The 288,358-nt window shown below is 40.4% G+C and overlaps 3 protein-coding genes, 1 long non-coding RNA gene and 3 pseudogenes across 38 annotated transcripts; 2 read left to right on the forward strand and 5 right to left on the reverse strand.

Moving 5' to 3' along the window:
* Nucleotides 1–24,026: 24,026 nt before the first annotated feature.
* On the forward strand, nt 24,027–54,673 carry LOC135971713 (asparagine--tRNA ligase, cytoplasmic pseudogene; annotated as a pseudogene).
* A 3,643-nt stretch (nt 54,674–58,316) lies between these two features.
* Nucleotides 58,317–182,732, reverse strand: HEATR5A (HEAT repeat containing 5A). Of its 33 annotated transcripts, none has more exons than XM_073997198.1 (38): nt 182,511–182,732; nt 167,857–167,958; nt 165,357–165,556; nt 163,131–163,342; nt 161,524–161,632; nt 158,048–158,197; nt 157,210–157,384; nt 152,200–152,357; nt 150,464–150,719; nt 149,764–149,871; nt 146,869–147,119; nt 143,515–143,626; nt 138,216–138,368; nt 135,210–135,309; nt 127,449–127,558; nt 121,876–122,039; nt 121,619–121,794; nt 113,649–113,754; nt 112,827–113,017; nt 110,780–110,939; nt 108,106–108,295; nt 106,968–107,137; nt 103,495–103,521; nt 100,611–100,749; nt 94,718–94,897; nt 92,178–92,417; nt 90,088–90,269; nt 86,810–86,878; nt 84,355–84,534; nt 81,612–81,834; nt 77,300–77,548; nt 76,266–76,393; nt 75,102–75,249; nt 72,960–73,232; nt 69,764–69,988; nt 62,772–62,941; nt 60,436–60,649; nt 58,317–60,157 (listed from the first exon to the last, which is right to left on the reverse strand). In XM_073997198.1, the coding sequence occupies exons 3-38, from the start codon at nt 165,480–165,482 to the stop codon at nt 59,850–59,852; spliced, it is 6,132 nt and encodes a 2,043-aa protein (XP_073853299.1). In that variant the 5' UTR covers nt 165,483–165,556; nt 167,857–167,958; nt 182,511–182,732; the 3' UTR covers nt 58,317–59,849. The 33 variants fall into 33 exon arrangements, with proteins under 33 accessions (XP_073853299.1, XP_065404773.1, XP_065404777.1 ...); XM_065548701.2 differs by having other exon boundaries at nt 149,764–149,919; XM_065548705.2 differs by having other exon boundaries at nt 152,200–152,360.
* LOC141407273 (ATP synthase F(0) complex subunit C1, mitochondrial pseudogene) lies at nt 88,624–89,370 on the reverse strand (annotated as a pseudogene).
* A 168-nt stretch (nt 182,733–182,900) lies between the features above and the next one.
* Nucleotides 182,901–237,207, forward strand: LOC135971952 (uncharacterized). Of its 2 annotated transcripts, none has more exons than XR_010588395.2 (4): nt 182,901–183,117; nt 183,966–184,086; nt 206,584–206,674; nt 236,084–237,207. It is a non-coding gene; the product is annotated as an uncharacterized lncRNA (long non-coding RNA). The 2 variants fall into 2 exon arrangements; XR_010588394.2 differs by lacking the exon at nt 236,084–237,207 and adding an exon at nt 217,996–219,682.
* DTD2 (D-aminoacyl-tRNA deacylase 2) lies at nt 206,975–219,000 on the reverse strand. Of its 2 annotated transcripts, none has more exons than XM_005561032.4 (3): nt 218,810–219,000; nt 214,513–214,582; nt 206,975–209,408 (listed from the first exon to the last, which is right to left on the reverse strand). In XM_005561032.4, the coding sequence occupies exons 1-3, from the start codon at nt 218,918–218,920 to the stop codon at nt 209,083–209,085; spliced, it is 507 nt and encodes a 168-aa protein (XP_005561089.2). In that variant the 5' UTR covers nt 218,921–219,000; the 3' UTR covers nt 206,975–209,082. The 2 variants fall into 2 exon arrangements, with proteins under 2 accessions (XP_005561089.2, XP_065404778.1); XM_065548706.2 differs by lacking the exon at nt 218,810–219,000 and adding an exon at nt 216,397–216,496.
* Nucleotides 224,334–224,907, reverse strand: LOC102118769 (large ribosomal subunit protein uL6 pseudogene; annotated as a pseudogene).
* Nucleotides 237,208–242,871: 5,664 nt separating the features above from the next.
* On the reverse strand, nt 242,872–245,694 carry GPR33 (G protein-coupled receptor 33). The gene has a single exon (XM_015453313.4). It carries the CDS (start codon nt 245,483–245,485, stop codon nt 244,469–244,471), a length of 1,017 nt encoding a protein of 338 aa, XP_015308799.1. The 5' UTR covers nt 245,486–245,694; the 3' UTR covers nt 242,872–244,468.
* Nucleotides 245,695–288,358: the final 42,664 nt, after the last annotated feature.

The raw sequence follows: 288,358 nt of genomic DNA on the forward strand, positions 1-288,358 counted from the left end.
ACTTGCTCATTTAAAAATGGGCAACTGGCCGGGTGTGGTGGATCACGCCTGTAATCCCAGCACTTTGGGAGGCCAAGGCGGGTGGATCACCTGAGCTCAGTAATTCAATACCAGCCTGACCAATATGATGAAACCCCATCTCTACTGAAAATACAAAAATTAGCTGGGCCTGGTGGCATGCACCTGTAATCCCAGCTACTCTCGAGGCAGAGACAAGATAATTGGTTGAACCCAGGAAGCGGAGGTTGCAGTGAGCCGAGATCGTGCCACTGCACTCCAGCCTGGGTGACAGAATGAGACTCTGTCTCCAAAAAAAAAAAAAAAAAAAATATATATATATATATATATATATATATATATATATATGTGTGTGTGTATGTGTGTGTGTGTGTGTATAAAATTAAAATAAAAATGGGCAATTCTCTTTACTGAGCAAATTGATGTCTCTCTCTGGAACAAATGTCAACATAATCGTTTTCATCTTTACCTAACCCCAAGGAATCAGATTGACCAGATTGATTTGTTTGGTTTTGAAAATGGAGAAACTAAAACAGTTTAAAAATAATTGGCCAATAATAGAACCAGTAAGGATGATTGGCTTTCAGGTCACTAGTAAAACCACCTCACTAGGGTTTCTGACCACCTGCATCAGAATCAGTTCTGATGTTTCCAAAACTCAGAGATTCCTGGACCCCACTTGAGATCTACCAAATCAAATCCTCTTGATGTGAGGCCCAGGAATATGCAGTTTAATAAGCAGCCCAGATAAGTCTTCAGTATCCTAAACTTGGGAAGCATTGTGCTAAATCAGGAACAGCAACCTAAGAGAAGTGATTCAGCAAATATTCCTGTGTTCTCTAGTGTGTTTGTATTTAGGTAGCTTTGAAGTGTGGGGCGGACATCCACTTCCTGATCCTATGTATGGGACCCACTGTGATGTGTATTGCTGGAAGACAATGGAAAGACCAAGTTCTTTACTTCACTACTACTTTAAAATGGTAATACTTGAGGAAGAAGTCACACTTCAAGTGGGGTCTAGGGACCACCTCAATTGTCTGTATTAAATTAGCAGTAAATTTTCACTGACTATTGACTAAAAGCGAAAATGAGATATGTAATGGGTGCAGGTCAAGGCATTTTGCCTGAAGCGCACTAGGGTTCGGTTATGGTTTGTGCCAAAAGCATAGACTGTTTTCTTCTCAGTTTTGAGTAGTGCCCTTGTCTGTGACCTTCATACTCAAAATTGTTTTGCATGCAACCATTGGCCTGCATAGCACAGACTTTACAATAATTATCTTTGAAGCAGCAATCTCACCAAGCCTAGAGGTATTCATAAAGAATAAAATAGGGAGCAATGATTGGTTGAAAAGAAAAGCTGAAAGATGAGGATTGGAGAAACAATAAAAAGGTAGAAATAGAAAGCCAAGTGGAGTCACAAAAGATATAGCCCGAGTAGTCTGGGAGATACTGCCCTTATTCAAATTCACCCTCGATTAATGTCACTTGGGAGATTGCTAAGCAAAACAACTCTTCTGAAAATGAACCTGAGATCCTGATTGCTGTGCGCCTGCTGTCTGGAAGAGTGAAGGAATTCCCTCTAGGTGAAATCAATTGCTCTGTGAAAACAATCGTTACTAAAATAGTATTGCTGTCCAGGCGCGGTGGCTCACGCCTGTAATCCCAACCCTTTGGGAGGCCGAGGTGGGTGGATCACCTGACATCGTCAGGAGTTCGAGACCAGCCTGACCAACATGGTGAAACCCCATCTGTACTAAAAATACAAACAATTAGCCGGGCGTAATGGCAGGCGCCTGTATCCCAGCTACTCGGGAGGCTGAGGCAGGAGAATCGCTTGAACCCAGGAGATGGAGGTTGCAGTGAGCCGAGATAGTACCACTACACTCCAGCTAGAGTGACAGGGCAAGACTCCCTCTCAAAAAAAAAAAAAAAAGTAGTATTGCTGAGGCTACATGATATTTGACAGAGTTTTTCTGACTTCTCTCATCTCCTTTTTCTACCCAGCTGTCAGAAATGTGCAATGTTTTTTTTTGAGGCGGAGTCTGGCTCTGTCGTCCAGGCTGGAGTGCAGTGGCCGGATCTCAGCTCACTGCAAGCTCCGCCTCCCGGGTTTACGCCGTTCTCCTGCCTCAGCCTCCGGAGTAGCTGGGACTACAGGCACCCGCCACCTCACCCGGCTAGTTTTTTGTATTTCTTAGTAGAGATGGGGTTTCACAGTGTTAGCCAGGATGGTCTCGATCTCCTGACCTCGTGATCCGCCCGTCTTGGCCTCCCAAAGTGCTGGGATTACAGGCTTGAGCCACCGCGCCCGGCCTGAAATGTGCAATGTTTAAGAACCAAGCAGTGACAATTTAAAATATTATACATTTCTTTTTTTTTTTTTTTTTTTTTTTTTTTTTTTTTTTTTGAGACAGAGTCTCGCACTGTGTCACCCAGGCTGGAGTGCAGTGGCGCGATCTCGGCTCACTGCAAGCTCCGCCTCCCAGGTTCACGCCATTCTCCTGCCTCAGCCTCCGAGTAGCTGGGACTACAGGCGCCCGCCACCACGCCCGGCTAGTTTTTTGTATTTTTAGTAGAGACGGGGTTTCACCATGTTAGCCAGGATGGTCTCGATCTCCTGACCTCGTGATCCACCCGCCTCGGCCTCCCAAAGTGCTGGGATTACAGGCTTGAGCCACCGCGCCCGGCCTGAAATGTGCAATGTTTAAGAACCAAGCAGTGACAATTTAAAATATTATACATTTCAATAATTAATGTTTATATCCTCTTACAATTTGAACATAATATTTAACCCAGAGAAAATGAAGTGAGGATGAGGTAATTGGCAAAATGTCAAAATAGTTGCAAATACAATTGAACTAGGATTGCAAGTACAATTGAACGTTCAATCATTCAATGTAGCAATAAGAATAATAGTGAGGGTCAGGCATGGTGGCTCACACCTGTAATCCCAACACTTTGGGAGGCTGAGGTGGGCAGATCACCTGAGATTGGGAGTTCAAGACCAGCCTAACCAACATGGAGAAACACTGTCTCTACTAAAAATGCAAAATTAGCTGTGTGTGGTGGTACGTGCCTGTAATCCCAGCTACTTAGGAGGCTGAGGCAGGAGAATAGCTTGAACCCTGGAAGCGGAGGTTACGGTGAGCCGAGATCGCGCCACTGCACTCCAGCCTGGGCAACAAGAGCAAAACTCCGTCTCAAAAAAATTAAAAAAAAAAAAAAGAAGAATAGTAACCATATGAATAAGGAGGAAGAACCGTATGAATAAGGAGGAATAAACAATCTGTATCTTGGCATTTTATGGAGGCTGTGAAATAACATTTTAAATCAAAATTGCATATTCAAGATATATTTTTAGGCTGGATACAGTGACTCACATCTGTAATCCCAGCACTTTGGGAGGCCAAAGCAGAAGGATCCCTAGAGGCCGGGAGTTCAAGACCAGGACCAGCCCAGGCAACATGGTGAAACCCTGTCTTTACAAAAAAAAAAAAAAAAAAAGTTAGCCAGGCTTGGTGGCATGCTTCTGTGGTTCCAGCTACTTGGGAGCCTGAGACAGAAAGACTCTTTGAGCCTGGGGGGGTCAAGGCTGCTAGTGAGCCATAATGGTGCCACTGCACTCCAGCCTAAGTGACAGAGCAAGACAGATCCTGTCTCAAAAAACAAAAAAAGAAAGAAAAGAAAAAGAAAGAAAGAAAAAAGAAAATTACATCAGCATTGTATGACTACAATGAAATGGAAACTTTTGCATATTATTTATGGGAATGCACTCTTTGGTTAGCAACTTGTATCAAAATACTAATATACATACCTTTGATTTAATCATCTATCTACTGACACTTATTGTAATGAAAAATTGGGGACATGAACAAAGGTATACAGGAGTGCTCATGACAGCTTTTCATACAATACTGAAAAACTGAAATAACCAAAATTAAGATGATGATTAAATATAGTATGTATATTCATAGGGTAGTATACTGAATAACTGTCAAAAATCATGGTTTGCTTACAAAATGTTAAAAGTGGGTAAACAGCTGGGTACATTGACTCACACCTGCAATCCCAGCACTTTGGGAGGCCAAGGTGGGAGGATTGCTTGAGGCCAGGAGTTTGAGACCAGCCTAGGCAACATTGCAAAACCCCATCTCTACAAAAAATGCAAAAACTAGCCTGGCATAGTGGCTCATGCCTGTAGTTCCAGCTACTTGGAAGGCTGAGGTGGAAGCATTTCTTGAACCCAGGGAGGCAGAGGTTGCAGCGTGCCACTGCACTCCAGCCTGGTGACAGAGGGAGACCCTGTCTCAAATAATAATAATAAATATAAATAAAAGTAGGAAAAGCACATTAAAATAGTAAGTAAATCTAAATTTTGAAAAGTATTTAGATATCCATAGAAAAAATTTGGAAGAATATACACTAAAATGTTAGTGTTTTCTTGAGGTGGTGAAATTATGGGTTATTTTTATTTTATGTTTTTCTAAATTTCCTACAATAAACACATATAACTTTTTTTTTTTCTTTTTTCTGAGACAGAGTCTTGCCCTGTCACCCAGACTGGAGTGCAATGGCACGATCTCAGCTCACTGCAACCTCTGCCTCCCGGTTTCAAGCTGTTTTCCTGCCTCAGCCTCCTGTTCTCCTGCCTCAGCCTCCTGGCTAGGATTACAGACACCCGCCACCACGCTCCGCTAATTTTTTGTATCTTTAGTAGAGACAGGCTTTCACCATGTTGGCCAGGCTGGTCTCAAACTCCTGACCTCGTGATCCACCCGCCTTGGCCTCCCAAAGTGCTGGGATTATAGGCATGAGCCACCGTGCCCGGCCAACATATATAACTTTTTGGATCATAAGCAAAAAATTTTAAGTTAGGCCAGGTGAGGTGGCTCACAACTGTAATCCCAGCACTTTGGGAGGCTGAGGTGGGTGGATCACCTGAGGTCAGGAGTTCGAGACCAACCTGGCCAGTATGGTGAAACCCTGTCTCTAGTAAAAATACAAAAATTAGTTGGGCATGGTAGTGCGCGCCTGTAGTCCCAGCTACTTGGGAGGCTGAGGCAAGAGAGAATTGCTTGAACCCAGGAGGCTGAGGTTGCAGTGAGCCGAGATCGCTCCACTGTACTCCAACCTGGGGGACAAGAGTGAGACTTCATCTCAAAAAAAAAAAAAAAAGAAAGACAGGAATAAAAGAATGGCTACTCCATAGGCAGAGCAGCCCCAAGGGCTGCTGGTTGCCCATTTTTATGATTATTTCTTGATGATATGATAAACAAGCGGCGGATTATTCATGCCTCCCCTTTTTAGACCTCCATACAGGGTGACTTCCTGATGTTGCCATGGCATTTGTAAACTGTCATGGAGCTGGCGGGAGTGTATCAGTGAGGACGACTGGAGGTCACTCTTGCGGCCACAATTATTGCGAGTTTTAGATGGCTTCTTTACTGCAACCTGTTTTATCAGCAAGGTCTTTATGACCTGTATTTTGTGCCAACATCCTATCTCATCCTGTGATTTAGAATGCCTTAACCATCTGGGAATGCAGTCCAGTAGGTTGCAGCCTCATTTTACCCAGCTTCTATTCAAGATGGAGTTGCTCTGGTTCAAACACCTTTGACAATGTGACCAGGATGCATTAGACTTAGTAAATAAGATTTATGGGAGGCCATTGACTTGGACTGAGCTCCTGCACTAGATCCAACAGAGAAAACCAAAATGGAGTTACTCATACTAAAGTTCCACATCACCAAACTGAAATGATCTTGTTGATATGACTTCCTTAGAAATCAGGAAGGAGCGAGATAATAGCGAAATCCCCAAACAGGCCAGTTTCAGCCTGCATGGTTAGGAAGTCCCCTCTGTTTTAACCCCTACAAAGAAAGTAACCTGAAGTAAACCTCATGTTAACCAATCCACTTTTTATATTATACTGTTTCTTTGTTACTGTTCAAGCTACTTTATAAAAACCGACTATCCTGACATGGCCAGCATAGCACTCCTCTATTTTTAGATGAAATGCTGTCTGATTCATGAATAAAAGTCAGTTAGATAATTTTAAATTTATTGAAATTTTGTCTTTTGACAGATTCAGTAATAAAGAAATAGAAGAAATATAGGAGGGCTTTTGGTGTCTTGAGTTTCACTGTGATTAAATATATTGTAATATATGTTCATTGGATATGTAGATGCCAGTCTATAACCGAGTTTTCTCTGGTGTTTAGGGAAAATGTCTGAGTAAGCTTCACAACTGTCTTTTTTCTTTTTTTTTTTTTTTTTTTGGTGTTACTATGTCTCTTATGAAATAATGGTGATAATAAGTGTATGTCTAATTTTTAAAGTTCTTATTTGTCAAAATTAAAAATTGGCAACCCTGTTTTATCCTACCACCTCCAATTTTTCTTTTTTATTTTTTTAGATGGAGTCTTGCTCTGTCGCCTAGGCTGGAGTGCAATGGCATGATCTCGGCTCACTACAACCTCCGCCTCCTGGGTTCAAACGATTCTCCTGCCTCAGCCTCCTGAGTAGCTGGGATTACAGCCATGTGCCACCATGCCTGGCTAATTTTGTGTTTTTAGTAGAGACGGGGTTTCACCGTGTTAGCCAGGATGGTCTCGATGTCCTGACCTTGTGATCCACCCACCTCGACCTCCCAAAGTGCAGGGATTACAGGTGTGAGCCACCTCACCTGCCCCAGATCAGTATTAAATAGTTAGTGTCTCATAAAAAATTCTTACATATATGTTTATCATCATTTCTAATTTGTCTATGTAGATTTTTATGTAGATTTCTAGCCCTGGCTTCAAGTACTGACCCTGCCACTTAAAATCTGTGTGATCTTTGGCAAATCAATTAATTTATCTGAGCCTATTTCCTTATCTATAGAGCAGGAGTAATTAGATTGATGTAATTTATCTCACAGGGTAGTTGTAAATGTAAGATGAGAAAGTATAGATAGAAACTATCTGTAAATTGTAAAATGCAATATGAATGTGTTATCATTAAAAGTGTAGACAAAAACTATTAAATCATTGTTTATAATCATTATACTTATTAAAATGCAAATGAAGTCTTAAACTATCTCTACCTCTTTGAGCTTCGTGGTTAAAATTAGGTAATAACTGGCCGGGCGTGTTGTCTCACGCCTCTAATCCCAGCACTTTGGGAGGCTGATGCGGGAAGATCACGAGGTCAGGAGTTTGAGACCAGCCTGACCAACATAGTGAAACCCCGTCTATACTAAAAATACAAAAAAATTAGTCAGGCTTGGTGGTGCACACCTATAATCCCAGCTACTCAGGAAGCTGAGGCAGGAGAATTGCTTGAACCCTGGAGGCAGAGGTTGCAGTGAGCTGAGATCGTGCCACTTCTCTCCAGCCTGAGTGACAGAGTGAGACTCTGTCTCAAAAAAATTTTTTTTAAATAAAAAAAATTAGTTAATAACCTTCTGGGACTAATGACCACCTCAACCAATTTGGAAAATAATGTAATCATATGCAGAAAATTGTCTTTTAAAGTATTCTGCATCACACACATTCAAGCAAACCTTGAGAAATTGCCGGCCGGGCGCGGTGGCTCAAGCCTGTAATCCCAGCACTTTGGGAGGCCGAGACGGGTGGATCACGAGGTCAGGAGATCGAGACTATCCTGGCTAACACGGTGAAACCCCGTCTCTACTAAAAAATACAAAAAACTAGCCGGGCGAGGTGGCGGGCGCCTGTAGTCCCAGCTACTCGGGAGGCTGAGGCAGGAGAATGGCGTGAACCCGGGAGGCGGAGCTTGCAGTGAGCTGAGATCCGGCCACTGCACTCCAGCCTGGGCGACAGAGCGAGACTCCGTCTCAAAAAAAAAAAAAAAAAGAGAAATTGCCCTTTTTAATACGTCAAAATGGTAGGAATCATCAATTCCAGATGATTCAATTAATACTAATGTTAGTGGCAGAGGATCCCTAGGGGGACTGCAGCAACCTCAGTCCTTGCCTACTTGGAAGGAAGAATTCGACCAAGGGGCATAAGGCAGAGGAAAAGACTGAGGCAGGTTTTAGATCAGAAGTGAAAGTTTATGAAAAAGCGTTAAGCAGAAAGGAAAGGAAGTATACTTGAAAGAGGGCCAAGTGAGTGACTTGAGAGATAAGTACCCTGTTTGGCTTTTGACTTGGGGTTCTTATACATTGGCATGCCTCTGGTTGCTTCTGGTCTCTTCTCCCTGATTCTTCCTGTGGGGTGGGCTGTCCACATGTGCAGGGGCCTGCCGGCACTTGGGAGGGGCTGCATGCGCAGTGTGTTTACTGAAGTTGTGCACATGCTCATTTTAGGCATTTTTCCTTTACCAATAGAGTGTTTAAACTCTGCCATTTTGCCTCTTAGTGTGCATGCTTGAACCCACTTGCCCAGCTCTTGAGATCTTATCAGCAAGCTGCTGATCACCAGTTTTAAGTTTGTCTATTGGGAGACTGCCTTTCCTTGGTGCTGCCTGCAACCAATTATCATTTTAGAGAGACGGTTTAACAACTGCCTGACCATCACCTGATGGTCACCTGGTGGGGGTTGAGGGGGCCTCTCTCCTGCCCTACTTATGTCTAACTAGCTACCTACTGTAACACTAATGCATCAATCTATACAGGTGTTGGGGCTTAGAAACCAAGAACCCCAAAACATGGCATTGTGACATGCTGAACTGAAGAAGCCTCAAGGTGTCTCTGACCTCCTTGCCCCTCCCCACCATCTCTCCCAAGGAAGCTGAAGTTTCTTTATCTGCTTAAGATCCGGATGCACCAAAGAGAACAATTGTTTTTACTTCCTCTCCCTGTAAGACCAAGAATTTAACCATACCTGAACAGACCCTTTTACTGTCAAAGAGAACTATTTACAAGTAAATCTCTATTTCCAGATCCATTGATTCTCCCTATTAATCCCCTCAATAGAATCCACTCCCCATCTCATAAACTGTTTGGCCAGGACCCAAGCCCCATTCCTTTTTTTTTTTTTTTTTTTTTTTTTGAGACAGAGTCTCACTCTGTCGCCCAGGCTGGAGTGCAGTGGCACGATATCAGCTCACTGAAACCTCCATCTCCCGGGTTCAAGCGATTCTCCTGCCTCAGCCTCCTGCGTAGCTGGGACTACAGGCTCGTGCCACCACACCCAGCGAATTTTTTATTTTTAGTAGAGACGGGGTTTCACCATGTTGAGCAGGCTTGTCTCAAACTCCTGACCTCAGGTGATCCACCCGCCTTGGCCTCCCAAAGTGTTGGGATTACAGGTGTGAGCCACTGTGCCCGACCCAATCCCCCTTTCTTTTTGTAACCTTAAGATGGTATATAAACTCCTCATCAAGGGGGTAGTGTCTGCATTCTGAAAGCTTCCATGTATACACATTGATTACATGTACATACCTTTTCTCCTATTAATCAGTCTGCCTCATGTCAGTGATTTTTCAGTGAATCTTTAGGGGCCAACACACTGGCAAAATCCAAAAAGGATTCACGACCCACTAGAAATCTTAGGGGCTTCTTGTCAAGATCTCAAGAGTCCCTCCATCTCTACATGGCATTCAAATTTCTAGGAGCTAGGTGACTATTGCCTTTCTTATCCTACAAATTAAAGAACTAAGATACAAATTTGCATTTCTAGCACATAGTCAAGGCAGCACAGGACTCATTTTGATTATATCTAGGACCTGTTAAGGACCTCCTAGCATAAATGGTTGGGCAGTAGAAGTTTGTGTTCTGCTGGTTCTTCAAACTTATTATCATATATCCAACTGGTTCTTTCTCCAGACCTTTCTCAAACAAGACTCTAAACCTGAAACTCAGCTCCCTCTTCTTTTCCACTTTCCATCTTTAATTCAATCCATTCCACCTCCCCAGTGTCTCTCCCATTCATTCGTTCTCTCATTTCCTAGTTCAGATCCTTTCAAGTCAGCTTGAACAATTGCAAACTTCACACTGGTCTGTCTCCAGGTTTGATTTAGCTTTCTACTTGCCAACTGAAGAATGATGAGGTTCATATATTTGGAGAGGAGAGCTTTATTTCTTATAAAGTGTTTCAGCCTGCAGAGGGGCCATTTTGACTGGCTGAGAACTGTAGCCTCTGGGCAGAAGCCAGAAACAGGCACTTCAAGGGAGGGGCAGAGGGAACAGAAATTTACACGGAGCAGGGTGGCCAAATATACATATTCAATAAGCTACAAGAAGAGTCATGAATATTTATAAAAGGAGAAACATGTGCATATGCAACTGGGCCTCATGTACAAAAAAGGGCAGTATTAGCATAACTTGAGGGCAGAGTTTTCATCCCTCTGCCCTCAAAAGGTGAAGCAGAGGACAGGAAAAACCCTCTCTGTGCATCCTCTGTAGAGTGGCGAGAACCACTGTATGGTCTGGTCTCTTTTCGGGAAGGAATGCTGGTCTAATGTGTGTTGTGTCAATCCCCAAAAACGAGGGACAGCAATCGTGTGGTTGATTGAGATCAGGAGTTGAGTCTTTTGAAAGGGCTAATTTCTGTTTAGCCCTTAGGAGAGAAAGCCTAATGGTAATTAGCAAGGGGTTGGGGGGCAGTTATAACCAGGCAGGCCCTACTGTTATAGGACAGGGATCCAGATCCAGATCCCAAGAGAGGGTTCTTGGATCTCATACAAGAAAGAATTCAGAGTGAGTCTGCAGTGCAAAGTGAAAGCAAGTTTAATAAGGAAGTAAAAGAATAAAAGAATGTCTACTCCATAGGCAGAGAAGCCCCAAGGGCTGCCCTTTTTAGTGGTTATTTCATGATGATATGCTAAACAAGGGGTGGATTATTCATGCCTCCCCTTTTTAGACCATATAAGGCAACTTCCTGGTGTTGCTATGGCATTTGTAAACTGTCATGGAGCTGTGGGAGTGTTGTAGTGAGGATGACCAGAAGTCACTCTCGTGGTCATTTTGGTTTCGGTGGGTTTGGGCAGGCTCCTTTACTGCCACTTGTTTTATCAGCAAGGTCTTTATGATCTGTAGTTTGTGCTGACCTCGTATCTCATCCTGTGACTTAGAATGCTTTAGCCATCTATGAATGCAGCCCAGTAGGTTTCAGCCTCATTTTACCCAGCCCCTATTTAAGATGGAGTTGCTCTGCTTCACACGCCTCTGACACTACCTCCCATCTGTTTTGGCCGGCACTCACTTCCAAGGTTTCTCTGAGGTCCCCTTGGCCAAGAGGAAGTCCGTTCAGTCAGTTGGGTGCTTAGAATTTTATTTTATTTTTCAACTTTATTTTATTTATATTTATTTATTTATTTATTTATTTATTTATTTATTATCTTGGCTCACTGCAACCTCTGCCTCCCAGGTTCAAGTGATTCTCCTGCCTCAGCCTCCCCAGTAGCTGGGATCACAGGCATGCACCACCATACCCAGCTAATTTTATTTTGTATTTTTAGCAGAGATGGGGTTTCACTGTGTTGGCCAGGCTGGTCTTGAACTCCTGACCTGAGGTGATCCACCTGCCTTGGCCTCCCAAAGTGTTGGGATACAGGCATGAGCCAGCACGCCTGGCCCTCAACTTTATTTTAGATTCAGGGGGTACATGAGCAGGCTTGTTACCTGGGCATATAGCGTGATGCTGAGGTTTGGGATACAAATGATCCAACCACCCATGTCTGAGCATAGCATCTAATAGTTAGTTTTTCAACCCTTGCCTTCCCTCTACCTTCCCCCTCTGGTAGTCCCCACTTTCTATTGTCGCCATTTTTATGTCCCTGAGTACCCAATGTTTAGCTCCCACTTATAAGTGAGAACATGCAGTATTTGGTTTTCTGTTCCTGCATTAATCCACTTAAGATAATTTTTTTTTTTTGAGACGGAGTCTCGCTCAGCCGCCCAGGCTGGAGGTGCAGTGGCCCTATCTTGGCTCACTGCAAGCTCCACCTCCTGGGTTCACACCATTCTCATGCCTCAGCCTCCCCAGTAGCTAGGACTACAGGCACCCACCACCACACCTGGCTAATTTTTTGTATTTTTTTTAGTAGAGACAGGGTTTCACCATGTTAGCCAGGATGGTCTCGATCTCCTGACCTCGTGATCTGCCCACCTCGGCCTCCCAAAGTGCTGGGATAACAGGCGTTAGCCACCGTGCCCAGCCAATTTTTTTTTTTTTAATACAGAGTTTCACTCTGTCACCCAGGCTGCAGTGCAGTGGCGTGATCTTGGCTCACTACAACGTCTACCTCCTAGGTTCAAGCAATTCTTCTGCCTCAGCATCCTGAGTAGCTGGGATCACAAGCACACGCCACCATGCCCGACTGATTTTTTGTGTTTTTAGTAGATACTGGTTTCACTATGTTGGCCAGCCTAGTGTTGAACTCCTGATTTCAGGTGATCTGCCTGCCTTGGCCTCCCAAAGAGCTGAAATTATACACATAAGCCACTGTTCCTGGACTCTTTTTCTTCTTCTTCATCTTTTTGAGATGGAGTTTCGCTCTTGTTGCCTAGGCTGGAGTGCAATGGTGCTGTTATAAACAGTTTCAGTGCCGCCAAAGAAACAGCGCTCGAGTATAAAATTTCCTTTTTAATTCTCAGCAAGGCAAGGTACTTCTATAAAAGGGTGCACCCCTACAGATGGAGCAATGGTGAGCACACACCTAGACAAGGGAGGGAAAGGGGTTTTTATCCCTGAGGCACATGGCCCCCACTGCTGTGTCGTTCCCCTATGGGCTAGGGTTAGACTGCACAGGCTAAACTAATTCCGATTGGCTAATTTAAAGAGAGTGACGGGGTGAGTGGTTTGGCAGGAAAAAATGGTTATTCAGGGTGGAGGATGCGTCAGGGTGGAGCAGGTAGCAGGTAATTGGAAAGAGTCAGGGTGGAGCAGGTGATTGAAATGAGTCAGAGTGGAGCAGGTAATCGAAAAAGGTTGCTTTATGAGGAAGTTAGGTTTAAAAGTAGAAGGCAAAGAATTGAACATACTGACATTGATTCTTTGAGAAGAAATTTAGAACTCATATCTAACAAACCCTCCTCTTGCATTTCCTTACAGCTCTTTCTTTTCAAACTTTGGTTAACATGGGTTGGCTTAGTTGTGCTGCTTGAATTTTCAAAAGAAGAAGCTTCTCTGGATAAGGTGGAGGATAGTTAAGAGAGGTTTTAGTAAGTGCCGTTTTTATTTATATTTATTTATTTATTTATTTTTGAGACGGAGACTCGCTCTGTCGCCTGGGCTGGAGTGCAGTGGCCGGATCTCAGCTCACTGCAAGCTCTGCCTCCCGGGTTTATGCTGCCTCAGCCTCTGGAGTAGCTGGGACTACAGGCGCCCGCCTAGTTTTTTGTATTTTTTAGTAGAGACGGGGTTTCGCCGTGTTAGCCAGGATAGTCTCGATCTCCTGACCTCGTGATCTGCCCATCTCGGCCTCCCAAAGTGCTGGGATTACAGGCTTGAGCCACCGCGCCCGGCCATAAGTGCTGTTTTTATGACGCTCTGCACCAACCCACGGATGCAACGTGTGACACAGCACACAACAAGAATAAATACACCCATTATGGCTGTGAGAAAAGTAAGAATTGAGGCTATTATTCTTTTCCATTTACTGAACCACTTTTCTAGCCATTCTGTAAAGGGGTCATTTACCCCTGAGTTGTTGGCTAACTCACTGGACAGAACAGTCAGACCTTGCAATGCCTTTATACTTCCATCAGGGGCAGTGTTGTTTGGGATGAAGGTGCAACATTAAGTTTTAATCGTGCTGCAAACTCCTCCTCTTTTTGCTGATATCATGTCTAAGGCTATCCTATTTTCCCAAGCCATCTGGCTAGTAGCCCCTAATTGCTCAGCTGTTCCTTTAACAGCATCTCTAGTGTAGTTAATACATCACTGTTGATTGTAATAGATGTAGTTTATCCAATCTACATTTTTATTAATTGTCACCCACCAAAATATTGACTCAAATCCTGCAGCTATTTGATGGGGCTTTAAAATGATCTGGTATTCTCTGTGGGACTCTAATTATGTCTAAATAGACGTGAGAGCCAAAAGACCCATGAGAGGCTTCTCCCTTCCCTTCCCTCCCTCCCTCCCTCCCTCCTTCCCTCCTTCCCTCCTTCCCTCCTTCCCTCCTTCCCTCCTTCCCTCCTTCCCTCCTTCCCTCCTTCCCTCCTTCCCTCCTTCCCTCCTTCCCTCCTTCCTTCCTTCCTTCCTTCCTTCCTTCCTTCCTTCCTTCCTTCCTTCCTTTTCTTTCTTTCTTTCATTTCCAGATAGAGTTTCACTCTTGTTGCCCCAGCTGGAGAGCAATGGTGCAATCTCGGCTCACTGCAACCTCCGCCTCTTGGGTTCAAGTGATTCTCCTGACTCAGCCTCCTGAGTAGCTGGGATTATAAGCATGTGCCACCGCGCCTGGCTTATTTTGTATTTTTAGTAGAGATGGGGTTTCTCCATGTTGGACGGGCTAGTCTCAAACTCCCGACCTCAGGTAATCTGCCCACCTCAGCCTCCCAAAGTGCTGGGATTATAGGCACAAGCCCCCTTGTCCAGCCAAGTGATTTCTTTTGCTTTACCATGTCTTTTTTTTTTTTTTTTTCCTGGCTGATGAAATGCCAGGGTGAAAGGGATAGCCAATTGGACTAAAGCATAAGTGCTACTTTAGTTACTCAGCAGACTGTCCAGTAAAGGTCCACCATAATACACATCCACTCAGGGATGAAAAAGGGCTGACCGATTGGTAAGCTTTTGAAAAGTTTTAAGCTCACTGCATCCCTTCAGGTCTCAAAGGAACACTAAGTTTCCTCGCTGTCATGAGAGACAGGAATTGAACTTAATGTTGGGAGACGGAAGCTGGATGGCCCTGACCACAGGGTACCAGACTTCGGGATATAGCGCAGAGAGAGCTTGGCATGACTTCTTACTCCAGGCTGTAGAATCCTGGAAAAAAGCTACCTTACAGCCCACACCCAGTCGACTGGAGGACCACCCTAATGGAAAGGGGACAATCTGGGTCTCTGGCCTGCCATGCGCACAAGCATAACAATTGCTTTTGTTTAAGGTGTGGATGGAATATTTGATCTGTTTCAACCAGGCATTTGCATCTTGGTATTCTGTCTTAATTGCCAAAGTTTGTTTCAAGTCTTTAACTTGTACGATAGCTATTTTGGTCTTGTTATTAGATGGGTATGGTGGTGTGTGCCTGTAGCCCCAGCTACTCAGGAAGCTGAGGTGGAGGATCACTTGATCCTGGGAGGTTGAGGCTGCAGTGAGCTATGATTGCACTATTACACTCCAGCCTGAGCAATAGAACAAGACCTTGTCTCTAAAAATGGATGGATGGATGGATGGATGGATGGATGGATGGATAGATAATTTAAGTGGTGTTCCTTGAAAAAAAGCAGCTAGTTCAGCTCACAATTCAGTAGCTCAAGTGCTTTATACTACATTTCCCATTTCACCACACAGAATACTTAAAAGATATGTACACAGGGATCAAGATTTATTAAAACAGGCCAGGTGCAGTGGCTTATACCTGTAATCCCAGCACTTTGGGAGGCTGAGACAGGCAGATCACCTGTCAGGAGTTCAAGACCAGCCTGGCCAACAGAGTAAAACTGCATCTCTACAAAAAATACAAAAATTAGCCAAGTGTGGTGGTGGGCGCCTGTAATCCCAGCTGCTTGGGAGGCTGAGGCAGGAGAATTGCGTGAATCCGGGAGGCGGAGGTTGCCGTGAGCCGAGATGGCGCCACTGCACTCCAGCCTGGGCAACAAAGCAAGACTCTGTCTCAAAAATAAACAAACAAATAAATAAAATAAAAATAAAGATTTATTAAAACATACTTTTTACTGCTTCATGAAGGGCATTTTTTTTTTTTTTTTTTTTTTTTGAGATAGGGTCTCACTCTGTCACCCAGTCTGTAGTGCAGTGGCGTGATCATGGCTCACTGCAGCCTTGACCTCTGGGGCTCAAGTGATCCTCCCCCTCAGCCTCCTGAGTAGCTGGGACTACAAGGTACGTGCCACCACACCCGGCTAATTTTTAAACTTTTTAGTAGAGACAAGGTCTTGCTATGTTGCCCAGGCTTGTCTAGAGCTCCTGAGCTCAAGTGAGCCTCCCACCTCCACCCCGCAAAGTGTTAGGATTGTAGGCATGAACCACCATGCCTGGACCCATTCATTAACTTAATAAACATTTATATAGCATCTTCTCTGTACCTTGACAATCCTATCATATTTCTCTTCCTTTCCCTAATGCCAGTGATTTTGTTCCGAGGCTTGAGGATGGAGTTAAGTACTAAAAAACAAACACAAACTGCCATCAAGGTATAATAGTGCTTCAGTCCCTGTAGTGTCCCCAGACTGGCAATTACTCAGGAGCTTAGGAGTAAGTCTCCCACACTCTAGTGTAAGTCATTTCTGGGACTGCTGAGCCATGTGCCACCATGACAGGGCTTCTCCAGCCAAGGAGGTGATTTGACTGGGAGCCCGAGCTGGGCTAGTTGAAATGGCAGCAGGCCCAGGGTGTGGCAGTGGCTTTGGGTAAGGGTGAGGCTCATGCCTTGTTATGTTGATAGTGACTGCTGCAGGAAATGGAAAAAGAATAGATACTTAAGAGAAGGAAGAGATGCAGGAGAATTTATAACAACAGGAAGAGGAAGGAAAAGAGGAAAAGGAAGCCTATAGGAGAAAGAAGTGAAGAATGAGAAGACAGGGCTATGACATCAACAGGAGATAGCCAGAAAGAGGCTTGCTGTACTTTAAACATGTAGCTATTGAAAGAGAAGCTCTTAATAAATAAGAGCTAAAACATATTGAGGATGTTCCATGTGCCAGGCATTGTTCTAACTGCTTTAAATATGATCTAATTTAATCTACTTAGCATCCCTATTGTGTAGGTACTGTTATTATTGGCACCCCATTTGGCAGCTAGGGAATCTCAGAGAGAGAGAGGTTAAGTCATTGGCTGGCATGGAGATGGTACTGGGAATCTACCCCAGGCAGGCTGGCTCTAGAATCTGTGCTCTTCACAACTCAACAATGTTTTTTCTTGTCATATGCAGTGTGTTTGAGGCTGTCCCTTTGAACATAAAGGTATATTTGTTCTTTCAAAAAGAATGAGGATGGAAACAGGAGCAACATGGCAATATGAGGAAACTCTGTCTCTACAAAAATACAAAAATTAGCTGGGCGTAGTGATGCACGTCTATTGTCCAGCTACTCGGGGACTGAGGCAGGAGGGTTTCTTGAGCCCAGAAGGTTGAGGCTACTGTGAGCTATGATCGCACCACCGCACTCCAGCTTGAGCAACAAAGTGCGATCTTGTCTCAAAAAAAAAAAAAGAGAGAAATAGGAGTAGAGGTAGGCAAAGACAAGGCAAGAGATGAAAGAAGAAAGAAGAATTACAAAACCAGAGACAAGACAAAGTAGCCAAATAGAATGCATAATATGATCTTCTTACAATTTAAGAAATACAAAGCACATACACACTCCTACACACACACACTCCTACACACACACACGCACCCCTACACACACATTCTTTTTTTTTTTTTTTTTTCTGAGACGGAGTCTTGCTCTGTCGCCCAGGCTGGAGTTCAGTGGCGTGATCTAGGCTCACTGCAACCTCTGGCTCCCATGTTCCAGCAATTCTCCTACCTTAGCCTGCCAAGTAGCTGGGATTACAGGCACCGGCCACCACGCTTGGCTAATTTTTGCATTTTTAGTAGAGACAGGGTTTCACCACATGGCCAGGCTGGGTCTCAAACTCTTGACCTCAGACAATCCGTCCCCATCGGCCTCCCAAGGTGTTGGGATTACAGGCGTGAGCCACCGCTCCTGGCCACACACATTCTTTAGTGGGAAAAAATATATATATATTTTTCAAACTCACTGGTTTCCTGAACTGTCCTGTATTTGTCTGTTTGTTGTTACATTTATTTTTGGAAAAGTATGTATAATAATGGTGGTGAGAAAGTTGTTCTTTGGGAAAGAAAAAAAGTTCTAAATTTCATAGTCAAAATCCAACAGATTTGGGGGATGTTGTGTCTAAAGCCAGTGGGAATGCCAAAGAGAGAGAAACCCTTTGGGGGCATTCCCTCCTTCTGACTCTTTAGTGTGTGCATAAGACTCAGCCCCTTACATATGCTTAGAAGAACAGGATATCCTGACTTAAATAATAGAGGTAGCACTGTGAGACCTCCAGATGGGGGTCCCAGTTACTTTTCTTGTTACCCCAAATAACAACTCTGTTCAAAAATAAGGTCTGGGTTGGGATTCTCTGGTATCCTTTTAAAAAGCCAGTTTGATGGGTGGACAGTGGCCTGGTGCCAGCTTTGAGCCTGGAGCAGAGGGGCTTAGTTCATGAGCACAGCTCAGTGGCTCCATGGACAGGTGTGTGGTTTTGTTATATCCTATTGGGTGGCTTTGCCCAGTAGCCTCCAGGATCCAAGGTGGGGACAGAGCTAGCTGTCTGTGCTGAGCTTTCCTCCCTCACCCAAACTTCTCTGAGTTATGTTTGTGCTCCTTGGCTTTCTGGATGCCAGTCCCTACTCTCTGCAAACATGAGCCTGGCTCTGAGCTTGTGTTCGCTGGCAGCTGGAGGACAGAGCTTGAGTCTCTCCCCCGATGGTGGCACTTAAATCAGTAGGGTTCCCAGGGCCCAGTGAACACACTAACATAATGCAAATAACTGTTATCATTATATAAATAACCAATGATGAAAACATAATTCTAGGACAGAAGAAATTGATGCCTTAGAAATAAGAAGATATATTTAGAAGGATTCAACAAAGTGGAAAAACTTCCCCAGTAGTCCCCAGTTCTTCTGATTCAGTCTCTCAGTAGTTAGCGGAAAACAAATGGGGTAATTAGAAAACGCTAGAGCTGGCTGGGCACGGTGGCTCACACCTGTAATCCCAGCACTTTGGGAGGCTGAGACGGGTGGATCACGAGGTCAGGAGTTTGAGACCAGTCTGGCCAAGATGGTGAAACCCCGTCTCTACTAAAAATACAAACATTAGCCGGGCGTGGTGGTGGGCACCTGTAATCCCAGCTATTTGGGAGGCTGAGGAAGGAGAATTACTTGAACCAGGGAGGCGGAGGTTGCAGTGAGCTGAGATCATGCCACTGCACTCTAGCCTGGGTGACAGAGCAAGACTTCATCTCAAAAAAAGAAAAGAAAAGAAGATGCTAGAGTCACCTTGGGACCTAACTGCCCTCTTTCCTCTAAGAAACAGTGACCCAGAAAGATCTTCTCACTTGATTACCCCATGGCCTTGAAAACATCTAAACTATAGTATTGGGTATGTATATGGTGGTTTATACAGCACCACAGACACATTCTTATTTCCAGACATGAGGATTACACTGATTTACTCAAATACAGAAGCTAGTAGAAAGGCTTAATACACTAATGCTTCTTGTTGGGGGTTCAGTAGCCTGAAAGACTAATCGAGATTCAAAAGTTGCCGTCATAAGGCAGAGGTTTGTTTTGTTTTGTTTTGAGATGGTGTTTTGCTCCTGTTGCCCAGGCTGAAGTGCAATGGCACGATCTTTGCTCACTGCAACCTCTGCCTCGCAGGTACAAGCGATTCTCCTGTCTCAGCCTCCCAAGTAGCTCGGATTACAGGCATGCGCCACCATGCCTGGCTAATTGTTTTGTATTTAGTAGAGGCAGGGTTTCACCATGTTAGTCAGGCTGGTCACGAACTCTTGACCTCAGGTGATCCACCTGCCTTGGTCTTCCAGAGTGCTGGGATTACAGGCGTGTACCATTGCACCTGGCCTGAAAGTTTTATTAAATACATCCAGCTCTGGAATTCTTGATTTTCAATATTAGGAAGACTGATTATGTTTCCAGACTGAACTAATGGATAATATAGATTCTTAAGCACATAAATTGTTTTTGGTTAGTATTTTATTTTATTTTTCTGAGATAGGGTCTCACTCTGTCACCCAAGCTGGAGTGCAGTGGCATGATCACGGCTCACTGCAGCCTTGACCTTTTGGGCTCAAGCCATCCTCCCTCCTCAGCCTCCCAGTTAGCTGGGACCACAGGCACATGCCACCATGCCCAGCTAATTTTTTTAAATTTTATTTTTAGTAGAGACAAAGTCTTACTGTGTCACCCAGGATGGTCTCGAACTCCTGGGCTCAAGTGATTTGCCTACCTTGGCTCCTCAAAGTGCTGGGATTACAGGCATGAGCCACCTCGCCCAGCCTAATTGGTATATTAAGTGATGAAATTTCTGCTTATGTAAGGAAATTCAATAATAAGGTGATTTCTTGGTCCCTGTTCTTAACCACCACTAATAATTTAATATATATTCTTTTAGAAAATTCCTGTTTATAAAAGCATATTCTTCAACAAACATACAAATAAATATATATGTATAATCTATTTTTTAAAATCATAAATAAGAGTATAATATGCATTGTATTCTGCAACTTTAAAAAATACAATTAAGGCCGGGTGTGGTGGCTCATGCCTATAATCCTAGCACTTTGGGAGGCCAAGGTGGGTGGATCACTTGAGGTTAGGAGTTTGAGACCAGCCTGGCCAACATGGTGAAACCCATCTCTACTAAAAATACAAAAATTAGCCGGGAGTAGGTTGCAGTGAGCTGAGATTGTGCCACTGCACTCCAGCCTGGACAGCAGAGTAAGAATCTGTTTCAAAAAATTAAAAAAGCCGGGCGCGGTGGCTCAAGCCTGTAATCCCAGCACTTTGGGAGGCCGAGGCGGGCGGATCACAAGGTCAGGAGATCGAGACCACAGTGAAACCCCGTCTCTACTAAAAATACAAAAAATTAGCCGGGCGCGGTGGCGGGCGCCTGTAGTCCTAGCTACTCAGGAGGCTGAGGCAGGAGAATGGCGTGAACCCAGGAGGCGGAGCTTGCAGTGAGCCGAGATCGCGCCACTGCACTCCAGCCTGGGCAACAGCGTGAGACTCCATCTCAAAAAAAAAAAAAAAAAAAAAAATTAAAAAAAAAAAAAAAAGGGCCAGGCGCGGTGGCTCACTCCTGTAATCCCAGCACTTTGGGAGGCCGAGGCAGGCAGATCACTTGAGGTCAGGAGTTTGAGACTAGCCTGGCCAGCATGGCAAAACCCTGTCTCTACTAGAAATGCAAACATTAGCCAGGCATGGTGGCTTGCACCTGTTATCCCAGCTGCTCGGGAAGCTGAGACAAGAGAATCACTTGAACTCAGGAGGCAGAGATTGCAGTGAGCTGAGATTGCACCACTGTACTCCAGCCTGGGAGAGAGTGAGATTCCATCTCAAAAATAAATAAATAAAATAAAATAAAAATATAATTAAGTGTATGTTGGGCATTTTCACATATCCGTACAATCTGCTACCTTTTAAAAAAGAATTGCATATTATTCCAATGTTTGCATTACTTTTTTTTTTTTTTTTTTTGAGACAGAGTCTTGCTTTGTCACCCAGGCTGGGGTGCAGTAGCATGATCTGGGCTCACTGCAGCCTCCACCTCCTGGGCTCAAGCAATCCTCGCATCTTAGCCTCCCAAGTAGTTGGGACCACAGGTGTGCACCACCATGCCCAGATAATTTTTGTATTTTTGGTAGAGATGAGGTCTTGCCATGATGCCCAGGCTGGTCTCAAATTTGCGAGCTTAAGTGATCTGCCTGCTCCAGCTTCCCAAAGTGCTGGGATTACAGGCATGAGCCACTGTGCCCAGCCCTGGATTACTGATTTAACCAGAGCCATAACAATGTATATTTAGCTTGCTTATAGGCCTTTTTTTTTTTTTGGTATTACTTAATTGGCTTCCAATATGTTATAGCAGTTTACACTCTCACCAGTGGCATATGTGAGTGCCAGTTTCTGAACACCTTTACTGTCACTGAAGATTATCAAAACTTTTCTTTTCTTTCTTTTTTTTTTTTTTTTTTTTTTTTTGAGACGGAGTCTCACTCTGTTGCCCAGGCTGGAGTGCAGTGGCATGATCTCAGCTCACTGCAACCTCCGCCTCCTGGGTTCAGATGATTCTCCTGCCTCAGCCTCCTGAGTAACTGGGATTACAGGCGCGTGCCACCATGTCCAGCTAATTTTTGTATTTTTAGTAGAGACGAGATTTCACCATATTGGTCAGGCTGGTCTCAAACTCCTGACTTCGTGATCCACCTGCCTTGGCTTCTCAAAGTGCTGGGATTACAGGCGTGAGCCACCACACCCAGCCTATCAAAACTTTTCTAAATAAATTTTGAAATTTATGTAAGTTAATCCTTTGAAATAGAAATGTATATACAGTGGACAATGCATAAACTGAGCACATTTACCTCAGCAAACAAACTGTAGATTCCCAGGTCAGTTTAAAAGTAAAGGTAGGGGCCAGATTGGGTGTGGTGCTTCACGCATGTAATCACAGCACTTTGGGAGGCTGAGGCAGGCGGATCACTTGAAGCCAGGAGTCTGAGAGCAGCCAGGGCGACATAGCAAGACCCTGTCACCACAACAACAACAAATTAAACTTAGCTGGGTGTCGTGGTGCATGCCTGTAGTCCCAGCTACAGGGAAGCTGAGCCAGGAGGATCTCCTTGCAAGGCTGCAGCGAGCCATGATTGTGGCACTGTGCTCCAGCCTGGGAGACAGAGTGAGACCCTGTCTCCAAAAAAGAAAAGAACGAGTAAAAGTACTAGGGAGTCATTTATTTGTGATTTTCTGCTTTACTTTTCTAAGATTTAGGGCTTGGAAAGCATTTTCTTACACAGTCTTCCAAGTGGCAATTGGGTTTTAAGTGGGTTCACAAGCTGGACTGCAATGCTGCACTATAGACTATGTTAGGCATATGCTTCCAGCTTCCGGTATATTAATACTTGCACTTAACATCCCCAGAGTATAAGGCTGTACTGATAGTTTGACACTGATCATTGTGAGTAAGCGTATTTTCTGGGAAAAGACATTGACACATCCAACTTGGGAGGCCAGAAACATGTCTCCTCTCTACTGCAGTGCTCCGGGGTGCACCTACCATCTCAGCTCTCCGACCTTCCGCACGTTGGAGACCAGTCTTTGCCAAAGTCTTGGATCTTGGCAGGAGGTCACTCTACTTTACACATTGCCCTTGAGTGAATAAAAGGCAAGCTTAGAAGCAGAGACTACTCACTGGGAGGAGGGGAAAGAGCAGTGAGAGAGAGGGGATAAAAGTCCCCTTTGGCTGTGGAGGAAAGGCAGAGGGTTTCAGTTCCCTTATGGGAAGCAAAGAGAGGGTGGAGCCCCATGAACAGACTCAAAATGTGATCCTGGCAGGGCATACCAGACTTGTGAGATTGATCTGAAAAACTCCAGCTTGTGAGGTCTCCAGTGTCTTCTCTCAGCCATCAACTGGAATGCCAAAGGCAAGGCATTTTTCCAGTTAATTGATATACTTCCTATCAACCAGCAATTTCTTCAGATTTCTTGAGTGAGGAAGCAAAGAGCTTTGTCCCATGTGGAGGGAAGGAAACCATATAATCTATATACTGGAAATAGCTCTGCCATCTTTCACAAGAAATACCTGCATAACTTCATTGGTTATATCTCACCAGACCCTTATGATGTTCTGTGTTCTCAGAAGGAAGTGACAAGTGGGAAAAGAAAAACTTCAGCTGAATTAAATTTAAAGGTTTTTTGTTTTGTTTTGTTTTTGTTTGCTTTGTTTTGTTTTTGACACAGTTTCACTCCATCACCCAGGCTGGAGTGCAATGGTGTGATCTCGGCTCGCTACAACCTCTGCCTCACGGGTTCAAGCGATTCTTGTGCCTCAGCCTCCCAAGTAGCTGAGATGATAGGTATGCACCACCATGCCCGGCTAATTTTTGTATTTTTAGTAGAGACGGTGTTTCACTGTGTTGGCCAGGCTGGTCTCGAACTCTTGACCTCAAGTTATCCACCCACCTCCTTTTCCCAAAGTGTTGGGATTACAGCTGTGAGCCACTGTGCCCGGCTAAAGGAATTTAATTGAGCAATGAACACATTCCCTAATTGGTCAGCCCCCAGAATCACAGCAGATTCACAGAGACTCTGGCACAGCCACGTGGTGGAAGATTTATAGACAAAAAAGGGGAAATGACTCCAGAAATTGGAAGTGAGGTACAGAACAGCTGGATTGGTTACAGCTTGGCGTTTGCCATATTTGAACACTTAGCAGTGTATGAATGGTGGAAGTACCGCCGCGGGGATTGGCCAAGACTTAGGTATTGTTACAGGTGCATACTCCTAAATTAGGTTTTCAATCTTGTCTAATTATTAAGCTAGGTTACAGTCATCCACAAGGACTCAAATACAGAAGTATGGAGTCCTTTCCAGGGCATATTTAGTTTGCTTTAGCACAAGTAAACACAGTCCACTTCAGCATTCAGGATGCTTGGGTGCACAAAACACAGTGTATACTCTCATCCCTATGTGTGCAACAGTATGTTTCTGGCACTGAGAAACAGCATTCAATGAACCCAGAGACACTTCATTTTTGTACAATGGTTATTGTTTTCCACAAATTTTTACCTTAAGACTTTCTGTTTTAACTGTTTAACAGTATTAAAACAGTATTAACTGTTTTTCTGTGTGTTTGGTTTTCCATTAATTTACTCATTTATTTTATTTTATTTCATTTTTTGGCTAATTTTTAATTTTTTTTGTAGAGAAGCCATAACTTATTTTAAAGGCTAGTCAAGTGAAGCAGTGGGAGTCCAGAAGAAACAAAGAAATCTGTAACTAGTTGTGATCAATTAGTTGTAAACACCACTGCATTAGGACCAGCCTATTAGCTGTTTTTAAAATTTGAAATCACAACTTTTGGGCCGGGTGTGGTGGCTCACACCTGTAATCCTAGCACTTTGGGAGGCCGAGGTCAGTGGATTGCTTGAACTCATGAGTTAGAGACCAGCCTGGGTAACATGGCGAAACCCCGTCTCTACAAAAAAATACAAAAATTAGCCAGGCATGGTGGCATGTGTTTGTGGTCCCAGCTACTACAAGAGACTAGGAGTAGTGGAAGATGGCCTCAGCTTAGGAGGATGGCCTCAGCCTGGGAGGTAGAGGTTGCAGTAAGCTGAGATCATGCCACTCTACTGCAACTTGGACAATAAAACCAGACCTTGTCTCAAAAAAACAAATTAATTAATAAAATAAAATAAAATCACAACTTTTTGCTGCAGGTTTTCAAAAAAATTAATGAATTAAAGCTAAGTATTAAAGAAATTCAGAGGCTGGTGCAGTGGCTCAAGCCTGTAATCCCAGCACTTTGGGAGGCCGAGGCAGGCAGATCACCTGAGGTTGGGAGTTCAAGACTAGCTTGGCCAACATGGTGAAACCTCGTCTCTTTTTTTTTCTTTTTTGTTTTTTGAGACAGAATCTCGCTCTGTCGCCCAGGCTGGAGTGCAGTGGCACAATCTTGGCTCACTGCAACCTCTGACTCCCAGGTTCAAGAGATTCTCCTGTCTCAGCCTCCTGAGTAGCTGGGATTACAGGCATGTGCCACCACACCCGGCTAATTTTTGTATTTTTAGTAGAGATGGGGTTTCACCTTGTTGGTCAAGCTGATCTCAAACTCCTGATCTCGTAATCCGCCTACCTTGGCCCCCCAAAGTGCTGGGATTACACGCATGAGCCACCGCACCTGGCTGAAACCCCATCTCTACTAAAGAAAAATAGAAAAATTAGCCAGGCATGGGGGCACATGCCTATAGTCCCCACTACTCAGGAGGATGAGGTGAGAGGATAGCTTGAGCCCAGGAGGTGGCAGTTGCAGTGAGCTGAGATAGCACCACTGCACTCCAGCCTGGGCAACAAAATGAGACCCTGTCTCCTTCCCATGTGACAGAAAAAAAAAAGACAAAAAAAAAAAGTCTTTGAAGATGATGGGTAAAGTGATAAAAAGCATACAAAGGGAAATAATTATTGCAAGCTTTTGTCATTGTGTGTGTGTGTGTGTGTGTGTGAATTTGGTTTTTGTTTTGAAATAGGGTCTAGCTCTGTCACCCCAGGCTGGAGTGCAGTGGCACAGTCATGGCTCACTGCAGCCTTTACCTCCCAAGCTCAAGTAACTTCCAACCTCAGCCTCCCAAGTAGTTAGGATTACCACCAACCATATCCAGCTAATTAAAAAAATTTTTTTTTGTAGAGATGGGGTCTCACTATGTTGCTCAGTCTGGCCTCAAGCAGTCTTCCTGCCTCAGCCTCCCAAAGTGCTGGAATTACAGGCATGAGCTACCTTGCATGGCCTGTCATTTTTTTGGTTGTGTAATTTCCAATTCTTCTCCCTATAGAGGAGAAACGTTTTATTGTTTGTCATGTAGATGAGATGCAATGCTATGCTTCCCACAATGGAAGCTTAAGTGGGGACATCTTTCCTCTTCTTGAACTGGCACTCTAAGGTTTTTGGTGGCAACAGAAATTCCACATGACATGTCCTAGAATGTGTGGGTCCAATATACTCTGTGCAAATGCCATTTTTCTAGTCTGGATAGATCCCGACTTCCTTGTCCCTAGTCGGCATAACCTTGACCCTTATTTTTTTCTCTCCCTCTACAAAATGGTGCCTTAGATTTTCATTAGATTTAGAGTGGAACAAAGTAGGGGGTGCAAATTAATATCAGGATGAATGACTTAAGGAAACAAAAATTCCTGCTTTCAGAGAACTAGAATGAGATAGCAAAGAGAACCCCTGAGGACCAGGATCGGTTTAATATACATAACTTTACCATTAAAAACACAGCTTGAGCCCAGGAGGCTGAGACCAACTGGAGCAACACAGTGAGACCCTGTATCTACAAAACACACAACAAATTAGCCAGGCACGGGGGCTTGTGCCTGTAGTACCAGCTACTCAGGAAGCTGAGGCAGGAGGATCGCTTGAGCCCAGGAGTTCAAGCTGCAGTGAGCTATGATCATGCCACTGCACTCCAGCCTAGGCGACAGAGCAAGGCCCTGTCTCAAAAACAAAAACAAAACCCACAACTAATTAACATCAAAAAAGCGGGAGTGGTGGGGAGATGAGAGGAAGAGTAAAATAAAACACCAAACACAGACAATCCCTGACAAAAGCGAGCCTTTCTCATGAACTCACCACATCTACAAACTCTCCATCTTGTCTTACAGGAAAAAACAGTGGGGAGGGGTTTGTACAGGGTCAGAGCCGACAGTCCCCAGCACACGGTGGGTGCCCAGAGAATGGCTCTGGTGTGGACAGCGTTGCTATCTGGCTCGCACAGGGCAAGCCCAACCGCGAGTTTGGTGATTCTGATTGGCAGCTTTGATTGGACCTCTTTGGTGTCATCTGACCTTTTGTCAGAAATTGTCTCAGGTAGGATTTAAAGAAGTCAAAATCTGCCCCCGCCCCTCCCCCTGCCCCATAAATGAGGACTTAACAAATTCAAAGGCCAGGGGACAGGGCAGGTGGCTCAATCTTGCCCATTATGAGAATCTTGGCTGCCTGCCTGGGTGCACAAAGCAAACGACATTTTAAAATTTCTTCACAGTCCATTAAGTAACATATAATACCCTTCAGCTGAAAGAATTTCAAGTCACATGCCTGGAGCCTTTTTATTTAGGGTGTCTCTCCCATGGTGACCATGCATCACCAAAAATATCTTCTGTAGATATTCATGTGACTAGATCTTGGTTATATGTAAACAGGAATTTTCATTTGAGTCATAATTAGTCTCCAGATAATTAACTTATGAGCTTTTGGCTAAGTTTCCTTTGTTAATATTCTCAGGTTGTACTAAAGTTGAGCTTGCAGAAAAGGGTTAGGAGTAAATTTGGTTGGGGGAATTGTTAGTATTTGACACAATACTTCTTAAACCAGTTTAACTTGATTTTTACTGTAGCACTTGAATAACTGCTGTCTTCTTAATTTGCTGAATTGGAGAAGTTCCTTGATTTGTACCTCAGTTGCTTAAATAGCTTGTGTTCATCCAGCTCTTTTGACTCTGTCCATGAAAACTCTGTCTCCTCTCAACGATTATTTGGGCTGTGTTTTGGATCCAGCTGCTTAAGAAGGAATGACTGAGAAAAAGTCAATTGGGCCAAATTTATTCTAGGAGGTGAGATTGAAATGAGTTGACTTAAGCACAAAGCCAGAAGGAAACCAGTCACACAGAAAAGGTACAAGGTGATTTTGAAGTTTGCCTCTAAATGAAACAGAAATCTGTGACAAGCTGCGTCTCTTGCAGAGTCAGTTCTGGGTCAGCTGGCAGCAACTGTCCTCCCTTGCAGATCTGCTCAAGACCTTGTGTCAAGCTGTCTCCCACTTGATCCAAGTCATCCAAGTATCCTTTTCTTGAAAGTCATAAAAATAGGACAACAGATTTATTGTCAACACCAGCGTCTTTTTTTTTTTTTTTTTTGAGATGGAGTCTTGCTCTGTCACCCAAGCTGGAGTGCAATGGTGCGGTCTCAGCTCACTGCAACATCCACCTCCCAGGTTCAAGCGATTCTCCTGCCTTAGCCTCCCGAGTAGCTGAGATTACAGGTGCGTGCCACCATGTCCAGCTAATTTTTGTGGGTTGTTTTTTTTTTTTAGTAGAGGTGGTGTTTTAGGCTGGTCTGGAACTCCTGACCTCAGGTGATCCACCTGCTTCAGCCTCCCAAAGTGCTGGGATTACAGGCATGAGCCACCCACCATGCCCAGCCATCTTTTTTGTTTTTAAGGCCGTTATTAGAAAGCTGATTTAATGTGATTTCATGCTGAAATAAATCTGTATCTGAGGATGCTAAAAGTCTTACTGCCAAGCCAGATCTCGATACAGTCTAAACTGGGAAAGGAGCCTTCATTGGGATGATGGCCAAGAAACTAGTCAGTTGTAGATGTAGCTTAAAAGGTCATTGGCTCACTTGCAAGAATGCTGCAGCTTCAACATTTGCTACACATTCCTCTCATTAGTCAATTGTTTTTAAATTTCTTTTCCATTGGGAAACCCAAGAATGTCTCTTGCCTGAATGTACCATTCTCAGCTGATCTCTTCCTGTGAGATGTTAGGAATGATGTCCTGCAGCATCCCATGTGAGTCACAGGTCAGGAGGCAGGATGCCTCCAGCTTCTTTGCATACAGCCACTCCACTCCCTCCCCGTGACTCAGTCCACACTCTCTGAGAGCATACACAGCATGCCTTGAGAGGAACCTGAAGCTTAGACCCAAAAGAATCAGAGCCAGAAAGGATCTCAGATAGCCTGTCCAATGGAGGGTCTGACCATGTGGCTTACCTGGTACTGAGAAGTTTCGCATGGCACAGAACTCTCACTGATAAAACTGTGGATCCTGTGCCAGCTGAAGCACGTGGTTGCAATGTGCCCAGCTACTCTTCAGAGAAGAAACTTAGGCCAAGGAGGCCGACTTGCCCAAGCTAACAAAATCTGTTAGTGGCAGATCTAGGATTAGAATCCAGATAATGGTGCTAAAGTTTAGTGCTCTTTCGAAGCTGGAACTTTCTTGTATTCCCACAGTGCATTGCACACAATAGGTGCTGAAATTTCTGTTGTGGTTGTTTTTTGAGTTCAAAAGATATGCTTTTAACAGATATGATTGTTCCTAATTAGCAATGGATCTCACTCAAGGTCATTGTGAACCAATGGTGAAATCAGTTCTCTACTTTTGGATTCTGAACAGAACAGTGAGAATGAAGGGGAGGGAAGCTTTGTGAGTAGCAATATAAGTGGTTAAGCAAACAGCACTGTGCAAAGATGAAGAGATCCTTGTGTATAGGTTGACCGAGCAACACAGTAGCAGAGAACACAAAGAAATATGGTATAGTTGTAAACACCAAAGAGTAGGAAGTCTTTTCCTGTCCTTAGAGAAAGAGTCTGGTAGAAAAAAAAGCATTATAGTTCTGGCAAGGGAAGGTAACCATGGAGATACACACACACGCCCCATGTGGTAATGACCACATGATGAAAAATAGTATCACCTGACAGTTGTGGTTGTATGTTTTTCAGGGTCTTCAAAAGAACCTAACTCCCGGCAGTATTCGTTGTCCTTCCAGATCTGAGATCTACCCTGTTTTCCCTGCCAGTTTTCTCTCCTGAATCCTGAGTTTTTTGTTTTGTTTTTGTTTTTTGTTTGAGACGGAGTCTCGCTCTGTCACCCCAGCTGGAATGCAGTGGCCAGATCTCAGCTCACTGCAAGCTCCGCCTCCCGGGTTCATGCCATTCTCCTGTCTCAGCCTCCCGAGGACTACAGATGCGCGCCACCTCACCCGGCTAATTTTTTTTGTATTTTTAGTACAGATGGGGTTTCACCATGTTAGCCAGGACAGTCTCGATCTCCTGACCTCGTGATCTGCCCGCCTTGGCCTCCTAAAGTGATGAGATTACAGGTGCGAGCCACTGTGCCCGGCTGATCCTGAGTTTTTTTATAAACTTGCACAAATAACCAGGGATCTTTAGTCTGTGCTGCATAGATCTTTATGATCACTTAACTAAACAGTGTTGTGTCCTCTTCAATGCCACAGTCTTCTCACCTACAAGAGATACCAATGTTGTATGTATAAGACAACAGACAAAGCATTAGGGATGTGACTTGCTAAGGATTAAGACTGGAGAAATGGGCCAGGTGCCGTGGCTCACATCTCTAATCCCAGCACTTTGGGAGGCCAAGGAGGGCAGATCATGAGGTGAAGAGATTGAAACCAGCCTAGCCAACATGGTGAAACCCATCTCTATTAAAAATGCAAAAATTAGCTGGGCGTGGTGGCGCGCGCGTTTAGTCCCAGCTACTGGGAAGCTGAGGCAGGAGAATCTCTTGAACCTGGGAGGTGGAGGTTGCAGTGAGCTGAGATTGCGCCTCTGCACTCCAGCCTGGGGGACAGAGTGAGACACTGTCTCAAGAAAAAATTAAAAAGACTGGAGAAATGACTATTGGAAACAGGGGCTCAGGAACAACCTTATTTATCGTGGAAGTCTTCAGCAACTCATTTTGTGCAGTAGTGCTTTGGCACTTGATTTCTTTTATCTGGGATGGAGCCCAAGGAAGTGGTACTTGGAAGGGAGCAGCATAAACAAAATAGAAGTGACTAAGCTGTTTTGACACCCATTAAGATGGGTGTTACTCCCCAAATGGAAACCAGGTATCTACTTTCCTATTCGACCACGCCTTTTCCTGCTGGGGATCTGAAACAGGGTTACCTGTTCCTCTGACTAATCCCTAAAATCGCAGGTGAACAGAGGCTGAGATGACCTACTTTGCAAATACCTGTTACAGTGTTAATCAGCGAACTTTGGGGTCAGGGGTCCTCACAGTTGTTCTACTTTAGACTGAAGGCCAGGTAGGGAGCTGACTTTGGAATGGGCTTGTGACCACCCATCAGAAGCAAGGGAGTTGAGAAACAAGTGCTGATTAGAAATGTAAATTATTGACTGGGTCTGGTGCTGATGCTACTCAGAAAGCTAGGCAGGAAGATTGCTTGAGCTCAGAAGTTCGAGGCTCTAGTGCACAATCACAGATCACACCTCTGAATAGCCACTGCACTCCAGCCTGAGCAACATAGTGAGCTTCCGTCTCTAGAAAAAGAAAATGCAAATTATTGGACCCTACCTTAGTGTCGTGATTCAGAATTTCTTTTTGTTTTTAATAAACATTAACATTTAGAATAGTTTCAGATTTACAGAAAAATTGTGAAGATAGTACAGAGTTTCCATATAACACACATCCAGTTTCCCATTATTAACATCTTACACTAATATGGTACATTTGTCACAACTATTGAACCAATATTGATGCTTTCTTGTTAACTAAAGTTCATATTTTATTCAAATTTTCTTAGTTCTTACCTAATCTCCTTTTTCTGTTCCAGGATCCCATCTAGGATACCATGCTATGTTTAGTCATCATGCCTTCTTAGGCTTCTCTTGGTTATGACAGTTTTTTAGATTTTCCTTGTTTTTATCATAAGTCTTTTGTTATTGTTTTTTGAAACATGGTCTCCTTCTGTTGCCCAGTCTGAAGTGCAGTGATATAATCATGGCTCACTGTAACCTCAAACTCCTGGGCCCAAGCAATCCTTTCACCTCAGCCTCTGGAGTAGCTGGGACTACAAGCATGTGCCACCATGTCAGGAGAATCTTTTTTTTTTTTTTTTTCTTTTTTGAGATGGAGTCTTGCTCTGTCTCCCAGGCTGGAGTGCATTGCCCAGATCTCAGATCACTGCAACCTCTGCCTCCCAGATACAAGAGATTCTCCTGCTTCAGCCTCCAGAGTAGCTGGGACTGCAGAGTAGCTGGGACTACAGGTGCCTGCCACCATGCCTGGCTAATTTTTTATTTTTAGTAGAGACTGGGTTTTGCCATGTTGGCCAGGCTGGTCTTGAACTCTGACTTCAAGTGATCTGCCTGCCTCAGCCTCCCAAAATGTTGGGATTACAGGAATGAGCCACCCAGACCAGCCCACGAGAATCTTTTGATTGTAGAGGTGAGATCTTGTTATATTGCCCAGGCTAGTCTTGAACTTTTGGCCTCAAGCGACCCTCCTTTCTTGGCCTCCCAAAGTGTTGGAATTACAGGCATGAGCCACCATGTCTGGTCCCAGACTTTCCTTGTTTTTATGACCTTAACAGTTTTGAAAAGCACTGGTTTTTTGTTTTTGTTTTTGAGACGGAGTTTCACTCTTATTGCCCAAGCTGGAGTGCAAAGGCGCGATCTCAGCTCACTGCAACCTCTGCCTCCCAGGTTCAGGCTATTCTCCTGCCTCAGCTTCCTGAGTAGCTGGGATTAGAGGCATGTGCCACCACACCTGGCTAATTTTGTATTTTTTTTTTTTTAGTAGAGACGGGGTTTCTCCATGTTGGTCAGACTGGTCTTGAACTCCCGACCTCAGGTGATGCGCCTGCCTCGGCCTCCCAAAGTGCTGGGATTACAGGTGTGAGCCGCTGCGCCCAGCCTGGTCAGGTATTTTTTATAGAATGCCCTTCAACTTGGGTTTGTCTGATGTTCTTCTCATGATTAGATTGGGGTTATGGGTTTTTGGGAAAAAGAGCACAAAGTGCCACTCTTACCACGTGACAAGTGTATGCTGAGGTAGTTTTGTCATTTCCCCACAGTATTCTTTTTCCTCTCCCCTTTCCATATGTATTCTTTCACAGGAAGTCACCACATGCAACCCACACATAAGGGGTGGGGAGTTCAGTTTCACCTCTTTGAGGGTAGAATATTTACATAAATTATTTGGAATTCTGCATGAGAGATTTGTCCATTTTCCATCATTTATTCATTTATTTATTTATATCAGGAGAGACTTACAGGCATTTATTTTACACTTTGAGTTATAATCCAATACTCACATTTTCCAGTTTTGGCCTTTTGGGTGCTTTTTCTGGTGGCCCTGGTGTCCACTTGACACAACCCCATTGTTTGTTTGTTTTAACACTTCATTACTTTCTGGCATTTAATTTTTTCTTCCAGGCACTTGTTTTTAATTTCCTGCCACTTCTTTTTTTCGACAAGCTTTTCAGATGTTTCTCCCACACTACATTTAAACAGGTATTGACAGGGAAGAGCTCCCTATTTTTGAGATCATAAGAGTCACATGGGGCCCTTGTTAAAAATCAGAGTTTCATGCCTCTTCTCTGAAGATTCTGATTTAGTCGTTCTGGAGTGAGCCCTAAGGGTCTGGAATTTATAATAAGTATCTCCAGATGGTTCTTACAATCAGGAATGTTTGGTAAACAGGGACTTAAGGTCATTTTAATTAAGACTTCTGTGTAAAGCTTAATTTAGATAGATAACCACAATCCGTAGTATTGGAAGGGTAAGTCTCTAGTTGGAATTCCAAGTGTTTTCAAATGCACTATTTCATTTAATCCTCATTATTCAAATATGAAGTAGGAAGAGCATTTTGTAGGTGAGGAGATTGAAACCCCAGATAAGAAGGTGGGTTTCCTAAGATCACACAGTGGAATGCACCGCCACACCATGGTCAATAGGCAGAGACAAAAAGTAACACAAAATCTCTTGTGTTTTGGGATTTGGAATAGCATTACTAAGTAAGATGACTAAAAAGATAGATGTCAGTCTGCTGATAGGACTGATGTTTTAGCAATAAAGATTTATAATCTAATAGTAAAATTGATCTACCTAAGCAAGCCACTGTTTCCAGTACCTTTCCTTCCATCAAAGTGTACCATGTTCACGTTTTCTGAGTGACAACTATGTGCCAAGTATAGCCTGCTCTCCTAACTTATTTTTAACTGGTTCCTTTTGCAAAAATTTAGACATAAGCCAGGCATGGTGGCTCATGCCTGTAATCCCAGCACTTTTGAAGGCCAAGGTGGATGGATCACTTAAGGTAGGGAGTTCAGGACAAGCCTGCCAACATGGTGAGACCCCGTCTTTACAAAAATTAGCTGGGCATAGTGGCACATGCTTGTCATCCCAGCTACTCAATTGGCTGGGCAGGAGAATCACTTGAACCCGGGAGGCAGAGGTTGCAGTGAGCCAAGATAGCACCACTGCACTCCAGCCTGGATGACAAAGCAAGACTGTCTCTAAAAAAAAAAAAAAAAAATTGAGATATAAATCTCTGTGAGTTTCCCACAGCTGCCATAACCAAGTACCACAAACTAACTTGCTTTAGGCAACAGAAATTTATTCTCTCACTGTGCTGAAAGCTAAAATTCCAAAATCAAGGTGTTGGCAAGACCATGCTCCCCCCCAAACCTCTAAGGGAGGATCTTTCCTTGCTGCTTCTAGCTTCTGATGGCCCCAGGCATTCCTCTGCTTATGGCAACATAACTGCAATCTCTGCTTCTTCTTCATACAGCTGTCTTCTCTCTGTGTTGTGTTTCTGTACCTTCACATTGGGGGCTACTTTTTTTACAAGAACTCGAGTCAGATTCTATTAAGGGCCCACTCTACTCCAATATGATTTAATCTTAACTATTTATGTCTGACTCCCCATATCCATTAGCAAACACCTCCCAAGCCCCCCTTTTCCAACCCCTAGCAACCACAAATCTACTTCCTCTCTTGTATGGATTTGCATATTCATAGGCTTTTCCTAAAAACAGACATTTCATGTAAATAGAATCATATAATAAGAAGTCTTTTCTGTTTGGCTTCTTCCGTTTTCAAGGTTCATCTACACTGTAGTGATAGCAGTAGGAGGCAGACAAATGCCTAGGCAGTTAGGGGCGGGTCCTCAGTGAAACTCCACCTTCAAGTCAAACATAGTCTAAAGGCTAAAAGATTGGACTGCCGGTTCTAGATGAAACTTGTGACCCTGAGTGAGAACTTCTGTTCCTGTTTGCCCACCCTTTCCTGATTGGTTCTTTCTGAATAATGCTTTTTAACCAATCAAATATTACCTTTTCCAATACTACCTGTAACCCTCTCCTTCCCCATACTGTGCCTATAAAAACCCCCAGATTCAGCCACACTGGGGAGACAATCCAACCTTCCTGTCCCCTCTCTGCTGAGAGCTGTTTTGTTGCTCAATAAAATTCTCTGCCCTCATCACCCTTCAATTGTCAGCATGACCTCATTCTTCTTGGATATGGAACAAGAATTCGGGACCCACCAAGCGCAGGTACTCGGAAGGCTGTAATCATTGTGGCCCTCTTCCCTCCACCAGCAGAGGGCAGCCTCCCAATGCCACAGGAAGCAATGGCAGGGCCAAGCCAGCCATGGAGCTAAGGGCCAGAGCTGGGCAAGGGCCTGTCTGATCTGTTAACACCCTGCCATCCATCAGGCTGCAGATGGTGGGACTAAAAGAGCTAATTAGCACATTGTAACACCCCTTCTGGGGCTTCAGGGTTCTGGGCACCTCTGCCTGGGCACCACTGCATCCCCTTGGGATGTGGCAGGACACACTTTGTCCAGCTGCAAGCCCTGCATGGAGCCGACCCCTGTGCTGAAGTTTGAAGTGGATGGTCAGATCCTATACTCACTCACTCACACATCCCCTCCTGCCAGGGACTGAGCAGGTAGTCACAGTAGCAGCAGCAGGAGCCATGGGCTGGAGTGCAAGCCAGACATGGCCCAGTGGGCCAAGCAGACGGGATGTCCCCTGCTTCAAACCTGGCAAAGGGGCCAAGAAAAATCCTGCATCAGTAGCATGTATCAATGCTTCATTCCTTTTTATGGCTGAGTAATATTCCACTGTTTGGATATAACACATTTTGTTAATACACTCATCAATTGATGGACACTTGGGTTGTTTCTACTTTTTGGCTATTATGAATAATGCTGCTATAAATGTTCATGTACAAGTTTGTGTGTGAACATTTCAATTTTTTCATACCTAGGAATAGAATTGCTGGATCATGTCATGATTATGTTTAATTTCTTACCAGTTAGTGACCTATTATACAGCAGGGTGACTATAGTTGATGACAATATAGTATACTTTAAAAAAATGCAAATAGAGTGGTCAGATGTCATGGTGCACACCTGTAGTCCCTGCTACTCAGGAGGCTGAGGTGGAAGAATTGCTTCAGCCCAGGGAGGTTGAGGCTGCAGTGAGCTATAATCATACCAGTGCACTACAGCCTCAGCAACAGAGCAAGACCTTCTCTGAAGAAAGAAAAAAGGTAAATAGAGAGGATGATAAGTGTTCTCACCACAAAACTGATAATTATGTGAGGTAATGCATTTGTAATTAGCTAGATTTAACTATTTCACAGTGTATATATACTTCAAAACATCGTGTTCTACACGATACATAAAATTTTCTCGTTAATTAAAAAAAATCAGCAATGTATAGAGGTTGTAATTTTTCTACATCCTCCCCAATGCTTGCTATTGTCTGTATTTTTTTTTTTTTATCATAGCTATGAAAGGAAAATAAATATTGGGGCCTCAAAATCACTAAGTTAGAGGGTAAAGTCAAGCTGGGAACTGCTTAGGGCAAACCTGCCTCCCATTCTATTCAAAGTCACCTGCTCACTGAGATAAATGTATATTTGCTTGCCTCGTTTGGAGAGGCCAATCAGAAACTCAAAAGAATGCAACCATTTTTCTCTTATCTACCTATGACCTAGAAGCCCCCTCCCTGCTTCGTGTTGCCCCGCCTTTGCTTTGAGTTGTCCCCTTTTCCAGGCTGAACCAATGTTCATCTTACATATGCTGATTGATGTCTCATGTCTCCCTAAAATGATAAAACCAAACTGTGTTCCGACCACCTTGGGCACATGTCGTCACGACCTCCTGAGGCTGTGTCATGGGTGTGTGCCCTCAACCTTGGCAAAATAAACTTTCTAAATTAACTGAGACGGGTCTCACATATTCCGGGTTCACATTTTGGTAACCACGAAGGGATTCTGAGTGGAGATGCACCTGACCTTTGACGCATTTCCTATCAGTGCTTGGTACCAGCATAATCTAACCTTATGGCTCAAACCAATAGGACAATTTGCTGAGGTTTGGGAGCACACCCTCCAGAGGACCCTTGATCTCCCAAAATTTTGTTGAGATCTAAAGTTTACTTTGCTGCACAACTCGCCCCATACCTTTTTTTTTTTTTTTGGTTTTACTTGCTTCCAATGGGAATGCAAGATTTCTTGCTCATGATGGAAGGCAGGTAACTCCTTTATGAAGTTTGAGCTTGCTCCCAGCAGGGAAGAGGAGTCCAAGTTTTTCTTACTTCAAGGATGGTACAGAGTAGTCTTCAGCCTGAGACTCATCCCTAGGTAAGTAGCTGAATTGTCTTGGCTAAAGTTTAACAACCAGGTGGTCTTAATTTCTCCTTACCATTAGAGCACTCAGTAACCAAGTCTACCAGACTTTGTCAAATCCGAGAGGGAATCCCAAAGCTTCTCTAATTTGGCTAAAATTCCTTGCAGCTACAAAAGAGGGAAAAAAAATGTGTTTGGTTTCTGTTTGCTTCCTCCTTAAAAAAACAAATGTTCTTTCATTTACTTTTCTTCTGCCCTATACCTTCTTCCCTTTTTGCCATCTGCAGTATCAGAAAATCTAGAGAAGGCTTCTAATAACTTGAACCCCTTTAAATAATTCAGAACAAGCCACCACTTTGGGGGTGTTTTGTTTTCCTTGTGGTGTTTCAAGAGTCATGGGCAGATTCTTCTTAGGTCTAAAGCTCTGCTTTTCTGTATTACATGAGCTGACCTCTTTGGCTTTGCGGGTAAACAGAGATGACCTTGTACTGTGAGAGGATTTGACCCCGGCATGTGAAATGGTGGACGAGAGCTAGAAAGGTAGGGGTGGCTGAGCACGGTTTACATGAAGTGGTCTTGGCTGTTGTTGTTGTTGTTTTTTGAGACAGTTTCATTCTTGTTGCCCAGGCTGGAGTACAATGGTGTGATCTCAGCTCACTGCAACCTCCGCCTCCCAGATTCAAGCAATTTCCTGCCTCAGCCTCCTGAGAAGCTGGGATTACAGGCATGTGCCACCATGCCCGGCTAATTTTGTATTTTTAGTAGAGACGGTTTCTCCATGTTGGTCAGTCTGGTCTTGAACTCCTGACCTCAGGTGATCCTCCCACCTCAGCTTCCCAAAGTGCTGGGATTACAGGCGTGAGCCACCACGCCTGTCTGTTTTTTTCTGTTTTTTTCTTTTTTTCTCCTAGGAAGTCATTGTTTAAGGATCCTAATTCTAGTTTGGAGATGCATTCTAAAGGATCTTCTCTACCCCAAAACTAATTTCGATTTGGCTTGTCTGTGAACCTTTGATGAGGAACTAAACTGTTATTTTCATAGGTAAATGAGAAACTGAGTTTTCTCAGTTTGAAAGAGAAAGGGCATTTTGCTCCTCCCAGACAAAAGGTGCCCCTGGGTGACCAGGGGCTCATGGGAGTGTCTGGGGGATTGACCCCCCAGATGATGTGCAGCAGCCCTACAGGGAATTCCCCAACAAAAATTAATTTTGAAAAAGGCAGCCGGGTGCGGTGGCTCACACCTGTAATCCCAGCACTTGGGAGGCCGAGGTGGGTGGATCACCTGAGGTCAGGAGTTTGAGACCAACCTGGCCAACATTGTGAAACCCTGTCTCTACTAAAAATATAAAAGTTAGCTGGGGTGGTGGCAGGTGCCTATAATCCCAGCTACTCAGGAGGCTGAGGCAGGAGAATCACTTCAATCTGGGAGGTGGAGGTTGCAGTGAGCCCAGATCTTGCCACTGCACTCCAGCGTGGGTGACAGAGCAAGACTCTGCCTCCAAAAGAAAAAACAAAAAAAAAGGAAAAGGCTTGTCCAGGAAATGCAGATGAGGGCTGACCACCCAGCGTTTTGAGCCCTCTCAGAGGTCATAGAACTCTGGAGAGAGAAACTGAGATACATAAGAGGGTGGAAACGACTCAGTGGTGACACACTGTGGAGGAGTCCTGCCCACAAACAGTACACATCAATCTACCAATCAAAAACCTTAGGCTACAGCTCATTTCCTCCTTTTAAGAAAACAGGTAGGAAACAAATAATCTAAGAATAAGGAGAAAACAAGGAGAATGGCTCCCTTTCAAGTAATCCATAGGTTTCATGGCACCTCTACTTGCCAGAGTTTATGTAAAATAGAAGTAATATGGTCTTTGTGCATATGTACATTAAGGAAAAAGAGCTCTAAAATCTGTTGGTAAAGGACTGTTAACGTCATTGTTTCAAAGCTAAACTGTAAACTAGGTTCCTCCCAAAGTTAGTTTGGCCCATGCCCAGGAATCAACAAAGACAGCTTGGAGGTTAGAAGCAAGATGAAGTCAATTAGGTCAGATCTTTTTCACTGTCTGAGTTACAATTTTGCAGTGGCGGTTCCATAATTTTAAATGATGACTATCACAGTTTTCATAAGTAATCTAGGTAAGTAATTAAATTAAAATAATTAGGTAAATACAACGGGATAAATAGTTGTAGACAAACTTGTCATAACTTAGAATCTAAAGTTATATTAAATTAAATAATATGGCTGGACATGGTGGCTCATGCCAGTAATTCCAGCACTTTGGGAGGCCAAGGTGGGCGGATCATGAGGTCATGGGTTCAAGACCAGTCTGGCCAACATAGTGAAACCTTGTCTCTATTAAAAATCCAAAAAAACACAAAAATTAGCCAGGCGTGATGGTGGGCACCTTCACTACGAAGTAGTCCCAGCTACTTCGTACTTGGGAGGCTGAGGCAGGAGAATTACTTGAACCTGGGAGGCAGCAGTTGCAGTGAGCCAAGATTGCACCACTGCACTCCAGCCTGGGTGACAGAGGGAGACTCTGTCTCAAAATAATAATAATAATAAATAATAGGTATTTTATTATTTGGGTATTTTCCAATGAAATTATATTGTAGAAAAACATTCTTTCTGAAAAAAATGTGTGTCATTTTTAAAAAGGTGAAAAAGTTTCATCTAATTCAAAGCTTATTTAAAGGTTATATATAAAACAAGGTAAAAAGGGGCTGGGCACGGTGGCTCACGCCTATAATCCCAGCACTTTGGGAGGCTGAGGTGGGAAGATCACCTGAGGTTGGGAGTTCAAGACCAGCCTGACTAACATGGAGAAATCCTGTCTCTATTAAAAATACAAAATTAGACGTGTACGGTGGTACATCCCTGTAATTTCAGCTGCTCAGGAGGCTGGGGCAGGAGAATCACTTGAACCCAGGAGGCAGAGGTTGTGGTGAGATGAGATCACGCCATTTCACTCTAGCCTGGGCAACAAGAGCAAGACTCCATCTCAAGAAAAAAAAAAAAAAAGGTAAAAAGAATCATGAAATAAGAGAGATGTAAAGAAAGTTATAAAAATAGGCCAGGCATAGTGGCTCACACCTGTAATCCCAGAACTTTGGGAGACTGAGGCAGGCAGATCACCTGAGGTCAGGAGTTTGAGACCAGCCTGGCCAACATGGTGAAACCCCATCTCTACCAAAAATACAAAAATTAGCCAGGTGTGGTGGTGGAAGCCTGTAATCCCAACTACTTTGGAGGCTGATGCAGGAGAATCACTTGAACCCAGGAGGTGGAGGCTGCAGTGAGTTGAGATTGCACCACTGCACTCCAGCCTGGATGACAGAGCAAGACTCCCTCTTGAAAAAAAGGAAAAAAATTAAAAAGTTATAAAAATAAAAAGTTTTTTTGGGATTCTTTTGGTAAGAAAGCTTAAAGACAATAATTTTATGTGAGATAGAATCTTGTGTGGTAAATTTAGTCCTAGAATAAAATGACTGGTTGTTTAAGAAAGAAGGATGTTCAGGACAAACCAGAAAGTCGAAGCATGTCATGAACAGTCTATGTAAGTTACAATAAGATTTATTAAAAACAAACAAACAAAAACTTTTATATGATCAAGTTGTCTATAATTAAAGTGAAATTATAATGGTCTTTTTAGAGATTGGGCTTGATGTATAAAAAATCTTATACACTATATAATTGGTTACAACAATGAAATTTTCTTAAGGGACTGATTTACTCTTAATAAATTATGAGATATTTTCTTTTTTCTTTTTTTTTTGAGATGACGTCTCGCACTGTCGCCCAGGCTGGAGTGCAGTGTCGCGATCTCGGCTCATTGCAAGCTATGCCTCCTGGGTTCACACCGTTCTCCTGCCTCAGCCTCCCAAGTAGCTGGGACTACAGGCACCCGCCACCATGCCCAGCTAATTTTTTGTATTATTAGTAGAGATGGGGTTTCACCATGTTAGCCAGGATGGTCTCAATCTCCTGACCTCGTGATCTGCCTGCCTTGGTCTCCCAAAGTGCTGGCATTACAGGTGTGAGCTACCATGCCTGGCCAAGAGATTTTAACTTTTTTTTAACTCAAAGTTCACCTTTATTGCATCTCACTGTTTTCAGTTTTCTGTCCCCTTTTAACCCTTTTAAAGGGAGCAAAATAGTAGCACTCTCCTTCAACTCATTTTCAGCTCATATAAGTTTATTTCCTTGAGTTGTGTTTGTTGTGGCCTGATGTTAACAATGTTTTCTTTCTTTCTTTCTTTTTTTTTTTTTTGAGACAGAGTTTTGTTCTTGTAGCCCAGGATGGAGTGCAATGGTGCAATGTCAGCTCACTGCAACATCCACCTCCCGGGTTCAAGTGATTCTCCTGCCTCAGCCTACCAAGTGGCTGGGACTACAGGCATGTGCCACCATGCCCAGTTAATTTTCGTATTTTTAGTAGAGATGGGGTTTCACCATGTTGACGAGGCTGGTCTCAAACTCCTGACCTCAGGTGATCTGTCTGCTTTGGCCTCCCAAAGTGCTGGGATTATGGGTGTGAGCCACTGTGCCCGGCCCTCATATGTGTTTTTAAAGTCCTTGTGACAGTAAGTTACAGGGCTTTGACTCCTGGGTCTAAAAAGGACACCAAGTCCTGCGAAATCTTAAACACTGACAACAATTAAAGCCTCATCTTCAGGCCTGCTAGAAGACGCTAATCAAAATAAACTGCATTTCCTATGACACAGGGTCAGAATTTAAAGCTATTCAAGCCGGGCGCGGTGGCTCACGCCTGTAATCCCAGCACTTTGGGAGGCCGAGGCGGGCGGATCACAAGGTCAGGAGATCGAGACCACGGTGAAACCCCGTCTCTACTAAAAATACAAAAAATTAGCCGGGTGCGGTTGTGGGCGCCTGTAGTCCCAGCTACTGGGGAGGCTGAGGCAGGAGAATGGCGTGAACCCGGGAGGCGGAGCTTTCAGTGAGCCGAGATCACGCCACTGCACTCTGGGCGACAGAGCGAGACTCCGTCTCAAAAAAAAAAAAAAAAAAAAAAAAAAAAAAAAAAAAAAAGCTATTCAACTCCTCAAGGCCCAGGGACTATTATTGAAGCAGTGGATGTGTGACACTGTAAGGGCCAATTTTGAGGAATACAATAAGTTCAGTTTCTCTATAAATTAATCATTAATATGAAAGGCACACTGATGCAAGACTAGCATATGGGATCTTGTCAGATCTTGTCAGATCAACAAGGTTTTCTTGAAGCATTAAGTGACTCCTTAATAATGGTTACAACATTTATAAAAGGCTTATGGAAGTTATATCTTATGGTCAAGATTAAAATTTTATAGATTGTTTATAAAAATTAAGTCTCCTCTCAATGAATGAAGGTTTTCACTTTTTTTTTAATTCTTGAGTTATCACTTTGGTCAAATAAATGAGTTATTTTACAATGATTGTGATACCAATTGTTTTAAACCTTTGATATTTGACAACCCAGAATCAAATTATAAATTATGTCTTGGCCAGGTGCAATGGCTCATGCCTGTAAGCGTAGCACTTTGAGAGGCCAAGATGGTGAATCACCTGAGGTCAAGAGTTCAAAACCAGCCTAGCCAACATGGTGAAACCCCATCTTTACTAAAAATACAAAAATTAACTGGGTGTGTTGGCACATGCCTGTAGTTCCAGATACTTGGGAGTACTTGGGAGGCTGAGGCAGGAGAATTGCTTGAACCCAGGAGGCAGAGGTGGGAGGCAGTTAGCCATAGTCATACTACTGCACTCCAGCCTGGGTGACAGAGGGAGACTTTGTCCTCCCCCCACCAAAAAAAAAAATATCTATCTATCTATCTATCTATCTATCTATCTATCTATCTATATCTGTTATGTCTTTTTCTGATCCAATTAATCCTTTAAGATATTAGGTTCCCTAAAGTCGAAAAATGACATAATTTGTCTTATTTGGTATAAAAATTATACAGGAAGCACTGTCAAATATGAAATGGTGTTTGGTTTTCTTTGGGCTGTATTTGTATAAATATGTTATTAGTATGTGTTCCAAAATTATGGGAAACTCCTATAATTCTGATAGAACTTAGTATTCATTATCAGTAATAATTGTAATTGTTATGTTAAATTATTGTCTGCCACAGAGATAAAACATTTCCTTGTCAGTTGTATTTTTGACTATGTCTGCCCTAAAACGTTTTGTCATCCACAGACAATTGTTTTCTTGGGTTGGTCCTCTTTAGAAGGTGGCTTTATAATCAGGTAAACTCTAACAGGTACTCTTTTTTTTTTTTTTTTTTTTTTTTTGAGACAGGGTGGAGTGCAGTGGTATGATCTTAGCTCACTGCAACCTCCATCTCCCAGGTTCAAGCAATTCTCCTGCCTCAGCCTCCTGAGTAGCTGGGATTACAAGTGCCCACCACCACACCTGGCTAATTTTTGTATTTTTAGTAGAGACAGGGTTTCACCATGTTGGCCAGGCTGGTCTCAAACTCCTGACCTCAGGTGATCCAGCAACCTTGGCCTCCCAAAGTTCTGGGATTACAGGTGTGAGCCACTATACCCAGCCTAAAATGTGCTCTTGAATGCAGGTTCTGATAACTTTGGTGACATCAGAATAGAGGGAAAACTTTCAGCACTCAGGGAGAGCTGAAATATTCATGAAAATGAAGTAGACCGGGAATTAACTGCATGGACTGAACTGATAGAGGACTGAAGTAGTCTTTTTGACATTTTTATTAAAACATTGCTGATCCTTTGTTTAGTTTTTTCAGAGTCAAGGAAACATTTCTTTTGAGCTATTGTCAACTTTTAACAAGTAAGTATACTCCTATGAACAAAATTTGGAGCATATTTATTTCTCTCTACCTGATTTCTTCAGAATTTGGAAACTATTTATGAGTATTCTCAACTTATGGCAATACGGTTATTTGCATAAGTGCAATAAGAATCTGTGTTCATTTGTAGTAGGACACAATTGGAGAAACTGGTTATTTTTATCAAGGCTTTGGCTGAAATGGTGTACTTTCCTTTAAGGAATTAAATGACTTACAGAGCCAATAAAAACCCCTTGGGAAAACTGGCCTCATACCTTTGTCTACACAGTGCATGTACCAGGTTCCTGACCAGTGGAACAATGTTCCATCAAAGCCAATTTAAAAGACTATGTAAAAAAATTATGGCTGGGCACGGTGGCTCACACCTGTAATCCCAACAGTTTCGGGGGCCAAGGCAGGTGGATCACTTGAGGTCAGGAGTTCGAGACCAGCCTGACCAACATGGAGAAACCCCATCTCTACTAAAAATACAAAATTAGCCGGGTGTGGTGGTGCATGCCTGTAATCCCAGCTGCTCAGGAGGCTGAGGCAGGAGAATTACTTGAACCTGAGAGGCAGAGGTTGCGGTCAGCCAAGTTTGAGCCATTGCACTCTAGCCTGGGCAACAAGAGTGAAATTCCATCTTAAAAAAAATTATTCTTGCTGCACTGTATACAAATAATCAGGCCAAGTATAATAAAGCAAATCAATTCCACTATGATTTGTCTTTAGTAAAAATGGAAAACTGGAGAGAGAAAATTTATGTTTCAAAAACAATAGTTCACCTGTTGTTAGATTCTAGTCTTGCCTAATGTTTTTCAATTTTTATTATTTTCTACAGTTTGGACTGAATTTTTTTTGGCTACAAGTCTTCAAAATAATGTTTTCAATTTTCTTCCTTCTTTTTTCCCTCATTTTTCCTAATTTGGAGTCACCAAAAAGTAAGCTGTGTTTTTTCAAAGCCCTGCAAACTGAAGCTAGACAACTTAAACTTCAGAAGAAAATAACAGCAACCTATTTACATACATAAGCTACTTTCACACTTGCCTGCTGATGTATGGACTTCAGAGTAATGAGGCTTATATTGATTTTCCAGATTATTCTCTTTTTTTTAAATTCCTTCCTCCTCTTATTTTCTCTTCATAGGACATGAAACTGAAACTTCACAACCTGCTAAAAATGAGTTTCTTAATACCTCTGGACCTACCTGTCTAGGAATCAGATGTAACCTGAGACCAGAGACTCATTTTCTTCTAAAATGCTTTCTGCAAAAGATTTTTAAACAAAGAAGGGGGAAATGTGAAAGGAAAATAAATCTTGGGGCCCCACAATCACTAAACTAAAGTGAAAAGTCAAGCTGGTGACTGTTTAGGGCAAACCTGCCTCCCATTCTGTTCAAAGTCACCCCTCTGTTCACTGAGATAAATGTGTATCTGATTGCCTCCTTTGGAGAGGCTAATCAGATAAATGCCTCCTTTGGAGAGGCTAATCGGATAACTCAAAAGAATGCAGCCATTAGTCTCTTATCTACCTATGACCTGGAATCCCCCTCCACGCTTTGAGTTATCCTGCCTTTCTGAACCAATATTCATCTTACATATGTTGATTGATGTCTCATGTCTCCCTAAAATGTATAAAACCAAACTGTGCTCTGATACCTTGGGAACATGTTGTCAGGACCTCCTGAGGCGGTGTCACCAGTGTGCATCCTCAACCTTAGCAAAATAAACTTTCTAAATTAACTGAGGCCTGTCTCAGATACTGGGGTTCACATAGCCATCCTAGTGGATGTGGAGTGGCGTCTCATTGTGGTTTTGCATTTCCCTAATGATTAATGATGTTGAGCATCTTTTCATCTGTTTATTGAGCATCTATATATATTCCTTGAAGAAATGTCTATTTAAGTCCTTTGCCCATTTTTTAAATTGGGTTGTCTTTTCAGTATTGAGTTTTCTTTTCTTTTTTTAAAAAAATAGAGACAAAGTCTCACCATGTTGCCCAGGCTGGTGATGAATTCTTGGGGCTCAAGTGATCCTTCCACCTCAGCCTCTTGGAGTTCTGGGATTACAGGCATGAGTCACCACCCCGGCCTTCAGTGTTGAGTTTTAAGAGTTCTTGATATATTCTGGATATTAGACTCTTATTAGACATATGATTTGCCAAGTTCTCCCTCCCATTCTCTGTGTTGTCTTTTCACTTTTTTGATGGTGTCTTTTGAAGTGCAAAAGTTTTTAACTTTGAAGTCCAATTTATCTCCTTTTTCTCTGGTCACTTGTGCTTTATGTGTTATATCTAAGAAACCATTGCCAAATCCAAAGTCATAGAAATTTACATCTATATTTTCTTCTAAGAGGTTTACAGTTTTAGGTTATATTTAGGTCTTTGATTCATTTTCATGTAACTTTAGTATATGTGTGAGGTAAAAGTCCAATTTCATTTTTTTTTGCATGTGGCTATCCAGTTGTCTCGGTGTATAACTAACTTCTTTTTTTTTTTTTAATTTTTTTTTTTTTTTTTTGAGACGGAGTCTCGCTCTGTCACCCAGGCTGGAGTGCAGTGGCCAGATCTCAGCTCATGCAAGCTCCGCCTCCCGGGTTTACGCCATTCTCCTGCCTCAGCCTCCCGAGTAGCTGGGACTACAGGCGCCTGCCACCTCGCCCGGCTAAGTTTTTGTATTTTTAGTAGAGACGGGGTTTCACCGTGTTAGCCAGGATGGTCTCGATCTCCTGACCTCGTGATCCGCCCGTCTCGGCCTCCCAAAGTGCTGGGATTACAGGCTTGAGCCACCGCGCCCGGCCATAACTAACTTCTTAAATAGCTTGGTTGAAATCTGCTTGAGCAAATGAAAATAAATAATGTATTTGATGAATAAGAGCTACTGCTGTATTCACTGCAATGCTGAGTTTGGAATTCAGGAATTTGGGGCACTGCAATGGGTAGAATGATGGCCCCCAAAGTGATATGTCCATGTTCCAGAACCTGTGAATGTGATTTAATTTGGAAAAGTAGGCCTTTGTAGGTATAATAATTAAGGAACTAGAGAGGAGATCATCCTGAACTATTCAGATGTGCCCTAAATCCTATTAAAAGTGTCCTTATAAGAGACACATAGAAGAGAGACAGATGGAGAAAACCTTGTGATGATGGAGGCAGAGACTTGAACTTATGGCACTAGAAGCCAAGGAATACCTGGGACACTAGAAGCTAGAAGAGGCAAGAAAGAATTCTTCCCTAGGGCCTTTGAAGTGAGCCTAGGCCTTGATTTCAGACTTCCGGCCTCCAGAACGGGGAGAAAACAAAATTTTCATTGCACGAAGCCATCGGATTTATGGTAGTTTGTTACAGCAGTCCTAGGAAACTAAAATAGACACTTTTAAATGCTTATAGAAAAGATGATTATGGGCCAGGCGCAGTAGCTCATGCCTGTAATCCCAGCACTCTGGGAGGCCGAGGCGGCTGGATCACTTGAGGTCAGGAGTTTGAGATCAGCCTGCCAACATGGTGAAACCCCTCTCTACTAAAAATATAAAAATTAGATGGGTGTGGTAGCGCATGCCTGTAGTCCCAGCTACTCAGGAGGCTGAGGCCAGCGAATCACTTGAACTCAGGAGGCAGAGGTTGCAGTGAGCCAAGATGGTGTCACTGCACTCCAGCCTGGGCAATGGAGCGAGACTTGGTCCCCCCACTGCCCAAAAACAAATCCAGCCATTCCTGAAGTCATCACATTCTCCATCATACCTCAGAAGAAATTGTTTTGACCGGACGCAGTGACTCACACTTGTAATCCCAGCACTTTGGGAGGCTGAGGCGGGTGAATCACCTGAGGTCAGGAGTTTGAGACAAGCCTGGCCAACATGGTGAAACCCTGTCTCTACTAAAAATACAAAAATTAGGCGGGTGTAGTGGTGCATGCCTATAATCCCAGCTACTTGGGAGGCTGAGGCAGGAGAATTGCTTGAACCCAGGAGGCGGAGGTTGCAGTGAGCTGAGATCGTGCCACTGCACTCCAGCCTGGGCAACAGAGTGAGACTCTGTCTCAAAAAAAAAAAAAAAAAAGAATTCATAATGCCAATCTTCCCACAATGAGATATGCTAAACCGGTTATCAAGGAAAAACAATGAAAACTTCCAATCTTTTAGAATAGAATGGGCTGGGTGTGGTGGCTTATACCTGTAATCCTAGCACTTTGGGAGGCTGAGGCCTGCAGATGGCTTGAGCCCAGGAGTTTGAGACCAGCCTGGGTAACATGGGGAACATTAGCCACCATGCCTGGCTAATTTTAGTACTTTTAGTAGAGACAGTGTTTTGCCATGTTGGCCAGGGTGGTCTCAACTCCTGGTCTCAAGCAATCCACCCTGCTCAGCCTCCCAAAGTGCTGGCATTACAGGCGTGAGTCACCATGCCCAGCCTATGACTTCTTATTTGCTCAAAAAATACAGAATACTTGAAATAGTAAGAATCATTTTTAAAATGTTAATTTTTTGAAATATGCTGTGTGCTTAAAGGGTGATATGTGCCTGTCTCTACAAAAAATTAGCTAGACGTGGTGATGCACGCCTGTAGTCCCAGCTACTCAGGAGGCTGAGGTGAAAGGATCACTTGAGCCTGGGGAGGTCAAGTCTGCAGTGAGCCATCATCACGCCACTGCACTCCAGCCTGGGCAATAGAGTGAGACCCTGTCTAAAAAAAAAAAGGATTATTATAAATGGTTTAGGCATGTGCTTGCCTAGAGACAGGATCTAGGGTGATTTCTGTTAAGAATATAAATCAATCAACTAAGGGAACATATTCATTGTAGAAAATTCTACAAATTTTTTATACATCATTGAGAATCAGAATGATCACATTATTGAAAAGAGAAAGCATCTGCAATGAAAACTGTAGCAAATGATAGTAACTACAGCTGACTGTAGAACAGGAAGTGGAGATTAGGAACCACTTCTCATTTGATGTTGACTCACAGTTGATCTGTTGAGCAGTGAAACAAAAGCATTTCCATAATTTAGAAAATCTATTTTTAAGGAGCTTTTGTGTTTAAACAAAGATCTAGATGATGTGTTTCTAGTACTTGACACCACTAGAGAGGGAAAGGATGTGGGAAGCCCGGTTACCCTGGCAATCCAGAGAGCGGTGAGCACTCCTCCAGCATTTGAATACAAAATAGAAGGCCCAAAACTTTCCTAAGAAAGAAGTAATTAATAGAGAAACAGTGGGATTTATAAACTTCATTGTTCAGCAGAAACCATCAGTTTTGGTTGCACATGCACGTTTTCTTTCTGGGGCCACTTGTACTTCCTCAAGTAATAGCACTAGCAAAGTTGCTTTGGCTGTGTCATCGGCATACTTTGCTGTTAAAACATCTCATTTGTTTTATTCTTTCTTGGAATATTTTATAAAGCAGTCTGCTATTTCTGATGTGTGTGTGTGTTTCTGTGTCTGTATCTATTTTTCTGCTTATAACGTTTTTTTGCCTCTAGGTATTTTTCCAGGAAAAAGATTACATTTTGATCCAATTAAGCAAAAACAGTGTCAACACCACTTTTTCATTGGCAGCAATGACCTCTTTTTTTATTTTTTATTTTTATGTATTCATTTTTTTGACACAGAGTCTTGCTCTGTCTCCCAGTGGTGCAATCTCAGCTCACTGCAACCTCCGCCTCCCAGGTTCAAACGATGCTCCCGGCTCAGCCTCCTGAGTAGCTGGGACTACAAGCATGCACAACCTCACCTGGCTAATTTTTGTGTTTTTTTGTAGAGACGAGGTTTCACCATGTTGGCCAGGCTGGTCTTAAACTCTTGGCCTCAAGTAATACACTCACCTCGGCCTCCCAAAGTGTTGGGATTACAGGTGTGAGCCACCATGCCCATCCTATGACTTATTATCTCAAAAAATACAGAATACTTGGAATAGTAAGAATCATTTAAAACATGTTAATTTTTTGAAATACACTCTCTACTTAAAGGATGATATGTGGATATAGGAATTTTCCTCAAGTAGACTGTGGAATCATAATTTTTTTTTTTTTTTTTTTTGAGGCGGAGTCTCGCTCTGTCGCTGCCCAGGCTGGAGTGCAGTGGCGCGATCTCGGCTCACTGCAAGCTCTGCCTCCCAGGTTCACGCCATTCTCCTGCCTCAGCCTCCTGAGTAGCTGGGACTACAGGCGACTGCCACCACGCCCGGCTAATTTTTTTGTATTTTTTAGTAGAGATGAGGTTTCACCGTGTTAGCCAGGATGGTCTCGATCTCCTGACCTCGTGATCCACCCACCTTGGCCTCCCAAAGTGCTGGGATTACAGGCTTGAGCCACCGCGCCCGGCCGGAATCATAATTTTATAATGCCCCAGTTGATAATGCAGGAGTCCTAACAAAAGAGAAAAGCATTTAAAGGAAGCTACACTTTTTGATTTATGCAACCTGGATTGTATTTGTGGTCTATACTGGATATGTTCCAGTTCTATATCACAATACAAAATTTCCTCAAAGCTAACAAGCCCAGACATCAATCAAATAGGCTGGTAAACAGAGAGGCCAACATGGGTATAATTCATTAATTGATCACTACCAGCCAGAAATAGAAATATAGATAACTATATTTCTAGCAAACAGAGATAATTTCTCCTGAATAATTGAGGTCTTGCAAGAGTTAACAAATTAGGCCGGGTGTGGTGGCTCATGCCTGTGATCCCAGCCCTTTGGGAGGCCTAGGCGGGTGGATCACTTGAGATCAGCAGTTCGAGACCAGCCTGGCCTACATGGTGAAACCTCATCTCTACTAAAAATACAAAAATTAGTGGGGCATGGTGATGGGCACCTGTAAACCCAGCTACTTGAGAGCCTGAGGCAGGAGAATCGCTTGAACCCAGGAGGTTGAGTTTGCATTGAGCCAAGATTACACCACTGCACTCCAGCCTGGGTGACAGTGTGAGACTCCATCTCAAAAAAAAAGAAAAAGAGAAAAAAAAGAGCTAATAAATTATTTGTAAAGAGGAAAGTATATTCAATTGATGGAGAAGATGCAATATATATAATTACCTTGACTTTATAAATAGTAATGGGCTCTGGAAAGATACATGTAGACAATCATTAAACCACCAGAAATGACACAGTTTTTTTTTTTTTTTTTTTTGAGACCGAGTCTCACTCTGTTGCCCAGGCTGGAGTGCAGTGGCGCAATCTTGGCTCACTGCAACTTCCGCCTCCGCCTCTCGGCTTCAAGCAATTCTCCTGCCTCAGCCTCCCAAGTAGCTGGGATTACAGGTGCCCGCCACCACACCTGGCTAATTTTTTTTTTTTTTTGAGACAGAGTCTCACTCTGTTGCCCAGACTGGAGTGCAGTGGTGCAATCTCAGCTCACTGCAAGCTCTGCCTCCCAGGTTCACACCGTTCTCCTGCCTCAGCCTCCTGAGTAGCTGGGACTACAGGCACCCACCACCATGCCCGGCTAATTTTTTGTATTTTAGTAGAGATGGGGTTTCACTGTGTTAGCCAGAATGGTCTCGATTTCCGGACCTCATGATCCATCCGCCTCGGTCTCCCAAAGTGCTGGAATTACAGGCATGAGCCACCACGCCTGGCCTTCCTGGCTAATTTTTATTTTTTTAGTAGAAACGGGGTTTCACCATGTTGGCCAGGCTGGTCTCAAACTTATGGCCTCAAGTGATCGGCCTGCCTCGGCCTCCCAAGGTGCTGGCATTATAGGCGTGAGCCACCGTGCCTGGTCAAAATGACATTTTAGTGTTGTACTTTTTTTAGAGTATACAGTTATTTCAAATATTTTCAGTTTTTGCATTAACATTATCATAGTTTAGTGGATTGTTTAATAGTTCAGTAGTTTGAGGGCTGAATTTCTTCCCTCGTAATGAAAATCTTGTATTATAATAAAGATAAAGAGAATTCTTTAAGATACTGCAAAAAAGGTAATTCTTCTCTTAAAATTAATGTTACAAGACTCTTGGTTGCTGTTGACATCCAGATCAACAGACACGTGATGATCTTTGGAGAAAACATGTTCAAACTCCGAAAAGCATGATCCATGGCCACCAGGTGCTTTAGAGATCACTTCTTTGATGGAGGTACCGTGACTTTACTCCTCCAAAAATAGTGCAAATACCAGCAGAAGGTGGTGCTATACTTTTTTGGTTTGTTTTATTTTTGAGACAGGGTCTCACTGTGTCACCCAGGCTGGCATGCACTGGTGCAATCATGTCTGACTACAGCCTCCATCTCCCAGGTTCAAGCAATTTTCCTGCCTCAGCTTCCCAAGTAGCTTGGTCTACAGGCTTGCACCACCATGCCTGGCAGATTTTCTTTTTTCAGTAGAGACCAGGTCTCACTATGTTGCCCAGGCTGGTGTTACACTCTTCAAACTTGATTATTTGGGGAAGAGGCTTCTTTTTTTTTTTTTTTTTTTTTTTTGAGAGAGAGAGAGTGTCTTGCTCTGTCACCCAGGCTGTAGTGCCGTGGCACAATCTCAGCCTCCCAGGTTCAAGAGTAATGGGGATTACAGGCATATACCACTACTCCTGGCTCATTTTTGTGTTTTTAGTAGTGACGGGGTTTTGCCATGTTTCCCAGGCTGGTCTTAAAGCAGGATATTTTCCTGACTCCTTCGTGGGACTCGAAACAGGGGTGCCTCATTTACTCAGCCTGTAGCTCTCGACTCCTTGTGGAAGGGAGCATGTGAGTGAACAAGGTGGGAACTGCAGTGCACGAGTGCTGGAACCAGCTGTCCACTTTGGTGCCAGCAGGGGCAAACTCGACTCACTTGGACCTGCTGCGTTCCACCCCATGTGGGTGTGCGCAGGTAAGCAGGTGCAGGAGCTGAGGTGAGTGCTTTTGAGGCCCCATGGCAGTGACTGGGGAGGTGGTGCCCACAACCCCTGAAGCCCCAGAGGGCAAGTTACAGTGCTCTTTTAGCTCTGCTGTCCGTGGACAGCTCAGGTGTTAACAGCTCAGTGGGCCCTTTTGTTTTTGCACTTATGGCTCCCGAGCTCTTGTCCAGCATCCAGGAAAAATGAGGTCGTACAAATTGAAGGATGGTAAGTTCGGGGGATTTTATTGCTGATGAAGTGGCTCTCAGTGGGAAGGGGAGATAAAAAGGGATGGAGGTAGGTAATTTTCCCCTGAAGTCCGGCTGTCTTTGGCTGGATTCTTTTCCAAAGTTACGCCACCAAGCTGTTACTGCGAAGTTAAGCCACTTCTCTCTGATGCCCAGCTGTAGTCTCCTACGTCCAGCTGCTTCTCCTCTCTGCTAACTGAGTCTGGGGTATTTATAGGCATAGGATGTGGGGTGGGCCATGGGTGGTTTAGGAAAAGGCAACATTTGAGTGGGAAAACGGGATAGAAGTTCTTTCTTTGGGCTGCAGTCTCAGGCTTTTCAGCTTGAGGTGCGGCTTCATCAGGGACCTGCTATTGTCTGCCTAGAGTTTCTCTGCCTCCTGTTGTTACCAGTCTCAAACTCCTGGGCTCAAGCAATCCACCTGCTTTGGCCTCCCAAAGTACTTGGATTACAGGAGTGAGCCACAGTGCCCAGCCCAAGGAAGAGGCATTTTTGACTAAGTTCTCTTAGTTGTACCAGGAGACAGGCATTCCAGCCCCAGATGTTTTTTTGTGTCGCACAGTCATACAGGGCAGAGCATCCAGAATTTGAAGGCACTTGGCTGAATACACTCATGTGGAAGCTGGGTGCCCTTTCCTGACTTTTGAGGACCTCCTGAACTGATTGGAGGGCTTGGTTTGTAATGTAGTAGTCTTGAAGTCACTGGCGATAAGTATATAACCTGAACCCATACTTTAAGCCCACCAAACGGCCTTTTAAACAGATGCTATGGTGTGGCTAAAATGCAATATAAAGAAAAGATATGGAACTTCCTAGGAATTTGGAGAAAAACATCCCCAAAGCTCCTGAGGCTGATGACAACACCATTAATGAACCAATCTTGCTGTGTTGATTTCCTGTGATCAAGTCCTTCTATATGCAGTGACATCCTGAGCATTCCTGTCTTACTGAATCTGTCAGTGTGCTGATGCTGAATGTTGGTGAGATTGTGGGAGGCTCACTCCATATCTGGGATAATGAAGAAATGCCTGCAGGTTATAAAAAGGAAGGGATTGACCCTACTCCCTATTACTGGAATACAGATAAGAGAAAATATGGTATATGTCAACATGGAGGATATGACTTGGGCTTAGAATGATTCTTTTAAAAAATTATGTATGTTTTTAAGGTAGGATCTCAGTTGGTAGCTCAGGCTGCAGTGCAATGGCACAATTATAGCCTACTGTAACTTCAAACTCCTCAGCTCAAGAGAACCTCTTGCCTTGGCCTCCCAAGTTGCTGGGATTACAAGTGTGAGCCACTATGTCCAGCCCTTGGGATGATTCTTCTCTTGGATTCTGAAGTTATCACATCTGAGATGTATGCTTATACCATTGATTTGTCCAGTGCTGCAGGCCATAACTGATTACTTCTGAAGCACGAAAGAAACAGAATATGGTTCATGAAAGAAACAGGCTGCCTCTTTGAACAAAAACAAAAAACCCCCAAATACAAAAAGCCAGCATCTTCCCTTTCTTGTTCCACTGGGGTAAAACTGTTTCTGTTCTTTTTCATTCCTAATACCATACAAAGTAGCCCAGGCTGGGTGTGGTGGCTCAACCCTGTAATTTTAGCACTTTGGGAGGCCATGGCCAGCAGATCACTTAAGGTCAGGGGTGTGAGACCAGCCTGGCCAACGTGGTGAAACACCATCTCTATTTAAAAGAAAAATTACACAAATTGGCCAGGCAAGGTGGGGCATGCCTGTAATCCTAGCCACTTGGGAGGCTGTAGAAGGAGAATTGCTTGAACCTGAGAGGCGGAGGTTGAAGTGAGCAGAGATCATGCCATTGCACTCCAGCCTGGGCGACAGAGCAAGACTCCATCTCAGAAAACAAACAAAAAACAAAACAAAAGTTTTGGGGAAATATGTGGTACATACTTCTGTAGTTGTGAATACATTTCAGCACTTTATCTAATAGGTCATAATTTGGGGATTATATATGATATATATAATTAAACAGTTTTAAATATTGGTTAAAAAAAGGACTCTTGGGTTATGTATCTATTCCATCAAGTGCTATTCTCTAGACCTGTATTGTAAGATGCTTTCCATAAAGTTGATCTTGGAAGCTCCAGTTTTCTTCTCTGGGCTCCCATAGCGCTATATTCATAACTTTTTTTTTTTTTTTTTTTTTTTTTGAGACGGAGTCTTGCTCTGTCTCCCGGGCTGGAGTGCAGTGGCCGGATCTCAGCTCACTGCAAGCTCCGCCTCCCGGGTTTACCGCCATTCTCCTGCCTCAGCCTCCCGAGTAGCTGGGACTACAGGCGTCCGCCACCTCCCCCGGCTAGTTTTTTGTATTTTTAAGTAGAGACGGGGTTTCACCGTGTTAGCCGGGCTGGTCTCGATCTCCTGAACCTCGTGATCCGCCCGTCTCGGCCTCCCAAAGTGCTGGGATTACAGGCTTGAGCCACCGCGCCGGGCCATAACTTTTTTTTTTTTTTTTTTTTGAGACAGTCTCGCTCTGTCACCCAGGCTGGAGTGCAATGGCGCGATCTTGGCTCAATGCAACCTCCACCTCCGGGTTCAAGCAATTCTCCTACCTCAGCCTCCCAAGTAGCTGGGATCACAGGCACCTGCCACCATGCCCAGCTAATTTTTAGTAAAGATGGGGTTTCACCGTGTTAGCCAGGATGGTCTTGCTCTCCTGACCTCGTGATCTCCTTGGGAGCCCACCTCAGCCTCCCAAAGTGCTGGGATTACCGGCATGAGCCACCGTGCCTGGCCAACTTTTTTTTAATAAACTTTAAGCCCAAACCTCACCATCATACCTCTTTTATAGTAGTTACTTATATCTTTTCAAGGGCTTTCATGTTCCCTTAAGTTGACAGTGAAGTTTGTTTTATAGAAGTAAAATTTAGACTCAATATTTTATTAACAGAAATCTGTTATATCCAGTGTTATTTTACATAAGCTTTTAAGCAACGGGCTAAATAGAACAACTTAACTAGTAGCTTTGTCTGTATTTCTCCTCTTAGAAAAAAATAAAGCTCAAGACAAATATTATACCATTTTGATGGTTTCATCCAAGTTACTAATCAACATTTTTAATTTGTAAAGTTACCAAGCTAGTTAATATGCAACTGCTTTATTACAACGAGACTCATTAGTAATCTAAGCATATAATCTATCCCCATAGAAACTGTAGAAGATGGGCCAGGTGCAGTGGCTCATGCCTGTAATCCCAGCACTTTGGGAGGCTGAGGCGGGCAGATCACCTGAGGTCAGGAGTTCGAAACCAGCCTGACCAACATGGACAAACCCTGCCTCTACTAAAAATACAAGATTAGCCAGATGTGGTGGCACATGCCTGTAATCCCAGCTACTTGGGAAGGCTGAGGCAGGAGAATCACTTGAACCTGGGAGATGGAGGTTGCAGTGAGCCAAGACCGTGCCACTGCACTCCAGCCTCGGCAACAAGAGCAAAACTCCATCTCCAAAAAAAAAAAAAAGAAAAAAAGAAACTGTAGAAGATAATTTTAAAAATACTTTTTCCTACTGTATTAGCTAGAAATTTTTTAGTTGTAATTTGGAGAAATGTAATTGAAAATATCTTTAACAAAGACTGAGGAAGGCTCCTGAGGGAGCCCGGAGTGCTGAAAGAGGAGAAAAGCTATACCTTGATGGAATCGGGATTGCCAGTTTTTCTGTCTCCAGCATGAATGCTTGGGATCAGAAAGATGGGTTCAAATCCCAGCTGTTAAGCCTTAATTTCATTATCGGTAAGGATACGTTTAATAGTTCAGTGTTGTATTAAATAAGGCGATTTAAGGCAATACATTTAAGAATAGCTCAGATTTCCTAATTCCATTACACTGGACATAAGAGTTTTTTTTACTAATTACTGACATTCATATAAGCACCTTTAATCCAAGTAATTCAGGATACTAGGCTACTAAAGGAGTAGAAATCTTAACGTGTAAGAGCAAACTAAATGAAACAGCGAAAACAGACAAAACACTTTTTAGAAGTCCCTAAGTCAAATTAATTAGTTACATCCTGAGAACAACCTAGTTCAGCATTTACCTTGGCAAAGAAGTTACAAGTCCTGATCCATCCTGTACCAGTGCAATTCAATAGCTATTAAGTGAGCAAGTTATAAAAGACATAATTTCTCCCTTTGAAGAGGTACAGTCTAAGAAGGAGACAAGATAATATTAAAATGCAATGTGGGCTTGGTGTGGTGGCTCACACCTGTAATCCTAGCACTTTGGGAGGCCAAGGTGGGAGGACAGCTTGAGCTAAGGAGTTTGAGACCAGACTGGGCAACATAGTGAGACCTCATATCTACAAAAAAATTTTTAAATTAGGCTTGGAGGCGTACATCTGCAGTTCCTGCTACTTGGGGGGGCTGAGGCAAAGAGGATCACTTGAGCCTAGTAGGTCAAGGCTGCACTGAGCTGTGTTCACACCATTGCATTCCAGCCTGGGCAACAGAACAAGACCTTGGCTTAAAACAAACAAACAAAACACAAATTGCAATGTGATTTTTTATGCATACAAGAATGTATTAAGCACTATGGAAACACAGATGAGGAAGCAGTTAAATTGGTGTAAGAGTAGAAGTTAAGAAGTGTTAAGGAGAGTTACCAAGGAAAGGTGACATTTAAGCCAGGCCTATAAGGAATGGGCAATCACCAGACAGAAGAGAGGAGAGAAAAGCACATTTTAGGTAAAGGGAACAATAAGAAATACACTCGATGCCTAGAGACACTCAGGAAGAGACAGAAAATCTAAACCATCACAAATAATGCTCCAAAGAAAGGGCTCTTCTGAGAAAAAAGGCTGGTTTTCTGGACTCTGTGTGAGAGAAACCAACCTGCCATCTTTTGTTGGTAAAATAATTTAAAAATACAAGAATGATAATGAAAATTAGCTTTATTTATGTAACTTAGAAAAAATGATTGTAGTGTTAGAGTTTGTCAAATGTTTTCACTCTGAACAGTTTACAATAGTATTTATATACAAACATAATAAAATAGGTACATCACATTGCTCTTGCTTCAAAATGTTTTCTCAATTCTGACATGCCTCTATCACTTCGGTTTGTAATTTTTAACAGGGAAATGCTCTGTTTTGACATAGTGCTTGATTCACACAGTATAACACTGAAGTAGAAGGAGAATCAACAATCATGAACAGAGTTAAAAAATATTTTTCAACCAATATGACTTTATCATTAATCTTTTTTCTATAATAAAATATGTTTCATGTTAAAAAAAATACTTGTATTCACCTGATGACCTAAATTTGCTGTACTAAATTTGGCATTTATATAAACCCATAGTTGATCTAAATACAATATAGATATGAACCTATATTAAAACTCATTGATACAAATGTTTGCCACAAATGAAAATGAACACAATTAGTAAGAACAAAGGTAAACGGAAAAATCCATTTGAAAAATAGTGGAGATGCCTTATTCTATTTAAAATGAGTAAAACTTCCATTTTCTGAACCCAATATAAACTAAACCAAAAGATGGTGAAAAACCATGATATAGATACCAAATCTTATGTCACACTGTAAGGCTGTAAGTAATCTGTATTATTGCATACTGGATAATCCTAGACCAGGTTTCCTAAATAGTCCTCCAATCATTTTATCTTCTTGGAGAAATCAGAGAAAGTTTAATACAATTACTGAATAAGGCAGATTTTTTTTTTTTTTTTGAGATGGAGTCTCACTCTGTTGCCCAGGGTGGAATGCAGTGGCACAATCTCGGCTCACTGCAACCTCTGTCTCCCAGGTCCAAGCGATTCTTCTGCTTCAGCCTCCTGAGTAGCTGGGATTACAGGTGCGTGCCACCACACCCAGCTAATTTTTGTACTTTTAGTAGTACATGTTGGTTTCACCATGTTGGTCAGGCTGGTCTCGAACTCCTGACCTCGTGATCCAACTGCCTTGGCCTCCCAAAGTGCTGGAATTACAGGGGTGAGCCACCATACCTGGCCAAGGCAGATTTTAAATCAGCAACTGGGATATAATATTAGTGCAGATAATTTACACTAGAGTCATATTTATATCTGTCACAGTATTAAGTATACCGCATGTGTACGGACTGTTAGAAGAAATCCATTTCATTTTTAAAGCAGTAGATTGTTTAGTAAGTTTAGTTCTTTAGCACTTTCTTAAAATTCCTGGTAAGTTAGCTCCGTTGTCTTTTTAAATAGAAAAAACCAACCAACCAACCAACCCACAAAACCCACGCACACACAAAAAAATGGTAAGTATGCTGTTACTTTGAAGAGTCACAGCTGTTTAAGGTAAAACAATCAACTAGACCTCCAAGGGCACTTGTGTCTAAAATGTCCCTTTTGTCCCCAAAGGAAATGATCAAGTATTATATTAAGGTGCTTACTATTCCAAATAATAATAATAATAATAATATCAGAGGAAACTGGTCTTTAATTGGATGCTTGAGTTTTTTCCAGGACTCTTAGTATATTTAGATGTTGGTATCTTGACTTTGACACTTTCCTGATTGCCCTTTATAGCGGCCTCAAGGCGGGCTTTTAGGGCTGGAGAAGAAGCCACTAAACTTTTAAAAACAGATGAATACTGAGGTCCAATCTGCATGAGATTTTGTAGAGCAAAGTCATGTAAATTTCTCATTATGGAAGTTGCTGATCCCAGAGCATTTTCATCCAAAAGGAAGGAAATGAGGATGGGCAAAAGACAGGCCACCAGCTGAGAGCCTAGAAAGTAAACAAATGATATAAGTTCAGGGACTTAAATGTTCCTAACATAAGGCTGCAAATGCCCCTGATCTGTATACATTTTTCCCCACTAAAGAAAACAATTCATCCAATATCTTCTAAATTCATAATTATATCAATACTTGGGATTAACATGACACCTTTCAATGAATGTGAAATACAGATATGATGTGACTGAATGTTTTGCAATTTAAATAACAGTAAAGTTCTGACTTTTGTAGAGACTGAGTTAGTATGAATTTAGTGCTGATACTTACGATGGTGTTCTTCAGCAACAGTAACCAGTGTTTCTAAGACCTTTATGCCTTCTTGGAAGATCTGAAGCTCAGCAGTGTTTTCAGGTTTTCTCTTGTCTATTTCCTGTAGTTTTTCCATGATACAGGATGCTAAAGAGTAAATGTATGGGTAGGAAACAGCTGGATTTGGATACTGAAAGATGGAATGTAGGAGCTGGTAGGTCTTGATTTGCACCTAATCGGGTAAGAGAAAAGAACAGCAAATACTATAAATAAAATTTTAAAAAGTTCCTGACGACTCTTTGCTTTTTAAAGTAGCAAAGGTATTTAAATTTATTTCTAATTTATCTTTAATTTTGAAAGTCCAAGAGCCAACAGGTAGTCAAACTTCTTTTTTTTTTTTTTTTTTTTTTTGAGATGGAGTCTCGCTCTGTCGCCCAGGCTGGAGTGCAGTGGCCGGATCTCGGCTCACTGCAAGCTCCGCCTCCTGGGTTCACACCATTCTCCTGCCTCAGCCTCCCGAGTAGCTGGGACTACAGGCGCCCGCCACCTTGCCTGGCTAGTTTTTTGTATTTTTTAGTAGAGACGGGGTTTCACCGGGTTAGCCAGGATGGTCTCGATCTCCTGACCTCGTGATCCGCCCGTCTTGGCCTCCCAAAGTGCTGGGATTACAGGCTTGAGCCACCGCGCCTGGCCAGGTAATCAAACTTCTATGCTAACAGTGGTTGTGACAGTTTGGAATGGGAAAGAAGCCTATAGGTAAACAGGGAAGCAAAACTGAGTGGTTAATTTTTCTTCTTTTCTCTAATTCTCCTTTCCCCCCTCATGTCTTTATAATGTAAAACAAAAACACCACCAAAACCCCTCCTTTAACTTTTTTTTTTTTGAGACGGACTCTTGATCCATTGCCCAGGCTGGAGTGCAGTGGTGTGATCTCGGCTCACTGCAGCCTCTGCCTCCTGAGTTCAAGCAATTTTCCTGTCTCAGCCTCCCGAGTAGCTGGGACTACAGGCGTTCGCCACCACACCCAGCTAATTTTTTCTATTTTTTGTAGAGAAGGGGTTTCACCTTGTTGGTCAGGCTGGTTTCGAACTCCTGACCTCAACTGATCCACCTGCCTTGGCCTCCCAAAGTGCTGGGATTACAGACATGAGCTGCCACACCCAGCCTCCTCCTTTAACATTTTTATGGGTAAAAAGCAAAACAAAACAAAAAAACACCCAAAACAACAAAACACATACAACCTTGAAAGATAGTTTGTTGATTTCAGAAAATGTTTTAGACAAAAATGATGTATTTGATGTTCAAATGTCATGGTCTGAGTGTTTCAAGGAACCACGTCTGGACCATATTAATTATGTGTCATCAGGCATCAGAGTCCCGACTTGGAGACTGCTATACAAAGCTGCTGCAGGCAGCAGGCAACAGGACAGAGGATAAAAGGAAATGACTATACATCAAATATATAAATCAACTTTTATTGAGTTAACTGTAATGGTGTTTTAATAATTATTTTTTCTGAGAGAAAATCTGGTTCCTATATCTTCAGGAGTAGATATATGTGTGATCACTGGCTATGAACTCACCTAGAGGCACATAAAAAATAGGAGATTACTCAAGCAAATGAAGGGGACATAAAGGAACGGGATAAATTTGTGTGTATTGCTTTTGGAATGGGTCCTATTATTTCACATTCATATTACTGAAGGTATGTGCTCGAGTCTTTTTTTTTGAGACAGCGTCTGGCTATGTCATCCAGGCTGGGGTGCAGTGGCATGATCGTGGAGCCTCAAGGTCCCAGGCTCTAGTGATCCTCCTGCCTCAGTCCCCCAGAGCAGCTGGGACTACAGGCCTGTGCCCCCACACCAGGCTAATTTTTGTGTTTTTTTGTAGAGATGCTTTCTCACCATGCTGCCCAGGCTGCTCTCGCACTTCTGGCCTCAAGCAATCTGCCCACCGCGTCCTCCCAAGTGCTGGATGGAATTACAGGCATGAGCCACAGTGCCTGGCCTCCCTTTCTCTCTTTTTTTTAAAAAAATAAAATCCACTACAATATGCTACAAAGTATCTTATAAAAGTCCCTTATAAAGTTCTAGTGCTACATCAATCTTAAGATTCCTCTATCTCAAATTTAGTTTCTTAACATTTCCTCTTCTGCCACTATCCTCTACCCTTAGAGCTGAAGAACAAGACTTATTTGGCTTTGTCATTCCTGAAATAGAAATTAATCTGAAATCTGAAAATTAAAAATTTGTAGTCTAATATTTCCTATTGGAGCCAACAAAATCACAAAGAAAATTTTGTAAAAGCCTAGCCATAGTCCTATTACATACATCTTTCCGTTAAAAGACACTTACCATAGGATCTTTTATCTCAAGAGTAGCTTTAAATTTATCAATACAGCGCTTCTGAAGGCATGGGATGGTAGTTACTTCTGGACTGGTAGACAAAATAAACACTGTGATAGCGGTAAGTAGACTGACTTCATCAAGTTCTTCGTGTGTTTCATCAACTAAAGAGAAATGCTCTGTTAGAAACAGATCATATTTACTGTTTTATATACCTGTGTGAAGCTGTCTGCAGTTTGGTGTACCCAACAGATACAGACAATGAACGCTGATTAAGAACCCTGGCAAATGTACATTTTAAGATGTGCATTATAAGTAATTCTAGAGCTAAGAACTACCAAAGTAATTATAATCTTTAGAGGTTAAGGCATCAGTAAATAAATATATACATTTACTAGGAATATATATTTATTAGTTGTGTGACTTTGGACATCTAACTGCATCTTCAGTTTCCTCATCTGTAAAAATGGGAATAACAACAGTACTCACATTGATAGGGTTAGGAAGACTAAATGAGTTAATCCATGTGAAGCATTTAGAATAATGTGCTACACATAACGCTCAGTATATGCTACTTATCATGTTAATTACTTTTACTGTGAAGCAATACAGAAATGCTTGGACAATTATTTTCTCTTTGTTAAAGTATTTTGATAATACATGTATCAAGTGAAAATACCTTAGCACTTTACACATATGATTTCTCAAGAGTAGAGAAAAACCTGAAAACAGCTGTGTACCACAATCATTTGAAGGAATTTTCTATTAGAAGTAATCTACCTTTATTTTCTAGTCATATTCTCATTAAATAATTTTAATGAACCTGCTGTGGAAAAAAAATCACTGTTATTCAAAAACGAAAGGTGTAGCAAATTCAAATATTTAAATTGTTTAAGAATGGGTTGTTACTTATGAAGAAATGACACACATATGTAGTAGTTTTGGTCACATTCGTTCAACAAGTATTTAAGAAACATTGTATGCCAGCCCTCTTTTAGGCACTGAGAATACATCTTATAGAGAAGATACACTATAAACTGAGAAGCAAAGACTTTCAGCTAGTGATGAGGTCTAAGCATATAAAAATATATTAAAAAGCTGGCTGGGTGCGGTGGTTCACGCCTGTAATCCCAGCACTCTGGGAGGCTGAGGCGGGTGGTGAGGTCAGGAATTCGAGACCAGCCTGGTGAACATGGTGACGCCCAGTCTCTACTAAAAATACAAAAATTGGCCAGATGTGGTGGTGCATGACTGTAATCCCAGCTACTCGGGAGGCTGAGGCAGGAGAATCACTTGACACTGGGAGGCGGAGGTTGCAGTGAGGCGAGATTGCACCACTGCACTCCAGCCTGGGCTGCAAAGGGAGACTCCGTCTCAAGAGAAAATAAAACAAAACAAAACAAAACAAAAACAAAAAAACACCACACGAGGAGCAGTGGTGTGTGTCTGTACTCGCAGCTACTTGAGACACTGAGGTGGGAGAACTGGTTGAGTCCACCAGGAGTTCGAGGCTGCAGTACACAATGATTGTGCCTGTGAATAGACACTGCACTCCAGCCTGGGCAACACAGCAAGTCCCTGTCCCTTTAAACAAACAAACAGACAAACAAACAATATTCAAAGTAGCCCAGGACAGTCTATACTGAGAAAGCCTTGAGGAGATAATATCAGAGTTGACGATACTCAAGAGGCACAGTAGCAGTGAAAGCAAAATTTTATGGATGAATAGGATTTATTTTATAAAAGACATCTGAACGATTTTAAGGTAAAACAAGTACACAGTTAATATTTAACGTTAACATGTAGCACTGCTATAAGCACTTTATACACATTAAATATTTAATCAACATAACAGCAACATGAGGTAGGTACTCATATCCCTTATTTTATGGACGAGAAACAGAAATGTAGTCATTTGTCCGAGTCACACAATTAGTAAGGCAGAAAGTTTGATTACAGAGAGTGTACTGTTAACTATAATGCTATACTGCTTCCCTTACAGCAAAGTTATTTTTAACCACCTATAGCAACTTGAAACTGCAACAGAGTCAGCTAATTTGTTTAGTAAAAATGTCTTTATTCTCAGTAGGATAAAGTTCTCCTGGGTTCTTTTTACCTTTTCTTCTAAAATCTCTTTATTCCTACTTTTACCTATGGTAGATGCATAATTTGCTTAGCATTAGCCTGTGAAAAGCCTGTGTGTTAAGAACTGAGGCCTCTTGCCAACAGCCATATGAATGAGTCATCTTGGAAATGAATCCTCTAGCTGCAGCCCTGGCCAACACCTTAACAGTAATTTCATGAGAGAACCTAAGCTAGAACCACATAGCTAAACTACTCCTAATCCTGGACCCATAGAAACTGTCAGATAATAAATGTTTGCTCTTTTAAGCCACTAAGTTTTGAGGCAATTTGTTAGGCAGCAAACATTTAACCTGTCATGATCAACTCCTTAATTTCTCTCAGTAGCTACTCTAAATCTTGTCCTAGCCTAATTCCCTGATACACATCCAAAAACAAAAAAAAAACAATAAAAAATACACAACCCATTTTTTTTGTGTGTGAGATGAAAGAGGCAAGCTCATCATAACCCTCAACATGAATTATTATTATTATTTGTAGAGACAGTATCTTTTTTTTTTTTTTGGTTTTTTTTTTTTTTTTGAGACGGAGTCTGGCTCTGTCGCCCAGGCTGGAGTGCAGTGGCTGGATCTCAGCTCACTGCAAGCTCCGCCTCCCGGGTTCACGCCATTCTCCTGCCTCAGCCTCCCGAGTAGCTGGGACTACAGGCGCCCGCCACCGCGCCTGGCTAGTTTTTTGTATTTTTTAGTAGAGACGGGGTTTCACCGTGTTAGCCAGGATGGTATCGATCTCCTGACCTTGTGATCCGCCCGTCTCGGCCTCCCAAAGTGCTGGGATTACAGGCTTGAGCCACCGCGCCCGGCCGAGACAGTATCTTGCTATGTTGCCCACACTGGTTTGAACTCCTGGCCTCAAGCGGTCCTTTGGCCATGGCCTCCCAAAGTGCTGGGATTACAGGCGTGAGCCACAATGGCCAGCCCTCAACCTAAAAACTTGTAGCTATAATACTATTTTCTATCCTCACCTCCTGTTCTTTCCTCATATTGGCAGAGGTCAATCCTTTTAAATGTACTGTAAATTTTATTCCTTCTGCCTAGACAGGGATGCTGCTTTCCTTTCTAATACTTCTAACTCCAACCACATGTCCACCTCCTTTTTTTGCCCTGTAAGTATGAACTCATGCTTGAATGTCATCTTTAAAAAAAGTTATCCCTTGACCTTACACTTTCCGTTTAGCTATTTCTCTTCTTCCTGTGAAGAGAAGCCTATACCTGATCCTTCCCATTCCTTACACCTCTCATTTGTGCCTCAACACTGTGAGCTCTATCCCTCACACTGTTTGGCCTCTCTACAGTATTTTATAGTGCTGACCACTCCCTTTTTATTAAAAACTGGCTTCTGTAACTACATTATCTTCTGAATCTCCTCTCACCTTGCTTTTGGTCCTCTTCTTGCTCCAGAAACTCAAGCTGGGTGATTTCAATTGTCCCATAGGTTACATTGACAACTCCCAAATACATATATAGTCCAGAAAGTATCTCTAGCCCAGACTACTTTCTTGAATTCCATACCTCCACCCATCTGTTCCATTTGACCATCCTCTAGGCATTTCAAAATCAACTCACTATCTTGTCCTAAAAACCCTCACTTGGTTATTTCTGTTAATCACATTTGAGTGTTCAAGTCATCCTACCCTTTCAACTCCTAAATCAAACTATCAGTAAGTTCTGTGGAAAACTGCTTAACATTTTACTTTTCATCATTCTACTCCTGTTTGTCCGTACTAACATTATCTTATCTCCTACAGTTTGGCTTTCTTCTTTACACTGCTGCCAAGAGTGAACCTTTAGAAACGCAAATCCAAGCACATTACTTTCCTTCTTAAAACCCTTTCAGCCGGACACAATGGCTCATGCCTGTAATCCCAGCACTTTGGGAGGCTGAGGTGGGCGGATCACGAGGTCAGGAGTTTGAGACCAGCCTGACCAACATGGTGAAACCCTGTCTCTACTACAAATACAAAAAACAAAAATTAGCCAGGCCTGGTGTTGCACACCTGTAATCTCAGCTACTCAGGAGGCTGAGGCAGGAGAATCGCTTGAACCCGGGAGGCGAAAGTTGCAGTGAGCTGAGATTGCACCATTGCTCTCCAGCCTGGGCAACAGGGCGAGACTCCATCTCAACAACAACAACAACAAAAAACCATTTCATGATTCCACATGCCTATTAAAGGCAGTCCAAATCGTGCCAAACACTCCATAATCTGGCCCCATGTACCATCCAACTTATTTCCCTACTAATTGCCATTTACCACTCTTACATAATCTTCCACCCAAATCCATACCCCCTCATTGTTCTACTTGCCTTCCTTAGCTATTTAATTCTCCAAGTTTTTGGTCAAACTGTTGTACCTAGAATCCATTTCTTTCTTTTTTTTTTTTTCTTTTTTTTGAGACAGAGTCTTGCTCTGTCGCCCAGGCTGGAGTGCAGAGGTGCGATCTTGGCTCACACTGCAATCTCCACCTCCCAGGTTCAAGCGATTCCTAGAATCCATTTCTACGATGTCCATGTGGAGAAAACTTTCTAATCCTTTAAGATGTTGACTCTTCTGAGAAGCCTTAATGGTGGATCCAGAGATGCACCACTGACATCCCCTTCAAGGGAAAATGTGCTGCCCAGCTGTGGGAAGCGTGATCAAGGGTCAGCTCCTTCTGGGTCAGCCTCAGCTAGAGATAGCTATCTTACCTGAGATCAAATCCTTCCTGGAACAGCCCACATTTGAAGGCCAGGCCATTTCTGTCATATGTTCAGACACTCTGATGGGCAATCTGGCTCCAGAGTTCCTCAGACGGATTTACTGAGATTTGTTGGGAAACTGTCACAGTTTGACTTCTTTTGCCCAATATTGTCTTCCCCTTTTCCCTCACAGATGTTGTTTCTTAATAAACTTCTTGCTCCCCAAACTCCCACTCAGTGAGTACTTTTAGAGAATCCTACTTGTGACACTCTGCCTGATTTCACTTAATCAGTACCAAGTACTCCCATTTAAAAAAAAAAAAAAGTTATATATATATTTTTTTAATGTACTAGAAATGCAGTGATAATTAAGACATGACTATTGCCTTTGGGAAATTCTTAAGGTAATAATCACACCCAACAGCAATTTATAGGAGCCAGACTCCACTATATTCCCAACTTTGGGCAAAGTGGGTGGTCAATAAATGCTGATTTCAATTGAAAAATTTTATATGTAAAATGAAATATGGCAAATTGTGACATTTATAAACAAAACTGGGAAGGCAGGGAAAATGTATAATGTGTATAAAGACTTTTTATAATCACTACAACATACTATTGAAAATAAAAGCCTCACAAAAATAAGAAGAAAGAGAAATTTTTTTTTTTTTTTTTTGAGACAGAGTCTTGCTTTGTCCCCCAGGCTGGAGTGCAGTGGTACGACCTTGGCTCACTGCAACCTCTGCCTCCCGGGTTCAAGCGATTCTCCTGCCTCAGCCTCCGGGGTAGCTAGTATTACAGGTGTGAGCTACCACACCCAGCGATAAACAAGTTTTAACAGATGTTGAAAATAATACTGGCTATCATTTATTGATATATGCCAGGTAATAAGTGAGATGCTTTTCACATATTAAGTTACTGCTCTAACAATTTCTTGCAACATAATATCCCTATTTATTAATAAGAAAACTAAGGTGCAGAAAAACTGAATAACTTGACTAGTCACTTAGTAAATGCTGGCATGGTGAACCAGATTGGTCTTTTTTTTTTGTTTTGTTTTGTTTTGTTTTTTTTTGAGACGGAGTCTCACTCTGTCGCCCAGGCTGGAGTACAGTGCCGGATCTCAGCTCACTGCAAGCTCCGCCTCCTGGGTTTACGTCATTCTCCTGCCTCAGCCTCCCGAGTAGCTGGGACTACAGATGGCTTATGTACTTTTCAGTATACTGTGTGTATTAAAAACTTCCATTGGCTAGACATGGATTATACTCCATTATTTTTTTACTAAACACACTATTATATCTGAAGGTCTTTCACTGTCAACGTGTAGGTTGCCTGTCATTTAACAGCATTAAGGGTTAAAGACGCTAAAATCGGAACACAGCTTTTTAATTTTATTTTTTTGAGACAAGAGTCTTGTTCTGTCACCCAGGATGGAGTGCAGTGGCACGATCTTGGCTCACTACAAGCTCTGCCTCCTGGGTTTAAGCAATTCTCCTGCCTCCTGCCTCAGCCTTCCGAGAGCTGGGATCACAGGCGTGCACTACCACACCTGGCTAATTTTTGTATTTTCAGTAGAGATGGGGTTTCTTCATGTTGGCCAGGCTGGCCTTGAACTCCTGACCTCAAGTGATCCACCAGCCTCGGCCTCCCAAAGTGCTGGGATTACAGACATGAGCCACCGCACCCGGCCCCAGAACACAGCTTTCTTTCTTTTTCTTTTTCTTTTTTTGAGACGGAGTCTCACTCTGTTGCCCAGGCTGGAGTGCAGTGGCGTGATCTTGGCTCCCTGCAACCTCCAGCTCCAGGGTTCAAGCAATTCTTCTGTCTCAGCCGAGTAGTTGAGACAGCATTGGGTAGCTGGGATTATAGGCGTGTGCCACCAGACCCAGCTGGTTTTTGTATTTTTAGTAGAGATGGGGTTTCACCATGTTGCCCAGCTAGTCCTGAACTCCTGACCTCAGGTGATACACCTGCCTTGGCCTCCCAAAGTGCTGAGATTACAGGTGTGAGCCATTGCACCCGGCCAATTTTCTATCTACTTATACGTATCCTCTAAACACATAGTATTGAATATGGTCTCTTCTAGGTGATATGGCCAAATACAATCAAGTAAAATATCCTCAAAAAACTCTTTTTCTCACTTTTTAAAACAAACTGAACTGCTTCCAAATAGCCTCAATTACCTGGATCCCAACAGTCAAGAACTGTTGTTAAAGCACTTCGGAGAAGGTCAGTCCAAGCAGTGTGGCTCTTTTCTGCCCGCGCCATGGGAGAAGATAAGATTCCTTTCAGAGCCTGTAGGGAAGCTGCAACCGTCGAAGATAACTGGCCCCCCGGTAACTTCACAGCAGTCTCTCTAAGGACCCCAATTGTGAGGTACAGTATAGTAGGGAGAATTGAGATGCTTCCTGTAAGATAAATTTTTTAAAAACATACTGCATTTCAACCTATGTATATATGGTTCCTAAAAACAAATCATCAAGGAGTAAGACAATGTCAGATTTTTAGTTTTTAAAAGATGATTTCTAATAAAGAACTGTAACTGTTAAGATAATGTAAGTAGTTTTATTAAAATTTTTAAGGATGGATTAAATCTTGATGGTTATAACTGGAGATGATGTTTAAATTGTATGAGTATCATGCTTTTGCTGTTTTTGTTTTATTTGGCAGTTGATAAATGAACTTATTTTTATTTATCTTTTATTGTGGTAAAATATATACAACATAAAGTTTACCATGTTAACCATTTTTAGTGTATAATCCAGTGGCATTAAGTACATTCACAATGTTGCCTGGGCAACACAGTGAGACTTCATCTCTACGAAAAAAAAAAAAGAAAAAAAAGCTGGGACGGTGGTGTGCGCCTTAGGAGGCTGAGGTGGGAGGACTGCTTGAGTCCAGGGGGTTGAGGCTGCAGTGAGCTGAGATTGTACCACTGAACTCCAGCCTGGGCATAGAGTGAGACCCTGTCTAAAAAAAAAACCAACCAACAAAAAAATAACATCTTTAGCGGCTGAGTGCGGTGGCTCACGCCTGTAATCCCAGCACTTTGGGAGGCCAAGGCAGGTGGATCATGAGGTCAGGAGATCAAGACCAGCCTGGCCAATATGGTGAAACCTGTCTCTACTAAAAATACAAAAATTAGCCAGGCGTGGTGGTGCGCGCCTGTAGTCCCAGACACTTGGGAGGCTGAAGCAGAAGAACTGCTTGAACCTGGGAGGCAGAGGTTGCAGTGAGCCCAGATCGTGCCACTGCACTCCAACCTGAGTGACACAGCCAGACTCCATTTCAAAAAACAAAAAACGAAAAAACACCCTTAGCAGAAATATGTTTACCAATTAAGAAGTATCTACTAAGTACTAAATACCTATAATCTGCTAGATTTCACAGAATATACAATTTTAATTGGAAACAAAACATTTCTCTTTTTTTTTTTTTTGAGACGGAGTCTCACTGTATTGCCCAGGCTGGAGTGTAGTGGCGCGATCTCGGCTCACTACAAGCTCCGCCTCCAGGGTTCACGTCACTCTCCTGCCTCAGCCTCCTGAGTAGCTGGGACTACAGGCGCCCACCACCACGCCCGGCTAAATTTTTGTATTTTTAATAGAGATGGGGTTTCACCATGTTAGCCAAGATGGTCTCGATCTCCTGACCTTGTGATCCACTCACCTCAGCCTGGGATTACAGGCATGAGCCACCGCACCTGGCCGACATTTCTCTTTTATATGTAATACTCAATTACATATAATGCCTTTGTAGGACAGATAAAAGCTACAGACCGGCCGGGCGCGGTGGCTCAAGCCTGTAATCCCAGACTTTGGGAGGCCGAGACGGGTGGATCACGAGGTCAGGAGATCGAGACCATCCTGGCTAACATGGTGAAACCCCGTCTCTACTAAAAAAATACAAAAAACTAGCCGGGCGAGGTGGCGGGCGCCTGTAGTCCCAGCTACTCAGGAGGCTAAGGCAGGAGACTGGCGTGAACCCGGGAGGCGGAGCTTGCAGTGAGCTGAGATCCAGCCACTGCACTCCAGCCTGGGCGACAGAGCCAGACTCCGTCTCAAAAAAAAAAAAAAAAAAAAAAAAAGCTTCAGACCTACATATGGAAATAACACATGCATATACATGAAAAAACAAAACTCAGATGAGCTAGAGTTTTTAGAGAAGCCTTTATACCTGAAGTAGGCCTGCAGTTGAACCACGAAGAAAGAAAAATTTTTAAAAGCAGATAAGGGTCATTTCGATCAAGTAATGACATGGTAGTACAGAACAAGGATGAACATGAAGCCTCTTGGGTTTAGGATTTGCAAAGAAGGAACTGAAAAAAGGTAACGACTTAGCAGAGCTACACAGAGAGCCTTAAATGCCATGTTAAAGAGTATGAACTTGCTGGGCATGGTGGCTCACACCTGTAGTCCCAGCACTTTGGGATGCCAAGGAGGGAGGATCACTTGAGGCCAGGAGGTCAAGACCAGCCTTGGCAACCCAGCAAGACCCCATCTCTACAAAAAATTAAAAAAAAAAAAGTTAGCCAGGTATGGTGGCACAGGCCTGAGTCCTAACTACTCAGGAGGCGAAGGCAGGAGGATTGCTTAAGCCCAGGAGTTTAAGGTTACAGTGAGCTATGATTGTTCCACTGCACTCTGGCCTGGGTGACAGAGAAAGTACCTGTGTCAAGCAAACAACAACAACAAAGAGTATGGAGCCAATTCTAAACAGAACCAGATACAATGACAAACTTTTGCCGTCACTGAGGCAGGAAAAGTCTGTTAGAAACTGTATACCAAAACATGCCCAAGCACTAATAATTGCCACTGACTGAAGTACTGTCAATCATAGAAGAGCATATCTATTTATAATACTTGCTATTTCTATATTTTCACTTTCTCTCTTTTTTTTTTTTTTTTTTCAGACGTAATTTTACTCTTGTTGCCCAGGCTGGAGTGCAATGGCATGATCCTGGCTCACTGCAACCTCCAACTCCCAGGTTCAAGCGATTCTCCTGCCTTAGCCTCTTGAGTAGCTGGGATTATAGGCATGTGCCAAAATGTCTGGCTAATTTTGTATTTTTCGTAGAGACGGAGTTTCACCATGTTGGTCAGGCTGGTCTCGAACTCCTGACCTCAGGCGACCCACTCACCTTGGCCTTCCAAAGTGCTGGGATTACAGACGTGAGCCACTGCGCCTGGCTCTCTATATTTTTACTTTTAGTAAAACAATTTATTAAAATGTAATCCTAATCTTAGAGGATTAAAGACAATACCCAAATGTTTGGGTCAGCATTCATTTAAAAAGAAAAAGATTAGCAACTAGACTCCATTACCTATTAAAACCATTTCTCTTCTAGGTCAAGTCAAGCAATCACATACCACAGCATACCTTCAGGAGAGCACACTGCAGGAAGTTCGGAAAGGATAACCAACGCAGCTGAAACCAATCTACTTCCATCTTCTGATAGCATCTGTGGCTTCCTAGCTTTTACTCCTGGGCTACCTGTCAATTTAGGATTTAATTCTGGGAGCTGTCTAACTAGAATGCATACACACAATTCTAGTGTTGCAAAGACCAAAGACTTCCCAGGTACAAGTCCTCCGGTGTCCTTTCCCTCTCCGAACTCTGGCAGAGTTTCCTTTTCAGCAGCCCCATCATCAACTAAAAGACAGAAAGAACAGTGTTTAATAAATACTTTGTGCTTGCTTTGCTTCTGGTAGATGGCAATTTAGTTAAATCCTGTTACAGGAAATACATTTATTTAATTTTTTTGAGACTGAGTCTAACTCTGTCACCCAGTCTGGAGTGCAATGGCATGATCTCGGCTCACTGCAACCTCTGCCTTCCAGTTTCAAGCAATTCTCCTGCCTAAGCCTCCCGAATAGCTGGGATTACAGGCATGCACCACCATGCCTGGCTAATTTTTGTATTTTCAGTAGAGAAGAGGTTTCACCATGTTGGTCAGGCTGGTCTCGAACTCCTGACCTCAAGCTATCTGCCCGCCTCGGCCTCCCAAAGTGCCAGGATTACAGGTGTGAGCCACCGCGCCCGGCTCGGAAGTATATTTAATGACTAAATTTTGGGTGTGAAAGACTAAGAGAGAAAGAAGTTATGAAGGGAAAAGTAATCATCTTTATTATGACTTCCTATTGCAATTGGTCAAAAGAAGTCTTTTTAATCCTGTCAGTCTTATAATATTGCCTGGTTAACTCCTTCTTGCTGTTAAGACTGTAAACCTGATAGCTAGAGCTCCAGAAATTACCATGTGATCTTAGGTATCGATGGTGGCTGGACAGGAAGAAAGTCACGTCCTTAATGTCTTTAAGAAGGTGCCATATCAGCCCTAGACTCTCTATCTCTGGCCACCTATTTAGATGAGCAAATAAATCTTTGGGGTTTAAATCCACTGTTATATTGGGTTTTCTATAATATGTAGCCAACTATAATCTTAAGTGGTAAACTCTCTAATACCATATTAGACTTGTAAATGAGCAATCTGCAAACATAAGTTCTTTCCATGCACACTGGTAAACATAGCTAAAGCAAGTACTCTAGTAGTGAAGGGATTTATTTCTTCCAGGTTTTGTTAAAATTCTCATTTCACCCAGAGAATAGTAGTTTAACTACTGACGATATCTAGACTAACATGCAGAGGTGAATGAGAGGATTTAAAACCATGCCAGGCTGGGCATGATGGCTCATGCCAGTAATCCCAGCACTCTGGAAGGCCAAGGTGAGTGGATTGCCTGAGTCTAGGAGTTCGAGAGACAAGGCTGGGCAACAAGGCCACATCCTGTATCTACTAAAAAATACAAAAAAATTAGCCAGGCATGGTGGCATGTGCCTGTAGTCCCAGCTACTCAGGAGGTTAAGGTGGGAGAATCACCTGAGCTTGGGGGGTCGAGGCTGCAGTGAGCCGAGATCATGCCACTGCACTCCAGTTTGGGCAACTGGAGTGAGACCTTGTCTCACTAAATAAATAAACAAATAAATAAAGCCATGCTTAAAGACTCTACTTTCAGGGATCATTTCTTTTTTTTTTTCTTTTGAGACGGAGTCTTGCTCTGTAGCCCGGGGCTGGAGTGCAGTGGCCGGATCTCAGCTCACTGCAAGCTCCGCCTCCCGGGTTTACGCCATTCTCCTGCCTCAGCCTCCGGAGTAGCTGGGACTACAGGCGCCCGCCACCTCGCCCGGCTAGTTTTTTGTATTTTTAGTAGAGACGGGGTTTCACGGTGTTAGCCAGGATGGTCTTGATCTCCTGACCTCGTGATCCGCCCGTCTCGGCCTCCCAAAGTGCTGGGATTACAGGCTTGAGCCACCGCACCCGGCCTCAGGGATCATTTCTATAGTTTATTACTAGGGAAGTTTCTCTGAATGTGCAGAGCACAAAAAGTAAAACAAGGCCATGCCTAGACATGTTTTATTTGTACTACACACAAAAGATGATCAAAACTATAAAGATATATTAAACAATACTTTACAAAAGAATGATGCTATTTGATCAACTCGGCACTAAAGGTTAACATTTACCTTCTGCGCTTCGTCTTTTTTCCTTCACATGTTCTTGAGCAGCACAGATAATCTGCCTTACCACTTCAAGTGAAGCCAACTGAATGGAAGGTGATTCTCTGGTTAAAATTACTCGATGTAGAACGTTCAGTAATTCTATACCCAAGTCCTATCATAGAAATCATGCAGAGGACACTGTATTAGAAATTATACATTTTTTTTTTGTAAAAAATACCAATGCTAAATGCCATGACAAAATTCAGAAAAAGAGAATGTAACAAATTGCTTTAGTGCAATAAAGTTAAGTAACATTTGCTCCATTTTAAATCAATGTCAGAGGCCAGGCACAGTGGCTCATGCTTGCAATTCCAGCACTTTGGGAGGCCGAGGTGGGTGGATTACTTGAGGCCAGGAGTTCGAGATCAAGCCTGGCCAACATGGTGAAACCCTGTCTCAACCTGATTAATGCTTTAAACCTAATAATAGCATTAAACACTTAAATAATAGACAGTCTATGCAGAAGAAATTATACTACTCACTTATCTCAACATCCAAGAGTCAATAACAAAAGAAATATACTAGATAAAACATGGTATCAAAAGTATCTGCCCAATGCATACTTGCCCTTGAGAAAAGCAGTCAAAGGGAAGTACCATACTTTGTACAGGAACCCTTTTCCCATGGCCACACCCAAGTCAGATATTAGTGCCTGACTCCATCTAAAGATTAGCCGGCAATCTCTTAAAAAGACCTAGAGGGAGAACTCAGCCAACAGGAATACTTTGTAATGGACAGTAACTACATGAACCCATTAGATTCTCTCTTGGGGAATGGAATATAAGATACAGGTATATACACAAAGAGCAGGGTATGCAGAAGCAAAAAGACACAAAGAATAAATGCCACATGTAATTAGTGGCTACTGCCCTGGAGAATGCAATATAGAACTCTCCCATCATTGCAGAAAGCAGCAGAGACAGAAAAGTGGCAGAGTCAGAGGCATGATTGTTTCTGGGTCAACACATACGCTTATGGCATTCTGGTTCCAAGGCCTAGCTGTGTGGCCGTATGGTTTTAAAAAAAAATTTCTCTGTGTTTACTCTCTGTTAACTATAGAAACCTGAACATGTTTCTCTTCCTTAAAGTCTACAGAAGCCTTACAAAAAAAAACCCCAGATAAATCACCTGATCACTGCCAATTTTTGATCTGGGCCAAGGTACATCTAGAAGGGCTTGCAATGCATGTAAACAAGCAGTTATGCTTTCCATGGTTGCATCTGAACGCAAGGAACATAGAAATTCCACGCTGATTCCTGTGGAAAGCAAAAAAAGAGGAGGAGGCTTCTTTCAAATTATTAGTTTATGAAATTAAGTAATTAATCATATTTTGGTAAGATATATAAACAAACAGTAAAAAGGTAATACAAATAAATCACAATGAATTTAAGACTAAACAACTAAATGACAAGACAAGTCACTTAATAGTTTGTTTCTATCTACATGTACAAGAAGAATAATCTATGCTGGGCGTGGTAGATCACCCGAGGTTGGGAGTTTCAGACCAGCCTAACATGGAGAAATCCCGTCTCGACTAAAAATATAAAATTAGCTGGGCATGGTGGCACATGCCTGTAATCCCAGCTATTCGGGAGGCTGAGGCAGGAGAATCGCTTGAACCCAGGAGGCAGAGGTTGTGGTGAGCTGAGACTGCTCCATTGCACTCTGGCCTGGGCAACAAGAGCAAAACTCTCGTCTCAATAAAAAAAAAAAAAAAAAAAAAAAAACCAAAAAACTAAACTAGGCCTGTGCACTAGTTGCTTAGTTGCTATGAAACAGTTCAAAGCTGCAAAAATTACAATAAAATTGCACCAGAAAACATATGGAGTTTTACAACTTTACTTTGGCTAAAATTTATTGGGTGATCATCACGTATCAGTCATTGTGCTTTGACATACATCTTTTTATTAAATTATCGTAACAGTTGACAAAGTAGGCACTATTATTGACACTAATTCTGAGATAAATGAGCAGAGAGCTCAAGTAATTTATTTATATTTATATTTTTAATTGACAATAATTGTGAGCTTGAGTTGAAATCGTGCCAATGCACTCCAGCCTGGGCAAAAGAGTGAAACTCCATATCAAAAAAACAAAAACAACAACAACAACAACAACAAAAAACCCGAGGGTTGTAAACTTCTATAAGTGATTTAACTGACCTAAAATCAGATGGAATCTATCAGTATAGACATCCTCAGGGGACTTTATGGTAGCCCCAGAAGATGAACCCTGACACATGGAAGTTGGTGTTACAGGCCTGGAGAGATCAGATGCTCCTTCATCTGGGTCAGCAACAACAAAGCCCGTGCTTGTAAGCCACAATGCCGTAGCATGGAGGATAAGTGCCCAGGAGTTGTAATACTGCAATTTTGCATTTTCACTAGTCTCTGCTGTGTAGAAAGCACCGCCTAAAGCAAACAGTTTCAGGAGAAATAAGAGGTTAGCTGCCAATGTATTTTCTCCTTTTTCTGTTACAAGATATAGACCATTTCCATCACTCTGAAAGTTCCCTTGTACCCTTTTTCAGTCAGTTCCCTATACCCTAAGGCAACTACTTTCTAGTTTTTATCAGCACAGATTAGTTTTGCCTACTCTTCAACTTCATATAAATAGAATCACATATTCACATGTACTTATTTGCGACTAATATTTTGTTAACAAAATAACCTAACAACATTTTTAGAGATTCATTCATGCTGCTATGTTATCAGTATTCTGTTATCAACGTTCTTATTTTTACTGGAAGTACAACTGATAGGTCATAGGGCTCATCTACTTTTAACTTCATAAAAAGTTTTCAGCCTAATTTGTAACTTTTTATAATTTAATCATAAACATTTAAAAACAAAATATGTGTATATGTGTGATTAAAATAAATACCAATACCCATTTACCCACTTCCAAGATGGAACATTAACATTTTCCCTGATTTTCTTTTTAAATCTCTCTTAATTTTTTTCTCTTTTTTTTCAGATGGAATCTCACTCTGTCGCCCAGGCTGGAATGCAGTGGTGAGATCTCAGCTCACTGCAACCTCCAACTTCTGGGTTCAAGCGATTCTCCCGCCTCAGCCTCCTGAGTAGCTGGGACCACAGGTGTGTACCACCACGCCTGGCTAATTTTTTGTATTTTAGTAGAGATGGGGTTTCACCATGTTGCCCAGGTTGGTCTTGAACTCCTGGGCTCAGGCAATCCGCCCACCTCGGCCTCCTAAAGGGTTGGGATTACAGGTGTGAGCCACCGCGCCTGGCCAATTTTTTCCTTGAAAAACCTAAAACTGTTATACCACTAATTCTTGCCCCTCCTTCCATGACTACTTTCCTCAAGCCAGTAAGAATGACTCCTAGATATGGTCTTATACTTTCACAATAATCTATGCATTCATTAATAACATATGCTATTTTTTTGTGTGTTTAAAAGTTTACTTAAAAGGCATCACACCGTATGTATCCTTTTTTTTTTGGAGATGGGGTTTCACTATGTTGTCCAGGTTGGCCCTGAACTCCTGAGCTCAAGTGACCCTTCCACTTCAGCCTCCTGAGTAGCTGAGACTACCAGCATGTACTACCATGCCTGGCTTACATGCATCCTTTATTTTTTCTGTCCAGGCACGGTGGCTCATGCCTGTAATCCCAGCACTGTGGGAGGCTGAGGCAGGCAGATCACCTGAGGTCAGGAGCTCGAGACCAGCCTGGCTAACATGTAGAAACCCTGTCTCTACTAAAAATACAAAAATTAGCTGGGCGTGGTAGTGCACACCTATAGTCCTAGCTACTTGGGAGGCTGAGGCAAGAGAATCGGTTGAACCCAGGAGGTGGAGGTTGCAGTGAGCCGAGATCAAGCCACTGCCCTCCAGACTGCGTCACAGAGCAAGACTCTGTCTCAAAAATAAATAAATAAATAAATAAATAAATAAATATTTTTTCACTTAACATTATGTTTTTAAGATTTACTTACAGTTGCTATATGTCTGTCATTCATTTTTCTGTTGTGTAAGTAAATCAGCTTATTTTCACTTTGTTTCAATTTTAATGCTACTGAAAAGTACAACAATCACTCCACATATCTTTTTGTATATAATTCCAACGAAAATTCTAATAGGACTAGGGTGCGCACCATAGTGTACACTATAGTCCCAGCTGCTTAGGAGGGTGAGGTGGGAGGATCACTTGAGCCCAGCTGTAGTGCACTATGATTGCTCCTGTGAACAGTCATTGTACTCCAGCCTGGGCAACCCAGCAGGACCCTGTCTCTAAAAACACACAAACAAACCAAATACACACATACAAAACTAGTAGAACTTTACAGACTCTTCCTAAAATTCATTTCAAAAAGTAAAAATACAATGATAGCTAAGACATTTTGGAATAACATGAAGAAGATTAAGAGTGGCTACAAAGTAACCAACCCATAAAATGCAGTATTAGTAACTGACTAAAAATAAGAACCCTATCCCTATTCCACACACACAAAATAAATTCCAGTTCTACCAAAGTTCAAATGTAAAAGGCAAAACTGTAAAGCTTATATATCTTTATGATCTTAAATTTAAAAATGTATGTGGTAACATACAAAAACACAAACCATAAATGACTGATTACATTCCCTAATTTTTTTTTTTTTTTTTTTTTTTTTAAAGAGAGGGACTTGCTCTGTCACCCAGACTGGAGTGCAGTGGCACAATCATAGCTGCCTGCAGCCTCCAACTCCTGGGCTCATGGGATCTTCCCACATCAGCCTTCTGAGTAGCTGGGACTACAGGTGTACTACATCACACCGAACTTCCATTAGTTTAAAAAAGGTAAAAGAAAAGGACAAGTTACAGACTGAGAGAAAATACTTATAAGACATGAAATCACAAAGGAATAGTGTTGTGTATATATATAAAGGATTACACAATCAGGAAGAAAACAATTGTCTTTTTTTTTTTTTTGAGACGGAGTCTCGCTCTGTCACCCAGGCTGGAGTGCAGTGGCCAGATCTCAGCTCACTGCAAGCTCTGCCTCCTGGGTTTATGCCATTTTCCTGCCTCAGCCTCCCGAGTAGCTGGGACTACAGGTGCCCGCCACCTCGCCCGGCTAGTTTTTTGTATTTTTCAGTAGAGACGGGGTTTCACCATGTTAGCCAGGATGGTCTCGATCTCCTGACCTCGTGATCCACCCGCCTCAGCCTTCCAAAGTGCTAGGATTACAGGCTTGAGCCACCGCGCCCGGCCGAAAACAATTGTTATAAATGAATTTCTGATGCTGCAAAAGAAACAGCACTCAGATATAATTTAAGTTTCCTCAGCAAGGCAATTTACTTTTGCAAAAGGGTGTCACTTGCGCCAATTAAGATTGCAAGTGCACATGGAACAAAGGAGACAAGGGGGTTTTTATATCCTTAAAGCGATCTGTATCTCTGTGTTCTTCCCCCATGGGCTGGGGTTGGACTGCACAATCTGAGCTGACCCGACTGGCTACTTGTAAATATTTTTCTAAATATGGAAGGGAGGGGGACATGAGGTCCAGTGGTGGAGCAACTGGGACGTGCAGTTTCGGAACAATGGGTACAGGTAACCAAAGGAACAGATGTGAGTTATCAATTAAAACTGACGGGAAGGGGGTAGGGTGTTTACAGTAACTGGAGGCAAGGAGAAACAAGAAAGTTGAGTTTGAGAACAAAGGGTAAGGAAGTTAACAGGCTAAACCTTTTGAAGAAAAACTCAGAAAGATTCATTGTATCTTATAACAAAATAAATACCAAATAGCAGATGGGCAAAGATTATGACTAAATTATTTATGGAAGAAGCAACTTAAAGACTCTTAATCAAGGAAATAAGAAAATAAAACAATGAAATATTTCATAGCCATCAGATTGGCAAAAATTATTAAGTATGATAATACAGTGTGGAGAAATGAAAACAAGTTGCTGGTGGGTGTAGCCTTTCTTTTTTTTTGAGACAGAGTCTCACTCTTTTCACCTAGGCTGGAGTGCAGAGGCACGATCTCAGCTCATTGCAACCTCTGCCTCCCAGGTTCAGGCAATCCTCCTGCCTCAGCTTCCCGAGTTGCAGGGATTATGGGCACTCGCCACCACACTTGGCTAACTTTTGTGTTTTTAGTAGAGACGGGGTTTCACCATGTTGGCGGTGCTGGTCTCGAACTCCTGACTTCAAGTGATCCGCCCACCTCAGCTTCCCGAATTGCTGGGATTACATAAGTTTGAGAATAGCCTGGCAACAAGGCAAAACCCCATCTCTGCGAAATACATAAAAATTAGCTGGTCGTGGTGGTGTATGCCTGTAGTCCTTGCTACTTGGGAGGCTGAGGTAGGAGGATTGCCTGAGCCCAGGAGGCAGAGATTGCAGTGAGCCAAAATTGCACCAATGCACTCCAGCCTGGGAAACAAAGTAAGACCCTGTCTCAAAAAAAAAAAAAGAAAATGTGTTACTGTCACTCTAGGGATTATCTAAGTATTTTACCTCCTTACCTTCAGCAGGAAGTTGGGAGGCAAATTCTGAAGGCAAAGTTAAAAGAGCAAAATCCTGAAGTGCAGCAAGCCAGAGTCTGCTTAGTGTGCCAAGATCTGCATAGACTAAGTCAAGAAGTCCATCTGATGAACATGATCCATTTCTGATACTGTCCTCTAAACAGCTGGTAGTCTTCAGAGGTTGTCTGTGGTTTTTATGTCTTTGCACAGCAATTATGTAGACCTGTTAAAGGTTAATTGAAAAACAGGAAATCTTTTATCTGCTGAAAAGGTACTATAAAATGTTTATATTTTCCTGAAGAGGCAGACTTACCTTTGAGCATACTGGACTTGAAATGCACTGTGATATCAAGAAGGCCTGTCTGTGTAACTACACACAGAAAACTGGGGTAGAAAGAGTCAAAAATACTATCTTCAATGAGATGCATTAGGGATAACAAATATCTGCTAAATATGATGCCACTTCTCACATTTACAATCATAATACTATATCACGGCACTCTTTCTCACTAAGCCTGGTATGGCCTAATAATCCATCTTAACATACGGCTACAGGTAGCCATCTCTTAACTGAAAGACTGAAAATATTTTCATTCAAACGTATCACTAAATCTCTAAAAAGTGTACACAAATAGATTTAACGTGGATTATAGAATGTTAAAGTATGCAACACAGTGTATAACATGCACTATTCCTTTATCTACAACTCTAAAATCCAAAAAGCTCTGAAAAAACCTAAGTTTTGGGCAAACTAATCTGGTGGCAAAACTGAAGAACTTTGTGAGGCCATTTATATCTATACACACAAAACAGTATGAATATTCAAACATGAATGTGTCTGATTATAGATTCTATGGTATCTTTATTGAAGAAGTAACATGAGGAGGTAACAGGCTTAAGCAAAAGCACAGGATTTAGATCCAGTCTATTTTATTTTATTTTTATTTTTTTGAGAAGAAGTCTCATTCTGTCACCCAAGCTGGAGTGCAGTGGTGCCATCTCAGCTCACTACAACCTCCACCTCCCCGGTTCAAGCAATTCTCCTGCCTCAGCCTCCCAAGTAGCTGAGATTACAGGCATGCACCACCATGCCTGGCTGGCTTTTGTATTTTTTAGTAGAGATTGGGTTTCACCATGTTGACCAGGCTGGTCTTGAACTCCTGACCTCATGTAATCTGCCTGCCTCAGTCTCCCAAAGTGCTGGGATTACAGGTGTGAGCCACCACGCCCAGGCTATTTTATTTATTTGTTTTCTTATTTTTGAGACGGAGTTTCGCTCTTGTTCCCCAAGCTGGGGTGCAATGGTGCGATCTCAGCTCACTGCAACCTCTGCCTCCCGGGTTCAAGCAATTCTCCTGCCTCGGCCTCCCGAGTAGCTGGGATTACCAGCGTGCGCCACCATGCCCAGCTAATTTTTTGTATTTTCAGTAGAAATGGGGTTTCACCATGTTAGCCAGGCTGGTCTCGAACTTCTGATCTCAGGTGATCTGCCCACCTTGGCCTCCCAAAGTGCTAGGATTACAGGTGTGCACCACCGTGCCCAGCCTATTTTATTTATTATTAAAATTTTATATAGAGATGGGGTCTCAGTATGTTGTCCAGGCTGATCTCGAACTCCTGGCCTCAAGTAATCCTCTTGCCTTGGGCTCCTAAAGTGTTGGGATTACAAGCATGAGCCACTGCACCTGGCCAGACCCAGTTTATTGAATCTAGGCACAACTACTTCCTAATGAAGGTTGTGATAAATAATGACAAAAATAAAGATTCTACAACTTTCAGGTTTAAAATACCTCTACTGGAGGAAACCCTTTTGTACATGTTGGTTAATCTCTTAGATGAAATCTGAGATTACATACCTTCATTAAAATGGTATGTGAACTGGGCCAGGCATGGTGGCTCATACTTGTAATCTCAACACTTTAAGAGGCAGAGGAGAGTGGACCATTTGAGGTCAGGAGTTCAGGACCAACCTGGCCAACACGGTGAAACCCCATCTCTACTAAAAATACAAAAATTAGCTGGGTGTGGTAGTGAATACCTGCAGTCCCAGCTACTTGGGAGGTTGAGACACGAGAATCGCTTGAACCTGGGAGGTGGAGGTTGCAGTGAGCCAAGATTGCTCCAGTGCACCCCAGCCTCGTCAACAGAACAAGACTCTGTCTCCAAAAAAATGATATGTGAACCAAGATTGGTCATGTTTGGTCACTGCCGAAGCTGGGTGATGGGTATATGTAGATTCATTATAAATACTACTACGTCTACTTTTGCAAATGTTTAAACATTGCATAGTAAATTAAAAAATATTGTTTTCTTCTTTATTAGGAAAGTAAATAAGCATTTTACTGTAAGATTTCTTTATCCTTGGAAAATAAAATAACTACTACTTAGTATTCAAAAATCATTCTATGAAAGAGCATTAGAAAGCATTACATGCTACAGAGTTGAGAGAAGACCCAAATTTCCAAGAATTCAGGATTCAATAAAAGCTGACTTCCATTGGCTACTGTAAAGTCCCTCTGGCTTATAAGTGGCACTGCTTAAAGTAGGAGATAATAGACTACGGAAGACTCTTTAAAATGCTTGACCAACATATTAACACATAAATATATCACATGTTGGAATTATTTTTAAACTTAAAAATGAACTTATTTGTAGTTCATTTTAAATAGTAAATTTCAGTTTATGGCCTAAGGTGTTTATTAACAACTTCCAAAATTCCAGTTATAAATTAAGAAATACCAACCTCTGCCCAGGCTTTAAGCACAGCTAAGATCTCCATGGTAGAAGCACTTTCATTATATAAGTGACTTAGAGCTTCTTTTCCAGCCTGTATTTTAGTTAAAGATGAAACAAGCAACTGATGAACTCTTCGGAGATCATTAAGGTCACTTACAACTCCACTTGCGATCCAGGCACTGCAAACCTAGTTTTCAAGAAATTAAAAGTTATATTTTAAAATTATAAGTATCTCCCTTGGCTGGGCATGGTGGCTCATACCTGTAATCCCAGCACTTTGGGAGCTGAGGCAGGCAGACTGCTTGAGCTCAGGAGTTTGAGACAAGCCTGGGCAACATGGCAAAACTCTGCCTAAAGGAAAATACAAAAATCAGCTGGGCATGGTAATGTGCACCTGTAGTACTAGCTACTCAGAAGGCTAGGGCAGGAGGACTGCATGAGCCCATGAGTTTGAGGACACAGTGAGCGAGAGGATTGAGCCACTACACTCCAGATCTCTAGACTCGCTGGCAGAGTGAGACCCCATCTCTTAAAACAAAAAAAACCCAAAAAAACCCATCTCTTAAAAAAAAAATCTCCCTTGTGAGTTCAGCAGAGCTCACTCACATCTCAAGAATCTAGTCACTGAGACTATATTGCTATTGCTTTCAAGAAATCCTGTGGAAGGAGGCTGATAATGATAGTCAAAAGCCAGCATTTCCAAAGGGAACGAAGTCTAAGGTTGAAGCAAGGAAATCAGTGCTAATGAGCATATAAATTGAACAGTTCTAGACATATTAATATGGAGAAATGAAGCTATGAAATCATAAAACCCCAACAAAATTTTTGATTGTTTTGAAGACAGTATCTTTTTAATCTTAAAAACAAAACATCATTAATTCTACAATGCAAAACACTTGGTCCAGGTGCCATGATATTTCTCTCTCTTTTTTTGGGATAGAATCTTGCTCTGTAGCCCAGGCTGGAATGCAGGGGTGCCATCACAGCTCCTACAACCTTGACCTCCACGGCCCAGGGGATCCTCCCACCTCAGCCTCCTGAGTAGCCAGGACCACAGGCACATACCACCACGCCTGGCTAATTTTTTATTTTTTATAGAGAAAGGTTCTTCCTATGTTGCCCAGGCTGGTCTCAAACTCCTGAGCTCAAGTGAGCCACTTGCCTTGGCCTCCCAAAGGGCTGGGATTATAGGAATGAGTCACTGTGTCCAGCTGATATTTCTCTTTTTCTAAGGACAATTTATTTTTCCTCTTCTGTGTATTTATTTAGTTATTATCTCATCTCACAAACTATTTCAAGTGGCTTAGAGCAGGAACACACATAATAAAGTTATAATAAATTAGAGATTCATACAACATTTAACATAGTTCTCTGAATAGTAAAAGCACTCAACTATTTCCCAAGTACAATTAAATAAAAATTGAAAGGACTGACTAAAATTAGTTTTTCCCACTATGTTTATAATTAATTTATTCATATCAGTCCTGCTTGCAATTAGCTCAGGTCATTCCGGGCTAGATTTTTTTTTTTTTTTGAGATGGAGTCTCCCTCTGTCGCCCAGGCTGGAGTGCAGTGGCATGATCTCAGCTCACTGCAGCCTCCGCCTCCCAGGTTCAGGTGATCCTCCCACCTTAGCCTCCTGAGCAGCTGGGACAATAGGTACTTGCCACCACGCCTGGCTCATTTTTTTGTACTTTTAGTAGACAGGGTTTCACCATGTTGGCCAGGCTGGCCTCTAACTCCTGACCTCAAGTGATCCACCTGCCTTGGCCTCCCAAAGTGCTGGGATTACAGGTGTGAGTCACTGTACCTGGCCTAGGGCTGGATATTAAGTGTTTGACAATGCAGTCTCAGAAAAGCAATGGTTTAAAATTGTATATTATATGGCTCTTAGGTATATGAAAAAGTGCTCAATCTCACTTGAAATACAAATCTAAACTATCTCGAGATAGTCTTTTATTAAAGTCTCGTACAGACAAAAATCTGAAAGTTTGATGACTCACAATGTTGCTGGGACTGTGGTAAAACAGGTACTTGTATAACATTGTTGGTGGAAATTTAAATGGTAAACATCTCTAATATCCATCAACTATTAATTATTCATCCATTCAATTTTGGGGGAATCCATCAATTCAATTTTGGGGGATTTATCTCACAGACATGCTTACACCCAGTGAAATGACCTATGCACAAGGTCACTCATACAGCACTATTCTAATAGCAAAAGACAAAAAACCCAGTGTCCGTCAATATGGAACTGGTTAAAAAAATTATAACATATCTATATAGTGGACTATCATGCAGTTATCAAAAAGGAAGAGTAAGTTCTCTACATTTAAGAAGAAAAGTGTAAGCTGTGATTGATGGTAAGACATCTATAAAGAAAAAACATTGGTAAAAAATATTAACTGGAGGATTGCGTCCCAAGATTATTTCTTAAGCTTCATCTTTTAACCATTTACCTGACACGCTTTAGCAGTGACATCAGGTGGTGTCTCTGACGTGAAGGCTGGTCTAAGTGCTGCTCCTACCTGGAAAGAAATTACATGACATATCAAACATCAATAAGTAAGACAGCACAAGTTCTCCCTGTTTTTAATGTTATTTTAAAATTATTTATTTATAACAGGTATTACGGACAGCTGTTGTTTTGTCTACCCAGCATATCTTCCCCTGTTTTTAGGTAACAACATCCCAATTTTTCCTTTGGGGAATGATCTTCTCTCCCCAACTCTTTTTTTTTGTTTTGAGACAGAGTCTTGCCCTGTCGCCCAGGCAGGCTGGAGTGCAGTGGCGCAATCTCAGCTCACTACAACCTCCGCCTCCCAGGTTCAAGTGATTCTCCTGCCTCAGTTTCCCAAGTAGCTGGGATTACAGATGCAAGCCACCACAACCAGCTAATTTTGTATTTTTAGTGGAGACGGGGTTTCACTATGTTGGCAAGGCTGGTTGGTCTCCAACTCCTGACCTCAAGTGATCCACCTGCCTCCTCCCAAAGTGCTGGGATTACAGGTGTGCGCCACCGTGCCCGGCCTCTCCCCAACTCTTAATCCACATTGTTGGTTTGGAGCTAACAGCGTTGCCTGGCTCCAGAGACTCATGCTGGGATACTGAAGGCTCTCAAGATTTTCACTGGGAGTACTGGGAAAGAAGCACTGTATCTTTCTGAGGCCCCGGGTAGGCTAAGACAGCCATCTTGATTTCACTTGGAGAGAATAAACCTGAAAATAAGGCCACTGTGAAAGAAAGCAGAGACAACTAAGAGAGTCCTATAATAATTTTCCTTTTCTGCTTGAGTTCTAATTGTATTTCTAGCACTTGCAATTGTGAGAGGGCTAAAAATATAACAGAGCTCCTCTTAATTAAGTTGAATTATAATATTTTATTCTAATATAGTTTTTCTTTTTTCTTCTTTTTTTTTGAGACAAAGTCTCGCTCTTGTCCCTCAGGCTGGAGTGCAATGGCACGATCTCAGCTCACTGCAATCTCTGCCTTCTGGGTTCAAGTGATTCTCCTGCCTCAGCCTCCGGAGTAGCTGGGATTACACGAGCCTGCCACCACACCTAGCTCATTTTTGTATTTTTAGTAGAGATGGGGTTTCACCACGTTGGCCAGGCTGGTCTCAAACTCCTGATCTCAGGTGATCCGCCCGCCTTGGCCTCCCAAGGTGCTGGGATTACAGGCGTAAGCCATTGCGCCCAGCCTCTAACATGATAGTTCCAAGTAACTTTAATCCCTTCATTTTGCTTTGTCCCTAAGCATATGTTGGTATTAGCTGAACAAAGTGAAAAAGACCACTAATCAACTGATGAACTGCTCTGGACTCCCTAACTGCTAGCCATCAGAAGTTGCTTCTGAATAATAAAGAGAGATCTCCTTGGATGAATGCTGTTAAAGGATTACAAGACAGCTGATGATTTTGTTATCTTCCTTGTTCTTCTTAAATTGTTCAATGGACCAGTCAAATAATCAGTTAAAAATATTACAAAACCAGTAATAGAAACCTGAATCCTTGGGCTGGGCCTGGTGGCTCATGCCTGTAGTCCCAGCACACTGGAGGTGGAAGCAGACAGATCACTTCGGTCCAAGAGTTTGAGACCAGCTTGGGCAACATGGTAAAACTCTGTCTTTACAAAAAAAATACAAAAGTTAGCCAAGCATGGTGGCGTGTGGCTGTAGTTACAGCTACTTGAGGTTTCAGTGAGCCAAAATCATGCCACTGCACTCCAGCCTGGGCAACAGGGTAAAACCTTGTCTCAAAAACAACAACAAAAACCTCACAGACATCTGAATGATTTCCTAGGTCTAGAAAATAAATGAAGGAGTTTTTATATATCATGAAAATTAACCTTTATTTATTTATTTATTTAGAGAAATGTTGTGTTTAATGGTAAAGCTTAGCACACCCCAGCACCAGGAATGGCATGAAGTTGCAGCTGCAGGCACAGACAGGTGACCCCCAAGGAGCCTAACATGGTGAAGAGGATGAAGGAGACCATAAAACAGAAGAGAAGAGCCCCATGGCCTCAGACAGGGCAAAGCCCAGAATGGCATAGGAGAAGAGTTGCTGCTTGAGAGACAGGTTCCTGGCATAGCCAATAATCAAGATGCCAAACACCGCTCCAATGCCAGCCCCTGAACCAGCCACACCAACTGCAGCTGACCCAGCACCAATAAACTTGGCTGCTGTGTCAATGTCCTGGGAGACAACACTGGCCTGGAACTCCTGTCTGGCCACCTGGAACGGGGAGTTGCTGTAGGAAGGCTGTTTAGATGAATTTTCTGGGCTATTCAAGAACGAGGTAGACACAGGCCTGATTAGACCCCTGGTACAACAGCAGATCAGAGCTGGAGAAATGAGTAGTACCCCGGTGGTCTGCATTTTTTCAGTCTCCCATCTTTAGCCCTTGGTCTCAGTGCTCAGCTTCTTCTACCCCAAAAATTAACCTTTAAAGTTATAAAACACTCATTTTTTTTGTTTTTGTTTTCCTTAATAGGGCCTTTTTTTCCCCCTCCGTGGAGATGGGGGTCTCCCTATGATGCCCAGACTAGACTTGAACTTCTGGGCTCAAGTGATCTTCCTGCCTCAGCCTTCTAAGGAGCTGGGACTACAGGCATACTACTGCGCCCAAAAGACATGTTTTATGTACTTTGCTTTTACTTGAAGCTTTATAAAATATTAACCGAAAGATTTCTTCTTCATAGACATGTACTTTCTATATATGGATTATACTGGTGATACGTTAGCAGAGATACATACTCATTTATGAAGTGATATCCCAATTTGGTTCATAGACAGATCCTTCCTCCTTTCTTTCTTCCCTCCCTCCCTCTCTTTCTTTTTCTTTCCCCCTTTCTTCTTCTTCTTCTATTTTTTAACTTTCCCATCCTCAGACAGTTTCAGACTTTTTTTTTTGAGACAGTGTCTGGATCTGTGTCACCCAGGCTGGAGTGCAGTGGCACAATCTCAGCTCACTGCAACCTCCGTCTCCCAGGCTCAAGTGATTCTCCCACCTCAGCCTGAGACTACTGGTACACACCACCATGCCAGCTAGTTTTGTATTTTTGGTAGAGATGGGGTTTCGTCATGCTGCCGGGTCTTGAACTCCTGAGCTCAAAGCTACCTACCCGCCTTGGCCTCCTGAAGTGCTGGGATTACAGGCGTGAGCCACCGTGCCTGGCCTCATAGACTTTTTATCTGTGTGTTTAATAATAAAATTCTCTAACAGAAAGTGCTTACATTGGCTTGATACTGTTCCAGAATCACATGACCTGGAAACTCTGGTTCTGGAACAGTTGCAAATCGCCGAATAACAACTAACAGCATTTCAAGGCCAGAAAGACGGAGCTGGTCACTGTGATCTGTGGCAGCCATAAAAGCCATGCGAATTAAGTCAGCAAGATGAAGCACCAAAAAGTCATCTATAAGATTAAAAAACATATTGGGAGAAAAAAAGATTAGAAAACATCAAAAAAATGTGCTGGAACTAAGACTTACATTAAGTGATAATTTTTCCTCCTTTAATTTTATAACCTAGACTTTAAGTACCTCTGACTTGAAATACTGTTTTTACTGTTTGTTAAATAGAGACTTTAAAGCTGGATTTAATGTACACTGTAAATACACACAAAAAAACTGTCCCAAAGCTAGTAAGTATTTATAGCTACTCAGGGCAGAATTAGCATTTTTTAAGAGTCCTAATAGTATCTTCAATAAAATTTTGTTCAGATTTTATGATAAAAGTACATTAGTTGGTACAGAGGAGACTTTGGGCTTTGATTAATTAAGCAGAAATTTATCCTCTTTATGTCAAGTTGAAGCTAAGATGTAATGTTCCTTTAAAAAAAAGTTGTATGTGGCTCTTTATATGAACTACAATATCTTATTTTTACATATATTGCCAAATATACAAATGATGGGAGTATAAAAAACATTTCTAGCTGCAGAAATGATAAATGGGAATTCCTTTAATTCCTACAACACATTGTTTGGTATAATATACCTCCTGTGGAGAGATATAAGAAAATCATTTAACAGAAGAAATCAACATATCTTAGTAAATGCCAACTACAACTTTAACTGAGAGCACAGGAATCAGTAAGTATCTATAGCATGTATGTTTTGCAACTGTAAGTATCTAGCACAGTGCTCTTCACAAGAGACTCAATAAATGCATACTTAAAAAAATAATTAAACCAGAGATACCTAATTCATACTCAGACTGGCAACAGCAACATTTTGCTTTGTAATTCTTTTGTCTGGTAAAGAACACTTCTAAGGAATTTAGAAATATGAACTGTGGACAGGTGTGGTGGCTAATGCCTATAATCCCAGCACTTTGGGAGGCTGAGGTAGGAGAGTCACTTAAGCCCAGAAGTTTGAGACCAGCCCAGGAAACATAATAAGATCTCATTTCTACAGAAAAATTAAAAAATTAGATGGGGATGGTGGTATATGCCTGTTGTCCCAGTTACTCGGGAGGCTGGGGTGGGAGGATTGCTTGAGCCTGGAAGATTGAGGTTACAGTGAGCTGTGATCATGCCATTGCACTCCAGCCTGGGTGACAGAGCGAGATGCTGTCTCAAAAAAAAAAAAAAAAAAAAAAAAAGAACAAATATATATTGTATCTTTGAACATATCAGCTTAAGTGAATTTAAAAAATCAGACATCAAACCATAAAGACAAACATAAATAGGTAAAAATAATACAGCTGAACAGTAAGAGGTGATCAAAATGGTCTTACAATCAGGTTTACTTAACATTGAGAAAAGTTCAAATGTTTTCTAGTTATAACAGATTATAATATCTACGATATTAAAATAATCTATAAGCAAAAACTGGCCCAAGTTACAAACCAGGAAATAATTTTTGAGAACTAGTAAATGTTCATACTAATTCCCAAGAACCAATTATTTTCTATAAACTTAATGCATTGCACATGCTCATTAAAGTGAATACCAATATAAGAAGCTTAACCATTACAAACATATTTAAACATGAAGTGATGTGATCACAGCTCACTACAAGCTCGAACTCCTGAGCTCAAGTGATCCTCCTGCCTCAGCCTCCCAAGTAGCTGGAACTATCAGCGCATGCCACCATGCCCCACTAATTAAAAAAAATTTCTAATAGAGACAACATTTCATTATTGCCCAGGCTGGTTTCAAACTCCTGGGCTCAAGTGATCCTCCTGCCTCAGCCTCCCAAAGTGTTGGGATTGTAGGTATGAGCCACTGTGTCTGGCTAGTTTCATTTTTAAAATAATAAAACCGTAAGCAGACAGCACTTTTACATATATCATTTGGTGTTTTCATCACTATGTCACTTACTTCTTGAATCTTTTTTTTTCATTTCTTGTGCTAAAGCAATGTCAAAATGTGCACTGGTAGCATTCTCACATTGGTTAATTATCCTACAGACACACTCAGCAGCAAAGACTCTAGTAGCCCATCGAGGATTGGTAAAAGGATGGGATTTTTCGTCATGTCTGGTGGTCAGGACTGAGGCATCATCCCCTTTATCTCCTTCTTCTTCTTGCATTGTATCCACACAAGTTATAGCTGTACAATCTTTTATAAAAGGAGAACATACGTAATTATAATCAACTGAAAGATATATATATCAAAAGGAACACAAAAACGACTCCAAATTCAGACTAGAATTGCTCAATTATCAATTGCTACTGATCAATCATCTTTTTATTAACATCAAATAATTAGGTCTAATAACTACAGACAACTACAGTTGTCTAAAGGAGACACTCTAACAACTGTTACAGGTCAAAATGACAAAGCTGTCAAATTATACTCAAAGTAAAAAACAAACACAATAGTAGATACTGACATAATTATCAATCCCCTGCAGGTAGATGGATGTACTTAAGGAGACTCAAAATTCTCTAGTAGGACATGTGGGTGGGATACACTGGGAAGGCTGTTTTAACACTGGAGCCTTGTATGGATTTCAGGAGGTTCCTGAATCCACTGAAATTGTCTGAAAATATTTTTCTTAGGATAGACTCATTGCTATCATTACAGTATCAAAATTGTACCGATAGCTGGAGTCACCGAGTAGTGAATTATCTCCTCTACTTATTAACTGTTAAATTTACAAACTGTTTAACAACTGAAAATGGAACTAATGCTATGAAACAAAGCAAACTGGTTTTCTTGTATTATCCTGTATGTCAATATTTTTTTACATGTTAGAATACCACAGATGTCACAAATAAAGTTATGGTCAAGTTAACAGAGACTGGAAGGTGTTTTCCTGAGAAGGTATGGAGCCAAACCACAGAAGATGAAGAATTAATGGCAAGATAAAATTGAGCGAGCTCAGGGAGCATGAATGCAAAATTTAAAAAAGGTAAGTGAGATACCAGAAAAACGTAACCAGTCTATCTATGCACACACATATTTTCTTTCTCTTTTTTTTTTGAGACAAGATCTTGCTCTGTTACACAATCATGGCTCACTGCACCCTCGAACACCTGGGCTCAGGCGACATTTTCTTTTAAAGAAGTCCTTGCAATTTCTTGAGTAGTGGGGAACAGAAGAGAAAATTAGAAAAATAAAATATGTATAGCGTAATAGTTGAAACAGCCAGTGTAAATTATTGGAAGAGGGACCAATAAGAATGAAGATAGACAGAGGAGAGAATACAAAACATTCCAGGAATTTGATGTTAACTTTTCTCCTACCACACAATTCAGACATGAGAGCTACATTAAATTCTAAGGCTTGGGCAACTGAGTTGGGAGGACTGAAGTATAGTGGAAAGGTTGAGGATTTTAAAAGTTATGTAGGTGTAGGACTGAATCTGTCTTATGTCCTCAGGCAGGTTACCTCTCCAGGCCTATTTTCTCTTCTATAAAATAGAATAAAATTGCCTATGCATAGGATGGGTTAAAGGCTTAAATCAGATAAATTATGTACAGTTCTTAGAAAAGAACTGTTTTTTTTTTTCTTTTTTCTTCCTCTCATTTATTTTCTCTCTTATCCCAAGGATACGAATTTTAAATATTCAAATATACTTTCTCATAAACAATTATCTTGTATTACTAAAGACATTAGGGTAATAACACTGTTTTCTAATACTACTTGAAATTAACATTATTGTATATAGTGAAACTGGCTTGCTCAAAATGTCATAACTTTGTGTAATTTTCTCTTATGGTGACTAAGTAATTTCATATGGTGCGAGGGGTGGGGTGGGTATGTATGAATGTATGTATGTATGTAGAGACATGGTTTCACTTTATTGCCCAGGCTGGAGTGCAGTGGTATGATCTTGGCTCACTGCAACTTCTGCCTCTTGGGCTCAAGCAATCCTCCCATCTTAGCCTCCTGCGTAGCTGGGACTACAGGTGTGAGCCATCAGGCCCAGCTAATTAAAAAAAATTTTTTTTTGTAGAGATGGTGTTTTTCCACGTTGCCCAGGGTGGTCTCAAACTCGTGGACTTGAGCAATCTGTCTGCCTCAGCCTCCCAAAGTGCTGGGATTACAGGGGTAAGCCACTGCACCTGGTCTCAAATATATATTGCATGTATGAAAAGAAATGATGGGGACAATATAAATCAAGTCACATCTTTTAGAGCAGAAATAACTCTACTTTTTAGTTTGCTTTATATAGGAAAGTCATCTAAGACAGCCAAAGGGAAAAAGCAGGTTTAAGTATTGGATTTATATTGTTCAAATTAAAGAGAATTCTAAAACACTAGAAATATAATCTTCATTTGAAGAAAAGCAATAATCAGACAATCAGAATCCAGCTAGTTAGACAAGACTGATGAATTCTCAGTGGTAAACAATTTTAGGTAAAGTTTTAAATTTCAATTTTATTATTTTAACTGTTAATGACCAATACTTACCAGCTGATGCAGCAAGTACATCTTTACAAAGTTTTAACCACAGGGAGAGTTTTTCCACTGCCATAGATGTAAGCATATAATTTAAAGTCTCTTTGATATCATGGCATAATCTCTCATCTGTCTCTTTGTCTAGTAAGATCAATAATGCCCCCTCAAGGCCGATTTCTCTGATGTCAGCATCTGACAAGAAGAAAATCAACTATTGAAGTAACACAGAAAACAAAACTACCATATCACAAGCTCACACATTCAGTAGTTATTCAAATACTAGATGAAAATATATCTTAAAGAACTAGCCCAAATACTGTGCTTTAATCTAGTGAGATCCATTTTAGTTCACACTTGAATTTTGGGATTATTTATGACCCTATATAGCTGTAATTTATGTAATGTCATTAAAAAAAGTATTAATATGTTATTATTAATATGTTTTCTTAATCAGGTAAAAAGTTTTACCCAAGAAGTGTCCAATACTTATAAAACTTTTTTTTTCTCTTTATTTGAGATGGAGTTTCGCTCTTGTTGCCCAGACTGGAGTGTGTCCAATACTTATAAAACTTTTTTTTTCTCTTTATTTGAGATGGAGTTTCGCTCTTGTTGCCCAGACTGGAGTGCAAGGGCAAAATCTCGGCTCACTGCAACCTCTGCCTCCCAGGTTCAAGCGGTTCTCCTGCCTCAGCCTCCCTAGTAGCTAGAATTACAGGCACCCGCCACCACGCCCAGCTAATTTTTTGTATTTTTAGTAGAGGTGGGGTTTCACTACATTGCCCAGGCTGGTCTCGAACTCCTGACCTCAGGCGATCCACCCGTCTCAGCCTCCCAAAGGGCTGGGATTACAGGTCTGAGCCACTGCACCCAGCTCAATACTTATAAATTTTATTCAGTGCTTATTTATTTATTTTTTCCTTTTGAGACAGAGTCTCACTCTGTCACCCAGGATGGAGTGAAGTGGTGTGATCTCGGCTTACTGCAACCTCCGCCCCCCAGGTTGAAGCAGTTCTCCTGTCTCAGCCTCCCGAACAGCTGGGACTACAGGCGCCCACTACCATGCCCTGCTAAGTTTTGTATTTTTAGTAGAGATGGGTTTCACCAGTGGTCAGGCTGGTCTTGAACTCCTGACCTCAGGTGATCCGCATACCCAGGCCTCCCAAAGTGCTAGGATTACAGGCATGAGCCACCACGCCCGGCCCAGTATAATTATTTTCTAATTTTAAATAAACATAATTAAGTTTTCCTTATTCTGGTATAAAGCTTTAAAATACATTAATGTGAGAGTAAAGCCCAAACAGAAAACAACCACTATATGGAAAACACTGTTTAATTACTACAACTAAGCTATTGGGACTACTGAATAAACATATATCACTATACAATATTCTTACTACAAAGTAATACCTCAAAGGGGAAATACAAGCCTTGATCTAGCATCTACTATTACCTTTAATTCTGAAAATGCCAAACAGACAAATACATTTTCTCTTGAAGAGTTAACTCATCTAGCATTTATGAAAGTATGTAGATTTGAAAGGTTATATTATTAGTAGGCTATTCTATTTTTTTAATTTATTTTTTAGAGACAGAGTCTTGCTCTGTCACCCAGGTTGGAGTACAGTGGCACAATCTCACTGCAATCTCTGCCTCCCAAGTTCAAGCAATTCTCCTGCCTCAGCCTCTCCAGTAGCTGGGATTACAGGCATGTGCCACCATGCCCCCCTCCAAAAAAAAGCTAACTTTTTTGTATTATCTTGTAGAGACGAGGTTTCACCATGTTTGCCAGGCTGGTCTTGAACTCCTGACCTCAGATCCACCTGCCTCAGCCTCCCAAAGCGTTGGGATTATAGGCGTGAGCCACTGTGCCTGGCCTTTGTGGGTGTTTTGTTTTGTTGGTATTAGGCTATTTTAAAAGAGAAATTATCTTTCAAAGATCAGAAAGAGGTGATACAAATGTTTCAGATTAGGGATCTAAAAAGATATAATGGCTAAGGTAATGTGAGTCATAACTGGATCTTAGATTTAGGTGGTGGTGAGGAGGTGAGGAATCATAAAGGACATTTTTTGGATGACTAGGGAAATGTGTGTGAGGGCTGTAAATCAATATTGATTTTCTTAGGTGTGTGATCATGTACGGGTGTGTCCTTCACATTAGTCCGTTTTCACACTGCTATAAAGACATACCCAAGACTGGGTAATTTATTTAAAAAAGAGGTTTCAGGCCAGGCATGGTGGCTCACACTTGTAATCTCAGCACTTTGGGAGGCTGAGGCAGGTGGATCACTTGAGCCCAGGAGATCAAGACCAGCCTGGGCAACAAAGTGAGACCCCATCTCCACAAAAAACACACAAAAAAAATTTAGCTGGGTGAGGTGACATTCATTTGTAGTCCCAGCTACCAAAGAGGCTGAGGTGGAAAGATCACATGAGCCTGGAAAGTAGAGGCTGCAGTGAGCCCAGGTCGTGCCACTGCCCTCTAGCCAGGGCAACAGAGACCCTGTCTTAAAAAAAAATAAATAAATAAATAAAAGAATTATGCCAAATCTAGCCTGGATGATAGCATATCTGTTTACAACACAGTTTACTGAATATTTTAAGTCTACTGTTAAGACCTACTGCTCAGAAAAAAAAAAAAAAGATTATTTTCAAAATATTTCTGCTCACTGACAATGTGCCTAGTCATCCAAGAGCTCTCATGGAGAGGTACAAGGAGATAAACGTTGTCATGCTGGTTAACACAATATCCATTCTGCAGATTAAGGAGTCATTTTGACTTTCAAGTTGTCTTATTTAAAAAATACATTGTAAGGCTACAGCTGCCACAGACAGATGGATCTGGGCAAAGTAACTGAAAACCTCCGGAAAGAATTCATCATTCTAGATGGTTTTTGGAGATGGAATCTACTCCGGGTGAAGATGCTGTGAACACTGTTGAAATTACAACAAAGGGTTCAGAATGTTATGTGAATTTAGTTGATAAAGTGGTAGCAGGTTTGAGAGAATTAATTCCAGTTTTCAAAGTTCTACTCTAAGTTAAATGCTATCAAAAAGCATTGCACGTTACAGAGTAATCTTTCATGAAAGGAAGTCAATGAATATGGCAAACTTCATTGCTATCTTATTTTAAGAAATTGCTGGCTGGGCGTGGTGGCTCATGCCTGTAGTCCCAGCACTTTGGGAGGCCGAGACGAGTGGATCACGAGGTCAGGAGATCGAGACCATCCTGGCTAACATGGTGAAATGCCATCTCTACTAAAAATACAAAAAATTAGCCGGGTATGGTGGCGGGCGCCTGTAGTCCCAGCTACTCGGAGGCTGAGGCAGAAGAATGGCAGAAACCCGGAGGCAGAGCTTGCACTAGGCCGAGAGGGCGCCACTGCACTCTTGCCTGGGAGACAGACCAATACTCTGTCTCAGAAAAAAAAAAAAAAAAAAAAGAAAAGAAATGGCCAAAATTGCCACAGCCACTCCAAACCTTTAGCAACCGCCACCCTGATTAAGCAGCCATCAACACTGAGGCAAGACCCTCTACCAGCAAAAATATTATGACTCACTGAAAGCTCAGATGATGGTTAGCATTTTTTAGCAATAAAGAATTCTTAAATTAAGGTATGTACATTGCTTTTTTAGCCATAATGCTATCTCACACTTAGCAGACTACAGTATAGTACAAACATAATTCTGATATGCACTGGAAAACCAAAAAATTCCTGACTTGCTTTAATTGCAGGGTCTGGAACTAAACCCACAATACTAGGTATTATGTATATGTATGCCTGAATAGCAGCCCAGCCATGCTGATTTATGCAAGTTGAAGCAAAAAATTTGTTTTTGTTTTTGTTAGAGACAAGGTCTCACTATGTTGCTTAGGCTGGCCTTGAATTCCTGGGCTAAAGTGATCTTCTCACCTCAGCCTCTAAGGAAGCTGGGACTACAAGTACATGCCACCACAACTGGCTCAGCTCCCTAAACATTTTAATGTAAGAATAAAACTGTTACTTAAAGAACTGTTATTGATAGTAAAATATATTATGGATCTAAAAACTTAAGATACTGAAAAGCTCCGTGAAGGTTATGACTTTCTAAAAGTATGACAGTACTTTGAAAACTATACATACAAATGATTTTTTTTTTTTTAAGACAGAGTCTCACTCTGGTGCCCAGGCTGGAGTGCAGTGGTGCAATTTCGGCCCACCACAACATCCCCCTCCTGGGTTCAACCAATTCTTGTGCCCCAGCCTCTCAAGCAGCTGGGACTACAGGCGCATGCCGCCACACACGGCTAATTTTTTATATTTTTAGTAGAGACGGGGTTTTGCCATGTTGGCCAGGCTGGTCTCGAACTCCTGACCTCAGGTGATCTGCCCACCTTGGCCTCCCGAAGTACTGGGATTACAAGTGTGAGCAACTGCGACTGGCCAGAGTGTAAGATTTTGTACTGGTTTTTTTTGGAGTCAGTGTTTTGATCTGTTACCCAGGCTGCAGTGTGGTGGCATAATAACTCACAGAAACCTCAAACTCCTGGGCTCAAGCAATTCTCTTCTCTCAGCCTCCTGATTAATTAGTAGCTGGGACTACAGATGTGTACCACCACACCTGGCTAATTTAAAATTCTTTTGTAGAGATGGGGTCATGCCATGTTGCCCAGGGTGTTTTTTAAATATATATATATACACACACACACACACACACACACACACAAAATATATGTACATATGTATAAAATATATATATATTTAAAAATAGAGATGAGGTCTCACTATGTTGACCAGGCTGGTCTTGAACTCCTGGCCTCAAGCTGTCCTCTTATCTTGGCCTCCCAAAGTGCTGAGATTACAAGCATGAGCCAGTGTGTCTGGGCCCAGACTGTTTTTGAACTCCTGACCTAAGACAGTCCTCTCGCCTTGGCCTCACAAAGTGCTTAAGATTACAGGTGTGAGCCACCACGCCTGGCCTATTATTACTATTTTTGTAGGCTAGCAGTTTCTTTGAATTCATATGCAAATTCAGGTTATTCATATAATAGTTTTAAAATGAAGTGATATACACTTAAATCCCTACTGGTTAAGAAATCCTTTAATTCAGCTCTAAAATGTAAAAGAAGGGGCATTAAAAACTCTTTAACTTGTAGCAGACGTAACTATAATAAATTTTATGAAAGTGAGATTCTGCAGCAAACAGAGGCATGTGTGATAAATTATTTAAGGGCTAATCACATTTCATTCGACTGCTGTGAAAAAACTTGCTCTAGATCATTGGCTCTCAAACTTTAGTACAGTCATGCATGCCTTAATAGGATTACGTTCTGAAGAATGTGTTGTTAGGAAATTTCATTGTCATGTGAACATCATAGAGTGTACTTACCCAAACCTAGATGGTACAGACTACTCATAGGCTACAAACCCGTAGAACAACTTACTGTACTGGATACTATAGGCAATTATAACACAATGGTAAGCATTTGTGTATCAAAACATAGAAAAAAAAGATATAGTATTATAATCTTATGGGACCACTGTTGTAAATGCAGTCTGTTGTTGACCAAAACGCCATTATGTGGCACACAGCTACACTAACATAGGGACTGTAAAAATATGGATTTAAAAATACAGATTGCCAGGTAATACTCCCAGATTTCTGGTTCAGTAGGTCTGGGATGGGTCCCAATCTGCATTTCTAACAAGTTCCCAGGTGAAGTATACACTGCTGGTTTGAAAACCAGTTTGAGAACCACTGCTCTAAACCAGTAACATCACTGGTTGGAATAACTGTTAGCAATTCTTTCTTGTAGCAGGTTTAAGGCACATTAACTTTTAAACTGTTTCAAAACTCATGTATATATGGAAAATTTAAAATAAAAATAATCATTGGACCTGGACATAATCTTGATCAAGAGAATTACCTGGAGTCAACTCTTCTCTGCTATCCTTAGCAAGCATAACAGCATGTTCTGAAACTTCAGCTGCTTCTCTTTGTACAAGCTGACGTAAGCAAGCCAGTACTGCTCTTCTCAGTAACAAGTAGGGGCTATAAAGATTCACCTGAAAAATACCATTTAAGGAATGACAGAGCTAAAATTCTTGTTGGCACTCAGTGAGCCTAATAGATATTCACTGGACCCCTTCCTGATTCTGTCCAGCCCATCAGTGGGCTGGACACAGTTTATAAATACATAGGAACTTCTTGAAACTATTCTAGAATATATTTCTGATGATATAACTTAGAAACAGCTTAATAGGTAATATGTGTACTAGATTATGCACTACTCATAAATCTAAGCAAAAGTCTTTTGGCAGTGTCAGAAGGCAGAATTTATATGAGCAAACATAGTTTTAAGAGAAAAAAAGAATTACAATGGAAAGGATTTTGTTGCAGTTCATACATTTGTGTTCATGCAGATATATTATAATGTTTTATCATCCTCTAAGCAGAAATTTATACAAATCCATACAGGCAATACAGCATATTGGTTAAAATGGAGGTTCGAGAGTCAAAACGTCTCAATTTGAGTCCTAGATCCATCACTTACTAGCTGTGTGACCGTGGGCAAATTATTTAACTCCTCTAGAGTGCCTTAGTTTCCTCATTTGTAACACTAATGCATCTCTCAGGGCTATTGTGACATTAACACAAAGTAACATGCAAAGTGCTTACCACAGTACCTGCCAAATAGTAAATGTTAGTTATTATTAGTGTAGTCTCTTAACAATAATATTTTAATCAGACAACATATAAAGTAAATGCATTTTCAAATAAAGGCAGAAAACATTCACCAAAAATGCTCTCTAGAGACAAGCATTACAGAATACCAAATTTATATATATCAATACATATTTATGTATTGATAGAATACATATATGTACACATCTTACAGATGCCATGTAAGTATCAATAGGCTGTATCTACCCATGGCAAATAAGACTGGTAATATACTTCAGTTACAAGTTGAAGGTTAATGGATAAAAATTCTTAGTGATTTCATATATGAAATAAAGTTGAGATTTTAAATTTTGTACTAACTATGAAAGTAAAGATCAGTTTGGTATGGTCTACAAAATAAATATGTATATTATGGTAGTGATCTTCAAAGCAAAATTTGAGAAATAATGGCATAATTCTACAGTGATCTTTAGATATGGCATATGTGGGAAAAATAGGACTGAAGTAGATGAAGTTTTGTAAAGAGCAGAGGCTACATTTTGGGAGGAAATAAAAGGTAGGTAGTAGGAGCTATTAAGAATATGTAAGAAGAGTGTCAGGTGTGGTGGCTCACGTCTGTAACGCTAGCACTTTGGGAGGCTGAGGTGGGCGGATCACTTGAGGTCAGGAGTTCAAAACCAGCCTGGCCAACATGGTGAAACCCTGTCTCTGCTAAAAAATACAAAAAAATTAGCAGGGCATGGTGGCAGGTGCCTGTAATCCCCACTACTCGGGAGGCTGAGGCGGGAGAATTGCTTGAATCTGAGAGGTGGAGGTCGCAGTGAGCCAAGATCATGCCTTTGCACTCCAGCCTGGGATGGGCATGATGGCTCACACTGAGGGAGGCCAAGGCAGGTGGATCACTTGAGGTCAGGAGTTTGAGACCAGCCTGGCCAACATGGTCACGCCCTGTCTCTACTAGTAATACAAAAATAAGCCAGGCATGGTGGCACACACCTGTAGTCCCAGTTACTGGGGAGGCTGAGGCAGGAGAATCCCTTGAACCTGGGAGGCAGAAGTTGCAGTGAGCTGAGATTGCACCACTGCACTCCAGCCTGGATGACAGAATGAAACTGTCTCAAAAAAAGAAAAAAAAGAAAAAAAGAATATACAAGAAGAAACACATGCAAAGAGAGCCAAATTCTACATTTTATCAGAAGCCAAGAAACAGAACAAATTTGTGCATCTATCATTGAGCAGCTTTCTTTTTGTTTGTTTGTTTTTGTTTTTTGTTTTTGAGACAGAGTATCACTCTGTTACCCAGGATAGAGTGCAGGAATAGCTTTGTAAGGATGTTCTGTTATACCTTCAAGCTGTATTATGAACCCAAAAGTGGATAGAGAGGAATGCCATTCATAGAAAAGTCTCAAGGTATAATGTAATCCCATGTTTAGAAACTATATTGTTAGCAGGTTAGGATAACAAAGAAGTTAAAATATAAAAAGATTACATTTATTCATTCCCAAGATTACTGTTGTATTTAACAACAATGACCAAAAAAGCACTTTACAAGACAATTTTAAAGAAAAGTTAATAAGTCTACTAGTTATTTCAACTGGAGTCTTACAAGCATATAATACAAAGCAGGTGCAGCATTTATTCAGGCTAGTCAAACATTTTTTAGAAAAAGCATGCTTAGAAGTACCCTTTACCTGTTTGGTAGAAAAAAGATTGAAGGCTATCACACAAAGTAAAATAGGAGGCTTAATGTCTCCATGTCATTCTCCAGCATTTATATTGGGAAGAGGAATACAGTGGCTTAAGGCAAACAAACAAAGCAGGCAAAATACAGAAATTAAATAAAACTGTAACTACAATTATTTTCTGAAACGAATATACTAAATAAAAAGGAGACCAAATTTAGTGCAAGGAGTGAGCGCACCAGCTGGAGAAGGTTAGGAAGGATTTGCTTATATTGGTATCAAATAAACACCATGAAACATGCTACACATACTGGACTTAGCATTAATGGTTCGCTTAAACAAAGAGATGCAGAGGAAAACAAACATCTACAACCAAAAAAATGACACAAAGAAACAGCACCGCAAAACTCAAAAAAAGTTAGGAATCAAGGGTCAGGGACCTACCAACACAGAATTATCCAACAAGATCTCCTGCACAAAAACAAATGACACACCAGTCATGACAAAACCAAAAGATAAATATTAGGATGACTTTGACAACAGTCAGCTAAGCATTAAAATATAAATGTTGATAGTTATCATTCAAATTGGCTTAGCTTCAGCTTAAAAATTCGCCACAAATATTTTATTTTCCAACAAAACGAGTTGAGCCAAGTTCTTGAAAATAGTCAACTCAAGAACTCTAAGACATAAATATATAATTTTAAAACGTACACGCGATTAATTTTAGGTTTTTCTTTGGAATCTGATTAAGCTTCAGTATCGAACCCAATCAACGAGACATGAGCGTGAGAGGAGTGTTCTGGATTGCATTCACATGAAGCAGGTGTCCAGCAAGAGGCAAAGTTAATGGTTTACCTCATCAGAAGTTAATTATAGTTTAACTCTTAGAAGCCAAGTTTTGAAACTGAGAATATTCAGAATTGCTAGTGTAGCTAAGGCCAAGTTCAGTATGGAAGTTAAAGAGCATGCAGTTAGAAGAAAATTCCTTCCTGTAAGACTTTTGCCTTATGATGAAATGCAATTTCCTTACTTTGGTGAATACTCTAAAATATAATAAATTCAATCTAATAAATTCAGAATAAATTACTAACCAAAATGTTGAGACACTAAATTAATATATTATAGTGATAATTTTTGACTATGATTATGTATTTAAAAAATAATTTTACAGCTTGAATATTATGAGTTAATATACGATTTGTAACTGTTACTTCAGATTTTCTCACTTGCTCTGAATGTACCCAAAAGTCTGATAATATAATAATCTCTGTTCTTTTTCATGTGTAACTTTTTTTGATGCCTATTTTTTTTCCTGCAGTAATATGTACCCTTTTTTGATTTGGGAAAGGAAAAAACTTAGTAAGTTTGATCAGATTTTATTTAGTTATATTTTTGAGACAGTGTCTTGCTCCACTGCCCAAGGTGAAGTGCAGTGGCGCAATCATGGCTCACTGTTGCCTCAACATCCTGGGTTCAAGTGATCCTCCCACCTCAGCCTCCCAAGTAGTAATGGGACTACAGGTGCACACTGTCATTCCCAGGTAATTTTCTTAAAATTTTTTGTAGAGACAAGGTCTCACCATGTTCCCCAGACTGGTCTCGAACTCCTGGGCTCAAATGATCCTTCTACCTTGGCCTCCCAAAGTGCTGGAACTACAGGTCTGAGCCACTGTGCCCAGCTGATCAGATTTTATTCATCATGAATTAATGGGTTAGTCTTGCTCTTCATTTCTCAATTAGTTAATTAAAAAAATCATGCATCAGGTAAAGGAGAAATTTTAAAGGTAATTAATGGAAATCTATAAGACAAGAAGTAAAAATGGCAGTATCACCAAATTTAAATGGAGAGTAAAAGATCAAATGCAAAGGAGCAAAAAATTTTTCCAATAACTGGTTTTAGGAATGGCTCTTCAAACATAAAAGTAATATTCCTGGGGAAGAATCCCTGAATGGTACAGGTAAAATCCTTTTCCTGTAAGTGCTGTTTTCCCTAAAATGATTGACCCAGATCTGAAAAAATACAGGAACAAAAGTTTCTATCAGAAAGTCAGTCACATTCTCTTTAAAGTTTTATCGGGCTAGGCATGGTGGCTCACACCTGTAATCCCAGCACTTTGTTGGGCTGAGGCAGAAGGATGGCTTGAGACCAGAAGTTCAAGACCAGCCTGGGTAACATAGCAAGACCCTGTCTCTACAAAAAAGAAAAAAACTTAGCTAGGTGTGGTGGTACATTTCTGTAGTCCTAGCTGCTTGGGAGGCTGAGGGGGGAGGATCACTTGAGCCTAGGAGTTCGAGGCTACTGTGAGCTATGATTGCACCACCGCACTCCAGCCTGGATGACAAAGTGAGACTCTGCCTCTAAAAAATATATAAATAAATAGTTTCATAAGACTATCAGTATCAATAGTTAATATAATAATATACTGTGTGTTGAAGACACATGTCAAGACAGCAAGGGCAACTACCATTATTGAGTACTAATTAAATGCCTGAGACGTGTGCCTTTATAAGCAGCATTTTGTGTAATCCTCATATTTTGCAGACAAGGTAGCTGAGGCTAGAAGAGATTACGGGACTTCCCTAAAGGCACACAGCTAGAAGGTGGCAGAGTTGAGATAAGATCTATCCATAAGATCTACAAAGATAGTACGGAATAATGAAATGAGGACTGAAGGAGGAGTCCAGAAACCTGCAATGTAGATTTAGCCACCACTTAGGTGAGCTACATGTGTTACTTTAAGTTATTTAACTTTTTGGTCTTCAGTTTATCTTTTTATTGAGAAGACTGATTTTAATAATGCAAACAACATTCTACAAAAGTAGGGATAATCTATATGACAGATTTTTAAGATTCTAAGGTTTTTCAAGCTCTGAAATGCTGCATATTTTGCCTTAAGCTTGAAAATGAAAGGTCTATATAATTTTCAACAGTCACGTTACTAATGGGAGTGTGCTACAAACACTGCAGGAGTAGAAAAAGTTGAAAAGCAATGGTGCCAATTTATAATTCCAAATGCAACTCAATTTTTGAGGTAAGTCCAGATAGAAACTGGTGACATGGTAAATCTTTTTTTTTTTTTTTTTCCTGAGACGGAGTTTCATTCTTGTTGCCCAGGCTGGAGTGCCAATGGCACGATCTCGGCTCACTGCAACCTCCACCTCCTGGGTTCAAGCGATTCCCCTGGCTCAGCCTCCCCAGTAGCTGGGATTACAGGCGCCCACCACCACGCCCAGCTAATTTTTGTATTTTGAGTAGAGACGGGGTTTCGCCATGTTGGCCAAGCTGGTTTTAAACCAACCTCAGGTGATCTGCCCGCCTTGGCCTCCCGAAGTGTTGGGATTACAGGCGTAAGCCACTGCGCCTGGCCAGGGGAAGTCTTAAAACCAATGACAACGAACCACTTCAAAGGAACTTCTGGTTGATGGCCTTTATCTTTCTACATTCAGTAGATACAATATTAGAAGCCAGATATTGATGTATATGTTGCTGGAATACTAAGGAAAAGTGTTATTTCTCCATCTGGGATGTAAAGAACTTTGTAATAACTCAGAATAGATGAAAAAGAAGAAAAAAAGAGACAGGTGACCACATAAAGTTTTGCATGTCCCACAGATTTATACAGTACATGGGACATTATAAGCACCCAATATATGTTTATTGATTTATGAATAAATATTCCAAATATCAATTTCAACATTAATGGGAGAAAAATGAATCAATATAAAAGAGATTTAGGAGCTGATTACATGAAAGCTGTCCCCTACTCTCCAAAAAGACTAGAACTGAGGGGAAATAGCTATGTATATAACATATAACTTTGTACATAGTCTAGAGGATAATTAAAATGTGTACTGGGATAAATCTAAGATTCAAATAAAAGAAACTAAGAACTGGTTTACAATTTTATACTCACACAGAGGCAGCTAACCAGGCTAGACAAGTTGACATGTCGTGGAGCAAACATATGAAGCTGCTGAAGGCAAGAGATGGCCTGAGCTTGAACAAGGCAGTCTGGGTTATCTTGCATTACTGCACAACCCAGTAGACAGGAGGCCCTTAAGGTAGAAATTGAAGTACTGTTACCTAAAATAAAAAGCAGAAAGCTTTTAATAATTGGCCTATAAAAACATTACTCTTTAAACATATATTACAGGTTTTAAAATTTACTTCCAGTTTTGAGCTTACAAATCTGTGACTTACAATTTCTTCTACAAAAGTAGGGATAATCTAAGTGACAGGTTTTTAGATTATTCTTTTTTTTTTTTGAGACAGAGTCTCAGTCTGTCGCCCAGGCTAGAGTGCAATGGTGCCATTTCGGCTCACAGCAACTTCTGCCTCCTGGGTTCAAGTGATTCTCCTGCCTCAGCCTCCCGAGTAGCTGGGACTACAGGTGCACACCACCATGCCTGGCTAATTTTTTGTATTTTTACTACAGACAGGGTTTCACCATGTTGGCTAGGCTGGTCTCGAATCCTGAGCTCCAGTGATCCACCTGCCTCAGCTTCCCAAAGTGCTAGGATTACAGGTGTGAGCCACTGTGCCTGACCTACTTTAGTTATTCTTAATTTGAAAAGTTTATTGCAACACAAATTATTATGCAAAGAAGAACCTAAGACTATCAGTAGGTTATACCAAATTTTCATAAAAAGTGGAATTAGAAATTGCCAATAAACTTAGCCTCGCTTGTATTAGTTAAGAATTACTTTCATGTATTATAATCATGTAATACTATGCAATTTGAACAGCTTGCAATATTTGAAATTTTGGACTTAGCCATTTATTTCTTAAAGAGAGATCAGAGCTCTTTGGATGATTCTGCTTCATGTCTGTCATTTTAACTGTCAAGGAAGGTATCTTTAGGAGATACGTAATTGTCGAAATATTGTACTCTGTCTTTTCAAGGTAAGATAAATCAGGCTGAACGGCATTTATACATTCATTTAACAAAACATACAGCACCTATCATGTGCCAAGCATACAGACCACGAACTGAATTCATTTTTATGTGTATTATTTTTAATGTAAAACATCACAAAAGCAGCTATGCACACCTTGTAGCTCTGGACCTAACGTGGTAATAAGGGCATTCAAACAGCGACCAAGGCTTTGGTGAACTTCAGCATGAGTAGGAGGCACATTTAACAACAACATTATAATAAGAGAAAGGGTAGGTTCCACATGCACATAATACAGTGGGCCAGCAGAATCAATGATCAGTGATAGAGAATGTAATGCCCAGGTCTGTAATGACAAAGAAAAACAATTAAAAACATTACAGCAGCATTAAGAAACATAAAATACATTAAGTTGTTCTTTTGTTGAAGCAAGTAATAAAGTAACAGCAAATGTGTATGCTACTACTAATGCGGAAAGAGAAATGGAGGACTTCCAACTCAGAGGCAATCATCTAATTTAGAATGATATAGTTCATCATTAAGAATTGCAAGTAATAGTTGGTACTTTAGCTAACAGCTTGAATCAAATCTAGTTTGTTGAAAAACTTTATTGTTTAATCTATAGAAAGAATGAAAATTCAAGTTTTTAAAAAGATGCAACAAAATCTACAATTACATTCAACAATATGGACAAATCTCTTGAACATAATGTTGAGTGAAGAAAGCCAGACATAAAAGAATATATGTTGTATGATTCCATTTACATAAAGTACAGAAGCAGGCAAAACAAATTTATGCTGTTGCAAATTAGGATAGTGGTTATCCTTGGTGGGGGTAAGTAGTTAACTAGAAGACAGTATGAGAAGTGTGTATGGGGTATTGATAATGGGCTGTTTCTTGATTTCAGGTGGTGGTTACATAATGTACTGTTTGTACATAGATATGTACATTTATGACAGGTGCACACACGCACACAGATACACACACACACACACACACACACACACACACACACACTATGGTTTAAATGAAAAAAGACTGGCCATATACTGATAACCACTGAAGTTAGGTGATGGGTATAATAGATTCATTATAGTATACTTTCTAATTTTGTGTATGTTTTAATGTTCTATAACAAGAAGTAAATTAAAAGCTCTCTCTTCAGAAAATGAACTGAAAAAGTTTTATTCCTCTTATCAATGGATGTATAAGAAAGCTTACAGTACTTTAAACGCTGCAAAAATGAGCTTCTATTTGTTAGGTGAGAGACAGCAATCAAGAAAATTCAGAAATGACACTGGGAGCTGTGGAAAGTATATGAATTAATCAACAAAAAAGGTATTCAATATAAAACTAGGCACATTCAGAATAGACTTGTTGAACAGAGAGAAGAATATAACAGAAGCAAAAAGTACTATATATAAAGACGGGTGAAAAATGGAAACCTTGTAAGTCAATTCAGTCAAGTACTAGATGAAGTGGAGGAGGCAAGTAGTAATATGGTAATTCAGAGAAGGAAAGCTAACTGGATTAAAGCTTGATGAGATGGTGGTTATACTGGATCTTAAAAGACTAAAAGATGTGGAATATCAAATAGGCATGTAAGGAGAGAAGAGAAAAAGAAAATAATGTAAATGTAGACATGAGAATGACATGTGGATAAATCATCTGTAGAAGTGAACACTTTGAAGTAATAACAGAAAACATCTATGGAGTCAGTTGATGGGACTGGAATAAAGAAGTTGATTCAAGAAGCAATAAGCACTTTGTCAAGCTTTTCTGCAGGGAAGTGGCAAGATGAAAATCTTTTAGGAAAATGAATTTAGCCTTATATCTAGAGAGAGTTGGAAAGAAAAGGACTAAAAATGTGACGAATTAGGAGGCTATGACAGTAATTCGGCACACATTAATAAGGGAGACAGATAAGATGACAGAAGGGGAGTAAAAGAACAGGAGAAATAAAAATCATATATTTGATTAAGATAGGAGAATGATGATTTTATTGACAGAAATGGGTAAGATATGTACAACGATATGATAAAGTGGTTAAGAACAGGAGTTTGGAGTCCATGACTTGTGTTCTTGATCTGATTCCATGATTTATTAGCTTTTCAGTTGTGAGCAAGTTGCTTAGCTTCTTAAGCCTCAGTTTTATTTCCCCATGATGGGCTATACACCCTAACAAATTATTACGAGGACTAAGAGAATTACTACGAGACTTAGAAGAATGTATCGTTAACACCTGGACCTATTAAGTTCTTTAAAATAGTAGATGCTATTATTATTATTTAGTATTATTATTATTTTTTGAGATAGGGTCTGGCTCTGTTGTCTAGGCTGGAACGTAGTGGCACAATCTGGACTTACTGCAACCTCTGTCTCCTCGGCTCAAGCCATCCTCCCACCTCAGCCTCCCGAGTAGCTGAGACCACAGATGCTCACCATCATGCCCAGCTAATTTTTGTATCTTTTGTAGAGATAGTGTTTCACCATGTTGCCCAGGCTGGTCTTGAACTCCTGAGCTCAAGCAATTCACCTGCCTCGGCATCCTAAAGTGTGAGATTATGGGCGTGAGCCACCACTTCTAGCCCGGTGCTATTATTAAGATGGAACAGAGATACGTTTTCAGAAAAACACAATGAAATTGACTTCAGACATTCTGAGTGTGGGAGAAGATTTTAATTTTAAAAATCCATCAAGGTTAACAATGGCTTCCACAATTACTATGGGGGGAAAACCATATTCACAAATTATTAATGTTCAATATAAACACATTCTGCATCATCTACAAATCATGAATTTCAAGGGAAGTATCACATGAGGTACCTACCTGCACATCAGGGGAAGTGCTGTCCTGTGCCAAAGTATAAAGGATTCCAATACAAGAATTTAGGTGTTGAGAAGAACTTATTCCTCCTAAATACCTATGTAGGGACCCCAAGGCCAATGAGTGTCCTGTTCTGGTAACCACATCCCTTGCTGATTTCAATCTGTAAATATGAAAATAAAAATAAATGGTAATCACTGCAAAAGAAAAAAAAACCAAAAACTAATGCATGTACATTGTCACTTAGGCAAAGCTTTTTATATGGATAATTGCAAAATTTAGAAATATATTTTTGGCTAACTAATAAAAAATTCTGAAGTAACCGAAAGGCATCTTGCAAAGGAAAACATTTTGAATCAAAACGTCTTCATATTATTGATTAGTTTAGTATGAACAGTTTCAATGTCTTTCATATATACACATGAAGAAGGTTTTTAAGACAAACATTATTATTACTTTATCATTAAGTTACATTTTAAAAACTCAAATGCTGAGATACTTCAATTTCATAGAGTTTCAACTTAATTTTGATTTTAAAATTAAATAGGCCAGGTGTGGTAGCTCACGCCTGTACTCTCGGCACTTTGGGAGGCCAAGGCGGGAGGATCACTTCAACCCAGGAGTTTGAGATCAGCCTGGGCAACATAATGAGACCCTGTCTCTACTAAAAAAAAAATTTGTTTTAATTAACTGGGCGTAGTGCCACAAGCCTGTAGACCCAGTCACTTGGGAGGCTGAGGCTGGAGTATTGCTGGAGTCCAGGAGTTCGAGGCTGCAGTGAGCCACGATCACACCACTGTACTCCAGCCTGGGTGACAGAGCAAGACCTTGTCTCAAAAATAAATTAAATAAAATTAAATATGAGAAGTTAACGTTTATTAGGAATTTATTAGAAATTACTGTGTGCTCATTTAAGTGGTTTATATTTAGCCCTTCTTTAATACTCTCAACAACCCTGAAATTCATACTATTATCAGTTCCTGTTTATAGATGAGGAAACCAAAATAATAGCTCAAATAGCTCTCACAAAGTAACCAACTATCAAATGGTAGAGCTGGGATTAGAGCCAAGTTAATAACCTGACTCCAGACTTCAAATCAGACATACATATTGAGTAGACTCCAAGGTCAAAGTGCTATGAATACTACCAGCACCATTCCTAATATAACTTATTATAGATATATAATACAACCACAAAGTTTTATTTGTAGGCTTTTTCCCCATATTACTTTAATATTTACTATCTCATTTACCTTAACATTCTTAAGTAGGTAGCGCAGTACCACCTGGAATAGAAGAACACTGGCTGAGAGGATTAAGTAATCTATTGAAAGTTATACAACTGATAGAAATGAAAGTACAGGCCGGGCACGGTGGCTCACGCTTGTAATCCCAGCACTTTGGGAGGCTGAGGCGAGCGGATCACAAGGTCAGGAGTTTGAGACCAGCCTGGCCAGCATGGAGAAACCCCGTCTCTACTAAAAAAATACAAAAAAAGTAGCTGGGTGGTGGCATGTGCCTGTAATCCCAGCTACTCGCGAGGCTGAGGCAGGAGAATTGCTTGAAGCCAGGAGGCAGAGGTTGCAGTGAGCCAAGATCGTGCCACTGCACTCCAGCCTGAGCGACAGAGCAAGACTTTATCTCAAAAAAAAAAAAAAAAGACATGAAAGTACCGTTTGTTTCCTTATCTGCAACCTACAGTCTTTTTTCCTGTAGTTTGTTATTATTACTTATCATATATACATTTTACATTATAAAACTGTATAAATATTTCACTATCCTAAAGTCCATCCCACTGATGATCAATTATATCACTCATATAGATTCTGATCTTTATTATATAAAGACTATAGCTGAAATAGTAATAGTTTTATGTGCCAAGATCAGCAGGCCAATTTTTATTTTCTTTCCTTTATTTTAAAGCAGTCAACATTTGACAATTTTTCTTAGTTAAATCTCAGCATGAAGATCTTACTAGTTCCAACAAACCAGAAAGCTATACCCAGTTTTGAAACATAGCCCCTGAGTATTAAATAAGAAATTCACTTACTTGTCAAAGCTAACTTGAGCTAATCCAGCAGTAAAAGCTCCATCATCAAGCACTTGGGCTAATCTAGCCCACGCCTCTGCAGCTGCACATCTCAGCAAGGGGTTGGTACTTTCTAGGGCTCCCGTAACTAATGTTAGGGCAAATCTTTTCAATTCTTCTGGACCTAAACATCCCTTGGAGAGAGCCACGTACTGAAATATGTAAAGAACAACCCAAACTTACAATTGTAGTAAATTATCATATCCAGTTAGGAATGTATATTCTGGATAACCAAATCCAAGTATGTTCATACTTGGATTACTACTTAAAAACAAATAAGAACACAAAAATCCACACTGATAATACAAATATAATTCCTTTTTTTTTTCCACAAAGCACTTTAGAATTTTAAACCTCCAGGCAGCAATATGGCAATCAATTATCATTAAGGTATAAATGGTTTGAAGAACATTTACAGAGATGTCCACAAAATAAGCGACTAATGAAGTCTATCATATTTTACTGTACGTAGAAACGGTAAGTCATAAGTAACAATGAGCTGGATTTGGTCCACAGGCTATAGTCCATCAATCCCTGGCCCAGGATATCAGGATTGGTAGGTTAACGCATGGCTCTATGCAGAGATCATAGGTTTGATTTCTAACAAGTTTTATGTGGACAAAAAGTTAAAGGAGAATTACAAATCCTGAAAACTTTTCATCAGGAGATTAAGAAAAACGAAGGAAAAAAGAGCATTTTAAAAACATCATCCTCCGACAAACTTCATTGGCCACAAATTTTTTAAAAAATGAAACAAACATTTAAATAAATAAATAGAATTACCTTCAAGAAACTAGAAACTGAAGAAACAACATGTAACTGAACCACTTGCTGACGAGCTCCTTTTGTGTGCTTTATACTGTCCAAAAGCTGTTCCAATATAGGAAGCCTACAATCAGAAATAACAGGATTTAAAAGCAAAAAGACTTTTTTTTTTTTTTTGGAGATGGAGTCTCGCTCTGTCATCCAGGCTTGAGTATATTGGCACCATCTCAGCTCACTGCAACCTCTATCTCCTCGGCTCAAGAGATTCTCTCACCTCAGTCTCCCAAGTAGCTGGGATTACAGGTGTGTGCTACCACATCCGGCTAATTTTTGTATTTTTAGTAGAGTAGTAGTTTCACCATGTTGGCCAGGCTGGCCTTGAACTCCTGATCTCAAGTGATCTGCCCACCTTGGTCTCCCAAAGTGCTGGGATTATAGGCATGAGCCACTGCCCCTGGCCTCTGAATACAATTTAAACTTCACACTTTAGGTTCTTTAAACGACTGCAGTAATTGTAAGTGTGAGAATGTACATTCCAATAACTGGAAAACTAAAATTTGAGATACCAACAAAAGTAGTCAATACTGATATAACTCCACAAAAATTTATATGTAACACATAGCCTCACAGAATTTGAGGCAGGAAGACTGCTTGAAGCTAGGAGTTCAAGACCAGCCTGGGCAACACAGTGAGACCTCTTATTTTACAAAAAATTAAAAAGTTAGCCAGGCATAGTGGCACATGACTGTAGTCCTAGTTACCCACGAGGCTGAAGCAGAAGGGTCACTTGAGCCCAGGAATTCAAGGTTACAATGAGCTATGATCATGCCACTGCACTCCACCTGGGTAACAAAGCAAGATCCTGTCTCAGAGAAAGAAAGAAGAATAAAAATGATTTGAAAAGTGCTAAAAAGGTAATGTTAAATGAAAAAAGCAAGGGTTAAAATTGTTTTACATATAGTATAGTCCAAAGTATATTTTCAAAGCATAGTTGGGGATTCAAAGAGCTATGCTGCTTCTGGCTAGCTATAGATGCAATTATAGCTCATTGCAGCCTCGACCTCCTGAGCTTAAGTGATCCTCCAGCCTCAGCCACCAGAGTATCTGGGACTATAGGAACACATTACCCACACCCTGCTAATTTTTTTTTTTTTTTTTTTTAAAGAGACAAGGCCTCACTGTGTTGCTCAGGCTGGTCTTGAACTCCTAAGTTCAAGTGATCCTCCAGCCTCGGTCTCTGAAAGTACTAGGATTATAGGGTAAACCACTGTGCCTGGTCATTTTTCTTCTTTTATAACGTTTCTAAATCCAAATTTCATTATGTACATGTACTAAAATTTATTCAACCATTCGACTACTGGTGAGAAAAATGTTCCAATTTTCACAATTCTAATTAAGATAAATATAAACAATATTTCATGTCCTTATAGAACAGAGGTTTTAATTCCTTATGTCAAGATTAAATACATGTAACCATAAAATAAACCACCCCATTTTACCATTAATTTCTCTCTTAAAACATTGTTTCTATGCCCTATACTTCCTTTTCCCTCTTTTCCGCCTTTAAATGAGAAACCTGAAATATACTGAAGATAACTTTTTCAGTCGTAAATTATCTTGATGGCAGAAGGGTAAAGATTATAATTTTATCTTCATCTCCCTAATAACTTGTGTTTGGCATGTAGTGTAGACAGTCAGGTGTGCTTGTTGAGCAAGCATAAAAGACAACAGATCAGGTAATTAAACACAGGGCATGACTGGCTGAACATGAAAATACAGATATACTTTTATCTGACCTTAATGTACTTTCAATAATATCCCTAAGTCCTTTAAAACTAGATCTCCATCATTCTACTGAGGCTACAAGGCAAGCGGTCCTGTAAATGGCAATTTTGTTATCAAATCAGAATAGACATGGGGATCGTGCCTTTAAAAAACCTAATTGTACAAGGAGTTAAAAGAGTAAAAAGGAAGGTTTGAAGCTATGTGTACGTCATATGGGTTGGGGAAAGCAGTATGTATAAAATCAACTTATAAAATGTAATAAAGGCCAGGCACAATGGCAAACACCTATAATCCCAGCACTTTAGGAGGCCAAGGTGGGCAGATCACCTGACGTCAGGAGTTTGAGACCAGTCTGGACAACATGGTGAAACCCCATCTCTATTAAAAATACAAAAACTAGCCAGCCATGGTGGCGCATGCCTGTAGTCCCAGTTACTTGAGAGGCTGAGGCAGGAGAACTGCTTGAGCCAAGAGTGGAGGCTGCAGTGAGCTGAGATGGCACCACTGTACTCCAGCCTGGGTGACAGAGCGAGACTCCGTCTCCAAAAATAAAAAATAAAAATGAAAGTAAAATGTAATAAAATGGTGGAGTACTAGTAATACTTAGAAAAGTACTTATTTCCTTACATCAATGTTGTGTTTGTTGTAATAAATTTGAAAAACTCAGAAAAGCACATGAAAAATTTACCCCAAATCCCACCACCTACAAAGAGCCGCCATTAACATTTTGACATCTTTGTTCTTGTCTTTTCTCCCTTAGACATATGAATAAATTTTTAGAAAACAGAGATCGTTTTGTACATACTTTGTTAATAACTTATTTTGTTTCCCCTAAACAACATTATCAGGGATTTTCCCATCTTATTAACTATTATATGGTTTCACTATAATAGTATTAGTGAATAGGTATTAATATTATATATTCTGGCAATATAATTTATTTAACCAACTTTCTAGTTTGGATAATTTATGCTATTTCTAATTTTTCTTATTACAAATAACATGCTAAATATCTTGCATATGAAACTTTTTCTGGTGGCTCATACCTGTAATCCTAGCACTTTGGGCGGCAGAGGCAGGAGGATCCCTTGAGCCTAAGAGTTTGAGACCAACCTAGGCAACATAGTGAGACCTTATCTCCACTAAAGAGAAAAAAAATTAGCCAGTGTAGTGGTGCCTGGCTGTAGACCCAGCTACTTGGGAAGCTGAGGCAGGACGATTGCTTGAGCTTGGGAGACTGAAGCTGTAGTGAGCCAAAATCACACCACTGCACTCCAGCCTGGATGACAGACCGAGATGCTGCCTCAAAAAAAATTAAAAAAACAAACAAAAAAAGCTTTCTGTCCATTGTTTAAGTGCATATTTAAGGCATTTTTTTTTTTTTTTTTTTGAGATGGAGTCTCGCTGTGTCGCCTAGGCTGGAGTGCAGTGGCACAATCTCAACTCACTGCAAGCTCTGCCTCCCTGGTTCATGCCATTCTCCTGCCTCAGCCTCCCGAGTAGCTGGGACTACAGGTACCCGCCACCATGCCTGGCTAATTTTTTTGTATTTTTAGCAGAGATGGGGTTTCACCATGTTAGCCAGGATGATCTTGATCTCCTGGCCTCGTGACCCACCCGCCTCAGCTTCCCAAAGTGCTGGGATTACAGGCATGAGCCACTGCGCCTGGCCAGCATTTTTTTTTCAAGAACATTATTTATGCCCAAAGCACCCTATAGGAAGATTATGGAGGGTAAATGTGACAACAAAGGGGAATTATGAATAACTGTGTGATCAAGTTCCCAAGTTTAAAAACCTATAACGTCATTATTAGATCATATCCTACATCTGTTACTGTGAAATTGTATCACACTTAAAGTTATAAAAATACATAAGGTTAGAGATTAAGAATTATGTCATTCTGTACTATAAGTTGACTTATACTATTATTTCTTGACCACATTCATGGACCAAAGACTATAAAACAGGATTGTCAGAGCTCAAAATCTTTTTCTTCATCCTCTGCCCCCAATCCTGAAAGAGAATGAATATACTATTAACTAATCAAGGATTCAAGATATATGACACCAATTCCTATAGAGATCTCAACAAAAGATTCTGATCTTCAGGAAGATGGAGATGACTTAGTAATACTGAATTAGTACTCATAAGTAGTATCAATTATAACATATAATTATCAGTTTGGAATGAAATGATAGGTACTAAAAGTTTTAAGTCTAGATGGAATAAAAATGCAGTTAACTGAATAAAGGGCGAAGATGTAACATTTGAAAATGCTGACTTATTTTACATCATACATTTTACATTATATACCTTTTAGACAGAGGGTACACACGTATACACAAACAAAACAGTAACCACAAACAAAAACAAAATAATACTTTTTAGACAGAGGGTATATAACGGCAAAATTTTTTACTACTGAGAATTATAACTGTTTAAGCTTTTCCTCTCTGTCCATCCATTCACAAGTGACATAATTTGTTGAAGCAGTCCATTTATCAGAATCACCTAAGGGGTTTAAAAAATTTCAGTGCCCACCCCCACATTATGCATACCATACTAATCAGGATCTTCAGTATCTTAAAAATTTGTCTGGATAATTCCAATGTGCAAGTCAAGGGTGGAACAATCCTCAGGTGAATTAAGGAACTCATTCTTTGCAATAAGGTGAAAATCTATTTAAAAGCAACCACAAACACAGGCCAGGAGCAGTAGCTTACACCTGTAATCCCAGGACTTTGGGAGACTGATGTGGGCAGATCACCTGAGGTCAGGAGTTCCAGACTAGCCTGGACAACACAGCGAAACCCCGTCACTACTAAAAATAAAAGTCGGGCACGGTGGCGCATGCCTGTAGTCCCAGCTACTCGGGAGGCTGAGGCAGGAGAATCACTTGAACCCGGGAGATGGAGGTTGCAGTGAGCTGAGATGGTGCCACTGCATTCCAGCCTGGGTGACAGAGTGAAACTCTGTCTCAAAACAAAACAAAACATAAAATAAAGTAACCACACACAGGCTGGGCACAGTGGCTCATGCCTATAATCCTAGCACTTTGGGAGGCCGAGGTGGGCAGACCACCTGAGGTCAGGAGTTTGAGACCAGCCTGGTCAACATTATGAAACCCCATCTCCACTAAAAAATACAAAAATTAGCCAGGCATGGTGATGCATCCCTGTAATCCCAACTACTTGGGAGGCTGAGGCAGGAGAATCACTTGAAATCCAGGAGACAGACGATGCAGTGAGCCACCGCACTCCAACCTGGGCTGTCTCAAAGAAAAAAAAAGTAATCACAAACAATATATGATTGAGATCAATATTATTTCTTTTCTGTATAAAATATCTTGACTTTCCAACCTTTAAACATTTTTGCGTTAGAACCCTACAGTCAGAATAGAGAATCAGCTAATTTAAAAGACAATTACGTATGCATTAATAAATTGTGAATAAATTGTGCATTAACTTATATTAAATAATATATTATTTCCAACCTTAGGACAACCACATGTTATACAACTATTTAAACATAAGGCTAACCACAATAATAACAAAATGGCTTGAAATACTTGGTTGCTGTTTAAATATAGATACTTTAATTAAGACGTTTCTTCTCCATAACTCAAATGTATGGCTGAAAAGCAAACAGCCTGATATGTTACATAAATATCATATCTGGGACAATAGGAAATTAGAAACTTAACTTCACTATTCATGTAGTTTCTATCTTCTGGTTCTGTAACGACACCTACTGGAGACTGCTGATATTGCTTATAACCCACTTTCTGTACCTGGGATCTTGCCAGGTTCACTTCTTTATATTTACATTTTTGAGACAGGGTCTTGCTCTGTTGCTAAGGCTGGAGTGCAGTGGCGAGATCTTGGCTCACTGCAACCTCTAACTCCCAGTATCAAGTGATCCTACCACCTCAGCCTCCTGAGTAGCTGGGACTACAGTTGCACACCACCATGCACAGTTAATTTTTGTATTTTTGTAGAGAAGGGGTTTTGTCACGTTGCCTAGGCTGCTCTTAACTGTTGGGCTCAAGCAATTTGCCTAACTTGGCCTCCAAAAGTGCTTGGTTACAGGTGTAAGCTACTGTGCCTGGTCATCTACTATTTTTATTCCAAAACAGTTAGAATCCTGTTTGTTCCAAATTTGTTAGAATCCAAACAGAATGATAGGGTTTGCTTTTATCTGTTCTCAATGTTTTTATTAAAACAGACAAAACCTCCCTTCCTTGAATATTCATTATTATTATTATAATTTAGGTGGGGATACAAAAACTATGAGCACATTAAAAAATTCATTAAACTTAATAAGGATCTTCATGAAACTATAATTAGGCAATAAATCTGAAAAGGAAAACTTCTCTAGAATAATAAAATCACTTTTTTAAGAGGAAAGGCTGTAAAAAGCATATTTTCTTTTTTGCTTTTCCACTTTAGACCCATCAAAGGTAGTGGAACCATTTAAGAACATCCTTAATTTAAATACTTTGCTTAAAAGGCCAGCCCTGTTTTATCCACAGTAGTTACTGGTATATTAATCCAAATTAATTATTTTAAAGTAATTATATGCTCTATAAAAAGGTAGTTAGAGACTAGTTCAAATTTCATCCTCTCCATGAATCTTTCTTTGAATATTCCAAATCACTGTAATTTTCCTCTTCATTCGTTAACAATTCAGTCATATATTCTCTTATCACCATAACCTTATAGTTACAGTATATACAGGAAACACTACAAATGCATTTGGAAAAAACATCTTTTGAAACTGAAGCTAGTAAAAATCAGTATAGATTTCATTCACTTTTCTACGCAATGAAAGCAAATTATTCTAAGACCTGTTTCAGAGAGGTGTTGGTGATGAAACTAAAATATTTTTCTAAGTCTTCACCAAAGACATCAAGGTAAATTCTCTAACTGGTATCCTCTGGAAGACATAACTGGATAAGAAGATATAATAAAAGCTATGATCTAGTCAAATGCATTGTTGTTGGTCGAGAGACAGGAAATGAATGAATGAATCAGTGTGGATAACAGTGATTTGTAAACTATTATTAGCCACAATAGCCTATGAAAGAGATTCACTTTCCATTTAGTTTTTCCGATAGTAACAGAATTTCCTGGATAGTGGATTTTGATGCCTGAGAAATGTGTATGTCCAGTTACTAATTAAGAAACTATCATTCTCAATGAGGAATCATTATCATCCTTTGGTTTTTCAAAACGAAAGTCCATTTTTGGGGGAGGCCATCTTGTATTTATTAATTTTTCACATACAATAGCATAGGATAGAAGTCCCTACATAGTATGAGGTATACAACATGATGTTTTTAATGATGTTTTGCTCATATATACACTGTGAAATAGATTACCACAATCAAGTTAATTAAACATCTATTATCTTTGTGTGTGTATGTGTGTGTGTTCTAAAGCACGGGGTCCCCAACCCCTGGGCCACAGACTGGTACTGGTCCATGGCCTGGTACTGGTTCACAGCAGGAGGTGAGTGGCAGGCAAGTAAGCATTATCATCTGAGCCAAACTCCTGTCAGATCAGCAGCGGCATTAGATTCTCACAGGAGTGTGAACCCTATTATGAACTGTGCATGTGAGGGATCATGTGCACCCCTCACAATGCCTAATAATCCGAGGTGGAACAGTTTTATCCCAAAACCTCTTCCTATCCCTACCCAGTGGACAAATTGTCTTTTGCCGAACTGGTCCCTGGTGCCTAAAAGGTTGGGGACCACGGGTCTGAAGTTCACTTTAAGTGAACTGATAAAAACCATTTAAAATCCCTCCAATTGAAGACAAATCCCTGGACCTATAATGCTTCCAAAAAGTTTCCAAGGTAAGAAAGCCTATGAGACCTAGTCTAAAAAAAAACCTAGTATGTGTCTTTGTAATGACTGCTCATAAATCAATATTCTTATGTCATTATTTTTCATTTGTATTTTCAGCTAGACGATAAGCTAACTGTGGGCAAAGTATTGTATCCACAACAGTTCTAGTGGTTTTAGGCATTTAAATCATTTCTTATTAAATATTAGTCAAATGAATAATAAAACAAGAACTTTTATTTCACCTTCACCTGTCATTTATAAGAAATTATTTACGCTAATGAGATCTCTGGCAACATTCTTCTTACCCACCAGTTCTCTATTTTCCATTCACTGAACCATTGAAGATATTTACCTTTGAGTTTCTCCCACATGAGCGCATACAACCCCAAAGAGCTTGGCTGCAGAACTAATAACTGATAGTGCTGGAGGCAGGGGCTTAGGCACTGAATCTCCCTCTACATCTTTCTCATAAATCAAATAAGGGTCATATTCAAGACTTCCGCAAGCAACACCATTACCAAGCAGGAGCTAAAAGGGAAAAAAAGTATATAAGGTTTTAAGATCACTGTTCACAGATTGAATCTACTCAAGAGTAAAAAATGGCCATACCTGTTCTTCAATAAATCTATGGTCAGTCTCTTGTAACAAAGGACTTAATATCAAAAGATCATCCTGATGACAGAGGGGTGGAAGTAAAAATGTAGATGCTGACACCTGAATATCAGGGGCAGTCAAGTCAGCAGCCAGCTCTTTGAGGATAGCACAGAGGTTTCCTGCTGAGTCACAGAAAAAGAGCAATTAGTACTATTGGTTATCTGGTGAGAGTATGGGGTTTAAAACTCAGGTTGAGCTTTAATGCACCCACTGGCCAACTTTAACATATCACAGCCGAAGATTTTATTTCTCATTCTTGAAAACTGCCCTAGAAATGACTGGCTCAACTATGTGTTGCTAGTCACAAGGTTAAGAATTGATACTAAAAGAAAATCTCAAAGTATGTGTGTATGTGTGTGTGTGTGTGTACATACCTGATGGTATAAAAATGACATGAAATATAAAAATAGATGTAAAAATAGATTTACAAAAGCAGGTTTGTTTTTTAAAAAAGCACAGTCTGAAAAAATTTATAAGAATTAGCCTGAGACCGGGCATGGTGGCTCACACCTGTAATCCTAGCACTTTGGGAGATGAAGGTAGGGGGATCACTTGAGGTCAGGAGATCAAGACCAGCCTGGCCAAACATGGCAAAACCCTATCTCTACTAAAAACACAAAAATTAGCTGGGCATGGTGGCGGGTGCCTGTAATCCCAGCTACTCAGAGGCTGAGGCAGGAGAATCGGTTGAATCCGGGAGGCAGAGGTTGCAGTGAGCAGAAATCAGCCACCGCACTCTAGCCTGGGCAACAGAATGAGAGTCCACCTCACGCAAAAAAAAAAAAAAAAAAGAAAAAAGAAAAAAAGAATTAGCCTGAAAAAACTTAGACATGTTATTATGGAAAATTTCAAACATAAATAAATTATAGTACTATGATGATGCCTGCCCCTACCCTTTCCAGCATACGCTCATTATTCACCTTTACCAGCTGCAACAGTATTATTTCACCTACATCCCCATTCCCGATCCCACATTCCTCCACATTATTTTTAAGAAAACCCTAGGCAGCACATCATTTCATTCATAAATATTTCATTGTGTATCATTAAAGTGAAACACATTTTATTTTGAACAAAATCCTGCTATATAATCTCATGTTGTTTAAAAAAAAAAAAAACCACTGAACATCAGATACCCATTCAGTATTCAAATTTCCAACTATCTCAAAAACACCTGTTTTTGTTGCTTCTAGATCTAGGTAAAGTGTACACATTGCAGCTAGTTTATCTTGTCTCTTTCAATTTAGTATTCTCCCTATACCTTTCCCCTCTTTGGCAATTTATTTGAAGAAACAAGGTTATTTGTTTCGTACAATTTTCTACAGTCTGAGTTTTTATGATTATAGGCCCCTGGTATAGCTTAATTTGTTCTTCTATCTGTACTTTAAAAAAAAAATAAATTGGTAGTTGGATCTAGAAGGGGCTCATTTTTGTTTTTGGTGGTGGGCAGGGTGGGTGCAGGTTAGTTCATAAGTGGTATTGTGTTCTCCCATAACACAAGAGACAACATATGGTTGCCTCTCTAACATATACACTTTGAAAAGCTGATCCATTTATCACATTGACTGCAATTATCACCTCAAAGATGTTTTATCCTAATTTCTGCTGGGTTATCAAAAAATCTTATCCACAGAGAGCTTAAATGGTTTTTGCCAGTTTGTAACTTAAGTACTGCAGGAAATTCCCTTAGAAAAATGTTTACACTCTTCGAAGTGTTTCTTCGAACAATTGCATCAGGATGAAATGAGGACTGGGGTGACATCCAATGATCAGAAGCGGTAGGATGAGTTAGGAAGGGTTTACTTGCCATCACTTTCTGTATCATTAGCAGCAGTAACAGTGGTAACAACAAATATTTATTGAAGTTTACTTTTTGTTTTTTAACAGATGGGGTCTCACAATATTGCCCAGGCTAATCTCTAAATCCAAGCCTAAGTGATCCTCCTGTCTCAGCCTCCTGAATAGCTGAGATTACACCCAGTGCTTGGCTTACTGAATACTTAATATGTGTCGGGAAAGGTACTAAAAGCTTTACATATAACCCTCATAGTAACCTAATAACGTCAGGTTAGTATGTTGTTTCACAGGTAAGGAAACAGGAATCGGGAATTTATTACTTGCCAGAGATCATATGGTGATCACACAGCTGTCAGACTGACACCCAGTTAATTGGGCTCCAGAATTTGAGCTTTTAACCACTGTGCTGAATCACTCATCCATCCAGATTGTGTTTAATAAGCTACAGAGAAAGATTTTATTATATTTAATCTTCCTTTCAAGAAAGTATACACTATGGGATACCAATACATACATATAACTATAATAGGAAGGTAGGAACTATTATGTTTCATAAAAGATAAAAACAAAAGCACTATTAAATTTAGGGAAAGGAGAGCTTACGTACAGGAATTAGGAAGAGTGGACAGGGATCAATGAAGTCATAAAGATTGAGCAAATGAGAGTTGCTCAAAGGAATGTCTAAGTTTATGTATATGACACTCAGCAAAATAATTCTGTTGGTAGTACAATATACAAGGTATGTTTGTTCCTACAGCTATGTGTGAAAATAGTAGAAAATCTCTACTTCTCAGTTAAAAGTGATTACTTTCCCAACTGTCCCTGGAAAAAGTACCTAAAGATAATTAAGATAATTTTGAAATGCAAATAAGCTTTTGTATAAAAATGCATGACTAACTTGCTGATGAGTTATTTTCAGTGTAGAGAATATTAAGATATTTGAAAAGAAATCCATACCTAAACTAAGACAGGAAATAAAAACTAAGAACTCAATTTTTACGCCAATCCTTCGGAAAACTAAGTCACTCTAAGACATCTACATCTGCTGGACAGTCATGAAGAAAAGTTGTTTCAATTCTTAGATACATTCCACGTGGCAAAAGCAATTTCTTATTATGTCCTAGACACTGACTCTTTGACAACACATTGGAGGAACTGATAAAATCAGAACTTTATTTATTTATTTAGAGACAGAATCTCTGCCACCCAGGCTGGAGTGCAGTGATGTGATCTTGGCTGACTGCAACCTTTGCCTACTGGGTTCAAAGGATTCTCCTGCCTCAGCCTCCTGAGTAGTTGGGACTACAGGCATGTGCCACCATGCCCAGCTAATTATTTTGTGTATTTTTAGTAGAGACGGGATTTCATCATGTTGGCCAGGCTGGTCTCGAATTCCTGACCTCAAATGATCCGTTTGCCTCAGCCTCCCAATGAGCTGGATTATAGGTGTGAGCGAATGTACCTGGCCTAGAGTTTGTTTTTTCCAGAAGTTCACAGCAAGTCCTGACTTTGTCTCCTAATGAACACTCTGGAACTGATTTGAAATATATATATGTATATTCCTTATTTCTTTAGGACTCCTGATTGCATTTCCAAACTCCAACTCTGAGAAAATCCAAGTTAAAAAAAAAAAAAAAAAGTAGAAGACTTCAAGACTTTTTCCTCTAATTCAAGTTTTTTCAAGGGTAAGACTTACATCATCAGGCCAGGCCCAGTGGCTCATGCCTATAATCCCAACACTTTGAGAGGCCGAGGCGGGAGGATCACTTAAGCCCAGAAATTTGAGAACAACCTGGGCAGCATAGCAAAACCTCATCTCTACAAAGGATTTTAAAAACAAAACAAAACAAAACTAGCTGGGAGTGGTGGTGCACACCTGCAGGCCCAGCTACTTGGGAGGCTGAGGTGGGAGGATCACTTGAGCCTGGGAGGTTGAGGCTGCAGCGAGCCAAGATCACACAACTGCACTCTAGCCTGGGTGGCCGAGTGAGGCCCTGTCTCCAAAAAAAAAAAAAAAAAAAAAAAAAGCTTCCATTATTATTTATCAGAAGATACACTGTACATTTTAAGTCAAGATTCTTGTATTCCTAAATACTTATTGAAGAGTTGAGCAGCAGTCCTTTTGGCCGGGCACAGTGGCTCATGCCTGCAATCCTAGAACTTCAGGAGGCCAAGGAGGGTGAATCACCTGAGGTCAGGAGTTCACACCGGTAATCCTAGCGCTTTGGGAGGCTGAGGAGGGTGGCTCATCTGAGGTAAGGAGTGTGAGACCAGCCTGGCCAACGTGGTGAAACCCCGTCTCTATTAAAAATACAAAAAAATTAGCCAGGCTTGGTAGTGCATGCCTGTAGTTCCAGCTACTCAGGAGCCTGAGGCAGGAGAATCGCTTGAACACAGGAGGCAGAGGTTTCAGTGAGCCGAGATCACGCCACTGCACTCCAGCTTGGGCGACAGAGCAAGATGCCGTCTCAAAAAAAAAAAATTTTTATTTTAGTCTGAAAATAAATTTCAAGATACTATTGTAAAAATCTGAAGGAAATTGCTTTTGTCACAACCTAACAGTTATCTGAGCTGTGAAACATAGAAATTATCTCTCAGCTTTTTACTAGATATCTAGCAAGTAACTTTTAAATTGATAGATGGCAAAGAATAAGATAGACATATCACTAAGCTATGATTGTTAAGTCTCTTAAGTAGGTTACTTAGAAAAGGCAGCAGCACAGCATGAGGTAAATTTATGTTTTAATCTTGATTCCACTCTTTACCTGATATGTGCTCTTGAGTTGGTTTTGTAACCTAAACCTTTTGCCAAATAAGAAAAATGTAACTCGCTCACTGTATCATCCTAGGATAAATGAGATTTGATACATACAATTTCTAACACAGTGCCTGGCCTTAAGAAGGAGTTTTTTTTCTTTTTTTTGAGATGGAGTCTCGCTCTGTCGTCCAGGCTGGAGTGCAGTGGCTGGATCTCAGCTCACTGCAAGCTCCGCCTCCCGGGTTCACGCCATTCTCCTGCCTCAGCCTTCCGAGCAGCTGGGACTACAGGCGCCCGCCACCTCACTCGGCTAGTTTTTTTGGTATTTTTTAGTAGAGACAGGGTTTGACCGGGTTAGCCAGGATGGTCTCGATCTCCTGACCTCGTGATCCGCCCGTCTCGGCCTCCCAAAGTGCTGGGATTACAGGCTTGAGCCACCGCGCCCAGCCTGTTTTTTTTTTTTTTTTTTTTTTAACTTATTTTAGGCTGGGCTAAATAGCTCACACCTGTAATCCCAGCACTTTGGGAGGCCAAGGCGGGAGAATTGCTTGAGCCCAGGAGTTTGAGACCAGCTTGGGCAACATGGCGAAACCCCGTCTCTACCAAAAATACAAAAAATTAGCTGGGCATGGTGGTGTGCCTGTAGGCCCAGCTACCCAGCAGGCTGAGGCTGGAGGGTCATTTGAGCCCAAGATCAAGGCTGAAGTGAGTCATGATTGCATACCACTGCACACCAGCTTGGGTGAGAGAGTGAGATCCTGTCTCAAAAAAATTAAAACAAAAACAAAACCCCAAATGTATTTCTTTACTATAAGATGGTGAACACATGGATTAGGACTGAACTCCCTAAACCTCCTAGAAACAAGGCACTAAATAACTGCCATTATAATTCATTTAAATATTTAATGAGTGACAGTAATGTTCCAGGAACCATATTAGTCACAAATAAAACATTTTAGTCTAAGGCACATACCTTCATAGGTCTCAGGAGGTAATAAAATCAACAGTTCATAAAGTCTTTGTCTATAAACCACTGATGGTGTTTTCAAAGGACTTCCATACATTTTTAGTATTGAAGAAAGCCTTAAAATAAAAGAAAAAGTGTATCTTAAGTGGTTAAGTTATATAACAATACACAAAAATTGACAGCTTAACATCTTAACATATAAATTAGTTATGTAACTTACTAACAAACATTAGTGCTGCTTTACTTTTCTTTTCTGAGACAGGGTCCAGCTCTGTAGCCCAGACTGGGATGCAGTGGCATGGTCTTGGCTCACTGCAACCTCTGTCTTCTGGGCTCAAACCACCCTCCCACTTCAGATTCCTGAGTAGCTGGAAACTACAGGGTTGCACCACCATGCCTGGCTAATTTTATTTTGTATTTTTGGTACAGACGGGTTTTGCCACGTTGCCCAGGCTGGTTTCAAACTCCTGGGCTCAAGCAATCCTCCCACCTCGGCCTCCCAAAGTGCTAGGATTACAGGCCCAAGCCACCACACCTGGCCACAAAATATGATCTTTCTTCACACTCTCTCCTTTCATTTTCATGTACTCTTCTTTATCTTCTATTCACCTTTCCTATTGGTGTTAAGACATCACTTTACCAATGCTCATTCATTCAACAAATATTTGCTGAAGGACTACTACTGTTTTTTGTTTGTTTGTTTTGTTTTGAAATGCAGTCTCACTCTGTTACCCAGGCTGGAGTGGTAGTGGTAAGATCTCGGTTCACTGCAACCTCCGCCTCCTGGGTTCAAGCAATTCTTCTGCCTCAGCCTCCCGAGTAGCTGGGACTATAGGCATGCGCCACCATGCCCAGCTAATTTTTGTATTATTAGTAGAGACGGGGTTTCTCCATATTGGCCAGGGTGGTCTTCAACTCCTGACCTCGTGATCCACCCACATCGGCCTCCCAAAGTGCTGGGATTACAGGTGTGAGCCACCACACCCGGCCAGGAATACTACTCTTAACAAGCTATGTTATCAACTAGAGTATGGTTTTCATCCTTAGCTATACAGAAGTTCAATGAAATTACTTTTATTATGTCACTGGAATAAATCTGCTAAACTGTTATGGCATGAGCTTTCTAGGTTCTCTAAGAAATTCTCACAATGTTGAGTCATTTGTACTTTCTTTTTTTTTGTTATTTTGCTTTCTGAGACGAACTCTTCCTCTGTCGCCCAGGCTGGAGTGCAGTGGCGCGATCTAGGCTCACTGCAACCTCTGCCTCCCGGGTTCAAGTGATTCTCCTGCCTCAGCCTCCCGAGTAGCTGGGACTACAGGCAAGTGCCACCACGCCTGGCTAATTTTTTGTATTTTTAGTAGAGTGGGGGTTTCATCATGTTAGCCAGGACGGTCCGATCTGCTGACCTCGTGATCCACCCGCCTCGGCCTCCCAAAGTGCTGGGATACAGGTGTGAGCCACCGCGCCCAGGCTGTACTTTCTTTTTTGTTTTTGTTGTCGAGACAGGGTCTTGCTCCATTGCCCAGGCTGGAGTGTAGTGGTGTGATCTCAGCTCATTGCAGCCTCAACCTCCTGTGCTCAAGTGAACCTCCCACCTCAGGCTCCCAAGCAGCTAGGACCACAGGTGTGGGCCACCATGTCTGGCTAAATTTTTATATTTTTTGTAGAGATGGGGTTTCACTATGTTCCCCAGGCTGGTCTGAAACTCCTGAGCTCAAGTAATCCACCCACCTTGGCCTCCTAAAGTGTGAGGATTACAGGCATGAGCTACCATGCCTGGCCAACTGCACCTTCTAGAAAACTAATGCTTGCTATTTCTAGTCTCTAGAAGAAAGGGGAGTTATCTATTGACTTATCACTGCATATTTTAAAATGCTGGTTCCATTTAGTATCTTTCAGCTTGGTAAATACTACTTAGCAAACATAATTGTAACACCTGGGTAGGGCCGGGCATGGTGGCTCATGCCTGTAATTCCAGCACTTTGGGAGGCTGAGGCCAGATGATCACTTGAGCCCAGGAGTTTGAGGATACAGTGAGCTATGACTGCACCACTGCACTCCATCCTGGGCGACAGACTGATATAGTGTCTCAAAACAAAAACAAAAACCTCTATTTCAGTAGAATTTTTTAGTTACCAAAGTTAAGAATAAATCCACTGCATTTTTATATTTCTCTAAGGCCAGATCAGAAATAAATAGCTAACATATGAAAAGTCTTTCAATCATATTCACAAGATGTTAGGAAATTATATTTCTAAAAATCCTGCAACATTCACTTATTTTAACTATAAAAAAATTTAGTTTGGAGACGTGCATGTGTATGTTTTTTAAAAAGATGAATAGAACAAAGTAAGAATTTAGAAAAGCATTTTTATTGGTTTCTGCTTTCATTAGGAGGGCAGATTATACTCCCTGCAGGGCCTTCCTGCTACTTACTTAGGTAAGTATAAATAAGTATAAATAAATCTTTTATCAGGATAAAAGACAATTTGCATTTTATACTTATAGAAAGAGACTTTTCTAAGGCCAATCAACCCCTATGCCAATGAAAGCAAGCAAACATACATTTAAAAAAAATGAAACAAGACATAAGTTGAAACCAGAGTAGGCACACAAATATCAATACCAACACAAGGCTCTGAGACAAAGCTTGCACCCATGGTAGGAGTGTAAAACCCATTCATTTTAAGAAACTTTCACCAAACCAAACTAGGAATAGAAGGTTACTCTCTTAATCTGATAGAGTAGCTACTAAAAAAGCTGGAGCAAACATCATTCTATCAGTAAAACATGAAAAGCATTCCCTTTATTTAACCCTTTCTATTTAGTTTTAAATGGCAGTTCTCTAACATAGTTAGCACATAAAGAAGAGAGAAACAATATTGTAAAAGGAAAAATCTAGATGAATCTACAAATAAATGTTTGATATGAGAAAATTCAGTAAGGTGGTTGGATATAAAATCAAATACATTTTTATAAGGCAGCAATAAACAAACTATATATACTATATACCCATCTATTTAATAATTACAACAAAAATACAAAGTACCTGGGAGTAAAGTTTTTAAAAAGACTTGTAAGACCTTTATTTAGAAAAAAATTTAAACTTTGTAAAATACCTCAATAATAGTAAAGAGGTATCATGTTCATGGGTATTGTAAAACTATGAATTATCTTCAAATTTATCCACAGATTCAATGCAATCTTAAATAAAATTTATCTTATTATTGTTATTTTTTTTGAGATGGAGTCTCACTCTGTTACCCAGGCTGGAGTGCAGTGGCATGATCTTGGCTCACTGTGGCCTCTGTCTCCTGGTTTCAGGCGATTCTCCTGCCTCAGCCTCCTGAGTAGCTGGGATTACAGGCATGTGCCACTATGCCCAGCTAATTTTTTTTTTTTTTTTTTTTTAGTACAGACGGGGTTTCACCATGTTGGCCAGGCTAGTCTTGAACTTCTGACCTCAAATGATTCGCCCACCTCAGCCTCCCAAAATGCTAGGATAGCGTGAGCCACTGTGCCCAGCCCCAAATAAAATTTCAGTAGAAGATCAAAAGTGCATGAAGGGCCAAAATATGTCTAAAGAGGAATAAGGTCAAAAGGCTTAATCTAACATACAAAATGTATTATAAAGATAACATGTTGGCATATAAATAAACACACCAATAGAGACCACAGGCATAGATCATGCATAAATGAGAATATAATACATGACAGAAGTGAATGGCAATCATTGAAGGAAGTATGGATTTTTTTAGTAAAGTACGGGACAGTTTGTTATCCACATTTAAAAAGAAAACGAAATTGAATCCTGCTATGGTCTGAATGTGTCCTCCAAAATTCATGTATTCGAAACTTAATCCCCAATGCAGTACTGTTGGGAGGTAGGGCCTTTTGGTAGGTGTTTAGGTCATGAAGGCAAAGCCCTCACAAATGGATTAAAGTCATTATTAAAGGGCTTCATGGAGGGAGTCTGGCCCTTTTTTTTGCCCTTCTATCCCTTTGCCAGATGAAGAAGGCACAGAGTTCCTCCCCTCTAGAGAATGTAGCAACAAGGTGCCATCTTGGAGGCAAACAGCTGGTTCTCACCAGACACCAATCTGCTGGTGTCTTATCTTGGACTCCTGCCTCCAGAACTGTTAGAAATAAGTGTCTGGTTTTTTTTTTTTTTTTTTTTTTTTTTTTTTTTGAGACGGAGTCTCGCTCTGTCGCTCAGGCTGGAGTGCAGTGGCGCAATCTCGGCTCACTGCAAGCTCTGCCCCCCGGGTTCAGGCCATTCTCCTGCCTCAGCCTCCTGAGTAGCTGGGACTACAGGCACCCGCCACCGTGCCCGGCTAATTTTTTGTATTTTTAGTAGAGACGGGGTTTCACTGTGTTAGCCAGGATGGTCTCGATCTCCTGACCTAGTGTCTGTTTTTTAATAAATTATCCAGCCTCAGGTATTTTGTGATAGCAGCATAACAGCACAGATGAACTAAGACAGATCCCAAGCTCACTCCAAATAGAAAAATCAGTTCCAGATGACTTAAATATGAAAGACAAACCTTCAAACACTTCAGAGAGAAATATAAGAAAATACAACTTTGCAGTAAGGAAGACTTTTTTTTTTTTTTTTTTGAACTGGGGTCTCGCTCTGTCATCCAGGATGGAGAGAAGTGGCGCAATCAAGACTACAGCCTTGAACTGCAATGCTCAAGCAACCATTCTCACCTCAGCCTCCTGTGTAGCTAGGGCTACTAGTGAGCACCACTACGTCTGGCTTTATTCATTTATTTATTTATTTATTTTGGTAGAGATGAGACCTCGCTATGTTGCTCAGGCTGGTCTCAAACCCCTGGTCTCAAGCAATCCTCTCACCTCGGCCTCACAAAGCACTAGGATTACAGGCATGAGCCACTGCCCCCAGCCAGGAAGAATTTTTAAACAAAAAGAAAAAAAGTACTAACCAAAGAGTAAAAGACTGATACATCTGACATTTAAATAATAAATGCATATTAATAAAAAAAATTAGAAGACATTTTTAACATTTTAATGAACAGCTAAAGAATAGTCTCAGAAATATGTAGGCCAGGCATGGTGACTCACAAGATAATCTAAGCACTTTGGGAGGTCGAGGCGGGAAGATCGCTTGAGCCCGGGAATTTGAGACCACTCTAGGCAACATAGTGAGGCCCTGTGTCTACAAAAAAAGTAAAAAGTTAGCTGGGTGTGGTGGTGCACACCTGTAGTTCCAGTTACTTGGGAGGCTTAGGTGGGAGGATCACTTAAGCCTGGGAGCTTGGGGCTGCAGTGAACCATGATCACACTACTGCACTCCAGCCTGGGTGACAGAGCAAGACCCTGTCTCAACAACAACAAAAAAGGCTGAGCATGGTGGCTCATGCTTGTAATCCCAGCACTTTGGGAGGCTGAGGCGGGCAGATCATTTGAGGCCAGAAGTTCGAAACCAGCCTGGCCAACGTGGCAAAATCCTGTCTCTACTAAAAATACAAAAATTAGCCAGGCGTAGTCGTGCATGCCTATAATCCCAGTTACTAGGGAGACTGAGGCAGGAGAATCATTTGAAACCAGGAGGTGGAGATTGCAGTGAGTGGAGATCACACCAAGGTACTCCAGCCTGGGCAACAGAGCAAAACTCTGTCTCAAAAAAATCCCAAAAACGGCTGGACGCAGTGGCTCATGCCTGTAATCCCAGAACTTTGGGAGGCCGAGGTGGGTTTATCACCTGAGGTCAGGAGTTTGAGACCAGCCTGGTCAACATGGTGAAATCCCGTCTCCACTAAAAATACAAAAATTAGCTGGGCATGATGGTGTGTGCCTGTAATTCCAGCTACTGAGGAAGCTGAGGCAGAAGAATCGCTTGAACGGGGACCTGGGAGGTGGAGGTTGCTGTGACCCGAGATCATGCCACTGCACTCCAGCCTGGGTGACAGAGCCAGACTCCATCTCAAAAAAAAAAAAAAAAAGGAAGAGGCCGGGCGCAGTGGCTCAAGCCTATAATCCCAGCACTTTCGGAGGCCGAGACGGGCGGATCATGAGGTCAGGAGATCGAGACCATCCTGGCTAACACGGTGAAAACCCGTCTCTACTAAAAAAAAAAAAATACAAAAAACTAGCCGGGCGAGGTGGCGGGCGCCTGTAGTCCCAGCTACTCAGGAGGCTGAAGCAGGAGAATGGCATAAACCCGGAAGGAAGAGCTTGCAGTGAGCTGAGATCCGGCCACTGCATTCCAGCCTGGGCAACACAGCGAGACTCCGTCTCAAAAAAAAAAAAAAAAGGAAGAATTTCTTATAAATTAATAACAAAAAGACAACCTAAAAGAAAGATAGGTTAAAGATATGAATGAATAGGCATTTCATAGGATGGGGAGGGGAAATACTGAGAAAAAACAAACACATAAAATTATACTTAAACCGTCAGGAAACCGATATACAATTGATATCATTTTATACCTATTGGATGGGGTAGAATTGATATCTGAGAAAGTGTTGGTGAAAAAGTGGTCAAAGGATACTTACACTATTGGTAGAAATACAGAAGAACACTGAAAAATAATTTGGTATTATTTTCTGAAGTTGAACATAAAAATACATTAGCTTTAAAAGCAGAAAACTAGAAATAACTCAGAAGTCCATGGACAAGAGAATCAATATGTTGTTGTATATTCGCACAATTAAATATTATACAGTAACCAAAATGAATGAACTTAAACAAAGGTAAAACTTAGAAACATAATGTTGAATAACAAAAGCAAGTCCCAGAAACAGGACAGTAATTTTTGCCTGATCAAAAACCAAGCAAATCTAAACAATGTGCTATTTTAAGAAACAAAAATATGTGATACATTTTTTTAAAAGACAAGGAAATGACAACTATAAAATTCAGATTAATGGTTGCCTCTAAAGGAAGGCAGAAAGAATGGTGCTGGAGAGGGGCACAGAGACACCTTCAATAGTATCATTAATGCTCTAGTCCAGTGGTAGCCAAATTATGACCCACTGCCTGTTTTTGTAAATAAAGTTTTATTGGAACATAGCCACATTCATTCATTCATTCACCTATTATCTATGACTGCTTTTGAGCTGCAATGACAGAGTTGAGTAGCTGCAATACAGACTTCATAGTCTGTATATACTAAAATATTTACTATCTGGTCCTTCAGAAGAAACATTTGCAAACCTCTGCTCAGGGTGTGTTGGATTCACAAGTGCACATTTTATTATTATACCTTATAAGCCATATCTTAAACGTATTTTTCTGTACATATAAAGTGTTAATCATTAGATGCTTTTTTCAAAGAACTTTCACATGTTTTATTAATTTGGAAATTACGAGTGCTCACATTATATATTGGCTTTTCTCTATACGTTTTAATCATACATGTATAACTCAAACTTATGAAAAATATAAACAAACAAAAAATTGAAACTGTTAGAAGCATCTGGTTCTCATGAACACTGAATACTCTAACAAACCAATAAAATGCATACCTGAAAAGGTTAAGAGTCTTAATAGTTATTTTCTTGTTAAATCTGCCTGTAAGGTAGATTATTCCCCCCAAAATTTCCTTCCCCTTTAATATGTAATTTTCATTCAAGACCTTAGCCTAAAAAAAAATCATATAACTAACTGATTGCCTTCCTCTATAAAATCATTCACCAACTATAGAAATTTGCCTTATTAATGTACTTAAGGAATATTACATAATCAGAGGGCAACTAATTCCTCTTAGAAAATTTTATCAAATCTAAATAGTCGATCCTTACTGAGTTAGCAAATCCACAGCACAAGGAAGTGGTGGAAGAAGACGCTGAATTACTTCCTCAGTAAGGAGATCACCACAGTGGGAAACAAAGCTCTTGATAGCTGAAAAGGAAAACAGACTTTTACTTGGGCATACTGTAATCAACCATGAAAGGCACATTTGATTATGGTATAACATTAGCATTCTTGTTAGAGTAATAAAGCAATTTGCTAAAATAAAAAAATTCCTGAAACTGTAGTATAAAAAGGTACATAGTGCCTTCTACTCCTAATCATACTTAAAAAAAAAGACTCTCTAGGATTACTAAGATGAAGCAATAACCGTATTCACAAAATGCTGCTGTCCTAAGGTTTTACTTTTACTCAGCCCTCAAGCTTAGAAGCAAAAAAAAAAAAAAATCAGCTTAGACTCTCAAGTTTTCCAGCTCTACAACTAGTTCCGTGGAATCACATTGACTTTCAAGTCAGCATGTTTGGTTTTTACAGATGTTATCTGAAACAAATAGTGTGTGCTACCACTCCCGGCTAGTTTTTGAATTTTTAGAAGAGACGGGGTTTCACCATGTTGACCAGGCTTGGTCTCGAACTCCTGGCCTCAAGTGACTGATCTGTCTGCCTGGGTCTCCCAAAGTGCTGGGATTATACGAGTGAGACACGGCGTCCAGCCCGAAATAAATAACTTTCTATAATGAATTACTTTTGTACATAGAATAAGATGTACGTAGAATAAGATGAGTATTTTTAAGTCAGACTGGGCCAGGCGCAGTGACTCACACCTATAATCCTAGCACTTCGGGAGGCTGAGGAGAGCAGATCACCTGAGGTCCGGAGTTTGAGACCAGCCTGACCAACATGAAGAAATCCGTCCCTACTAAAAATACAAAATTAGCCGAGCATGGTGGTGCATGCCTGTAATCCCAGCTACTCAGGAGGCTGAGGCAGGAGAATCACTTGAACCCGGGAGGCAGGGGTTGTGGTAAGCCAAGATCGCGCCATTGCACTCCAGCCTGGGCAACAAGAACGAAACTCCGTCTCAAAAACAAAAAACAAAGTCAGACTGATCAATTCTTCTCTTTCTCTCTCTCTCTCTCTTTCTCCCTCCCTGCCTCCCTCCTGCCCCCACCTCCCCCACCCCTGGACCCTTTGAGACAGAATCTCACCGTTGCCCAGGCTGAAATGCAGTGGTGCAATCATAACTCACCAAAGCCTCCATCTCCCAGGCTCAGGTAATCCTCCCACCCCAGCCTACAGGCATGCTCCATCATGTCTGGCTAGTTTTTGCATTTTTTGTAGAGAGAGGATTTCACCATGTTGTCCAGGCTGGTCTTGAACTCCTGAACTCAAGCAATCCACTCATCTCAGCCTCCAAAAATGCTGGGATTAGTCGTGAGCCACTGAATCTGGCTAAGATCAATTTCAAAAGTGGTCTTTAAGAGTAAAAATGCCTTGAATAAAAACCAAAACCAATGCTTCCACATCTTTCCAGGGATCTCACCCTTCATGGTGAAACATTATTATTTTATTTTATTTTTGAGACAGAGTTTTACTCTTGTCATCCAGGCTGGAGTGCAATGGCACATTCTCAGCTCACTACAACCTCTGCCTCTGGGGTTCAAACGATTCTCCTGTCTCAGCCTCCCGAGTAGCTGGGATTACAGGCACCTGCCACCACATCCGGCTATTTTTTTTGTATTTTTAATAGAGACGGAGTTGCACCATGTTGGCCTGGCTGGTCTCGAACTCCTGACTTCAGGTGATCCGCCCGCCTCAGCCTCCCAAAGTGCTGAAATTACAAGTGTGAGCCACTGCGCCCAGCCAAAACATTACTTTTAACAGTCTATATATTGTAGAAGGTACAACTTTCATATACAGGTGACCCTTGAACACCACAAATGTGAACTTCCCAGGTCTATTTATACGTGGATTTTTTTCAACAGATGCCACACCGAGTGTGCCTACCTCTCCTGCCTCCCCTTCCACCTGCTCCACCTCTTCTGCATCTGCCTCCGCTGACAGAAGTAGATCAACCCCTCCTCTGCCTTCTCAACATAAAGACGATGAGGATGAAGACCTTTATGATGATCTACTTCCGTGTAATGAATAGTAAATATATTTTCTCTTCCCTATGATTTTCTTAATAACATTTTTCTTTTGTCTAGCTTACCCTAAGAATACAGTATATAATATATACAACATACAAAATATGTGGGGTTGGGTGTGGTGACTCACGCCTGTAATCCCAACACTTTGGGAGGCTGAGGTGGGAGGATTGCTTGAGGTCAGGGGTTCAAGACCAGCCTGGGCAGCATAGTGAGACTCCCTCTCTACAAAAAGTTTAAAAATTAGCTGGGCATGGTGGCATACACCTGTGGTCTCAGCTACTTGGGAGGCTGAGGTGAGAGCATCACTTTAGCTCTGCAGGCCAAGACTGCAGTGAGCTGTGTTCACACCACAACATTCTAGCCTGGGCAACAGTGAGACCCTGTTTAAAAAAAAAAAAAAAAAAAAAAAAAAGTGGTAATTGACTATTTATGTTATCAGTAAGGTTTCTGGTCAACAGTAGGATATTAGATACATTTTTGGGGAGTTAAAAGTTAGACACAGATTTTTTGACTTTGAGGGGCACTGGCATCTTTAACCTCTATGCTGTTTAAGGGTCAACTGTATAGGCTAAATGGAAACCATTCTTAATGGTAATTAAACCAAACCTTAGTATTTCTGAAAAGAGGAATGAATGCTTACCTAAGACAAAACAATGTTGACAGTTTTTAACTGGACTGCACCTAATAAAACATGTATCTTAACTCTCAAATCTGGTTTATTATATCATACACCAGTTTATCATTACCAATTAATCAGTTAAAAATTTTTTGTTCAGTTACAAAAAAAAAATCATTAGTGGCATATCCCCCTGCCTCACGTTAAATAAAACATACAAGTACATGTTAAAGATAAAAGGTGGGTAAAAAGCCAAAGGAAAGGGAGAGACAAGACTAAATCCAACCTACCACACAGTGCACCAGCTCGTCCTTCCAGGGTTACCTGCCATGTAAACGAATCTCCTCGGCTCTTTTCTGTTTCTAGATCTTTAGGAGATGCTGGAAAGACACACTTCCACAACAGCAGAACACGAGCAAGGTGATGGCTAACAACTGCAGGACCTGTAATTTATTCAACTTGTCACTTGAAAGAGAATCCAAGGTTGTCACTCTTTAAAACTCTATTATTAAGCAGGAACTTCTCTCCTAAACATTTTAATTCATTATTGCAATATTTTGTCCCTTCTTCAGGTTCCAAATTATCTTCAGGTTCCAAATTATTACTGAATGAATTATTATCTGATGGTGCTGGAGTACAGAGAAGAAAAACAAAGAACTAATGGTATAGGCTGGGCTCTAGCGTCAGCTCCTCCACTACTGCTATGTCGCCTTTGAGACTCAGTTTCATCTACATATTAAACGAAGCTAAAACCCCCTGTAATGCTTGTCTTTAAGGGCTTGTCAGGTCCATATGATAGAATGCACTTTAAAGAACTCTGAAAAGCTGTAATGGACCACATAAATGCAAGGTACAATTATTATAGTAACAAACAACATAGCATGCTTTTTGAGACAGGTTCTTTCTCTGTCCCCCAGGTTGGAGTTTAGTAGTGCAGTGGCATGATCACAGCTCACTGCAATCTCAATCTCAACCCCCCTGAGCTTAAGTGATCCTTCCACCTCAGCCTCCTGAGTAGCTGGGACTACATGTGCGTGCCACCACACCCAGCTAATTTTTGTATTTTTTTGTAGAGATGGGGTCTTGCCATGTTGCCCAAGCAGGTCTGAACTCCTGGGCTCAAGCAATCCACCCACTTCAGCCTCCCAAATTGCTGGAATTACAGATGTGAGCCAACTGTATTCTTGATCTTCAGAATAATGCTACCTTCTGATAGCAACTTGTTCCAGGTCAAAAATCAGATATAAAATGTCTGAATAGAATATTTTTTGTTAAAAAAAGGTTTCAGAGCAACATTTATGAACTGAAGGAATCATGACACAAACCCAGTAATAATACAAAACAACGTGCAATAACATTATCAATTTTTTAAAAACCCAAACCCATAGCTTTTCTCCCCAGGTACTCTTCTTTAAATTTCTGGAGTTACCTTAAACTTCTTCAATAAGCACTCTCTACTTCTTACTCCCACATTCCGCTGACTGTATGTCTTTCTTCTGTTCCAAACCCATAGCTCAGAACTGCATTTGGCTTTGGAGGGAGACTGCCTAGATTAACATTCTGGCTCCATCCACTTATTAGTTGTGTAAACCTGGATGAGTTATTTAACCTTTTTGTGCCTCAATCTCTTCATCCATAAATGGGGAGAGTAACAGTATTTTATTCAAAGGACAGTTTCTGAGGTGTATATCAGTTTATACACAGAACAGCACTTAGAGCTGGGCAAGGTGGCTCATGACTGTAATCCCAGCACTCTGAGAGGCTGAGGCTGAAGGATTGCTTGAGGCCAGGCATTTGAGACCAGCCAGGTCAACATACCAAAATCTCTCTACAAAAAAGTAAAAAGTTAGTTCGGAGTGGTAGCACATGCCTGTAGTCCCAACTACTTGGGAGGCTGAGGCAGAAGGATCATTTGAGCCTAAGAGATCAAGGCTGCAGCAAGCTATGGTCTGACTGTGCCCCTGTAACAGAACAAGGGCCTTTCTTTAAATAAATAAATACTTATTATTATAATGTATCTAGCAAACACAACACACATACACACACACCTTATGAGCCATCCACAGAGAGACAAGATATGGAGGAATCTGGAAATCCAAGTTTTTTTATATGGCATCAGATAAACTGGGAAGTATATCAAAAAAGGTTTAAGTGTGTAGTTCACATTCAAGGAATGAATGTATTTTGTGTTTACATTAGTTCACAGTGAAATAATGAAGAAAATTATAAATTATAAAGGGAATGATAAAAACAGAGAAGACATGTTTAAAATGCAAAGCAAAAATTAACAAAGCACTAAGACTGCTGTCTAAAACTCATTCCCAGCTGGGCACCGTGGCCCATGCCTGTAATCCAAGCACTTTGGAATGGCAAGGCAGGAGGATCACTTAAGCCCTGGAGTTCAAGTATTATCAGCCAGGGAAACAGCAAGATCCCCTCTCTACAAAAAAAATTTAAAAATTAGCTGAGTGTAGAGGTGCAAACCTATAGTCCTAGCTAGTTAGGAGGCTGCGGCAGGAGGACTGCATGAACCTGGCATTCAAGGCTGCAGTGAGCTATGATGGTGCCACTGTACTCCAGTCTGGTAACACGGTGAGACCCTGTCTCCTAAAAAAATTAAAAAAAAAAAAAAAATTCTATTTCCCACAAAAGGAATCAAGGTTTCTTGGAGAAATGGCTGATGGCAAGCCTAAGGCAGAAAATGTACAATGTAAAACCTGGGACATCTTGCATGCAAAAACACATTATCAAAGAATGCTAGGTTCATGTTAAAAGGACAAATGAACCAACCTGAAGGGACTCCCAACGATCAAAGATGAGACAATTTGATGATCGAAAGGAATAATGATCGCAAGTGATTAAAACATATAAATCTATAAAATTCCATGAGCTCATAATGATACCTAAAAACAAAAACCTCACTGGTCCCCCCTGAAAGTTGCTATGATACTAACGCATTCTAAAAATTGATAATAGCCCAGGTGCAGTGACTCACTCCTGTAGTCCCAGAACTTTGGGAGGTCAAGGCAGGCAGATTGCTTGAGTCCAGGAGTTTAAGACCAACCTGGGCAACATGACAAAACCCCATCTTTACAAAAAAATTAGCCAGGCGTGGTGGTGCACAGTCCCACAAGAGGCTGAGGCAGGTGGATCACCTGAGCCTGCAGAGGTCGAGGCTGCAGTGAGTCATGATTGTACCACTGCACTCCAGCCTGGATGACAGAGTGAGACCCTGTCTCAAATAAATAAATAAATGAATAAGAATAAAAATCGATAATAAAGGGAAAGAACAGTTAAGAAAAATGAGTAAAACCCAAGAAAACAGAGTAATTAAATAAAACCTTAACTAAAACTTTTAATCCCTTTTTGTATGCTGATTATTAATATGCAGTAAAATATGATGTACAGGAGAAAGGACCTCTTGTTGTCTTCCTCCAACACAATTACCTTGTTTTAAAATCTCTTGTTTATCAAAATGCGATTAGATAGTTTATTTCCTCCTTAATTCACCAGGAACTTCAATACGGCGGGCATGAACATCCAGCAATAAGCAAATAAAAGCTTGACTACATTATTCCCAGCACACTGTGAAATGATGATTTATGCTTTGGGCTAACAAACACTTTCTGTAAAGGGGCAGATAGTAAACATTTGAGGCTTTGAGAGCCACATACTTTCTGTTGCAATTACTCAACTCTGCCACTGTACACCTAAAGGTCACAGACAATCCACTAACAAGTGTGGTTGTACGCAAATAAAACTATGAATGCTGAAACATGACTTTCACATGATTCTCATGTATCACAAAATATATTTTTTTCCCAACCATTAATAAATATAAAAACTGTTCTTAGCTCACAGGCTGTGTAACAAATATTGATGGCAGGCCAAATTTGGCTCCTTGAGGCTAAACCTGATCTAGTTCAATAAATCTCTTTAATCATCTTAAGAACACTACTTAAAGTAGTTCTTCATTAATGACTGTTTATTCTCATTTAAGCTCCTTTAGGTCAAATTACTTTATAGGTGTCAAAATGATTTATTGGCCAAATCCAGCCAGTTGCTTTATTTTATTATTATTTATTATTTTTATTTTTCGAGACAGAGTCTTGCTCTGTCACCCAGGCTGGAGTGCAGTGGCATGATCTCAGCTCACTGCAACCTCTGCCTCCTGGGTTCAAGCAATTCTCCTGCCTCAGTCTCCCCTGTAGCTGGGACTACAGGCACATGCCACCGCACCTGGCTAATTTTTGTATTTTTTTTAGTACAAGCAAAGTTTCACCATGTTGGCCAGGCTGGTCTCGAACTCCTGACCTCAGATGATCCGCCCGCCTAGGCCTCCCAAAGTGCTAGGATTACAGGTGTGAGCCACTGCGCCCGACTTATTTGTTTTTGTTTTGTTTTGTTTTTGAGAGGGAGTCTTGCTCTGTCATCCAAGCTGGAGTGCAGTGGTGCAATCTCACTTCACTGCAACCTCCACCTCCTGGGTTCAAGCAATTCTCTTGCCTCAGCTTGCCGAGTAGCTGGGACTACAGGCATGCGCCACCAGGCCCGGCTAATTTTTGTATTTTAGTAGAGATGCAGTTTCACCTTGTTGGCCAGGCGGATCTTGAACTCCTGACCTCAAGTGATCCACCCACCTCAGCCTCCCAAAGTGCTAGGATTATAAGCATGAGCCACCATGCCCTGCCTCAGCCAGTTGTTTTATATGTGAGCTATAATTTGTATGACAACAGAGACTTAAAATATAGGTGTAATAAAGTAATAAAATTAAGTTTCATTAGACTGGGCAACAAATAAATAAATAAATACATAAATAAATAAAGTTTTCAGTGGCTCATGCTTATAATCCCAACACTTTGGGAGGCCAAGGTGGAAGGACTGCTTGAGCCCACGAGTTCAAGACCAGCCTGGGTAACATAGTGAGACCCCATCTCTACAAAAAAATTTTAAATATTAGCCAGGCATGATGTTGCACGCCTGGGTAGGAGGATCACTTGGGTCCAGGAGGTCAAGGCTGCAGTAAGCCATGATCATGCCACTGCACTCCAGCTCGTGTGACAGAGTGAGACCCTGTCTCAAAAATTTACAGGATATAAATAGTCATGACTGTAAAACAATTACTGTTTTTTAATAAATATAATTTAAGTGAAATTCAGTCCCTTCAATGTAGCAACCTTATTGGCTGTTATGAATCCTCAAACAATTATAGAACTGGATTCCCATGCTATGGATATGTTCTTTTGCCTATATTGTGGAAATTTTTTTTTCTGAAGATGGATGTCAATGATTTTTGAAAAAGCCACAGTCGTTCAGAGTTAAGCCTGAAAGATGATTAGTAAATCAGCTTGTCCTACTTGAGACTTACAATCTAATCCAGAAGAGAAAATCAAGAGAGGTCTCAAAAGGTTTTAAGCAATAAAGAAAGTAAAAGGCTTTTTAAGGTGACTACTAGAAGAAAAATGTTTGTGTGGCTATTTAAATTCTAGTACGTATTAAAAGTTAGTTTCATCAAATCACATACAAGAATCCTTTCACTCAGAAAACACAAAGTATTTCAAGGTATGTAAACCTTCTACAGACTGTTACCTAATGTCATCAGAGCAGCAATCAGCAACCATCCAGCTTGTGTGCGCTGAGCTGAAAGGCGACTGTTTTGAGCAGCAGAACACAGCAAATCCTCTGCTAATGTCATAATAATCTATTTACATATAGAAGAACAAGTTTTAAAAAAAAGCATATCAGTTTATAAATTACTAAATGATAGCAGCTAATAATAATCTCTTGAATTAATTCTTACATAAAATAAATGTAAACGATAAAGAATTCTCATTCATGTAGACTACATAATAGGACTGTCATAAAGGAAACGATAAAAAATTAAGTTTTCAAGGTTAAATACTGGTATATGAAGTAGTACACAACAACCTCATAATTTTTTGTAGAGCACATGTGACAACAATGTAAGATTATTCAAGTATAGCTGTACAGAATTTGAATTTACTTTTAGTTTTGAGCAACCATCCTTTTAAATCCATAATTACCCAAAAAAGTTTTCTTACAGGAGTCTCTCTCTTAAAAATGCTACATACGGCCGGGTGCGGTGGCTCACGCCTGTAATCCCAGCACTTTGGGAGGCTAAGGCGGGTAGATCACAAAGTCAGGAGATTGAGACCATCCTGGCTAGCACACTGGAACCCCATCTCTACTAAAAATGCAAAAAATTAACCAGGCGTGGTGGCACGTGCCTGTAGTCACAGCTACTCGGGAGGCTGAGGCAGAAGAATTGCTTGAACCCAGGAGGCGGAGGTTGCAGTGAGCCGAGATTACGCCACTGCACTCTAGCCTGGGCGACAGAGTGAGACTCAGTCTCAAAAAAAAAAAAAAAGGCTACATACTACTTTTTTTTTCTTTTTTTTTTGAGATGGAGTGCAGTAGCATGATCTCGGCTCACTGCAAGCTCCGCCTCCTGGGTTCATGCCATTCTCCTGCCTCAGCCTCCCGAGTAACTGGGACGACAGGCGCTTGACACCACACCTGGCTAGTTTTTTGTATTTTTTAGTAGAGACTGGGTTTCACCGTTAGCCAGGATGGTCTCGATCTCCTGACCTCGTGATCCGCCCGTCTCGGCCTCCCAAAGTGCTGGGATTACAGGCTTGAGCCACCACGCCCGGCCTACATACTACTTTTATAACTCAGTAGCTGATAATAGTCTTCCAAGAGGTAGTATACTATAGTGGTTAGAGGTAGTCAAAATAGTCTCACACTGGAGAGTGAAATTTATTAAAATGTTGTAGTAAAAAAGTCTGTGAGGCTGGGCACAGTGGCTCATGCCTGTAATCCCAAAGACTCAGAAGGCTAAGCTGGGAGGACCAATTGAGGCCAGAAGTTCAAGATCAGCCTAGGAGTAAGCTAGGATCACACCACTGCACTGCAGTCTGGGCAATAAAGAAAGACCATGTCTTTTTGGGAAAAAAAAAAAAAAAAAGGACAAGCCTGGGCAACAGAGTGAGACCCTATCTTCACAAGAAAAATAATTAGCCAGGCAATGGAAGCATGCGCCTGTAGTTTCAGCTACTTGGGAGGCTGAGATGGGAAGATCACTTGAGCCCTGGCATTTGAGGCTGCAGTGATCTATGATCTCACCACTGCACTCTGGCCTAGGTGACAGAGCAAGACCCTGTTTCAAAAAAAAGGGGTCCATGAAATAGGCAGTGTTATAAACAACAGAGAGGAAAAACCAGACATTTCACATTTATGGATAACGTATGATTACATATGACAAAGGCCAGAGAGCATCTAATATGAGAAAACATCTATTACCAATCACCCCTGAAAAAGCAGGAAGTATTATGAGTTGGCATACAAATTTTTTAAAGAGGAAGACTAGTGTATTTTAAAACAACCAACCAACTTACTACTAATTTAGGACTCCCTGCAGCTTATACAGTCAATGGATAGCACTCAAAAAGAGTAAGGACAAAACAAATCATTCTAGTCAAATCAGAACAAGTGGATCTTCTCCCGGAAAGAAATTCCAAATATAATATGGGAATGGGAACCTTGTCTGAATTAATGAGATATGAGAATAGGTTTAATTAAATACATTCAATGACAAGTCTTTGCTTAGCAAGATGTGATGTGTTAAGAATATAACTAAAATAATAAATTCAAATAAATAATCTCATCTTCCAAAGTTGTTACCTAACTTATTTCAACGGCACTGGCAATACTCAAAATATTTTTTGAATTGCTCAAGTTATGGAATGGTCTTTTGCAGAGCCTACCATGTGGTGTATATCCTATCAAACTCCATAATGACACAAGAGTGGCAATGAGAAAGAAAGGAATAATGGTGATATATTTTTTCAAATATATTTACGAATTTGTGAGAGGTATGGGTTATAAGGGCTTTCACTGTCAAATAATGTTCTCTGACAACTTACAATTCCTAGCTGTTAAATAAGAAGCAAAATTCAAACACCATGCTTGCCTAGTTATATTATCTAGGTTTCATTAAAATTTTTCTTTAGTTCTCTTCAAAATTCTTTGTACATTAAAACTGGGTTATTTATTCACTAGGTTTGTATCATTTATTTGTCTGAGAGTGCTGGATTCTAAATTTACTTAGAAAATGAAACTTTTTGGTAGCAATACAATTTGGAGAAGCTGAATATCATTATGAACTCATGAAATTTTATATATTATCTAGTATGTTTTAATTCCCTGTAGTCATTATTAATTTTGATGTATAAATCATGCCATCTTTGATCAGTGGGAGTCTCTTAAGTTACCTCCTTTTAAAATGAACACAGTATTCCTTGATGACTTCCTTACTTTCTGGCATGACAAGATATCCCAAGTTTACGTTGTGCATTTCCTGCCCCACATCTGAAAGCAGCCATTGCTCCATGGAGTCCTGACTCCTTTTTGGTTGGAAACAGTATTTAGAGCTATAACCTGGGCACTGGGGTATCCCTGACACTGGGTCATCACTGCTTTTAGGCCTGTTCACTGCACAAAAGGAGGATGTAAATATTTTCGAAAAATTAAAATGAGCTCATACTGATAATTTCAATTTGAATCTAACGTATGGGGCTTTTACTTAATTCTACAGTTACAGTTCTTTTTACTTATATTGAAAATCTTGGTTCCTAAGAACATTAACATAATTATTTATCTACTTGATCTTAAGATATGTAAACTATTTTTAAAGTAATACCACCAATAATACTACTAACTAAATTATTAAATATTAAGTTTAGTTATTTAAGATTTCTTTTGCAGATCTATTTATCCTCTGCAATAAAATTTTAAATGTACTTACATGGCAGGGCTAGATGTACAGCAAAATAAAGCATTCAGTAACAAATTCTGTTACTATGTGAAAACACTTCTAACAAAAAGCACCACGTTATAATATATAGAGAATGAAATCATTACCTTGCCTTTTCCATGAGGAATTCCTAAAGGACAATGTTTTACTGCTCCCAACAAAGCTGCCACAGCAAAACTGAAGCCAGTCACTGCTTCAGGTGAAGACTTATGTCCAGTAAGCCGTTCAAGGCAACGATCCAAGAGTGGTGTTAGGTAGGAGGGTAATGCCACGGCAATGCAGTGTAAACACCAAGCTGCTGCTAGTCGAACGGAAATGCTAGGATGAAGAGTAACTGACAAGATACTGTCAAGGAGGCCTGGGAGGACAGAATAAACAAATGATAACTTAGGTACATATAGATAAAACTCAACTGATCATAAAATAGTCAAAAGAATACGTAGCTACATGGATATAAAATATTTTTATCAAAAGCCTAATTATAATAGAAAAATACATAATTATAAATAATTTTTTTTAATTTCATTTTTCTCCCTTCTCACCATTCCTATGCAAAATAATTTTCTAACCTAAGAATTACTTCTAGTAATATAGCTCATGAAAGCTGTCCTAAATTAAGTCCGTATACAAAAGAAAACTTTACTTCCTAAATCAGCCAATCTCTTACTTTAGCTTCAGATTGCTTATTAATTTGGTACTAAAAATTAAAAATTATCAATAAATAACACCTTGAAATGTCACACCCTGGCCAGCTGTGGTTGCTCACGCCTGTAATCCCAGCACTTTGAGAGGCCAAGGCAGGTGGATCACCTGAGCTCAGGAGTTTGAGACCAGCCTGGGCAACATGACAAAACCTTGTCTCTACCAAAAGTACAAAAAATTAGCCAGGCATGGTGACGCATGCCTGTTGTCCCAGCAACTAGGGAGGCTGAGGTGGGAGGATCACTTGAGCCGGGGAGGCGGGGCTTGTCGTGAGCCGAGATTGCGCCACTACACTCCAACCTGCGTGACAGACTGAGACATTGCCTTGAAAAAAAAAAAGAAAAAAAAGTCATACCCTGCCCCATCCTTTTTATTTTTCAATCCTTCTAGTACATTTATCTACATAATTAGTATACTTTTTTTATTTTTGAGATGGAGTCTTGCTCTGTCACCCAGGATGGAATGCAGTGGTGCAATCTTGGTTCACTGCAACCTTCGCCTTCCGGGTTTAAGTGATTCTCTTGCCTCAACCTCCTGAGTAGCTGCGATCACAAGTGTGTGCCATTACACCTGGCTAATTTTTGTATTTTTAGTAAAGACAAGGGTTCACCATGTTGGCCAGGTTGGTCTTGAACTCCCGACCTCAAGTGACCCACCCACCTCATCTTCCCAAAGTGCTGGATTACAGGCATGAGCCACCGTGCCTGGCCTACATAATTAATACAATTTCTATCCACCATGTTGCTCTTACAAGAACACAATGTTATAAAATCAAGGCTTCGCTAGGTCCTCAGTGGGCTACTAATCAACTAACGACAAAGACAGTGAAGTGACCGCCATCACCAATAAAAGAAAGGTATTATTTGCTATGATTCAACATAAACTTTCATGAAACATATGCTTCATGTCAAATTCTATTTAAGTAAGTGTTCCAGATCTAAATAGCTTATACACACAAATATAATGTAAAGTTTCTCAGAAAGAAATGTGTACCACAAAGGATAAAAGCCATGATGATGCATTTTTTTGAAACAGGGTCTCACTCTGCCACCCAGGATAGAATGCAGTGGCATGATAATAGCTCACTGTAGCCTTAATCTCCTAGGCTTAAGTGATGCTCCTGGCTCAGTCTCCCAAAGAGCTGGGACTACTACAGGTGCACACCACCGTGCCTGGCTAAGTTTTAAAAAATTTTTAGTAGAGAGGAGTTCTCATTATGTTGCCCAGGCTGGTCTTGAACTCAGCTCAAGCAATTCTCCCATCTTGGTCTCCTAAAGTGCTGGGATTACAGGCGTGAGCCACCATATCAGGCCTCAAAAACGATTTTTAAAAGTGATTTTAAAAAGAAGCAAGTCAGTTATGACTATATATTGAATGAATTTTTTTTTTTAAACATGAAATATCCAGAATAGGTGGATTCACAGAGACAGAAAGTAAATTCATGGTGGTCAGGGGCTGGGGGAAAGGGAAATGGAAATGACAACTTCCTGGGGGTAATGAAAAGACTCTGGAATTAGACAGTGGTAGTAACTGTACAGTAGAGCAAATATACTCAAAACCCCCGAATTGTATACCTCATAAGCATAAACTTCATGGCAAGTGATTTACATCTCTTTTGTTTGTTGCCCAGGCTGGAGTGCAGTGGCGTTATCTCGACTCACTGCAACCTCCACCTCTGGCGCTCAAGCGATTCTCGTGCCTCAGCCCCCCGAGTAGCTGGGATTACAGGCAAGAGCCACCATGCCTGGCTAATTTTTGTATTTTTAGTAGAGACGGGGTTTTGCCACGTTGGCCAGGCTGGTCTTGAACTCCTGACCTCAAGTGATGTGCCCGCCTCGGCCTCCCAAAGTGCTGGGATTATAGGCATGAGCCGCTGTGCCTAGCCATGAATTGTATCTGAATAAAGCTATTATAAAGTGATTAAATACTTAAAAAAAGAAAGAAAATACTGCTTTAAAGACCTCTGAGGAACTGAATTACTTGTACCGTACTAGTGTTTTCACTGCAGATGCAGAGACAGTTCAGGTTTACTTCTCTGTAAAGTTTTTCCAGGTTATCTTATAAGTCTCTAGAATGGGGGGTGGGGCAGAGACTTACAGAACAATCTTTAATTACAAAAGAAAAAACTAAACAATATACATCTTTTTAATAATGATTATAAATTTTTCATAAAACATTTCTAATAAATCTATAACGGAATCTATAAGTAAACTACATGAAGATTTCCTTCCTTGGAACAAAGTTATCTAGTGTTCAAGGGAAAAAAAGGTATTCCAATGAGTTACAAACAACAGATATACCTGTACTTGAATCCTGTAGCAAAGGTGCCGCTGTGGTGCCAAGATTGTGTATGAGATTTCCAAGTTCTTGTAAAGCACAAACCAGCATATGCTGGCTAGCTGCTACATCTGTGGAACCAACCCGGGTTTCCAAATTACCATCACTCATTACGGCATCTGACAGAAATGCAAGAATTAACTATGCATCACCACTGTATTAAAATATATTGAAAAGGGTATGAAGAGTTAAAAGGTGTAACGGCGAAAATTAATACATACACTTGATCTATAAGAAATACTTGAGGCAATAACTAAAATGCTTAAATGGTGACTTGCATCAATAAAGAAAGAAATGAATTACTATAACCAATTTAGTTCAAGCATTCCAATCAGAGATCCCTTACTACTCCCTTAGCAAATGGCACTGAAAGAGAGAACTCATGGGAAACTAAAAATGATTTCAACATTACTGATATTTAATATCCAACATTACCAGTATTCGAGATAAGGAGAGTAGACTTAAGATGGTACAGCAACTGAGATAGACTGTTTCAAAAACAATTTATCTTAACTTCTACAGGAAGTACAACGGGAATTCTGAGGAACTTCTATCAGCCTTCAAGGTTTCTGTATTAATACAGTATCATATATCAGTCTAGCCTTCCCAAATGGACAATTCCATTAGCACTGTTAAACAAACTGTCTTAGTAGAGATCCATACCCATAACTTTCTTTAGCTTCCAGATGGCCTGGCAAATATCCTTTACAACTGCAAGTTGAGCCTTTTCTCCAAGAAGACCACCTATAGTAGTTCGAAGAATAAATGAAACACAACGGCGACAGCAAATGGCATCAATCTGAGTTTGGGTGGCTTTAGGGTGTGACTGTGACACAAGGCTTAGGATATGAGAAAGAAAGGCAGCAAAATTTTTCTCTAGCCAAGCTCCTCCTAATGTTGAAACAAATACCACATAAGCCTAAAAAAGAAAAGAGTTTTATTTTCAATATTAAATTGTTTCAATTCTGTATTTTCCCTCACAAAATATGCAGCATTTACTAATATTTTTCTTATTCCTTATAAATTGTATTCTTTCCTAATTTATAGCCACTTGAAATATATAAACATAGCACCATTTTGTTTTTGTTTGTTTTAAGCCAGAACTGAAGGGCTTTTTTTTTTTTTTTTTTTTTTTTTGAGACACAGTCTCGCTCTGTTGCCCAGGCTGGAGCGTGCAGTGGCGCAATCTCGGCTCACTGCAAGCTCTACTTCTGGGTTCACGCCATTCTCCTGCCTCAACCTCTCGAGTAGCTGGGACTACAGGGGCCCGCCACCACGCCTGGCTACTTTTTTTGTATTTTTAGTAGAGACGGAGTTTCACCATGTTACCCAGGATAGTCTTGATCTCCTGACTTCATGATCTGCCCGCCTTGGCCTCCCAAAGTGCTGGGATTACAGGCGTGAGCCACCACGCCCGGTCTGAAGTGCATAGTCTTCCAATCAAGACTTCATTTATGTTACCTCCCTGTTTTATTTTGGTCAGACTACAGTTTCAGAATAGTCAGCATACCCAGCTAATATGTAAAATGTGTCTGTGGCTTCTGTGAACAACGGCTCCAAGAGATTTAACATTCTGAACAAGAAATCTCTATTTAAACATACAAACACATTATAAGAATTAACTATGCTCCAACATTATAACTCTAAGGGAATTTAATTCTTTATTTTCATGAACATTAACAGTTTCCCTTACTCCACAGATATAAAGTAGTTTTAGGTAATCTGTTCCTTAGAAACACACAGTTTAATTACAATTATAGTGGGAAGCTCATATTTTCATGGAGACTACATACAGTATAAAACAATGACAATATATGTGAATTTTTCAAAAATACAAGTTTGCTTTGAATGGTAACAGGTTTAGCAAAAAAAGATAATCCAAGGAAAGAAGGCAGATATCTCTTTGTTTTATTGTAAGATAACTCTTTTAAGAGTTTACCTCTTAAAATTTGTTTAGGACCAAAAATTTAAGCACTGAAGTAAACTACATGCAGTACTTCCTGAGGGTTAAAGCCATATAAAATGTTTATTTCACCCATGCTAAACAATATGTACCTAATAGCTTAAATCTGAACTGTATGAGCACACACAAATACAATGGAAAACATGTTAAACCACAAGATACATGAAAGCACAACAGCTAGAAACAAAAAAAGTTCTTGTTTCAAAGAAAACTAAAATGTTCCATTATTAGGAACGCAAAACACATTATGGTAATAAGGTTCTCTTACTTGCAACCTACTTTAAAAAAAAGTTTTGGCCTTACCATTTATATCTATTAATAGATATGAGAGCATAAGTGTGGACCTTGCATAGTACCACTTCTGTGGAGTCAGATACTAAAACTTTCATTATAGGCCAGTAAGAGTTAGATTTAGATACTGATTTGTGATTCTAACCTGAGTAACTCCAACTCGAACATCCCTACTGACTGAACTGGTTCCTTTCAGCATATCTCCACTGGCTCGAAGGAATCCTGAACTCCCACGTAGAAACCCTGTTCCTAGTAATTCCAGAACTTCCTCCAGAGATACTCTGCGAATGCTTTGACGTGAGGCTGCTATGACAAAGAACAAAACTGTGATTCATATTTTATAGACTAAATTTTAATGCATGTTCTTGATTTGCAAAAAGCCAGCATGTTAATAGAAACAAAAATAAACTAAAAATTCAAACAAAATGCAAAATTTGCAGAACAGTCTACACAGTAATACACAAAGTCACACAAGGGTTCAGAGGTCAAATCAGAATGGACCCTGAAGTGCACGTCAAAAGCATCTTAAAGACTATGACTAAGATCATGATCTATTGCTTCCTTTCCTCGAAGAAAGGCTGTCTTCTAAAACAGGGGAAAAAACATAAATAAGACTGCCCTAGTCCTCCACAAATGAAAATGCTGTACAATACTTTGAAAATTCTTTTGAAACATGGAAAATGCCAAAATCATAATTTTATTTTTCCAAATGCTGTACAACTCTCTAAGAAATGTATACAATGTAAATGTCCTATTTTTAAAAATTCTCTATTGGCAATAAAACTTTTACTATTCGTTCAGTCTCTGAAGAAATCAAAGCTAAATTCATTAAAACTACTCATTTGGCTCTTAGGCTACAATAACTAACAGATTAATTAAGGCAGGAATGTGTAAGATTGACTTCAGTTTGACACAGCTGGGTTTCTCCCTGTGACTATCTAGATAATATTATCTCCCTAAAAAAAAGAAGAAACCATTTCTCCCTCAAAAATTAATGGTCACAAGCTCTGACCCTCTACAAGAGCACAGAAATAAACTTTTGTTACAGTTATGAACACAAAAACCTCCTCCCTAGCCTAAAGAAAACCATCTGAGACAAATGAAAATCTAACTTGGCATTTGGGGAAGAAACATTATTGAACAGTTCAAAATCCATGCTCTGTGGATCATAAATTCTGAGACAGCAATAAACGTAATAAATGACTATGTATATTAAAGAGTGATTAAAAACCATGCAGAAAACAGAGCAAAATGAGGTCAGGAATACGGGGGTGGAGCGAAGTGTAGTTTGTGACTTTAAATAGGGTATTGGGGTAAGAGTCATGAAACGGTGACATTTTAACACAGTTTTAATGTAGGGAAGAAATTAGTCATGAGGGTATCTGCAGAAAAAGTATTCTAGGCAGAGGAAATGGCTACGACAAAAAGGCCTTTATAGGATGCCAGGTGAGTTCACACAGAGCTATGTGGATGGAGCAGTGGAGGGGGTATGTAGGAGACAGGTCAGAGTGTAAGGATGGGGAGAGGGCAGAAGATATAGGACCTTGTAGGTCATTATAATAAGGCTGTGACTGAAATGAGGTGCCAGTGGAGGACCTTGAGCAGACAAGTGATGTAATCTGTCATGCTGCTGCTGTGTTGAGAGAAGATTATAGAGTGGGGTAGAGGTAGAAGCAGGGAAAACCATTAGGAGTGATTTATTAGTGTAAGCAAGAGATGATAGTGACTTGGATCAAGGTGGTTAAAGTGGAGTGAATGGAATCTGGACATACATAAATATATATTTTTAAAAATTAGAAAAAAATTAGAAAAAAATAAGAAGAGTATAATAAACTTTCATATACAGTCACGTACCACATAAGGACATTCTGTTCAATGACAGAGATCACATATATGACGGTGGTCCTGTAAGATTATGATGGAGCTGAAAAATTCCTATTGCCTCATGACATTCCAACACATTACTCACATGTCTGTGGTGATGTTCATGTAAACAACCCTACTACACTGCCAGTCATGTAAAAGTAAAGACCATGCAATTATGTAAAGTATGTAATACTTGATAATAAACAACTGTTACTGGTTTATGTATTTATTATACTTTTTACTGTTATTTTAAAGTATACTCTCATTTATAAAAAGTTAACTGCAAAACAGCTTCAGGTAGGCCCTTTAGGAAGTATTCCAGAAGAAGGCATCGCTATTACAGGAGACAACAGCTCCATGCGTGTCACTGCCCTTGAAGACCATCCAGTGGGACAAAATATTAAGGTGGAAGACAGTGAGACTGATGGTTCTGACTCTGTGTAGGCCTGGGCTTATGTATGTGTTTAAAAGTTAAAAAAAAAAAAAGGTTTTTTTTTTTAATAGAAAAAAGCTTATAGAACAAGGATACAAGGATATAAAGAAAATGTTTTTGTATAGTTGTACAATGTATCTGTGTTTTAAGCTAAGTGTTATTATTATTTTGAGTGTAGTGGCACAATCTCAACTCACTGAAACCTCTGCCTCCCAAGTTAAAGGGTCCAAGTGATTCTCATGCCTCAGCCTCCCAAGCAGCTGTAACTCCCGGCATATGCCATCACGCCCTGTTTTTGCATTTTTAGTAGACAGACAGGGTTTCCCATCTTGGCCAGGCTGTTCTTAAACTCCTGACCTCAAGCAATCCACCTGTCTCAGCCTCCCAAAGTGCTGGGATTACAAGCATGAGCCACTGCACCTGGCCCCTAAATGTTGTTATAAAAATATTCAAAGGAATCAAAAATTTTAAAAATCAAAAAGTTTATAAAGTAAAGAGCTTACAGTAAACAAAGGCTAATTTATTATTAAAGAAAAACATACATTTTTAAAATTTAGCATAGCCTAAGTATACAGTGTTTGTAACATTTACAGTAGTATACAGTAATATCCTAGGCTTTCACATTCACTCGCCACTCACTGACTCACCCAGAACAACTTCCAGTCCCGTAAGTTCCATTCATAGTCAGTGCCCTATAGGTGTGTACCACTTCTTATCTTTTATATCATATTTATACTGTACCTTTTCTATATTTAGACATGTTTAGATACACAAATACCATTGTATTACAGTTTTCTCAGTATTCAGCATAGTAACATGCTGTAGAGATGTATAGCCTAAGAGCAATAGCCTAGTGTGCAGTAGGCTATATCATCTAGATTTGTGTAAGTTCACTCTACGATGTTGCCAGAATGACAAAATCACCTAATGATGCATTTCTCAGAATATGTCCCTATTATTAAGCTATGCATGACTGCATCTACCTGGACTCATCATATTTTCTTCATTACTTTCTTACTACTGAAGAATACACTTATGGCCAGTTGTTTTATAGAATGGCTCTTGATATGAGTTTGTCTGGTATTTCCTCCAAATTTTTGACAGAGAACTACATAAGTAATGCTATATCCTTTTCAATGCATAACATCAAAAAGCACTGCCAGGTGTGATGTCAGTCTGTCCCTACATAGGTGATATTAGCTTTGAACATTTGCACAGTGTAAGTCTGCCAGATTTTTCCACTGTAAAATTATCATTTATAATTATGATGCAATGTATATGGCAATACTTTAAGATGGCATGAGATTGGATAAAACCACAAGACATGCTTTCTTGGCTTTCTTTCCTTCCTTCTCACTGGAAATTTCTGTTCTGTCTTCTTCGATGGTTCCTTGTGTTCTACTAGAGAAAGCTCATGACCTAGTACCTGGTCTGCTCTTCCCTATGTATACTCACTGTCTTGTGATCTTATCTAATCTCATAGCTTAAATTCCATCTCTATATTAGAGATTCCTGAATAATCACTATTAATTTATTCCTAAAATTTATGAAGTTGATGTCCAGTCTCCTCTCCTGGACACCAGACTCTCACATCCAGCTGTCTATTTGATATCTGTATTTCGATGTCTATTTAATGGTCCAAATTGTTTTAAACGCAGTGCTTGATCCTCCTCCCTGACACATACACATGCCTACTCTACTTGCACACTTGCTCATGTAAGCTGATGACAACTGTATACTTCCGGGTTTTCAGCCCAAAATTCATAAAGTCACCCTGGACTTCTCTTTCACACTCAACATCTATTCTATTTGACTATTCAAAAGATTCAAAAGTAGAACTCCTTAGAGAAATGGCTAATTCTGGGGTTGGGACGGAGAAAGTAGTACGCTGTGATTGCACCACTGCACTCCACCCTGGGTGGCAGAGTGAGACCCTGTCTCCAAAAACAACAACAACGAAATCACTAAGACAAAGCAAAACTGTCCAAATACAATAAACTTCAAATATCTAGAATTATCTACATTATATGCTCCATTGTACCAACCTAAAAAATGGCAAGCCAAATATATGTAGTCAGATGCATGCTGCTTTAAAAAAAAAAATCAGTATTTAGATCATATCATTTATTGGATAACACTTCACGATTACTTAAAAAAAAAAAATTAAAAATGGCCGGGCGTGGTGGCTCACGCCTGTAATACCAGCACTTTGGGAGGCCGAGGCGGGCGGATCATGAGGTCAGGAGATCGAGACCATCCTGGCTAAAACTGTGAAACTCAGTCTCTACTAAAAATACAAAAAATTAGCCAGGTGCAGTGGCGGGTGCCTGTAGTCCCAGCTACTCAGGAGGCTGAGGCAGGAGAATGGTGTGAACCTGGAAGGCAGAGTTTGCAGTGAGCAGAGATTGTGCCACTGCACTCCAACCTGGGTGACAGAGCGAGACTCCGTCTCAAAAAAAAAAAAAGAAAAAAAAAGAAAAAAAAGGAACTTTTTTTTTTTTGGAGTGCAGTGGTGCAATCTCAGCTCACTGCAACCTCTGCCTCCTGGGTCCAAGTGATTCTCCTGCCTTAGCCTCCCAAGTAGGTGGGATTACAGGCGTGTGCCACCACACCCAGCTAATTTTTGCACTTTTAGTAGAGATGAGTCTCACCATGTTGGCCAGACTGGTCTCAAACTCGTGACCTTAGGTGATCCACCCACCTTGGCCTCCCAAAGTGCTGAGATTACAGGCATAAGCCACCATGCCCGGCCCGAAATTGATTTATAATGAGTAGCAATAACATTATACATATTTGTTTATATCAACTGGGGAAAAAATTACAGAAGATACTTTAAAAACAATTACATGTATTTACCTGTTCCTGGATGTTTAGAAGTTATAGCTTTAGCTAATATTGTGCCTAGTAACTTTGAAACAGAAATCCGCACATCATAATTGGAACCTTCAAAGGACTTAAAACACAGTGTGGCCACACTGTCCAGGTCCATACTCCACATAAAGATGGCTTCATTCTGAAGTTCAAGGAGACACTATTCAATTGGACAGAGAGAAATTAATGAAAAATAAAATACAAATGTCAGGTTCAGAGCTACATAAGTTACAGAAACTATCAGGGTTTTAAAAAATAATGCACAAATTCAGAGTATCTATTATGATTACAAGAATAATAAATGAATACTTATTAAAAGTCATAAAGATTATATTATAGAAGAGAATGAACCTACAAGAGGTGGGAGGAGGACCCATTTCTAACTCCACAGATTATGAAAAATGCCTTTAGAATCAATCTGTTGGCTATGAACATCTGGGAGAATAATTCCAACATTAAAAAAACTTCACTGTATTATCTTACCAACTATGTTAAGAAGGTATAAATTAAAAACAAAACAAAAAATCACTTTGAGACAACATAAACCTCACATGTAAATTTTAATTTACACAATTAGGGAGAAATTTTTAGTAGAGTAGAATGAATACTTAAGATTCTGGAAACCTGAACTTCCTACCCTCTGACTATGTGTTACTAACTATTTAAACCTTGGGAAATTCATATAACTCTGGGTCTCGGTTTCCTCGTATGTTAAAATGAGATAGTCCTAGCTGACTACCAAAATAATGTAGCTTTCACAAAGATAATCTGATTTAATTTTCTTCATACTAATTTTTAAAGTCTGCTTATTAGATCATTTTACCTTTGCAGCAGCACAACGAACAGCCATGGATCTATCTGTTAAGCAGGATCTAGCAGCTTTATAAACATCCCTGTGACAAGGTGCAGCAGCAGCTCCTAGTCCATTCAATATATTTTGCAGACTTAGCATAATCTCATATCGGCCTTGAGACTACCAAAAAGAAAAAAAAATTAAATAGGAAAAATAATTCCACTGCAAAGAACAGGATTAAACACTGATATCTGTCTCTGGTACTGAAGAAATACCCAGACTTCTATACATACTGACCAACCCATTCTGACATCAAGAAACAAGTTACTATTTTATGAAATATTATTTGAAAAGTTACTTGTATACACCGGATTTCAACATGATACAAATTTCACAGGGTTGATGTGAAGATTAAACAAAATTACATGAAAAGTGCCTAGCCCAAAGCTTACACGCCATTAAGCATTCAATAAATAGTTGTTATAGTCTAAGCTAACGTATTAAAAATGCAGGGTCTGCCATTTACTAGATAGGACCTTGGGCAAATCTGTTTCTTCATCTAAAAATAGAGGTAATAGTATCCCTCATAGGCTGTTGTAAGGAATGAATGAGTCATACATGCAAAGTGCTTATAACAAGCCTAGCCATACAACAAATGTTCAATAGATTTGGTAGCTATAATACTTTGTTATTATTTATTGGTTGGAATAGCATAACTCACAATTTAAAGTCTTGGATTTAGAACTGAAAAAACCTGGGTTTGAACTTCTCTGTGACCCTCAGTAACTTTGTGACTTTAAGTTGTTCTTACTTATTTCCTCATCTATAAAATGAGGATAAGATGAACCTCATGGGTAAACATTCACACAGTGCCTGGCACACAGTAAACAGTCAAGAAATAGTAGCTGCTTGGTTGGGCCCGGTGGCTCACACCTGTAATCTCAGCACTTTGGGAGGCCAAGGTGGGCCAAGTGCTTGAGCTCAGGACTTCGCAACCAGCCTGGGCAACATGGTAAAACCATAACTCTAAAAAAATACAAATTTTAGCCAGGCGTGTTGGTGCACATCTCTAGTCCCAGCTACTCAGGAAGCTGAGGTGGGAGCATGGTAGTGCACACCTGTAGTCTCAGCTACTCGAGAGGCTGAGGTGGGAGGATGGCTTGAGCCTCGGAAGCAGAGGGTGCAGTGGGAGGTAGAGGGTACAGTGGGAGGCAGAGAGTGCAGTGAGTGCAGATTGCACCACTGAACTCCAGCCTGGGTGACAGAGCCAGACCCTGTCTTAAAAAAAAAAAAAAGTAGTCGCTTATTTTATTAATGTTTTACTAAATACCTCAAATCATATCTATATCCCAGGAAGTTAAGGCCACTGAAGGTAGATAAGTTGGAGTTGGAGGAAGACAAAGATCAGCATCAAGAATCACTTCATAGTAATATTGTTAATTCATCTTTGTTTAAAGGCACTTCAAAGTCATAGGTGAACATAATAAAATGGTGTCAATGAGAATCTTCTGAACTTTTCTTTTATTCCAGTTCCAAATGTTGTGTATCACTGGTGGGTGTGGATATCTCTGAAATGTTGTGATACCTGATCAACTAAATCAAAGATCAAAAGTAGGGAATACGGCTCAAGGACGTTAGCTAAAAAAATTTTAAAAATAGGGGAGCAACAAAATACTTAACAGTAACTTAAAACATTTTCATAACTATAGAGTAATCCTCTATTAACCAAGGGGCCTAAAAAGTGTTATAGCTTAACCAGTGGAATTAGGAGGAAGAAAGTTTAAAATGGCTGTATCTCAATAAATAAAATTTCTTACAGATATCTGCTTTTAAATAAAACTAGATTTATAGATGTTATAAAAATCTGTTCTCCTTAATCATTTTCTCCAATCTTTTGGGAAACTATTGCTGAGAAGTGATCTGATGAGCAAATTTTCTCACCAGTTTTATGTTAGAGTCTTCACTTCTTAAAGTTCTTGAATCAGCTACATTCTTCTTAAAATTTACCCATTTTTTTAATTGGAATTTTCCCTTGTTTTGCCTTGCTACATTTTTAAAAAATGTGTGTGTGACTGTCCAACATTTCTATAAATTACTTCAGAGCTGTTTTCCAGATTTTTGTAAATAAACTAACAAGAGTAACCAGTGTGATGTTTTTAGATTTATTTTTTCTAATAAATATTTTTTAAGAGACATGGTGTTGGGCCGGGCATGGTGGCTCATGCCTGTAATCCTAGCACTTTGGGAGGCTGAGGCAGCTGGATCACTTGAGGTCAGGAGTTCAAGAATAGCCTGGTGAACATGGTGAAACCCTGTCTCTACTAAAAATACAACAAATTAGCTGGGCGTGGTGGCACACGCCTGTAATGCCAGCTACTCAGGAGGCTGAGGCAGGAGAATTGCTGGAGCCCAGGAAGTGGAGGTTGTAGTGAGCTGAGATCGTGCCACTGCACTCCAGCCTGGACAACACAGCCAGACTCCGTCTCACAAAAAAAAAAAAAAAAAAAAAAGAGGGTCTTGCTCTGTCACCTAGGATGCCGTCCAGTGGCATGACCATAGCTCACTACAGCCTTGAACTCCTGGGCTCAAGTGATCCTTCTGCCTCAGTCTTCTGAGGGGCTAGAACTACAGGTGCTCACCACCATACTGCAACTAATTTATGATTTTGTAGAGACAGAGTCTTCCAGTGTTGCCCAGGGTGGTCTCAAACTCCTGGCTTTAAGTGATCCTCCCGTCTCAGCCTCTCAAGTAGCTGAGATTACAGGTGCAAACTACCATGTCCATGTTTTTATATTTAAAGGTGCTAAGTTGTCCTTACATATTAGGGACCACAGATTTAAACCTTTTGCTAAACAAACATATAAATGCTTTCATTTCAAAACCAGTAAAACCACAGTTGGCAAGAGATTACAGTATCTTAGTTTCTTAAAGTCAAATGAAGAGACAGTCTCAAAAACAAGGGGTGTTCCAGAGTAGTAAGTGACACAAGTATTTCAATGAGGATTCAGTTGAAAATACACTCCCTTGGCAATTAAAAGGTCATCTGGATCTGGTCACACATCCTCTACACTCTTTCCCCTCAGATTATATTCCTTACTACCTTCTGATGCTAGTATAGTAACTCATCTATCCATAAAGTATACAGTGTTTATCAACTATGTAGTCCCTAGTGACAAGCAGTTGCACTGGCACCAGTAAGTACTATCAAATAGAAAAGATGGAGTAAGAGGAGAGAGCAGGGATGGGCCTATAAGTGGAATACATTAGTTTTCACCCACTTGGATTTATATGAATACATGAAATTCTACTGCATTACTATTTTTCTGACAGGAATTCAATATACAGAGTACATATTGTGCATCATCTAGAAATATTTAATTTATAGGTATATTTATATTCATATCTACATATGCTTGTCATATGTAAAGTTCTTTTATTTGCTCGGGAAAGCATAAACCAATAAAATGCTGTATTTTCATTCTTTGGCTGAACTTGTAATTACTTACCTCTGCACTCTTCACAGCCTTAAGAATATTCCCCACCGTATCAGTAAAGGTGTTACCCAGTATTCTACCCAACTTCTTGTACAAGGAACCCAAACATACCACAGCAGCACTGAAACAACATTTAAATTAGAAATTAGTCACAGCTGAAACAATAGGAATAAAAATATCTTAGAATATGTAAGGATAATTATTGAAAAATTTCCCCATTCTCTTGGTTGTCTTTTTACTTTCTTTGTATTATCCTTTGAAACACAAATGTATTAACTGTGATGAAGTCTTATCTATTTTTTGTCAGTTGTGCTTTTTGATGCTATACCTAAGAAACGCTGCCAAAAACAAGGTCACAAAGATTTACCCCTATGTTTTTTCTTACGAGTTTTATAGTTTTAGCTGTTACACTTACATCTATGATCAATTTTGGGTTAATTTTTTTATACATGGTGTAATAGAAGGGTCCAAATTCATTCTTTTGCATGTGGACATACAGTTATACTGGCATCACTTGTTGAAAAAGTTACTATTTTAAATTTTACTTTGAAAGGATAAAATTTCTAAGAATCTATTCTGTGGTTAAATCTTAAGGCATGACACTTAGGTGAATATGATTATACTTTCAATAATAAGGATGTATTAATCTGTGATTACTACTCAGCCCAAAGATTACACACCCTCAACTTTGTTACAAAATTCTACAAAATATTTCAACAGAACTCAGCTACATATTAGATAATAGTTAAGCTTAAAGACAAAAATAAAAACAAGAAATAATGTTCTCATCAAGTTTGAAATCTGAAAACTTTATGGGGGAATACATTCTGTTATAAGTAAAAATTAGAGCAACAAAAACTTCTATAGAATTATGACATGGTGGCTGGGCGCAATGGCTCATGCCTATAATCCCAATACTTCGGGAGGCCAAGGCGGGTGGATCACTTGAGGTTGGGAGTTTGAGACCAGCCTGGTCAACATGGTAAAATGCCGTATCTACTAAAAATACAAAAATTAGCTCAAAGTGGTGGTGCGTGCCTATAGTCCCAGCTACTTGAGAGGCTAAGACAGGGGAATTGCTCGAACCCAGGAGGCGGAGGTTGCAGTGAGCCGAGATCACGCCACTGCACCCCAGCCTCGGTGACAGAGAGGTTCTGTCTCAAAAAAAAAGAAAAAAAGAAATACTACGTGGCTCATTGCCTTTTTAAAGATAACAGGTGATAAAATGAACTAAATCCTACAGAGAAACTAGGCTGTTCTTTTCAGGATCTTAGCAAATACTTTTCTACATGATATTTATTATCAATTTTCATAACCAAGAATGAATAAATTGCAAAAGCATCCAAAAATGTGAAGAATTTAAAATATCTTTCTTAAATATTCAACTGCTAAAATTTTTTTTAGGAAGATGTTTTGAATCTCAAATCTAGACTTCAAATATGTCTAAAGTATTTGTAGAATTGTTTCTCAGTAACTAACATGAAGTGTTAGTTTCTTAAAATGAGTAAAACTGAGTTTGTATTCAGTTTCAAAGTAATTGTCAAGTACTATGGGTACTTCATAAAAATACAACAGGAAGCAATATTTTGTTTCCTGTTCTGTTTTAATGTTTCACTTACAGCTTAGTAGGAAGGTAACTTGGAGAATCATCTTTGCTACGAATAAGATCATTACATTTATCGATTGCCTCGTAAACAGAGAATGTGTCTCCAATACTATAAAGTATGGCTAGATTCTTAGCAAGGAGTTTGCGGGTAGGAGGCCCTGGGGAGTTGTTCAACAAAGACAGGAGCTGTTCAACAAGAGTCTTCTGTTTCTCCCTTACATCATTCTAGAAAGAAAGATAACACAAAGACACTTCAAAGTCAATATAATTATATGTAATCCTCTAACATAATTTTTCTTTCAAATATTTAAGAACTAAAAAGGCTCTAGAAAAATGCAAACTTATTTTGACTGGAAGTTACAAATAAGTTGGTAGTGTGGTCATTATGCCACACTAAACAGGTAGTTTGTTGCTCTGCTAATAACTCCAAAAAAACCCTCCAAAAATTCCAAACCACATTATACTGTAATCTCTGTTAACAAATATAACGGCTCTATGTATTCTAAATCTCCTTTTGTTTGAAAGGTAGAGCAAATTGTATCATTATTTTTCATAGAGACAATGTGATATGGTTTGGCTCTGTGTCCCCACCCAAATCTCATGCTGAATGGTAATTCCCATGTGTCAGGGGAGGGGCCTGCTACAAGGTGATTGGATCATGGGGGTGGATTTCACCCATGCTGTTCTTGTGACAGTGAGTGAGTTCTCACAAGATCTGATGGTTTAAAAGTGTGTGACACTTCCCCCCAACCCTTCCTGCCACGATGTGAAGAAGGTCCTCACTTTCCCTTCACCTTCTCCCATGACTGTAAGTTTCCTGAGGTCTCCCAGTCACGCCTGTTAAGCTTATGTAATTGTGCATTAATTAAACCTCTCTTCTTCATAAATTACCCAGTCTCAGGTAGTTCTTTACAGCAGTGTGAGAACGGACTAATACACAAGGTCACACTATGTTGCTTGGGGTAGAGTGCAATGGCTATTCATAGGGGCAATTATAGTGCTGCACTACAGCCTCAAATTCCTGGGCACAAGCAATCCTCCTGCTTCAGCCTACCAAGTAACTGGGTCTACAAGTACGCATCAGCACGTCCAAATTTGTATTTTCAAGTACAGCGTCTGAGTTACTAATCCTACACCTCCCCCATATAAGCTGCATAAAGCAGTAACCTATAATCTGTAACCAGAGCTGACCTTGTAATGGCTACCTGTTTTATTCAGATCTATTCCTAAGTGTAATGCAATTTTCTTTTTGCAAGCTTATGTATATAAATGTTAATAATGTTATTCCATTTTCCTTGTCTGCTATCCAAATAAAAAGTACACAGTATCATTATGAAGCTAATGGTATTCAGGTGCTCACTGAAGCCTAAAATTCCACAATAAAATATTTGTCAGTGTATAGAATTTTGTCTTTTGCTAATTTTTCCCCCCAAATCTAGAAGTTGCTTTTTTTCTCTCTTAAAGATCAGCAAACTTGTCAAATATTTTGATAACTAGAGTCACATAGCTCCTTGTTGTCTCAGAACAAGAATGTGTTTTGGAATGCTATTATTTTAAATTCATAAATAAAATGTCTTTTGTTAAATTCTAAATGTCTCCATGAGTAGTGTTTTTGTACCACTTTGGAACTGCATATAGTACTGTGATTATGTGAAAAAATGTTCTTATTTTTAGGAGATGTAGGCTAGAAGTGCCACCTCAATGGCTTAGTAAATTAATCAACCAAACATGGCAAAATGTTACTAATTGCTGAATGTACGTGAAGGGTATGAGTGATCAGTTTTCCTTTTTTATACTCATGTCATAAGCTTTTAAGGGAGAATCTGTTTATCCATAGGCTCTTGAATTCATACACCTCAAGTCTTCCTACCTTTTTAAAGTGAAACTCCCACTACATTGTTTAGCCACCATACTTTACCAGGGCTTTCTGGACATGGAGGAACACAGATGCAGAAGATAACAAAAATGAAGTATAATACAAAGTAGTTGTAGTTGGTGTTTCATATATTTTTAAAGTAATACCAAAAACATTAGCTAATTTCTTCCTGCTTTTCTGAATAGCGAAAACTTCTAATAGTAAAAACTCTGATGAGGGAACAAAAAATGTACTATGTTTCATTAAGTTTTAACAAAGTCTAACATTTTAAAGTTAAATTACATTATTCTGGAAAAAACTAGAAAAGCAAACCAAAGGAAGTAAACATGGGCACTTAAAAAAACATGTTGTCATTTTACCCACCCTGCTGGTTGCTAACAAGAGCTTCTCCAAGTATCTCAACCACTCAAAAATAAACTCTGCCTTCTGAACTTCACCTAGTTGATTGTATGCTTCTTCATTCAGCAATAAGCTATGAGCTAATTCCATTCCTTGCAGCAATCCTCCTAGCTGGTCACAGTTCTTCTCGTTAAACTTTGGTCAATATACCTAAGAATAAAAATCTGCAATACAGGAAAATAATGTATTTTAAAAGGGGAATAAAAAGGAAGGCAATCATAATATTGGAAATCTTTCACAGAAAAGTGAAAACATAATTAAATGTATACATTTTTTATAACTGCTCTAGGGTGAATCTGGGAAAATCCCAATAATGTTCTAGTTAACACTGACATAAAATCCACCTTTATATTCTGTACTCAAGCAGACAGGCAAAATAGAGTAGTATTATTGGCAATTGTATGCAAAAACTTGCTAAACAGAAGAGACATTCCACTAAAATTTTGAAAATTTTAAGATTAAGCTGTTTATTCCGTGTTAGGTTTTCTTTGCAGTTTAAGTAACTTACTAAAATGGGTAATAGGTACATATTAAAAAATGACACCAAACATCCAGACCTTCTACTAGAATTCTATAGTAAAGCTTACCATCTCTCTGGGCCTTTGCCTAGCTAGGTACATGCCCTGTCATTTACCTGGAGATCCAAGAGGGACTTAAGCCCATTAGCATCAGTTCTCCCAGCCTACTAAAGGCACTGCTTGTAGTTTCAGGTGAGGAGTTTAGGAGAGTCCAATCTTAACTAGGCTTATATCTGAAAGTCTTGTGAGAGCAAACTTTTTAAAATGGGTATTGTCCAGGAATTATAGCAATCAAGATCATATCTGCTCTGACCTAGATCCAGTGTAGCCTTAATTTTGTGGTAGCAAACAATCAACAGAAGACACAGGGTTTGTAAAATTATTGTCTTATTCAAGGCATCTCCTGGGGTACACCTTAGTGCTGTTACAGAGCACAAAAGCATATAAATATAAATGTATGTATATATATACATATTCACATTAACATACAAATTTATAAGATGGCATTGTGATTACTAGACAGATTTTTTATTTTTAGGAGATGCATGCTTTACCGTAACTTACTTTCTAAATGGTTAAACCACTTACTCAACCATAAAATATGGCAAAATGTTAACAGCCGAATATAGGTAGTGGATATGTGAGTGATCATTTCACTACTCTTCATTTTTCTGCATTTTAAAAAGCACAACAAAAAGTAGAAAAAAATTATTTAAGAAAAGAAATAAAACACAAGTTGGCTATTAAAAACTACTACTACTTACAGGAGTGGCAGCTATCATCAGGAAAGTTAAAGAACATAGAAGGTACCATAGCATGTACAAAAGATGGGTATTCCTATTCACTAATGTCCTTAAATAGAAACATGTTAATTGGAATTTCATAGGAATATAGATAAAATGCTATGGCTAATTTAACTAAAATAGTTAAAATACATATCTCACATTTCCCTAAACAAATCTCATACTTTTACAGAGAAGCCAGTAACTAAAGAGGTATTAGAAAATTAGATGACAGACATGGGAAAGGCTTTTCATTTTTTCAAACAGTTTATCTGTTTCATAATTTCAAATGGTTTACCTGTTTGAAATCACTTAAGAGTATCAGGTCATCATAATTATAATACAACTGAAAACAGCCTCTTTAAAAGACAGTAGTCACAAACTGGTTCCCTGTTGGTCAAGACTGCCTGCAATGCATTGGGGCTAACATTTAAACATAAGAAGATTGTGCATAAAAATCTGGGTCCAGGGCCAGGCACAGTGGCTTACGTCTGTAATCCCAGCACTTCGGGAGGATCACTTGAGTCTTGGGTTCAGGAGTTCAAGACCAGCCTGGGTAACATAGACCCTTGTCTCTACAAAAAATTAAAAAATTAGCCAGGCATGGTGGTGCATGCCTGTAGTCCTAGCTACTTGTGAGACTGAGATAGCAGGATCACTTGAGCCAGAGAGGTTGAGGCTTCAGTAAGCCATGACCACACCATTGCATTCCAGCCTGGTGAAGAGTGAGACCCTGTCTCAAAATCAAAAAAAGAAAAAATCTGGGTCCAGTGCCATGTGTGATGGCTCATGCCTATGATCCCAGTACTTTGAGAGGCCAAGGCAGGAGAACTGCTGAGGCCAGGAATTTGAGAGCAGCCTAGGTAACAGTGGGACACCCTCTCCACCAGAAAAAAAAAAAAAAAAAAAAAAAAAAAAAACGAAAGAGAAAGAAAATCTTAGGTCATTTTCAAAAATGTCACTTTTACAGAACAAAGAATATAAACAATGTGGCCAGGTGTGGTGGCTCACACCTGTAATCCCAGCACTTTGGGAGGCCAATGCAGGCAGATTATCTGACCTTAGGTATTCGAGACCAGCCTGGGCAACAAGGCGAAACCCCATCTCTACAAAAAATACAAAAATTAGCCAAGCATGATGTTGTACACCTGTGGTCCCACTTACTCGGGAGATTGAGGCAGGAGAATCGCTTGAGCCCTGAAGGCAGAGGATGCAGCGAGCCAGGATCATGCCATTGCACTCCAGACTGGGAGACAGAGTGAGACTCTGTCTTGAACAACAACAAAAAAGGAATATAAACAATGCTGTTAAACATTCATTTTTACTGAAGCAACATAAATTCTAGCTTGTTTTAAAAAACCCTCCTTTCCTTTCTTCAATTATTGAAGTGAACTAGCCAAAATATTCACAATTAAGGATACAGTTAATAAATGCTACAGAAATAATTTCTGGAAGAAACCTACTAAATACACACAAGGTGAAAAACAAGTTTGCACTTGGTATCTATGATTGTTTGGGGGGTAGAAATAACCACAGTATCATAGAGAAAATTTCTTATTAATACCAGGGCAAGTCAAAATCCTATCTTCAGAATCAAATTACCCTTTCTAGAAGTCATTAGTATCTGCTGAAGAGACGTTTTTTTTCTTTAGGCAGCAGCAATATTGTGGTGTAAAATGATCTATCAAGAAGCAAAATAGCTAACACAATGTGATAATAAATAATTCAGCAAAAAGCTTGAGATCATAAGCAGGTCATAAAGTAATCTCTAATGCCCTCAATATATTCCTTATGTAAATTACTCCTAAAAGAAGTAGACAATTCATATTGGTAATCTCACATCTAAACTCACAAGTCTAAAATGCACCTGAGAGCTCCACATATGCACTACCCATGAGATAAACAAGGGCATTTTGCAAACAGATGGCTGCTGCTCTTATCTGAAGTCTTACCTCATCAGGAAGATGAATACAAATTCAGTCAATGTTATCTGCTATATGTTTTAATATAACCACAACCCTACATATACCTGAGGAATGCTTATTTTTCTAATTTTTCTCTTAGTTTCTCTTATGTTTCTATTGAGATTACAAGGTGATTTACTACAAGTGAACACATATGTCAATATATTTAAATATATTTTTCAAAGTATAGTTAGTTGCTACTTGAAAAAAGGATTTTATAAAACTGCTGCCCCAAATGTAATGCCAGCTATATTTAACAGAAGCAGCTAATATTTACTATTTATTATAGTCTAAGCAGTACTCTAAGTGCTTTACATTATTTTCTTGAATAATTTGACAAACTGTCCATGAAGCAGCTATTTTTATGAGCCCTATTTTACAGACGAGGACATTGAAACACAGAGAAGTTAAGTGACTTTCCCAAGGTCACAGAGAACCTGGGTGTGCACTTAAGCAATCTGACTTCAGATATATTTGTTTTAACCACAACATACTATGCTGCCACCCTTTCATCCAATCAAGCCCCTCAAAAATGTGAGAAGTTAGGCCAGGCCCGGTGGCTCACACCTGTAATCCCAGCACTTTGGGAGGCCGAGGCAGGCGGATCACCTGAGGTCAGGAGCTTGAGACCAGTCTGGCCAACATGGTGAAAACCTGTCTCTACCAAAAATACAAAAAATTAGCCAGGCGTGGTGGCATATGCTTGTATTCTCAGCTACTCAGGAGGCCAGGAGGCTGAGGCGTGAGAATCACTTGAACCCAGGAACCTGGGAGCTGGAGGTTGTAGTGAGCCAAGATCACGCCATTGCATTCCATTGCGCTCTAGCCAGGGTGACAAGAGTGAATCTCTGTCTCAAAAAAAAAAAAAAAAAAAAGTGAGAAGAGGGGCCAGGCACAGTGGCTCACACCTATAATCCCAGCATTTCAGGAGGACAAAGCATGAGGGTGGCTTGAGCCCATGAATTCAAGGCCAGCCTGAGCAACATAATGAGACCCCATCTCCACAAAAAATAAAAAAATTAGCTGGGCATGGTGGTGCATACCTGCAGTCCCAGCTACTTAGGAGGCTGAGGTAAGAAGATCACTCGAGCCCAGGAGGTTGAGGTGACAGTGAGCCATGATCAAAAAACAAAAAAACCCAAAGCCAGTCATTTTTTAAAAAGCTTACATTTTGTACATAATTTGTGGATACATGGAACTAAATGACACTGTTTCCCAACGACAGAACATCAGGTTCCTTGGTGTAATAAATTTGGGAATCTCGCATTAAGACAAAGTTAGGGATTTTTACCTATAAGATTTCTCAGGCTATTTAATTAGGTTAATGTATACTATGACTCTCCATGAATGCAATATAGTATGAAGTATTAGTCAAAATGCTGCCAGCACCTAGCAACTTCTAGACCTAAGCAAACTGTTCCAAGGAGAAACATTAAAATGTACTTGTTGTCATCACTTATTTATATATATATATATATATATATGTATTCTGGAGATGGAGTTTCACTCTTGTTGTCCAGGCTGGAGTGCAATGGTGCGATCTCGGCTCACTGCAACCTCCACCTCCCGGGTTCAAACAATTCTCCTGCCTCAGCCTCCCGAGTAGCTGGGATTACAGGCATCCACCACCACACCTGGCTAATTTTGTATTTTTAGTAGAGGCGGGGTTTCACCATGTTGGTCAGGCTGGTCTCGAACTCCTGACCTCAGGTAATCCACCCACCTCGGCCTCCCAAAGTGCTGGAATTACAGGGATGAGCCACCATGCTTGGCTCTATTAATACATTTTTAAAAGGTACACAAGAATGTTTATTCCATTACTTTACAGCCAAACACTGTATGTGCTTACCCTAAAGCCAATAACTGAACTAAGTTATAAAGGTATTTAAATGCTTTTAGACTAGGTATTTCTCTGGGCACTATTTGCTTCTTTCAAAACTGTCTGTACTTTGTACATGATAGATACTCCTAGTTACTCAGTCATCATTTTCATGCCAGAGGTCTTTTATGTTGAGAAAAGTAGGCACTGTGAACTAGACCTAAGGTACCAAGGTAACATCCAAATTATGCTTCTCAAACTGGGATAACTCCAGCAGATTATGAAGCATATTACTATGCTAGAGGTCAAATTTAGACTAGAGGGTCAAATTTTACTTAAAGTTTTCCCTAAGCATTAATTTTTAACATTGTTTTATATTAAAATACAGATTTATGCATATGGAAGGCAAAATTAATAAAACACTTCAAAATAAAACATGAGACTTCAAAGAAATCCTGAGAATGATAATGCCTTTCTAGACGTCCTTTAACAAAAATCACTCCCTTTTGCTGTTAAAAATACTATTTTAATGGAAAAATTGAAGAACCACTAAGCCATGAGTAAGCTGAACTATATGAAACTGACATTTTTATAGGTGAAAAAAAGGCTGGCTTGACAATTTATGAGATTCAACTTAAGTACCAGTCTTCAAATATCAGACATAGTGTATATGTGTACTAATGTCTGTACTTTGCATAATATTTTCTTTTCGAATGGCTCTGTATTAAGCCTAGTAACTTTATTAGCCTAGAGTAACACACATGTATATTATTGACTACTAATAGAAAAAGGAACCAGCAGGGCACCAATATTCTAGGGTCAGAGTTTTCTTTTCTTTTTTTTAAAGATGGAGTCTCACCCTGTCACCCGGGCTGGAGTGCAATGGCACAATCTTGGCTCACTGCAACCTCCGCCTCCTGGGTTCAAGTGATTTTCCTGTCTCAGCCTCCAGAGTAGCTGGGACTACAGGCACATGCCACCAGGCCCGGCTAATTTCTGTATTTTTAGTAGAGATGGGGTTTCACCATATTGGTCAGGCTGGTTTTGAACTCCTGACCTCAGGTGATCCACCCGCCTTGGCCTCCCAAAGTGCTGGGATTACAGGCATAAGCCACCACGCCCGGCCTCAGAGTTTTCTTTTCTAAAGTAACTTACTCCAAAACCATCTCTGAGAGCAGTTAACAACCGTATTATCAGGCCAGGTGCGGTGGCTCATGCCTGTAATCCCAGCACTTTGGGAAGCCAAGGCTGGCAGATCACTTGAGCCCAGGAGTTCAAGACCAACCTGGGCAACATGGCAAAACCCTGTCTCCACAAAACATACAAAAGTTAGTTGGATGTGGTGATGCACACCTGTAGTCTCAGCTGTTCGTGAGGCTGAGGTGGGAGGATCCCTTGAGATAGGGAGGCGGAGGCTGCAGTGGGCCAAGATTCCGCCACTGCACTCCAGCCTCGGGAAGACTCTGTCTCAAAACAAACAAAACCAACCAAGGGTTGGTTTTAATTCATCTGGAAATGAGTTAACTTCAATTTTATTTAGGCATGGTAGTGTAAGCACCTTCAACAATGTCAACAAACATACAGGCAGTTGATTATTTCCGGTCCTGATAGAAAGTGCTAATATAATTTTCTCTCTCTAGAGTTTACAGGTCTATTTTGGTAGCAATGGAAACATGTTGAAATTTATAGGGAGAAAAAAGTATTCCTAATCTTCTTGGTCATTTTAGTTTCTTAAAATGATTATATCATTTCAAGGAGGGAAAAGGGAAAGATCACAAATAATCAAAGAAGACACTGGATACAAGGTTAGAAAGGTTTATTGGATTGGTTTGTTAGTGTTTTCCTTCTGGAACATGAAAATAATTCACAAAACAAAAAAGTCACTAAACAGTAAATGAAACTAATTCCAGAATGTATCAAGTGCCTGAAGTGTTGGGATACGTCTCAGACTTCAATTTCAATTACTTCTATTTGACTTTTACTTACCTAAAAGACACCATAACAGCTTCAATTCACCCTATAGTCTTAGTTCCTCAGTTCTGAACAAAAAGCACGAAGTAAACAAAACAAAACAAAAAACCCCAACTCTCAAGAACTCCCACAACTCAAAAAACACAGATAAATCCTAAAATCCAAACCTTTCCCAAAAATATAGTAATAGCTTCCATCTATAAGGAAGCTAGATTATTCTACCCTGACCTCAGATTTTCACTTGTGATTTAGGCTTTGCAAAATTATACGTTACAAAAACAGGAACTCACAAGTTACAAACAGCATTAGGCCACAATTGAGATGTTGCTCAAAGAAGGCTGCCCCTGGTATAAAGAAAACGAAGTCCTTTTGTTACAGCACTTTACATATCTCTAGGCAGAATCCTAAAGTTGGTTTGCTGACACTTAACCAGTATAGTTTATTAGAATTAGGGTAAAATGGGTAAGAAGCAAGTCATTTGTAATGTTAAGAGTTCTTTAATACAGTTATAACTTGATAATTTAAAAATCTTGTCTGTATCAATTCCATCTTTGAATCTGAAATATCTTGTTTCCTTCTTTCTACAACAGTATTTTAAAATTTGGCTAAAAAAATTACTTGCCTCAGAAAACAGCAGAAAAATCTCTGACAATGAAATTCAAACCTATGACATTATTTTGTATGAACTTAACATTAGTCTAATTCTCTATAACAACCCTACAAATAAATTGGCTATCATTAGTTAAAAATTTGAAATGTTAACAATATAATAATGATTTAAGCTCAATAGGAAATAATTTGATTTAGGTGAGTGGTTCAAAACCATGCATATTAAATCTAAATATGAAAAATGCAAAAACTTTTACAGCCAGTGCTAAAATTTTAGAAAAGCTGATAGTTTAATATAAACAGTGGCAGTACAAACGGTTCAACTCTGTTAGAAAAAAAATATTATTTATCCTAAGTTATAAAAATATCAAAACCATTTGATAAAAACATCCAGTTTTTGAAAATTCATAAGAAAAAGGAAAATATAAGTATAAAAGTATTAATTACAGCACTGTAATTAACTGTAATTCTAGTGAAAATTCAAAAGAACTTACAAGTCCAACACTAAAGAAATGGTTAAAATTTGACATATTCAAAGAATACTAGGCTGTCATATAAAACTATGAAAACTACAAATGCACAGGAGTGCAAAAGGCTTAATGGGGGGAAAAAAAAGTAAAGAAAACTGAGTGCAGAAGTTTTACATGTTAAGAGAAACCTTTAGATAAAGCAGTGTTTCCAAGAATACTTTGTGGAATACTGCCAGAAGAATGAGAACATGTATTCTATGTGAAGAGGGGGAAATCCAAGTTGAAATGGTTTTGGGAAATGCCACATTGTCAGTTTCCTTCACCAGTTTCTCCATACATGTAACATGGTAATGTGCACTATGTACAGCCTAGAGGGCATGCAGATAAAGCATTTGATGTTTCTAAACACGTTTTAACTATAAGCCTCTCCTTTACTCCCTTTTTCTTTTTTTCCCAACCAGGAATCTCATAGAATTGTGTGTTCTATAGAATACAATCTTTGAATTACTAATCATTAAAGACTAGTATAGGTCAAAAAATCTAAAAATTTCTGTTTTGTTCATATTATAAAATGATTTCTTTCTCTCTCTCTCTCTTTTTTTTTTTTTTTGAAGGAGTCTCGTTCTGTTGCCCAGGCTGGAGGGCAGTGCAGCGGTGTGATCCTGGCTCATTGCAAGCTCCGCCTCCCAGGTTCAAGCTATTCTCGTATCTAAGCCTCCCACATAGCTGGGATTACAGGCATGTGCCACCATGCCCAGCTAATATTTGTATTTTTAGTAGAGATGGGGTTTCACCATGTTGGCCAGGCTGGTCTCGAACTCCTGGCCTCAAGTGATCTGCCCGTCTTGGCCTCCCAAAGTGCTGGGATTACAGGCGTGAGTCACTGCATCCAGGCTGAAATGATTTATTATTAGTAGAAGGATATATAATTTCCACTATCAATGACTATTGATGTCTTACTTCTACTTAAAAGAGGACATTTCTGATTAATATTTTGGATCAAAATACCTATATAAACAGAATCTTCACATAAAGATGTAAATAAAGAAAGATGACGATGGCCAGGTGCGGTGGCTCATGCCTGTAATCCCAGCAATTTGGGAGGTCCAGGTGGGTGGATCATGAAGTCAAGAGATTGAGACCATCCTGGCCAACATGGTGAAATCCCATCTCTACTAAAAATATAAAAATTAGCTGGGTGTGGTGGCGCGTGCCCATAGTCCCAGCTACTCGGGAGCCTGGTGACAGAGCGAGACTCCATCTCAAAAAAAAAAAAAAAAAAAGGGAGAGAAGACAAATATACAAAGTTTCAACTTTGTATACTTAAGATTTATCAATTTGCATAAAAATCTGTGTCATTCTGTGGCCAGGTGCAGTAGCTCACGCCTATAATCCCAGCACTTTGGGAGGCCGAAGCGAGCGGATCACCTGAGGTCAGGAGTTCCATGGAGAAACCCTGTCTCTACTAAAAATATAAAATTAGCCGGGCATGGTGGCAGGTGCCTGTAATCCCAGCTACTCGGGAGGCTTGAGGCAGGATAACAGCTTGAACTTGGGAGGTGAAAGTTGTGGTGAGCCAAGATGGTGCCACTGCACTCCAGCCTGGGCAACAAGAGCCAAACTCCATCTAAAAAAAAAAAAAATTGTGTTATTCTATATTGTTAAGTAACTTTCACATATACATCCTTTACAAACTAAAAATGACTTGTTGTACTATATATTTTAAAATTTGATTTACGGAATTCTGAATATGAATTCCCACAGTCAAATGAATCCATGTTTTCTAACTTATACCACAAAAACCTAACTTATGACGCACCCCAGGCACAGCACTAATACTTCTAATTTTCATATATAATAAAAACACATTCAGTGTACTAAGATGCCAAGAATATTTTCTGCAAACTTGGTAGGAACGGGAAGAATGTTGCTGCTCACCACTACGTAATATAAGGCAATACGAACAGCAAATACGCACTGCTCTAAGAACTGATGGGGAGCACATCCTATTAGGATAGAGAAGTCAGGGTGGAATACAAGAGAAACAGGAGTTACCAAGACAAAGAATTTAACACGAGGACAAGAAATTTATAAGAAGTTGGGGTTAAAAAGGGTTACAGGTTGGGGACTGAATTTATTCTGCCGTCTTCCCCCCCCCCACCCCGCAAAATACTGCATGTTATTGTGAGGAATGAGAAAAATGGCAGAAGCTGGATTCCATGATGGTGAGATTGCCAGTGGGAGACCCAACTGGACTACTGTTTGTAGCAATTCTCCTTCCAGCTTATGAAAGAGAACACCCCTGAAGCATAAAACGAAGTGTTCTGGGGGGTGGGAGGGTTAGATAAGACTGAGCAGTAGGAACCAACTCTAATATGTCAGTGACAGAAAAATGATTATTTTTTGAGGATCTATGCACTAAAACCTTTTAATTCACTATCTCATTTAATCCTCATAATACTGAAACTTAAGACATCACTGCTATTGCTAATATAGTTATTGCCATAGCTGGTGAAGCAGCCAATCCTTCTAACTTTGTTGTTCTTTCTCACCACTTCACTTTTATGTCTCCAGTACTTTGAGGCTTTTTGTTAGTGTTATGTCTTCCAGAGACATCAGCTTTCAGACAGCCCTTTCCATCTAGATGGCAAATCAATAATTACTAAAATTATTAGTTTAGTCTTTGGCTATTCTTGACTATTTTTATTATGCTTCATTCCACACACCAATTCTCCCATCTCTCCATGGAAAAGGGATTTCATTCTGGACCTTTAGGAATGCCACAGGCAGATTTTAAGTTAAGAAGTTTTACTTTTCTTGTATTTCCCACCACACTCTCCTGAAGTCACTAGCTATTAATCACACTACTTGGTACCTGAGATTCCAGTAACAGGAAGTAAAAAAACGAAGTCTATAGAGCAATTGTTTCAGAACTCATGGATTTTACTGACATAAATCCATCAAAGCCTATTCATTCTTAGTCTAGAAATGACTAATAATCCAGTTGTCTGGATTCTAGATAGAGAAGCACATTAAAAGTAAAAGAGCAAACCCACTGAGAGTAGGAAGCTAACAGTGATGGAACAGACAAATAATATTGAATATAGATATTTTTAAAAGCAGAGCAATATAGGGCTACTTAATACAGGAGCAAAGTGTACAAGATGCCATTATTCCTCTAGCACATCAGAGTTTACAGGAGAGGCCAGAAATTCTTGCTCCATTTTCAAAATGAGTCAATCCTTGAATCTGCTGCTTGTGCAATCTGCTACCTAGGACTTCCAAGTTTAGCCATTAGACTCTACCCGCTTTAGAATCTTCCTTTTCCCTCTCCTCTAATTGTTCATGGCTCTTACATCCCACTTAGAATTCACAGATTCACTCTTAATCCACACTATGGTCTAACATCCTGGTTCTTCTTCATGGTTCCTACATTTGTTTGTTTGTTTGTTTGTTTGTGACGGAGTCTCACTCTGTCACCCAGGCTAGAGTGCAGTGGCACCATCTCAGCTCACTGCAACCTCTGCCTCCCGGGTTCAAGTGACTGATTCTCCCGCCTCAGCCTCCTGAGTAGCTGGGATTAAGGTGCGCGCCACCATGCCCAGCTAATTTTTGTATTTTTAGTAGACAGGGTTTCACCATGTTGGTCAGGCTGGTCTCGAATTCCTGACCTCGTGATCCGCTCGCCTTGGCCTCCCAAAGTGCTGGGATTATAGGCGTGAGCCACCATACCCAGCTGGTTTCTACTTTTAATTCACAACATACCTCATAAAATTTAGCTACCTAACCTAAAATTTAGCCAAATTTTTAACCTCTTGGAGCCTTACCTGAGGGCTTTCCTTGGCAGGCACTGCTTCTCACTCCCTGCCAGACATCCAGCTAGCTTCTTTGCAACTACAGCTCCCTGGAATAACTCCATATTATTCTGCCTTCTGACTGCCACTTTCATGTCCTACTCATGGAATACAGTAAACATAACCATCTATTACATCAAATCGCCACAACTGTCTGGGGCAGCACTCCATAAATCAAACTAACTGATATTTCTGCAGCAAAAGATATGCAGATCCATATTCACGTAAGATGGGATAATGACTGCAAATACCTTTGCATCAGTTCAGGCCACGTTTTGCTACCAAATGAGTTAAGAAAAAAACTTTTCAGAGCCTTTTAGACTCTAGAATTAGGACTAAGGGATTTTGTACGTGTATATCTGCTTTGCTTTTTTCTGATTTCCTCCCAAAATAGTTTTTTAAGAGTTTTGGTGATTCAATGGGTAACTTCAGTTTTCTGGTAATTTCATTTACATAAAAAAGGTATTATTACTTGTTTTGAGTAAGGTATTATTTTGTGTACAGACACACAAATATGTATATATTCAACATGTAGAAACCTCCAAATGCAACAGAAAAGTATATAAATGCTATTGTATATTTGCCCATTGAGAAGCATTACTTGGGCAATAAAGGACAACTAAGTTACTGAAAAAATACATACATAAAACAACAATTTAGTAAAATTAGCACCATACTATGGTGTGGTTTTTTGTTTTTTTTTTTCCTTTTCTTTTTTCTGAGACAGGATCTCACTCTGTTACCCAGGCTGGAGTGCAGTGGCAGGATCTCAGCTCACTGCAACCTCCACCTCATGGGTTCATGTGATTCTCCCACCTCAGCCTCCTGAATAGCTGGGACTCCAGGTGTGCACCACCATGCCTGGCTAATTTTTGCTTTTGTTTTTTGAGATGGAGTCTCGTTCTGTCGCCCAGGCTGGAGTGCAGTGGTGCGATCTTGGCTCACTGCAACCTCCACCTTCCTAGTTTAAGCAATTATCTGCCTCAGCCTCCCGAGTAGCTGGGATTACAGGCACCCGCCACCACACCTGGCTAATTTTTTTGTATTTTTAGTAGAGATGGGGTTTCACCCTGTTGGCCAGGCTGATCTCAAACCCCTGACCTCAAGTGATATGCCCCCCTTGGCCTCCCAAAGTGCCAGGATTACAGGCATGAGCCACCACACCTGGTCGATGGTTTTAAGATTAGTAAAAGTACATGTACAGCTTTAAATATTTAAAATTATCACCTTCTCCAAGTTTTCCTTCATTTTTGTCACATAACCAGCTCTAATCTTTTAGGCAAATAATATAGTGCTTTAATATGGCTATTATGCTTCTTTTCTAGAAATAAACCTTTTGTGTTGTTACTATTAAAAAAAAAAAAAAAGGCCAAGCATGATTCAGGATATATACTCCTGTTTCAATCTGTTAGGTATCTGCTTAAAGAGTTCTAACTTTCCATTTGGTTCTCACTGTAAATATGTTTGATTTCTTGTTCAGTTACACTTCCTATAATATTCTGTCTGACTTTATGACCAACTAGGAATCACTAGATTTTAATCACTAGATTCCTGTTTAAAAAACTCTTTTGAGGCGAGATGTGGTGGCTCACACCTGTAATTCCAGCACTTTGGGAGGCCGAGATGAGGGGATTCCTTGAGCCCAGGAGTTTGAGACCAGCCTGGGCAACATAGCAAAACCGCATCTCTACAAAAAAATACAAAATATTAGCTGGGTATGGTGGCATGTGCCTGTTGTCCCAGCTACTCAAGAGGCTGAGGTAGAAGGATCTCGAGTCCACTCCAGCGACTCTGTCTCAAAATCAATCAATCAAACAAAAAAAAAAAACTGTTTTGAGTAAAGGTACCTTACTGCTGCTTATGATAAACCCTATGAATGACACAGTAAAAAGAGAGAAGTTCACTAAACGAAAAACATTTCCCATACTAGATCTAAATTAAAACTTAAAATAACAAAGTTGCTAGAGAAATATATAAAAACTCTTCCTCTTCCCTAGGCTTACAAAAGGCTAGAGCTGGCCGGGCGCGGTGGCTCACGCCTGTAATCTCAGCACTTTGGGAGGCTGAGGTGAGCGAATCACGAGGTCAGAAGACGGAGGCCATCCAGGCTAACACGGTGAAACCCCATCTCTACTGAGAAAAAAAAATAATAATTCGCCGGTTGTGGTGGCGGGCACCTGTAGTCCCAGCTACTCGGGAGGCTGAGGCAGGAGAATGGTGTGAACCCTGGAGGCGGAGGTTGTAGTGAGCCGAGTTCGTGCCACTGCACTCCAGCCTGGGCGACAGAGTGAGAATCCGTCTCAAAAAAAAAAAAAAAAAAAAAAAATTAGCTGGGCTTGATGGCACGTGCCTGTAATCCCAGTTACTTGGGAGGCTGAGGCAGGAGAATCGCTTGAACCCCGGAGGCGGAGGTTGCAGTGGGCCGAGATGGCGCCACGGCACTCCAGCCTGGGGGACGCAGCGAGACTCCGTCTAAAAAAATAAAATAAAATAAAAATTAAAAAAATTAAAAAAAAAAAAGGCTACAGTTGCTTAAATTATAAAACTTTATACTAGGTAAATGTGGCAGAAAAACCATGCCCCTCCTCTATCATTACACACTGCAGATCCAGAAGCATTTACGAATCCTACAATTACCTGACATTATAATGAAAAACGAAGATTAGTAAGTAAAAGTGAGGCTGGGCGCAGTGGCTCACGATTGTAATCCCAGCACTTTGGGAGGCCAAGGCGGGCGGATCACCCGAGGTCAGGAGTTCGAGACCAGCCTGGCCAACATGGTGAAACCCCCTCTCTTCTAAAAACACAAAAATTAGCCGGGCGTGGTGGCGCATGCCTGTAACCCCAGCTACTCCAGAGGCTAAGGCGGGAGAATCACTTGCACCCAAGAGCCAGAGCTTGCAAGTGAGCTGAGATCTTGCTACTGCACTCCAGCCTGGGCTAGGGAGCCAGACCCTGTCTCAATAAAAACAAACAAACAAACAAACAAACAAACGAACAAAAGAATTAAAACTGAATTTAATCTATTTCTTCCTACAAAAGATTTAGTGATCAAGCACTTAAGAGTTCTAGTTCAGGGGTCCACTAATTTTTTTCTGTAAAGGACCAGACAATACTTTAGGCTTTGGGAGCCATACGGTCTCTATCACAACTACTCAGAAACAACACATAAACAGCCATAACGAAGGAGCATTGTTGTGTTCAATAAAACTTTTATAAAACTGCCAGCACAGTAGATTTGAACCACAGGCTCTAGATTGCTGAGCACTATTTTAATTCAAAAATTTAACACTAGAACTAGACAAGGGATCTAATTAAGTAACACAGGCAAGTCTTTACTGATTTTTTTGGCCCCAGTTAATTGATTTCTCAAATGAGATTTAATAATAGTTTCTCAATGTCTCCTGAAAAAGCAGAAGTGTTATTTATATGAGGACAGTGGTCTCATTAAAGGATTGTTCAAACTCTTCAATTATACTATGGGATAATTAATGAACCACACAAGACTCAATGGAGCTTTTTAAAAAAATGCAGATGTCATTAAACTGCTTAATTCAGAATAAAATTATTTTAGAATTTAAAAAATCCAGAATTTAACCCTTATGTTATTCATAGTTAAGAAAGATTATTATAAACTGCCTCAACCTTTTTGAAATAAAGCAGGAAGAAAGGTAAGTGCATTGGTTAAAGACAAGTAAAAAAGTAATTTTTTTCTGTAGATAATATATTCATTAGTTTAATGTAGTTAATTTTAATTAATAATTTAAGAATTAAAAAGGTACTTTGGAGTCATGTATTTTCTGTGACTAAAGTCAGATACAATAATGAATAATAATAAAAAAGTGACCTAATCTAACATCCTTAAATAGTGGAGGGAACTTAAGCTAGAATTCAGGTCTCCTGACTTTCAGGTGAGGAGTCTTACTCTCCTATTTTCTAGTTATCTAGGTAAAACAACTGCATTCCAAGGCACAACAAATCCATACTACGGTATTCTCCAACTGTCACTATTCTTAAATCATAAATCCTGCCTGCTTACCAGTTTAAAAAAAAAAAGCCAATGGTATTAAAATGTAACACAAATCTCGGCTTCGATACTTTATCTAAGATCACTTTCTCAAAGACATACTTTCTAAAATGTTTGGAAAATGAAACAAAATTCTCCTCTCCTCATCCAACTAATGCTCAATTCTAACCACACTTCTGCTTTCCCTAGAGCTTAACTAATTTCACTGAGAGTATTTTCTCTGGAAGTTCTTAACTGTACTTGTGGGCCCCTTTTATTCTTCCTTAAACTTTTAACGTCTTTCAGGCTGTAAATTCCTTAAGGGCGCCTAGCCCCAAAAAAAGTGCTGCATATTTGTTCAATAAATGAATGCACATAAAAACAATGGGTAACTATGACCTTTAATGTAGGAGCTCAAGCTATTTTACTATTATCTGAGTTGACAGTCAAGAAAATTATCCCAACTTGCCAGAGGTATCCATTACTGTGATAAACAGGCACTATAAAACGCTTTATAAAGTTTCTAAAGACTTTATAATCACTTGAAATAACGCCGCGTTGGCCGAGAGTAGGGTGAAAGAAAATGTTTCCTCACACTAAGCAAATGCTACCCCAGGAAAAGCTTTCTTTCCTGAAGAGAATTGAAACAGAAGGCAAATATCCACACTCTCCACTGCTCCCTTCTGGGAACTCTCCTTGAAGGTTCCTGCAGAAAACGAACGGGCTTCTAAGGAAGCTCGCCTGAAGGCCGGGCCGGGGCTCCAGCTCCAGGCTGACCACTGGCGCAGCGGACACCGCAGGGCGGGGTCCCGGGAGCGGCGAGCTGGCGGGGCGGGCTCCGACCTCCTGACCTTCCCCACACGCCCGGCGACCCCGTCTCCCGCTGGCGGGCAGAGTCCATGCCTACCTGTTGTGCACAGGTGAAGCCAGACTTTCCCGTAGCCCAGGAGGAAGGACGGACGGCGCCGTTCATCAGTCGACCCCGTGCCCCAATCAGCCCCTCCTTGGCGGACTCCAGCCCTTAGGGTCAAGACACCTGGCCCCTCGACCGGTTCTCCCACCGGCTTCTTTCGCGATCACATCGCTGCCGCGACCACCCTCGGGATCCCCGAGAGCTCAACTCACATTGCGGCCCCGGTCCGTCCTCCCTCCCAGCCAACAGGCAGCCCAGACAGCTCCCTCGCGCCCGGAGGTGTCAACGCTCTCCGGATTCCCGACTGCCTGCCTTTGGGGGGGTCCTCCTGAGCTCAGCGCCCGTCCCGGTACCGCGACGCCACCGCCTGCTCTGCTAACTCTAGCAGAATCTGGAATTGCCGGCGGCGGCGACAGCGAGGCAGTGAAGTGGGCGGGGCGCGCGCGGGGCGTGCCCGGAAAGCTCGCAGCCGCGAGTACGGCGGGAGCTAGCGATTGGGAGCGCGCCCTGCGCCGCGCCGCTGGTCCAAGGCCCCACCAGCTGGCCGCCGAGCCATCGAGCGCCCACTCTGGCAGGCGTGACTGCTTCACCGTCGAAAAAGCGATGGAGACTGCGGCCCAAGTTAGGATTAGGACAGCGGTTTTTCAGTCCGGAGATCCGGCCACAACTATTTTTGTCTGTTTTTATAGCAAGCCAGAGTCTTCGGGTGCAGCTCTGGGACATCTAAAGGGCCTGGAGAAATTCAGGCGGGGCCAGTGCCGTGGGTGTAGATGTTAGGCGTGGAAGAGATCCTAGAGAGCCTTGACTCTGAGGACTGAGGTAAAGTGACTTGCTCAAGGTCACATACTAAGTCAGTGGCAGAACTGAGACTAACAACCTCTTACCTCGAGTCATGTGCGTTTTCCCACTACACCCAGCGTTTTAAATGTCATTTTTCAAGTTTCATTTTGAATCAATCTCCAGCTTACAAAAAGGTTGCAAGTATAGTACAAAGAACTTTTTTTTTCTTGAATTGAGATTAAATTGCTGACACCATACCACATTGTCCCTAAGCACCTTCTACATAATCACAATATAACCATCAAAATCAAAACATTTACGTAACTCAGCGTTTTACCAATTTTGTCCCAATAATGTTGTTTATGGTAAAAGATTCCGTTCGGAATCAAGCATAGTATTTACTTATGTATCTCCTACTCTTCAAACTGGAACTCTCAGTCTTGTTTTGCCTTTCATATTCTTGACACTTTTAAAGATTCCTGGCCAGTTATTTTTGTAGAATGGCCTTCACTTTGGGTCTGTCTGATATTTACTCGTGATTACATTCAGCTAGGTATGACAGGACTTCAGAAGTCTTGCTGCTTTCTTCTCATGGCATCCTATCAGGTGGCACGATTTAACTTCTCTCATTACAGATGTTTACTTTAATAAGGTGATGTCTGTTAGGCTTCTCCAGTGTGGTTACTTTTTTCCCCCCCTTTGTAAATTAATAAGTATTTTGTGAGGGAGACTCTGAAACTCTTTCAAGATATTTGTAAATATCTTGTTTCTTATCTTCAATTAATGTATTTATATTAATTAGTATGGATCCAGAGGTTTCTATTTTGTTAAATGACTTATAATCTGTTTCTTTCTCTCTTTTCTCTCTTTTTTTTTTCTTGAGACAGGGCCTCCTTTGTTGCCCAGGCTGGAGTGCAGTGGCTATTCATAGGTCGATAATGCAATAATGGTGCACACTACAGTCTTGAACTTCTGGGCTCATGTGATCCTTCTGCCTCAGCCTCCCAAGTAAGTAGCTAGGACTACAGGCATGCACACCACCACACCCAGCCAATATTCTGTCTCTATCATTATTTATTTTGATGCTCAATTATCCCAAGTTTGGTGGGTAGGGGCCCCATTCATTCTAGCTTCTGTGATGTGTGTGTGTGTTCAATTTTTTTTTTTTTAAGACAAGAAGACAAGGTCTCACATTCATTCTAGCTTCTGTGTTGTGTGTGTGTGTTTATGTGATTATTTATTTATTTATTTATTTTGAGACAAGAAGACAAGGTCTCACTCTGTCACCCAGGCTGGAGTGCAGTAGTCTGATCATGGCTCACTGCAGGCTCAACCTCCTAGGCTCCCAGGTGATTCTCCCACCTCAGCCACTCAAGTAGCAGGGACAATGGACGTGCCACTGTTCCTGGCTAATTTTGTTTGTTTTTGTAGAGAGAGAGTTTCACCATTTTGCCCAGGCTGGTCTTGAACTCCTGGGCCCAAGTGATCCACCCACCGTGGCCTCCCAAAGTGCTGGGATTGCAGGTGTGACCCACTGTACCTGGACTTAATTTTTTTTTTTTTTTTTGAGACGGAGTCTTGCTCTCTCACCCAGGCTGGAGTGCAATGGCGTGATCTCAGCTCACTGCAACCTCCGCCTCCCGGGTTCAAGCAATTCTCTTGGCCTCAGCTCCTGAGTAGCTGGGATAACAGGTATGTGCCACCATGCCTAGCTAATTTTTGTATTTTTAGTAGAGATGGGGTTTCACCATGTTCGTCAGGCTGGTCTCAAACTCCTGATCTCATGATCTGCCCACCTCGGCCACCCAAAATGCTGAGATTACAGGCATGAACTACTGCGCCCGGCCCTAGCCTTAGATTCTATAAACATTTTGTTGTAAAATATTTTTAAAATGCAGAATAATTAAAAGAGCTTTAAATACCATATACACACAATCCAGATTCAAAATTAACAGGCTACCATTCTGTGCCCTTTTGACACATCCCCGTCATTCTTTCGGCACTCCCCTAGTCACTAGGGCAATTAGATGTTTCAGACTCATCCAGCTCCAGCCTTGGATGTAATTATTTATTCAGGAGTCCTGATTCCTTATAGTGGCGAATGGTATTTAGCACTAGGTATGCTCACTGCTATTGAGTGTCCATAGACCAGACTGTCTCAGTGGATGCAGTAGGGAATATTTATACATTCATACACACACACAGCACATCTTTATTTGTATCCTTACACACATGTTTACAGCTATATTTCTTTAACAATATATATTGAAAAATCATGTGTTTACAGTAAAACCTCCAATCCAGCATCATACAGTTCATTCTAGTTTCTGCCCTTCTACATTTATAACTACTTTCTCCTACAGAGAGAAGCCTGGCTCCCATTATCCTTGAGATATTTACTTATTTGAACAACCCTGCTATGTGTGAGCAATCATCCATAACTGCCATCTATTCCTTTGGAGGATACTGCCCTTACCCCACTAAGGTTCTGAAAGCCCCAAATTAGCCATCTCAAGCCCCTCTCTCATCTTTCTTTCCTTACCATCACTCCCACACCCTGTGATCATGCCTAGCCCATAAACCCTGCCCACCCTGCTCACACCCAAACATCCCTTGCCAAGCATCCCCCTTACCTCACTTTATATAGATTAGACAGAGAGACACACACTATATATAATCATATATATTAGTTACATATTCTTATACATACATACAATATATAGATTAGTTACATATCTCATGTATTCATTATAATTTTTATAAAACCCTATATACACACACTATATATGTTATATATCATATATATTTGTTGTATATATTACTTACAGTACTAAAACATGTATCATAGTGTGTGTGTATATCACGTATATATATAATGTGTATATATACAGTGTGTATATGTATATGTAAAGAATAATATGCAAGATATATATTGTGTCATGTATACAGGGTATTGTAAAGTACCCTAAAAAAGGAACAAAACTATTATAGGATCCTGAAGGAGAGAGCAATTACTGTGAAGTGCAGTTGGGAGGCTCATGAAGGGTTTAAAGAGATGACATTTAAAATGGGCTTTGAAGTATATATAAGGATGGATGAGTAGAATATATGTTATTAGATATTGAAAAAACTCTGGAAGATAGTTTTAGCAGGCTCAAAGCAGAGAAAGAAATTCATTTTGCCTAAGTACATGGTACAAGAATAACAACATTAGAATTTCAGAATTGGAAGGGATATTATGTATCGTTGAGTCCAACCAATAGTTTCACAAAAGATTCAAAGATGGCTCCAGACTTTAAGCTAAGTGACTAAGAGAATGAAATTAGAAGGTGGAATTTGGAGGGGAAAATGATTAGTTTGATGTTAAACATGTCACATTTGAGGTGACAATAAGGCATCCAAGGGGAAATGAGGGACTATAGCTTAGAAGAGGGGTCAGAGCTAGAGAAGAGGAGTCAGAGATAGAGATGTAGAATCCGAGTTTTTCCACCTGGTGCTAACAACTGACAGCACTCTTAAACAAACACCAATGTTATTATCTTAACCAAATGGAAATGTGTCCCACTGTTCAGCTACCATTATACTTTGATTATACTTTAATTTTAAATTGAAATTTTCAGTCACAATAAAGAAGAAGCTGTATTATAGGTAGCAGAAAGAACATAGCTTTGGAATTGGTGACTTGCATTCAAATTCTAATTACACCACTTAGTAGGCATTACCTAGGGAAAATCACTTCATATCTCAGAAGCTCAATTTCCTCACTTGTAAAATGAGAATACTACCTCCTTCCTTGAGGTGTTCTCAGGATTTGAGATATAATATATAACTAGCATGTTATATATTACATACAGAAGGTGCTCATCAGATATTTGATGAAGGAATGGAGAATTTGATATACTTCCTACTTATTTTATACTTACCACTATAAAGCATTATACTGCATTTTCTAGGCTTTGTATAACAAAACAATTTTCCCACAAATAAATGAAACATTTTTAGAAGTATAACAGTTGGTATTTAATGGTATATGTAAAAATAATGAAGTAAGCCAGTGGTTACCCATTTAACTTGCTGTGTGATATCCTGCTATAATTTATTGTTCAAATATAACCAATTCAATGATTTTAGGTTCCAACTAGCATATGTTTGGGAAACTGAAAATGACAGATTACCTTTAAGATTACTTCTATTTCTGAAATCGTGAAATTCAATGATGGTAGAACAATATTACCCAACAATAGAATTCTAGTGTACCCATGGAACTCTAGCGTCCTCCTCTTGATTGTACCCCTCAAGAGGTTAATAGGAGTTAAGGAGAATGCCTTAAAAAGGCATTCTTGGCCGGGCGCAGTGGCTCATGCCTGTAATCCCAGCCCCAGCACTTTGGGAGGCTGAGGTGGGCAGATCACGAGGTCAGGAAATCGAGATCATCCTGTCTAACACGGAGAAACCCCGTCTATACTAAAAATACAAAAAAAAATTAGCTGGGCGTGGTGGCGGGAGGCTGAGGCAGGAGAATGGTGTGAACCCAGGAGGCAGAGCTTGCAGTGAGCAGAGATCATGCCACTGCACTCCAGCCTGGGCAACACAGCGATATTCTGTCTCAAAAAAAAAAGCATTCTTAGATAAGTCTGAAAAGCACTACATATTAATATATTACAGCCATTTCTTAGAGAGTCATTATGTATATTAGTGGGCTGCATTTGATGCAATGTTTCACAAACTTATTTGGAATATAATATATTTTTTAAAGGAATGCATATTAATAACTTTTAGAATGAATGTTCCTGGGATCAGACTTTGGAAAATGTAGCTTTGGAAGTTTGTTATTAGTCATCACTCCAGTCATGCCAGGTTACTCAATGTTGATGGAACCACTGAGGACACTAGGCTTCACATGTGGCAAGCTCATGTCACAAAATTCATGGGTAGGCACAGCTTCCACTCTGTTGATTTCAATGTGATCTGAAGCCTGAGATGACACTGATACCCTACTCTAACAAAAGATCTGCTGGCCCTTTGTGATACAGCTTTCCACTTTGTAGTCTATCAAGCATTATTTGTCAATATACTGCTGAGCTTGCTATAATCTGTGACAGCTTTTAGCACTAAATTTCTAATGAGAACTTTTGGCAATGGATAGGATTTCCCCCAGTAGCAAACTACTACTATAAATATTAGTTCAAGAAGTGCTTAAAAACAGAGTAGCAGATCGTGACCTATGATGGCAAGTAAGAGCAAGTCATTTAACCTGGAAAGAAGCTGTTAAACTCAGGGCTGGTGCTTCTAAGCAGGAATACTGAACAAAGGTAGATCTGCAACTATGTATTTGATAACCCTTGACACTAGAAATGACTGCAACTGTGTTCATACCTAACAAGGACTCTTAAGGCCCCTCCCAAATCCTCATTCTCTGATCAGATGAAGAAATACAGTGCTTTACGTGTGCATAAGCTTTATGGTTTTGTTCCAAACTTGCTGTAATATTTTATAAGAAAGCCACTTAACCTCTTTGGACTGTGTTTTTCTCCTATGGAAAATGAACATGTTGTATTACGGGGTCTCTTAGGGGTTATCCTCTGATTTTATCTTTTTGTTGTTGCTGTTTGTTTATCCTCTAATTTTATGAAAATCATTCTTCTAGTTTTCATAAAAAAGGGAATGAGACTTCAGGAAGTCAGTGTTAAGATGCTGTAAACTGGGGTAGGAGAGAAGACCCTGGAGATCTCCTCTGGCTATTGCTTTAATATAGTTTTCACCTTGAAAGGCAGGAGGGATGTGACCCTGAAAGAGTGAGCAGCAGGACAGGAAGGTTCCAGTGGAGAGGGGGAAGATTAGGCAGCAACACACCTGCAGTGGCCAGGGACAGCAGGTTCTGGATAATAGAATCCGTAGCAGACTTTTAAGAAGTGGGAAGGAGGTGTTTGTGGGGAATCAATAAAAGTAGGGCTAAAAGGAATTAAAAGAAAGTCCTTGGTCTGCTCATCCATGTTTCCCTGCCAGAAAGTCCCTGATGAGAACCACAGGAAACACTATCATAAGCCAAATTAATCACAAAGTTTATCTCTCAAGGTGAAGAAGCAAAAGTTAATGACCTTCCAGCTGAGTTCTAAAAATGAGCCAAAACTCGGAGAATGGGATAGGTCAAGCCAGAGCTAGGACTGAGGAGGAGGGCCATGTTAATTAACTATTATACAAACCCTCAACTTCTGCCACAAGCTCTTTAGGAAAGTCAACTGTTTTACATGCTGACAGGTAACTGAAGAAAGTAGGTTAGTGCTTTTATTCAGGGTGCTTCATTCTTTAGGAGTAGCATATAAGGCCCCCCACAGAACTCCTATTCACCAGTTGTATATATATTTGATATGAAAACTAATGATGGATGATCATCCACTTCAAAGTTAAATGTTAGAATAGTAATCACACAAGACAACATTAAGACCCAAATAATTTGTAATAAGATTCATAATTTAAGATTATTTGTCAGCCAGGCATGGTGGCTCATGCCTGCAATACCAGCACTTTGGGAGGCCGAGGTGGGTGGATCACAAACTTAGGAGTTCAAGACCAGCCTGGCCAACATGGTGAAACCCTGTGTCTACTAAAAATACAAAAGTTAGCCAGGCGTGGTGGCACACACCTATAGTCCCGGCTACTTGGGAGGCTGAGGCAGGAGAATTGCTTGAACCTGTGAGGCAGAGGTTGCAGTGAGCCGAGATCACACCACTGCACTCCAGCCTGGGTGACAGAGCAAGACTCTGTCTCAAAAAAAAAAAGATTATTTGTCTAATTCAAGAAATTGAACTTACCCAGCAAGCTGGTTCTACATAGTTGATAAATAGTATTGTTGTGGAATTATTTTATATATAAGGAAAAACTATATACCTATTATAAAAATACCTATAGAAATTATCATCAGTTACTATGTTTATGTATGTAGATCTATTATTATCTTCTTTGGGACATATGATTCTCGAAGCAAATTCTAATAAAAATTAGTTCATATATCAAACTTCTTGTTTAGCTACAAACTTAAAGGAGAAAACCTTATCTAGATGCAAACATTTAACTGACCAGTATGAACAATAGCTCGAAATTAAATTATCCATGTAATTTGGTTAAGGTAATCAGTGGAACCAGAGTCATAGATCAGGAAGAAAAAGAAAAATGTTAATAATATGGAATAGAATTATATACTCTTGAATTCAATTTGCCAGCCTATAAGCATTCACAGACCAGAGCACAAATCCACTTATAAACCATACTTGCTTATCTTAATAATATTTTATTGACTTACGCATTTTCTCCTGTTGTTTGCTTCCTTTCCCTTATATTGTCTGAGGCCAAAGTCAAGAAAGACATTTTCTTAAATATATGATAAAATATTAAGTTTTTAAAAAGCAAAATATTAAATTCCTTTATGCTAACTGAACTATATTAAAATATGTGTATGGTTATGAACAACAATTATAATAAATAAAAATGAAATAATTACATTTGAATCATGAGATTAGGAGCTCTTTTAGCTTTTCAATATTTGTAGTTATTATACTGCCTTTTTTATAAAAAGAAAAAGGGCAAAGCATTTTTTAAAATTTTCTCTTTGTAATTTGCTGATGCAATTTTTCCTCCTTTGGAAAAGTACTTGATACAGAGTAAGTGCTCAATGTAAACTTGTTGAGTAAGTATACAAAATGGCAACTAAAATTGCTGGCAGATTTCCTTTAGGGAGAAGCCAAATGATGGCACTCGCCATGCTGAGGTAAGGATAAAATAAGTCAGGATTTACTCATCCACCTGGCCAGGGGCCTCCAATTGCCTATCTTTGCTTCCTTGAGCTGGAATTAGAGATTTATTAGGAGGGTATCCACATAATTTAGTGTCCATGGGGACAGTTCTTAGAGCAAGAAGAGACCTATTAAACATGCTGCTGGGTTCTTAGATATAACACCTAAAACAAGCAACTAAAGAAAAAAATTGATAAATCAGACAATCAAAATTCAAAACCTTTGTAATTCAAAGGACATTATCAAAAAAATTAAAAGATAACTCACAAAACAGAATAAATTATTTTCAAATCATTTACTAGATGAGTCTAGTACCTAAAATATAGAGCAGAACTTTTTTTTTTTCTTTGTTTTTTGTTTTTTTGAGACAGAGTATTGCTCTGTTGCCCAGGCTGGAGTGCAGTGGCAGGATCTTGGCCCACTACAACCTCTGCCTCTTGGGTTCAAGCGATTCTCCTGCCTCAGCCTCCCAAGTAGCTGGAATTTCAGGCGCCCGCCACCACACCCGGCTAATTTTTGTTTTTGTTTTTGTTTTTGTTTTGAGATGGAGTCCCACTCTGTCGCCCAGGTTAGAGTGCAGTGGCACGATCTTGGCTCACTGCCAGCTCTACCTCCCGGGTTCATGCCATTCCTCTGCCTCAGCCTCCTGAGTAGCTGGGACTACAGGCGCCCACCACCATGTCCAGCTAATTTTTTGTATTTTTAGTAGAGATGGGGTTTCACCGTATTAGCCAGGATGATCTCGATCTCTTGACCTTGTGATCTGCCCGCCTCGGCCTCCCAAAGTGCTGGAATTACAGGCGTGAGCCACCGTGCCCAGCCTAATTTTTGCAGCTGTAGTAGAGAGAGGGTTTCACCATGTTGGCCAGGCTGGTCTAAAACTCCTGACCTCAAGTGAGCCATCCTCCTTGGCCTCCCAATGTGCTGGGATTACAGGCGTGAGCCACCACACCCAGCCTGAAAAGACTCTATTTATGTATTTATTTTTTAAGAGATAGGGTCTCATTCTGTCACCCAGGCTGTTGTGTAGTGGTACAATCATAACTCACTACAGCCTCAAACTCCTGGGCTCAAAGGATTCTCCCACTTGAGCCTTCTGAATAGCTAGGACTACAGGTGCATGCCACTACATCTGGCTAAGTTTTTTTTATTTTTGTAGAGATGGGGTCTATGTTGCTTGGGCTGGTCTCGAATTCCTGGCTTCAAGTGATCCTTCTGCCTTGGCCACCCAAAGTGTTGGGACTATAGGCGTGAGTCACCAAAGAACTCTTATAATCAACAATAAACCCAATTTAAAAATGGGCAGAAGATTTGAATGAATATATCTCCAAAGAATATATGCCAAATGGCCAATAAGCACATGAAAATATGTTCAACTTTGTTAGTCATTAAGGAAACAAATGCATAGCAAAACCACTGTGAGATACCACTTCACACCCACTATGATGACTATAATTTTTTAAAACTGGAAAATAAATAGGTGTTGGTGAGGAAGTGGAGAAACTGTAGCTCTCATATACTACTAGCAAAAGTATAAAATGATACAGTTGTTTTGGAAAACATTTTCGCAGTTTCCCAAAGAGTTAAACATAGAGTTACTATATGACCTGCCAATTCTACTTCTAGGTATATACTCAAGAGAATTAAAAACATATATCCACACAAAAACTTGACCTTGAATGTTCATAGCAAAATTATTCCAAAAAGTGGAAACTATGCAAATGTCTGCAGGCATACCTCGTTTTATTGCACTTCACCTTATTGTGCTTCACCTTTTTTTTTTTTACAAATTGAAGGTTGTGGCAACTCTGTGACAAGCAAGTCTAATGGCACCATTTTCCCAATAGCATATGCTCACTTTGTGTCTCTGTGTCACATTTTGGTCATTCTTACAATATTTCAAACATTTCCATTATTATCAGTTATGGTGATCTGTTATCACTAATCTTTGATGTTAGTATCATAATTGTTTTGGAGCATCGCAAACTGTGCCCACAGAAGATGGCAAACACAATAAATGTATGTGTTCTGACTGCTCCGCCAACCAACCATTCCCACATCTCTCTCCCTTTCCTTGTGCTTCACTGTTCCCTGAGACGTACAATATTGAAATTAGGCCAATTAATAACCTTGCAATGGGCTGTAAGTATTCAAGTGAAAGGATGAGTCACATATCTCTCACTTTAAACCGAAAACTAGAAATAAATTAAGTTTAGTGAGGAAGACATATCAAAAGCCAAGACAGGCTGAAAGCCAGGCCTTCTAGGCTAAACAGCCAAGTTATGAAATGTAAAGGGAAAGTTCTTGAAGGAAAATAAAAGTACTATTCCAGTGAATACACAAACTATAAGAAATCCCAGCACTTTGGGGGGCCAAGGTGGGCGGATACCAAGGTCAAGAGATTGAGACCATCCTGGCCAACATGGTGAAACCCCGTCTCTACTAAAAATACAAAAGGTAGCTGTGTGTGGTAGCACGTGCCTGTAGTCCCACCTACCCAGGAGGCTGAGGCAGGAGAATCACTTGAACCCAGGAGGCAGAGATTGCAGTGAGCCGAGATCGTGCCACTGCACTCCAGCCTGGCGACAGAGTGAGACTCCGTCTAAAAAAAAAAAAAAAAGCAAAAGAGGCTGAGTGCAGTGACTCATGCCTATAATCCTAACACTTTGGGATACGGTAGCAGGCAGATTGCTTGAGCCTAGGAGTTTGAGACCAGACTGGGTAATATGACAAGATCCTGTCTTTACAAAAAAAAAAAATTAGGTGTGGTGTTGCATGCCTGCAGTCCCAGCTATTTGGGAGGCTGAGGTGGGAGCATCACCACTTCAGCCTGGGAAATCGAGGATACAGTGAGCTATGATCACACCACTGTACTCCTGCCTGGGTGACAAAGTGAGACCCTGTCTCAAAGGAAAGAAAAAAGAAAGCAAAACAATGTTATTGCTGATATGGAAAAAGTTTTAGTGGTCTGGATAAAAGAGCAAACCAGCCACAACATTCCCTTAATCCAAAACAAGGCCCTAATTCTCTCCAATTCCATGAAGTTTGAGAGAGAGAAGAAGCTGCAGAAGAAAAGCAGGAAGATGGCAGAGGTTGGCTTTTGAAGTTTAAGGAAAGAAACCATCACCATAACATGAAAGAGAAAGGTGAAGCAGCAAGCACTGATGTAGAAGCCGCAGCAAGTTCTCCAGAAGACCTAGCTAAGGTTATTGATGAAGGTGGCTGTATGAAACAACAGACTTTCAACGTGGACACAACAGCCTTCTAGTGGAAGAAGATGCCATCTAGGATATTCATAGCTAGAGAGGAGAACTCAATGCCTCACTTTAAAACTTCAGAGGACAGGCTGACTCTCTTGTTAATGGCTAACGTGGCCAGTGACTTTAAGTTAAAGCCAATGCTCATTGACCATTCCAAAACTTCTAGGGCCCTTAAGAATGATGCTCAATCCACTCTTCCTGTGCTTTATAAATGGAACAAAACAAAACCTACAAGACAGCATGTCTGTTTACAGCATGGTTTACTGAATATTTTAAGCCCACGGTTGAGATCTACTGCTCAAAATGAAAGATTCCTTTCAAAGTATTACTGCTCATTGACAAAGCATCTCATCACCCAACAGCTCTGATGGAGATGTACAAGGAGATGGATGTTTTCCTACCTGCCAACACAATATCCATTCTGCAGGTCATGGATCAAGGAGTCATTTTGATTTTCAAGTAGTCTTATTTAAGAAATACATATTATAAGACTACAGCCATCATAGATAGTAATTCCTCTGATGGATCTTGGCAAAGTCAATTGAAAATCTTCTGGAAAGGATTCACTATTCTAGATGCCATTAAGAACATTTGTGATTCATGGGAGGAGGTTAAAATGTCAGTATTAACAGAAGTTTGGAAGAGATTGATTCCAGCTCTCATGGATGATGTGGAGGGACTCAAGACTTCAGTGAAGGAAGTAACTGTACATGTGATGAAAATAGCAAAAGAACAAGAATTAGAGGTGGAACCTAAAGATGGAACTGAGTTGCTGCAATCTCATGATAAACTTGAACAAATACAAATTAAGGAGTTGCTGCTTTTTTTTTTTTTTTTTGTTAACAGAGCCTCCCTCCATCGCCCAGGCTGGAGTGCAATGGCACAATCTTGGCTCACTGCAACCTCAACCTCCCAGGTTCAAGCGATTCTCCTGCCTCAGCCTCCAGAGTAGCTGGGACTACAGGTGCATGCCACCATGTCCAGCTAATTTTTGTATTTTTAGTAGAAACGGGGTTTCACCATGTTGGCCAGGCTGGTCTCAAACTCCTGACCTCATCATCTGCCTGCCTTGGCCTCCCAGAATACTGGGATTACAGGCGTGAGCCACCATGCCCGGCCAGGAGTTGCTTCTTATGGATGAGCTAGTTTCCTGAGATGTTATCTACTCTGTGAAGATGCTGAAAACATTGTTGAAATGACAACAAAGGATCTGGAATATTACATAAACTGGTTGATAAAGCAGTGGCAGGGTTTGAGATAATTGATTCCAGTTTTGAAAGAAGTTCTCCTGTGGGTAAAATGCCATCAAACAGCATCACATGTTGCAGAGAAATCTTTCATGAAAGGAAGAATCAATTGATATGGCATACTCCATTTTTGTCTTATTTTAAGAAATTGCCACAGCCACCCCAACCTTCAGCAACTACTACCTTGATCTGTCAGCAGCCACCAACATCAAGGCAACAAGACCCTCCACCAGCAAAAGAATTACAACTTGCTGATCATTAGCATTTTTAAACAATATTTTTAAATTTAGGTATGTACATTGTTTTTTAGACATAATCTATTGCACACTTAAGAGACTACAGTATAGTGTAAACATAACCTTTATATACACTAGGAAACCAAAAATTTATGTGACTCCTTTTATTTTGATGATCTGGAACTGAGTCCACAGTATCTCCAAGGTATGCCTATATTGACTGATGAATAAACAAAATGTGGTATAGCCATACAATGGAATATTGTTCAGTTACAAAAAGGAATAACATTCTGCTACATGCTACAACATAGATGAACCTTGAAAATATTATGCTAGGTGAAAGAAGTCAGACACAGAAAGACAAGTATTATATGATTCCATTTATATAAAATGTCCAGGATAGTCAAATCAATAGAGACCAAAAGTAGATTAATGGTTGACAGAGGCTGAAGGTAGGGAGGAAATGGAGAGTGACTTTAATGGGTACAGGGTTTCTTTTTAGATAATGAAAATGTTCTGGAATTAGTGGTGATGCATAACCTTGTACAACCTTTTTGCAATATAGTGCAGTAAGACAATATTGTACAATCTTGTTTATATACTAAAAGCCATTAAATTACACACTTTAAAGTGGTGCATTTTATGGCATGGGAAGTGTATATTAAAAATAAGTCAATATTCCCTAGCAAGCTGACTAAAAAATAATAAAAATTAAAAACATATGAATACATAAATAAGCAAGCTGGGACAATAGGATGAACTAAAACTAAATGTATGAATATCCAAGATACGGCACTTAACATACTTCCAGTTCCTAAAGATAAATAACTAGAGAACGTTGGGGTTGAAGAAGATACCCAAATATTTTCCCCACAACAAAATGTTTAAACCTGAAATCAAAAACTTTAAAGGGGAGGCTATACTAATGTTACATATAGCTTCCAGATCATCTCAATTTCGCTTCATCTCCCCTAAACAATATGAAGACAAAATTTAGTGGTTTCATTAGATTTGTGTCACAATCTGTATCATTCTTAAACAACATTTCAGCTGTAATTAGTGTTTTGGTTGTATTAACATCCCTTCTATCTCTCAATTTCTTTGCTTTGTCTCTCACAAACAATATTCAGCTGAAAATTAGCATTATAATTCCATTCATATTCCTTCTTTCTCATCTCCCTGAAAATTTTGGTCATTTCTCAATGCCCTGTCTCCTTCATAAGTCCCTCTGGTCACTTTTTTCTTTTCTTTTTCCCGTAATCAGCTTGTTCTTGCTCCTAGTAATTCCACGTTATCTTCTAAAATACCATTCTGTTGTTAATAAACTTTCCTATACTCCTAGCCTTTCCTTAACAATCCTTTGATTGTTAACGAAATCATAATCTGATGTTCCGCTGGTTCTACACTAGGGTTTTCAGGCCCTTACTCTCCTCTACTTCCCCACTGAAATTCACATCCTCTTGAAACATAACTTTCTCCACATTCTTCAGCTCTACCATTTGCTGATCTTCGTACCACACTCTCATGTGATTAAAGACTTGGGCACAGAATTATGGGTATTTCTCTCTGTTCTGAGTCTTATCATCCCAGGTTACCTTTACTGTAAGGTAACCAGTATTTATATTTGTAATAACCAAATGACATAGTCATACAACATATTAGCTTAAATTTATTTATTTGAGAAAGAGTCTCGCTCTTTTGCCCAGGCTGGAGTGTAGAGTGCAGTGGTGTGATCATGGTTCACTGCAGCCTTGATCTCCTGAGCCCAAGTGATCCTCCTGCCTCAGCTTCCCAAGTAGCTGGGACCACAGGCACAGGCCACTGCACCCAGTTATTTTCATTTTTTTGTAAAGATGGGGTCTTCCTGTGTTGCCCAGGCTGGTCTTGAACTCCTGGGTTCAAGTGACCCTCCCTTCTTGGCCTCCCAAAGTGCTGACATTACAGGCATGAGCCACCATGCCTGGCCCAATTTCTTAAAAGCACTAGTCTTCTTGAATTCACTTCATCTAGTCTGATTTTTATCCTTCCTTGCCAGTTTGGATTTATGAAATCAGTTGTTTCAGCTATATTCTTACTAGCACTCACAATGCCTTCCACTCCATGACCTTAATACGTTGCATCTCTTCTGCCAATCTCTGAATGTGGATCAACCCAACCATCTGCTTTTTCCAATCTGCTTTTGGACTACCAAGAAAATTGTATAACCATTCTTTCTACTTTATAGCATTAATTATGATTTAACCACAGCTAGTTGGTTTGATTACCCATTTCCTATAGTAGCTATGTCAAATATTCACTACTGTCCTCAAGCCACTACCTCATACCATCATCCTCTCTCCAAGATAATCAAGTCCTATGTTTTACAGCAAAAGTAGATGGCACAATGTCTGAACTCCATCAGAGCTGTCACCCTAAACTCAGCCATCTTTCCTCCTACCTGAGAGGATACTCACAGTTTTCCAATAACATCCCTCTATTTTTGCTTTTGATATGAGATTTTGCTCCATAAGTTATTACATCTCTTCTTTCTTCAATTTCACTATCTACTTCCTCTTGCTCTAAAAAATGCTAACTTTTTTACATCTTTAAAAAAATCCCCTTAATACTGCTGTCCTACAAAACTACTGTCTTCCATTTCCTTCCCTTCATCTCTAACTTCCTGGAAGAATTTTCTACACTTTACTATTTTTATATAAAAGTCGCATTCATTTCTCAAGATATTTGGCTTACATAATTCCAAGGGACCTGCACTGAATAATGTTCGTAGTGACTTCCTAATTGTAAATCCTATTCTTTTTTAAATAGTACTTTCTTACTCTAGTGGATTGTTCTAGAATTGGAGATTGTTCACCACAAACCACTTGGATAGAAATTCTCCCTTCTCTTGGATTCTCTTCTAGTTTTGTTTTGTTTTTACATCATTCTCTTTTACTTTTTCTCCTACCTCTTTTTCCAGCCCTTTTCAGCCTCTCAATACTATCTTTTTTGTTGTTGTTTGTTTTTATGTTTAAATTTTTTTTGTAGAGACAGGGTCTTGCTATGTTATCCAGGCTGGTCTCAAACTCCTGGCCTCAAGTGATCTTCCTGCCTCAGCCTCCCAAAGTGCTGGAATTACAGGCATGAATCACCATACCTGGCTGATGTTATCTCTTAATCTACCTCTTTGTTAAATATTTAGTTTCTTAATTGTTATGTTTTCTACACACTCTGTCTGTTTGGTGGCTTTTTTTTTTTAAGTGTACAGTTCAGTAATGGTAAGTATATTGACATTGTGAAACAGATCTCCAGAACTTTTCATCTTGCAAAACTGAAAACTCTATACCCCTTAAACAACAACAACCACCCATTTTCCCCTCCCTCCAAGCCCTGGTAACCATCATTCTACTTTCTATTTCTATAAATTTGACTACTTTAGATATCTCCTATAAGTAAAATTATACAGTGTTTGTCTTTTGTGACTGGCTTATTTCACTTAGCATAATGTCCTCTAGGCTCATCCATGTTGTAATATGCAACAGGGTTTCCTTTTCAAGTCTGAATAATATTCCATTGTATGTATATAACACATTTTGTTTATCCATTCACCCTTTGATGGGCACTTGTGTTGCTTCTACCTCTTAGCTATTGTGAATAGTGCTGCAATGAACATGGGTATGCAAATATCTGAGACCCTGCTTTCAGTTCTTTTGTTTATATACCCAGAAGTGAAATTGCTGGATCATATAGTAGTTCTATTAGTATTCTGAGGAAGCACCATAGTTAATTTTGGTGACTTTAACTACCATATGGGCAGCTAACTCCCAAATCTATATACCTTGCCTTAATCTTTGTCTCCTGAAATATACTTATATGAGGCCCAAAAGGAGGGAAATATGTTTTATCTTTGTATCTCTTGTTTTTTTCCAGTACTTGGTATACAAGTAGACTCTAAATAAATTCTTGTTGAAGAAACTATGCCTTTTTAATTCTGAGTGTGAGGGAGCTAAAGTCCATATTTTTTTTCCATTGATTATTGTGTAATTCAGGATGAATCACTGTTGTAAGCTTCTTAATGATGGTCACTGCGCAATATACTTATCTGTTTGGTTATAACGCCTACCAGTGCTTTACACATACAAGGTAGCAAGTATCTCATTAAATCTGGTAATAATTGGCCGGGTGTGGTGGCTCAAGCCTGTAATCCCAGCACTTTGGGAGGCCGAGACAGGCGGATCACGAGGTCAGGAGATCGAGACCATCCTGGCTGACACGGTGAAACCCCGTCTCTACTAAAAAATACAAAAAACTAGCCGGGCGAGGTGGTGGGCGCCTGTAGTCCCAGCTACTCGGGAGGCTGAGGCAGGAGAATGGCATAAACCCAGGAGGCGGAGCTTGCAGTGAGCTGAGATCCGGCCACTGCACCCCAGCCTGGGCGACAGAGTGAGACTCCGTCTCAAAAAAAAAAAAAAAAAAAGAAAATCTGGTAATAATTGCAAATATTTATCAAACTGAGTAGCAGTGGTTCAGTATTGAAATGCTTGCAAAATTTCTCTTTCCTGTTTCTAAATTAAAATATAAGGGGAAAATGTGGGAATTAATATGGTATCATGATAATCCTATACGTATTTTAGGATAAACACAAATCTGTGGGCCATATAATGATGAACACTTTCTGGTCATATGACTTCAGTAAAATAGAACATGCCGATAAAATTTTCAGAAAAGTAGCAAATAGCAAATTTATATCACCACTGGGGGGTAAGGGATTTTTTAAAAAAAATCTTGTTGAAGCATATGGGCACTCAATATTATTTATGAGATGATAGCAAGGGTACTGAGTAACATTTTCAACAATATTCTGAAAACATCTTGAAACTAAAATTCAGCCCAGATTTATAGAGGGAAAAAAGTGATCTAACACCAACGTGATTGAGGACACAAAATTTAATCATTGGTTAAAGATTATCAGGTCTCTCTCTTTCACTATTGAACAGAGATTTAATACTTGCAGTAACTTCTGCCAGCTCAGAACCCTGAGAAAATAAGTCACTTTCTTTACGGAAATAAGAAGGAAAAAAAAAAGGATATTACCAACAATGGAAGAGGAATGCAGAGTGGCAACAGCTCCAAGTGGACCTGGCAGACGATGAACACTAGAATCACCAAGGAAACATGGAGCTATGAAATGGCAAAAGGCTGTGTGAAAACCCTGAAGCTTTTTGGTTCAGCCTTTAAAAACCAAATGAAAACTCAAGAGATACAAGAATGTGGTTATTTTGATGAACAACTCACAAACTAGTTGAATTAAAAGAAACTGTGGTTCAAATGCACACAAACCTAAACATTTTTTCAGTTCATCTAATTAAAGTCTAACCAATTCCTTCTAATTTAAAAGATCCAATTTGGGATATGTCCAAGACTAAAACACAATCTCATCAAAGTCTATTTAATATGGTGTAAATCTCACAGGAGCTGTGACTATCTTCTCTCCCAGTCTACACCTTATGGCTTTTCTGATTGCTCTTTATAATGATTGATGTTAATATCTCTTGCTTATTTTATAAGAAATACAGAAAACAAAGATCATAAACTCACACACAGAAAAATAAAATAAAAGATCCAGTTTTTTGTTTGTTTTGTTGAGACAAGATCTCACTGTGTTGCCCAGGTTGGTCTTGAACTCCTGGGCTCAAGTGATCTTCTTGCCTTGGCTTCCCAAAGTGCTGGGATTACCACACCTGGCCAGCAATGCATTTTTAAAGGAAGATTTCCTATGCCAGCCAAAAGTGTCTTCTCCTTCTGCAGCTATTTTTTAAATAAAACTCACTGACAGCATTGTCCAGACATCAGAGACCACATGCTACCTAGTGCATTTTTGTGGATAATGTGTCCCCTACTAAATGGTAAACTCCTTGGTGCTAGTGATCATATCTTAAACATTTCACACAGCCCCCAGCTATACTGCTGACCTGCAGATTATAAAGACTACAACATTTAAGTGGAAAGCAAGTATCCATTATGCAGTATTAAGCAAATGTTAGATTTTCAACATCCAGGTTTTAAAAGGCTAATATGTATATAATGAAAAGAAACAAAAGCCCTGTGGCCAGGTGGGGTGGCTCATGCTTGTAATCCCAATACTTGCGAGGCTGAGGTGGGGTGGATCACTTGAGGTCCAGAGTTCGATACCAGCCTGGTCAACATGGTGAAACCCCGTGTCTCAGAATGGGGACATCACACACTGGGGCCTGTCATGGGGTTGGGGGGAAGTGGGAGGGATAGCATTAGGAGATATACCTAATGTAAATGACAAGTTAATGGGTGCAGCACACCAACATGGCACATGTATACATATATAACAAACCTGCATGTTGTGCACATATGCCCTAGAATGTAAAGTGTAATAATAATAATAAAAAGAAAGAAAAAGAAACCCTGTGTCTACAAAAAATACAAAATTAGGCCGGGCGCGGTGGCTCATGCCTGTAATCCCAGCACTTTGGGAGGCCAAGGTGGTCGGATCATGAGGTCAGGAGTTTGAGACCAGCCTGACCAACATGCTGAAACCCCATCTCTACTAAAAAAATTCAAAAATTAGCTAGGCATGGTGGCCCATATCTGCAATCCCAACTACTCAGGAGGCTAAGGCAGGGGAATCACTTGAACTTGGGAGGTGGAGGTTGCAGTGAGCCGAGATCACACCATTGCACTCCAGGCTAGGCAACAGAGTGAGACTCTGTCTCAAAAAAACAAAAAAACAAAAAGCAAAAAAAGCCAAATTAGCCAGGCATGGTGGTGGTCACCTGTAATCCCAGCTACTTGGGAGGCTGAGGCAGGAGAATCGCATGAACCCTGGAGGCAGAGGTTGCAGTGAGCTAAGATCACACTGAGATCACTCCAGCCTAGGTGACAGTGAGACTGTGTCTCAAAAGAGAGAAAAAAAAAAAAAAAAAAAAAAAGAAAGAAAGAAATAAAAGCCCTGAGGCCTTTCAGAATGTAATCAGAAGAAAAGATAGTGCAGGCATTGTGCAAACTAAACTTTAAGGGTGATCATGTTTGCTCATAGCAACCTTGGGGCTGCTAAGGAAATCAGAAGAATGCCAGGAATAGAAAGTGTGCCTTAGCCTATCTACGTTAGTACAAGGCTGAAGTAAACAGTCTCTCAAAGTTGGGGCCAAGGGTTACATTTTTGCTAGTATGATCAGACATTTTCTAAAAAAACTCCATACCTTCCCTTTTTTAAAAAAAAAAAAAAAGCCCATGATTACTTTTTCAACCTCAAATGTTTATGGCAATAATAGCTAATGGTTCTGATACTGTTATACAGGGTGTGGTGCATTCTCCACATAAATTCTTCTTTTCGCATTCAGATAAAAGGCTGATGTAATAGGTCAAATTTTATTAAGCTTCTTAAGAGAAAAATGCTGACTAATCCAGTGTGAAGAATTCATTCACATGGAAAAGTCTAGTAAAAAGAAGTAGGGTCATATTTATCTCAAAGTTGGCTCTTTGTGATGTATCCCACAGAACTGCTTTATTTTGTGATTAAATATAGAAGGGTTTTAATAAAGCTTGTTTCATCAAAATTCATATTTGTAAACAAAGATATTTTTGTGTTATAAAAAGTTTGCTTAATGAAAATACTCAAATATAGGTTTTTCCTTTTCTTTTCTTATTTTGAGACAGAGTTTTGCACTGTCGCCCAGGCTGGAGTGCAGTAGCACCATCTTGGCTCACTGCAATCTCTGCCTCCCAGGTTCAGGTGATTGTCCTGCCTCAGCCTCCCAAGTAGCTGGGATTATAGACGCCTGCCACCAATCCCGTCTAATTTTTGTATTTTTAGTAGAGACAGGGCTTAGACAGTATAATAGTAGGCAGATATAATACAGTGTAAACACACTGTACTATGTATACTAACACACTGTACTATGTCTGCCTACCATTATACTCTCTAAATGCCCGATATCATTTATTCTCTTGCAGTTGACACATTAGTATAAAAAAATTAAAGCCAAAGTACTTAATCTTATAAAATACATAACAACTATCAAGAGTGGCACAATCGTAATGCCAAAGGTGGTAGCAGTAGCAGAAATTACTATGGGGTCAGAAGAGCCTGAGTAATGATGGATTTAGAGTAGAGAAAAGGGCAAGTTAGGTAAGGGTATGATCTAAGAAAAATACAAATAGGGCTATACTGGAAAATTTTTATAGGGGAGTAGTGGGAGAAAAGGTTAGAAAGTTGAGCTGGAGCCAGATTATAAACCATGGTAAGAGCTTTAGAAGTCTGGGCTTCATTCTGGGTAACAGTGGTTCTGGGATTCCAGTGTACACAAGAATTATCTTGTGGGGAGACTGGTGACTAGACAGATTTTAACTGCTGAGATTCTAGTTTAGTATGTTTGGGATAGTCCCAGAAAACTGCATCTTAACAGGCGATTCCAGTACAAGGACACACTTTGAGACACTCCACCCCAGGACAAATGATTAAGAAACTCTACTATTAACTATTGCAAATATCCCAGTTCCCTGTCTGCTGTGAAAACATTCAATTGCATCCAATTTTTCTGTTAATTGGCACTGACTTCATCACTGTTTACATCTTGAATGAATTTGTTTAACAATGCGCTTTTCGGGCTAATATCCAGAATCTACAAAGAACTTAAACAAATTTACAAGAAAAAATCAAATAACCCCATCAAAAAGTGGGCGAAGGATATGAACAGACACTTCTCAAAAGAAGACATTTATGCAGCCAACAGACACATGAAAATACGTTCATCATCACTGGCCATCAGAGAAATGCAAATCAAAACCACAATGAGATACCATCTCATACCAGTTAGAATGGCGATCATTAAAAAGTCAGGAAACAACAGGTGCTAGAGAGGATGTGGAGAAATAGGAACACTTTTACACTGTTGGTGGGACTGTAAACTAGTTCAACCATTGTGGAAGACAGCGTGGCGACTCCTCAGGGATCTAGAACTAGAAATACTATTTGACCCAGCCATCCCATTACTGGGGATATACCCAAAGGATTACAAATCATGCTGCTATAAAGACACATGCACATGTATGTTTATTGCGGCACTATTCACAATAGCCAAGACTTGGAATCAACCCAAATGTCCATCAGTGACAGACTGGATTAAGAAAATGTGGCACATATACACCATGGAATACTATGCAGCCATAAAAAAGGATGAGTTCGTGTCCTTTGTAGGGACATGGATGAAGCTGGAAATCATCATTCTCAGCAAACTATCGCAAAGACAGAAAACCAAACACCGCGTGTTCTCACTCATAGGTGGGAATTCAACAATGAGAACACTTGGACACAGGGTGGGGAACATCACACAGTGGGGCCTGTCGTGGGGTTGGGGGAGGGGTGAGGGCTAGCATTAGGAGAAATACCTAATGTAAATAACGAGTTAATGGGTGCAGCACACCAACATGGCACATGTATACATATGTAACAAACCTGCACGTTGTGCACATGTACCCTAGAACTTAAATTAACAAAAAATTAAACAACAAAAAAAACCAATGCGCTTTTCTGGTTCTCTCTCTGAAATCTCTATCGTCTCCTCTGGCCTCTCATACTTTGCCGTTTCTTTACATGTTATTTCTTAAGATTCTGATTTTAGTCCTCTACAGATCTCCTTGAGTGATTTCATTCACTCCTAAGGTGAGGTGCATAGAGAATGTTGATGCCAACCTCAGAAGATTAGACTTTCTCCTGTCGATAAAGAGGAGTTATAAAAGTTTCTAAGAAGTAGAGTATCATAGAGAAAGATATGTTCTGGGAATATAACCTTGGAGATGGTCTGAAAAGGAATAGGGATAGGAGAAATAGGAGGTAGGGAGAATAGTTATGAAACTATCAAAATAACTGTTTAAAGTCATCACCAAGGGATGGCTTCAAAACGAAAATGTTACTTTTCTAGTAGTTCTTCCCTTTAAGAAACTAGTCTTATTTCAATAAATTAATAGTCAAGACACTTCTAAGTACATTGGAATTTCATTTTTTTTTTTTTGCTATATATTTAACTATAATATAACAAATCAGGTCGTCTGCAATGTTAATCACAGATAATAAAAATCTGACAGGACATTGTTCTATTATAACATCAATGTGAATTCTTCTTTAAAACAAGTGGCATGAAGGATTTTATAGTATTGATATCTGATAAATTTAGTTCTTTCATTATGGAGTCAAGAAATCATTAGTACAGATAATATTCATAAATGGTATACCTTCTTTTATGACTTGAACTCATGAAAGAATGGTAAAAGTATGTTTGATTTTACTTTATATGAAGGTACTCAAGCTATTACAACCATATCCATTGTGTCTTATACACATATCCATATCCATGGATTTTACACAATGGATTATACACAATGGATATGGTTATATTTGAAACATTCTATAATCTTAGAAAAATAGAGGCAGAAAGCACCTAAATTAGGTGCAACGCTGTCTGCTCCTAATTTAGTAAATAAACCAATTTATTGGCTATTGTTTCTCAAGTGATCCACACTGAGAGATGCTAAGCCTTTATCAAGATCAATTTCAATTTTTTTTTTTTTTTTGATACGGAGTCTTGCTCTCTTGCCTAGGCTGGAGTGCAGTGGCACAATCTCAGCTCACTGTAATCTCTGTCTCCTGGGTTCCATTGATTCTCCTGCCTCAGCCTCCCAAGTAGCTGGGGCTACAGGCGCCAACCACCACGCCCAGCTAATTTTTTGTATTTTTAGTAGAGACGGGGTTTCACCGTGTTAGCCAGGATGGTCCTGATCTCCTGACCTCATGATCCACCGCCTAAGACTCCCAAAGTGCTGGGATTACAGGCGTGACCCACCGCGCCCAGCCCAATTTCAAAATTTTTAACAACTGTCACTACAAGAAAGTCAAGAAAATAGAAATTAGTCCTCCCTCTTGTGTGACCTTGGGAAAATTCCTTAAGCATCGTCTTACTTTCCACAGCGCTATCCTCATCATACATATACTGTGAAGATAAAATATCTATTGAAGATTCTTTGAGCACCTTTGGCCAGAAGAGCTACAGAAAGCCAAGGTACAGTTATTTTCATATCCACAACTTCATTTGCCTTTTCCCTTGTTGTAGCCTCTCTGGAAATTAAGCAAAGATGTCTATCATCTTCTGCTTAATAACCTTTCATGTACTTGAAACTGTTATTCTCCCTGGTACCTCAAGCACATTTTTTAAAGAGGATTGCCTGAACTCTAAAACAGCAATCAAGGGCTATGAGTCAGCATTTCACCTAGACATAAAATCAAAATGGTTTAAAATCGGTAACATTATCTTTTTGAAAGACGTACATACCTCTTTGGAGAAACTATGAGACAATTGGAGTTTGCCAGTTTATGAATAGTTTATTACATTTCAATAAGTGTATCATGAATCAATAAAGCAAAAGTGAAGGACAATGAGCTCATTACCAAGCCACTTATTGATTCTTAGTTCCAAAATAGAATAGTACAGGAAGGGTATAGAGAAAATAGGATTTTTTCATGATAAAATTTTAAGCATCTTAGGAACACAGACCTAAAGAAACTATAAGACACATTTTCAGCAGCTATTTAGGATGTTTGTTTACCTTTTTTTTTGTCAATTAGAATTAGTTATTTGGTTTTTACTCTAAAAAAAAAAAAGCCTTTTCAACTCAAGTCAGAGGAGTTTGCCAAAACTGAATACTACCTCTTACTGACTTAATTATTCTTTCAATTTCTTGTATATCTTCCTTTCTTGCCTTTGAAAAGTTTACTTTACTAGCTGTCTATCTTACATCACTGTCCTAGCTCAGACTGCCCTAACAAAATACCATCGGACTGGGTGGTTTAAACAACAGAAATTTATTTCCTCACAGTTCTGGGGGTTAGAAGTTCAAGCTCAAGGTGTCCGCATGGTCTGTTTCTGGTGACTACTTTCTTTCTGGCTTATAGACAGTCACCTTCCCGCTGTGTCCTCAGGCGGGGGTGTTGTGGGATGGAATAGTTGGAGGAGCCCCATCTCCAGATACCATCACACTGATAAGGGCTTCAACATATAAATTTTGGGGATGGGAACAAACATCTAGTTCAAAACATTCACTAACAGAAAAATTGACACTGGCTCCATATCATCAAGCAGATAATATGGAAATGAACAAGTCAATTTGTTTTCAAACTATTCTTACGGGAAGTTTCCCCTTTTCTCCCTTTTATAGCAATCTAATTCAATGGGAAAGGAACTTCTTAAACAATTTATGAACTAACACTAATTTCATGAACTAGTTCTTTAAAAAGCAAAGACAAAAAGTGAGACACATGGTTCTGGTAAAAACTGAGAAATAGACCATTAACCCACTTATATAGTATGTTTAATAAAAACAACTTTTAAACCCTTATACTTTGTTCTTATATCAAGTAAAGATTCTTAAAGTAATGTAAAACATTTGGATGTCCCTGGAAAGTAATATAGCACACAATAACACCTTTATATTACATATATATATGTTAGAGACTGGGTCTTGCTATTCTGCCCAGGCTGGTCTCAAACTCCTGGGCTCAAGTGATCCTCCCACCTCGGCCTCCCAAAGTGCTGGGATGATAGGCATGAGCCACCACACTTGGCCTTATATTACATTTTCATGCATATTAAAAGAAATGGTGACTTACATATGGGAATACAGAAAACTGAAATAGTAAACAAAATTAACAAAGTAATAATTGGGTTGTGCTGCAGTTTACCTAATATTAATACAAATAGTTATTTTTATTACATGTTATACAAATTTGATGGTATAAGAAATGTGTTTTTCTTGTTTGCGTGACTCTCTTCACAGCAAAATACTCAAGATGTACATAATTTTTTAAAAACAATTAAGAGGCCGGGCATGGTGGCTCACACCTGTAGTCCCAGCACTTTGGGAGGCCAAGGTGGGCGGATCACGAGGTCAGGAGATCAAGACCATCTGGCCAACACGGTGAAACCCCATCTCTACTAAAAATACAAAAAAATTATCTGGGCATGGTGGTATGCGCCTGTAATCCCAGCTACTTGGGAGGCTGAGGCAGGAGAATCGCTTGAACCCGGGAGGCGGAGGTTGCAGTGAGCCAAGATTGCGCCACTGCACTCCAGCCTGGCAACAGAGTGAGACTCCGTCTCAAAACAAAAACAAAAACAAAAACAAAAAAAAATTAAGAACATTTCCTTAATGACTATGAAGTGAATAGACAGCGTATTTCAAATTTTCAAGTAGAAGGGTAGAGGAATGTAGGACCAAAAGTGACTGAGATCCAGAGTTTAGGTGACTTGGCAAAGTCATCCAATTAGCAGGTGCAGAGTTACATATGAAACTCAAGATTTTCTTGTCTAAAAATGCTGAAGATTAGTACATTCAAGATGAAGGGAAAGAAAATCTAATTATACTTTAGATCATTTCATACCAGAAAACAGCTATAGAAACTAGTTTTTCATTTTCAAAACTCAATTAAGTGTGTGAATGGTCCGTTGGTGTCCAGCTTTAACACCTGCCTGTTCCCGTAAGTGCCATGTTCCACTACAACCCCAGCTTCAGCACACTTGCTATTAGCAGCTACTTCTTTTTCACATAGCGTCACAAATTGAGAGTAAAGTTCCAACCCTTCTTCTTTTCCAGAGTTAGAGTGATATTGCATGTTTCTTCCTTTTAGTCTTCCTCCAAGGGTAGCTTGAGGGATAATAAGAATGTTGCCAGGTAGATCCAATATAGAGACATGCTTGCCATTTTCTGTCTCACTTAATTTCACATTTAACAGTGTATTAACTGGGTGAGGAAGAAAGGCAAAACATTTTAAAGTGAAAAACAAACATGAAGAAAACCATCAAGTTTTTAGTCAGCAAATCTCATGTTTAAAATTCAGTTTGTCAGCTCATGCCTCTAACCCAAAGTCTCTATTTAGATTTAAAATACTGCTTCACTAAGCTAAATAATCTAAGCATGAAAAATAAAGCAATTTTCATGCAGAAAATGGTATGATATTTTAAATCTGAATTGGCAGTTAAGATCACCTAACAGTAAGTTCATCCAGAAAGGTCTAAAGAATTAACTGTACACTAGAACCTCAAATATTGTTCCCCTGGGGGAATACGTGAGAAGATTTTACTTTCATGTTCCTTTTATTTAGTAAGTAAATCCCACTGGAAAAGTACAAGGGTAACTCCTTAAACCAAATTCTGCTTGCTTGCTTGCTTGATTTATTTATTTAGAGACAGAGTCTCACTCTGTTGCCCAGGCTTGAGTGCAATGGCGCGATCTCAGCTCACTGCAACCTCCGCCTCCTGGGTTCAAGTGATTCTCCTGCCTCAGCCTCCTGAGTAGCTGGGACTACAGGCGTGTGCCACCACGCCCGGCTAATTTTTTGTATTTTTAGTAGAGACGGGGTTTCACTGTACTAGCCAGGCTGGTCTCGATCTCCTGACCTCATGATCCACCCACCTCGGCCTCCCAAAGTGTTGGGATTACAGGCGTGAGTCAACGCACCCAGCTAAATTTTTCTTTATAATGGAATATCAAATAAAAATTTTAGTGCAGTTATTATTTTAAACTTAGTTGCCAAGAGTTCTAAGTGGAGACAAAGGTTCCTGTTTCAATCCCATTATAAACCAGCCAATTTTGTTGTTTAATAACCTTAAAGGCAATATTAATATGGACTAATTATTTTATAAATATAACTCATGAGAGAAGGGTAAAGGTGAAAGCAAGAATCATCAGAAATTCATTGTTATAACTGAAAAAGTAAATAAAAACATATAAAGCTACTGGCATTATCTTCATATACATATAAGAAAACGTGATATTATTTGCATAGCATTCATGAGATTTCTTATAGCTAATAAGAAGTGTTGAAACCGGCCGGGCGCGGTGGCTCACGCCTGTAATCCCAGCACTTTGGGAGGCCGAGGCGGGCGGATCACAAGGTCAGGAGATCGAGACCACGGTGAAACCCCGTCTCTACTAAAAATACAAAAAATTAGCCAGGCGCGGTTGTGGGCGCCTGTAGTCCCAGCTACTCGGGAGGCTGAGGCAGGAGAATGGCGTGAACCCGGGAGGCGGAGCTTGCAGTGAGCCGAGATCGCGCCACTGCACTCCAGCCTGGGTGACAGAGCGAGACTCCGTCTCAAAAAAAAAAAAAAAAAAAAAAAAAAGAAGTGTTGAAACCAAAATAAGTATCCATATATAGCTAAAAGTCTAAACTTAGAAAGCCTTTATACCTCAACATTAACCATTTTTGAAACAATAAGCAAAGGAAGTGTCTAATATAAATAGACCTAGGGTCTCCCTACCTCTATAAAGGTGTACCTGACTTCTGTTTGCAAAGCATAGTCCTGAGAGGGCAAATGGTAGAAGGAACTATATAAACTTCAAGACACCCGTCCTCAAATTAGGCTTTAAAAGGTATGCTTTCTGTTGGGGTAGTTAACGGTTTTAATTATTAGAGGGTCTGTAGTAAATATTCATATTGTTACCCCTCTCTACAAATCATGGAATTAATCTGGTAAAAACCTGCCAAGGTGAACACCCAAATGAATTTCTAAGCTAGGCATTAAGCATCATCAATTTTCACTTAACATTTATTTTTACTTACCTCTAGTTTTCTCTATCACAAATAGGACTTTGCTGTTTAGCCAGCAGTCTTTACTGACTGCTTGTAAGGAAACTTTCCAGAGCACTTCATTCCACTCAAAATCACTATCTAGCTATCTAGGCCTCAGGCTAGTGACAGAGTAAATAGGCAATTTTGGAATAACGGGCCTGAGAGATAATGCTACAATTTATTATATTTCCATGTACCTCCCTCTACTGGCTATAACTGAGATTTCAGTTAATGCTGTTGGTATACATATATCAGTATGTAGATAAATACAATGTAGAACCAGTAAGTAGAATTAAAACGAGACAATGAATTAATGGCATGTTGGAAACTGAAATATCCTAAAATAGGTTATCAATCAAGTATCTCTAATGATGTATATGGGATATTAAGCTTTGACAGGTTTCTGGCCCTCAGTCCAATTATATTGAAGGTGAATGGAGGAAGATTCTATACATCTCTATGTTAGCTATGCTATTTCAGATTTTGTGGATATAACTGGTTATTATATTCTCAAGGGATATATGCTTTGATTGGAAATATCTGAATCTATATCATAAATATGAGGTGAGGCTTCAGAGAATTCCATCACATTGACTTACTTAGCCTACTGGAATACAGTGAAGTACAAGCTAATACTATTAATAATAGATGGACTTACTTTGCTTACAACTCAAAAGAGTAGAATGTGATTCTTAGAGTCATATATTTCTTTACTGAAAATCATGATATAAAAAATCATGTGTTAGTGTTAGACTATCCGCTACAAGAGTTAGGGTGGACCTCCTTGGTGTTTTAAATTCACTACAATCTTATGCATGTATTTAAAGTGAACTCACAAAGACAGATAAGGAAGCGCACAGGATTTAATCACTATAAAACAACATGCAGTTTGGATGTAGTAGGCATATTTCATATTATTATGATGAAGAACCATTTGAGACTCCATAAGACAACTTTACGAAGTCAATCTTAAGTCAGAATGACAAAAACTTTCTTTCCTGTTTTTGAAGGTTTCTATTTTTTTATGGACCAAAAAAGATTTAATCCAAAGCAAAATATTAATTTAGGAAAGTGGACAGACTGTCTAACACTCCAGCATTAGGATCTGACAAATTATTCTCTATAATAGGAGTCCTCATTACATTATGTTCTGTTCTTTTTTTTTTTTTTTTGAGATGGAGTCTTGCTCTGTCACCCAGGCTGGAGGGCAGTGGTGTGATCTCGGCTCACTGCAACCTCCGCCTCCTGGGTTCACACCATTCTCCTACCTCAGCCTTCCGAGTAGCTGGGACTACAGGCGCCCACCACCACGCCCCGCTAATTTTTTTGTATTTTTAGTAGAGGCAGGGTTTCACCATGTTAGCCAGGATGGTCTTGATCTCCTGACCTCGTGATATGCCTGCCTTGGCCTCCCAAAGTGCTGGGATTACAGGAGTGAGCCACAGCGCCCGGCCTCTCTCTTTTTTTTTTTCCTTCTTCAGACCAGAACATTCTGTTCTTAACCCTTCAGAGGTTCCTTATTATCTTCTGGATTCAAATTTCAAACTATTGCAGTTACTGGCTTTCCATTCTCACCTAGCATAGTCTCTTAAGTCTGGTTTTCATCTTTTGACAAAGTTGTCAGACATGTTTGATATGTTACTAAAAAATTCCCACTAGGAATTTTAGCTTTTTGTCCAAGCTCTTCCTCATTGGCCTATTTGCCCTTGAAGCTCTTCTAGGTTAACTTCTGTAAGCTTCAACTGCCCATTTGTATAATTAATATTTCTTATTAATCCAACTAATGGATGCTGTCCTTTACTAATGAAGAGAATACAACCTGTTCCCAACCTTAAGGATAGCTTCTTTTCTTTCAAGTTTGTATGTATGCTTGTTTGTGGATATAATCCTTATATCCAAATAGTGTCCTGAAAGGGTATATGATTTGATTTGGTATATCTGAACCTATGTAATTATCACATGAAATACTATAGCCATGTGAGATAGTGTATATATACATATCACTATACAGTGCTATAGCCTATCCAGGAAACCAGAAAGCTGCAGGTAGATAAATTAGTGTTCAGAGATCCCTGAACATTGACTCTATTTTCCACGTCCTTGGAGGAAGTGTGGCTGTGATGACACTGAATTTGGCTCAAGACCCAGGAGAACCTTATATCTATACTTATTTCCACAAAAAAGGGCATACAGGGCTAATGTAAATTCTTCCATAATAATAATATAAACTTGAGTTGTCCAGGTTTGATGAGACCCACATCTTGTATATACAGCGTCATCTACTGCCTCTGTTAGGGGCTCTGGGGGATAAAGGAAACTATATTAAGAAATGCAGCATCTGTTTCTCCCTGTGTGACCACCCTACTTCCAAGAATTTTCTGTATCCTTGGCTGAAGTGCATTGTGTATATGTGTTTTTATGTACACTCTTCTACATCAATCTGTAAGTCACCTGAAATGCTGCAGATGTTTTAAAAGAATTTCACCATACTTGCTTACTTTAAACTTTGAAACAGGCAAATAGCTAAGGCCAATAACACTAGATAGAATTAAGTAATTAATAACATCAGCACAGTTTAAGATTGTGCATCTTAGGATGGGCAGGGATTGGTTAATGGATACAAAATTACAGCTAGATAGGAGGAATGAGTTCTGGTGTTCTGCAGCACTGTAGGATGAATATGGCTAACTATAATTTATTATATACTGTCAAAAGTCTAGAAGAAAGGATTTTAAATGTTCACAACACAAATAACAAATGTTTGAGATAATGCATATCTGGTTTGATTGTTATACATTGTATACAGTATTAAAATATCACTTTGTATCCCATGAATATGTAAAATTATTATTTTAAAAATAAAAGGGAAGGAAAAAGATTGTGCTTCTTGTCCCTTCTGGTTCATTTGTCTATTACTGTTCTTTCTCACTATCTTTTTTTTTTTTTTTTTTGAGACAGGGTCTCACTCTGTTGCCCAGGCTGGAGTGCAGGGGCACCATCTTAGCTTACTGCAGCCTCGACCTCCTGGCCTCAAGCAATCTTCCAGCCTCAGCCTCCTAAGTAGCTAGGACCATAGGCACAAGTCACCATGCCCAGCTACTTTTGTTTATTTTCTGTAGAGAAGAGGTCTTACTATGTTGCCCAGGCCAGCTTCTAACTCCTGGGTTCAAGTAATCCACCTGCCTTGGCCTCCCAACGTGTTGGGAATTACAAATGTGAGCACCACGCTTGGCCTCTCACTCTTAAAAAAAAGAAACAAAGTCAAACACATACCCATTTTGGGAAGAATTTCTTTATCAGCTCCCTTGAAAAAGCACACGTAGATCACCAATCCTCTTTGGACCTATGAGAAATCACCACAGTAAACTCAGATTACAACAATATCTATAAAGATACAGGGCTAAAAAAGATACAGGGCTAAATGGGTACAGTTTCACAACTATTAATATTATAGACATAGAGGTTAAAAGCACAGAAAATGAACTTTACAAAAGATTTCTCATGTGAGAAAACAAAATATTTTTCAAGTTTCAATCATTGGTTGTTATTTCTTTCAAAAATTAAGTTTAAGGCAGGGCGCGGTAGCTCATGCCTGTAATCCCAGCACTTTGGGAGGCCGAGGTGGGCGGATCACGAGGTCAGGAGATCAAAACCATCCTGGCTAACACGGTGAAACCTCGTCTCTACTAAAAATACAAAAAACTAGCCGGGCGAGGTGGCGGGCGCCTGTAGTCCCAATTACTCGGGAGGCTGAGGCAGGAGAATGGCATGAACCCAGGAGGCGGAGCTTGCAGTGAGCCGAGATCGCGCCACTGCACTCCAGCCTGGGCAAGAGAGAGAGATTCCATCTCGAAAAAAAAAAAAAAAGAATTAAGTTTAAAATATAGCGAAGAGCAGTGAAGACAAGTTATACCTTCAAACATTTATTTCTAATCAAAATCATTAAAACAATCAAGCAGCCTTTTCCCAAGTAAGGGTGACAGACTTAGAAACATTTCATTTGCTGGGCCCCATTTATTCAATGCCAAGTGAATTTACATTATACCAGATACAGCTGATGGATAAACAACATGTGACTGATATCTTTTGACATCATCTCTCTTTATTTCCCCTAATCCATTTACTTACAGATAATGAAAATAATGGTCTGATTCTATTTCTATAAACTCCAGGAAACTGTCCAATTATTATTATTTGTTGTTAATGCTTTAAATAAACATGATAGGGACCTGAAAATTGCATTTGTGATAATAAGTTCTACATTAAAAGGTTGGTTGTTATCAGGAATATAGGCTTATTTATTTTACATAATGACTTGGATATTTCTTAGATCTTGTAGGACAGAGACTATACAGAAAAGAGACATTTGAATAGTGACTTTGATTCTGCTTCTGAGTGAATCATTAGATTTTTTGATTCTGTAAATTAACCTTGACTCCAGGAGCTATTAGGAAGATTAAATGAGTTAATATTTATAAAGTACTTAAAAACAGTGCCTGGTTCACAGTAAGTGCTATATTAGTGTTTATTAAATGAGTATGTAAAAATAAATTTAAGGGCAGAGGCACAATTTATTTCACATTTTAACTTCCAAAGCACTTTACAGGCTGTTTTGTACATGATAGGGATTCAATTTATCTGTTGATTGCATTAACATTCAACTATATGTTCCAGGCTCTATGTGTTATCCAAAGAATTTTCTAGATACATGTAAATGCAGCTGTGCACTCACACTTGATTTACCTGGAAAAGAAGTGAGTCTTAAAAAGTGCAATTGTGCTACTGAAACAATAGGCAAGGGCCTCCAATGCATACCCTTAAGAAGCTGGCAAGTTATTATAGGTATTTGCACTATTGTCACAGGCCTCTCCACTACTATTGTTTTCGTCATGAATCAAAATCTTAAGGATATTTATATTTGGACACATGCAATGTCAGAATTAAATACCTAATTATTTGCACAATGATAACTGTTCTTTCCACTAACATTATCTCCTCATTAAGGTCTTTGCCTTTCATTTATTCCATAATAGATCTTAAGTTGTGACTTCTCTTCAAGTCAAAATCACTTTCCATATAACTTCTTTGGTATAAAACATTTCAAATATATAGAAAAATACAGATAATTCTCACTGTAGCTTTAAAAAGTTCACTTACCAGGAACAAAAACATTAGTCTGTGACAGCAAAGTTCTAAATGAATGAAACTAACAACAAGCAAAGAAAGTAACCTTCAAATCTTGACAATTAAAATGCTGTTTCTAAAAAAACCAGAACTTTTAATAATAGAACAGTAGAGAACACATAAGAAGAATTTACATTTTCTCACCATCTAAATTACTTGTCAGCTCTTTAATTTAGTTATGTGTGTAGGAGCGAAAGGGAAAGCCTTTAAAATAGTTTTTAAGTTTATAAACACTGATAGTTTGGATGCCAGCAATAAAATATATGTGATTTTGCATAAGAAGATGTAGCCTGAAAAACATAAAAAAGATAAATAAGCATGGAAGGAAACTAAATGACTGATAGTTTGTTATTTATAGTGTCTGGAGGCAACTATAAAAATGGATAATTCAGCCGGGCACGGTGGCTCACACCTGTAATCCCAGCACTTTGGGAGGCCTAGGCGGGCGGATCACGAGGTCAGGAGTTTGAGTCCATCCTGGCTAGCATGGTGAAACCCCGTCTGTACTGAAAATACAAAAAATTAGCCGGGCGTGGTGGCGGGCGCCTGTGGTCCCAGGTGCTCAGGAGGCTGAGGCAGGAGAATGGCGTGAACCCGGGAGGCAGAGCTTGCAGTGAGCTGAGATCGCGCCACTGCACTCCAGCCTGGGCGACAGAGCAAGCCTTCGTCTCAAAAAAAAAAAAAAAAAGAAAGGATAATTATTTTATTTATTATTTATTTTTGAAAGGAGGTCTCACTCTGTGGCTCAGGCTGGAGTGCAGTGGCAGGATCTCCCCTCACTGCAACCTCCGCCTCCCGGGTTCAAGAGATTCTCCTGCCTCAGCCTCCTGAGTAGCTGGGATTACAGGTGCCCGCCACCTAGCCTGGCTAATTTTTGTATTTTCAGTAGAGATGGGATTTCACCATGTTGGCCAGGCTGGTCTCAATCTCCTGACCTCAAGTGATCCGCCAGCCTCGGCCTCCCAAAGTGCTGGGATTATTGCGCCCAGCCAGTTAATTCTTTAGATAGGATGGCAAAATACAATAATAAAATTTCAAATAAGGATATCAAGACCTCACAAAAAATCATGACAAAAAGAAGAAATAAGAAAAGTGAATTTCTGGGAGAGAGATAAGAATACAGAGATTTCTATGCTTATATTTCCAAATTAGCACAGGGCAACAGATTCTGATTTTAGAATAATCACCCACATATCAAATAGTTCACTGGTACTATTTAAAATAATAAGTAGGCCGGGCGCGGTGGCTCAGGCCTGTAATCCCAGCACTTTGGGAGGCTGAGGCAAATGGATCACCTGAGGTCAGTTCTAGACAAGCCTGGCCAAAATGGCGAAACCCCGTCTCTACTAAAAATACAAAAATCAGCCGGGCGTGGTACCTTGCTCCTGTTGTCCCAGCTACTCGGGAGGCTGAGGAAGGAAAATTGCTTGAACCTGGGAGGCGCAGGTTGCAGTGAGCCGAGATCGTGCCACTGCACTCCAGCCTGGGCGACAGATCAAGACTTCATCTCAAAAAATAAATAAATAAATAAAAAATATATAAAATAACTAACATTGTTTTAATTAATGCTAGATCTGGGACCGAATTCAGCAGAAAAGATGAGCGAATGAGATTTTGCTACACTGAAGTTTCTGAGTGTCTACAAAAGTCTTAATTACGAACTAATTTTTTTCTTACATTTCAACGTACTTCAAAACTACGTCAGAGGCCTTAAAGAAAATTTTATTTGTTTTTGTATGCAGTGGGGGCAGGCTGTCTTAAAAAAGAAAGTATGTATGAAAGTATAAGGAACTCATAGTGACATAAATGTTTTAAATTCTTTGGAGAAATGTGTTTGATAACAATGCAACATTGTTATAAAAGTAGTGGTCTTTGTTTTCTCAGTTGGAAATAGGTCAAAATTTTTAAAAGGCTTCTTGAAAAACAGTTGTTTCTTAGGAAATCTCATGTCTTTGCTAAGACCAAGTCAACATAAGGGGGAATTCAACGCGATCTGAGGCGTAAGTTAAAGCAGATCATGAACTCTTGCAGCAAACCTGACCTACAAGCTTGCCCTCGACCAGCATAGGCCACGAGCTACAAGGGGTCTGAGACAGTAAGGCCCGAAGTCCACCGAACTCAGTTTCAAATCCCCGTGGTCCCCGCAAAAAGGGAGACGCGCTCTTCCGCTTGGGGGCTACAACTGGCGCTGGGGAACGGTGATGCAGGACCGAAAAGACAAGCGCAGCCAGGCAGGCCACTGCGGCCAGCGTCAAGCTGACCGGGTATCCCCGCGGCCGGACCGCCGGTCTCAGAGAGAGTCACAGAGCAGACGGGTCACCGAGATAACGCGGAAAAAACCGCCCCGCATGCCGGAGGATAACGAGAGCTGCCGGGCTGACGTTACCTCTACCCACTGGGCCGCGGCGTCCCCTTCGGCTGGGCGAATTTGCAGCCGGGCGTGCAGGCACTGCTGCAGGAGCGCCCGGGCCTGAAGCATCCGGCTAGTCTCAGCCATGGCTTAGGCCCGCGCCGCGGCCGGACGCTTACTGGGCCGCGTGTCGCAGGCCCCTTCCTCGACGCGCAGGCGGCGCAGACGGGGCGGGGCACGACGAAGGGACTGCCCCGATCGCCCAGTGGCCCCGCCCTTCTAGGGGCGGGGGCTCGGCCCGACTCTCGGATGTCCCGGATGTGCGATCTTGGAGGGCGGCGTAGCGCTAAGCTGCTCCGCAGCTCCTGCCCAACTCTGCAAAAGGCGCTCAGTGTATACTTTTATTAAACGACTAAAAAGACTCGTTAGATCTCTTTCCTACAAACCTTTTAAGAAACATTTTTCACCTCAGAAAGCTTAGATTCCAACTGTTGAAAAATTTTAAATCTGCTTGATTTAAATTCATGTTATGCCCATATGAAAGTGAGTAAACAAATAATTGAATCAAAGAGCAAGCGGAGATGGAACTAAAAGCTATATATACATCCTTCACAATTTTCCTTATTCCAATCAATAAAACAATGCTGCCTTCTCTATCGGGAATGCTATAAATCATTCTGATTCCACAGTTGTGAAAAGGTATTGGTATGCTATATGAATACACATTCTTTAGGAGATATCCTTGTTAAAAATGTTCTTATCCAAGAAAGTGTGATTGTTAATAACTTAGCCCGCTACTAATACAAAAATGAAACAGTTTATTCTGATGCATATGATGTAAATTCTGTGATGCGTTTTCTGGAAGTACATATGAGAATGTAAATAAAACTAAACAAGGGCTTGATTTTCTTTCCCATGTAACGTATTCCTTAAACATGCATCAGATTAGCATTTATTTTTCTATGGGCTTGGATGGTCTAGATGAGGAATAATAGTGTTACCCTGATTGCATTACCCAGGTCATTGATTTGGGCCAGTTGACACAATGTGCCTATACATTCGGATCTGTTGTTTAAAAAGATGACATCACTGACAGTGTTGCTATCCATACAAAGTAGTGTGACTGAAGAAAATAATCCATGTATAATCAACAGTCCTTTGTACACAAAATCGAAGCTGCTTGTTTGCTGGTTATCTTGCAACCAGGTTTACGCTTTTAGTAAAAACAGAAAGCAAAATGTCACATGATCTCTGATTGCTGCATTGCAAGGATTCCAACATTTGTTGACATTTGTCTGCAAAGCACAGACAAGTTGAATTGCTTCACGTTTGCACCTTTATGTCATTATAACTACTGAGTCTCTTTTCTCTCCGTCTCTCAGATTCAGATTTTACAGGCCTGAAAGAAACTTTGACATACAGACCATTAACTACGTCCCAAAATAAGAGAAGACTTTGGTGTCCGTTTGTATGTGGTTGCAGGAAATAGGGAGGTCTATTGAAAATAGGGTATATGGTTCACAGAGATCTTTCTACAGTGAGGGTGTCTTTAACAAATTGGGAAACCCTTCCTATGAGTAGAATAGATGGAGTATGGATGGTAATGATTAGCTTCTAAAAAATCACTAATTACTTTAAACCTTCCTATTGAGTGAGGATCTCGTGGACATTGCTGTAGGTACAGTAATAGGCTGTGACTCATTTATTTTTTACTTCTATTTGCAGAAGGTAATAGAGAGTAGCCACCAAAGACAGCATTTTCTTTCTGTATGTTATTTTTTGAACACTTAGTTTCATTCTACAAATAATTTAAGAAGGAAGGACATGCATGCAATAAAATAGTAAAATGTGAATTAAAGCATTAAGAATAAAGAAATTAGAATTATGTCAGTAAGCCACAATGGGGGAAATTGAAAACAGGTAAGGCAGTGGTTCTCGCCTGGAGTGCTGAGATGATATAGTATGCAGCAAAGTTTTCACAAATATATAACTTCAATTTTTGTTATAAAACAATTATGTTCATTGTATGTACATATGAGGTGCTGTAGTTTGTACAATTTGTTTCAAGTTGGAACTAAAGGCAAAGCATAGCATTAAGTTGGCTTTACAAGAAGATGGTGGTTCACTGGAATGTAAGAGAGCTCTGCCTTGTGATTGTATGAGAAATCATTGAGCAGAGATAATTCTCAAACACCTACAATACTGAAAGTGTACCATATGGATAGGGAATTAATTGTGGATGGGTTCTAGGTCCTCTGAGATGGTATAATAACTAATTTAGTGTTATTTTAACTTCTTTAATTCATTCAAGTTGGCTGCCCCAAATTCTGGCATTCAAAGTATTTGACAAACATGAAAAGTTTGAGAACAATTTCTAAAAGATTCCTTAGAGTTGATGCTAAGCTTCCTGATTGTAAATAGGAGAGGATAGGGAAGGGCAGTATAATCTATTTCATAGTTCTAGGGATAAGCAGAGCTTTTCCTCAGATTTAGCTCTAAGTTGAGCCTCTTACCTGAGACTTTATATAGGATATGTTAATAAATACAAGTGCAGGCGGAGTGCAGTGGCTGATGCCTGTAATCCCAGCACTTTGGGAGGCTGAGGCAGGCGGATCACAGGTCAGGAGATTGAGACCATCCTGGCTAACATGGTGAAACTGTTTTTAGTCTCTACTAAAAAATACAAAAACATTAGCCAGGTGTGGTGGCCGGTGCCTATAGTCCCAGCTACTCAGGAGGCTGAGGCAGGAGAATGGTGTGAACCTAGGAGGTGGAGCTTGCAGTGAGCCGAGATCACGCCATTACACTCCAGCCTGGATGACAGAGCGAAACTCCGTCTAAAAAACTAAAAACTAAAAAATACAAGTGCAACTGGAAGAGGTAGGTATTTTATCTTAGGGAAGACTGGATCTAGCCTTCTAGTTTAAAGCCCAGAGATTTTTTTTTTTTTTTTCATTGCTTAGGGAGATAACCAGGTTCTGAGAAATTGGTTAACATTAACTAAAATGCACATTAGATTGGGGTAGAACCAGAATACTGATTTAGTCATTTATAATAAGAAATATTGCCATGACATGGAGTGGAAATTCTCACACAGGGCATGATCAGCATGTTCCCCCTGTGGGTAAGCACAGGAAGCTAGATCATATTCAGAAGTCTCTTTATTAATTAACTATGAGAAATACTCAAAATCGGTATGACCAGCATATTATTTTTATGTAGAGAGAGTAACACAGAAATCAGGATGTTGCTTGGTAAATGAGAACTCAGAACAAAGAGGGTGAGAAAAGTTTTTTGTGGAAGACACCTAACTATGACCCCAAGTACTAAGCACAGGAGATAGTGAGAAATATGCTAAACTATGTCCCTACAGCAAGATGTAGTATCAGATTTTCTAGGGCAATTTCTTTAATTGTTCCTTGATAAAATCAGAATCCCTTGATATAACCCCAAAATAAAAGCAAGTCTTCAGATGTAATATGGTCTAAATATGCTAATGTGGCAGTCCTACTCTACTAGAGATTAATGCATGAACTTTGTGTACTTCACTTAATCCTAATCAATTTTCTCAACTGGGTTTTTGAGAAGTGTTGAACAATGGGATCATTCAAGGTTGAGTCCATGGCAAGGGCTTGTGGAGTAGAGTGTTTTATATTATTGACCAAGACGTTGTGATTTAGAGATCAAAAGAGCAAACGGGGAGGTTACACTGTATGTTGAAGAGGGAAAGGCCAAATTAGGACGTGCATTTGGATGAACAGCTATGCTGGTTATATATGAAGGTGGATTTAAGGATTTCTGAAAAAGCAGTTTTGTCTACTATAACATATAAATGAAAAAATTAGTTTCCTAAAGTTCTATGCAGTGACAGATATAATTTTGGCTTGGAAAAAATGTCAAAGCTGTTGTCTTGACAGAAAACAGATGGCACACTTTCAAAAGGTGAAGAGAGGCTGAGCATGGTGGTGGCTCATGCCTGTAATCCCAGCACTTTGGGAGGCTGAAGCTGGAGAATTACTTCAGCCCAAGAGTTTGACACTAGCCTGGGCAAGATGGTGGGACCCCCGTCTCTATTGAAAAAAGAAAGAAAGTCGGGCACGGTGGCTCACACCTGTAATCCCAGCACTTTGGGAGGCCGAGGTGGGTGGATCACTTGAGCTCAGCAGTTCGAGATCAGCCTGGCCAACATGGTGAAACCCCATCTCTACTAAAATACAAAAAGTAGCCGGGCGTGGTGGTTTGTGCCTATAATCCCAGCTACTGGGAAAGCTGAGGTGGGACAATCGCCTGAACCCGGGAGGCGAGGGTTGCATGAGCTGAGATTGAACCACTGCACTTCAGCCTGGGTGACACAGCAAGACTCCATCTAAAAAAGAAAAGAAAAGAGAGAGAAAGAGGAAGGAAGGAAGGGAGGAAGGAAGGAAGGAAGGGAGGAAGGAAGGAAGGAAGGGAGGAAGGAAGGAAGGAAGAAAGGAAGGGGAAAGGGAGAGAAAGGAAGGAAGGAGAGAAAGAAAGAAAGAAAAAAAGCAAGGAAGCAAGACAAAGTGGTGAGAGTGAGAGAGTTGAATGATGGTTGAATGAAGGGATCATTAACCAGGTATGTGAAAGGTTAAGGAAAACCATCAGGGGATAGTGAAGGACCCAGGGTTAGCAACAACAGGAAGCAGTTACCATTCTGAAGGGTAAGAGGAAGGAATAGTTTTCTTCAAGAACCAGCAAGAACCGTGAGTCACACTTGACAGGATCTGTGACCTTCCATAGAGAAATGCAGCTTCTGCCAAACTGCAGCCTGTTTTCCCTTTTCTCCTACCTTCAATTGTCTGCCATTTCTCTCATTGGCCACACCCAGCTGGAAGTTAGAGTAAGCGTTGATTCAGTACAGAAAGAACAGCCTCCTGGTACACAGAATAGGTTACAGAAGGATGGAGAGTGGATCTGAAAGGACACACGGAGAAGATCCAGGGCAGCAACTACTTCCAGCTTCTATGGACAGAGAGAAATATCAATACTTACCTTCTACAGGATAATTTAGTGGCAACATATACCCCTCATCTGTATACCCAGTTTTCTAATTACAAGGGGTTATTTTATGAAACAATTACATTTTGGGTGATAGCTGTAAAGAATAATTACCTTATTTTGTTTTGTTTTGTTTTTCAGAAAAAGTCCCAAATCAATAGGTATTTTATTACATAATGAAAATATCACAAATAAGGCCAGGTGTGGTGGCTCACCCCTGCAATCCCAGCACATTGGAAGGCTGAGGAAGGAGGATTGCTTGAGTCCAGGAGTTTGAGACAAGCCTGGGCAACATAGCAAAACCCTGTCTCTACAAAAAATACCAAAAAATCAGCCAGGCATGTTGGTGCACGCCTGTGGTCCTAGCTACTTGGGAGGCTGAGGTGGAAGGATTGCTTGAGCCCAGGAGGTTGAGGCTGCAGTGAGCTGTGATTGTTCCACTGCACTCCAGGCTGGGCAGACTGTCTAAAAAAAAAAAATCACAAATAGGTTTTAGGATTCATCTGGCATCTTGTTTCAGAAGCTGGACAACTCTTAGATCTTAATCGTCAGCCTGCTGAACTGTTCCTTTTTCGGAGACATAGATGCCATCCAAAAAATTTCTGATGTCTTTGATTTTAACTGTTGTGTCTTGCTGAATCAAAGCAACTGAATTTGAAATAAGCTCAATGTCATTTCCTTCAAGGATTAATTCATCTTTCTGGGCTTGAGATACTGAAAAAACATTTATCCTCATTCGAACCCTGTGGATGTATTTTTTACCCAAGAAATTGTGGGTTTCAACAAGAGACCTGTTCTCCCAGAATACGATGTTGATGAGGAAGTGAGCTTACAGAGACTTCATCTTGTAATGGAAGCCCACAGTAGCACTCTTGATCATGTTCTGTACATGACTACAAATAGTGTGCATAGCAGCCAGTTCCTTTCTCTTTCCCCACCAGTTGTCAACTTGGAGCCTCTTCCTTTTCTTTCCAAGGAGACTGAGTTATACATTGGTGTGATTGAAGTCCCTCTGCAGGGTTCTTCTGGGGCCCTTCAAAGTGACTGTGTTTCTTCAGAGTGATATCAACATTTTCTGGAATGTTGACAGTCTGATTGCTGAGAATGGTCTTCATTCTGACAGTACATGCCGCAGAGAGAGAATGTCTCGTCATCACATTCTTGTAGCCCATAAGGGAGCTGTGTATTCAAGAACAATTATTTTAGCTTAAGAATATGGGACAATTATCTATTGAGGTGAACAGATAATGCTAATGAAACTACATTTGTAAAAGTGAGGCCAGGCATGGTGGCTCACACCTGTAATCCCAGCACTTTGGGAGGCTTAGGTGGGTGGATCACTTGAAGCTAGAAGTTCGAGACCAGCTGGCCAACATGGTGAAACCCCGTCTCTACTAAAAATACAAAAGTTAGCTGTGTATGATAGCATGTGCCTGTAATCCCAGCTACTCAGGAGGCTGAAGTAGGAGAATTGCTTGAACCTGGGGGTGGAGGCTGCCGTGAGCTGAAATTGCACCACTGCACTCCAGCCTGGGTGACAAAGCAAGACTCAGTCTCAAAAAAAAAAAGAAAACAAAAAAGTGAAATTAAACTTCTGTCTGTTGTCACATCACACAAAAATCTTAGAGAATATTTAGGATAATCTGATTGGGCCTGTGCAAATTTCACTTTAGGGGTGTCCAGTACAATCACCGAAAGACAGTCAGTCTTCCACTAGGGCATCTGAAACTGAGGTGTGAAAGGCCCATGTGAATTCTGACTTCAAGACACTTGCCACATGCATTAAGACTCTGAGGGAAGGCCAAGCAAGGTGGCTCGTGCTTGTAATCCCAGCACTTTGGGAGGCCAAGTCAGGTGAACCATATGAACCCAGGAATTCAAGACCAGCCTCGGCAACATGGCGAAACCCCATCTCTACAAAAAATGCAAAAATTAACCAGGGATAGTGGCTCACACCTGTAATCCCAGCACTTTGAGAGGCCAAGGTGGGCAGATCACTTGAGCTCAGAAGTTTGAGACGAGCCTGGGTCACACAGCAAAACCCTGTCTCTACTAAAAATACAACAATTTGCTGGATGTGGTGGCGCATGCCTGTAGTCCCAGCTACTCAGGAGGCTGAGATGAGAGAATCTCTTGAGCCTGGGAGGCGAAGGGTGCAGGGAGCTGAAATGACCTCACTGCACTCCAGCCTGGGTGACCAAGGGAGACCTTGTCTTAAAAAATATATATAAAAATACATATTTATATACATTATTATTTGTGTGTGTCTGTGTGTGTGTGTGTGTGTGTGGTTGTGGTTTGAAGCATTTGCCCTTGTACTTTTGATTTCAGGCTCTTATATAAATCTGTTTCCTCTTCCCTCAGAGTCTGTTTTTTTTGAGACAGGTTCTCGCTCTGTGACCCAGGCTGGAGTGCAGTGGTGCGATCTCGGCTCACTGCAACTTCTGTCTCCCAGGCTCAAGAGATTCTCCCAACTCAGCCTCTTGAGTAGCTGGGACTACAGGCATGCGCTACCATGCCCGGCGAATTTTTGTATTTTTTGTAGAGATAAGATTTCACCATGTTGTCCAGGCTGGGCTCGAACTTCTGAGCTCAAGTGATCTGGCTGGCTCAGCCTCCCAAAGTGCTGGGATTACAGGCATGAGCCACTGCGGCTGGCCTACAATCTTATATTTTGTCATAGAGCTGTTTCTTACCATAGGCAGAGAAAGCTGTTTCTTACCATAGGCAGAGTCCAGGAGTATCAGTCCTGTTGAAGTCCCTCCACATGAAAATATAAGACCTGGAAAAATAATAGTTTCCACCTAATAGGTGACTCTATATTTAAGATGAATAGTTTGTATAACCAGGAAGGAGATGGATTTTAGGTTGAAACTTAATATTGACTATTATTTTATTCAATTTGCTTTTTTAATTCTTATTTTTATTACTGCACCGTTTGTTATTGTGTTGCCTAGGTAACATAAACAAGTGCTTTTAACTCTAAGGCAATGATGTTTATCTTTGGCAGTCTGTAGGGTTTCCCGGGGAGGCTGATAAATTATCTTGATCTTTGGGTTATTTTTCAGTTTACAGTGTTGTAATAACTTAGCAATGCATTCCATGACCTTTTGAATATTTGTGTATGTCTGTTAGCCTTTTTGCCAAGTCAGGCCAGTCTGTTTTTTGTTTTTTTTTTTTGAGATGGAGTCTTGCTCTGTCGCCTAGGCTGGAGTGCAGTGGCACGATCTCTGCTCACTGCAAGCGCCACCTCCTGGGTTCACGCCATTCTCCTGCCTCAGCCTCCCGAGTAGCTGGGACTACAGGCACCCGCCACCACGCCCGGCTAATTTTTTTGTATTTTTAGTAGAGACGGAGTTTCACCATGTTAGCCAGGATGGTCTCCATCTCCTGACCTCGTGATCCGCCCGCCTCGGCCTCCCAAAGTGCTGGGATTACAGGCATGAGCCACCGTGCCTGGCAGGCCAGTCTGTTTTAAGGACTTTCTGTAATTTGGGCCCCGTATCCTTTTTAGAAAGAAATTGTGAAAGATTTTGAATTGGGCAAAAGAGATTTGTGGATATTATTATAATGGCATGCTGGAGCCTCTGGGAATTACCTGGTCCTATAGGGCTATCTTATACGGCTTACTTATCTTTGACCAGGCTGTCTTACAACTCTACAGAGATGGAAGTAAACTTCTATCTTCAAATCATTCCTATCTATAAAAATGTAAAATTGTCTTTAGTGGAATTAAACTGATTATTACTCTGTAGATATTGCCTAGTTTTGCCAGTTTTGCATCCATTTGAAGTTCATTTCAGCCTTCATTCTTTACCTGATTATAAATGTGTAATTCTCTCTCTCTCTCTCTCTCTCTCTTTTTTTTTTTTTTTTTTTTTGAGGCAGAATCTCGCTCTGTCACCCAGTCCAGAGTGCAGTGGCACCATCTTGGCTCGCTGCAAATTCCACCTCTGGGTTTTGGTGATTCTTGTGCCTCAGCCTCCCAAGTAGCTGGGATTACAGGTGTGCACCACCATGCCCAGCTATTTTTTTTTTTTTTTTTTGATAGAGATGGGGATTTGCCATATTGGCCAGCCTGGTCTTGAACTCCTGGCTTCAAGTGATCCGCCTGCCTTGGCCTCCCGAAGGGCTGGGATTACAGGCATAAGCCCCTGTGCCCTGCCCTCTCTCGCATCTCTTTTTTTAAGCTTTTTACTTTTGAATAGGGTTAGGTTTAGATTTACAGAAAAGTTGAAAGATAATAGAGAGTTCTCATATACCCCTTGCCTAGTTTCCCCTACTGTTAACACCTCAAATTACTATGGTACATTTGTCACAACCAAGGAACAAGTATTCCATACTTTAATTAATTCCATGCTTTATTCAGATTTCACTGGTTTTTCCCTAAAGTCCTTTATCTGGATCCCATCCAGGATGCCACGTTGTTAGTGGTGGCAAATCCATACAAGTCTGCAGCAACCTCAATTCTTACCTCCTCAGAAGAACGAATTGACCGAGGGGCATAAGGCAGAGTGAGAGACTGAGGCAAGTTTTAGGGCAGGAGTGAAAGTTTATTAAAAAGTTTTAGGGCAGGAATGAAAGGAAGTAAAGTACACTTGGAAGAGGGCGAAGTGGGCAACTTGAGAGAGTCAAGTGCACGGTTTGACCTTTGACTTAGGGTTTTGTATGTTGGCATACTTACTGGGTCTTGTGTCCCTTCTCCCCTGATTCTTTCCTTGGGGCGTGCTGTACACATATGCAGTGGCCTGCCAGCTCTTGGAAGGGGCCCCATGCGCAATGTGTTTACTGGAGTTGTACGCGTGCTCACCTGAAGTGTTCTTCCCTTAGCAGTCAAATGTTCCTAGAAGGTCATGTACCAGTTAAACTCTGCCACTGTGCCTCTTTTTTTTGTTGTTGTTTTTGAGACAGAGTCTTGCTCTGTAGCCCAGGCTGGAGTGCAGTGGCTCGATCTTGGCTCACTGCAAGCTCCGCCTCCCAGGTTCATGCCATTCTCCTGCCTCAGTCTCCTGAGTAGCTGGGACTACAGGCGCCTGCCACCATGCCTGGCTAATTCATTGTACCTCTTTAGTGTACATGCCTGAACCCAGTTGCCCAACTGCTGAGATCTCCTTTTTTTTTTGAGATTGAGTTTTGCTCTGGTCACCCAGGCTGGAGTATAATGGCGCGATCTCAGCTCACTGCAACCTCTGTCTCCTGGGTTTGAGTGATTCTCCCGCAGCCTCCTGAGTAGCTGGGACTACAGGCACGTAGTCCTGCCACCACGCCTGGCTAATTTTTGTATCTTTAGTAAAGACAGAGTTTCACCATGTTGGCTAGGCTGGTCTCCAACTCCTGACTTCAGGTGATCCACCCGCTTTGGCCTCCCAAAGTGCTTAGATTACAGGATTGAGACACTGCACCCAGACTTGAGATTTTATCAGGCAGTTGCTGATAACCAGTTTCAGGTTTTTTCTGTCTATTGGGAGACTGCCTTTCCCTGGCACTGGCTGCAGCCAATTATTATTATTATTAATTTATTATTGTTACAGTGTAACAACTGACCCATCACCTAATGGTGGACTGACATTCCTGGTTGGGGAGGCCCCTCCTCTGCCCTGTTCATTTCTGACTTGCTACCTACAATAACAACATTACATTTAGTCTTCATGTTTCTTTAGGCTATGACAGTTTCTCAGACTTTCCTTGTTTTTAATGACCTTGACAATTTTGAGGAGCACTGGTCAGGTATATTGTAAGATAACCCTCTATTGGAATTGGATTTTTTTCAATATACATACACTATATATATAACACCTCTATAATTACACAGAGATTATAGATCTTTGGAGGCAGATCACAGAAGTGAAGTGCCATTTTTAACACATTATATCAGGAGTACATGCTGTCAACTGTCTTACTGCTGATGATGTTACCTTGATCACCTGGCTAAGGTAGTGTTTGTGGGGTTTCTCCTCTATACATTTACACCTCCTCTCTCTCATACTTTACTCTTTGGAAGCAGATCAGTAAACACAGCTCCTACTCAAGGGATGAGAAGTTAAAATCCATCTCTTTATGTAGGGAGTATCTATATAGATTACTAGGAATTCTTAATCACAAAAGATTCAAGCCGGAGTGCAGTGGCACAATTGTAGCCCACTGCAACCTCTACTCCTGGGCTAAAGCGATCCTCCCACCTCAGCCTCCCTAGGAGCTAGGACTACGGGTGTGTGCTACTGCATCTGGCTAATATTTTTAAAATATTTTATAGAGATAAGGTTTGCTATGTTACCCAGGCTCATCTTGAACTCCTGGCCTCAAGCAATCCTCTCACCTCGGCCTCCCAAAGCACTAAGATTACAGACGTGAGCCACTGTACCCAGTGTTTGAGTTCTCCTTCGAATTGGTTGTTGTATATTTCTGGTTCTCTCCTTATTGAGTTAAATATTAATGAAAAAAATTGATACATGTTGATTTTATATTTGTATGAGAGTTCTGATTTTAATCTCTTTTAAAATTTATTTTTTCATGTCTTTCTACCAATAAGTGTTATGGGAATAATTTTTTATATAGTTATTTGAAATCCATGGATAAATGCTATAAACAAATGCATTCCACTTTGGGAGGCTGAGGTGGGTGGATCTTTTGAGCCCAGAGGTTAGAGACCAGCCTGGGTACTTCAGCTTGGGTGACAGAGTGAGACCCTGTCTCAAAACAAAAAACAAACACAAATACATCCTTTTGAAAAGAAAATAATAAATATTATTATAGTCAAATAAAAAATGTGAATTATTTTATCACATTGACTGTATCAGTCAGGATCTCATCAGCAAGTAAATAACACTCTAAACAGGATACCCTGCGAAAGGTTTATTTACAGAGACTATTGATGAAGGTGTGGGTGGAGCAGAACCACAGAGGTTAATGTAGTAACCAAGGACACAGTAGCAACTGAGATTTTACCATCCCCTGGGTCTAGAGGGAGAAGTGGGGCTTGAGGGAATCTGAAATCCAGAGGTAGAGATTTGCACAGATACTTGAGAAAAGGAGTCAACCCTCTGCCAAGAAATACAGCCAACTCCAACTCCAGGTGACCCTTCAGGAAGGAAGCTAGGGGAATGATATGGTTTGGCTCTGTGTCCCCACCCAAATTGTAATCTCCACATGTTGAGGGAGGGACCTAGTGGCAGATGATTGGATCATGGGCGCTGATTCCCCAGTGCTGTTCTCATGATAGTGAGTGAATTCTTATGAGATCTGATGGTTTTAAAAGTGGCAGTTTCCCCTGTGCACGCTCTCTGCTGCCGCCTTGTGAAGAAGGTGCTTGCTTCCCCTTCGCCTTCCACCGTGATTTTAAGTTTCCAGCCATGCGGAACTGTGAGTCAATTAAACCTCTTTATAAATTACCCAATCTCGGGTAGTATCTTTATCGCAGTGTGAAAACGGACTAATACAGGGAATAAATATGTGGTGTGATGATATATATTGGTTTTCATCCGGGGCTCCTGGCTTATAACTCCCATAGCCCTTATTACAGTCCTTTGTTATGATGTTGGGTGTGTTAGGCCTCACAGGCAGGCCTCTGACCTTCTCCAGCCCTCCTTTCACCTGCCCCAAGGCAGAACTCTAACGTTCTCCAGTTTTCTGATTGTGGGCCTTAAGATGCTCCCATGAGAAGGTCCCATCCTAGACCCTGGGGGAAGGGATGCTGACATGAAGTTTCCCAAAAAACCCAAGAGGACAGGGTTCAGTGAACTTCTGGAGATCTGAACACATGAAGGTTCCTGGTGGGTGGTGTGCAGGGCATGGAAGCTCTGCACCCCTTCCTTCATACCTCACTCTTCACTTCTCTTCTTCTATATTGTTCGCAGTAGCCTTTATAATAAACTGGTAAATGGAAGTGTTTCCCTGAGTTCTGTGAGCCACTCCAGCAAATTAATTGAACCCAAAGAGAGGGTCATGGGAATCCCAACTTGAAGCTGGTCAGTCAGAAGTTCCAGAGGCTCAGACTTGTGACCAGTATGTTGGGAGGGGCAGTCTTGGGGACTGAACTGTCAATCTGCAGGATCTGACACTATCTCTGGGTATTGAGCATTGGAACTGAATTAGAGGACACCCAGCTGGTATCTGCTGTTTGGGGTGTAGGGAAAACATCCCCACACATTGGCCACAGAAATCTGTGTTGATGATTATTGTTGTGGTGTGAGAGTAGAGGTAAAACATGGTTAGATTTTCCCTTCACAAAATACTTGACCATATTTTCCATCTTCTTTCCAATTTCTGCCAGGGCTCCCCATTGGCAAAATCAAACCAGAAAGCATGGAGACCCATTGATATAATCCATAGAGGCATCCTCCCAGAACAGAGAGCAGTGTAGAAAATGCTCTGGTGTGGGTCTGGTGGACAAGCAAGACATATCTAATACATTGATTTAAAAGGCCTCAAAGTCTACAATGGGGACTCTTGTGTCATCTTTTTGTTGGAAGATGATAGCTAGGAATACGAAGAAAGAGATGACTACAGTTAATGTTTCTGATGGAAATCTTTAATTTCTCAAAGAGTTTAGAGAAGTAAAAAAAAAATTTGAGACAGAGTTTCACCCTTTTGCCCAGGCTGGAGTGCAATGGCACAATCACAGTTCACTGCAGCCTCAACCTCCCAGGCTTAAGTGATTCTCCCACTTTAGCCTCACAAGTAGCTGGGACTATAGGTATGCACAACCATGCCCAGCTAATTTTTGTATTTTTTGTAGGGATGGGGTTTTGTCATGTTGCCCAGGCTGCTCGTGAACTCCTGGGTTCAAGCAATCTGCCTGCCTTGGCCTCCCAAAGTGCTGGGATTACAGGTGTGAGCCACTGCCCCCAGCCAAGAAGTAAAATTTGACTTAGTGAATCAAGATCCTTGACTTCCCCATTCCCTTCTTTATTTCACCACTGAGAATATAGCAAGACATCAGAGGAGAATGACTGCTGGGATCCTATTCTTGGTGAGAATGCCCCTGACATGGCCCAATTTGGCATGGCAGGAAGGGATGGAGCCGCTGCCTTCAAGGGATTGTGCAGACTTGAATAAGAGACATGTTAGTAGGGACCACTAAGAACCTAAGTCCTTAAGGCTGTTCTGCAATTCTCTGGACTGCAGAGGAAGGGATTTGGAATCAGATTTGATTTGATAAAGAAAAAATAATGAACTATTTTTATGAAAACTAAATAATTGAAAGTTGTCAAAGATGAAGACAGAGAAGTCTATCATGGCTGACTCCATCTTGTTTCTAGCTTCACAGGCTGCTTGTCCTTGCTCATTCTTTGGTGTAGGTAAAGCTGACCATGGTTTAATTTTGAAGTAAGGATGATAATAATGTCTCCTTAAAATTAACCCCCTTCTTGCTCAGGAACCAAAACTGCCTTTGTAAAACCAATGGAAGACTAAGAGGTTAGGATTATGGGAGGGGCCTGAATTCTGCTAAAATGTAGGTATAGCTAAACAATAACCATCCATTGTCTCCTAGTTTGCCCTTTTATAATCCCTTGCTGCTCAAGACTCATGTGGCCAGAGGTCGCAAGATTTTGTGACTTCCCCAATTGCTCCTGTAGATAAAATCATTATGGTAGAATCTAAGATTAGTCTTTTGAGATGTTTTTCAGAATTTTGCATTCTAGCAACTGACTGACTCCACTTGGACCTGAAACTCATGACTCAACTGGTCCCGTGGCTCCTACCCAGAAGTGGACTCAGTGCACAAGGACCATTTTCTACACGAATATGATTTCATCCCCAACCAATCAGCATCACCCATTCCCTAACCTCATGCCCACCAAATTATCCTAGCTTCTGAGTTCTTGGGGAGACTGATTTGGTAATAACTCCAGTCCTACCACTTGGCTAGCTCTGCATTAATAAAACTCTTTCTTTACTGTAATACTGAGTTCTCAGTGAATTGGTTTTGTCTGTGCAGTGGGCAGGGAGAAGCTGTTGAGCGATTACATTATTGTCTTTGAGTCTTATAACTAAGTGAAGTTAATACTGACTGCACAATAAAATAAATGAATAATAGAGATTTTAATAATTAATTGTTCATATAGCCTATATCTTAAATTGCATTTACTTGAGATGAACAAGGGCGAGCAGTATTATTAAATGACAGCTCCCTGATTGTTTGCTCCTTTTGGCAGGTGAAGCAAAACAACATGCTTAAGGGATGACATCCCTCAAATCCCACAAATACAGAAAAAAATTCCAACTTCAGAATTAATTAATAACTGCATTTGTGTATTTATTCAATTTTAATAAATAGTCATTCATTATTCCACCCTGAGCTAGGTGTTGGAGATAGATGAGAAATAAGACACCGTTCTTACAGTGAGTTTAGAGAAAAAACAAGGAAAATAAGGATTAACGTTAGAAAAAACTCTTATTTCTCTCCCCACCACTGTATTTTTTCCCTCCCTTATGCATCTCAATCAAGGAAGGACAGGACTCAGAAGGAAGCCACCTCCTGGAAAGCCTGAACTAAACTAAACTGGGGTGACTGGACCTGACTGGAGGGAAGGCTTGTGGCCCAAATAATTTGACACAAACCAGATTTTCAGGCTCATACCACATCTAGGCAAATCTTTTCTTTCCTCCTCCTCCTCCTTCTCCTCCTCCTCCTCCTTCTTCTTCTTCTTCTTCTTTTTTTTTTTTTTTTGAAATAGAGTTGCTCTGTTGCCCAGGATGGAGTGCAATGGTGTGATCTTGGCTCACTGCAACATCCACCTCTCGGGCTCAAGTGATCCTCCCTCTTCAGACCCACAACTAGCTGGGACTACAGGCCTGCACCACCACACCTGGCTAATTTTTGCATTTTTTGTAGAGATGGGGTTTCACCTTGTTGCCCAGGCTGGTCTTGAACTCCAGGGCTCAAGCGATCCTCCTGCCTCAGCCTCCCAAAGTGCTAGGATTAGAGGCATGAGTCACTGTATTAGTCCATTTTCACACTGCTATAAAGAATACCTGAGACTGGGTAATTTATAAAGAAAAGAGGTTTAAGTGACTCACAGTTCCTTATGGCTGGGGAGGCCTTAGGAAACTTATAATCATGGCAGAAGACAAAAGGGAAGCAAGGCATGTCTTACATGGTGGCAGGAGAGGGCCAGGGCCGGGGAATGCCAAACATTTTAAAATTATCAGATCTTGTGAGAACTCATTCACTAGCATGAGAACAGCATGAGGGAACTGCCCCCACAATCCAATCACCTCCCACCAGGTCCCTCTCTCTACATGTGGGGATTACAATTCAAGATGAGATTTGGGTGGTGTATTAGTTCATTTTCATGCTGCTAATAAAGACATACCCAAAACTGGGAACAAAAAGAAGTTTAATTGGACTTACATTTCTACACAGCTGGGAGGCCTCAGAATCACGGAGGGAGGTGAAAGGCACTTTTTACATGGTGGCGGCAAGAGTAAAATAAAGAAGAAGCAAAAGCAGAAACCCCTGATAAATCCGTCAGATCTTATGAGACTTATTCATTATCATGAGAAAAGCATGGGAAAGACCAGCCCTCATGATTCAATTACCTCCCCCTGGGTCCCTCCCACAACACGTGGGAATTCTGGAAGATAAAATTCAAGTTGAAATTTGGGTGGGGACACAGCCAAACTGTATCAGGTGGGGATACAGAGCCAAACCATATCAGCCACCATGTCCTACCAGCAAATCTTTCCTTAAATGCCAGCTGACTTGCTCTTCAGAATAGCTTTCTGTCTCTTTTCTCTTTCATAGCACTTCTTTATACATATGTTATACTGCCTTTAGAGTCTTCAAAATTTGCCTTAGGTTTGACTTCCGACTCCAGTTGTTTCCTTCCTCTAGGCCACAATCAAGAGTCTAACATTCTAAATACTGTGCTTAGCTGTACTCTCCTATAGGTGAAGCTGATTGAAGTAATTTCCATTAACTTGTGAATGAAACTTACCATTCTTAAAATATGTGTTTGCATTTTAATAGCAGCTCCTTAACACAAATTAATCTCTATTTGATAAGATGTGTGAAAGTTACTTTTTGTGGGAAGAAAGAGGGTGAATTATTCCTTAACTCTCTGTTTAAAAGAGTTGCTACTCTCAGAGCCTCTGGAGTCTCATCTCCCAGTCACTCCCCAGCACAGTGCAATTTTGCTTTTCTTCCTGAAGCTAATCACTCTGAAAAATTTTTTAGGTTAAATTCACCGGACATATTTTAGTCATCTCTCTTAACCAATCTGTACACTCTACATCTTGAAATGTTATGTTTCCTGACAGGAGACTTAGTTTTCCTTCTCTCTTTTCTAGATGCTCCTTCTGAAGTTCCTGTCATGGGATCACCTCTGTGCTTGCCTCTAAACATCAGTGTTCCATCCTCAGCCTTGAGAGCTCACTGTGCACACTCACCGGAGGCTATGACTCTACTCCCATGGCTTTAGTTACTGTTCATTCATTCATCTATTCAATACTTTTTTATTTTTTATTTTTGAGACCGAATCTCTCTCACTCACCCAGGCTGGAGTGCAGTGGCGCAATCTCGGCTCATTGCAACCTCCTTCTCCCAGGTTCAAGCGATTATCCTGCCTCAGCTTCCCAAGTGGCTGGAGTTACAGGGGCCTGCCACCACGCCTGGCTATTATTTTTTTTGTGTGTGTATTTTTAGTAGAGATGGGGTTTCACCATGTTGGCCAGGCTGGTCTTGAACTCCTGACCTCAGGTGATAGCCTATTTGAATATCTCTCAGGCGTGACAAATAAAAATAGAATTCTAAGTCTCCAACCTGGACTGAACAGACCCACTCTTGGCAAAGGGGACCCCGGAGAAACCTTGAAAACTTTCTTGGCCATGATGGGATGGGAGGTCAGACATACTTTGTTGTACTTCCTCCTGTGCTAACTGCCATTAGGCTTTCTTCCCTTAGGACTAAACAGAAACTAGTCCTTTCAAAAGACTCCACCCTTGATTTCAACCAACGGCCTGAGCCCTGCCTCTCTTGCAGTTTCAACAAAACCACCAACCAGCATTTCTTCCTTATAGGAGATCACCAACCATGGAGTGGTTTGGCCAGTCTGTGGAGAATGTACAGTGAGGGCTCTTGTGTCCTCTGCTTCACTTTTTGACATCAGGAGGCCTAAAACTCCACTTTCAGATAACACTAATGCCGCCATTTTTGGAACATGGGTCCCATGAAGGAGCATGAAGCTCAGTTACACATGCACATTTATCCTCTCATAAATATTCAGGACTCCTCCTATAGCTTATTGAATACTGTATATTTGGCTACCCTTTTCAGCATCAATTCCTGTCTTATTCTTCTAACCTTTAAAGTGCCTGTTTCTGGCTTCTGGCTGGAGATTATGCTTCAAAGCCTCTCACAATGACCACCCTGCAGGCTGCAATTTTTTATGAGAAATAAAGTTCTCCTTTCCAAATTTATGAGCCTTGTCGTTCTTCAGTTGACAGGCACCTGAAACTTAGTATGTCTGTATTAGTCTGTTTTCACACTGCTATAAAAACATACCTGAGACTGTAATTTATAAAGGAAAGAGGTTTAATTAGCTCACTGTTGGAAGGCGAGACAGGCACTTTCTTCACAAGGCAGCAGGAGAGAGAAAAGCATGCAAGAGCAGGGAAAACTACCTTATAAAACCATCAGATTTTGTGAGAACTCACTACTGTGAGAAGAACATGGGGGAAACCACCCCATAATCGAATCACTTCCCTCCCTCAACACATGGGGATTACAGGTCCCTCCCGCAACACGTGGGGATTACAATTCAATATGAGATTTGGGTGGGGACACAGAGCCAAACCATATCAATGTCCAAGACTGAACTTCTTTACCTGCTCCTTCCTTCCCTCCTTCCTTCCTTCCTTCCTTGCTTCTTTCTTCCTTCCTTCCTTTCTCTCTCTTTTTCTTTCTTTTTCTTGCTTTCTTACTTTTGTTCTTTCTTTCCTTTCTTTCTTTTCCTTTTTTCTTTCCCTCCTCCTTCCCTCCTTCTTTCTTCCTTCCTTCCTTCCTTCTTTTTTTTCTTTCATTCTTTCTTTTTTTGTTCTTCCTTTCCTTTCTTTTCCTTTTTTCTTTCCCTCCCTCTCTTCCTCCCTCCCTCCCTTCCTCCCTCTCTTCCTTCCTTCCTTCCTTCCTTCCTTCCTTCCTTCTTTCCTTCTTCCTTCTTTCTTATTTTTTTAAGTGGAACCCACCAGCTATCTCCCAATACAGAAATGTGTGCATTTGTCGTATTCTATCCACCATCTTTTAAATGGCTTTTATATTTGGGGAAAATTCCTACATTTTGAGTAACCCCTTCTCACTCATGTAGAAATCAGAACTTAAATTCCCCAGCCTCATTTGCAGCTAGGATACAGGCATGCTGACTAGATATCCTTGTGCAAGGCTAAATTTGGAAGTGAGCAATGTGAATAAGCAAGCTCTGCATGAGATTTCTGTCCTGTTGGCAGAGCTTTCAAGCACAGAGTGGTTCAAGACCTAATGCAGAAATGGTATCAGCGGCAGTAGCAGTTTTAGTAAAACCAAATTGCTGATATTTTGGACTCAACAGCAGCAGCAGCAGCAGCAGCATTTGGATTCATTTACTGAAATAGGGAACACCAGTGACAAATTCCTGATTTGGATAGTTTTGTGTCATGTTTTGCGCATGGTTTCTGAGAGCTGCACCTTGAATGTTTCTCCAGCTATCCTAATAATTCTGTGAGTTACTTAATGTCTTTTAATAAATCAATTTTTGCTTGAATCAGTCAGAATGAAATCTACTGTTTCCAACAAAGAACACTAATTGACAGAGGAATTGTCCTCAGCTTCCCCCTCAACCAACAGAATTTACAGAACTTGACTTTTTTGACCCTTACTTACACTTTCTTAGTAGGCCACATCATCTGTTACTTAGATTACTTTGGCACTGTCCTATTTGGCCACCCACCTCTAGTTTTGACCTCTCTACTGTAGTAGACAGAGCAATCTATCTTTCTAAAATGCAAATCTCAATCCATCACTCTTAGGTTTAAGGTCTTTCAATGGCTTCCAAATGTCCTCAAGATAAAGTTTAGGATCAAGTCCAAATTCCTTCTTATAGGCTCTCAGGATCTAGTCCTGGTTGACTTTTCCAGCTCATGTTTCCAGCCTGCCTCTCACATCTAATGTTGCAATTATGTTTTTTGGCTTATGCTGGACCAACAGCAGCAGGATCCTGTGGGATCCTGTTAGAAATGCAGAATCTGGGCCGGGCGCGGTGGCTCATGCCTGTAATCCCAGCACTTTGGGAGGCCCAGGCGGGCGGATCACGCTGTCAGGAGATCGAGACCATCCTGGCTAAAATGGTGAAACCCCATCTCTACTAAAAATACTAAAAATTAGCCGGGCATGGTGGCGGGTGCCTGTAGTCCCAGCTACTCAGGAGGCTGAGGCAGGAGAATGGCATGAACCTGGGAGGCGGAGCTTGCAGTGAGCCAAGATTGCGCCACTGCACTCCAGCCTGGGTGACATATAGCAAGACTCCATCTCAAAAAAAAAAAAAAAAAAGAAAAGAAAAAGAAATGCAGAATCTGGCCAGGAGTGGTGGCTCATGCCTGTAATCCCAGTTCTTTGGGAGGCGGAGGCGGGTGGGTCATGAGGTCAGAAGTTCAAGACCAGCCTGGCCAAGATGGTGAAACCCTGTCTCTACTAAAAATACAAAAATTAGCCGGGTGTGGTGGTGGCCATCTGTAATCCCATATACCTGGGAGGCTGAGGCAGAAAATTGCTTGAACCTGGGAGGCAGAGGTTGCAGTGAGTGGAGATCACACCACTGCATTCCAGCCTGGATGACAGAGCAAGACTCTGTCTAAAAAAAAAAAAAAAAAAAAAAAAAAAAAAAAAAAAAAAAAGAAAAGAAATGCAGAATCTGACTTACTGAAGTCAGATTTACTCCAGGTTTACTGAATCAAATCAGCATTTTAACAAGATTATTAGGTGATTCATTTGCATATCGAGATTTGGGTAGTGCTGCTTTATAGCAATGTCCTCTCTTGCCCTCCAGGGCTTTTACACGTTCTGCTTCCTCTCTTTGAAGGAACTCTCCTCCTCTTCTTTATATGCCTAACACTGTTCTACAGGACTCAGGCCCTTATCCAGGAAAATTTTTTGACTGGTGAAGGCTGGAACTACCATTTTACTCCTTTTTCTTTCCTACTAAACTGGAGTTTTCTAACCTAATTGTACTTTAGACTTAATCTGAGAATAAAAAATATACTGGACGGGTACAGTGGCTCACACCTGTAGTCCCAGCATTTTGGGAGGCCAACGTGGGTGGATTGCTTGAGGTCAGGAGTTCGAGACTAGCCTGGCCAACATGACAAAAGCCCGTCTCTACTAAAAATACAAAAATTAGCTGGGCATGGCGGCACACGCCTTTAATCCCAGCTACTATGGAGGCAGAGGCACGAGAATTGCTTGAACCCGGGAGTCAGAGGTTGCAGTGAGCCAAGATCATGTCACTGCACCTCAGCCTGGGCGACAGTGAGACTGTCTCAATAAACAAACAAACAAACAAAAATACTGGTTCCCGGGTCCTGCTTCTAGAAATTTTAGTTTTAATTGGTTTGGGTAAGGCCTAGAAACTGGCATTTAAAAAAAAATATCCCAGATGATTATGATGTGGAACCAAATTCAGAAGCACTGCACTAGACTTCAAGCTTCTTTAGGACAGGGATTGTGTCAGATTCACTCTTGTTTCCCCAGAGCCTACCACAGTGCCAGGTACATACGCTATACTGGTAAATGATTGTTGTCCCTAATTTCTCGGGGATATGGAATCAGATCTGTCTTGTACACAGCATTCTATCTTATACCCTAACCCCTCTCACACATGTTAGCATCTGAGCATCCTTCTCATCAAAGCAAAGAACTACTTCTTGAGGAAAGAACTTAGAGTGGCATTTAAAATGCATCTCTAATCACCCTTGTATTTTGTTCTTAAACCAGTTTGATACTGATATAGTGAAGCTGCTTTATGTAATCGGGTGCTGATAGGTGCATTGTTTTGAAACACTGTCTCTATGTACCAGTTCCACAGAGCAAAACCACTAACTCTTTGTTTATAAACCTCTTGAGTCCTGAGAATTCAAAATAGTGAGGAGGTTGATGAGATCAATGCAATTATAATGAGTAGATTTTTAAAAATTAACCAGCTTTCTGGGAGGTTAAAAATACACTTGGGAATAATTTCCTTAATTATACCCTATTTTCTTACATTTAAAGTGACTTCTTTAAAAAAAAGAAGTCTTCTATAAAAAAAAGACTCTTAATATCTTATATTTATGCAGTGCTTTACATGTTGAAATTGTGCAAACTCAACTTTTATTAAATATCTTTTATTATCAATTGTGTATAATGCTATAGAAATGAAATACTGTAGTTGAGAGGACTCTTTCTGTCCCTGAGGTGTTTACAATTTATAGAAAGATGGAACAAAATACTTCAAAGAGCCCCCAACCTAGGTCTCATGAAAAAGACAATTTAAAGCATACATAGATAGCTGTAAGGAATGACAACATATGGCTTACAAACACCACAAAATCCATGCTTTCCAGGGCGTGTTCCTTGTTTATTATTGTAGCAGGCCTGAGGAGGTAGACAAAAGGCACTCTCTGTAGCTGCTAGATTTCCAAAATCCAAATCTTGTTTCAAAGAATCCTATGTTCCATTCAATAATTTTCCTTCTTAAATCCTGCATCATAAAACTTCAGTGGGCTTGTCAGGACCTGGGATGGTGTGGGGTGGAAAAAAAGCACCATACCTTTCTCATTACAGCTCTACTCAGAGCCACAGCCTGGTCATCAATTCACATCTCCCTTTCCAAAAAAGAAAAAAATAATAAAAAACCTGTTCAAGCTTCAAAAGCTTGAAATAGGACCAGCAATTAAAGTTTTCATCTACCTAAAGTTTTTTGTCATTCCAAGTAAGAGAGACCAAGCCCCCAGTTGCCCAGGGGAGCCGTGATACCATGTCAATTAGCAGGATTTCTAGGACATCAAACTACTCTTACTTTCTCTATAAAAAGTTAGTCATGAAGATTAATTTTCTTCTTTCTGTATCTCCTTGTAATTAATATCATACATTTTGAGGATTTCTGCATAGGCTATATGCTTGTGGTTTGGAATGGTTTGTACAAAGCATGCTGGTATATTCAGGAACTGAGTGTGGGATGTGACCTAAATATCTCCATGTTGTATCAGTTGAACTAACTAGATAGTTCAGTTGATTTGGAATAGACAGGACTCCCTACTGATTGACATGTATTGATTGATTGATAGAATTAACTAAATACAAAGATAATAGGTGAGTGATACTATATGGTTCTACATAACTTAGGTACTGGCACTTAGTACACAAAGCTTGAAGCATAACCTGAAAATCAGAGAATACAAATTAATATTGTTATTGCATTTATAAAATTAAGTCTACTACAACAGGCAGATTCTTGAACATTATTTTAGCCCCAAATTTTGGAGATAGCTTACTCTATAAATACTAGAAAAAGACACTTAAGATGCCTTAATAATTAAAACCCTAAAGTAGAAATGTCTTTATACTTTAACACGGATGTAACAAAATGAGTGCCTTGTCACTTCCATGTTAAGTTTTATACATACCAGTTAAATAATTCAGTTGTTACTAAGTAATGAGGGAGCTCTGTCCAAATGTCTGTGTGTTAGAAGATTCTGTAACAGAAAATTCAAATCCATGGATACTATTGATATTTGGCAACTGATATTCATAGCTTCAAAAATCAAAAGTTTTAGCTGGACATGGTGGTGTGTGCCTGTAGTCCCAGGTACTCCAGAGGCTGAGGCAAGAAGATTGATTCAACCTATCAGAATGACTATACCGTAATTAAAAGAAGAAAAATAACAAGTGTTGGCACAGATGTGGGGAAACGAAAACCTTTATACATTGCTGGTGGGAATGTAACATGGTGCAAATTGAAAAGCTTTATGATTTCTCAAAAAGTTAAACATAAAATTATCATTCGACCTGGTAATTCCACCCTTATATATATATTTACAATAATTGAAAACAAGGACTGACACAAATACTTATATACAAATGTTAATAGTAGCTTTATTCACAATAATAGTAACTTTATTGACAATAGTCAAAAGGTGGAAACAACACAACAGATGGCTGGATTTAAAAATGATGGTATAATCATTCTCAGCAAACTATCGCAAGAACAGAAAACCAAACACCACTCATAGGTGGGAATTGAACAATGAGATCACTTGGACGCAGGAAGGGGAACATCATACACCGGGTCCCATTGTGGGGAGGGGGGAGGGGGGAGGGATAGCATTAGGAGATATACCTAATGTAAATGACGAGTTAATGGGTGCAGCACACCAACATGGCACATGTATACATATGTAATAAACCTGCAGGTTGTGCACATGTACCCTTGAGCATAAAGTATAATAAAAAAAAAGATGGTATATACGTACAATAAAATATAATTGAGCTGTAAAAAGGGAATGAAGTTCTGATACCTGTAACAACACAGATGAACGTTGAAAACATTTTGCTGAGTGAAGTAAGTCAGACACAAAAGGGTAAATACTGTATAATTTCACATATGTGAAATATCTAGAATAGGCAAATTCACAGAGACAAAAAATACTTTGGAGATTACTAGGGACTAGGGGGAGGAGGAATAGGGAGTTACTACTTAATGGGCACAGAATTTGTCCTTGGAATGATGAAAAATTTTGGAAATCGATGGTGGTGATGGTTGTACAATGTCGTGAATATAATTAACGCCACTGAAATGTTCACTAAAAATGGTGAAAATGATAAATCTTATGTTACACATATTTTTCCACAATAAAAAGTGAGTCAAAATAATCACAGGCCCAGCACAGTGGCTCATGCCTATAATCCCAACAATTTGGGAGGTCGAGGCGAGTGGATCACTTGGCACCAGGAGTTTGGGACCAGACTGGCCAATATGGTGAAACCCTGTCTCTACTAAAAATACAAAAAATTAGCTGAGCATGGCTGGGCGCGCTGGCTCACGCCTGTAATCCCAGCACTTTGGGAGGCAGAGGCAGGCGGTCACGAAGTCAGGAGATCAAGACCATCCTGGCTAACACAGCAAAACCCTGTCTCTACTTAAAATACAAAAAATTAGCCAGGTGTGGTGGCAGGCGCCTGTAGTCCCAGTTACTTGGGAGGATGAGGCAGGAGAATGGCATGAATCCAGGAGGTGGAGCTTGCAGTGAGCCGAGATCGCGCCACTGTACTCCAGCCTGGGCGACAGAGCGGGACTGCATTTCAAAAAAAAAAAAAAAAAATTAGCTGGGCATGGTGGTGTACATCTGTAGTCCCAGCTACTTGGGAGGCTGAGGCACAAGAATCACTTGAACCTGGGAGGTGGAGTTTGCAGTGAACCTAGATTGCACCACTGAACTCCAGCCTGGACAACAGAGTGAGACTCTGCCTCAAAAAAAAAAAGAAGTCACATTTGAAACATGATCTTGCAAATTGCTTGTTTTCTTGCAGCCCTTTTGTTACTCAGAGATCTAACAATAGTGCGGCCTAGTTATCTCTCTACTATAAGGACTATAGCATACAAAAGCAGAAGTTATATCTCTGTTGGTATAATTGAGCAAGTGCATGTTTGCTTAAGCATCTGGAAATTCAATTTAGGCTTCTGAGTTTAGGTTTTGGGTCCTTTCTGCAGAAGAATCCTCACTAAATGTTGACTCAAACAGAGCAAGAATGGACTTCTTGAAGACGTTTTTGAAGTTCTCCCCAGTAAATAAGTAGAGTGTGGGAGAAAAGATAGTATTGAAAGAAGTGGTTAGCACTGTAAGTATCAGAGTCAACTCTAAAAGTAGTGACTGGTTCTTAGTGAGAAGTAAACCCTGGTGTATATGATAGGGCATCCAACACACAAAGAAAGAGACAATGGCAGTCATCATAACTTTGAAGGGCTTGCTGGATTTAAACAGGCCCCTCTCTTTCACCTTGCTGGCTACTCTTTCATAACAAAAGATGATGATGAAGAAAGGCAGAAGAAAGCCCAGGAAGAAGCGGCTGATGAAACAGGCTACATGAATCCACTGCCTTAATGCTTGCATCTCCTTGCTTTCCCAGTTAGTAGACACAGCATAGTTATTTCGGCAAGTCACCTTTCCTTCACGGTCATGATGTGTCTCTCTGAAAATCAAATACGGGATGCTGAGGGCAGCGGCTGAGATCCAGACTCCTAGGACAATGCCAGAAGCCCAGCGTGGGGTTCGGTGCTGCTGGGACCACACTGGGTGAAGAGTGAGAAGGTAACGATCAAGACTGATGGCCGAAAGGAAGAAAACAGAGGTGAACATCCCCAGAGACAAAGTGCCATTGAAGACCTTGCACAAGGCAGTTCCAAAGTTCCAGTGATTGTCCTGAAGTTGGGAGGTGGCCATAAATGGCAGAATCAATGTTGAAATAAAATATGAGAAAATGAGATGAAAATATAAGAGAGTATTGACAGTCTGTTTCATCTTGAATCTTAGCACCCATAGATAGAGGCCATTGGTGATGGTACCAATTATAGATGAAATGTACAAAGAAAGGGCAATAATCATTTTTGATGCAGGAGCTAGAAACTGAGTGCTGTTTCTTACTAAAGTAGAGGCATTGATCAGGTAATCAGTAGAATTGATCAGATCCATAATGACCTGTGGAGTGAGAAACAGTGCAAATAACAAGAAAAAAACAAAAGAAAAGGTTAAATGTACAAATTTAAAGAGTAATTTTTTACATAGTGATAGGTCTAGTCCAAATGATAATATTTTAACAGCGGTAAGCAAAATATTTCTGCAAATCAAATATTTTCCCAAGGTCTATACTTTTATGTTTTAATGAAGAATTAACATCAGATGAATCTGAGCATCAAAAGTAGAAATATACAGATGAAATGAAATAAATGTGAAAAAGAAGTAAATATTGGGACATTTTGACAATTGTTAAATAATTAGGTAGTTAAAAATCTATTTTTTTTTTTTTCTGAGATAGGATCTCACTCTGTCACCCAGGCTGGAGTGTAGTGGAGTGATCACAGCTCCCTCAGCCTCGACCTCCTGGGCTCAAGGAATCCTCCTGCCTCAGCCTCCTGAGGAGTTGGGACTACAGGTGCACAATAGCAGGCTGGCTAATTTTTTTTTTTTTTTTTTTGTAGAGACGGGGGTCTCACTATGTTGCCCAGCCTGGTCTTGAACTTCTGGACTCAAGCGATTCTCCTACTTGGCCTCCCAAAATGTTGAGATGACAGGTGTGAGGCACTGCACGTGGTCAAAAATCTTCTACTTGGACATTAAGCAGAAGTCTGACCCTTTTTGATGGGCAAAACTTCTTGAATAAGACAATGTAGAATAAGTCTTATTTGACTTGGTGAGGGCAAAAGTTGCTAATGAAATGAACTTGAATAACAAAAATAATAGCAATGTGGCAAATTAGTACTCATGGGTTTTATAATTAGATTTCTCTCATGAGCTAATTATATATAGTAAATACTATTATCTAGTATTCTAATACTCAGCACATAATGGTGAGAACTAATATTCATATGGGAGTTGTAAGCCACCACAAGATTGTGAAGTATCTTCAGAAACATCAACAAAAGAGGGAAGTGTATTGTAAGATGTAGTAATTTTTTTTTGTTTTTTTGAGACAGAGTCTTGCTCTGTCACCCAGGCTGGAGTGCAGTAGCGTGATCTTGGCTTACTGCAACCTCTGCCTCCTGGGTTCAATCTATTCTTCTGCCTCAGCCTCCTGAGTTGCTGGGATTACAGACACTCGCCACCATGCCCAGCGAAGTTTTGTATTTTTGGTAGAGACAGTGTTCCACCACGTTGGCCAGGCTGGTCTCAAACTCCTGACTTCAGGTAATCCATCCACTTCGGCCTCCTAAAATGCTGGGATTACAGGTGTGAGCCACCGTGCCTGGCCAGATGTAGTAATATTAATAGTTCATTCTTGAGGAGGGGACAAAAAGGAGAAAAGTCACCAAACTCATGTTTATCCAATATTTGTGGTATGCCAGGAGCTTTCTATAAAAATCACTTCTGGCTGGGCACGGTGGCTCACGCCTCTCATCCCAGCACTTTGAGAGGCCAAGGCAGGCAGATCACGAGGTCAGCAGATTGAGACCATCCTGGCCAACATGGTGAAACCCCATCTCTACTAAAAATACAAAAATTAGTTGGGCGTGGTGGCGTGCGCTTGTAGTCCCAGCTACTCGGGAGGCTGAGGCAGGACAATCACTTGAACCCGGGAGGCGGAGGGTGCAGTGAGCCGAGATCATGCCACTGCATTCCAGCCTGGGTGATAGAGTGAGACTTCATCTCAAAAAAAAATAAAAATAAAAATAAAAAAATAAATAAAATCATTTCTGTTTTTCCTCGTAAAGCCTGTGAAGCAAATCTTTAAACAAAGGGGAAAGTGAGGCTTCGTTAGGTTACATGTCTTATCCATCAGTATTTTCCACCATGCCTCCATTGTACTAGGTGGGAAACTCTACTACTGTTTTATATTACTTCTTTGAAACTTGGTAATTCATATGTAGTGTTTTTAACAATGCTCCATGAATCAGTGTTTGATTATCTAAAATATACAATTCCTTGGATAATGGATCCCATGGTATCAAAAATATAAACCTGAGAATATTTTGGAAAATAGCTATTATAACAGAGTCATATCAGCAAATTGGTTTTAGATAAATTGGATAAAGCAATGGAAAGTACTAATGATGCTTTTTCCCCACTAAACAAAAACATTCTAAGAATATATACAGATAAGTAAGATAATTGCTATTTATTTTATTTTTATTTATTTTTTAGAGACAGGCTGGAGTGCAGTGGCACAATCCTAGCTCACTGCAGCCTGGAACTCCTGGGCTTCATCCATCTTCCTGCCTCAGACTCCAGATAGCTGGGATCACAGGTGTGCAGCACCACATTTGGCTAATTTTAAAATTCTTTGTAGAGAAAAGGGTCTTGCTGTGATGCCCAGGTTGGTGTCGAACTCCTGGCCTAAAGTGATCCTCCCACCTCAGCCTCCCAAAGTGCTAGGATTAAAGGCATGAGCTGCTGTGCCCAGCCATAATTGCTTTGTAAAATCACAACTTCCTAAGTTAATTCTGCCTTCTAAGGGAATTGCAAAATTTTTCTCTAAAGTAGAAAAATGATTTTTCAGGAAAATACCTTAGTAGTCTTCTTTGGGAATAAAAAGTAGAGTCTGAAGGGTACGAAATGGACAGGCAACGGCAAATCAAAGAATGAGAACTTGAGAGAGAAGCTTTGTGAAGGCCCTGGGACCTTAAGAAGAGGGTGGAAGGCAAGGATGACTTTAAGACACGCAGCACAGAAAAAACTCAACAGGAGTTTAGGAGTCCTAAAGAGGAGAAAGGGTCAATGAAGTATTCTGAGAAGCAGAAATGACACAGGGGATTTAAAAATAGGAACGTCTAATAATTACAATCTATTTGCTATGCTTTGATATGGTATAGTGTCCCTTTTCCCCATCAACCCTCAGCTGTCTTGTGCTGGTGGTGGTTCTGGGGAATCAAAGTCTCTGTGGTGTTTTTATCCATGGAGTTTGTGTGTAGAGGTGTGCCTGTGATCAGTGTATGTGTATCTCAGTGTATTTGTGTGGTCTCTGTGTATGTATGTGTCTGTGGTCTTTGTATGTTTTTCTGTGGAATGTGTGTATGTGTGTCTGTGTTGTGTGTGTGTAGTCTCTTTATGTGTGTGCATATGAGAAACTAGATACCTGAATTATAGGAAAGATTTTTCTTTTAATTGTGCATCTGAGCTCTAGAAGGACATCTGAAAGTAATGTAGAACATGGGCAAAATCATAGTACAACTTTTCTGATCCATGTTGGTAGTGATTCTGAATATCATATAAAGTTTCCTAGGAATTCTGACTTATTGCACATAACCAGGAGATTTCTTCATCCTTAAACACCTTTAAAATGATTTTAAAGTACTTAAGAATAAATAAATGGGGGCAGATCTCAGACTCTGGCATCCCACAGACCTGGGTTTGTATCATACCTCTATCACTTACCAGCTCTGCACGTTTAGACTTAACTTGTTGAGCCTTTTTCCCCTGCTAAGCCCCTCAGTTTCTTTTTTTTTTTTTTCAGACCGAGTCTCACTCTGTCTCTCAGGCTGAAGTGCAGTGGCGCAATCTCAGCTCACTGCAACCTCTGCCTCCTGGGTTCAAGCGATTCTCCTGCCTCAGCCTCCTCAGTAGCTGGGACTACAGGCACCTGCTACCATGCCTGGCTAATTTTTGTATTTTTAGTAGAGATGGGGTTTCACCATATTGGCCAGGCTGGTCTCAACTCCTGACCTTGTAATCTGCCCACCTTGGCCTCCTAAAGTGCTGGGATTACAGGCGTGAGCCACTGCACCCAGCTACAAGTGGCTTTCAGGAAGACACCTCCACTTGGGAACACTGAGCTGCAGGCCCAGGGGAAGGCCACAGGAGCCTCGGGAAACTGATGTGCAATAAGCCTAGAGGGTCAATTCAGATGATAGCTCTAGGAGAAACCTGCTAGTCCAGAGAATCTTACCTCGGAGCTGTATCTTTATGCCAGATTGGTCTTGAGCAGGCCAAAGTGACTCTACACCATCAATCTTCTCACTAGGAACAGAGTGAACAAAATCAATGCCACTTTGCCTTCATTTCATACGTCTTTCTTCTGGCTGATGCTACTCCCCAAGCTTGAACTTACTATTATTTAAATACTCAGTGAGATCTTTTCCTCTTTTTGGTTCCTTTTTTCTGTGGAATTTACTGCTATAGAGATATAGTTAGAGAAATGAGTACTTCTTCAAATCATTTCTCCATTTTGAGGGACATTAAAAAATATCTGTAAGTGACCAAGTGCAGTGGCTCACACCTGTAGTCCCAGTGCTTTGGGAGGCCGAGGCAGGAGGATCACTTGAAGCCAGGAGTTAGAGACCAAAATAAAAAAAAAAAATAGCCAGGCCTGGTGGTGCACACCTGTAGCACTAGCTACTTGGGAGGAGAGGCTGAGGCAGGAGGATCACTTGAGCCCAGGAGTTCGAGGCTGCAGTGTTCTATGATCATGGTGGTGAATAGCCACCATACTCCAGCCTGGGCAACAGAGTGAGACCATGCCTCTCAAAAGAGACAGAAAGAGAGACAGAGAGACAGAGAGACAGAGAGCGAGAGCGAGAGCGAGAGAGAGAGAGAGAGAGAAAGAGAGAGAGAGAGAGAGAATTTCATAGGCTGAGTCATTTCATTTAAAAGGCTAATAAGCTTGTTTCAGGTGTTAATTCCCTTCTCGTATTGGGACATCCCCCCAGGCACCCACTCTGCCTCAACTCTAGGGTGTTTGTTAGGATATGGATGGATGGTGTTGGGTACATAAGGAGGTGGTAAATATCAAGCAGGGACCAAAATAAACTCTGGAAATGAGCTACCTAATCTTGCTGAAGAGAATATAGTTAGAAGCAAAAACTTAAACAGTGAGTTTCACATTAAAATGGAATTTATGAGGACAGGCCAGAGATTTGTATTGTTCAGTTTGGGATGGTGAAGACTGACAGGCAGAACAATCTGCATCTGTATGATGGTTGTAGAATGGTTGGAAAAAACCAGAATTAGTTACTACATCCTAGAAGATGATCTCATTATAAGGAATCTTCCAACACAGGTAATGGATTTATGAACCATTGCTGACTGAGTTCTACATTTTCTATGCTCCTCTCTCTAATCCATCTCTGAAATTTTTTTGGATCCCCCTCTGTGCTGACCTCAGTGTCCTGATTTTTTTCTTGCTTGCTTTCCTCTTCATCTCTTCATTACCAATGGAGAAAATACATCAAAACCGTTGTGCAGCGTTGGTTGTCAAGAGTTTAGGAATCAAAACCATTACCCAGTCTTTGTTAGACTGAGAATTTTATAGCTTTCACTGCTAGATTGTAGCCTTATTAAAAATAGGCTTAAATTTCAGTTCTTAATTCATTTGTGGCTGTGACCTTCAACCTAAGAACTGATCTTTGCAGGTTAAGGATAAGTTTTCAAACCTGCTACTATGTTTTAAAAGGGATTTTAAAAGGAATTGTGACAGGCTTTCATACCCTTGGGGTTAATTCACAGATTTGGAAGCAATCTGAGACATTATTTGGTTCAAACCCACTAATTCTGAAGTTTAGCAAACTGAGACTCAGAGAGGTTAAATGAATTACAAAAGGTTTTCACCAAGAAAAGCTAAGGGCTCCTTCTTATGCTATCTTCTCAATTAAAAAAAGGAATTTGGACCAGGTTTTTCCTCTTCTCCCCTCACTCTATGTTTCTCATTTCTGTAATTTCTAAAATTCATAAATAACAAATATATTAGGGATTAGTGCTTAACTTTTCTCCTCAAATATGTACTAGGGCTAGTACCACCATTAGATAGCCTAAAATTTGATTATTGTATAACTCTCTTCAGAAATACTCTTAATAGTGAGTATTTTCCTCCCATAGGTGATTAAACCAATGATATTAACAATGTTAGGAAATACACAGAGTGTATTTGAGGAAGTAATTCTCTTCTGTGGCTTTAGTAATGTGGCTTCTTTCAGTTTACTTTTCATGTTTCGAATCAAGTCAGGTGATTTCAAAAAAGACTTATGGAAATGGAAACAGTTTTATGTTGTTTTGATATAACCACCATTTGAAAGATATGGAAATGCAGAAGCAGATGGTACTGCTGAATCAAATGTGTGAAAGGCTAGTAACTCATAGATGCATATAATTTTTAGAGTTGGAAGAGACCAAGGAGTTAATTTCATCTAACTCCCATTCTGTAAGTATTTCAGATGACTGCAGTTGTATAAGCTATTTCTTTATGAATATGATTTGTCTGCTTATAGATGTTGTGCCTGTGTGACTGTCTTTAGTATACCTGAGTGTTTATGCTTGCAAAAATATGTATGTTACTATTGCCTATTTTGTGTAAAGTGGCCCATAAAGTGTTCTGTTGTTTTTGTTTGTTTGTTTTGTTGTTGTTGTTTTTAAGAGACAATGTCTCTGTCTATCATCCAGGCTAGAGTGTGGTGGAGTGATCATGATTGACTGCAGTCTTGACCTCCCAAGCTTAAGTGATCCTCCCACTTCAGCCTTCCCAAGTCACTGGGACTACAGGCATATGCCACTGCGCTGGGCTATTTTTTAATTTTTTGTAGAGACGAGGTTTCACTATCTTGCCCAGGCTGATATTGAACTCCTGGGCTCAAGTGATCCTCCCGCCTTGGCCTCCCAAAGTGCTGGGATTACAGGCATGAGCCACTTCACCTGGCCAATATGTTTCTCAAATAAATCTTTTAAAAATGTAAATACCTTTAAAGAACTTAAAAAATTTTTTTTAGAATTTTTTTTCAGAACTTTGATCTTTTGGGATTTCAACACTTGGGATTGTGGCCCAAACCCCTATAGGTAAGGGTTTAGCACAGTACCTGGCACATGGTATGTATTAAATATATGATAGCTAATGCCAGGTGTGGTGTCAGAGCCTTGCCACGGAGAGTGATTGGCTTGAGGGTGGTAAAAAGAATTTACCAACAAAAGTATAGGTTTGAAAAGGAAAGTTGTGTTAGAAGGAAAGAACACTGTAGCAGAGTTGCAATGGGCGGGCGCTTCAGCAAGAGAGGACTGAGGGTGCTGCAGTGGATTTTCCTTAGGGGTGATTATGGACCTTCAAGCAGGAGCTTAAGGGTAATTTGGACCATATTAGTCACACAGGTCATGATAAATGATTACATTTGTAGACATTTTGGTGCCGTGACATCAGTAAGAATTGTACAATGAGTTTTGACATACATACAGTCTGAAGATCTATAGAAATTCTAGTTACTTAAAAGTTTTTGGGAAAGAAGCCTGGTACCAGATGCCAGCTTTAGATAGGAAGGACATCTAATTACTTCTGAATTTCTCAGATAAGGAGTTTTGCCTCCAGATGGTCTGCTTGCTGACCACCAGGAGATCTTTGCTCTCCTCAGCTAACATTAGTATTATGTAAGTTGTAGTAGAGGACACCAGCAAGTCCAGTGGGCTGGAGCAAATCTCTGAGCAATGCAATTCAAGAAACATTCACTGAGTATCTATTGTATGTAAGACAGTATTTGAGACTGAGGAAAATAAAGTAAGTAATTCAAAATAATTGCCCTGAATGTTTGTAGTTATTAAAGATGATACCTGAACTCAATAGCTTAGGGATGTTGGGGAGGGCATATTCTGGGTCTTGGAAACAGTATGCTTAAAGGCAAAGCTGAAGAGAGCAATGCTTCATTTGTCTGGCCTGATTCTGTACTTTTCAAGGTCACTTCTCACTACCCTCCATATTCCAGCATAGCGAGAGTGACAATGCAGGTATCACTCCAGTGCTTTCTAGCCTGGCTGAAGTCACACTCACCTGGAAATCTTTAAAAACATACAAGGTGTTCCTGAGATTTCATTCATGCAATCTTTACCAAGTATTTATTGTATTTGAAGCACTATTCTTGCCACTGGGGAGAGACAGCGATAAGAGCTGTGTTCTTACGGAGCTTACATGCTAGCGGGGAGAAGTGAGCATTAAACCAGTAAACAGAGCCAGATGCGGTGTCTCATTCCTGTAATCCCAGCACTTTGGGAGGCTGAGGAGGGTGGATCGCCTGAGGTCAGGAGTTTGAGATCAGCCTGGCCAACATAGTGAAACCCTGTCTCTACTGAAATTACAAAAAAAAATTAACTGGATGTGATGGCGGGTGCCTGTAATCCCAGCTACTCAGGAGGCTGAGGCAGGAGAATCGTTTGAATTTGGGAGGCAGAGGTTGCAGTGAGCCAAGAGCACACATTTGCACTCCAGCCTGGGCAACAAGAACAAAATTCCATCTCAAAAACAAAACAAAACAAAACAAAAAACAAAAACAGTAAATAAACACATAAAGAAGAGAAACATCAGCTAGCACTACAGTGCTATGCAGAATATTAAAACATAGAAATGTGAGATCATCATGGCAGATGGGAGGCAGGACTAGATTGCGGCTCTAACTCGGATGGACAGAGCAGTGTGTGGAGGCTCACATCATGAATTTTAGCTCCAGAATGACTGCAAGAACAAAGCAGGAATCCCAAGAGAACCCACAGACCCTCTGAAAGAAGCAGACTGCTCCTGCAGGACCCAGGAGACACCCCAAATACTGTGAGTGCCCAAATTGCGGAAGTGGGAAAGGGAGACCTTCCTCTCCAGAACACACACCCCCACTGGGGAAAATGAACGTCTAGTTTGCGGGAAGTTTCACACTTTTAGGAGCTGAGACAATTTACAGAGCCAAGCAAATTATGCAGTAGAGGAGCAGGATAGGTCCTGGGAACTCACTGGGTCCCCAAGCAGGCCTTTCCTGCTGGTTCCACAGGAATCCTTTTGGGAGGGCAGCCAGAGGTGTCGGGGAGTGGGGTGGAGGGATGCCACAGAGAGAAGGATGTGTCCAGCTAAACTTTGTAACAATTTGAACAGGGCAAGAAGCCTCCTGGCCAGAACACTGCCGAGGGTGTGAATCCAGCATCCAGACTCCACAGGTTGGGGAGGAACCAAACTCTTTTCTTTTGCAGCTGGGAAGCAGGTAGCCTGGGGCAAGTTCTCAAGCCCTGCTTGCTCACTACCTGGAAACAGACTCGTGGCTGTTAGGGATGGCACACTGGGAATGAGAATGGCCCTTTGGATTGTGTGGGACCTGGGTGAGGCCTGTGACTCCCACTTCCCTGACAACCTGCATGACTCAGCAGAGGCAGCCATAATCCTTCTAGGTACACAACTCCATTGACCTAGGAACCTTGCCCCCATCTCCACAGCAGCTGCAGCAAGACCCGCCCAAGGAGAGTCTGAGCTCAGACACACCTAGTCCTGCCCCGACCTGTTGGGCTTTTCCTACCCTCCCTCATAGCTGAAGACGAAGGGCATATTCTCTTGGGAGTTCTAGGATCCCCACTCACTGCTGATTCCTCTTAATATTACCACAGCTGATGCTCTCTGGAAAGAACCACCTTCCAGCAGGAGACCAACCAGCACAAAAATAGAACATTGAATGCAAATGGCCTAAATGCTCCACTTAAAAGATACAGAACTACAGAATGGATAAGAAAGAACTCACCAACCAACTATCTACTGCTTTCAGGATACTCACCTAACACATAAGGACTCACATAAACTTAAGTAAAGGGGTGGAAAAAGGCATTTCATGCAAATGGACACCAAAAGCAAGCAGGGCTAGCTATTCTTATATCAGAAAAAACAAACTTTAAAGCAACACCAGTTAAAAGAGACAAAGAAGGACATTATATAATGGTAAAAGGCCTTGTCCAACAGGAAAATGCCACAATCATAAACATATATGCACCTAACAATGGAGCTCCCAAATTTATAAAACAATTACTAATAGACCTAAGAAATGAGATAGGCAGCAATACAATAATAGTGGGGGACTTCAATACTCCACTAACAGCACTAGACAAGTCATCAAGACAGAAAGTTGACAAGGAAACAACGTTTTTAAACTACCTTGGAACAAATGGACTTAACAGCTATGTATCAACAACCACAGAATACACATTCCATTCAACAGCCCATGGAACTTTATCCAATATAGGCCATATGATAGGCCACAAAACAAGCCTCAATAAATTTAAGAAAATTGAAATTATATCAAGCACTCTCTCAGACCACAGTAGAATATAACTGAAAATCAACTCCAGAAAGAACCTTCAAAACCCTGCAAATAAATGGAAATTAAATAACTGGTTCCTCAATGAGCATTGGGTCAAAAACGAAATCAAAATGGAAATTAAAAAATTATTTGGGCTGGCCACGGGTGGCTCAAGCCTATAATCCCAGCACTTTGGGAGGCTGAGGTGGGCAGATCACGAGGTCAGGAGATTGAGACATCCTGGCTAACAGAGTGAAACCCCATCTCTACTAAGAATAAAAAAAAAAAAAATTAGCCGGGCATGGTGGCTACCTGTAGTCCCAGCTACTCAGGAGACTGAGGCAGGAGAATGGCGTGAACCCAGGAGGCAGAGCTTGCAGTGAGCTGAGATTGTGCCACTGCACTCCAGCCTGGGTGACCGAGCAAGACTCTGTCACAAAAAAAAAAAAAAATTATTTGAGAGGACAAATCAAGATGGCCAAATAGGAACAGCTCCCGTCTGCAGCTCCTAGCAAGATCAACATAGAAGGCAGGTGATTTCTGCATTTCCAACTGAGGTACCCAGTTTATCTCATTAGGACTGATTAGGCAGTGGGTGCAGTCCACAGAGGGCAAGCAGAAGTAGGGTGGGGCATTGCCTCACTTGAGAAGTGCAAGAGGTTGGGGACCTCCCTCTCCTAGCCAAGGGAAGCCATGAGGGACTGTGCTGTCTGACCCAGATACTATGCTTCTCCCACACTTTTTGCAACCCCCAGGCCAGGAGATTCCCTTGTATGCCTACATCATCAACCACAAAACTAGGCAGCTCTTTGGGCAGACACTGAGCTAGCTGCAGGAGGTTTTTTTTCATACCCCAGTGGCACCTGGAACTCCAGCAAGACAGAACTGTGCATTCTCTTGGAAAGGGGGCTGAAGCCAGGGAGCCAAGTGGTCTCCCTCAGCAGGTCCCACTCCCATAGAGCCCAGCAAGCTAAGAAACACTGGCGTGAAATGCTTGCTGCTAGCATAGCAGTCTGAAGTTAACTGGGGATGATGGAGTTTGGTGGGGGGAGGGACGTCCACCATTACTGAGGCTTGAGTAGGCAGTTTTCCCCTCACAGTGTTCAGGAAACTGCCAGAAGTTTGGACTGTGCAGAATTCACTGCAGCATGGCAAAGTGGCTGTGGCCAGACTGCTTCTCTAGATTCCTTCTCACTGGGCAGGGCATCTCTGAAAGAAAGGCAGCAGCCTCAGTCAGGGGCTTAAAAATAAAACTCCTATCTCCCTGGGACAGAGCACCTGCGGGAAGGGGTGGCTGTGGGTGCAGCTTCAGCAGACTTAAATGTTCCTGTCTGCCAGCTCTGAAGAGAGCAGTGGATCTCCCAGCATAGTGCTCAAACTCTGCTAAGGGACAGACTGCCTCCTCAAGTGGCTCTCTGACTCCTGTGCCTCCTGACTGGGAAATACCTCCCAGCAGGAGTTGACAAACATCTCATACAGGAGCACTCCAGCTGGCATTAGGCAGGTGCCCCGCTGGGAAGAAGCTTCCAGAGGAAGGAGCAGGCAGCAATCTTTGCTGTTCTGCAGCCTCTGCTGGTGATACCCAGGCAAACAGGGTCTGGAGTGGACCTCCAGCAAACTCCAGCAGACCTGTAGAAGAGGGGCCTGACTGTTAGAAGGCAAACTAACAAACCGAAAGCAATAACATCAACATCAACAAAAAGGACAACCACACAAAAACACCATCCAGAGACCATCAGCATCAAAGATTAAAGGTAGATGAATCCACAAATATGAGGAATACCCAGCACAAAAATGCTGAAAATTCCATAAACCAGAATGCCTCTTCTCCAAATGATAGCAACTCCTCTCCAGCAAGGGTACAAAATGGGATGGAGAATGAGTTTGACAAATTGGCAGAAGTACGCTTCAGAAGGTGGGTAATAGCAAACTCCTCTGAGCTAAAGGAGCATATTCTAATCCAATGCAAGGAATTTAAGAGCCTTGATAAGATTACAGGAACTGCTAACTAGAATAGCCAGTTTAGAGAAGAACATAAATGAACTGATGGAACGGAAAAACACAGCACGAGAAATTTGTAAAGCATACACAAGTATCAATAGCCAAATTGATCAAGTGGAAGAAAGGATATCAGAGATTGAAGATCACCTTAATGAAATAAGGCATGAAGACAAGATTAGAGAAAAAAGAACAAAAAGGGATGAACAAAGCCTCCAGGAAATATGAGACTATGTGAAAAGACCAAACCTATGATTGATTGGTATACCTGAAAGTGACAGGGAGAATGGAACCAAGTTGGAAAACACTCTTCAGGATATTATCCAGGAGAACATCCCCAACCTAGCAAGACTGGCCACATTCAGAATCAGGAAATGCAGAGAACACCACTAACATATTCCTCAAGAAAAGCAACCCCAAGACACATAATCTTCAGATTCTCCAAGGTTGAAACGAAGGAAAAAAATGCTAAGAGCAGCCAGAGAGAAAGGTCAGGTCACCTACAAAGGGAAGCCCATCAGACTAACAGCAGATCTCACTGCAGAAACCCTACAAGCCAGAAGAGAGTGGGAGCCAATATTCAACATTCTTAAAGAAAAGAATTTTTCCATGAGCATGGTATGTTCTTCCATTTGTTTGTGTCCTCTTTTATTTCACTGAGCAGTGGTTTGTAGTTCTCCTTGAAGAGGTCCTTTACATCCCTTGTAAGTTGGATTCCTAGGTATTTTATTCTCTTTGAAGCAATTGTGAATGGAAGTTCATTCATGATTTGGCTCTCTGTTTGTCTGTTACTGGTGTATAAGAATGCTTGTGATTTTTGTACATTAATTTTGTATCCTGAGACTTTGCTGAAGTTGCTTATCAGCTTAAGGAGATTTTGGGCTGAGACAATGGGGTTTTCTAAATATACAATCATGTCATCTGCAAAGAGGGACAATTTGACTTCTTCTTTTCCTAACTGAATACCCTTGATTTCTTTCTCTTGCCTAATTGCCCTAGCCAGAACTTCCAACACTATGTTGAATAGGAGTGGTGAGAGAGGGCATCCCCGTCTTGTGCCAGTTTTCAAAGGGAATTTTTCCAGTTTTTGCCCATTCAGTATGATATTGGCTGTGGGTTTGTCATAAATAGCTCTTATGATTTTGAGGTATGTTCCATCAATACCGAATTTATTGAGCGTTTTTAGCATGAAGGGCTGTTGAATTTTGTCAAAAGCCTTTTCTGCATCTATTGAGATAATCATGTGGTTCTTGTCTTTGGTTCTGTTTATATGCTGGATTATGTTTATTGATTTGCGAATGTTGAACCAGCCTTGCATCCCAGGGATGAAGCCCACTTGATCATGGTGGATAAGCTTTTTGATGTGTTGCTGAATCCGGTTTGCCAGTATTTTATTGAGGATTTTTGCATCGATGTTCATCAGGGATATTGGTCTAAAATTCTCTTTTTTTGTTGTGTCTCTGCCAGGCTTTGGTATCAGGATGATGTTGGCCTCATAAAATGAGTTAGGGAGGATTCCCTCTTTTTCTATTGATTGGAATAGTTTCAGAAGGAATGGTACCAACTCCTCCTTGTACCTCTGGTAGAATTCAGCTGTGAATCCATCTGGTCCTGGACTTTTTTTGGTTGGTAGGCTATTAATTATTGCCTCAATTTCAGAGCCTGCTATTGGTCTATTCAGGGATTCAACTTCTTCCTGGTTTAGTCTTGGAAGAGTGTAAGTGTCCAGGAAATTATCCATTTCTTCTAGATTTTCCAGTTTATTTGCGTAGAGGTGTTTATAGTATTCTCTGATGGTAGTTTGTATTTCTGTGGGGTCAGTCGTGATATCCCCTTTATCATTTTTAATTGTGTCGATTTGATTCTTCTCTCTTTTCTTCTTTATTAGTCTTGCTAGATGCTCATGGATAGGAAGAATCAATATCGTGAAAATGGCCATACTGCCCAAGGTAATTTATAGATTCAATGCCATCCCCATCAAGCTACCAATGAGTTTCTTCACAGAATTGGAAAAAACTGCTTTAAAGTTCATATGGAACCAAAAAAGAGCCCGCATCTCCAAGACAATCCTACGTCAAAAGAACAAAGCTGGAGGCATCACGCTACCTGACTTCAAACTATACTACAAGGCTACAGTAACCAAAACAGCATGGTACTGGTACCAAAACAGAGATATAGACCAATGGAACAGAACAGAGTCCTCAGAAATAATACCACACATCTACAGCCATCTGATCTTTGACAAACCTGACAAAAAACAAGGAATGGGGAAAGGATTCCCTATTTAATAAATGGTGCTGGGAAAATTGGCTAGCCATAAGTAGAAAGCTGAAACTGGATCCTTTCCTTACTCCTTATACGAAAATTAATCCAAGATGGATTAGAGACTTAAATGTTAGACCTAATACCATAAAAATCCTAGAGGAAAACCTAGGTAGTACCATTCAGGACATAGGCATGGGCAAAGACTTCATGTCTAAAACACCAAAAGCAACGGCAGCAAAAGCCAAAATTGACAAATGGGATCTCATTAAAGTAAAGAGCTTCTGCACAGCAAAAGAAACTACCATCAGAGTGAACAGGCAACTTACAGAATGGGAGAAAATTTTTGCAATCTACTCATCTGACAAAGGGCTAATATCCAGAACCTACAAAGAACTCAAACAAATTTACAAGAAAAAAACAAACAACCCCATCAAAAAGTGGGCAAAGGATATGAACAGACATTTCTCAAAAGAAGACATTCATACAGCCAACAGACACATGAAAAAATGCTCATCATCACTGGCCATCAGAGAAATGCAAATCAAAACCACAATGAGATACCATCTCACACCAGTTAGAATGGCGATCATTAAAAAGTCAGGAAACAACAGGTGCTGGAGAGGATGTGGAGAAATAGGAACACTTTTACACTGTTGGTGGGATTGTAAACTAGTTCAACCATTATGGAAAACAGTATGGCGATTCCTCAAGGATCTAGAACTAGATGTACCATATGACCCAGCCATCCCATTACTGGGCATATACCCAAAGGATTATAAAGTATGCTGCTATAAAGACACATGCACACGTATGTTTATTGCGGCACTATTCACAATAGCAAAGACTTGGAATCAACCCAAATGTCCATCAGTGACAGATTGGATTAAGAAAATGTGGCACATATACACCATGGAATACTATGCAGCCATAAAAAAGGATGAGTTTGTGTCCTTTGTAGGGACATGGATGCAGCTGGAAACCATCATTCTTAGCAAACTATCACAAGAACAGAAAACCAAACACCGCATGTTCTCACTCATAGGTGGGAACTGAACAATGAGATCACTCGGACTCAGGAAGGGGAACATCACACACCGGGGCCTATCATGGGGAGGGGGGAGAGGGGAGGGATTGCATTGGGAGTTATACCTGATGTAAATGACGAGTTGATGGGTGCTGACGAGTTGATGGGTGCAGCACACCAACATGGCACAAGTATACATATGTAACAAACCTGCACGTTATGCACATGTACCCTAGAACTTAAAGTATAATAATAATAAATAAATTAAAAAAAAAAAAAGAAAAGAATTTTTAACCCAGAATTTCATATCCAGCCAAACTAAGATTTATAAGCAAAGGAGAAATAAAACCCTTTACAGATAAGCAAATGCTGAGGGATTTTTTCATCACCAGGCCTGCCTTACAAGAGCTCCTGAAGGAAGCACTAAGTATGGAAAGGAAAAACCAGTACCAGCCACTGCAAAAACACCAAAACATAAAGACCAATGACACTATGAAGAAACTGCATCAACTATTGTGCAAAATAACTAGCTAGCATCATGATGAAAGGATCAAATTCACATATAACAATATTAACCTTAAATGTAAACGGGCAAAATGCCCCAATTAAAAGACACAGACTGGCTAATTGGATAAAGAGTCAAGATCCAGCAGTCTGCTGTATTCAGGAGACCCATCTCATGTACAAAGACACACATAGGCTCAAAATAAAGGGATGGAGGAATATTTACCAAGCAAATGGAAAGAAAAAAAAAAAGCAGGCATTGCAATCCTAGTCTCTGATAAAATAGACTTTAAACCAAAAAAGATTAAAAAAAGACAAAGAAGGGCATTACATAATGATAAAAGGATCAATGCAACAAGAAGAGCTAACTATCCTAAATATATATGCACCCAATACAGGAGCACCCAGATTCATAAAGCAAGTTCTTAGAGACCTACAAAGAGACTTGGACTCCCACACAAGAATAATGGGAGACTTTAACACCCCACTGTCAGTATTAGACAGATTAACGAGGCAGAAAATTAACAAGAATATACAGGACGTGAATGCAGCTCTGGAGCAAGTGGACCTAACAGATGTCTACAGAACTCTCCACCCCAAATCAACAGAATATACATTATTCTCAGTGCCACATAGCACTTATTCTAAAATTGACCACATAATTGGAAGTAAAACACTCCTCAGCAAATGCAAATGAATGGAAATCATAACAGTCTCTCAGACCATGGTGCAATCAAATTAGAACTCAGGATTAAGAAACTCACTCAAAACCCCACAACTACATGGCAACTGAACAACCTGCTCCTGAATGACTACTGGGTAAATAACAAAATTAAGGCAGAAATAAATAAATTATTTGAAACCAATGAGAACAAAGACACAATGTACCAGAATCTCTGGGACACAGCTACAGCAGCGTTAAGAGGAAAATTTATAGCACTAAGTGCCCACATCAGAAAGTGGGAAAGATCTAAAATTGACACCTTCATATCACAATTAAGAGAACTAGAGAAGCAAGAGCAAACAAATTCAAAAGTTAGCAAAGACAAGAAGTAACTAAAATCAGAGCAGAACTGAAGGAAACAGAGACACGAAAAACCCTTCAAAAAAATCAATGAATCAAGGAGCTGGTTTTTTGAAAAGATTAACAAAATAGATAGACTGCTAACCAGACTATTAAAGAAGAAAAGAGAGAAGAATCAAATAGACACAATAAAAAATGATAAAGGGTATATCACCACTGATCTCACAGAAATAAAAACTACCATCAGAGAATATTATAAACACCTCTATGCAAATAAACTAGAAAATCTAAAAGAAATGGATAAATTCCTGGACACACACACCTTCCCAAGAATAAACCAGGAAGAAGTCGAATCCCTGAATAGACCAATAACAAGTTCTGAAATTGAGGCAGTAATTAATAGCCTACCAACCAAAAAAAGCCCAGGACCAGACAGATTTACAGCTGAATTCTACCAGAGGTACAAAGAGGAGCTGGTACCATTCCTTCTGAAACTATTCCAAACAATAGAAAAAGAGGGACTCCTCCCTAACTCATTTTTATGAGGCCAGATACTAAAACCTGGCAGAGACATAACAAAAAAAGAAAATTTCGGGCCAATATTTCTGATGAACATTGATGCGAAAATCCTCAATAAAATACTGGCAAACCAAATCTAGCAGCACATCAAAAACTTATTCACTACAATGAAGTTGGCTTCATCCCTGGGATGCAGGGCTGGTTCAACATATGCAAATCAATAAACGTAATCAATTACATAAACAGAACCAATGGCAAAAACCACATGATTATTTCACTAGATGCAGAAAAGGCCATCAACAAAATTCAACACCCCCCCTTGCCAAAAACACTCAATAAACTAGGTATTGATGGAACATTTCTGAAAATAATAAGAGCTATTTATGACAAACCCATAGCCAATATCATACTGAAAGGGCAAAATCTGGAACCATTCCCTTTGAAAACCGGCCCAAGACAAGGATGCCCTCTCTCACCACTCCTATTCAACATAGTATTGGAAGTTGTGGCCAGGTCAATTAGGCAAGAGAAAGAAATAAAGGGTATTCAAGTAGGAAGAGGGTAAGTCAAATTGTCTCTGCAGATGACATGATTGTATATTTAGATAACCCCATCATCTCAGACCAAAAACTCCTTAACTTCAGCAAAGTCTCAGGATACAAACCAACTTCAGCAAAGTCTTAGGACACAAAATCAATCTGCAAAAACCACAAGCATTCCTAAACACCAATAATAGACAAACAGAGAACCAAATCATGAGTGAACTCCCATTCGCAATTGCTACGAAGAACATAATATATCTAGGAATACAACTTACAAAGGATGTAAAGGACCTCTTCAAATAAAACTACAAACCACTGCTCAAGGAAATAAGAGAGGACACAAATGGAAAAACATTCCATGTTCATGGATAGGAAGAATCAATATAGTGAAAATGGCCATACTGCCCAAAGTAATTTATAGATTCAATGCTATTTCCATTAAGCTACCATTGACTTTCTTCACAGAATTAGAAAAACTACTTTAAATTTCATATGGAACCAAAAAAGAGCCTACATAGCCAAGACAATTCTAAGCAAAAAGAACAAAGCTGAAGGTATTATGCTACCTGACTTCAAACTATACTACAAGGCTACAGTAACCCCAACAGCATGGTACTGGTACCAAAAGGGATATATAGACCAATGGAACAGAACAGAGACCTCAGAAATAACACCATGCATCTACAAGCATCTGATCTTTGACAAACTTGACAAAAACAAGAATTGGGAAAAGGATTCCCTATTTAATAAATGGTGCTGGAAAAACTGGCTAGCCATATGCAGAATGAAACTGGACCCCTTCCTTACACCCTATACAAAAATTAACTCAAGATGGATTAAAGACTTAAATGTAAAACCTAAAACCATAAAAACTCTAGAAGAAAACCTAGGCAATACCATTCAGGACATAGGCATGGGCAAAGACTTCATGACTAAAACACCAAAAGCAATGTGACAACAAAAGCCAAAATTGACAAATGGCATCTAATTAAACTAAAGAGCTTCTGCACAGCAAAAGAAACTATCATCAGAGTGAACAGCAACCTATGGAATGGGAGAGAAATTTTGCAACGTATCCATCCGACAAAGATCTAATATCCAGAATCTACAAGGAACTTAAAACAAATTTATAAGAAAAAACAAACAACCCCATCAAAAAGTGGGCAAAGGATATGAACAGACACTTCTCAAAAGAAGGCATTTATATGGCCAACAAACATATGAAAAAAAGCTCATCATCACTTGTCGTTAGAGAAACGCAAATCAAAACCACAATGGGATACCATTTCATGTCAGTTAGAATGGTGATCATTAAAAAGTCAGGAAACAACAGATGCTGGAGAGGATGTGGAGAAATAGGAACACTTTTACACTGTTGGTGGGAGTGTAAATTAGTTCAACCATTGTCGAAGACAGTGTGGTGATTCCTCAAGGATCTAGAACAAGAAATACCATTTGACCCAGCCATCCCATTACTGGGTATATACCCAAAGGATTATAAATCATTCTACTATAAAGATACATGCACACGTATGTTTATTGTGGCACTATTCACAATAGCAAAGACTTGGAACTAACCCAAATGTCCATCAATGATAGACTGGATAAAGAAAATGTGGCACATATACACCATGGAATACTATAGAGCCATAAAAAAGGATGAGTTCATGTCCTTTGCAGGGACATGGATGAAGCTGGGAATCATCATTCTCAGCAAACTAACACAGGAACAGAAAATCAAACACCGCGTGTTTTCACTCGTAAGTGGGGGATGAGCAATGAGAACACATGGACACAGGGAGGGGAACATCACATGCGGAGGCCTGTTGGGGGGTAGGGGGCTAGGGGAGGGACAGAATTAGGAGAAATACCTAATATAGATGATGGGTTGATGGGTGCAGCAAACCACCATGGCACGTGTATACCTATGTAACAAACCTGCACGTTCTGCACGTGTCCCAAAACTTAAAGTATTAAAAAAAAAATAGGAAATAGGAATTCGGCTCTTTCCTGGGATCTGCTTCCAGTAGGTGACTTTATTGGATATGATCCACCACATTGAGCTCCATATCTTCTCCATGTCTGGACAGGATTCCCAGAACTGCAGGCAGGATATACCTGGAGGAGAGGCAGAAGGTGAGGCTGGGAAATTGGCCTAGATCTTGATTATGAAAGGACTTGGATTCAGGATCAGTCTCGGGAGACAGGGTTGGACTGTGGAGCACAAAAGGAGAATATCAGTTTTGTGCAGGAGCAAAAGAATTAAGGCTTTGGTTAGATTTGCTTCTTTGCCAATTCAGACTTGAGGTAATCTGCTGAGAGTAAACAGGCCCAGGATGTTGGAGAGCAATGAAGATTTAGAATTTCCTACGAAAGTGATGAGACATTAAAAATGAGTGGTATTAAGCCTCTGTTTGAGATTAGGGACCACTTATTTGTGGTCCCTGTCCTGAGAAGGCAGAAAATACCTCATCAGGCAAATTTTAAATTCTGAACTGCTCATTCTGTTACATTTGCTTCTAGCCTGGATATATGGGCAGAAGGAGATTGCAAAATATTCAGGGTAGATGGTTTCTAAGCTAATACTACCAGGAGAGGAGGCCAGCTGACTTGGGAGTGCCAGTCAGAGAGTAGTAAAAGTGGTGTGGCTGGGGGTTTAGGTGAAATAAGGAGTGTGCAAAGCCATAATGAGCTTGCCAGATGGTGAGAAAACGAGAGATTGAGAGACTGGAGGTCTTAGTGCAGGTAGAGGAGTAGTGTTTGTATAAACAGAAAACTATGGTCATGTGTGGGATGCTGGAATTTAAAATTTTTGAGGTTTAGCAGTTCTGAGTGATGGCAAATTCTCTAGAATGTGACAAAGAAGCTTGGGCAGTACACCAGTCGTTGGAATTGATATCAAGAAACTTGAATCTGAGTATTAGATAGTCTTAGTCTAAGAGCGGCGGGAAATCACTGAAAAGTTGTAATTAAGAAGTGATACGGTCACAGCGATTGTTTAAAAAGATAACCCAGCTTTTGAGGTTGAGGATAGATTAGTGAAAGGTGAGAGGGGAAGTGGGAATACCAATTATCTTAGTTTGGGTTCTTCACAAGCAGACCCCAAGACAAGGATTCTCAGGCAAGTAGCTTATTTGCTAAATAAATGATTCCAGAAATCCAATAAGGGGTGGGGAAGAAAGAGGGAAAGGCAGGAGCAACAAACGGCGAATTATTAAACAAGTTACAGCTGCAGGTAACTAAAGCTGAATCCCACCGAGGAAGAGGAAGTCCGGGTGTAGAACACATACTGCTGGCTTGCCTCACTTGCAGTGTGAAGGTGTGAAGGGCTGGGGTATGTACACATCAACTCCTGTCAGTTACTGTTTGAGGAAGCTCCCAGTGGGTAATTTCTTGGTACTTCGTGTGCCATACACATGAGCCTAGTGGGATCTTGTGGCCAGAGAAACTTTTGGGCAAAGAAAAAAAAAAAAAAGTAGATTCCAGCAGAAGAAAGAAGTCTGGCCAGCAAGGACTGAGATGGTAAAGGCAACCATCAAAAAGGATCTGTTGCATCTGTTAAAAGGCTATTATATTAATATTAGTACAGGCAAGGGAAGAGGTAACGTGGAAGACAGTTGTGAAAGGATTTAACAGGTGCATAAATGCTACTTTGGGAACATTAGTTTTATAGTCTCCATTTTGTTAACCATGCTTGTAAAAGTTCTACATTTTTTTCCTCTTTTAAAGTAAATTGTAAGACCAAGATATTCCAAGTATATAGGAATAAAGTCTGATACTCTTACTCCTGACTCAGGTGAAAAGTGAAGGCAGTGTTGTCCAATAAAAATACTGTGTGAGCCACATGAAAAATTCTTTAGAAGCTACATGTAAAAAGCAGATAGAATTAATTTTGATAGTACTTTTTTTTTACTGCTATAATCAAATATATCAAAATATTACCATTTCAGCATGTAGTCAATACAAGAAATACTGATGAGGTATTTTACATCCTTCTTGGTGCTAAGGCTTTAAAATCTGATGTGTATTTTATACATACAGTATACATCAATTTCAATAAGTCACACTCAAGTGCCCAATAGCCACCACAGAGTGCAGGTCTAAGGGACGGTTTGTTTAAGAGTGTATTCTTATTTCACAGTGTGTTATCAATAGCCGCTACCTAGTAAAAGGAAAACAGTTTGCATTTAAGTATTGAATATTAAAACTAAAATGGAAGAAGCAATATTAGTATGGTTTTGACTTTCTAAAGAGGAGTTTCCTAATCATGGTATTTACTTTGACACTGCCAAATCAAGTGGAAGATATAATTTGTAAACTTAGTGTGGGTTTCTACTAGTGACAACTAGATGACTAGAATGACAACTTTCTTAACAAACTTTTTTGACCTTAAATAACTAGTGGCCAGGTGCAGTGGCTCACACTTATAATCCCAGCACTTTGGAAGGCCGAGGCATGAGGATTGCTTGAACCTAAGAGTTTGAGACGAGCCTGAGCAACATAGTGAGACCCCATCTCTAAACAAAACAGACCAAAACAAACAAACAAAAACCAAAATTAGTAAGCTATCTTCCTGAAAATAAACATTTCTTATTGTTTGCCAGTTGGACAGGAAGTATTCTTTAAGTTTTTGACATCAGAGTCAACCTTTTTAATGGCTCACTTTACATTCATGTCTTTCAGGCAGTATCCCAGTGTCATCTTTTCCTTTCCTTATTTCAAAACACAATTGGCAGAAGGAATGCAGAGCTCCTTGTCATATGAATCACATGTCCCCTTCTTTCTCTATCTTCCTGATGGAAGAAAGAAATTTCTATGGCTAGGTAAACGAAATAACTTAAGACAATATAATACAATGGTCTTTGAGATTATGATTTAATTATCAAGGGTCCAGAGGTATTCAGATGAATGAGATGAAATATTTAAAAATACTCCTATACTTAAAAAAATTTCATCCTCTAAGATATCTTTATGACACCCATGGTCAAATGTGGCTCATTTATGTTTTTCTTCTAATTTGGGCATAGGGACAGTATAAAAACTAAGGCAACTCAGGCCTACTGTGGCTTACCCAAGGTAAGGAGTTTTTATGGCCATACCGAATTTAGACGTAAAATGTTCACTACCAACTACCAGAACCTCATTTTTATGAGATCCTTAGGGAGTGTGAGGTGGGTTTCTTTATTTTATAAATAAAGCATTCTCCTGAGGAAGTCTAGTCATGCTTCAAGATTGACCAAGAAAGTAACCTAGCAAAGTACAAAATAGCTTTGGAGGTTTGCTTCAGAAATACCTGGATTTAAATCTTGGCTTTACTATTTTTATAAGATATGGCCTCAGTCCTACTAGATTCCCTGTTTCAGATATCCCCTATTTATCTTAAAGAGATTTTTAAAAAGTGCTTGACTCACTAGACATTTTGCTGTGGTATATAAATCTAAATACGTATGTGTATTTCTATAAAAATGGGCCCACTCTATGCATTCTGTTTGATAACCTTTTCCATTTATATGTTTTAAATGTTTTCCGGCCAGGCATAGTGGCTCATGCCTGTAATCCCAGCACTTTGGGAAGCCAAGGCGGGAGGATTGCTTAAGCCCAGGAGTTCGAGACCAGCCTGGGCAATGTATCGAGACCACATCTCTACAAAAAATTAAAAAATTAGCCAGGCATGGTGGCATGCATTTGTGATCCCAACTACTTGGGAGGCTAAAGTGGGACGATTGCTTGAACCCAGTAGGCCGAGGGTGCAGTGTGCTATGATTGCATCACTGCACTCCAGCCTGGGCAAGACCCTGTCCCCCCCGAAAAATGTTTTAAATGTTCTCCATATCAATAAACTAACATGTTAACAAATATGCATCTGTAGTGTTTGCTAGGCTAGTTCATAGTCCCTCTCTGAATACCATTTTACAGAAGCATTCTCAGCTGGTCTGTGATACAGGCATATCTCCGGAGCTCAACTTGCATGATCTCCCTGGTCATTTGAGACGGTTTTGTTCTGTGGCTCAGGCTGTAGTGCAGTGGCATGATCATGGTTCACTGCAGCCTCGACCTCCTGGCTCAAGTAAATTTCTCACCTCAGCCTCCCGAATAGCTGGGACCATAGGCATGTGCCACCATGCCTGGTTAATTCTTTGGTGTTTTTTTGTAAAGATAGGGTTTTGCCATGTTGCCCAGTCTGGCCTCAAACTCCTGAGCTCAAACAATCTGCCCACCTCGGCTTCCTGAAATGCTGGGATTATAGGCATAAGCCACCACACCCAGCCTGTATTTTCATTTTAATAGTTGCCTAATATTCCATTGCAAATTATTCTGGAGATTAAAGAGATAAAACATATGAATATAACTGGCATATAGTAATTTTTAAAACTATAAAAAGAAATGGTGCTGAAATTCATATTTCATAGAGTCAACCTGCTGGTTGACCTTTTCACACCTATCTTTGCTAGCCAGCCATTATCTTGCACGCAGGCAGTCTCCTCCTGCCTTAAAGCAAGACCTCCAAGACCTCTGCAGGAATTGCTTCACACATCAGGGCCAGTAATCAGTCACTGTAGGCACCAGAAAAAAGATGGCTCAGGGACCTGCATAGAAGATGTAGGTCACAAAGATTTTCTCTCATGGCAAATTATAGAATATTGTGGCTCCTTAGAGAAAGAAAAGGTATACTACCCTGTTTCAAGATCCAGGCAACACCAAAGGAAAGAAAAACTTTTGAGAGATGGTTTTTCAGAACAGAGAGTTAACGTTTATCTCTGTGAAGTCCTTCATTTCTAGCACCCTGGAGGTGTTTGTTCCCTTCCTTTTGGAATAAAACTCAGCTAATGACCTCTCACTTTAGTGAGATTATCAGAACTTGCAGAACATCCCAGATTCCTATTTGAAAATATGTGTTCCTCCTACTACATTCCGAGGCTTAAAATATCCTCTTTAACATTCCAAGAATTATTTTTGTAGATGATCTTGGCTGCAGTTCAAAATACTGTAGTGTTTGCCAGGCTCGTTCATAGTCCCTCTCTGAATACCATTTTACAGAAGTGTTCTCGGCTAGTCTGTGATACACGCATATCTCCGGAGCTCAGCTTGCATGATCCCCCTGGTCATATGGGACAGGGCCTAAGAGAGGAATGTTGAGGTCTATTAGACATTCTTCCTTTTTACTACATCTCCTGGGAAGCTATAGGTGCCAGTGAAAATACAGTCTGCTGGGAAGGATTGCTGCATTTTAGGCATCTTATGATGCTGTCCCAGGAGCTTCTCCAACTAAGCCAATTGATGTCTCAATTTTTCAACAGAAGTAGCTGTAGATAGTGAAAGAAAGAGAGCATCAGTCTTATGGCCAACGAATGCTGTTGAAGTCCCGCTATTTGCCAAGTACTGTACTGGCATTGTAAGTAGAAAAGTAAACCAGGGAGTAGTGATTCAGCTATTGTGGAGCTTCTTAATTAGTAGAAAAACAGTAGGTAGGAGGCAGATAATGACAAACATGTTTAGTGATATAAAGAGGAGATTGACATAGACTAGGGAGTCAGGGAGATTTCCTTAAGGAAGTGACTTCTGAGCTGAGACTTGAAGTTAGGTGGGTAATGAAGATGGGGGACTGGTACTTCCAGCAAAGGAAGCACCTTGTGAGTAGGCCCCAGGTATGTTTGAGAACTGGGAGAAGTTCAGCACAGCTAGGGGCAGAGAGCTAGGGAAAGGAATGAGGCAAGAGGTGTGCATAGGACCAAATCATCTAGAGCTTTATAGTCATATTAATTCCGTTGCATTTTATTTTAAGGGTGATGGGAAGGGGGACGACAACATAATTATTAATTTTCTATGGCTGCCAAAATACCATGGACTGGTTGGCTTAAACAACAGTAATTTATTTTCCCACAGTTCTGGAGGCTTTAAGTCCGACATCAAGATGTTGCAGGCTTGGTTTCCTTGGAGGCCTCTCTCCTTAGCTTCCAGATGGCCTCCTTCTTACTGCCTCTTTATTTGGTCTTTTCTCTCTGTGTGTGAGCCCCTCAGGTCTCTTTCTTCTTCTTATAAGGATGTCTTCTTAGAAGAACACAGCTCCAATTGGATTAAGATCCCTCCATGATCTCCTTTTAACTTAGTCACCCTTTAAAGGCCTTGTCTTTAAATACGGTCACAGTCTGAGGTACTGGGTTTTAACATACAAGTTTTATGGAAACATAATTCAGCCATAACACCATACATGTGGCAGTAGTATAGAGAATTAATTGGAGAGGGGCAATTGTGCAGACCCATGGGAGTCTTGTGAGAGATGATAGCTATCCCGTTAGGGTGTGTCCCATGAGGAAAGAGCAAAGGTGGAGTTTGAGAAACATTTCCATGGAGGATTGATGGCATATGGCGGTGACATAGAGGTAGGAGTCAAAGATGCCTCGTAAATTTTTGGGTTTTTGCATCTGGTTAGTGGTGTGGTTCGTTTAAAGAACAATGGAGAAAGAGAAACAATGGTTTTTGGGGGAAGATGATGGTTTTGCTGATACTGAGGGGTTGATGAGTAGGTTGTTAACTGGAGGAGAAATCAGCCTCTGCAACACACAGAGTTGGGATCATACAGCTCAGCCTCTATAACAGACAAAGTTGCTTGTCACCTAGCCCTTACTAGGTGACAAATGTAAAAGCCCTTACTTTTCATGGAAAAAAATGTGTAGCCCTTTTCAAAAACATGCTCTTGATATCCTTAGAAATTCAAAATTTGTTAAACTAGAGTTCAAAGTTAACACTTTTATAGTTAATGTTGTGGAAGATTTAACAGTTTTTCATAGTCAGCTTGACTTGTGACTATTATAATGTGCCTAAAGAAATTACCTGTTATTGGGTAGGGAACAAGATGACTGAAGTACAAGGTTTGAAAGACAGGCTGCCTGTTTTGAATTTTTTCTTTTTCTTTCTTTCTTTTTTTTTTTTTTTTTTTGAGACAGAGTTTTGCTCTTGTTGCCCAGGCTGGAGTGCAATGGCATGATCTTGGCTCAATGCAACCTCCGCCTCCCGGGTTCAAGCAATTCTCCTGCCTCAGCCTCCCGAGTAGCTGGGATTACAGGCACCTGCCACCATGCCCGGCTAATTTTTGTATTTTTAGTAGAGACGGGATTTCACCACGTTGGCCAGGCTGGTCTCGAATTCCTGATTTCAGGTGATCCGCCCATCCCGGCCTCCCAAAGTGCTGGGGTTACACGCATGAGCCACCGCACCAGGCCTGAATATTTTATCAGGTGTAAGTGTAACCTGATTTAAAAAATTAATACTACAATTTAAAAAATTTTTTTTAGTATTTATTTGATTCTCCTTTCAAGATTTTAAAATTTAAATCTTCAGAGCCTATGGTTAAACATTAGCCAATGATAAAATGGTAACACGCAACAAATCAAATAAGAATATGTTTTCATTGTTCTTACTCTTGATATTCTTAAGTTGATATGACTCCGAGCTAGTTTGATTTTTAAATACATCTACTTACTTGCTCAACACCAAAATAAGATTTCCAAAAAAAAAAAAAAAAAAAAGAGAGAGAAAGAAAGAAATTGCCTGTTATCATTACCCTCTTTGTGAGGATAAAACCACTCTTTATTTCCTTTTCTACATGCCAAGTCTTAGTAAAGAATGCAATGCTCTAAAAACGAAGTCTGTAAAACTCTGACGTATGTGGTTAAAAAAAAAAAAAAAAGGAGTCTTTCTATGGCAGCAGAGTCCCAGGGAGTACAGTTGTGTGGGATTTGGTAGCCCCCTCAGTGGGAGCGAGACTGTCAATGATAGATGGGGAGCAGAAAAGCAGGGTCAGGAAGCAGAATGTGCTGCAGGCCACGTGCTGGGTCATGGTCAGTGGTGTTCTTGTGTGCCCTGGGATACTTGGAGGCAGGCTGCAGCTAGGTCAGTGGTGGGTCAGGAAAGAGCTGAGTTAGTTCTGGAAAAGACTGAAGTTTTCCTTGAGTCCCCTGCCCCATGTTGCCTCAAAGGTCAAGGAGGTGATGCTACCTTGCTCAGAAGTAGCAGTAAGGCAGCCTGTGTAACAAGGCAAAATCCTGTCTCTACAAACGATAAAAAAAATGACCCGGGCTTGGTGGTGCACACCTGTAGATCCAGCTACTTGAGAGGCTGAGGCGGGAGGTTGAGGCTGCAGTGAGCCCAGATCGCGCCACCACACTCCAGCCTGGGCAACGGAGCGAGACTCTTTCTCAAAAAAAAAAAAAAAAAAAAAACAAAAAACAAAAAACAAAAAAGTAGCCATAAGGAGAGGAGTTAGAATGACTAGCTGTCCTGGTTTGTCTAGATCTGGGGCTGAGGGGAATGTGGGGCTTTTGGCTTTAAAACTGGGAAAGTTTTAAAACTGGGAAACTGGGAAAACTTGATCACCCTATAAAAAGATTCTTATATACTTAGGGTTTTTGGTCCTTCATTGGTCCCAGAAGAAACAACTTTAGCCTAAAGCAAATAAAACTGAATGTCCAATTTACCATAACCTTCTTAGTAAAAGGAGTACTACAATTAACTTTCTCTTTTAAATAATTTACTTATTTCATCATGTTTAACAGTGTTCCTTTCAAGATGATTCACTATTTACTATATTTAATCAACAAAATTTTAAAAATTAAAAAGTTTTCAACTGGGCACGGTGGCTCACACCTGTAATCCCAGTACTTTGGGAGGCCGAGGCGGGTGGATCACGAGGTCAGGAGATCGAGACCATTCTGGCTAACATGGTGAAATCCCATCTCTACTAAAAATACAAAATTTAGCCAGATGTGGTGGTGGGTGCCTGTAGTCCCAGCTACTCGGTAGGCTGAGGCAGGAGAATCACTTGAACCCAGGAGGCAGAGGTTGCAGTGAGCTGAGATCACGTTACTGCACTCCAGCCTGGGCAACAGAGTGAGACTCTGTCTCAAAAAAAAAAAAAAAAAAACAAAACCAGAAAGAGAAATGCTTTAACCATAGTTCCACCTCTGAAATAAGAATTTCTCATATGTACATATATTCCCTCTGTATATCTGTATATCATTCTCATTATTTTGCAAAAGTATCATGGAATTTTGAAATTAATTTTTTTTTTTTTTGTGATGGAGTCTTGCTCTGTCACCTAGGCTGGAGTGCAGTGGCTCAACCTAGGCTCACTTCAGTCTCCACCTCCCGAGTTCAAGCACTTTCCTATCTCAGCCTCCCAAGTAGTTGGCATTACAGGCACCCAACACCACACCCAACTAATTTTTGTATTTTTAGTAGAGATGGGTTTTAACCATGTTGGCCAGGCTGGCTCGAACTCCTGACCTCTGGTGATCCACCCACCTCGGCCTCCCAAAGTGCTGGGATTGCAGGCATGAGCCACTGCGCCTGGCCTGAAATTTATTTCTAATTAAACAAGTTTTCCATAACGTTTTATGAGCAAGAAAATAAAAATTGAAAGTGGAACATTACATAAGAGCAAACAGTCAATGAAAATTAAATGGAGGGGGGAAGCATTGTTCAATTAGGGAAACTTTTTTTTTCTTTATTTTTAAAATAAAGACACACACCTATGAGGGAAACATTTTTTTCCTTTTTTTTTTTTTTTTTTGAGACAGGGTCTCACTCTGTCACCTAGGCTGCAGTGCAGTGGCTCGATCTTGGCTCATTGCAACCTCTGCCTCCTGGATGCAAGTGATTCTCGTGCCTCAGCAACATGGTGGGACCCTATCTCTACAAAAAATACAAAAATTAGCCGCCATGGTGGCGCGCATCTGTGGTCCAAACTACTTGGGAGGCTGAGGTGGGGGATCACTTGAGTCCCAGAGGTAGAGGTTGCAGTGAGCCCAGATCGTGCTACTGCAGCCTAGCCTGCGTGACAAAGCAAGACTGTCTCAAAAGAAAAAAAAAAGTAATGCAGACATTGGAATAATATGCAATTCTTTTTTAAAAGGTAGCAGATTGATTGTACTGATATGTGAAAATGCCCAACATACACTTTTGTTGTTGTTGTTGTTTTAGCAATCTCAGCTCACTGCAACCCTCACCTCCCGGTTGAAGCAGTTCTCCTGCCTCAGCTTCCCAAGTAGCTGGGACTACAGGTGCCCACTACCACACCCGGCTAATATTTGTATTTTTAGTAGAGATGGGTTTTCACCATGTTGGCCAGGCTGGTCTTGAACTCCTGATCTCGAGTGATCCACCCACCTCAGCTTTTCGAAGTCTTGGGATTACAGGTATGAGCCACTGTGCTTGGCCTCAGGGGAACATTTTTTAAAAATTAAAAATATTTAGTGATACACATTACTAAAATGTCTCAGGTAATTTGGTATGAAAATCATACTTGATTTCTTTTTCTTTTTTTTCCAGATCTCGTAAGACTAATGAAAACCACATTTTTCTAAACCGGAAATTAACTATGCAGCATATATTTAAACAATTATTAGGATAAAATATAAGTATTATTCAGAGAATAAGTATAGAGAGTATTTGTGTGTGGTATCTAAAGAAATTGTATCCCAAATAAATCACTTCTCAGATTATGAGACATAAGTTTGAATACATTTCACATTTATTTACAACAGAATTGAATGTTCATCCCCACCTTTCAACCACATTCAATATCACTTTTACATAGTTTTTTCCATTTTAATGATTATTATTGACCACTAGAGGGAGAAACAACAAAAGCTTTGAAATTTTTGATAAATTAGAAAGATTATTTAAATGCCAGCAGTGAAATGTACTAATTGTAGTGAAATATGGATTCACAGAAGGTGCTAGCATATATTCTTGGTTGTTGGAGATCTGTTGATTCTATGGGGGCCTGCAGAAATAATGTAACAGAAAGGTGATGTAACTTCTCCCAAGGGTGAGGAACAATATGTACTATGGTTGACCAGCTAAATTAGTTTTGTTCAACTTGTGCCTTTGCCCAAAGAGTAAGTGTGGAAAATAAACCTGTCTAATTAAAATGAATCATGAAAGGATTAAATGCTTTGGACTTCAAAGATGGGAAAGTGGCAGTAAAGGAAAAATATTAACATAATCAAAACAATTTCCCTATGCTTTGCCTTAAGTGCGCTTGACAATTAATACTTAAAATTATGGGCTAGGTACAGTGGCTCATGCCTGTAATCCCAGCACTTTTGGAGGCCTAGGTGGGATGATCACTTGAGGCTGGGAGTTCAAGCCTAGCCTGGGCACACAGTGAGACCCCATCTTAAAAAAAAAATTATGGTTAAACATGTAGAACATATTTGTTAAAAAGTGACTGAAAATTCTGACCAGCTAAAGTTGTACTTATTTTAAACTACTCAATATATGAGTACTTTGAACTCTGTTGCTTATTTACAAAATGTCTTTGAACTATTTTTTTTTCAACACATTACTGATTCTATTAGGTATAAGAAAATTGTATAAAATATGTTAATTCCACAAATAATGTTTAAAATCTACTCAATGCTAGGTACTCAGGAAGCCCAAAACTGGATGAGACATAAATATTTTCCTAAGGAAGTTTGTAGACTTAAAAAACCTATTCATAAAAACCTGTAAAACAAGGTAGATGTAAGACATACCATTAGAGAAGAGGCACTTTATGTATTAAGAAGGAAAAAATTCCTCTCCTCCCCTCCCCTCCCCTCCCCTCCCCTCCCCTCTTTTCTTTTCTTTTCTTTTCTTTTCTTTTCTTTTCTTTTCTTTTCTTTTCTTTTCTTTTCTTTCAGAAATGGGACTTTGCTCTGTCACCCAGGCTGAAGTGCAGAGGCGCCATCAGGGCTCACTGCAGCCTCTACATCCCGGGTTCAAGCCATCCTTCCGCGTCAGCCCCCCGAGTAGCTAGGACTATAGGCTTGCACCACCACACCTGGCTAATTTTGGTATTTTTTGTAGAGATGGGTTTTTACCATGTTGCCTAGGCTGGTCTCAAACTCCTGAGCTTAAGTGATCCACCCACCTCAGCCTCCCAAAGTGCTGGGATTACAGGTATGGACCACTGAACCTGGCCCAAGATCAATATTTATTTATTTATTTATTTATTTATTTATTTATTTAATTTTTTTGAGACAGAGTCTCGTTCTTTTGCCCAGGCTGGAGTGCAGTGGTGTGATCTCAGCTCACTGCAACCTCTGCCTCCTGGGTTCAAGTGATTCTACTACCTCAGGCTCCCAAGTAGCTGGGATTATAGGCGTGTGTCACCATGCCTGGCTAATTTTTGTGTTTTTAGTCTAGAAGGGGTTTCACCACATTGGCCAGGCTGGTCTTGAACTCCTGGCCTCAAGTGATCCACCCACCTCGGCCTCCCAAAATGCTGGGATTATGGGCATGAGCCACGGTGCCCGACCCAAGATTACCATTTAAATCTGTAGACTAAGTAAAGCAGATTGCCTTCCATAATATGGGTGGGCCTATTCAGCTGAAAGCCTGAACAGACCAAAAAAACCCAACCCTCCTCCAAGTAAAAGAGAATTCTCCTGCCTGAGACCTTTTAACTAGGACATGGGCTTTTCCTGGTTCCCCAGCAATGTGCTCCTGTTTGAACTTAAACTGGGACATCAGCTTGGCAGATTTTAAATTTGCCAGCCTCCATAATCACATGGGTGAATTTCCTATAATAAATCTATCTGTTGATCTACCAGTTGATCCATTTATCTATCCATTCATGCATCCTATTGCTTCTGTTTCTTAAATTGTTTAAAAGTAAGCATCTAATAATCTACCAACAAATATTCATCAGGTGTCATTTTAATCCCAGTGCTCTGCTAAACAATGGAAGAAATACTAGAGTAGCATAAATCTATAGTGAATAGATCCCAGAGCTACTTCAATGAATATATGCTGATAAAACGAATTGATTTAAAATCAGTGTTTATTAATTTATTATTAAAGGAAACAATTAAAACTGTAACTTGGAAGAAAGTGGAAAAATAAATTATAACCCCAATAGCTTAATACAACCACTGTTAGCCCATCTAGTGTATTTTCTTTCAGTAACTTTTTCCTTTGTGGTTTTTGATGTATATAAAATATTAGTTTATAAAAAATCATGTTCTCAATTATTTTCTTTAACATTATATCAGCCAGGCACGGTGGCTCAAAGCCGGGCGCAGTGGCTCAAGCCTGTAATCCCAGCACTTTGGGAGGCTGAGACGGGGGGATCATGAGGTCAGGAGATCGAGACCATCCTGGCTAACACGATGAAACCCCATCTCTACTAAAAAAATACAAAAAACTAGCCGGGCGTGGTGGTGGGTGCCTGTAGTCCCAGCTACTCAGGAGGCTGAGGCAGGAGAATGGCGTAAACCCGGGAGGCGGAGCTTGCAGTGAGCCGAGATCCAGCCACTGCACTCCAGCCTGGGCAACAGAGAGAGACTCCGTCTCAAAAACAAATGAACAAACAAACAAAAAAAGACATTATATCATAGGTTGGATACAGTGGCTCATGCCTGTAATCACAACACTTGGGGAGGCTGAGCTGGGAAGATAGCTTGAGCCTAGGAGATGGAGGTTACCGTGAGCCAAGATCATGCCACTGCACTCCAGCCTGTCCAGCGAGAATCTGTTCCAAAACAACAACAACAACAACAACTAAAACCAACCAACCAACCCAAACATTTTATCATAAACATTTCCCCATTTGTTTCATAGTCTTAAGAATTATAATTTTTAATGCCTATACAATACATAGTCTGCAAACATACAAGTTTTAGAATCATTTCCTTAGTTTTGGATATTTAGGTTATGCAAATTTTTTCTCTTTTTTTTTTTTTTTGGAGACAGAGTTTTGCTCTTCGCCCAGGCTGGAGTGCAATGGTGTGATCTCGGCTCACTGCAACCTCTGCCTCCTAGGTTCAAGCGATTCTCCTGCCTCGGCCTCCCAAGTAGCGGGGATTACAGGTACCCACCACCACGCCCAGCTTATTTTTGTATTTTTACTAGAGATGGGGTTCCACCATATTGGCCAGGCTAGTCTCGAACTCCTGACCTCAGGTGATCTACCTGCCTCTGCCTCCCAAAGTGCTGGGATTACAGGCGTCAGCCACTGCACCCAGCCAATTTTTTTCTGTTTTTAAGATCATCAATATAAATATCTTTATTACAGCCTTTTCACAATTTGAATTATTTAAGAATAAATTCCTAGAAGTGATATTATTAAATCACCAGGTATGAAGTCTATATAGTAAGTCTAAATTGCTTTTCACAAATATTGTACCAATTTGTAAGGCCATTGACTTTGACCATACATTTGCTTACCTAGTATTCATTCTTACCTTCATTAATCAAAGACTTTTTTTTTTAAGTGGGAACGTGACTTGTTATAAAAACCTCATTTCCTCAGACTCCCTTGCATCTAGGTACGTCCATATGACCGAGATGTGGTCTATGATGGTTACAGGGTTCTGCTACCAGACACACTTTTGTTTTATTATATAAAAGGAACATGCTCTGCTGGCACACACCTTTTCCTCTTTTCCCCTCTTCTTCCTTACTGCGGGTAGAGCAGTCTTCTTGCGACTTTGAGGATGAAAGTTACAAGTTAAGATGGTGGAAAAGGAAGCCAGAAGGACCTTGTGACTTTCTTGAACATCTGCACCAGCTCTGGACTCCTTTCTCTGGAATTCTTGTTACATGAATAAATCAATATGTGTTTGGTTAAGCAACTGTAGTCATATTTCTGCTGCATGAAATCAAAGGAAAACCTAATAGTAACATATATGCATAGTTATTCTCTATAATAATGAATATTGTCACTACAATTAGTGGCGATTGGGCACTGTGTTGGTACTCTTGATTGCAAATAACAAAATACCTAAACTGGTTTAAAGGAAAAAGGGAATTCACTGCTTCATGTACTGGGGGAAGTAGAGGGGTTGAATTCAGGCTTTACGAAGTAGCATCAGTAACACTGTTAGGTCTGACCTCTTTCTTCCTTTCCCTTTTTCCTCTCTCTCCCTTTAACTATATCTGCTTTGCTTTTCTCTGTGTGTTGATTTCTTCTCTCCTACAAAAAAATGGACTTCTTTCACGCAACTGGAGAAATTGACCATGTTGGTTGAATGTCAGGAGAAAGAAAGAACTTTCCAGTTTTGATGATATCAGTCCTTGGGAAGGACTCTGATTGACCAGGCCTGTGTTATGTGTTCATCCAAGAAGGGAGGGAGAATAGAACAACTGTGATTATCAACCCCACCAAGATCACTCAAATACAGAAAGGGCAAGTCCTCAAAGAGAAAGTGAGGTGTTGACACCATAACAGAGCTGAAAGGCTAAAACAACCCATCATCAATAACCATTTTTTACTAATAACATGTTTTTTATTGTTATTTTAATTTGCCTTTCTTTGAAGTTGAAGACTTTTTTGTTTGTTAATTTAATTTAATTTAAAAAATTTGAAAATTCCCTCTCCTAACACTGACAACCAGAATATGCTTATACCTGACAAATTGGGTAGTTGAATAGTCTCTTATTTTGAATATGATCCCAATTTTGGACTTGTAATCTAATATTCTGTAACTGGAAATGCCATGCACAATGGATAGAAAATATATGTTCTTTATGATGTCTGTGTATGTATGATGTTCTAAAGGTCCTAAATTTAGTGCGAACAGTGGCAATGGTGTAAGACATAAATTTAATCTGTAGGTGTACTTGAATCATGTAATATATTTAGTATGGAGTGGTTAAAAATATAGTAGATTCCCCTTCTAGAAGCTAACTAAATTGATTTTAACATATTACTTTGTGAGGGATGGGGGCAGTGGCTCACGCCTGTAATCCCAAGCACTTTGGGAGGCTGAAAGCGGGCAGATCACCTGAGGTCAGGAGTTCGAGACCAGCCTGGCCAACATAGCGAAACCCTGTTTCTACTAAAAATACAAAAATTAGCCAGGTGTGGTGGTGGGTGCCTGTAATCCCAGCTACTCAGGAAGCTGAGGCAGGAGAATCGCTTGAACTGGGAAAGTGGAAGCTGCAGTGAGTTGAGATCATGTCATTGCACTACAGCCTGGGCGACAGAGCGAGACTCTGTATCAGGAAAAAAAAAGGAAAAAGAAAAAGAAAAAAAATATTACTTTGGGAGAAAGTTTCTTTAAGTATATTACACTGGTATATTGGCATTACTGATTTTTCCCAAAGACTGAATTATTCAAAATGAGATTCAAAATCATATTTAGGATTTAAGCTTCAGACTAAGGCGTAAAAGTAAGACAAATTGCTTTTTTCCCCCATCTAAAGTAGTCTAGAGGATCTTTTGGTAAATAATATGAATATTTTATTAAATATTTTAAAATTTACTACATATTCATTCATTTGGTGCTCATGGCCATTATTTCATATGTGGTTATGGTGCACATGGGATCTTATGATTTTGGAGAGCAGGGGCAGTGACTGTTGATTCTCTCATTCTTTACTTCTAGCTTTGGTGTAAGGGTAGTTCTAGGGTATTGCATGAGGCAAATGGATGAGAAATCGAGTCATCATTATGCTTAGCTTTGCCTACATCATTCCAACAAACTGAATTTAAATGCCCTTTGAAAGTGGGAAGATTGAGACCTAAAAAAGTGAGGTATTGATCATACCATGTACCCCATACATTAAATTGGCTAGATTTCCCTTTTCCTTTCAGAAAAGGGGCAGATGATGGAAGTAAATGTGTATCTTTTCTCTGCCCTCATATCTTCTTCTGTGTCTGGCTGCTCCAGACCAGCTGCCACCTGCAGTTATACACCCTGATGTGCTACTGGTTGCTGAGAAAGAGGCTTTTAAAAAAATATATTAGAGTATAAATAAAATAGCAGGTCAAAAATGCCTGAGACATACTGGTCTGTGGATAAATATTAACTACACCTGGATTTACATAATAGAAGCTTGTTCAGGGTAGTTTGCAAACTTGCCATTTAGGCAACTGCATTTTATATGGAGCCCAGAGGAAATGACATTTACCTTTCAACAGAGACTTGGAGTCCTAGTTAGGGGCTATATGCAGCTGAAAACATCCTGATAGCCATGCAATTTCATGCTTCTGTACCTTGCTTATGTTTTTCTCACCTGCCTGGAATTCTGTATTTTGTTTTTTGGGACTTAGCATGAGTTTATGTTCTCTTGGAAGTGCTTTCTGACCATTCGCATTTCGCTATGACCTAGGTGCACTTTGTTTATACTCTCAGAGCATCTTGTGCATAATCATATACTTGATTTTCCTACTCGCCTATCCCAGTGTAATTTCAGGGCAGGCTGCAACCATGTTTTATTTATCTTTGAAACATTATGGCATAACAAAATACTAGGATCAGTGGGTACTCAGTGTCTGTTGAAAGGAAGAAGCAGTTGAATTTAATTTATGGAGTCTTCTTATCTCCCTCCTTGTTTTCCTTCTCCTTTGTGGTACCCTATCCTGTCTTACCCCATCTCACCACTTTTATGCCTTCATTCATTCTCCTTCTAACTTGCTGATGGTTTCTATTTCCTGCTCTTGTCTGAGCTTGGAAATAAGTTTATTTACATCACAAATTACAAACCACTAGAGTGAGAAAAGTGTTGATCATCCATTCAAAAGTGTTGAATCCTTCAATAATTAGCAGAGTACTTTTCACACATAGGAGTTGATATGGTTTGTCTGTGTCCCCACCCAAATCTCATTTTGAATTCCCACATGTTGTGGGAGGGACCCAGTGGGAGGTAATTGAATCATGGGGGCAGGTCTTTCCCATGTTGTTCTCACGATAGTGAATAAGTCTTATGAGATCTGATGGCTTTATAAGGCAGAGTTTCCCTGCACAAGCTCTCTCTTTGCCTGCTGCCATCCACTCACTCCTCCTTGTCTTTTGCCATGATTGTGTGGCTTCCCTAGCCTTGTGGAACTGTAAGTCTAATAAACCCTTTTTCCTGTATAAATTACCCAGTCTTGGGTATGTCTCTATTAGCAGCATGAAAATTAACTAATACATTTAGATTTTAAAATATATTGCTTTTTTTTTTTTTTTTTTTTTTTTAGACGGAGTCTTACTCTGTCACCCAGGCTGGAGTGCAGTGGCACAATCTCTGCTCACTGCAACCTCTGCCACCTGGGTTCAAGCAATTCTCCTGCCTCAGCCTCCCAAGTAGAGTAGCTGCGTCTACAGGCGTGCACCACCACGCCTGGCTAATTTTTGTAATTTTAGTAGAGATGGGGTTTCACCATGTTGGCCAGGCTTGTCTCAAACTCCTGACCTCAAATGATCTGCCTGCCTTGGCCTTCCAAAGTGTTGGGATTACAGGCATAAGCCACAGTGCCCAGCAATATATTGCTTCTATCTAGTTATAAAAGTAATACATATTCACCGTAGAGAATTTTTAAAAATACAGAATGTCATCAACCATAAAAAATCACTTATATATCACCTATAGATAACCATTACCAATATTTCAGTACATTGATATGTATACTCTTTTATTCCCCCCACAGGCATAAGCCAACATGTATGGCCAATGTATATATGCTTTTATTTATTTTTCTCAGCACAAATACAATGATACATTGACACATATAACAGTTCTTTTCCATGCATATATACTCTTTTCCTTCTTGCAAAATTGGATCATACTGTATAAAATCTTTTATCCTACTTTTTGTATTTAACACTGTATCATGGTCGGGTGCGGTGGCTCAAGCCTGTAATCCCAGCACTTTGGGAGGCCGAGACGGGCGGATCACGAGGTCAGGAGATCAAGACCATCCTGGCTAACACGGTGAAACCCCGTCTCTACTAAAAAAATACAAAAAACTAGCCGGGCGAGGTGGCGGGTGCCTGTAGTCCCAGCTACTTGGGAGGCTGAGGCAGGAGAATGGCGTGAACCCGGGAGGCGGAGCTTGCAGTGAGCCGAGATCCGGCCACTGCACTCCAGCCTGGGCGACAGAGCAAGACTCCGTCTCAAAAAAAAAAAAAAAAAAAAAAAAAAAAAAACACTGTATCATGAACTTTTTATCATTATGTAAGTATCTTTTAAAATGTCATTTATATAATGCTTTTCTTATTTATGGATATTTAGATCATTTCCAGTTTTTCCTTTTATAAAACATGTCTGTGATAAAAATTCTGTGCACAAATGATTTCTTTAAGATAAATTCCTAGAATTATTTGACCACTCTGTGTGAATATTTTAAGGTCTTTTGATTCAATAACCAAACCAACTTCCAGAAATATTATATCACTTTTCCATTCATCCACCCACTAGCATATGTGTGTATATATATATATATATATATATATATATATTTTTTTTTTTTTTGAGAAAAAAGTATATCTTTTCTTGAGATGGAGTTTCACTCTTGTTGCCCAGACTGGAGTGCAATAGTGTGATCTTGGCTCACTCCAACCTTCATCTCCTGGGTTCAAGCAATTCTCCTGCCTCGGCCTCCTGAGTAGCCAGGATTACAGGCGCCCTCCACCACACCTGGCTAATTTTTGTATTTTTAGTAGAGAGGGGGTTTCACTGTTTTAACTAGGCTGGTCTTGAACTTCTGACCTCAGGTAATCCTCCTGCCTCAACCTCCCAAAGTGTGGGGATTACAGGCGTGAGCCACCGAACCTGGCCAGCAAATATTTATGAATCCTTTACTATGTGTTTGACACTAGGAGCTAGGATTATAATGGGTAATAATATACTCAAGGTCCTTGTCCTCAAAGAACTGACATTCTACCGAGGAAGACAGACAATAAACAAATAAGTGACAACATAAAAGAATAATAGATTTTTGTTGCTGCTCTGAAGGAAGCTCTAGTAGAGTAGTACTGTATTTTGGTTAAAATGGTGAGAGAGGGCTTTTCTGACAGTTAATTTAACCTGAAATATGAACACCAGCCGTGGAAGTGGAGAGAATCATCTGCTGTGAAGGGCAGAATGGCAGGAAATGAGGTCGAGAGGGCCATGTGGATGCCAAAGGTCCAAATCACGGTCCTGTGTTAGGTGATAGGGAGCTACTAAACAAACCAATCATGGCAATGTGTTTAAAGGCATCAGCAGGTGGACACTTGATCAGTTTGGTGAATGTCTGCATTTTAACAGGCATCTCTAGAAATACTCTCCTTAACTCTAAGTAATGCCCCCACTGGTGGAATTTTGGGCATCACAGTTGGCGGACATTTCACTGCCTCTTAGGTCACATTTTATATGGGGGTGGCCTGCATTTCCTACGTTCCAGGGTTTCTTCTCAGGTTGTGTCCCCTTCCATCAATGCCCACGAGTCTACACAGATATTTTGGACACAGCAGCAATACAAGGATCATGGTTCTTTTTCTTGCCTTCTCAATTAAGGTTAATAAAACCTGTTTAGCCATGATTTTCTTGGATTGATTTTATATCTCCACAGCAGTTAACTCTGTTAGGAATTAGTTAAGATGAATTTTTAAATATTTAATCAAAATATGCTTGCCACATTTGCATTCTGTCTGTATTTCTAATATACATATACTAGGTTATATATACGTTATATACTATAATAATTATATTATTTAATATTGCATATTATATGTAATTATATATTATGTAGACAGATAACATATGTAGAGATAATATATATGGACAATGAAAATAATCTTTTGTATAGAGAATTAAGAAGAAATTAATTTCCAAAAAGCTTTGTAGTAATATCTGAGATACATATTGACATTCAACAGCAGGAGCTGTTTCTGAATCTAAATTCTTGGCTTTGATTAGTTTGTGTTTATATTAGGAGTCAGGATCTGTATTCAGCTTTCAGATTTATTTTTGAGTATTTTGTGCATTGATATTTAGCTGAACACATTCAGATTTATACATATTTAAACATGAAAAGCTTTTTATTTTGATGGTAAAGATTTTACTTATTTTTTCCCATCAAAAAGAAAATGATCCTCTATTAGAATTCAGATTTTTTCAAGACCATTCTGAAATCAAACATGATTATAGTGAGGAAAGCATTCTTTCAATTCTTTGTCTAAAAAAGCATGTCTATACCATACTATTCTGATTGTTCTTTTGAAAAGACATATTATTATAAGCAATCAAAACACAATTTGTCATGTATAACATAAAATGAAATCAGTAAATATCTACTGAGTGTCTACAGTGTACCAAGACCTGAGTAGTCACTGTGAGAACAATTGATAAGTGTAGTATGTAATCCCTGCCCTATAATTGCTTACAGCCTAACAGAGGAGACAAAACATAAGGATGGGGTGAGCCCTAGGACACTGACATCTATAGTGCACCTGCTGTGGCCTAGGAATTGTGCTAGGTACTTCCACATAAGTTATCTCATGCATTGCTGAGCTCAGCATCATCCCCTAAAGTTTTCAGTATTCTCCTTCCCACTCTATCCAGTCATCCACCCTTCAGGTCATCCTTAGTCCTTGCCACCCTAAGTTACCTCCCACATCCAATCAAGATGAATTTCCGTTCCTGGATCCTTCCAGTGGTCTTTTGACTGGTCTCATTGCCTCTATTCTCTTCCCTTAGCAGCTCATCCTTCTTCCATATTGTGGACAAAGTGAACTCTCAAAAATAAAAATATGATTACATTAATTACAATTCTTTTGGGGTGCAAACAACATAACTTATTTAAGCAAATGTGATCATTTATTATTATGACTGCAGCAGTGATTCTTGGGGTCCCGAGACCAGGATGCAGCTGGGTTGGATGAACAGAATGGACTGAGACTGCAGTCCTTCCTTTCTAACTCTTGTCTTTGCTCTTCTTTAAATGTTTACTTTATTTCTTACTAAAGATCAACTTTTTCTTACTTCTGGTCTATGTGGCAGAAAATGACAGCCAGACTGAGCTGGACTTGATCAGTCCCTGTTCTAAATTCCTCAGGGGAAGGCCTCATTTGATGAGCTTGGGTCAGGTGTCACCTCCAGGTCAATTGCCAATGGCAGTCAATGGCAATCACAGTTACCTTGAAGGAAAAAGCAACTGAAACATTGTTATTGAAAGGGAGAAGGAGCAGTTCTCAGGAAAAGTGTTGTTAGGCAGATAAATCAGTAGGCATTTCTTGGAGAGGCTGAGCATTTGAGTTGACTGGAATATATGATTGAGTTAGAGATAAAAATAAATAAGGTTGCAGGGATGATAGTTTGGAACTAAATTTTCCAGAATCTTTATGTAAAGCTAAGAATTTGAAGTTTATAGATATTTGGAAGTTATTGCAGTTTTTAAAGAGAGTAACATGATGAAGCACTATTTAGGATAATCTGGAGGCAAAGTAAATAGATTAGAATTGAGAGACCCTGGAGCAGAGCCCATCTAAGAAGAAATTACAAGAGTCAGATATAAGAGCACTGGAAAAATGAGTAAAAATTTTAGGAAGGACAGGATTACTTGGACATTGTGTTAGGTTTTTTGTCTTGTTTTTTGTTTTGTTTTTGTTTTTTTGAGACAGGGTCTTGACCTGTTGTCCATGCTGAAGTGCAGTGGTATGATCATGGCTTGCTGCAGCGTTGAAATCCTGGCCTCAAGTGATCCTCTTGCCTCAGCCTCCCCAGTAGGTGGAATTGCAGGCACACACCAGCATACCCGGCTAATTGTAAAAGTTTTCTTTTGTAGAGACAGGGTCTTGCTATGTTGACCAGTCTGGCTTCAAACTCCTGGCCTCAAGTGATTCTTCTGCCTTGGCCTCCCAAAGTGCTCAAGTGGTGGGATTACAGGTGTGAGCCACCACACCTGGCTGACTTGTGTTTTTCAATCTATGTGAAATTTTTGTGACTACCATACTGCTATGGGATACAACACAAAACAGACTATATATTTCACAGTTCATAAGGCTGAACCCGTGTAGTTCAAACAATGCTATCATGTTTCTTAGATTTTCAAATTTTATTTCCTCTGGGAAATAACAGCCAGGGTTTTTTTTCCCCTGTCTCCCACCATCCCCACCCCACCATATCATATATTGGGAATATATTATTAGAAATAAGGAAGCTACAAAATTCTGGGGGCTGGTTAGGCAGAGGGGCAGGGAGAATGACAAAACCATGACTGATTGTTTTCTA

Source organism: Macaca fascicularis, chromosome 7, assembly GCF_037993035.2.
Source record: "Macaca fascicularis isolate 582-1 chromosome 7, T2T-MFA8v1.1".
Classification (NCBI taxonomy): domain Eukaryota; kingdom Metazoa; phylum Chordata; class Mammalia; order Primates; family Cercopithecidae; genus Macaca; species Macaca fascicularis.

Bases quoted from the DNA above. Each gene is read 5' to 3' on its own strand.
- GPR33 (XM_015453313.4), bottom strand. From the start codon at position 245,485: ATGGATCTGATCAATTCTACTGATTACCTGATCAATGCCTCTACTTTA.
- DTD2 (XM_005561032.4), bottom strand. From the start codon at position 218,920: ATGGCTGAGACTAGCCGGATGCTTCAGGCCCGGGCGCTCCTGCAGCAG. The intron at 214,583-218,809 runs GTAACGTCAGCC...GATTTCTCATAG, and splicing joins CCGCGGCCCAGTGGGTAGAG to GTCCAAAGAGGATTGGTGAT. The intron at 209,409-214,512 runs GTATGTGTTTGA...TTCCTCACCCAG, and splicing joins AGAAATTCTTCCCAAAATGG to TTAATACACTGTTAAATGTG.
- HEATR5A (XM_015453675.4), bottom strand. From the start codon at position 165,482: ATGGAATTAGCTCATAGCTTATTGCTGAATGAAGAAGCATACAATCAA. The intron at 163,343-165,356 runs GTGGGTAAAATG...CTTTCTTTCTAG, and splicing joins TCTTGTTAGCAACCAGCAGG to AATGATGTAAGGGAGAAACA. The intron at 81,835-84,354 runs GTTGGTATTTCT...AACCTTTAACAG, and splicing joins TGCTTAAAGCCTGGGCAGAG to GTCTACATAATTGCTGTGCA.